This window comes from Oncorhynchus masou, chromosome 18, assembly GCF_036934945.1.
Source record: "Oncorhynchus masou masou isolate Uvic2021 chromosome 18, UVic_Omas_1.1, whole genome shotgun sequence".
Taxonomy (NCBI): Eukaryota; Metazoa; Chordata; class Actinopteri; order Salmoniformes; family Salmonidae; genus Oncorhynchus; species Oncorhynchus masou.
The window spans coordinates 26,320,296-26,608,653 of NC_088229.1; the positions used below are offsets into that span (position 1 = coordinate 26,320,296).

Genomic DNA, 288,358 nt, shown 5'->3' on the forward strand with positions numbered 1-288,358 from the left:
ACTGGCTCACTCCAGTGCCTTCTGCAAACTCAGATCAGACCCCAACAGTGAACAGTGTTTTAAGGCTGTGGGTCCTGGTGTGATGCAGTTATTAACCCACATCCTCCGAAACACAAAATCCTCCTGTCACACTGTGCTATAGCCACAATCATTCCCTCCCACCAAAACAATCACATCTCTCCACGTATCACTCAGCTACTGTTGTTTGCATACAGCCTAAAGAATAGCTGTATCATTCTGTTCAATCTGCATTATTCACCGTTCCACAGAATGCCATTGACAGCATCAGTGGTACAGTGCTAACAAAATGAAGAGAACAAAACAGAAACAGCATAGGCCTAGAGCCCTTAGCTCAGTACCTCAGGGTCTTACATTAGACCACAACGTCCTCCAGAACCGCTTCAGATTCAGACATAACCCTACATGAGCACATCCACCTGCATCCCCATAGCAGAGATTTAGCGTTTTCCATATGGTGCAAGTGTGTGGGGGATACATCCACATAGTGATACAGGCAACCTGTCATTGAAAATGTCCTTTCTTTTGATGAGCCGTCATTTACAATGCATCAGAGACAAGACGATGGTGGCAATTTCATTCAGATTCACCATTCATGCAAGGAGAAACCCCATTCTAATTAACATCCCCACTGACCCGATAATAAACATTTATTTATTTATCCCCATCTTCTGCACACGGCAAGGTTTTTTGACATTGTCCTTTCATAGCTTCTGATTTACATTTCTCCTTTTGCAACATTCCACACTCAGTAATGTATTCATCAAATTCATGCATAATTAATTTTGAATTTGCCACTATCTAAGTATTAAAGTATCAAAACAAATTCTCTAGTAAATGACAAGTGTACGTCTCCCTTATTAGAAATGAATGCCTTTTTTTAACCTTTTCTTTTTTGGTGCGGGATGGAAAGTACTATACAACATTGGCACAGTGCATGCTGACAATTGTTCATTTCCAGTGACAAGACTCTGTGAACTATACGCTTGATTATTTAACATTTAGGAAGGCGCTAGTTCAGCCGAGTGTCAGACAACAAACTGTCTCAACACTCAGCGGCAATCCAATTTAAAAAGGCCAATTCCGTAGTTGTATTGTGCTCTCTTCCATTCTAAAGTGAGCACATGATTATGTAAATAAATTATGATTTATAATAGAAGACAAAGTGTCCCTTTAAAAGAAGAATAATTGACAAGAAAGAAAATAGGTATACACGTGTTACCAGGATGTTGCTGCAAACACATTTGTAAAAAATGCATTGCTCTATTTTACTTAACAATTTGAGTCAGAAAAATCTCAACAGGATACCTAGGATCTCTGGACTTCCACAGGTGTTTATTATAGAGCTAGTGGCTGTCATGTTCTCTGTTTTGATTACTAAGTAATTGCGGTCACAATCTCCAATGATCTAAACCCATATGTTAAATCTGAACTTATGCAAATCGTCCCAGGAAAGCTGTTAGGGTATGGAAATCCTTAAAGGGCTATTTTCAGGGTTTTCCTTAAAGGAGAGTAATCCAAGAGTTTTAGAGAATAATGGTACTCTCCGTGATACAGAGAAGAGAGTGAGACCAGCATCCGAATGAGACTGAATGCTCTAGAAAACAAAGTGGGAGTGGTAATCAGATGGTAATTTCTGTTCTAAAATAATGTATTGTATACAATACTCCATATCACTGACAAAGGAGATGATTGTGGACTACAGGAAAAGGAGGAACGATCACGCCCCAATTCTCATCAACGGGGCTGTGGTGGAGCAGGTTGAGAGCTTCAAGTTCCTTGGTATCCACATCACCAACAAACTAACATGGTCCAAGCACACCAAGACAGTTGTGAAAAGGGCACAACAAAACCTATTCCCCATCAGGAGACTGAAAAGATTTGTCATGGGTCCTCAGATCCCCAAAAGATTCTACAGCTGCACCATCGAGCGCATCCTGACTGGTTGCATCACTGCCTGGTACGGCAACTGCTCGGCCTCTGACCACAAGGCACTACAGAGAGTAGTGCATACAGCCCAGTACATCACTGGGGCCAACCTTCCTGTCATCCAGGACCTTTATACCAGGCGGTGTCAGAGGAAGGCCCTAAAAATTGTCAAAGACTCTAGCCACCCTAGTCCTTGACTGTTCTCTCGGCTACTGCACGGCAAGCGGTACCAGAGCACCAAGTCTAGGTCCAGGAAGATTCTAAACAGCTTCCACCCCCATAAGATTACTGAACATATAATAAATGGCTACCCAGACTATTTGCATTGCCCCCCACCCCCGTCTTTTACGCTGCTAATACTCTCTGTTTCTATGCATAGTCACTTTAATAACTCTACCTACATGTACATATTACCTAAATTACCTTGACTAACCGTTGCCCTCGCACATTGACTCTGTACTGGTACCCCCTGAATATAGCCTCGCTATTGTTATTTTACTGCTGCTCTTTAATTATTTGTTACTTTTATTATTTTTATTATTTTTTGTTTTTTTCTTAAAACTGCATTGTTGTAAGTAAGCATTTCACCGAAAGGTCTACACCTGTTGTATTCGGGGCATGTAACAAATACAATTTGATTTGCATGAGTATGTACTGTTGTCTTTGATGACATCCTACCACCATATCCACTATAAGTGACCGTACCATACCAATATTAAATGTGACCTTGAAAAATGAACTGTAAAAAGAATTAGACTTATTTTTTAACATTTTACCATGGCGATAGCACCAACAAAATAACACACCAGTTGAGTCTTTTCATTTTTAGACTGGTTGGGGGATGGAAGTGAAGGTGAAAGTCAAACTGGCTAGTATTCTGAGCAGGGATGGAATTATCCCGACGAAAACTACCAGTCAAATTAAAGCAGCCATGTGTCATAACCAGGCAATTAATAACCCTTCTTCCTGTGAGGATCTAATGGAGCAGAAGATTTATCAAGCATTATGAGCTTAACACGTCCTTGCTGGGGCACAGCTATTTGTCAATCACCAAAGCACTCTTTTTGCTCTTGCCAACTTTTGCCACTTGTTTTTTTTCCCATGAATGTCACATTAACTTCATTAGCCCCCTATACTATTGGGTGTGATCAAGCCTTCCATTCTGGCCTGTGTCCGCTGCTGTGTGACCACTCTATTTGTCTTCTTGTTTGAAAAGTTGTGGCAGGGGAGAGGATATGAAGAGAAAATGGTGTTTGAATAGGATATTGGACACATTGTAGTCATGATTATATTGTAAAACTATTTTACCTTGAGTTGGAATTGCTTGGAAATTAGTGCTCATTGTGGAGTTTTTACCTACTGTAAAGCTGAAGTGAGCTACAGTATATTATGTGTTGGTAGGGGAGAGGTTACAATTCCATTCAAGGTTAAACAGAACCTGAATAGAATGATAGAAAAAAATATGGCCGCAGATGTATACGAAGAAGTGCTGAATAGAGAAAGAAATTGCATTTAAAAACAATATATATATATATATATATATAAGATTTACCTCAGCAGATACATTTTCATGGAACTTTATCTTTCTAATGAGTTGGAATGAACTTGGCAGATATGTGTGGTAATGTATATTTACAGATTGTGAAGAGAGACAGAAACAGATACGGGGAAAACATAATTTTTCTTCTTTACCGTTACATTGCCTTCTATTTTCCATTAATATGGACGTCTCTGGTGTCAGCAAACAATGTGGAGCAGGGAAATTAATGCAAATATCCCAACAAGGCAGTGCCATGCTTTTCCCTGCATCAGCGTGATGCATTTAATCTTGCGCACAAACTGCCTTCGTGGACCACAGGACCCATTTTCATTTCCCACACAAAAGCAGCAGGTGCTCTGCAGTTGTTTGGCAAGATTACATGGTGCAAGGATCTCGTTTAAACGTTTTATTCATTGTTTTGAGCTGGATGGATGATGAAGAAAGAGGGACAGCAAAAAAGAGATAGGAAATCAGGATAAAAAACATTTGTTTGAGAACAAGTGTCTTAAAATTCAATGTTCAAGACTACATATGTTCCTTTGAAATAAGATGACTGGGGTCTCATAAGTCTTCAATAAGTGTGTGGTACTGGTAGTCTAATTATTTCTTTATGAAAATAAATTGCTTGAAAAAATATTTTATAAAAAGTCAATTGAAAGTCAAATGTGAAAGTAATATTTAGTCAACCAGACCATGTCATGGTCAAGTTGCCAATAAGAAATAACATCAATAATGAATAACATCAATAATTATTTTTCTATTAGGGGAGATTGGGGTAAGTTGAGCCAAAGGGGTAATTTGAACCCTTGTTCCTAGGAAACCATACACCAAATGAATCAGTTGACCAAATATTTAGGAAGAGGTCATCATTTCTATGGAGTCTGTGAAGGAAGATACCACATGGAAAAAGTGGAAACAAGTTAGGGCCAAAAAACGGATTTTCACCAAGTCAAATTCATTTAATGTGTTAGAGGTTTCATGATACTTGTATTTGAACCAAAGTAGATCATTTTAAGAATATTATACATCAGTTGGGGTCTCTATTAGCTGCAATATGAGGTCCTAAACCTAGCATGAAAGTACATATTTGTAGCTGTTTGGGCTAATATAGTCAAAATGTTTGCCTTAGGGTAACTTGAGCCATGGCCATGGGGTAAGTTGAGCCGATGTTTGAGCCAATGAGCAAATGTAAGTGTTTTCTTCCCAGGCGTAATGCAAGGTATTATTGCTGGGATATGAGGTAACATCAGGGGCTGGCCTATGTTAAAAGTGTTTTAAAAGTACAAAGTGTTTGTTAAGTGTTATAAGCCTGTGTTAAAATATATTTAAAATGAAACATATTTAAAATTGAAAGACAAAAAAACAATTGTGATTGTGTTGAATTGTGTTTGAGAAATAAAGATAGACATGGTTTTAAAAAGGTAGTGATAATATTTAAATCAGTACAGACATTTGTAGGTGGCTTAACTTACCCTGTCCTGTGGCTCAACTTACCCCATACCCTGGGTAAGTTGTGCCAAGAGACCACTTTTTTTGGACAAGTAATGTTTGCAAGACTGTGATGTTTACATGAATTCAGATTATTTCCAGGGATTCACAGCATCCTGAAATATAAGAATACTGTATTTCCTTTGACGGAATTATGCTGGATGTAAAAAATGGCCCAACTTACCCCACTCTCCCCTACTAATTCTTGTCACAAAATTAACTTTTGAGGAAGAGTATGCTGAAACGGATCATAATTAGAGAAAAGCGTAAAATGTCAGTTTGGCTAGCTGAAAGTTATCTCCCCACCATGTTCCGCAACCTTAGTTGTTCATTCCTGCTGACACAAATGACAATTTTATGCTATGCTATCACTACTTCCAATTAATTGCTTATGTTAGTAATGAGGATAAAATAACTGAGCAATTAAGCAATTGTGTTTCAAATGTAATTTTCCAAAATAATGGCTTTTTTACCCACTGAACCATGTCAAAAAACATATTTTGCCCTTTTCCCTCATTTTAACCTCTCAGACAACATCACATTTGGGACAGTAGGCTACCTGTCATCTCCTTACCAAAACAAAAGCCTTCTCACCATTCAACTGTTTTTGCCCCCCACGCACCCACTCCCTCTCCCTTTCCACTAATCTCTGTTTTGCCTATAGATCCTATAGATTCTCCCTTGGACTTGCCTTCCCCTTCTCCTCTGATAGAAATATATGCCTGAGCGGAGCTCAGTGCCATGTCCGCGTCCTCTTCCATTAACCATCTCCCTTGACACACGAGGATTAGTGGACGTGTCGTTCCGCCCCCTGCACTGCTATGATATCGATCGGCTTCCTGCCATGTCATCACTTCTCTTCCAATTAATTATCATTACATCGAGCCACTTTACTTGACTGTTCTTCTTTCATTTTCTAGCCCTGGCATAAGCACAGCTCCGGCAATGTTAATGATCAATCAAAAAACATATATTGACCAACTCAACAGAATTTGGTAATCAAGATGCTTATTGATCCAATGCATTATTTCATACTTTTTGTAACTGCTGTATGGAATTCAATATTGCTTACTGGAGTATACAATCAAAGACAAGATCTACAATGCAGTTTTGCAAAAGAGAGAAAAAACTATATACTGTACAACCCTTGTCTTTTATTATCTGTTGATAATGAAAGCTATTTAAAACATTTTATAAACATATGTCAAGTAAAGTCTGTTCTATGAGTGAGTTTTTCACTATGTGAATGTGAATCTGATAAAATCTGGAATTGGTACTTGTTTTCTATTACTCATACCTCTACCTGCAAGGGATGGAGAGAGATGAATATCCTGCTGTTATTCCTCCTTCACAAGGACCCGGGGCCCGCTCAACTAAACAAATACAACAAAGCTCAACTCATTAGAGACTGTATCAAAAAGCTAATGGACCATTTACTTTGTTTATATTCACATTAGGGATTTTCTTTTTGCTTGATTTTCCTTGCTGGGTTTGTGGCTGTATGTTCGTGTGTGTGTGTGTGGGGGGGGGGGGCGTGGCACAGTTTGTTCTACATTGGGCTATCCCACCATCCCTAGTCACTGTAAAGCTGTGAATGTACACTTCTCAAACTCCTTCTTCCTACTGTACAGTTTATTGTGGGTCCACACTGAGAGATGGGTCTCTCCATGTTGAGGGCCCCTTGAGGAGGCTGATTACATTTACATTTACATTTAAGTCATTTAGCAGACGCTCTTATCCAGAGCGACTTACAAATTGGTGAATTCACCTTCTGACATCCAGTGGAACAGCCACTTTACAATAGTGCATCTAAATCATTTAAGGGGGGGTGAGAAGGACCACTTTATCCTATCCTAGGTATTCCTTGAAGAGGTGGGGTTTCAGGTGTCTCCGGAAGGTGGTGATTGACTCCGCTGTCCTGGCGTCGTGAGGGAGTTTGTTCCACCATTGGGGGGCCAGAGCACCGAACTAATCCGGTTAGCTTGGCGAAGCCTTTTGTTCCCAAACCCCGATGAGTGCACTCTTCACTCCACCGATCAGATTAGCTGATTTAGGAATGTAATTGAAGTTGGTGAGCCAAACTGTGTCTGATATGTACTTTGTGTCCAGGAAAAGGCGTTATTGTCATTTAACATGTTATTATTCTCGCCTTAGGCTGCCAGCTCTGAGGCTGGACCCCCAGTTGACACGAGAGATGTTTCCTGCTCCATCTAACTCACTGCTTTGCTGAATACAGAAGAAAGTTAAAGAGATAGTTCACACAAATTACAAAATGGGGTATTGGTTTCCTTACCCTGGAAGCAGTCTATGGACAAGGTTAGACATGACAGCAATCCATGCATTGGTTTAGTTTCCCAGGCACTGTTTCCAAATGATAAGGTTTTTGCAGTTGTGGAACAAATCCCATCCAAGTCCTGGTACCAATATTAGCATTTTTCACACATCATGTCTAAATCCTCCAAAAGTATCTAAATTTGATTGTGAAGATCAACAAAGTCACTTATAGAGGATTTGAACATAATGTGCAAAAAAATGCTAGTATCGTTACCGGATCGTTCATGAATTGCGGTGGGATTGCTGTCATACATTGTCCATAGACTGCTTACAAGCGTTTCGCTACACCCGCAATAACATCTGCTATGTGACCAATACAATTCGATTTGGATAAGGAAACCAATGTATCATTTTATAATTTTGGTGAACTATCCCTTTAAGCTTTTAGATTGAAGTGAAGGGAAATGATGAAAAGGTGCCATAACATACAGTACATCAAATAGATTTTGTTTCATCAGCCCTCCTCAAATGTAAAAGTACTGATGCTGAGTGAAAGGCACCTCTTAGATCCTACACATAATCAACACTTTATAGAGCAGCAGTAGTCTCAAGGTCTAATGTTTAAAAAATGAGGAGCGTAAAGTGAACGTCTTTTCTAATCTGCAATAATGACTTTTTAATGTAGTAGGATTCTACTGTGTGTGTGTGTGTGTGTGTGTGTGTGTGTGTGTGTGTGTGTGTGTGTGTGTGTGTGTGTGTGTGTGTGTGTGTGTGTGTGTGTGTGTGTGTGTGTGTGTGTGTGTGTGTGTGTGTGTGTGTGTGTGTGTGTGTGTGTGAGTGTGTGTGTGTGTGTGTGTGTGTGTGTGTGTGTGTGTGTGTGTGTGTGTGTGTGTGTGTGTGTGTGTGTGTATGTGTCCTAGGTTGCATCAAATCCCTGTCAAAGGCACAGAGCTTTACCTGTGACTTCAAGAGAAGATGAAAGGAATTTGATAGACTAGCGGTCGGTGTCTTTCATCACACAACTTTCCTAATCTCTTTATGTTAATTTCTAAACCTGCTGGAATGAGAGTACATAAAGCATCAGCGCCAGCGCTTCTCGGTTTGTTTTATAGTGAAATTAAAGTGTAAATAAATAATATTAATGAGCGAGCATCACCGGTTTAAGCCTGAAAGCTCTTCAGATTGTGACACAATCACAGGCCTCTCTGTTCTCACTTGTCAACCCACAGGTGTAATCCAGCCCCTCCACCTAAGAGCTTAGTTTTAGGTGTGATTCTGCCTCAGAATGATTTCATCTAGGTTTGACTTAGCATACATCAGCCTCATTTTACACTACTCTTTTCGCTCTCTTTTTCACCCTTTCATCTTTTTCTGTAGACCCTGTTTTTCATGTTTTTGACACATTTTTCTTTACACGTCGTTATTTAAACGTGGTACAGTAGGATGTAGTTTGGTTTGACATATGCTTGGCTTTTTGAACTGTTTGACTTGAGGCATAAAAGATTTTGTAATGGATCCCTATAATGCAATGTCCTTTGCCACTCACGTAAAGGAATTGTTCCGGTTAAGAGCTATCTAAGCTCATGGCTCTGGGTTTGAAATCCACCCAGGTGGTGTAACTCTCAGCTCAAGTTAGTGAATCAATTACATGTAAGGTTATCACCATGCAAACACTCAAAAGCCATTTCATATTGTCTTCAAATACCATTCCAAATACCATAACAACCCATTTGTTTTGCTCATCCTCTGAAAGAAATGATGGAGGCAGAGGATCTTGCCAAATGCTTTATTGTCTTCCTCAGAGTGCTAGGAGCGAACGAGTGTTGGGGACACAGTATTGATTTATAAACTCAATGTTCCTGCAGAAATAGAAAAGCTCAGAGTTTAAAAGCCCAAAAGTTTGTACATTTCGGTGTTTTATTATTATGGTATGTCACTACTGTATTGAGCATTTTGGGACAAATAAGGTAATGGACTGTATTGGAATAATCTGTCAACACAACATCCCAAATGTTATAATGTAGACAATTTAGCATTACTGATTGGAAATTAATTACATTTCTATGATTAGCGTACACTGGAGGTATTCATGGGACCAGGGGGAACCAATATACCCGGGACCCGACCCAGGTCCGAGCTGACTACACTCTAGCCTACACCAATCTTTTTACTTCTTTAACTGCTGCAATACTTCTTTATCTTTAAAAAAAATAAAAATAAACAAATCATATAACACACATGTATGAGACTTAGTTGGAATGACTTCAATACATTAACATGATTGCCCCTAGTCATTTCAGTGTTCAGGGGAAGTTATTCTGAAAAGGTCTGATTCAAAGCAAGCAACACCACTGAGAAAATATGTTTCATGGAGCAATGTCACAGCCATGTGGACATGAATAGTATTGATGAAACAACATCTCCTTCAGAATAGGCCCATGGGAGCTTCTCCAGGCGATAAATGAATTAATGAGGAAAAAGACAGGCATAGACATCCTCCCAACTTTATCACAAATGCAGTCTAATTACTTGAGAAAAAGAGCGCACTTGACTGTACCGGCCCATCTCACCTAAACTCAGCAAAAAAAGAAACGTCCCTTTTTTAGGACCCTGTCTTTCAAAGATAATTCGTAAAAATCCAAATAACTTCACAGATATTCACTGTAAAGGATTTAAACAATGTTCCCATGCTTGTTCAATGAACCATAAACAATTAATGAACATGCACCTGTGGAACAGTCATTAAGACACTAACAGCTTACAGACGGTTTGGTTCTGAAAACTTAGGACACTAAAGAGGCCTTTTTACTGACTCTGAAAAATGCCAAAAGAAAGATGCCCGGGATCCCTGCTCATCTGTGTGAACGTGCCTTAGGCATGTTGCAAGGAGGCATGAGGGCTGCAGATGTGGCCAGGGCAATAAATTGCAATGTCTGTACTGTGAGACGCCTAAGACAGAGCTACAGGGAGACAGGACAGAGGGCTGATCGTCCTCGCAGTGGCATACCATGTGTAACAACATCTTCACAGGATCGGTACATCCGAACATCACACTGGCGGGACAGGTACAGGATGGCAACAACAACTGCACGAGTTACACCAGGAATACACAATCCCTCCATCAGTGCTCAGACTATCCGCAATAGGCTGAGAGAGGCTGGACTGAGGGCTTGTAGGCCTGTTGCAAGGCAGGTCCTCACCAGACATCACTGGCAACAACATCGCCTATGGGCACTAACCCACCGTCGCTAGATCAGACAGGACTGTCAAAAAGTGCTCTTCACTGACAAGTCGTGATTTTGTCTCACCATGGGTGATGGTCGGATTCGCTTTTATCGTTGAAGGAATGAGCATTACACTGAGGCCTGTACTCTGGAGCGGGATCGATTTGGAGATGGAGGGTCAGTCATGGTCTGGGGCGGTGTGTCACTCATCGGAATGAGCTTGTTGTCATTGCAGGCAATCTCAAACCTGTGCGTTACAGGGAAGACATCCTCCTCCCTCATGTGGTACCCTTCCTGCAGGCTCATCCTGACATGACCCTCCAGCATGACAATGCCACCAGCCATACTGGGGTCCTGTGTGGCTCAGTCGGTAGAGCATGGCACTTGCAACGCCAAGCGTCGTGGGTTCGATTCCCGCTGGGACCACCCATATGTGAAAGTAGTGGCCCCAGCCGACTTGTAAGTCGCTTTGGACAAAAGCGTCTGCTAAATGGGATATTATTATTATTATTATTATTATATTATTATTATTATATACTGCTTGTTCTCTGCATGATTTCCTGCAAGACAGGAATGTCAGTGCTCTGCCATGCCAGCGAAGAGCCCAGATCTCAATCCCATTGAGCACGTCTGGGATCTATTGGATCAGAGGGTGACGGCTAGGGCCATTCCCCCCAGAAATGTCTGGGAACCTTGGTGCCTTGGTGGAAGAGTGGTGAAACATTTCACAGCAAGAACGGGCAAATCTGGTGCAGTCCATGAGGAGGAGATGCACTGCAGTACTTAATGCAGCTGGTGGCCACACCAGATACTGACTGTTACTTTTGATTTTGACCCCCCATTTGTTCAGTGACACATTATTCCAATTCTGTTACTCACATGTCTGGGGAACTTGTTCAGTTTATGTTTCAGTTGTTGAATCTTGTTATGTTCATACAAATATTTACACATGTTAGGTTTGCTGAAAATAAACGCAGTTGACAGTGAGAGGACATTTATTATTTTGCAGAGATTAGATATAAACTCTCTCGATGCTAAAAACACACGGGCATTCACTACTAAAATGTAGACAACCCACACTGAGAACATGTTGTCGAGTGTTTTTCAGTGTTTGTTGGCGGCTTGGCGTTACCCACTGGGTACAAACTGGTTCAATCAATACGGTTTCAACGTAATTTGAAACTGTACAGTGAGTGACATGGAATATACTTCGAAAATACATTGGATTTGAAAAAAGTACATTTAGTAAAATTTAAACCACAGGATTACAGTGGGTTGTGAAAGTATTCACCCCCTTGACATTTATCATATTATGTTGCCTTACAATCTGGAATTAAAATACATTTGGGGGGGGGTTGTATCATTTAATTTACAGAACATGCCTACCACTTTGAAGAAGGAAAATATTTTTTATTGTGAAATAAACTAGAAATAAGACAAAAAAACGGAAAACTTGAGCATGCATAACTATTCACCTCCTCAAAGTCAAGACTTTGTAGAGACACCTTTTTCAGCATATACAGCTGCAAGTCTCTTGGGGTATCTCTCTATGAGCTTGGCACATCTAGCCACTGGGATTTTTGCCCATTCTTCAAGGCAAAACTGCTCCAGCTCCTTCAAGTTGGAAGGGTTCCGCTGGTGAACAGCAATCTTTAAGTCATACCACAGATTCTCAAATGGATTGAGGTCTGGGCTTTGACCAGGCCATTCCAAGACATTTAATTGTTTCCCCATCAACCACTTGAGTGTTGCTTTAGAAGTATAATTAGGGTCATTGTCCTGTCTCAAATCTCTGGAAGACTGAAACAGGTTTCCCTCAAGAATTTCCCTGAATTTAGCATCATCCATCATTCCTTGAATTCTGACCAGTTTCCCAGTCCCTGCCAATGAAAAACATCCTCACAAAATTATGCTGCCACCACCATGCTTCACTTTGGGGATGGTGTCCTCAGGGTGATGAGAGGTGTTTTATTTGCGCCAGACATATCGTTTTCCTTGATGGCCAAAAAGCTTCATTTTAGTCTCATCTGACCAGAGTACCTTTTTCCATATGTTTGGGGAGTCTCCCAATTGCCTTTTGGTGAACGCCAAATGTGTTTGCTTATTTTTTTTTTCTGGACACTCTTGTGTGAAGCCTAGCTCTGTGGAGTGTACGGCTTAAAGTGGTCCTATGGACAGATACTCCAATCTCCGCTGTGTAGCCTTGCAGCTCCTTCAGGGCTATCTTTGGTCTCTTTGTTGCCTCTCTGATTAATGCCCTCCTTGCCTGGTCCATGATTTTTGGTGGCGGCCCTCTCTTGGCAGGTTTGTTGTGGTGCCGTATTCTTTCCATTCTTTCCATTTTTTAAATATTGATTTAATGGTGCTATATCTGTGCACCTCTTTTCCGTTTTTAATTTTTTAGAATTTTATTAAACATGTTATTTTTTAAATTTCACTGCACCAATTTGGACTATTTTGTGTATGTCAGTTACATGAAATCCAAATAAATATTGATTTAAATTACTGGTTGTAATGCAACAAAATAGGAAAAACACCAAGGGGGATGAATACTTTTGCAAGGCACTGTAAGTCATCATGGTAACCAAATTTCAACATAAACAAACTTTGTATAAAATATGATGAATTTGTACCTTTAAAACAACGTCAGACTTCAAAGTTATTTCCACTATCATAGAAAAAACAATAGACTGGGTAGCACCTCGTACTGGAGAATCCACAGCTATCCTTTGGTCTCCCATGCTGGGTTTTCACCAAGTCTAGCCATGTTTAGCTATGATATTTGTCACAGACTATTAAAATAAAATAAAATGTTATTGATCACATACAGCGCATTCAAAAAGCATTCCTTCCTTTTTACTACATTTTGTTACATTACAACCTTATTCTAAAATTGATTAAATGAAACAAATTCCTCATCAATCTACACACTATACCCCACAATGACAAAGAGAAAACCGTTTTTTTAGAAATGTTTGCAAATTAGTAGAAAAACTAAAACAGAAATACCTTATTTTTATAACTATTCAGACCCTTGCTATGAGACTCAAAATTGAGCTCAGATGCATCATATTTCCATTGTTCATCCTTGAGATGTTTCTACAATTTGATTGGAGTCCACCAGTGGAAAATGTAATTGATTGGACATGATTTGGAAAGGCACACGCTTGTCTATATAAGGTTCCACAGTTGAGAGTGCATGTCAGAACAAAAACCAAGCCATGAGGTCGAAGGAAATGTCTGCAGCCTTGAAGGTCCCCAAGAACACAGGGGCCTCCATTTTTCTCAAATGGAAGAAGTTTGGAACCACCAAGGCACTTCCTGGATGCAACAAAGACGCAGGGAGTCAAGCAGCAGGTGCAGATGGTGAGTTTAATAATAACGAACATGGAGAGTTACATAACAAGTGATGCATCTGGACGTAAAAACAGAACCAATACTGAGTGATGCTAGGGAGTGCTAGATAAAGGGGAAGAAATTAGGGTAGTAATGAAGTCCAGGTGTGCCTCATGATGGTGTGTAGGTGTGCATAATGAGAGTTGCCAGGTGTGCGCAATGATTGGGTTCCAGGACCGGTGGTTAGTAAACCGGCAAAGTTCTCTGGTCTGATGAAACTGAGTCTCTTTGGCCAAGCTTCATGTCTGGAGGAAATCTGGCACCATTCCCAAGATGAAGCCTGGTGGTGGCAGCATCATGCTGTGGGGCTATTTTTCAGCGGCAGGGACTGGGAGACTCGTCAGGATCGAGGGAAAGATTAACGGAGCAAAGTACAGAGAGATCCTTGATGAAAACCTACTCCAGAGAGCTTTTAACAGGACAACAACCCTAAGCACACAATCAAAATAATGCAGGAGTGGCTTAGGGACAAGTCTCTGAATGTCCTTGAGTGGCGCAGCCAGAGCCGATTTGCCTAGTTAAATAAAGGTTAAAAAAAATCATTGAAGTATTATTTGTAATTGTCACTATGACATTATACAATGGGAGGGTATAATCCTGAATGCTGATTGGTTAAAGCCGGTGTCTATTCCACGTTACCACTGGCTAAATCTATGACCTTAAACTGCTTATTTACTCTGTTCCATCTGACTGAGCAATCCACTGTCTCATCAGCCCAGGCAGGCAATCACATTTTTTTTAGACTACCATTTAGTTTTAAACAACGGAAATTTGTATAAACCTTGCTGTTTCTCTATCTGACATTTGCAACATTGTTTCAATATTCAAATTCAATCTCCAGCTGTCCCATAGTAATTAACGTGTCGGGATGAGGCAGACAGGCAGCTTTTCTCAGCCAGTCAAAATCATGAATCAGCATAATTTCTATGGATATATACAAAGAATAGAAATCGAAAACGAAGAGCAGCTAGTTTGCTGTCTTTGCAGCTTCAGTTTGACGTGATTGTGTAGGTTGTGTTGTTGCCTAGCTCCTCTGAACAACAGTGTCCTGACGAGGGAGCATATTTTCTATGCCATTAGCTCATTGTTATGTATGTATCCAAATAAATGTCACTAGAAAAGTTTAAACAAATGCAGCTATTTTGCTGTTATTCTGCCTGCACTGTTTGACGTGATTGTAAATTAGCCGTAATTGGCTAGCTAGCAAGCAAGGGATAAGAACGTTGCCAGCTAGCATGGAAATTGAACATTTAGAACAATATAGAACAGAAAGACTAGGACGGGATCGTGTCTCTGGCAACTGAAAGGATAGAACAAACAACCAGCCGGCTTGGGTAGCGACCCTAGATTTGTGTCGGGACTATATCTTGTGGAAGGATAAAATAGTATGAATAAATTAATCAAAATAACGTTGTTAATGAAAATATGATATATGTCAACCATTATTTGAAAATATTGACCACCCGTTGTTTAAATTTATAATGGTTGGTAACACCGGCGCGTGCAATAGGGAAGTAAAGTGGAATTCGAACCCATCACCTCCATTGTTTGGCTGTGGCCATAACAACGTTCTAAAATGAGGTGAACAGATAGTGGAGGGAAACTCACCTCAACTCCTCTAGGCCTACTTTGACACATGCAAAACAGACTAGACTAGATTAGGTTCATACTTGGGATACAAAATGGTTTGAACCAAACAATTCCAGTCCCGTTAAGTATTTCTGTAGCCTAATAACTGAGGAGCAGTTAATTTGAACATCCTGACATGTGCATCATTGAACCAACAGCTGGAGGCAAATGATGGAACACCTGTTGCTAAGCAACCACCAGTCCGTTCTTCAGAGAGGGCCACATATTTGACCACATATCTTGTTGAGAAACTAGACCCCGGCTTTGAAGCCAACTCACCCCTCGCTCACATTCATTTTGTCGAATATAAGGTGTATAAATAACATAAATATTTGGTTTAACCAGTCCAGCGAGTTTAGCTAGTAGCCTAGATCCATAGAAAGCTATATCCAGCTTTGTTATGGATGTCGGAGATGTATACAGTCCTGGAATCGAGGGGCCTCATTCCAACACTAGGTCTCAAGACTGCGCTCCTCTCCTCGCCCCTACCTGGGCTCGAACCAGCCACCCTCGAAGCATCGTTACCCATCGCACCACAAAAGCCACAGCCCTTGCAGAGCAAGGAAACAACTGCTTCAAGGTCTCAGAGCGAGTGACGTCACTGATTGAAACGCTATTAGCGTGCACCCCGCTAACCATTTCACACTGGTTACACTCACTCCCCTTTTGAACTCCACCTTTTCCACAGCAACCAGTGATCCGGGTCACGGCACCAATGTAACAGTATAGCTTCTGTCCCTCTCCTCATCCCAACCTGGGCTCGAACCAGGGACCCTCGGGAAACACATCAACAACTGACACCAACGAAGCATCATTACCCATCGCTCCACAAAAGCCACGGCCCTTGCAGGGCAAGGGAAACAACTGCTTCAAGGTCTCAGAGCGAGTGACGTCACCGATTGAAACGCTATTAGCGCGCACCCCGCTAACTAGCTAGCCATTTCACACCAGTTACACCAACAAGTTTCAATCAGCCTAAGCACCGGACAGAGATCAGAGGAGTTAAGTTTGTTGCCTACGACCTTGCGAGAGCATGCACCACGAACAGATCACTAGTGATGGGTCTGCTTTTTTGAACGGATCTTTTTGGTGAACGTCCGGAACCGAATCGCATCGGTGAAAGAGCCTTTCATTTTTCTCCCTGATTTGCATAGCCTACTGCAACTACATTTTTGTTGTTACTAAAAGATACGTTTTTCTACAGATAAGTTACAACATAATCATTTTAAGAGGGTCCTCACTGTAGAATCAATAAATAGTCCTAGAGGGGAAAGCACGTCAGTCTGGTCCATGCTGATATTTTCAGTGCAGGCCATCTAATAATTTGGCCAGGTAAAAAATGATTTGATTTCACATTTCACGATCTGATGTAATGGTAGCCTACATTTAGGGCTTTACATTGTAGATTAGAATTTATTTTATGGTTCTAGGTCGATTTTAAGGCATTTTCAACGAACAACTATTTGAGAGCCAAATAAGCCGGCTCTTTTAAGTGAATGAAGCAAAATGAGCCGGCTCACCGGAAAGAATCGGAATGCCCATCACTACAGACATCTGAAATTCAAACTTGTGTTGCTGGAGCTTGCTTTTTGCATAATGCGCATTGAGCAATGTGGTGGTTTTCGTTGTGATTGTCCAGTTTCACATTCCTAACGTATCTGATATGATTGATTAAGTACAGTGACTTACAATGGCAGAAGCCAAAGGGTTATCATCCTGGACTCACTTGGATGCTCTAGATGGTCTGTGTCTTGCAGTTGTCATTCGTGTAAGTGGCTTATGCAATGTCATCATAATCATCATCATTTAGAAATGTGACCAGTATCTGCCCTTCAATGTTATTCTCCACTGTATAACATTTTCTTATTAACTTTTTCAGTGAAGAGTTAGCCTTCCCCAAGTACCACTTCAACATTATCATCGTAATCCTCTACTGTAAGAAAATGAATGTCTGTTTTGGACTGGGAAAGGATTATGCACGCAGGGTAGGTTTTACATCTTCAGCTAGAGTAGGAATATGGTAGTGAAACTACCTGACAGTAGTGAAACTACCTGACAGAGATTTACTACAGTGCATTTTCCTCATCCATGGTAAATGACAGGTGTATTTATTTATTTATTTCACCTTTATTTAACCAGGTAGGCAAGTTGAGAACAAGTTCTCATTTACAATTGCAACCTGGCCAGGATAAAGCAAAGCAGTTCGACACATACAACGACGCAGAGTTACACATGGAGTAAAACAAACATACAGTCAATAATAAAGTATAAACAAGTCTATATACGATGTGAGCAAATGCGGTGAGATAAGGGAGGTAAAGGCAAAAAAAGGCCATGGTGGCAAAGTAAATACAATATAGCAAGTAAAACACTGGAATGGTAGATGCAATGGAAGAATGTGCAAAGTAGAAATAAAAATAATGGGGTGTAAAGGAGCTAAATAAATTAAATAAAGTAGGGAAAGAGGTAGTTGTTTGGGCTAAAATATAGGTGGGCTATGTACAGGTGCAGTAATCTGTGAGCTGCTCTGACAGTTGGTGCTTAAAGCTAGTGAGGGAGATAAGTGTTTCCAGTTTCAGATATTTTTGTAGTTCGTTCCAGTCATTGGCAGCAGAGAACTGGAAGGAGAGGCGGCCAAAGAAATAATTGGTTTTGGGGGTGACTAGAGAGATATACCTGCTGGTGCGTGTGCTACAGGTGGGAGATGCTATGGTGACCAGCGAGCTGAGATAAGGGGGGACTTTACCTAGCAGGGTCTTGTAGATGACATGGAGCCAGTGGGTTTGGCGACGAGTATGAAGCGAGGGCCAGCCAACGAGAGCGTACAGGTCGCAATAGTGGGTAGTATATGGGGCTTTGGTGACAAAACGGATTGCACTGTGATAGACTGCATCCAATTTGTTGAGTAGGGTATTGGAGGCTATTTTGTAAATGACATCGCCAAAGTCGAGGATTGGTAGGTCAGTTTTACAAGGGTATGTTTGGCAGCATGAGTGAAGGATGCTTTGTTTGCGAAATAGGAAGCCAATTCTAGATTTAACTTTGGATTGGAGATGTTTGCTATGGGTCTGGAAGGAGAGTTTACAGTCTAACCAGACACCTAAGGATTTGTAGTTGTCCACTCATTCTATGTCAGAGTCGTCCAGAGCCGTCGTGATGTTGGACAGGCGGGTAGGTGCGGGTAGCGATCGGTTGAAGAGCATGCATTTAGTTTTACTTGTATTTAAGAGCAATTGGAAGCCACGGAAGGAGAGTTGTATGGCATTGAAGCTTGCCTGGAGGGTTGTTAACACAGTGTCCAAAGAAGGGCCAGAAGTATACAGAATGGTGTACAACAAGGACTTTGAGGAGACAGAGAGGGCGACCATGGAGAGCTGCAGTCTGGTCACTCACCTGCTCTTCAACCCGGTCAAGAATGAGCTCATCACATGTGGTGACTGTGTCAGGGTAAACCAATCAGCTCTCTCTGTGTTCAGATAGGGTTGAGTACAGAGACTCGGCCAGAATCACTGAATTATTGTATAGATAGCACCAGGGGCTGCATTCATAACCACAGATAACGGGAATACCATTTTTACCACCTGTATTTTTCACTCTAGTTTTGGAGTTACCAGCAAATGGAGACAATTATGTTCAATCAACATGTATCAATGGCAAATTATGGCCTCGTTCTCAGGTGAAAGGAAATATGTTGAGTTGTATTATTATCTCATGTAAATGGAATGCCATATTCTAAACCTTTTACTGTATTACCTCTAATATTAATTAAAGGATTTGGTTTTGAGTACCAATGTTAGTGTAACCTAAGGAGTCCCCTGCCATCCCTTTTTTACATTTCTGTAAACTTTTTTACACCTTTTTCGTGACATCCAATTGGTAGTTAGTCTGTCGCTGCAACTCCCAAATGGACTCGGGAGAGGCGAAGGTCGAGAGCCATGCGTCCTCCGAAACATGACCCTGCCAAGCCGCACTGCTTCTTGACACACTGTTCGCTTAACCAGGGTGCCAGCCGCACCAATGTGTCAGTGGAAACTCAGTACAACTTGCGACAGTGTCAGCATGCATGCGCCTGGCCCGCCAAGGAGTCACTAGAGGGCAATAGGACAAGGACATCCCAGCCGGCCAAACCCTCCCTGACCTGGACGATTGTGCGCCACCTCATGGGCCTTCTGGTCGTGGCCGGCTGCGACACAGCCCGCGATCAAACCCGGATCTGCAATCACGCCTCAAGCACTGCGAAACAGTGCCTTAGACCGCTGTGCCATTTGTGAAGTGCTCCCATCCCTTTCTGACCTCTGATTCCTGCAGGCAGGAGTTTCTGCTGGCCCAGGGGTGCTGGTGTACCCGTATGGACCTGGACGTGGCCCACCAGCACCTCTACTGCTTCTCAGACCTTGGTCTGCTGTGCTAAGACATGGAGGGCATGACAATTAACATAGGAGTTGGGAAGACAGCACGAACACATCTGGTACCAGGCTATAGCATCAGCCCATCAACCAGGTCTGCTGTTCTCAAATGAGAGTGGAGTAAAGTTACAACATCAAATCAGATTTTATTGGTCACATACACATATTTAGCAGATGTTATTGCGGGTGTAGTGAAATGATAACACCGTAGTCAGTGATCTGTGGTTTGTAATCAATCACTCTCCCATCCTGTTCTCTCTGTAGTCAAAGCGTGGAGCAAGGCGGCCCATCTCCTCCATGTGTTTGAGGGCCATAACCAACCTGTCACCAACCTGGTCCTGCACCCTGACACCCCTCCATCTTCATCTCTGGCTCTCTGGACGGTACTATCTGCCTCTGGTGCCTGGACACCCTGACCCAGCTCTGCAGGTGACCCCCTGCTCCCTCTACCCTGATCCTCTCACTCATATAGACTCTGAATTGTAGTTAATTGAAAGGTTGGCATGCAGTTTATTTTGTGAACACTTGAAGGCGGGCATTCATAAATGGACACAGTCTGATTAGTGAAGTCCCTTCAGCCTTCACTTTCTCTTCTCTTTCCGTCCACTCTCCCCCACATTATTTTCAGACAACTTTCTATTTTCCATATTCCTCATCTTACTTTCTTTACTTCATGTTATCACCCCTCCATCTGCAGTGTAACATGTGTGAAGGGGGTTCTGGGACTGGGGCTAACAGAGGAGGGGCTGCTGAATGCCTGGTCTCTGAGGAACATGCAGCTCTACCAACCTAACTACTTCCTGGACTTCTGGAGCCACCTGCGCTGCCTAGCCCTCTCCTTCACCACTGTGCAAGGCCCTGGACAAGACCACATGCCTTCTCACCCTGGGGGAGGGCAACAGGTCCGCTATGTTCACCACGTTTTATCATCATCTTCAATCTTCTTCATACAGAGTGTATTGAAATGACATCTGTTTCCTTGTAAAGTGTTCCATTCCTGTATTTCATGTTTAGATGTCAGGCTTTCTGTTCAAATGGCAATTATGGTCTTTTGATTGGCAAAGAAATTGCCTCGAAGTCACAATTGCAGCATTTTATAGAACATAAAAGTGTGATATATTTTATTGAAGCCTTCCATAGATCTGCCTCTGTCTGCTATACAGCCTCCACATCTTCTCCTGTACAGATGGTAAGAAGTTGTGCATGACGCCCCCACACCCCTTCCACTCACTGCTGAAAGTCCTGCCTAACTTTGCCTATGGCCGGGCCAGTCGGGCCATCACCCTCCTGCTCAGCTCCTGGGAGATCTGGGTCTACACAGCCAGGTAAGTGGGTCAGAACAGGTGCTGCTGGGAGTGGCTTGAGTCATTGTAGTTGTTTATATGACACTATGAAATCATATGATCAGATGTGATCAAAGGGTTTGATCAAAGTATTTTCCCCTGTAATCTCTGCAGGACTGACCCAGTGTTCCGTGTGGCTAGGTTGGAAATCAGGGAGATGCAGCAGCTCATTGCTTACGTCATGCCAAAGGACAGGGCACGTGTAAAGAGGTGAGGGATTGACGAGGGGCTCCGGCTGAAGCATGGTCAGGTTTTCAGTGGAAAGTGTAGTAAATGCATGCATGTTGTTTATATGTTTATACACAAAAAGGGAAAAGGCATTTGCATTGGCACCGGAGGTGCACCTTGTGACTACAGCATCCAGTTTGGTGTTATTGTCCAGTGGTCAAGGGATCTGTGCACCTTCATTAGACGTCTCCTGTGAGAAGAGACAAATCTGGGAGTGTTGTAGCCTGGGATTTCTCATCTCTCCTGTCTGCTACTGGACTGATGAGGGAATGGTCTGTGCAGATGCCATCAACTTCATACTGTGTGGCATGTAGGTATCTACACCCCAATTTCCATTTGTCTGCCTGCCTTTTTTATGTCTACTGTATCAGTGTGTAATTTCTCGCCGTCATTCGTGTATCCATATCTTTTGATAATTGTCTTTTCAGGATGGAAGAATACTATTCATGGATGTCATCATTCGAAATCTGAAATTCTGTGAGATTAAAATCCACAAAGATCCTGTAAGCATTCCACTACAAACTTCCCTTCAGTTACATATACCTTACCAGGGGGTTGACTTCACCAGCCAGTTCACTCTTCAGCCACGAAAGGGCCTATATTCTTCTGAGGAGGATGGGCAGGAGGTGGGGGAACTCGCTCTCTCTCAATTCAATTTCAATATATGGGGCTTCATTGGCATGGGAAACATGTTTACATTGTCAAAGCAATTGAAAGAGATAATAAACAAAAGTGAAATAAACAATCAAAAATAAAAAGTAAACATTACACTCACAAAAGTTCAAAAATAAAGATATTTCAAATTTTATTTATATTTACAGTGTTGTAATGATGTGCAAATACATTTCTCTCTCTCTCTCAAAGCTATCTGTGTGTGTACACAGTTATTTTGTTTTTTCTCTCTAGGACTCAAAGTCCAGTGTGGATGAGATGATACCAGCTCCCTCCCTAACCTACCAGTCCCTGCCCAGTCCCATCTCCTCTCTGTCTGTCCTTCAGAACCCTGCTCCTTATACATGGACAGTCCACCACTGACCTCATACAGACCCTGGGTGAGACATAAGCCAAGGAGACCGTTCAATCATACTGTTTTTTTTAAATTGACCATTTACATTTTTGTCATTTAGCAGATGCTCTTATCCAGAGCGACTTACAGTTATTGCATTTATCTTAAGACTAGGTGGGACAAAGGTGGGACAACAACATGTTGCAGTCGTAGTAAGTACACTTCTCAATAAAGTGAAAGTTGGTAAGAAAAAGGAGGGAAAAAAAAATAAAAAAAGAAGTGTTAGTTCACAAAAGGGAAGCTGGTTCCACCATAGGGGTACCAGGACAGAGAACAGCTTGGACCAGGCTGAGCGGGAGCTACCCTCCTGTAGGGGTGGGAGGGCCAAGAGACCAGAGGTGACAGAACGGAGGGCTCGGGTTGGGGTGTAGGGTTTGAGCATTGCCTGAAGGTAGGGAGGGGCAGTTCCTCTTGCTGTTCCTTAGGCAAGTACCATGGTCTTGTAGTGGATTCGACCTTCAACTGGAAGCCATTGGAGTGTGCGGAGGAGCGGGGTGACATAGTGTTTTACATGTGTATCTTGTATTACAATTAGCTTCAATTCTCTTTCAGTAGTTTATTTAAAGGTATGTTTTAAAGCCGTGTTTCATCTTCAGACACTATGGTCCAAAATATGAGCGCCAGTCCAATGCTGTCATTACAGTAAACCTCAGGAAGGCTTCCCAGACCTCCAGCATGTGGAACTACTCACTGACAGCACAACCATCTCTCCATCTGCAAAACACCAATTAGATAGTCAAAGATGGGTGTTTGAGCAGGCTCAGCTGTGTACAGTATGCACGACTGTGGAGCTACAAACTTTTGAGTTAACATAAAAAGGATCTCTAAGGTCAGGGCGTGACACTACTACAGTCATTCAGTGTATACCTTATCACTGACATTGTGTTTAAGATTTAAGGCAGGTATTAAGATTTTCCAATTGGTTTTGAAATCGCTATCATCTGGTCAGGTTCTTCAGAAAGCTTGGCAGCCTGTGGTCTCCTGCCCACGTTCCTCACCAGGGACTGGCAGTGGGAGGCAGGCTGCTGTTGTCTCTAAGAGCAGGCCGGAGAGAGCACATCTGACCTGAGACAACCCTCTCAGGGGCCACAGAGGAGAGCAAGCTCTCATAGGCCACCTGCAGTCAAAAGGTCAAGGTAGATAATATAGCACAACCTGTAATAATGCTTACATTCCATTAGTTAATTGTTGTGATGACGTAAAAGTAATAGTTACGCTTACAGGGTGTACCTTATCAACTGTAAATATTCATTTATTTTCCAAGATAAGCCACAGCATCATTCTTCTTGTCCTGAAAAAAATGCTTTAGATGTGCTGTATGTGCCTGTTACCTTGATGTAAATTTTGTTTTGTGAGCAGCAGAAGGAGAGTGGGGATAGGACTCCCAAAAAGACAACCTATGCATCTAGAAGGGAGTCCAGCCACACCCCAGCTCTGTACCTGACAGAAGACCTAGCACTGTGACCAATAAATTACCCAGCCCTGTGACTGACTCACCCCCAAGCCACACCCTTACCTCAGGTAAAGCACCCATCAAAGCTCACACTCGGTAAAGCACCCATCAAAGCTCACACGCAGACTCGGTCAAGACCGAGTCTGCGTCTGTCCCATGGATAGGCAGACCATTCCATAAAAATGGAGCTCTATAGGAGAAAGCCCTGCCTCTATAGGAGAAAGCCCTTGTAATGCTTTCTAGGTTAGCGATAAAACCTCAATCAGCCCTAGCCTTAACAGGAAGCCAGTGTAGAGAGGCTAGCACTGGAGTAATATGATCAAATTCTGTGGTTCGAGTCAAGATTCTAATAAACTGAAGTTTATTTAGTGCTTTATCCAGGTAGCCGGAAAGTAGAACATTGCAGTAGTCTAATTTAGAAGTGACAAAAGCATGGATTAACAGAAGATCTCTTTGTTTCTTGGGACCTAGAACTAGCATCTCTGTTTTGTCCGATTTTAAAAGTAAAACATTTGGCACCCTCCACTTCATTATGTCTGAAACACAGGCTTCCAGGGAGGGCAATTTTGGGGCTTCACCATGTTTCATCGAAATGTACAGCTGTGTATTGTCCGCATAGCAGTGAAAGTTAACATTATGTTTCCGAATGACATCACCATGAGGTAAAATATATAGTGAAAACAATAGTGGACCTAAAACGGAACCTCGAGGAACACTGAAATTGACAGTTGATTTGTCAGAAGACAAACCATCCACAGACAAACTGATATTTTTCCAACAGATAAGATCTAAACCAGGCCAGAACTTGTCTGTGGAGACCAATTTGGGTTTCCAATCTCTCCAAAAGAATGTGGTGATCAATGGTATCAAAAGCAGCACTAAGGTCTAGGAGCACGAGGACCAATGCAGAGCCTTGGTCTCAATTCAACGGCTCAGACACAAGAGGTATGTGGCAGGGTCTACAGTTAATCACGGACTATAAGAATAAATCCAGCTCAGTCACGGACAAGGATGTCTTGCTCCCAGGCAGACTAAATAACTTTTTTGCCCGCTTTGAGGTCAATACAGTGCCACTGACATGGTCTGCAACGGAAACATGCGGTCTCTCCTTCACTGCAGCCGAGGTGAGTAAAACATTTAAACGTGTTAACCCTCGCAAGGCTGCAGGCCCAGACGGCATCCCCAGCCGCGCCCTCAGAGCATGCGCAGACCAGCTGGTGTGTTTACGGACATATTCAATCAATCCCTATACCAGTCTGCTGTTCCCACATGCTTCAAGAGGGCCACCATTGTTCCTGTTCCCAAGAAAGCTAAGGTAACTGAGCCAAACGACTATCGCCCCGTAGCACTCACTTCCGTCATCATGAAGTGCTTTGAGAGACTAGTCAAGGACCATATCACCTCCACCCTACCTGACACCCTAGACCCACTCCAATTTGCTTACCGCCCAAATAGGTCCACAGACGACGCAATCTCAACCACACTGCACACTGCCCTAACCCATCTGGACAAGAGGAATACCTATGTGAGAATGCTGTTCATCGACTACAGCTCGGTATTTAACACCATAGTACCCCCGCCCTGTGCAACTGGGTACTGGACTTCCTGACGGGCCGCCCCCAGGTGGTGAGGGTAGGCAACAACATCTCCACCCCGCTGATCCTCAACACTGGGGCCCCACAAGGGTGCGTTCTGAGCCCTCTCCTGTACTCCCTGTTCACCCACAACTGCGCGGCAACGCACGCCTCCAACTCAATCATCAAGTTTGCGGACGACACAACAGTGGTAGGCTTGATTACCAACAACGACGAGATGGCCTACAGGGAGGAGGTGAGGGCCCTCGGAGTGTGGTGTCAGGACAATAACCTCACACTCAACGTCAACAAAACTAAGGAGATGATTGTGGACTTCAGGAAACAGCAGAGGGAACACCCCCCTATCCACATCGATGGAACAGTAGTAGAGAGGGTAGTAAGTTTTAAGTTCCTCGGCATACACATCACTGACAAAACTGAATTGGTCCACTCACACAGACAGCATCGTCAGCGCCTCTTCAACCTCAGGAGGCTGAAGAAATTCGGCTGTCACCAAAAGCACTCACAGACAAACTGAATTGGTCCACTCACACAGACAGCATCGTGAAGAAGGCGCAGCAGCACCTCTTCAACCTCAGGAGGCTGAAGTACATATTCTTTATCCCCTTACACTGTGTATAAGACATTAGTTTTGGAATTGCAGTTAGATTACTTGTTGGTTATTACATTGTCGGAACTGGAAGCACTCACAAAACATTCTAACCATGTGTACAGATGCACATGGCTGGGGGATCGAGAGCATCCTGGCGGGCTGTATCACCGCCTGAGTCAAAACAGGAAGTTAGAAATCTGAGCTTCGTATGTATTCACCACAGTTCCAAATGAAATCTCCGCCCTACAACCGTAAGGCTCTCCAGAGGGTAGTGAGGTCTGCACAACGTATCACCGGGGGCAAACTACCTACTACGAAGATCATCAAAGGTAAGGGAATATTTATCATGTAATTTCTTGTTTATGTTGACGGCAACATGGCGGCTATTGTGACCTTTTCTTCTGAGCGCCGTCTCAGACTATTGCATGGTTTGCTTATTCTATAAAGTTTTTTTGAAATCAGACACAGCGGTTGCATTAAGGAGAGGTATATCTATAATTCCATGTGTATAACTTGTATTATCATCTACATTTATGATGAGTATTTCTGTTGAATGATGTGGCTGTGCAAAATCACTGGCTGTTTTTGGAACTAGCGAATGTAACGTGCCAATGTAAACACATATTTTGATAAATATGAACTTTATCAAACAAAACATGTATTGTGTAATGAATGTCCTATGAGTGTCATCTGATGAAGATCATCAAAGGTTAGTGATGAATTTTATCTCTATTTGTGCTTTTTATGACTCCTCTCTTTGGCTGGGAAAATGGCTGTTTTTATTGTGGTTTGGTGGTCACCTAACATAATCGTTTGTGGTGCTTTTGCCGTAAAGCCTATTTGAAACCGGACACTGTGGTGGGATTAACAACAAGACTGCCTTTAAAACGATATAAGATACATGTATGTTTGAGGACTTTTAATTATGAGATTTTTGATGTTTTGAATTTGGCGCCCTGCACTTTCACTGGCTGTTGTCATATCATCCCGTTAACGGGATTGCAGCCATAAGAGGTTTTAAAGTATTTTACCACCTTCACGAGTGCAGTCTCAGTGCTATGATGTGCGTTTCGTATACATTATTTGTCTTCAGGAAGGCAGTGAGGTGCTGCGCAACAGATTTTTCTAACTTTTTCGAGAGGAATGGGAGATTCGATATAAGCCGTTAGTGTTTTATTACGGCCACTTTTAGTGAGTTTGGTACACATCCGATGGATAGGGAGCCGTTTATTATATTCAACATAGGATATGACTTGACCATAATAGCTGACTATCCAATATTACCCCTAGAAGTTCAACTTCTTCGACTTGTCCAGTGGTCACACCCTTTATGCACAACTCCAGTTGAGGTTTAGGTTTAAGAGAATGCTTTGAACCAAATACAGTGCTTTTGGTTTTAGATGTATTTAAGACCAGTTTATTAATTACCCATTCTAATACTGACTGTAACTCCTGGCTAAGAGTCTCAGTGAGCTCACGGTGCTGATGTGTAGAGTGTGCATACATGGTCATTTTAGTTTCTTGTTGTAAGACAAGTGGCATATCATTTGTAAAAATAGAGAAGAGTAACGGCCCCAAGGCAACTGAGGGAGAACGAACTGTACATACAGTATCTGATTTTAGAGAAGCTTCCACCCAAGAGTGACCTTCACAATATGCATGCTGAAAGTCAGTAGTTAGCTTGTTCCTTGAAAAATAGCATGGTATTTGTTCAAACACAATTTTGGGCTTTAGTTTACTAAGAACATGCAGCAAACTGATTGATTGGCTCTTGGAGCCAGCAAAGGGTGCTTTACTATTTTTAGATAGTGGAAGGTACATTTGCTTTTGGACACACACTCCTTGAGGCATAGTGACCTAGGTACTGTATGAATAACAACACACTGTACTTCAAAGCATTTCGACACACTCGCTAGCATTTCGCTACACCCGCATTAACATCTGCTAGATATTTGTGTGACCAATAAAATGTGATTTGATTTAAATCCACAAACAGAATGTAGCCAAGAGGTGAAGGAGCAGAAGAACAAAGAACAACATCTAGTTTTCTTCACGCGACACTTGACAGGAAGAGTTTAAGGCATGGCGGACAAGTATCCAGCAGAGGAATTGTGATTGTCTCGACAGCCTCATTCAAGCAAGAAGAACCGAGGGACAGAAGGACATTTGGAAAAGCTGAGGATGGAGGGAGTGGAGAGGAAGAGGTAGAGAGAGTGGAAGAAGAATGTGATGGGAGGAATGAGGATGGGGTTAGGATAGAGGACATGAATGGGAGGGACAATGAAGAGGACAAGGTATATGGAAAACCTGAAGAAGCATTGGAGAACGATGAAGTACAACAAGAAAATGGAAAGGAGAGGATATGTTTTACAATGGTGATGAGGGAGAGTGGAACAAAGCTGAAGAGTGGGATCGTAGACCTAAGGGAGAGGGCAAAATAGAAGAAAGGCCCACAGATGGAGTGAAGAGAGAGGACAGATCAGATGTTGAAACAAAAGGCATTGTCAACAGAGGGGGAAGAAGCTTGGAGCACAGATGCTTAGCCTGATGTAAGTTCACAAACTTAGTGTAAGATGTAAGTTCAGAAACAACCTTTAGAGAGATCTGCTTTAGAAAGTAGATCCAGTCAAACAGATTCAGTCAATACACTCATATTGACTATTTCAAAACCAAAACATGATTAGTCACACTTCAGTGAAATACGTCAGTGGACAATTCATGGAGATATAAAGCATGTCTTGGGAATTGTATGCATGATACAGTATGTTTCAGTGCAGAGTTTAGTTGGCATCATTAGATGCTTAACAGCAGAAAAGGAGAATGATTCATTCTTGGTGCTGTTAATGGGTCAATAAAACAATTTTCACACTCCAGCAATCTATTGGTGGTTTACACGATAAAATGTCTAATCATGACTAATCACGCTAAAGTGCTTCATCTGTAACATTGAAACAAATGACAAAACTGTGTGTAAATATTTGAAAAGGCTATCATAGAAATGAACTATTTATCATGATCTTTATTATGCTGGATTATATATGAGATGCGTTTTCTGTTTTCCTCCAGCGTGCTGAAGTTTCCCCAGTCCAAGAGTCAGAGGATGTCAAAGCTCAGGACAGCTACAGTAAGCTTCATAACATGATCCATAAACATACTACCTCTGGCCATCATTTACTTAGAGATACTTCAGAATTTGGGCGATGAGGCCCTTTATCTACTTCACCAGAGTCAGATGAACCTGTGGATACCATTTGTATGTGTCCAGTATGAAGGAAGTTCGAGGTAGTTTCCTATAGACAGTTGGCATTGGCTTGGCTCGCGAAACTACCTCAAACTTTCATACTGCACAGACATATAAATGGTGTCCACAAGTTTATCTGACTTTTGGGAAGCAGATAAAGGACCTAATGTAAGGATCTATGTATTAGGTATTAGGCAGGAGTATCCGGATCCCAAGTCCCTCTGAAGGCCCAGATATGACCATAGCAGATGAGTCTTTACTCCCATCAATCACACAACATCAGTTGTCCTCTACTTTGGTGAAAGTCAACACAGATAAGGTTGGTGACAAAAACAATAGCTTTTCAAGGACATCTACCACCCGAGCCACAGCCTGTTCACCCCGCTATCATCCAGAAGGCGAGGTCAGTACAGGTGCATCAAAGCTGGGACCGAGAGACTGAAAAACAGCTTCTATCTCAAGGCCATCAGACTGTTAAACAGCCACCACTAACATTGAGTGGCTGCTGCCTACACACTGACACTGACTCAACTCCAGCCACTTTAATAATGGGAATTGATGGGAAATGTTGTAAATATATCACTAGCCACTTTAAACAATGCTACCTTATATAATGTTACTTACCCTACATTTTCATCTCATATGCATACCTATATACTGTACTCTATATCATCGACTGCATCCTTATGTAATACATGTATCACTAGCCACTTTAACTATGCCACTTTGTTTACATACTCATCTCACATGTATATACTGTACTCGATACCATCTACTGTATCTTGCCTATGCTGCTCTGTACCATCACTCACTCATATATCCTTATGTACATATTCTTTATCCCCTTACACTGTGTATAAGACAGTAGATTAGGAATTGTTAGTTAGATTACTTGTTGGTTATTACTGCATTGTCGGAACTAGAAGCACAAGCATTTCGCTACACTCGCATTAACATCTGCTAACCATGTGTATGTGACAAATAAAATTTGATTTGATATATGTCTATTCTATATGTAATACATGCTATTTCTCACCCTCAGAGTTCTGCCAAAGACCCAACCAAGAAAGGCAGGAGGACACGGAGGAACTCTGCTCTGTCAGCTGGACAATGTTGAGAGCCAGGTGGAAAAGGAGCTCCCGAGGTGAGGAGGCTGATGCATGTATTACAGTATTGTGTTTGTACAGTACATATCTCACAACAATTTAATCAGATACATGTAATAATCATTTACAAATATATACTATATTTCCCTCTAACTTGTTTCCCTGCTTGGCCAATCCTAGACATGAGTACCTGCAGAAGGTGCGGAGAGAGAGAGAGAACCCGGCGGGCCCATGAGAGGAGAGGGGACCTGGAGCCCCAGCGCCTCCAGCAGTGGGTCAACCAGCCCCACCACACCCACTGTTGGAGTGTCCACCCTGGGGGCCACGGTGAGACAACATGCTGCTGAACCATGGTGCCTTTACAGCACTCCCACTTACAATATTGCTCACATTTACACATAGTGGCCCAACACTGCCCTTTATGATTATCATGCAATATAGCTATTCTAACACTATTATAAACACTCTCACATTGATTCTTATAACATATGTATCGTTTGGGTGTCCTGTCCTCTACCATTTTTTGTCAGAGAGGCATATATTTGACGCTCTAGAATCTAGGCAATGTGAGCAGGGTAGGTACCTGAGGACATGCCCCGCCATCCAGCTCCATAATGGGGGTACCCCCCACAGTCACCTGCCTCCCCCCAGTCACGCTGCATCTCCACCCCTGGGCTCACTCTGCCATCCCACAGCCAAAACCCTGCATCAGGCCTGGGACTCAGAGGAACAGCCTTACAGGTAAAAGCTTCCATATGGGCATGTGTTTAGCTCAGTAGGTGATGCAATGTGTATCACAGGCCTTGTGGCCAACATCTCTTTTATGAACATCTCTTTTACGTTATTTTATGAAGTAATGTACAGTATGTGAATACAGTAATGTCACATCAGTGTTGGTGTGTGCTGTATGTGTGTGCTGAAATCTGCTGTGGTCCACCTTAGGCTCCCGATGTCTCCTACATCATGGGCAAGGCATCTCTATACTTGTCAAGCATCCCAACTCACAACTTGAAGAAAGGCTACTGAGGGACCGCTTCCCTAAACACTACCGTTCTCTATTGGCCAAATCTACTTCCCTCACACTTCTAATGTGAAGACTCTCCACACTATCAGCCAAACCTACCTCACCTACATTATATGCCCCCAAAATATACATTGGATGCTTTAACCCAAACATGGTTAACACTTTATAATAATAAACCATCTACATTTTAGTCATTTAGCAGACACTCTTATCCAGAGTGACTTACAGTTAGTGCATTCATCTTAAGATAGCAAGGTGGAACAACCACATATCATAGGCCATAGTAAGTACATTTTTCTTCAATAAAGTAGCTATCAGCAAAGTCAGAGCTAGTAAGGGGGAAAAGAGTCAGGTACGAGTGTTAGTTCACGAAAGGCAAAAAAAATAGGGATTTACATTAACAAGGCATTTACATAAAGCATTTTCCAAATCAATTCCTCTGCGAGTGGATTCCTGTGGCAGCTGCAGTGCAGAGGATTGCCATCAAGCTTGGTTTCTGAAGCCTCCAGGGCCTTCTCCTCCACATACAGCTGCATCTAAACAAAGACAACATGTTGTTACATACATGATATAATATACACAACATCAAATTATTCACATTTAAACAATATTACTGTCTATTACTATGGGCTTTCATACAAATGTTGTAATCTTCACAAAGCACCATGCAATTGTTGACCTCTGGCTTACTTTTACAATGACTGACGTCATGGTCTTCAGGGGTATGAGTTTGGGCTCCTGCATGTGTCCTTCCTACTTATCTGCAACTATCATGGACAATCCTGGATAGAAAAAGACAACATCACATGTAGCCCACTCATAGAAATATACACTGCTCAAAAAAATAAAGGGAAAATAACACATCCTAGATCTGAATGAATGAAATATTCTTATTAAATACTTTTTTGTTTACATAGTTGAATGTGCTGACAACAAAATCACACAAATGATCAATGGAAATCAAATATATCAACCCATGGAGGTCTGGATTTGGAGTCACACTCAAAATTAAAGTGGAAAACCACACTACAGGCTGATCCACCTTTGATGTAATGTCCTTAAAACAAGTCAAAATGAGGCTCAGTAGTGTGTGTGGCCTCCACGTGCCTGTATGACCTCCCTACAACGCCTGGGCATGCTCCTGATGAGGTGGTGTCTCCTGAGGGATCTCCTCCCAGACCTGGACTAAAGCATCCGCCAACTCCTGGACAATCTGTGGTGCAACGTGGCATTGGTGGATGGAGCGAGACATGATGTCCCAGATGTGCTCAATTGGATTCAGGTCTGGGGAACGGGCAGGCCAGTCCTGTAACGGCGTTCTTCGTTTGTCGAAAGAGAGTCGGACCGAAATACAGCGTGTTGGTTACTCATGTTTTTAATAGAACAAATGACGATACATGAAATAACAAAAACAACAAACGGAACGTGAAAAACCTATACAGCCTGTCTGGTGAACACTAACACAGAGACAGGAACAATCACCCACGAAATACAAAGTGAAACCCAGGCTACCTAAATACGGTTCCCAATCAGAGACAACGAGAATCACCTGACTCTGATTGAGAACCGCCTCAGGCAGCCAAACCTATGCAACACACACCCCTAATCAGCCACAATCCCAATAACTAACAAACCCCACTAAGAATTACAACAAACAATAAAGCTCGGCACTGAGGGGCAGCTCGGCTCTGAGAGGAAGCCCAGTACTGAGAGGCAGCCCAGTACTGAGATGAAGCCCAGCCAGGCAGTTGAATCTGGCAGATCCTGGCTGACTGGCGGATCCTGGCTGACTGGCGGATCTGGAAGAGTCTGGCTGACTGGCAGATCTGGAAGAGTCTGGCTGACTGGCAGATCTGGAAGAGTCTGGCTGACTGGCAGATCTGGAAGAGTCTGGCTGTCTGGCAGATCTGGAAGAGTCTGGCTGACTGGCAGATCTGGCTGCTTCATGCTGACTGACGGCTCTGGCTGCTCCATGCTGACTGGTGGCTCTGGCTGCTCCATGCTGACTGGTGGCTCTGGCTGCTCCATGCAGATTGACGGCTCTGGCTGCTCCATGCAGACGGCTCTGACTGTTCTAACAGCTTTGGCAGCTCCTTGCCGACTGGCAGCTCCTTGCAGACTGGCAGCTCTAGCTGCTCCATGCAGACTGGCAGCTCTGGCTGCTCCATGCAGACTGGCAGCTCTGGCTGCTCCATGCAGACTGGCAACTCTGGCTGCTCCATGCAGATTGGCAACTCTGGCTGCTCCATGCAGACTGGCAGCTCTAGCTGCTCTATGCAGACTGGCAGCTCCTTGCAGACTGGCAGCTCTATCTGCTCCATGCAGACTGGCAGCTCTGGCTGCTCCATGCAGACTGGCAGCTCTGGCTGCTCCATGCAGACTGGCAGCTCTGGCTGCTCCATGCAGACTGGCAGCTCTGGCTGCTCCATGCAGACTGGCAGCTCTGGCTGCTCCATGCAGACTGGCAGCTCTGGCTGCTCCATGCAGACTGGCAGCTCAGGCTGCTCCATGCAGACTGGCGGCTCAGGCAGCGCTGTAGAGGAGGAAGGCTCTAGAAACGCTGAACAGGCGGGAGACTCCGACAGTGCAGGAGAGGGAGAAAGCGCTGGCTGCGCTGAACAGGCGAGGCGCACTGAAGGTCTGGTGCGTGGTACTGGAACTGGTGGTACTGGGCCGAGGACACGCACAGGAAGCCTGGTGCGGGGAGCTGCTACCGGAGGGCTGGGGTGTGGAGGTGGTACTGGATAGAGGACACGCACAGGAAGCCTGGTGCGGGGAGCTACCATCGGAGGACTGGTGTGTGAAGGTGGCACAGGATGGACTGGACCGTGAAGGTGTGCTGGAGAGCCTGAGAGCAGGACTGGCACAGGACGTGCAAGGCTAGGTAGGTACACAGGAGGCCTAGTGCGTGAGGCTGGCACATTTCTCACCAGCCGACTAACACGCACCTCAGGACTAGTATGGAGCGCTGACCCAGGTGCCATTAAATCCCCGACACGCTCCGTCGGACGAATCTTGTACCTAAAGCACCAAACTAGCAACTCCGTCATTACTTTCTCCTCCAATTTTCCCATTAACTCCTTCACAGTCTCTGCTTCGCTCACCTCCAACACTGGTTCTGGTCTCCTCCTTGGCTCCTCACGATAAACAGGGAGAGTTGGCTCAGGTCTGTCTCCTGACTCAGCCACTCCCCCTCTGAGCCCCCCCCAAGAAATTTTTGGGGCTTCGCTCTGCGCCGCCGTGTCTTTCTTTTCGACTCTATTCTCCTATAGCCCTCTTCCCAGGCGGGCTCCGGCACTCTCTCTGGGTCGGCCGCCCACCTGTCTATTTCTTCCCACGTCGTATAGTCTATACTGTACTCCTCTTTGGGCTGCTCCTGTTTCCTCTTCTCCTGCTGCACCTTTGGGCAGCTACACTCCCCTGGTTTAGCCCAGGGTCCTCTCCCGTCAAGGATTTCCTCCCATGTCCAGAAATCCTTAATACGCAGCTCCTCTTTGGGCTGCTCCTGCCTGTTGACACGCTGCTCGGTCCGTGTGTGGTGGGTGATTCTGTAACGGCGTTCTTCGTTTGTCGAAAGAGAGTCGGACCGAAATGCAGCGTGTTGGTTACTCATGTTTTTAGTGGAACAAATGACGATATATGAAATAACAAAAACAACAAACGGACCGTGAAAAACCTATACAGCCTGTCTGGTGAATACTAACACTGTCATGTCTTGTTATGTCTGTTCCTGTCCTTTCTCTTCACTCTGTCTCTCTCTGCTGGTCTTTTTAGGTTACCTTCTCTGTCTCTCATTCTTCAGCTGTTCTACATCTCCCCTAACTAGCTCATTCACTCTTTCACACCTGTTCTCTCTTCCCCCTCTGATTAGGTCTCTATTTCTCTCTCTGTTCCTGCTACTTTCAGTGTCTGATTCTTGTTTGTGTTTTTGATGCCAGAAGCAAGCTGTCGTCTCGTTTGCTTCCACCTTGTCCTATCCTGTCGGAGTCTGCCTGGCAGGTGCATCCTGCACTATACTACGTTCTTTTTGTTCCATTGTCAACGTTGGAAGAGGATTTATGCCATTCCTGTTTTTCATTAAAGAACTCTGTTTTCTGTTAAAACCGCTTTTGGGTCTTCACTCAAGTACATAACAAACACAGAGACAGGAACAATCACCCACGAAATACAAAGTGAAACCCAGGCTACCTAACTAAGGTTCCCAAACAGAGACAACGAGAATCACCTGACTCTGATTGAGAACCGCCTCAGGCAGCCAACCCTATGCAACACACACCCCTAATCAGCCACAATCCCAATAACTAACAAACCCCACTAAGAATTACAACAAACATTAAACCCATGTCACACCCTGGCCTGACCAACTAATTAACTAAAACACAAAATACTAAGACCAAGGCGTGACAAGTCCATAGCATCAATGCCTTCCTCCTGCAGGAACTGCTGACACACTCCAGCCACATGAGGTCTAGCATTGTCTTGCATTAGGAGGAACCCAGGGCCAACCGCACCAGCATATGGTCTCACAAGGGGTCTGAGGATCTCATCTCGGTACCTAATGGCAGTCAGGCTACCTCTGGCGAGCACATGGAGCCCTGTGCGTCCCCCCAAAGAAATGCCACCCCACACCATGACTGACCCACTGCCAAACCGGTCATGCTGGAGGATGTTGCAGGCAGCAGAACGTTCTCCATGGCTTCTCCAGACTCTGTCACGTCTGTCACATGTACTCAGTGTGAACCTGCTTTCATCTGTGATGAGCACAGGGCGCCAGTGGCGAATTTGCCAATCTTGGTGTTCTCTGGCAATTGTCAAACGTCCTGCACGGTGTTGGGCTGTAGGCACAACCCCCACCTGTGGACTTCGGGCCCTCATACCACCCTCATGGAGTCTGTTTCTGACCGTTTGAGCAGACACATGCACATTTGTGGCCTGCTGGAGGTCATTTTGCAGGGCTCTGGCAGTGCTCCTCCTGTTCCTCCATGCACAAAGGCAGAGGTAGCGGTCCTGCTGCTGGGTTGTTGCCCTCCTACGGCCTCCTCCACATCTCCTGATGTACTGGCCTGTCTCCTGGTAGCGCCTCCATGCTCTGGACACTACGCTGACAGACACAGCAAACCTTCTTGCCACAGCTCGCATTGATGTTCCATCCTGGATGAGCTGCACTATCTGAGCCACTTGTGTGGGTTGTAGACTCCGTCTCATGCTACCACTAGAGTGAAAGCACCGTCAGCATTCAAAAGTGACCAAAACATCAGCCAGAAAGCATAGGAATTGAGAAGTGGTCACCACCTGCAGAACCATTCCTTTATTGGGGGTGTCTTGCTAACTGCCTATAATTTCCACCTGTTGTCTATTCCATTTGCACAACAGCATGTGAAATGTATTGTCAATCAGTGTTGCTTCCTAAGTGGACAGTTTGATTTCACAGAAGTGTGATTGACTTGGAGTTACATTGTATTGTTTAAGTGTTCCCTTTATTTTTTTGAGCAGTGTATTAATTAATTAATTAATAGATTCACTCTATTTATATGGACCCACACACTAGAGTACAACAGATGTGATTGAATGTAGGTACACAAACAAGTCAGTGTATTACAATGATGATATACAGTATTGAAATGTCAGGATTGTGACAACGCTGACCTTGATGACCTGAACCTTCTCCATGTTGCGCGTGGCAGCCTTCCTGGTGTGGACCAGCACTGTAAACGTACATCCTGGGAAAATGGAGACTACATAGACGTGTGAGTATACTATGAGCCCAGCTGGACAACAAGTTAATAACCACTATTGTACATTATGTCTCACCTTGTGTTTTGGCCCAGATGAATTCATTTCCAGCATCAAATAACATAAGTAGATGGGATTAATCCAGAATCGTGCTATTTCTTTAGTTTGATAGATATCTTGCCCATTACTTAGTGAGAAACATTAAGTTAATTCGGAAAGTATTCAGACCCCTTGACGTTTTCCACATTTTGTTACATTACAGCCTTATTCTAAAATGAATGAAAATATTTTATCCTCATCAATCTAAACATAATACACCATTATAACAAAGCAAAAACAGGTTTTTAGAAATGTTTGCAAATGTATCAAATTTAAAAAAAGGACATTTCACAAGTTTTCAGACCCTTTAGTCAGTACTTTGTTGAAGCACCTTTGGCAGTGATTACAGCCCCGAGTCTTCTTGGGTATGACACTACAAGCTTGGCACGCCTGTATTTAGGGAGTTTCTCTCATTCTTCTCTGCAGATCCTCTCAAGCTCTGTCAGGTTGGATGGGGAGTGTCGCTGCACAGCTACAGTGGCTTGCGAAAGAATTCAACCCACTTGGCATTTTTCATATTTTGCCTTACAACCTGGAATTAAAATCGATTTTTGGAAGGTTTGTATCATTTGATTTACACAACATGCCTACCACTTTGAAGATGCAAAATATTTTTTATTGTGAAACAAACAAGAAATAAGACAAAAAAAAAACAGAACTTGAGCATGCATAACTATTCACCCCCCCAAAGTCAATACTTTGTAGAGCTACCGTTTGCAGCAATTACAGCTGCAAGTCTCTTATGGTATGTCTCTTTATGCTTGGCACATCTAGCCACTGGGATTTTTGCCCATTCTTCAAGGCAAAACTGCTCCAGCTCCTTCAAGTCGGATGGGTTCCACTGGTGTACAGCAATCTAAGTCATACCACAGATTCTCAATTGTATTGAAGTTTGGGCTTTGACTAGACCATTCCAAGACATTTAAATGTTTCCCCTTAAACCACTCGAGTGTTGCTTTAGCAGTATGCTTAGGGTCATTGTCCTGCTGGAAGGTGAACCTCCATCCCAGTCTCAAATCTCTGGAAGACTGAAACAAGTTTCCCTCAATAATTACCCTGTATTTAGTACCATCCATCATTCCTGACCAGTTTCCCAGTCCCTGCCGATGAAAAACATCCCCACAGCATGATGCTGCCACCACCACCATGCTTCACTGTGGGGATGCCGTTCTCAGGGTGATGAGAGGTGTTGGGTTTGCACCAGACATAGCGTTTTCCTTGATGGCCAAAAAGCTCAATTTTAGTCTCATCTGGCCAGAGTATCTTGTTCCATATGTTTGGGGAGTCTCCCACATGCCTTTTGGCAAACCCCAAATGTGTTTGCTTATTTCTTTCTTTAAGCAATGGCTTCTTTTCCTGTCACTCTTCTGTAAAGCCCAGCTCTGTGGAGTGTACGGCTTAAAGTGGTCCTATGGACAGATACTCCCATCTCCGGCTGTGGAGCTTTGCAGCTCCTTCATGGTTATCTTTGGTCTCTTAGTTGCCTCTCTGATTAATGCCCTCCTTGCCTGGTCTTTGGTGGACGGTTCCCTCTTGGCAGGTTTGTTGTGGTACCATATTCTTTCCATTTTTTAAATAATGGATTTAATGGTGCTCCGTGGGATGTTCAAAGTTTCAGATATTTTGTATAACCCAAATCTGATCTGTACTTCTCCACAACTTTGTCCCTGACCTGTTTGGAGAGCTCCTTGGTCTTCATGGTTCTGCTTGCTTGGTGGTGGTCCTTGCTTAGTGGTGTTGCAGACTCTTGGGCCTTTCAGAACAGGTGTTTATATACTGAGATCATGTGACACTTCAATAAAGTCCACAAGTGTGGACTAATTATGTGACTTCTGAAGGTAATTGGTTGCACCAGATCTTATTTAGGGGCTTCATAGCTTCTGTATTATTTTTTTTCATTTCACTTCAGCAATTTAGATTATTTTGTGTATATCCGTTACATGCAATCCAAATCAAAAATCTATTTAAATTACAGGTTGTAATGCAACAAAATAGGAGAAACGCCATGTCATGCAGTTAATATACTTTTTGGGAGGAAATTGATCGAAAGGTCAAATCTGACCTTTAATCTTCTAGCCATGACCGTCCCACTCAGCGGCTTGTGTTCGCATCAGCGAACTGTAAAGGTCATATCCAAGCGACAACAAAAAACAGTTGGATGTAAACAAATATACAGACAGGGGAGGTATGATTAGCATGTTACTGTGTATTATGATTAAATCCAGAACAGATTTAGAAACAACATGGTTTCGTTTTTCACATTTTGGAAGTATTGCATGTCCGCAATTCTTTCTAATTGTCTTATCAACTTGTTTTTTACGTTTGGAACTAACAAAGTGGTCGGCTTAGATCAGCGGTTCCCAACTCCGGTCCTCGAGTACCTCCAACAGTGCACCATTTTATTGTAGCCCCGGACAAGCCAACCTGATTCAACTAGTCAACTAATCATCAGGCCCTCAATGAGTTGAATCAGGTATGTTTGTGCGGAGCTGCAACAAAAATGTGTGCTGTTGGAGGTACTTTGTCAGAAGGTGAGTGTAGCTAGTGCATGAAGTCAGGCGCAGGAGAGCAAAATGAGTGAGCAACGTACTTTACTCAAATTAAAGGCACAAGGTAAACAAATACTCTTGACCAAAAAAACAACGGAAAATATTACTCACGGATGAACACAGCACCCGCATCAATGGGTCCACACGTCCTCCACCGGCACCCAGCATATCTTCTCCGGACCATACCCCTCCCACTCCACGAGGTACTGAAGGCCCTCGCCCGACGCCTCAAATCCAGTATGGATCGAACTGCATACGCCGTGGCCCCCTCGATCCAGAGGGGGCGGAGGAACCTCCCGCACCTCAGACTCCTGGAATGGACCAGCCACCACCAGCCTGAGGAGAGACACATGGAACTAGTGGTTAATTCGATAATCGGGGGGAAGCTGTAACCTGTAACATACCTCGTTCAGTCACCTCAGGGCTTTTTCATCCCAGGTCTCCTCAGCACGCCTAAACCAGTCATCCACCGCAGGAGCCTCGATCTGGCTCTGATGCCAAGGCGCCCGGACCGGCTGGTACCCCAGTACGCACTGGAAGGGGGAGAGGTTAGTGGAGGAGTGGTGGAACGAGTTCTGGGCCATCTCTGCCCAGGGCAAGAATGCCGCCCACTCCCCCGACCGGTCCTGGCAATAGGGCCGCAGAAACCTACCCACATCCTGGTTCACTCTCTCCACCTGCCCGTTACTCTCGGGGTGAAAACCCGAGGTAAGGCTGACCGAGACCCCCAGACGTTCCATGAACGCCCTCCAGACTGTTGACTGGAACTGGGGACCTCGATCAGATGCTATGTCCTCAGGCACCTCTTAGTGCTGGAAGACGTGAGTAAACAGAGCCTCTGCAGTCTGTAGAGCTGTAGGGAGACTGGGCAAAGGGAGGAGACGACAGGACTTACAAAACCGATCCACAACGACCAGGATCGTGGTGTTGCCCTGTGATGGAGGAAGATCCGTTAGGAAATCCACAGACAGGTGCGACCACGGCTGTTGTGGAACGGGTAAGGGTTGTAACTTCCCTCTGGGCAAGTGCCTAGGGGCCTTGCACTGGGCGCACACCGAGCAGGAGGAAACATAAACCCTCACGTCCTTAGCTAAAGTGGACCACCAGTACTTCCCACAAAGACAGCGCACTGTCCGACCGATGCCCGGATGACCAGAGGAGGGTGACGTATGGGCCCAATAGATCAAGCGGTCGCGGACAGAAGACGGAACATACAGACGTCCAGCTGGACATTGAGGGGGAGTGGGCTCTGTACATAACGCTCGCTCGATGTCCAGCCTCACACTACCGGTGCCACCAGGCACGAGGCCGGGAGTACGGGAGTGGGATCCATGGGCTGCTCCTCTGTGTTATACATCCTGGGTACAGTGCGTTTGCCTTCGCGTTCTAGTAACCTGGTCTGTGGGTGAAAACAAAACAGGTAAAAAACATGGCCCACCTTGCCTGGCGAGGATTCAGTCTCCTCGCCGCCCGGATGTACTCCAGATTGCGATGGTCAGTCCAGATGAGAAAAGGGTGTTTAGCCCCCTCAAGCTCAAGGCAGGTGAAGTGTAGGGCCGAATGTACCCCTGCCCCACGGATTCGGAGACATATGTTTCCACAGCCGCCGTCTCGTCTTGTGACAGGGGATACACGTGACCTAATTATGACCCTAATTATACTTCTAAAGCAACACTCGAGTGGTTTAAGGGGAAAAAATTTAAATTTATTGGAATGGCCTAGTCGAAGCCCAGACCTCAATCCAATTGAGAATCTGTGGTATGACTTAAAGATTGCTGTACACCAGTGGAACCCATCCAACTTCAAGGAGCTGGACCAGTTTTGCCTTGAAGAATGGGCAAAAAAGAGAATTGTGGCTGTAATTGCTGCAAACGGTAGCTCTACAAAGTATTGACTTAGGGGGGTTGAATAGTTATGCATGCTCAAGTTCTGTTTTCTTCTCTTATTTCTTGTTTGTTTCACAATAAAAAATATTTAGCATCTTCAAAGTGGTAGGCATGTTGTGTAAATCAAATGATACAAGCCCCCCAAAAATCTATTTTAATTCCTGGGTTGTAAGGCAGCAAAGTAGGAAAAATGCCAAGTGGGCGAATACTTTCACAAGCCACTGTGATCGTCTAGAATGTCTTCAAATGCTGCAGGGTAAGATTTCACCTTTGGATGGTGGATCATTCTTGATACCCCTGGGGAAATGTTGAGGTTGAAAAGAACGATGCGCCTGGCACCTACTACCATACCCCGTTCAAAGGCACTTAAATATAGTGTCTTGCCTATTCATCCTCTGAATAGACTCCATGTCTCAATTGTCAAGACTTTAAAGAAGGATTTTAATCTGTCTACTCCCCTTCATCTGTAGGTTTCATCAAGTGACATCCTTAATAAGGGATCTTAGTTTTCACATGGATTCACCTCATCTATGTCATGGAAAGTACAGGTTTCCTTAATGTTTAGTATACACATATACAGTACCAGTCAAAAGTTTAGACACACCTACTCATTCAAGGGTTTTACTATTTTCTACATTGTAGAATAATAGTGAAGACATCAAACTATGAAATAACACATATGGAATTATGTAGTAACCACAAGTGTTAAACAAATCAAAATATATTTTAAATTTGAAATTCTTCAAAGAAGCCATTGCCCTTGATGACAAATTTGCACACAAAGAGAAATGACAGTCCATCATTACTAAGACATGAAGGTCAGTCAATTGGGAACATTTCAAGAACTTTGAAAGTTTCTTCAAGTGCAGTTGCAAAAACCATCAAGTGTATGATTAACTGGCTCTCATGAGGACCGCCACAGAAAAGGAAGACCCAGAGTTACCTCTGCTGCAGAGGATAAGTTCATTACAGTTACCAGCCTCAGAAAATACAGCCCAAATAAATGCTTCACGGAGTTCAAGTAACAGACACATCTCAACATCAAATGTTAAGAGGAGACTGAGTGAATCAGGCTTTCATGGCTGAATTGCCTCAAAGAAACAACTACTAAAGGACACCAATAAGAAGAAGAGACTTGATTGGGCCAAGAAGCACAAGGAATGGACATTAGACCTGTGGAAATATGTCCTTTGGTCTGATGAGTCCAAATTAGAGATTTTTGGTTCCAACCACCATGTCTTTGTGAGATGTAGAGTAGGTGAGCAGATGATCTCTGCATGTGTGGTTCCCACCATGAAACATGGAGGAAGAGGTGTGATGAGCTGGCAGGGTAGCCTACTGGTTAGAGCGTTGGACTAGTAACTGAAAGGTTGCGAGATTGAATCCCTGAGCTGACAAAGTAAAAATCTGTTGTTCTGCCCCTGAACAAGGCAGTTAACCCACTATTCCTAGGCCGTCATTGAAAATAATATTTTGTTCTTAACTGACTTGCCTAGTAAAATAAAGGTAAAATAAAAATGGTGCTTTGCTGGCGACACTGTCAGTATTTATTTTTTTAATAATTCAAGGCACACTAAACCAGCATGGCTACCACAGCATTCTACAGGGATATACCATACCATCTGGTTTGCGCTTAGTGGGACTATCATTTGTTTTCAACAGGACAATGACCCAGCACACCTCCAGGCTCTAAGTTTTTTTTTACCAAGAACAAGAAGGAGAGTGATGGAGTGCTGCATCAGATGACCTGGCCTCCACAATCACCCAACCTCAACCCAATTCAGATGGTTGGGATGAGTTGGACCGCAGAGTGAAGGAAAAGCAGCCAACAAGTGCTCAGCATATATGTGAACTCCTTCAAGACTGTTGGAAAATCATTCCTCATGAAGCTGGTTGAGAGTCGGAGTGTGCAAAAAGTGTGCAAAGCTGTCAAGCAAAGGGTGGCTACTTTGAAAAATCTAAAATATATTTATATATTTGTTGAACACTATTTTTGCTTACTTCATGATTCCAAATATGTTATTCCATAGTGTTGATGTCTTCTCTATTATTCTACAATGTTTAAAATATTACAAATAAAGAGAAACCCTTGAATGAGTAGGTGTTCAAACTTTTGACTGGTCCTGTATATATATCTACAGACAATTCCTTCGACCTCATGGCTTGGTTTTTGCTCTGACATGTACTGTCAACTGTGGGACCTTATATAGACTGGTGTGTGCCTTTCCAAATCATGTCCAATCAATTGAATTTACCACAGGTGGACTCTAATCAAGTTGTAAAAACATCTCAAGGATGATCAATGGAAACAGGATGAACCTGAGCTCAATTTCGAGTCTCATAGCAAAGGGTCTGAATACTTAACTGAATAAGGTATTTCTGTTTTAAAATGTATATATTGTGGCAAACCTCTTCAAGGTTAGGAGCGTTTGTCACAAACTAAGTGGTAAACTGTCACCAAATCACCCAAGAATGAGAGTTCTTTCGAACAGGACAGTACCTGTGTGGTTGTTTCTCCGTCCTGGTCCACCCAGGCCGTAGGCAAGGTCAAGGATAGCAGGGTTCGGTACACAAATCGGGTTCTCGGTAGGTCCAGGTCCAAACGCCAACAGGTAAGTCCAAAACAGTCCAACTCATACACGGTAAATCCAGCCAATCTCTCTAAATCTGTCTCTTTCTCTATTGTTTATAGATCCTTCCAGCACTCTCTTCTTCTTTTCCTGGTTTTTCTTGACCCTTTATCTGTGGGTTGGCTCCACCTTCTGAGGGTTCCCCTTGCTTCTGGGACTTGTAGTTTTGGTGGTCGGACATTTTGTGATCTGTAGTTCTGACAGGGGTGGCCATTTTAGTGATCGGGCAGAGCCCGTTTATTAGTTCTGCTCTCACATATCTGCCATTTACCACTCGACCCCCTTCTTTGCCACAATATATATTAAGGGGTATCATCTTAATATTGAGGTAGAATAGTAGTTTTGCAGCAGTTTTTCTCTTGTTACGTCAGTCACTGACATCCACTCAATTAGCCGATGTCAGCAACATTTTTTTTACTTCGGTAATATAGTCTAGCCATTGATTTTGTTAGTCAGTCTCACTCATATCATATTTAAAACTGCAAACATTTTTCTCCACCCTATGGCAGAAGTAGTAGAATTGCAGAAAATTAGCTGTTGCACTGCAAATGTTTCTCTCTGGCCCATGGCAGAATTTGTAGAATTGCATGAAATTATTTAACAAATGGCAAAATCTTCTCTCTGCCCCATGACATTTTTTTCTTCTCTCTCTCCTCTGTCACGAGGGTGGTCATTAAAATGATTTGTGCTCATCAAAATTTCACTTATGGCCCCCAAACAACTAGGGCCGGCTCTGACTGCATGTGTCAATATGGATTTGGGTTTTCACAGTCGCGAGCCACTGCAGCCTCATGATGAGTTCAGATTTTTTGTGGTCTCCACCCCAATCAAAGTCGTCCATCCTTGGATTAAGGTTAGCTAAAATGCAAAAATGTTCAAATTAGGACATTCATTTGACAAAAGCTAGATCCCTTCTGTGTAAATTAATCTAACCTGCTACTAAAAAGTGACTTCCGGTCGTAGCTGTATACCACCTAGTCAAAACATGACACTTCGATACATCCACAACCAGAAGTAACTTTCCGTAGCAGGTTAGGAGAGCATTTTTGCTAACCCGAACCTGTTTCCTAACCTTACCTAATTTCCCTAACCTGCTGCGGAAGTTCTAACCTGTAACAAAAAAGTCACTTCCGGTCGTAGCTGTATTGAAGTGGCGTGTTTTTAGGGAATATGGTCGCAGGTTTTGACTAGTGGTATATATGTACAGCAGCTACGACCGGAAGTTACTTTTTCGCAGCAGGTTAGATTAATTTAAGCAGCAGGTTAAGATAATTAGGAAAAGGGTTAGTGTTAGCTAAAGTGCTCTCCTAACCTGCTACGAGAAGTTACTTCTATCTGTAGCTGTACTCAATCTAGTTACAACTATGGTCGCAGGCTGGTTAGTGCTATCCGGATTCCTTGGGACGTCCCTACCCATAACACTAACACTAACCTTACCTAACCCTTACCTAACCCTTACCTTAACTATTTAAAAATTCAACTTCAATGGGGTAATGTCAGAGTTGGGATGTCCCAAGGATCCCGTCGCAGGCCTGGTCACAGGTCAAGTAATCAATCCGTCGATGACATCGATAGGTGTCCAATACAGGCATACAAAATGGAATCTGTCAAAAATGATAAATGCATCCTCTCTTCGACTGTAGCCTGCTACATAAGAGTTGAATTGGGCCAGTTGGCCCAAAGTAAAAGTCTATAAGAAAAGTTAAAAAAAGCACAGAATATTCAGCAAACATTGCATGGAATGGTGTTATTTATGTATGACGCATAGCCTTTGTCTGGCAATTGCAGTTAGCACTGTAGGCTATTTCAAAACAACCAAAATGGCTAAGTAGGGAAATGTATGTAAACTTAATTGAGGTTTTAACATAGTTTCTTTCTTTTCTTCATTTCACCACATGGCTGTGAGTAAACATGTAATTGCCTGTTGAATTATTGACCTTTGCGATGTGAACATTCTGTATGCAGTTATCAAGAAAGATCTGCAGTTACTGTATCTGTAACCGGAGGCAAACACAGAGCACATAATTTTAATTGTGCTTTTATCATTGGAAAGAGCCATAAAACTACTATGGCCTTCTCAATTTATGACCAGGTGATGAATGCTGACTGTGATGAACTCATATATAAAGAGGCATGCCTTCTTCAACACAATATGCCTTCAGTCCTCGAAAGAGCAGTGGTGAGTAGACTGCCAGTTATTTTCTGGTTAGGTTGGGTGATTAGCAATAGGATTTGTTTATAGTTTGAGCCAGTGGGTTTGGGCAAGCTGATCAATGTCCTACAGCTCTAGCCACCTTTTGAGTTTTAATGTGTCATACAAAGACTCATTGAATGATACAATGAGATATAATCAAATAAAACAAATTCAATCATTTATTGAAATTTAAGTAAGCCTTACTGTGCGACTGAATAGGTCTAAATTGATTGTGGTAAGAAAGACCAAATGTCTTTTCACGATATGACCTATTCTATATCCATATTGTGCAACTCCATATTGTGCACCTCGATCTCATCTTTACAGGTTGTTGAAGGAGTAAGTGGTATCTGCAGTAAATACAATTGAGGGAAGAATGGCTTCTGACATGGACTCTAATACTGCTGGTGTGCAATACAACCGCTGGAATGAAGACAACATCAATCTGAACGTGGCTGGGACAGGTGTAACGGGGTAAGCTCTGAGGAAGACTCATGACTGGGCGACAGAAGATACAATCAGTGTTCTTACTATTATAGGGTACCCGTTTATTAATCACAGGGGATAGGCAATATAAATTATAGTGAATGACAATGTTTTAGGCAGTTCAAGAAACACTTACTTTCAATTAAGGTATATGAAATTGACAATTGTATTCAGTGTAGTGTTTCCTCCCTTTAATCCTAGTTTATTAACTTTCCCAAATGATGACCCCTTGAGTTTACTGATCGTGTATGGACTGACCTCAACTATAATCAGTGGTCATATTATGACATGTTCTGTTCCCCAAAGGCTGTACAATAGATTCTGCACTGGCACCTTGGGCATAGCTATCAAGGTGGCCGGAGCTTTGGCTGCACTGGTGTTTGTCTACGTCATTGGATACGTCACTGGATATTACGTCCACAAATGCTGACCGGCCACTGACCGAAGGACCCTCAACAGATGGAATTATGTTGGGATTGCAGTTTGCTTGTTGTAAAGTGATTTTACAGCTTCCCACAGCTTTGTCTTATATGTGAAAAGTCATTGCAATTAAGTCTAAAAACATGAACATAATGTTTGACTTACAGTGCTTGGTATTCAATATGTTCTTGTCACTAAGTGATATCTATTTCAATTGTTTTTTGAAGATTGTACTACAGGGCTTGCTATGTTAGCCTATTCAACTGTATATCAAGGCCATGTGGATTCAATATTTTAATGAAAGGACACAGGCAATACTAATAGTAATAAAAAAGCTGTTGAAAATATGTTAATTACCTGTGTTATTCAACAAACATGGTGTTGTAAATATGCTGTCAAACAAGAGGTTTGCCTCTTGACAAAGACTGGATTTTTTAAAATTTAGGTGTCATCTGCAAATATATCAAACCTAATCATCATTACAAAAATACACTTTATTTATTTTCTCACCTCAAATCCTGAAGTTTGTAACGAGAAATAGCTTTATAATCAAACTGTCATAGGGATAAAAAAAGTCTGTACATTTGAGTCCTGGACCGTGGTGTAACTTATAGCGGGAAAGGGGGACATGGCAACCGCTCCCAATATTACAGGCAAATGTTGTCCTCTGCAATGTTCCCCTCCCCAATGTTGAAGTCAAACCTATGCCCACTGCCCATAGAGGCTGTAATGTCCACAATGTATACTGAACAAAAATATAAACTGAACATAAGCGTTGGTCCCATGTTTCATGAGCTGAAATAAGAGCCCAGAAATGTACCATATGCACAAAAAGCTTTTCATCCCTCTTAGTGAGCACCTTGTACTGGGTACAAAAGAAGGCCCTTTCAAAATGTGCAGTTTTGTCACAGCACAATGCCACAGATGTCTCAAGGTGAGGGAGCATGCAATTGGCATGCTGACTGCAGGAATGTTCACCAGAGCTGTTGCCAGAGAACTGAATGTTAATTTCTCTACCATAAGCCACCTCACAACCGCAGACCACGTGTAACCACGCCAGCCCAGGACCTCCACATCCGTCTTCTTCACCTGCAGGATCGTCTGAGACCAGCCACCCGATGAAACTGAAGAGTATTTCCATCTGTCATAAAGCCCTTTTGTGAGGAAAAATAATCATTCCAATTGGCTGGTCCTGGCTCACTGTGCCCTCCCAGGCCCACCCATGGCTATACCCCTTCCCAGTCATGTGAAATCCATAAATTAGGGCATAATGAATTTCAATTGACTGATTTCCATATATGAACTCTAACTATAATGCTTGAAATTGATGCATGTTGCATTTATATTTTTGTTCAGTATAAATGACAGTGAAAAAGAATCTCACCTAGTTGCTCGACCTCATCAAATCAGCTTTTATTACTCTCCCTCATAGATTATTTTTATGGTGGAAATATCTTGCTCCTCAACAGAATTTACGCTATGCATTTCATCATCTGATGAGGAAAATAGGGTGGAGTTGACTTTCAAGACCCATTCTGCAATTCTCTGATCCGTATAATATTCTGCATCATTGGAACAAAGACAGTCTATGCCAGTCTTGACGGTATCTTCGTCTTCAGAGTACCGGGATTCTGTTTTAATAGCCGAGTCATCAGAGGAGAAATCTCTCTGCGGTTTTGTTTCACATAGACTGGCATCATGTTTAAACCTCTCCGTCATCGCCCCGCTGTAGTTGGCACTAGGGTTACTCACATTTCTCCGTTGCCTTACTAACGGGTCTGTTGGTGAGAAACTTGATGCCACAGCTGGCTGGGCCCCAAAGGTCCCCTTGGTGCAATCTAGTCTGGAGCGAGTGTCTGGGTTCTGGATGGAATCTTTTGTAGACCTAGTCAACATGGTTAGACTACTACTAACTAACCCAGCTTTGTTAGACATTTGACAATTCTGCGCATGTTGAGCAAGCAGTACCCGAAACACTGTATTTACACTCCTTACACCAGACGTTGACAAGTGTGTGTCTCCGTTGTCTTGTAGTGACCCGGCTGGTCTTGCAGAAAGAAATGGCACAATTGAGCCCTCCGCTTTACCAGCAATGATTCTTGATCCAGTGATGGGGGGCAGAAGGATACCCTGGGTGATAGCGGATGTGCTTGCACGGCCTAGTTTATTTTGAATCATTAAATGCCTAGGACAAGTAAGATATTCAATTGGGTTTGTTATCTTTGGAGCTGGTCTCAGGTTAGCATTCGCTTGAGCAGGCTCTCCTCGTGGAGCATTCTGCCTGTCAATCCGTTGCACATTAAGCTCCAAGTACCGCATGTCCTTTTCACTAATGCTTCTCCACCGTGACTTTTTCTCCCTGTTTGTATCGGACCAGGCTTGCTTCTTCTGTACTCTGTAAGTACTTTTCATAGTTCCAATGAATGGGTTGCCTTAAACGGAAGCTTGCATCTTGTGTCGAAGTCCAACCTGGTCCTTAACGTATAGGACACCTAACTGCAACTCTCTGGCTATTCTTTTATACTGTGTGTCTGAGACATCCCCCTACACACTCCCACCAGCCGTTAATAGACACTTGATATGTAACAGTACCCCTCACTTTTTAGTTAACCTGTTAATACCCAAGCAGTTTTACAATTCAGTCAAAGGGCCGTTCACCATGCATACACATTAAATGACCAATCTCTTTGGGGTTTCCTGTGTCATTGAGGCCAAGCATTCCTGAAATTATCAAGAAAATAGAAATGTTTATACCCAGAACAAAGCATTGGCTTTCAACATGTGCAATAAAGAAATGCATAACCACTGATGCCGTCAAGGTTCAATTTATTTGAGAGATCTTTTAAAATATTAGACATTATACACATTCCCTGCTCTTAATTTATTAAAGCGGGTAATGGAAAAAGGTTTTTTACTTGTTTCAGTTCACAAATGCTAAAATGTTGTCATTAACTATGTCTACACTCTACAGAGCACACAGGCTCGCTACAGACTTTACAGTTATTATGAGTTGCCTTTAGTGTGTAGCAATATAAAAAATAAGTATACAAAAACGGCAATATTTTAGGTTGGGTAGGTAGGTAGCTGAATTATTCTATACCTTAATAACGCAGAAGCTGTTTGTACCTGCCAAATAGTCATCAAGAACTTTAAGCAGGGGCATAATTACACTAATTAGTGGATGCAATCGGCTTTGCTTACCAAGGGGACCCAGCAAACCAAATACATTGAACAGTGGCAACTCATATACAGTATTGTGATTAACTGTGTGAGACCGTAAGTGTATAAATCAAAAGGCTGGTTGTTGCGCAACTACCAAACGACGTTCAGGTCGCCAACGTCGGTGCAGAGGTCCGTTTTGGACGGGTAGACGACCTTGAGGTTCCCGTCAGGGTCCACGGTGCGAACCTGCTGGATGACCAGCTCTCCTGAGGTGGTATCATCCGAGGCAGGGACTGATGGTGAATCAGATTCTCCCTCTGACCCAGCCTCCTCTCTGTGCTCAAACGTGAACTTGTTCAGCTCCGCCATTTTCTGAGAAGGAAACCGAGAGATGTGTTAATTGCTGACCATTGGGACCATATGGATGAGGTCTATTTGAGAAAGTTAACTAGAGCAGGGGTCACCGCAAATGAGTCATTTTTAAAATGTTTTTTTTTGGGTGGGATTTTAGCGTTTGGTCAAAAGACTAAAATCACCAGGAATTCCGCAAAAATAACAATTGAGACATGGATTGTTGAGGTGTGGCAAATCGAGCAGGAATTAAATCAACCCCAAACTCTCATGACCTGACCTCAAATCCCTCCTTCAATCACCACACCCAATCAAAACCGTACCCTCTCTCAATAATGTCTATTTTGGGACAGGAATCAGAGTGTGGATTAAACCCTTATCGGCTGCTATGTTTCGACAAGGCTGTTATTGAAACGTGTCTGCTGCTGTGTGTACTGGTGGGTGTATGCAGCTCTAGGGTTGCAGTCGTATTGTGAGCTGTATGTTTAGGCGGTGACACCGTACACCGCCAGGCCACTCACCCTGGGCAGATGAGCTCACTTATTCCACTGAGGGCCAGGATCCAGACGTCAAACCAGCACAACACCCTGAGACTGAGCATGACACCCGGTGTCATGACACTTTTCTGCTCTCGCCAGCCACCGTGTGTGTCTGACTGATGCATGCATGTGTAAATGTTTAATTCATGCAATCAACGGCTGTATGTGTTATGCATGTGCATTGCAATGTAGGATTCAGTCCTACTGCAAGTCTCTTTGTATACAGGGAGAGAGCTGAGCTTACCACTATGAGAGCATCCATCACATCTTTACAGATCTGCAGGCTGGTAGAACTGGTCACTTCTAAGAAAAGCTCCTTCGTCGTCTTCCTGACCTATAATACGGGACAAAGACACAGTACATCACTTGTTTGTAATATTGTCCCCAGCTAAAGCAGACTACTATTTTTTATTATCAAATTAATTCAATCTGTAAAGAGGGATGACAGGATAGAGTTGACAGAACGATATCATATCCATCCAGCATTAGAAAATACATTGAATGCAGTGCATTGCCTGTAAGCCTATTCCACGTTATATTCCCTTGAATTTATAAGCTACTATCTCCAAATTCAGAATAAGGGATCAGAACTACATTTTAGAATCAGGAAATGTCAGGTTAGACAACACCTGGTTGCGTCATCAACTAATAGTCTTAAAAAGTCAGCGTTTGATTTCAAGGCTAAGTACTATACTCAAGATGAATTTATTGCAACCCGGGTACAAGCATGTCCGCAATTAAGCAAGCAATAAAGATACAGATTTGTTTCTTTATCTGGTGTGGCTGCAATTTAAAGCTTCCAAAGTCAAAGTGCTGGAGGTGTGCAAAGTCTAAGGGAAAGTACAACTCAGCAAGGTTTTAGACTGCATTCTACACTGCTGGGCCTCCATATGTTGGCTACATGTAGATACTGAGAACAAATATTTATTATAAATCATAACATTTCTATTGGTAGCTGTATTGTGAATTCACTGCTGGATCAGCAAGTGATAAGCGGATGAGTGTGACCTGTAAGAAAGGCACCTGTCTTTGGTCTGATAAAGATCACACACACACCTTGGTTCTCTCGCTGTTGGTGATTGGTGGAAATGAGATCACATGATCCTCTGCATCCACCAGACATGGGTAGAGTTCTTTTCCATCAAGAAGCTGCAGGTATCTGAGTCAAATAAAAAAGTCAAATAACATTAGCTGAGAAACAATGGCTAGTGTAATATGCGTAATATTGTGTAATATTGCCCTCATGCCAACGATGGCTATAATAGCCAACAGACGCCTTTCATAAGAGCCCATGGAAAGGTCTACACCCATACTCATGGTGCAGATTGAAGTGGCATTTGAGCTCTTTGAAAACTCCCCAAAATACTGTGTCATGGTATTTAGGTCAACCTTAAAGTTAATTAAAATTAGGTAAGTTATCTAACCTAATCTTGTAAATAACAATGTCATCTTTATCACTTGCCTATATCATGGCAATATCTTTACAGACAGGTCCTAAAAACAACAGTCCACATATTCTCATAGACATAAATAAAGGAGTACGTCTATTTACTTCAACATGGTTTCTGTATCAAACAGCCTTATGGCGCCCTCATGTGTTGAATAAGCAACCTAATCATTTTGCCTTTGTTTTGAGCTCCTGAAACTACTGAAGTGCTTGATAAAAACAATGCATTATTGCATAGGACACCACACCAACATACTGTAAATGGAAAATGAAATAGGAATTAATTTATTACTACACCATAACATTTAAAGGGGCAATCAGCAGTTGGGAGACATTTTTGACCAATATGTACCCATTGATACATAAAGAATATAACTTATAAATGCCTCATTTTATTTCACCTTTATTTAGCCAGGTAGGCCAGTTGAGAACAAGTTCTCATTTACAACTGTGACCTGGCCAAGATAAAGCAAAGCAGTACGACAAACACAGAGTTACACATGGAATAAACAAACGTACAGTCAATAACACAATAAAAACATCTATATACAGTGTGTGCAAATGTAGTAAGATTAGGGAGGTAAGGCAATAAATAGGCCATAGTGGAAAAATAATTATAATTTAGCATTAACACTGAAGTGATAGATGTGCAGAAGATGATGTGCAAGTAGAGATACTGGGGTGCAAAGGAGCAAAAAAAATGAATAATATGGGGATGAAGTAGTTGGGTGGGCTATTTACAGATGGGCTGTGTACAGGTGCAATGATCGGTAAGCTGCTCTGACAGCTGATGCTTAAAGATATAAAAGTCTCCAGCTTCAGTGATTTTTGCAATTCATTCCAGTCATTGGCAGCAGAGAACTGGAAGGAAAGGCAGCCAAAGAGGAGTTGGCTTTGGGGATGACCAGTGAAAGAAACCTGCTGGAGTGTGTACTACGGGTGGGTGTTGCTATGGTGACCAGTGAGCTGAGAGAAGGCGCTTAGTTTGCTTGTCGTACCCCATTAGAACCCAAAATATAAACTTGTTTTAGTCCAATGTTCGTAAACAAAGTAAATGTAAACAAACAATGTATAGCATCAAAACATGGTTAACTACACTGAACAAAAATATAAATGCAACAATTTCAAAGATTTTACTGAGTTACAGTTCATAAGGAAATCAGTCAATTTAAATAAATTCTTTAGGCTCTAATCTATGGATTTCACATGATTGGGAATACAGATATGCATCTGTTGGTCACAGATACCTTAAAAAAATGGAAGGGACGTGGATCAGAAAACCAGTCAGTATCTGGTGTGACCACCATTTGCCTCATGCAGCGCAACACATTTCCTTCGCATAGAGTTGATTGTGGCATGTGGAATGTTGCCCCACTCTTGAATTGCTGTGCAAAGTTGCAGGATGTTGCCAGGAATGTGCTGACGTACACATCGACCCAGAGCATCCCACACATGCTCAACGGGTGACGTTTCTGCTGCGTATGCAGGCCATGGAAGAACTGGGACATTTTCAGCTTCCAGGGATTGTACACAGATCCTTGTGACATGGGGCCATGTATTAAAGTGCTGAAACATGAGGTTATAGCAGTGGATTTATGGCAGAACAATGGGCTTCAAGATCTCTTCACGGTATCTGTGCATTCAAACTGACATCAATAAAATGCTATTGTGTTCGTTGTCTGTAGCTTATACCTGACCATACCATAACCCCACCGTTCACAATGTTGACACCATACACGCTGTCTGCCTTCTGACCGGTAGTTAAAAACCGGGACTTATCCATGCCAGTGGCCATCGAAGGTGAGCATTTGCCCACTGAAGTCAGATTGCAGTCAGGTCAAGACCCTGGTGAGGATGACGAGCAGGCAGCTTCCCCGAGACGGTTTCTGCTAGTTTGTGCAGAAATCTCTGGTTGTGCAAACCCAAGGTTTCACCAGCTGTCTGGGTGGCTGGTCTCAGACGATTCCGCAGGTGAAGAATCCAGATGTGGAGGTCCTGTGCTGGCGTGGTTACAGGTGATCTGTGGTTGAGGCCAGTTGGACGTACTGCCAAATTCTCTAAAATGACCTTGGAGGCGGCTTATGGTAGAGAAATTAACATAAAATTCCCTGGCAACAGCTCTGGTGGACATTCCTGCAGTCAGCATGCCAATTGCACGCTCCCTCAAAACTCGAGACATCCATGGCATTGTGTTGTGTGACAAGACTACACATTTTAGATTGGCCTTTTATTGTCCCCAGCTCAAGGTGTGCGTTTCCTTTTCTTCTAGATAGCATGTGTGTAATGATCATGCTGTTTAATCAGCTTCTTGATATGCCACACCTGATGGATGAACATTGAGAGAAATAAGCTTTTTGTGCATATAGACAATATCAGGGATCTTTTAATTTCAGCTCATGAAACCAACACGTAACATATTGCATTTATATTTTTGTCCAGTATATGATTTTGATATCATGGATAGTCAGTCCTTGCATCCATAGCTCTCTCTATGAACTTGAGAGGGATTACATTTTACAATTGCCATCCCTTAGTTTTTTTTACGCAAAAATCACTTTGTTATTGTTTCAACTGCTGATTGGCCCTATAAAATGACTTTTCACGAGCATCCCCGCATATATTGCGATGAACATGATGCAAGACTTCGCTCTCACACAGTCATACAACGTGGCAGCCACTTGGGGTGTAACGGGTTGACAAACCCACGGTTCAGTAGTATTGCGGTTTGGGGTCACCGTTCGGGAAAATTAAATGTCATTCAATGTTCCTAGAATTGTCTGTTGTGACCGGATTGTTATGTTGGGCCTCTCAAGTTTTCACTCGGATGCTGCGTTTGTAACCATGTGGGAGGTGGGAATTTACCAGCTATGAAGTCATAAATACCAGTTGGATACATTAATGTGATTTGAACTGGTTGATTAACGCAGATTGGCTAATGGCCAACCAGATGCATCCACCATAAACTAAAAGTATATTATCATGCTTGTAAACAAATGACAGTTCAGAAACCACATTAATGGACCGCTTTTTTATAAATGTGTTGCTGCATTCAATTGCCGAAAGTGCTGTTATGGAGGACATTTCCTTAGTAGGTGATGTCAGATGTCACCATGTGGGAGAGGTGGGTGCTCTCGATGATAGACGAGTTTCCCACTAGTAATTACCAGTTGGATGGCCTTTCAAGTGGATTTTTCCTAGTCGTATGTGATAAATTCCCACTTCCATCTTGGTTACAAACACATGACACTGTTTCCTTCAGTGCCATATGAGTACTTGTGACTCTCATAAATTGGGCGTGTCTGCAGCACGATACATCCCCCCTCTGGGGAAATGTGATGGGCTGTCACTTAAGTAAGTGATTATTCATTGAAAACGTTGGCTTGGCTTATTTAGAGCGGGTATCGCTATGCTGAAATGGGTGCAAGAGGGAAGTTCGTAACGTGGTTTGAGCAGTTTCATGAGGTGCTCCCTGAAACACCCCCCCATTTTTAACCACAGAATGGGCACATATCTACAACTATAAACCAAAAACTGTAAGAGCCTACTTATCGCTCTTGTAATTTATTTGGTCCAGTCAGAATCAGCTACCAAGGGCCGCTTGAATGCGTTTCCGCCTTGCTCCGGTATACTGGGGTGATGTCGGCTTAAATGTGTCAACATATTTGAGGTGTTGGCAGCTGCATAGGTTATTCTCGTTGAGTGTGGCGACATACTGTCAACGTTTTATCCACAACTCTCTGTCCGTCGCCATTGTTATCTACTGGGAAGCCAAAATGTTCCAAAATGGAAATTTAGATTATGGAGGATCCTTCAATTCTGGTTTATTGACCCCACCACTCACCATCGTACAGAACTACTTCCTGGCTGCGTCTCATAAAGGACCGTTTGAAATGAGACAATTAAGATTATAATTTTATTACAATGTGCGCATAGGCTCTAGTTGTCTTAACGCAATAGCCTGAAATGATTTTTTTGTTGCTCAGATTTACTCAAGAGGCATAGGTCTACAAAGCAGCGTAGGCTTAGCCTATAGGCCTAGCTTTAATTGTGTTTTTTGTTTTGTTTTCATTCGGATTCACAGTGTGGACCGAACCGAGAACCTGTACAAAACGGTTTGGTACGAATACGTGTACCATTACACTCCTAGTAACCACGGGACCAAAACCGTGGAGAAGTTTAGCCTCACACTCTTAGTTATTGCGGAAATTGACTCACTATGCTGTTTATTTGTGCATCTACATATCGCTGAATCTACCTTTAAGAATGCTGGCATCAACCCAGAGGCCACTGTCATTTTTTTTTGCCTCCTCCTTTTAATAACAAAACAAAAAAGAACGGGCATCAAGCCGACAGCAGCTTTGGGCTGCGTTTCCGATTCTACATCCTCCAGAAGTGTGCACTTTTATACTTCCTGTCATGGATTTGTAATCATTTGCTGTATAGCGTTTCCATCATTGTTAAATCCATGAAGGGAAGTTTGCAAATATACACTTTGGAAGAAGAGTGCAGAATCTGGACTCACCTATACTTTCAGCTCTGCCTTAAAGACAGGTGTTTATACTCACTTGTGGAGGCCAGACACATTCTGCCTCTTCCTCTGTTTCCTCTGGTCCTCTGCCTCTAGCTGCAGCTGCCTCATCAGCTCCACCGCAGTCATCTCCTTACGGCCCAGCGGGACTATCTAATAAACAACATTTTATGAGAGGGAGTTTATGAGAAATGTATGCTCCTTTCAAAAGATAATTTGCTTGTTTAAATAACTGTGAATGGGACCAAAATGCATTGACACAAACCTGAATGCAATTTATGAATATAATGATTTGTTCATATGCCAAGAGCGACAGGCAACAACCAGCAACAATTATTTTGTGTTCAAACTGTTGAGGTGAAGCCGCATGAAGGTCTTTCAATAACAGACTGATGTCACTATAACAGGCTTGTTGCCTGGCGTTGGCGTAAAATATGTTTAAAAGGATCATGAATTATTAAGAACGGAATAATGTTATGGCTCACAACTACTGATTAAAACTGTCCTTCAAAATACTGGATTCTACTCAAGAAAACAGAGGTATTATGTTCAATAGAAAGAGAGCCTTGTTATGTTCTCCAGAAACATTTGAGACTGCCTGCATAAACTACTTGAACAAAGACATGGAACAATGTCCTGATAAATGTCATCATAAACCAATCAAATGAGAAGAGTTTAAAATACCTTGGAAAACACATAGAAGCTAGGAATGGGGGCGGGGGTAGCTGGGTAGTTAACATTAACTAGCGCTAGAGTAGGCTGTACCTGCGGCAAAACTCAGGCATTTCTCATCCTATTGTTTGTTCTCCATTTTCTTTTTAAAATGGTGAGCCAACATGTTTTGGGGCGCTTTTATCTCAAAATTCTCATGGCTCTCGTCTCTCTTCAGCAGACATACTGTAGTGAGCAATACATTTGAAATATATATCGAATCGCAATACATAGTGTCGGCACCTAAGTATTCCCAGCCCTAATATAAGCTCAAGAAGTTAGTCATAGTAAATGTATCAGATGTAAAAGTGTTTTTTTAATTCCATCTCAGAGCGACTTACATTTGAGAATTTGTGGCCGTCTAACATTGTATGAGCAAAATGTCATGCAATGTGTCATACCTTTAACATAGGAGGTGTTCTGGCATCATACATGAGAGGTCCCTTGAGTAGCTGCATGTCGTGTGTTGCAATGGTCGCAGTTGTCCTTTTACCACATAGGTCATCGTGAAGTTTGGTCTAAAATACAATAGGTAAGAGAAAGAGTGGTGAAAACGGAATAATGCAAGAGAGACTTAACGATCATATATTATGTTACATAGCCTGTCAATTTATGAGCTTGCACAGTGGTGTAAAGTACTTAAGTAAAAATACTTTAAAGTACTAATTAAGTAGTTTTGGGGTGTATCTGTACTTCACTTTTGCCAACTTTTACTTCACTACATTCCTAAAGAAAATTTAGTTTTTACTCCATACATTTTCCTTGACACTGAAAAGTACTCGTTAAATTGACAGGAAAAAGGACCAATTCATGCACTTATCAAGAGAACATCCCTGGTCATCCCTAATGCCTCTGATCTGGCAGACTCACTAAACACAAATGCTTAGTTTGTAAATTATGTTGGAGTGTGCCTCTGGCAATATGTAAATAAAACATTTACACATTGTGCCATCTGGTTTGCTTAATATAAGGAATTTGAAATTATTTATAATTTTATTTTTACTCTTGATACTTAAGTCAATTTAAAACCAAATACACAGTAAAAGTTTAAAAGTAACTTTCACTCGAGTCATTTTCTATTAAGGCATCTTTACTTTTACTCAAGTATGACAATTGAGTACTTTTTCCACCACTGAGCTTGAGTTTATTTTGTAGCGTGTTCTTAGTCTGTTTCTGCATTCACAAACTACTAGCCTACATAGTTTCCTTGCCAAATATGACTGTCAAATACCGCAACATAAAAGTTGACTAACGCAGAAACATTCTGGTACCAAGGCTAACGTGTTCTCATCTCTGAACAGCATTACCTGCGCAACCAGGAACCTCTTGAGCGCATTTCCGGACCTGAAGTTCATGCCTCTGACCACACAGCACACCAAGTACGGCCTCACGTCCTTCAGGTCATTGGCCACCTTTACAGTGAATGCCCCTGGGTTGTCAGACACATGAAGCACTTTCACCACCAGCCGGTTCATCTCATCCACCTCATCATCCTCCTCCTCGGTCTTCTTCTTTTTCTGCTTGCGCTGCTTTTTGGTCTGGGTCTTCTCTGCGTTCCGGCCCCCGTCGGCCTTATCCCCATCGGCCTGCTTGCTGCCTTTGCCTTTCCCTCGGCCACCGGCCCGAAGGTAGTCCAGGATGGACTTGGTCTGGCAACCGTTGACCATCTTCTCCAGTCGCTTGTCTTTAAGTTTGTTTCCTTTGAAGTTGATCTCCTTCAGTTTGGAGCAGTCACTCAGCTCATAGGGGATGTCACTGAGCTTGTTGTTGGATAGGTCCAAAACCTGAGGAAAATTGTATATTTGTTATCATAGTTGAATGTAATAACATGAATTAAGATTAATAACCAAATGGGGCTTATCCTGGTCTCAGGTGTCTCACCATCGGTGAGGCCTTGTGCCAGGAAAATGTTAAGACAGTCTCAGGTTTAATACAATGTCGATAAGATGAACTGAGAGCTACCCTGTCCATCATGACCATAATTCAGTAGGAATAGACAAGAGGTATTTATGAAGTCATGCACATTTTTGGTAGCAGTGGGATTATGGATTATTTCAGCTACAAACTTTTAGAGCAGAGAGCTTGTGAACATCTCCACTCAGCTCCTCTATGGAATTCTCAGAGGCGATGACAGTGCTGAGGAGATCCAGGCGATAAAGGTCATCAGGGAACCGAGTGATGTCATTTTTGGAGATGTTGATGGTAGAGAGTTTCGTGCAACGACACAGTCCATCTGGTAGTGACTCGATGTTGTTGCAGCTCACGTTGAGTGTATTGAGATCGCTTAGCTGGGTTATCTCTTCAGGCAAAGCTTTCAGGTTGTTAACTGAAATGTCGAGGACTTTCAGGGACTTCAGATTTCCAATGGTTTTTGGAATAGAGGAGAGCTTATTCCTACAAAGAATCAAGCTCGTAAGGGTGGTCAGATTTTGTATGTCTCCATGAATCTCTGTCAAACTCGGACATTGGATGATTTCTAGGTAATTTAGGAGCTTGAGAGAATAGATTGCGGAACATAGACCTCCATTAGAGGATATTTTTTCATCGATAACTGCACCTTGCAGGACCAGTTCGCGTCTTTTCTCTTTTGAGGCTTTCTCAATTTCTGGCCAACTCTCTTGACCATCCATGCTGCTACACCAGACCCGGAAAAGGAAAACTCATGCCACCCGGTAACACTTGAGCACAGACGCTTTAAACGACCCGGTAACACTTGAGCACATACACTTTAAAATGTCTATCTGCCGAATGGAAGACGCAGTGACATATGCATCGAGCAGTGGAGATGATATGCGCAGTGCACGTGCAGACTGGATACTCAAATATCTTTTTTGAATTGATTAAAAACTTCATGGACCACAGTCCTTCGCGGTGAGACGATGGTCCGGCACATGCGCACCTTAGCTTACTAGTTGTTGTCAGCGGTGGTTATGGAGATGAAATGGGACTTGGGCAAGCTGTCAACATTTTTGTAATGTTCAAGGTAAGATATCTTTGATATATTTGTGGTAACACTGTACTTCAATAGGAAATACGTTGTATTCAAACGGTGGTTTTATTGTGCATCCGGTGTCACTATATTTATGTGAATTCAAGGTGTTTTACGTTACCATTCTAAGTAGGAACGAGTTAGCTAACGTTAGCTAGTTACAGCAAGCTAGCTAGCCTGTCTTTTACTCGCGCTGTCATCGCTCCAAGTTCATTCCTTCCCACCTCAGGGACGTCAGAAGCAAGCAAGCAATGCAATTCCATATAGCTAACACGGAGTATTGAAATGTATGCTATTGAACTCATTTGTTTAGGGGCATAAATTTGATATTAAATGCCAGAATGATATGAAAATTAAATGGCAGAATGATATCCCAAGTTCACCTACACATCTAATCTTGTGTCCATTGTAGAGTAGTGTAGCTGTCAAAGTTTATCTCAATCCCAGGGTGAATATTGCTGTCAGTCTTCCATGGTTTATGAGTATAGGTAGCTGAGCTAATTACTGTGCCAATCTATTTGATTGTGAAAGGTGCTTCAGATGATATTCAGTTGTAGGTTGTTATGTTTCTCCATATTTGAAATTGTGCAGCAGCAGGATGCCCCGGAAGATAGGATTCACCCTGGTCAGTTCCTCTGGTCACGAAGATAACTTCAGTGCCAAGGAGCTGATGGTCCATGCACCAACGGTCAATGGCTGGAGATCTGCCAGGTAGACACTCTCTATCACACACACACTCTCTCATGTGCGCCTCCGCCATATGCAAGTGTCCCAAAGCCTCCGAAGGCCACTTCGACCAAGGCTGCAGGCTCCAGAGCGAAGTGTTATCCTAACACACACTGCAATATGTTTGGAGTTTGTGCAATTTCATACAAAAAATAGCAAGGATTGCCAAATTATATGGCGTGCGTTTGTTTATCTGATTTCGAGGCTTGACGCATGAAACAAATGAAATACTTTCCGAATTAAATGTTTAACTGTTACTGACCTTTATATTTAGTTAAACAACAGGTGGAATTTCATGCTTGTTTTATTATTTAAATGTAGAACATGAATTGCGTCATTCAAGTCAGGAGTGTGTCCTGAAGTTGATGGGTTTATTGATCCCCTCACCACTCTTTTGAAGTTATCCTCTGAGTTTCGTCACCAACACGTGACAACTGAGGGTCCTCCAAACAAGTTTGTTGGGGCGAGGGGCTGGTTTGAGATTCACACACGCACACACTGCTTTTGGATCCTTACAGTACATTACTGAAAAACAGTCAGTACTAGAAGTACCAACCTCACTGTTTCTTTCCACAGGTTCTGTCCATACCCTCAGCAGGTCACTTTGCAGTTGCCAGAGCGGAGTCGGGTCCGTAAGCTGCAGCTGCTTGCCCACCAGTACCTGATCTCAGGCAAAATAGAGTTCCACATCGGGGACCGATTATTAGAGGCTGACTCACTTGGTCTCTCTGGGCACCTCCGCAGGCTAGGGTGAGTCAGTAGAACCAGCCAAAAGAGAAGTCTGACCGACACAGACAAGGCACCAAAAGCAAGAAACTGAGCTGTAACAGGGAGGGAGTATCTGAACTCTTCTGATAGAAAATGTGTTTTTGCTGTTGCAAAACATTTTGCTATGGTGTATCCTAATGTATATGAGTCTGGCTTAGTTGGTTGTCATGTTTCTATGGAGCATGGTGCTGTGAACAGAAAGGTTGTTGGTTCAATTTCTACCTGACACACACATTGTAATGAATATAGATGCTGAACTTCATCATCTGTTATTTCTAAGTAACTATATTCCTATTATGATATATAATAGCCTACATTTTCATCATATTTACTGCTTTGTTGTTACAAGAAAGGTGCACAGTAATAGAAATTGATATGCAACCTTTGCCATAGGTATGTTTCTTTATCAGACAATGAGAAAACAGGCTTCAAAGCCCGGGAGCTGAAGTCTGTTCACGTGGACGCCATTGGAACATACCTCCGTATAACCTTTCACAGAAACCATGTCAACCGCTACAACCTTTACAACCAGGTACTCCACTATGAAGTCATAAAGTCATTCCCCTTAACCTGTTTATTTGACTTACATACTACCACATTCATATCATTTTATAGTTTATTTGATTTATTTTTTCATCGACTTTTGTTTATCATTTCAGGTTGCATTGGTTGCCATTAATGTTTTGGGAGATTCTGTGGATGGCACTGCTGTTGACACAATTGTAAGTGGTCGCTCTTTAACGTGTGTGAGTGTTCTGTCATGTTTAATGTTACTGTATAATTAAGGTGCAATACTACTGTGAAACACCAGAATGCGCTGCTGTGCTAGTATTTGTGTGGGCCTGCCAACCTGAAGTAAATTTCTTGATAGGCTGCGCTAATAAAAACATCTATTTGATTTCATTACTTGTCCATAAGCATTTAACCCACAACGGTGAGTATGGCTACTGTAGAACCATATACACATTATATACCTACATTGTTCTGCAGATAATCATGGTTGATATTTCTGAATATTGTGGACTTGCCTAGTTAAATAAAGGTAAAATAATGGATAAAAGCATCTGCTAAATGGCATATATTTTATTGGTGTTATGCGTTTCCATAATATGTATTTTCCACCAGTGCCTTTGTTGTCCTATGGACAGAGTATTGTAGATCTCTGCAGTTCATCCCATGGGCCTCTTGAATCTTTCAGTCTTCTCCTTGTAACTTTTGCCACATTTCAGGCTTCAAACATAAAGATATAAAACTGGAAGTGTCCCACTTGTTGTTGATTCTTCACAAAAAAATACAGTTTTATATCTTTATGTTTGAAGCCTGAAATGTGGCAAAATTTGTTAAAAAAGTTTGAAATATCCAATAAATGTCGTTCAAATTGTTCCCACTTGTTGTTGATTCTTCACAAAAAAATACAGTTTTATATCTTTATGGGGCCTGAAATGTGGCAAAACTTTCGCAAGGCACTGTATGTATAGAGAAAATAGAAAAAACCCTTTTCCACTGTTTATATATTCAAACTGTGTGTCAGTGTATGTTTACAAAATGCACACAGACTACAGTTTGCACACAAACAGTGTTTGCATGGTGGTCACTGTGTGTGCCTGTATTGGCATCTGTATTGGTGTGTGCGCTGCTTGCCCTGACAGGCGTGGGGCAGGAATGTGGTAATCCGACTCCGAGGGCAGAGTAATCACAGCGGAGGCCTTAGCCACTGTAATCAGATAGACCTGCGGACGGACAGCCCCTGGAAGAGAGTGGCCCAGCTCCTGGGGGGGAAGTTTCCTCTAGCTACAGATATAAGATCAGCTTCCCCTCCCCAGTCCTAACCTTAACCATTCATGTGGAAAATGCAAAGCTGACCAAAGATCAGCGTCTAGGGGCAACTTTCCCCTATACCAAGTGGCCCAGTCTTACCTCTCCAACACACAGATAGGCAGATTCCACGGTACAAGCTTCACATTGTCACTCTCTAATCCCACTCTTAGGCACCACCACCCGGCCACAGTGTTAGCTTGCCTGGTTATCTCTCAGGGAGTTTAGTTTTCTTACTGCTGCATGTATGTTGTGATTGTACAGGGAAAGCCTATAGTGACTTTGAAGTATGTGGAGTGAGAACTGGTCGTATCATTGACATACTACTTGTGGTAGATCACCTAACTCTGTGGTGTTGTGGCACTGATGACTTGCCTCATCAAGTATTATACAGAGTTGAGTAGTCCTCTTATCAAGTACTGTTTTCACTCTCTTGTTTACCACTAGACTATGCTCCATTCCTGTATCCATAATAATGACTCCATTAAGTGGTTGTGTGTTTTGCTGAGCAGATGACCTGTCTGGGCCTTATGGCTGTGTGTTTTGCTGAGCAGATGACCTGTCTGGGCCTTATGGCTGTGTGTTTTGCTGAGCAGATGACCTGTCTGGGCCTTATGGCTGTGTGTTTTGCAGCCTGTCATTGAAGGAGGTTCATTGTACCTCTGTTTGTCCTCAGCCTAGCAGAGAGCAACTGATTGAGCACTACCTCAACATTAGTCAACACGAGACCGCCTTGGATGGAACATACATGGGGTAAGGGTTGAAGGCTCAAGGCGCATTGTACTGTGAAGTGCTCTGTGACCATGCTGTTTAAACAAAACATTAGCCTTGAAGTTGACGTATGATTACCACTCAATTTGCCATTTCCATTTTACAGTTTTTCTCTTTAGCTTGGACTATAGTCTGTTAACAGTAGATATGTAGAACCCAGGAACTGATGCATCAATTGGAATAGTTGTCAATTTGTCACTCTGAGACTCCAAGATGTCATTCACATTTTTAGAAAAACAAATCAATATCCCATAGATTAGGGGTAAGCATCTAGATTCAGCCTCGGGACGATTTTTTTATTGGAGCCGATGATCGGGGGGCCGGAACATAATTATAATATTTTGTTCACTTTAAATTGACCACAACCACTATAAGCCCAAAAAGAGAGAATTTTATACCTTGAATACATTGAGATAATCATTTTTTTTTATTCGTGGGAATACTTGGTGAACAGATTTCCTAAATTAAACACATGTTTTGCTGAATTCCTAGTGATTTTAGTTTTTGAACAAAAATGAAAATCCTAAATATACTTACTGACTTTTTTGTCCCCATGGGGATTTTTTTTTGCAGTGTCATGTACACGTTTAAATACAAAACAAAATTGACAATACAACTTTCATAACAGTTACATACCAATAAAACATTATTTTTTTTTTTTAATTTAAGACTAGCCTGCCGGCCTTACTGCGTCGATAGGAACATTAGCCCGAGCTTTTAGGAGGGATATCACACCTGGCACAAATGATGGTCTAGTTCTGTTTTTCCTGCTGAGGGGTGCCCTATACCTGTGCCCAGAGGAGAGTAGTTCAAAGTTCGGGTACAGGGGGTGGCTTGGGTCTAAAATTATTTTGTGAGGCTTGCGGTGGGCCCTGACCTTAAAGATCTCATCCAGGCCTGTTTGACTCCAACTACCTTGCTTGCTGTGGTAATAATCCTTCTCAGCATATTTCTCTGGCTGACCGTGGCATTGCCAAACCAACAAACAATACAAAAAGTTAAAATACTCTCAATGAAATATAAAACAGAGTTTGAGTCTGTAAAACAGAGTCCGTATAGTACAGTCTACATTAAAAGATCCCAGCTTTTTGAGCAAGTACAGTCTCTGTTGGCTCGTTGTAGATCAGGTCTGTACATTTACTCCGCTGAAGCTTATTGTCCAAGAGGACACCCAGGTATTTGTATTCCTCTACAATCTCTATATTCTGACCTCTGATAGATGTTGCAGAGGTAGGTGTTGTACACTTCCTGAAGTCTATGCACATCTATACAGTACCAGTCAAATATACATACTCATTTAAGGGGTTTTATTTATTTTGACTATTTTCTACATTGTAGAATAACTATAAAATAACACATATGGAATCATGTAGTCACCAAAAAAGTAGCCACCCTTTGCCTTGATGAAAGCTTTGCACACTCTTTGCATTCTCTCAACAAGCTTCATGAGGAATGCTTTTCCAACAGTCTTGAAGGTGTTCTCACATATGCTGAGCACTTGTTGGCTGCTTTTCCTTCAATCTGCGGTCCAACTCATCCCCCAAGCCATCTGAATTGGGTTGAGGTTGGGTGATTGTGGATGCCAGGTCATCTGATGCAGCACTCCATCACTCTCCTTCTTGGTCAAATAGCCCTTAGCCTGGAGGTGTGTTGGGTCATTGTCCTGTTGAAAAACAAATGATAGTCCCACTAAGAGCAAACCAGATGGGATGGCGTATCACTGCAGAATGGTGTGGTAGCCATGCTGGTTAAGTGTGCCTTGAATTCTAAATAAATCAGACAGTGTCACCAGGAAAGCACCATCACACCTCCTCCTCTATGCTTCACGGTGAGAACCACACATGCCGAGATCATCTGTTCACCTACTCTGCGTCTCACAAATACACAGTGGTTTCAACCAAAAATTGCAAATTTCGACTCATCAGACCAATGGACAGATTTCCACTGGTCTAATGTAAATATCTCATGTTTCTTGGCCCAAGCAAGTCTATTCTTCTTTCTGGTGTCCTTTAGTAGTGGGCTTGAGTTTATTTTGGGATGCAAAGAAACCAATACTAAAGGACACCTATAAGAAGAAGAGACTTGCTTGGGTCATGAAACCCGAGCAATAGACATTTAGACCGTTAGAAATTTGGTTCCAACCACAGTTTCTTTGTGAGATGCGGTGTAGGTGAAGGAAAAACAGCCAACAAGTGCTCAGCATATGTGGGAACTCATTCAGAGGATGCCAAGAGTGTGTAAAGCAAAAGAAAAACGGCTCCCTGCCATAGATGTTAAAAATCATATTTTTTTACAATACTGATGATACTTGGGAGTCGTGTTGTGACTCAACAAATGTAAAGAATGTGTTTAACTAATCACTCACTTTTAGATAACAATGTAAACCAATTAGGGTATTCAAAATGTTATCTAAAAGTGTGAAATTAAGCTCTAGTCTGCATTAAAAGTTGCTCTATCCCATTGTTTTTGTTCAGTAAGTGTGAGTCCATCTCTCCTCTGGATGACCTGGCTTTTGACATGTACCAGGACCCCGAGGTAGCCCACATCATCCGCCTGCTGGATGACAAGAAGCAGGAGATGGTCCGTCAGGAGAGATACGAGTTCGCCAAAACACTCAAGCAGGCTATCGCTGACCTGCAGAAGGTACTTCTAGGGTCTTCTGTGTGAAAATTGAACAAAATACTCAATAACCCCCTCCCCATTGGCCCTTGTGTAGATCTGAAAAGATGTATTGCATAGTTAGATTCAAGTAATATGACAGAAATTCCACCTAGCCTGTCAGAGGATAAGGTGGAGTGCCATATTGCCTATACAGTACCTACCTATCCATCTACATGAAGTGCTTAGGGGTAGGGGAGAAAATTGTTGTTAGAATCACAAGCAAGAAGTTTGACATTGAAACAGTACACAGATATGCTATCTTTGCAATATAAATGGACACAAAGTATACTCCATATCACATCTTGTGAGTGAATTCAGACGCCACCCCGTAGCCAAAGAACTTCCCAATTCCAGTCCACTTGTACGCCTGGCCAATTAGCATTGCATGCGCTGCTGTTGCCAAGGTGGTCAAACCGAAACTCTTCGACTATAGCCTCTTGAGGTTATAAATCACACCAACGTAGGATTTACAGAAAAGGCAATTACTTCATATTGTGCTTCCGAGTGGCGCAGCGGTCTAAGGCACTGCATGTCAATGCAAGAGGTGTCACTACAGTCCCTGGTTCGAATCCAGGCTGAATCACATCTGGCTGTGATTGGGAGTCCCATAGGGCGGCACACAATTGGCCCAGCGTTGTCCGGGTTTGGCCGGGTAGGCCGTCATTGTAAATAATAATTTGTTCATAACTGGCTTGCCTAGTTAAATAAAGGTTGAATATTGTCACATACTTCAAATATATCTACTACTAATTGTCTTTCACATCAGTAGCTGTGTTACCCATAGACTTATATATGTGTGTTACCTGGCACCGGACTAGCAAGCTTGCTCAGTTCTATGAAATTTCCCTGTAAAATGATGCATTGGACTGGAACCTCTGGTCTCTGTCCTAAGTGGCACCCTATTCCCTCTGTACTGCACTACTTCCCTATGGGCCCTGGTCATAAGTAGTGTACTATAAAGTTATTAGGGTACCATTTTAGATATTGACAATGGTAAAATATCCAGTTCGTAAATGTTAAAGATTCCATCCATGGAATACCATGATGCCCTGTGGGCATGGCAATGCCCCGTTGCATACTAACCACAATTTAAGGAGAATTTGCTCAACATTTATTTTATGCAGTCATGTTGAACAATAATAGATAGTTTGCCACTTACTTCCAACATCTAGGCCTTTAGTTATCCATTCATGGACATTAAAATATTTAATCACAAAAAAAAGAATAAAACATACTCTGTTTCTCTTTCTCCATCCTCTCTCCTCTTTCTTCCTTCTGTCCCCCTGTGTGACTGTGGGCTAGGTAGGAGAACGTCTGGGCCGATATGACGTGGAGAAATGCTGTGCCATAGAAAAGGAGGACTATGACACAGCCAAGAAAAAGAAGGAGCAAATGGAGGAGTACAGGATGACGGTGTACCATCAACTAGAGGTCCACAACCTACTGGACATGGGCATGGTGAGTGGCTCAATGTGGCTTCTTCAGTCATTTGAATTGTTGTGACTGGAAATGTACACTATATATACAAAAGTATGTGCCCGTTGCTGACAGGTGTATAAAATTGAGCACACGGACATGCAATCTCCATAGACAAACATTGGCAGTAGAATGGCCTTACTGAAGAGCTCAGTGATTTACAACGTGGCACCGTCATAGGATGCCACCTTTCCAACAAGTCAGTTTGTTATAAATAGTCTGTCCTCGGTTGCAACACGCACTGCCGAGTTCCAAACTGCCTCTTTCAAGCACAAGCTTAAGATCACCATGCGCAATGCCAAGCATCGGCTGGAATGGTGTAATGCTCGCTGTCATTGGACTCTGGAGCAGTGGAAACGCGTTCTCTGGAGTGATGAATCACGCTTCATCATCTGGCAGTCCAACGGATGAATCTGGTTTTGACGGATGCCAGGAGAACACTACCTGTCTGAATTCCTGGTGCCAACTGTAAAGTTTGGTGGAGGAGGAATAAGGGTCTAGGGCTGTTTTTCATGGTTTGGGCTAGGCCCCTTAGTTCCAGTGAAGGGAAATCTTAATGCTACAGCATACAATGATATTCTAGACGATTCTGTGCTTCCAACACTTGTGGAAATAGTTTGGGGAAGATCCTTTCCTGTTTCAGCATAACAATGCCCCTGTGCACAAACTGAGGTCCATACAGAAATGGTTTGTTGAGATCGGTGTGGAAGAACTTGACTGGCCTGCACAGAGCCCTGACCTCAACCCCATCGGACACCTTTGGGATAAATTGAAACACCCAACATCAATGTCCAACCTCACTAAAGCTCTTGTGGAAGCAGGTCCCGAGCAATGTTCCAACATCTAGTGGAAAGCCTCCAGTAGAGTGGGGTCTGTTATAGCAGCAAAGGTGAGACCAACTCCATATTCATGCCCATGATTTCGCATTGAGATGTTTGACGAGCAGGTGTCCAAATACACTACATGACCAAAAGTATCTTAATGCCCTCATTTAACAATATTAATTGGGTTTTTGGATAAAACAGCATAAAAACAATGCTGTGACAACATATCAACTGAAAACAAACATACATTACAAGTTCGTTCACTATGGCAGCGGTTTCCAAACTTTTCCTTTCCGGGGACCACCAAGTCACAGTCAAAGGCTATTGAGGTCCACCATTCGCAGAGTCGCATTATTTTTTTACATAAAATATCTATCTTAGCGGACATTTTCTTTCTATTTTATCAGTGAATGTAACAGCTTAAAGGCCTATTATGTTTGTTATTCAATTTGCATTGTGAAAAGTAATGTAAAATTGCTTACAACTTCATTATAGGCCCAACTGTTATTATTTTTCACAAAAAAATGAAACCAGTTGAAAACCACTGCACTATGGTAATTAATGGTCTTTTTATTATTTTTTAAACAACTTAACTAGCATTTCTACAAATATTCATATTTTTTGTCACTTTAGCAGACACTTTTCCAGAGCGTCTTACAAGAGCAATTACGGTTAACTGCCTTGCTGAAGGGCACATTGACAGATTTTTCACCTAGTCTACTCGGGGATTTGAACCAGTGACCTTTCGATTACTGGCCCATTGTGCTTAAACGCTAGGCTACCTGGCTCCCCATATATCCCATCTTCCATCTTGCATTAAATGACATTTGGTCATCTTTCAACCTTGACACCCACCAACATTGCAAAGCCAAGCAGTTTGATGAGGAAAGCCCTCCCTCTTCTCTCCTCATGTTGACTTTAGATAAAGGAGATGACGGAGTCACCATCTGAGGACTCTCCCGATGTGCCTTCCCCACGCCGCCACCAAGTAGGACACAAGATGAGGGTTGTCACGGAAACGAGGAGGAGGAGAAACCAGGAACCTGTGATCACAGAGACTGTGGAACCTTTCCCCCCTAAACCTGTCAGTCCCCCCCAAACCCTGCTGCGCTCCCTCCCTCCGACACCACACTCCTACCCAGCAGTGCCCAGGATAGATGTGAGTCCCACACTGAATCACACTATGTAGCACTATTGTTTCACTTGTGAAACAAAGCATGATTCTGTTTGGCTTTCAAGGCTAGCAAAGACTAAACTGCCAAGTTAAAAAGCTCTGATTGATGCCCAGTTATAGTTGAAGTTTTCTTATGCTATTCACAACTTTTAGCCTTTTCCCATGTTATACTAAACACCAAAAGTTATTGAAAAAGAGTTATTGTCACAACAAGAAACACACTGAGCCCCTCCTTATAATCTGCAGGGGTGTTTGCAGGGGTCCTGTGTGGCTCAGTCGGTAGAGCATGGCGCTTGCTCCTTGGGGCCATATGTAAAAGTAGTGGCCCCAGCCGACTTGTAAGTCGCTTTGGACAAAAGCGTCTGCTAAATGGGATATATTATTATTATATTATGAAACACTCAAATATGAGATTATGACCAAGATGTTATATGGTTTACTCACCAGTGTGACTGCAGACAGGTTCAGTTTCACAATTTAATTAAAAGTGTGAAACAGTTGAGTGACTTTAGCACGAGCCAACCTGGCTGGAAGGCCCTGCTTTTGGCCTTTTACAGGACAGGAGTATTGTGCCAGTTGGCTGACAATTAAACTTGGATTAGATATTATACCTGGGTTCTAAAACTCATTATACATACAACGACAGCATCGTCAATGAAAGCAACATTTGTTTTAGTAGATAATCTGATCAGTCAATCTTTTCACCAGTTTGTCTAGTTCGGTCTGTTTGGTTGGTTACATAGTCTTTTTCTCTTGAACACTGAAATGTTCAGTATATCTCAACACTTGCGATATCTGGGTGTAAGAAATGTAAACTTGCTTAAATCTTCACTCATCAAGTCCAAACTCTTAACCAACCCAACAGGTAACTTTTGTTTATTTCAATCCTCAATTAGTGTTGCTGCAAGCAAAGTAATATTAGCGTCATGTGAGGTTATCTTAAAGAAGTGAATTGATCTATATAGAAACATGATCTAACCACAATAATTAAACAATAGTTTGATGCCCCATTGATCTCCCATTGAATGACTGTATGCACAGGTCACTGCCCTGCCTTATGATGAGAGACCCCTACCTGCCCTGCAGAGAAAGGGGGAGATGCCCCAGAGCCACCCTGAGGAGTCCGGTCTCCCCCCCTCTCCCCTGGCCGCCATCATCCCCTGTAGCCCTGGTGTGACTGGGGAGCCTGAGCCCCTGACAGAGAGTGCCCAGAGAGAGGCCAGTTTCCCTATCGAGGTGTACGGAGACGGACTGGTGAGATAAATACACACAAGCATGTATGCACACACACATACACAGGAAAAACCCAGACTTCACATGATGTATCTCTCATAGTCAGTCCATCATCCTCTGGACAGTTTGACTTTCTAATCCTCTCATCCGCCCTAGGTGGCTGGAGCTTATTCAAAAACGTGGTCCTACCGGGAAGATGCCCTGCTGGCTGTATACAAGAAACTGACGGAAGTTTCGGCAGGGACGCCCAAGGAGAAACTGAGGAACATGATTAGGGCAGCAGTGTTTCTGGTCAAGAAGGCCCTCAAGGATAAAGTATCATCTGTGAGTTTTAAATGGTATTGCAATGTGTGTCCCAAATGGTATCGTATTCCCTATATGGTGCACTACTTTTGACCAGATCCCAATGGGACCTAGTCAAATGTATATAGGGAATAGGGTGTCATTTTGGGCACAGGCACTCCCTATTTAGCCTAGGTATGATAATTTACCGGTAGCTGTGATGCCAGGGGATCTTTTGGGGGTTGTGTTCTTTATTACTCAGAACAATAGGTTAACATGTTTACCTTTTTGTGCCTTTAACCACACTTGGACAAGATTGAAGTTAAAAAAAACATGTAGAACATAAAAAGAGCTAGCTACATGCCTTAGGCCACAATGACTAACCACCCTTGTTGCCTGGGGCTGATTTATGGAGGCCAACATTCAATCTAACCCACGCTTGGGAAACCTGCACTGGGGGAAGTGATATGGTACCGTTTCACAGTAGTGTGTTGTAATGAACAGAGAAGTCTATGTGCACTGAGAAGTTTGTGAACAGGGTAAATATTGATCATGCAGTTTTAGAGGGTGGTTTGCACACAAAAATAGACAACTTCAGAAATAAATATATACATTTTGGGGCTTTGCCTACATAGCAGGCAGCAGGGCCATTTTTGTTAAATGTTTGTCTATTTTTGTGTTCGAACCATGCTCTTATTTGTGGACTTCCTTGTTTAGGCATTATTTAACATGGGATGATATTTGTGACACTTTTCTCCCTGTGTTTGATGAACAAGATAACAACAGGGTTTTTCCCTTAAAAGTCTATACGATCAGCATAATATAGAATGATTAAGTGAAAGGCATTGTCCATGTTTTGAAGGCAGTTGCGGTGTGTGGATAAAATCACTGGGTAAGCCAAGACAGACAAAAAAGCTATACTACAACCTATGAGTTGTAATAATTGCGTTGTTTGCTCTAACCTGTTAGTTCATATGTGTTGACACTGATATTTTTGGAGGCTCCCGAGTGGCGCAGCGGTCTAAGGCACTGCATCTCAGTGCAGACTACAAACTCTGGTTCGATCCTGGGCTATAATCACAACCTGCCTTGATCGGGAATCCCATAGGGAGGTGCACACTTGGCCCAGCATCATCTATGTTAAGGAAGGGTTTGGCCGGGTAGGACATCATTGTAAAATAAGAATTGGTTTTAACTGATATATATACACACACACACAGTTGAAGTTTACATACACTTAGGTTGGAGTCATTAAAACTAGTTTTTCAACCACTCCACAATTTTCTTGTTAACAAGCTATAGTTTTGGCAAGTCGGTTAGGACATCTACTTTGTGCATGACACAAGTAATTTTTCCAACAATTGTTTACAGACCGATTATTTCACTTATAATTCACTGTATCACAATTCCAGTGGGTCAGAAGTTTACATACACTAAGTTGACTGTGCCTTTAAACAGCTTGGAAAATTCTAGAAAACTATGTCATGGATTTAGAAGCTTCTGATAGGCTAATTGACATAATTTGAGTCAATTGGAGGTGTACCTGGGGATGTATTTCAAGGCCTACCTTCAAACTCAGTGCCTCTTTGCTTGACATCATGGGAAAATCAAAAGAAATCAGCCAAGACCTCAGAAATGAAATTGTAGACATCTACAAGTCTGATTCATCCTTGGCAGCAATTTCCAAATGCCTGAAGGTACCACGTTCATCCGTACAAACAATAGTACACAAGTATAAACACCATGGGACCACGCCGCCGTCATACTGCTCAGGAAGGAGACGCGTTCTGTCTCCTAGAGATGAACGTACTTTGGTGCGAAAAGTGCAAATCAATCCCAGAACCACAGCAAAGAACTTTGTGAAGATGCTGGGGGAAACAGGTAGAAAAATATCTATATCCACAGTAAAATGAGTCCTATATCAACATAACCTGAAAGGCTTCTCAGCAAGGAAGAAGCCACTGCTCCAAAACCACAATGACCATTGTTTTGTTTGGAGGAAAAGGTGGAGGCTTGCAAAGAACACCATTCCAACCGGGAAGCACGGGGGTGGCAGCATCATGTTGTGGGGGTGCTTTGCTACAGGAGGGACTGGTGTGCTTCACAAAATAGATGGCATCATGAGGTAAGAAAATGATGTGGATATATTGAAGCAACATCTCAAGACATTAGTCAGGAAGTTAAAGCTTGGTCGCAAATGGGTCTTCTAAATGGACAATGACCCCAAGCATACTTCCAAAGTTGTGGTAAAAAGTCAAGGTATTGGAGTGTCCATCACAAAGCCCTGACCTCAACCCTATAGGAAATGTGTGAGCAGAATTTAAAAAGCGTGTGCGAACAAGGAGGCCTACAAACCTGACTCAGTTACACCAGCTTAGTCCGGAGGAATGGGCCAAAATTCACCCAACGTTTTGTGGGATGCTTGTGGAAGGCTACCTGACACGTTTGACTCAAGTTAAACCATTTAAAGGCAATGCTACCAAATACTGATTGAGTGTATGTAAACTTCTGACCCACTGGGAATGTGATGAAAGAAATAAAAGCTGAAAGAAATCATTCTCTCTACTATTATTCTGACATTTCACATTCTTAAAATGAAATGGTGATCCTTACTAACCTAAGACAGGGAATTTTACTAGGATTAAATGTCAGAATTTGTGAAAAACTGAGTTTAAATAAATTTAGCTAAGGTTTATGCAAACTTCCAACTTCAAGTGTGTATATATATATATATATATATATTTTTTTTTAATATTTATGGGCCTAAAGGCAGAGACAATAAGAAGACAGAGTGGCAGAATAAATTCAACCACACCTTTTGTTTCATCACAAAACCAGAGAGCAACATCTGTCCTGTGAGGTCCTCAAAACGTATTACATGACCTACTACAGCATGGTCAAGCAAGTTAATGATTTCATCATTTTCGGGCTACTAAACAACTATTGATTTAGAAACACGGAGAGTTGCCTCAAGTCTCAAAGAAAACCGGTGCTGCCTCCACTATTCCAGCACCCTTTCAACTTCAACATTTCAACATCATCTAATCACCTATGCTAGTCCAATACAGTGACAACTAAAAACATTTAAAAAATAATTTAGTTTTCTGTTATAATCTCCACCCGGCACAGCCAGAAGAGGACTGGCCACCCCTCATAGCCTGGTTCCTCTCTAGGTTTCTTCCTAGGTTTTGGCCTTTCTAGGTAGTTTTTCCTAGCCACCGTGCTTCTACACCTGCATTGCTTGGGGTTTTAGGCTGGGTTTCTGTACAGCACTTTGAGATATCAGCTGATGTAAGAAGGGCTATATAAATACAGTTGATTTGAATTTGATTTAGTCCAATCAACGTCAGCTAAATATGATGTGGCTGTCCATTGTACTGATATCTGTGTTTGTGTGCGTGTGTGCAAGTCAAAAAACATGTTGACTCTCCCTACTTGTAGTGAAACGCCAATGCCATCCTCCTCTTTCATGTTGCCTAAACGGTCTATGACTCTGTCATGATACAGTACACACTTTTAGTTTTTGTTGTCCAAGGCTACCTGGCTAAAATTCCATTCCAGCTAGTTAACATTAGCATACTACATCTAGCTACATGTTGAACTTTCATCCTCTCAGGCCAGGGGCACAATGTCTGAATTTATAGTTGGATCAGAATCGGTGTTATAATCAATGGCCAGTACGGAAAATTAAGTAAAACCACAAGTCCAAATCATTATTTCCGTCCCTGGCTAATTTAGGAAAGTGCCATGCTCGCTGGCTTCTCTTGTATTCAATGCTACGGGCGGCAACAATATCATATTATTTTTGACCAGACCGCGTCAGATAGATGAGCTTCACAGAGACAGAGGGACGCTGTTTCACTCGCTCTGAATACTTTCTCTGCGAATTGAAGGAAAATTATGAAGCACAGAGACGAAAGATGCATTATTTCATGTCTTTTTTCTTTTTTGGGGTGGGAAGCCTGGCTTATCTTGGCTCCCATGAAGACATCACTGAAATGTGTAAGGTTTTGTTGTCAATTGGAACGCTTTAGGCTGTGTAAATTGAATTGAAAAGGGATAATTTGTTAGCAGTGACCCACACAGACACACATGAAGGCCAGATATGTTTATTCCTGTCACAGGCTCTCTGAGTGCTATACACACACATTCTACCCCCTCAACAATGCTATCCCAGTCCCACTCACATTCCCACTGCTCTCTGCTAGAGGTCTCTCCTTAAACAAATATTAGAGAGGATTAGTGTCAATGCTGGCCTTGTAAGTTGCAACCACTTTCCCTGACTTGTCCTGCAATGAGAAAGATGGTTCTGAGGCATTGGGTCCACCGGATTTCCAACCCCCAAAACTTCCAATCTCAGGGAGGACACTCAGCTGCTGAGTTGACTAATGTTATTCAAACAAAAATAAAACTAGAGTAAGTAACTATGTTTAATAGGACATTACAGAATGTTGTAATGAGATTACCTTTTGGTTACTTCTAATGTGTGTTGTTGATGGTCCTGTCCTGTAGGTGTTCCAGGCATCTCTGAAGCTGCTGCGGCTGCTGCTGACCCAGCTGATCCCAGGCCAGGCCCTGGGCAGAGCTGAGGTGGTCCACTGCGTGGAGCAGACCTGGCCCAACCTACTCTCCAGGACCGGGGACTCGGCCACCAGACTTCGGGCCATGGCCACAGCTTTCATCCAGGTGGGTAGAGTTAGATCAGGGATGGGCAACTTTGATGGAGGTGGGGGCCACAGAAAACTCCTCATGAGGGGCCACAGTTGCTCGTGGGTCTGTGTACCCACATACATACCTTCCCCCCCACACACACACATTGTTTAGCAAAACATTTTAGCGGCCCCCCTCTTGACAACGGAGATACATTTTTTTTTTTAAGTTTTACAGTAAATTTCATGCAATACTACACAGGAATATTTGCAGTTTTTTAAATTATATCTGAGTGAGACTAACAAAATCCATTGGGGCCCCCCGGCCAGTAATTCGACCATGATAACTAGTTTAGCGGCCAGCTAACTTAGCAATCTAAAAAATGGTAGCTGACATGGGGTAAATGACTATCAGTGACTAACACAAAAATAGAAACACTGCTGATGCACAGCAACATTTTACTGTACTAACTCGCAACAGTAAGTAGAGACCCCGGAGGGGGTGATTGATCCGAGGGCATTCAAAAGGGGAGCTGCGGGCTGCATCATTGAATACTTCAGCCAGGTGGGTTGATGCTCTATGGATGCACTTATTGTGCTCTGGCCAAATTCCCAACCTGGTCCCCTTCATTTGCAGACCTGATTTCTTGCTAGGCCTATATTGCTGTTCTAGTACGTTCCTAAACTACACTGTGATAGCAGGCCATTGTGTGGCAGGCGTTTGGCCACAAAATGTCTGCCACCGATCACCCAGGTGGGAACTACATGTTGGTAGTTGTGGATGAGATTAATTAGAGAATATTGCTGTACCATACATCACCATTCCATTACAAACGTCTCATTGACTGCATGCCATCGAGGCCCGCGCCCGATCTAGAACGTTTAGACATTTAGTTAACATTTACTGTAGCTCTGTTTGGATGAAGGGCTGGAGGTGTTGCAGCTGATTTCAAACTCTCCAACAAGCCCCATGTTGTACTAGAAATGTTGGGGCCCAACAGAGAATCAGAGGGTGTGGGTGGGTGGGTGGGTGGGGGGGGGTGTGGGTACTTGTGTGCGCAAAACATTATTGGCCTCGGTCTATATAAACAACAATGGACACACAAATTAAACTTTACATTTTTAGTAGTACCATAAAAATACACATAGCATGAAAGGGTCTTCTGGTCCATTCTAGGAGCAATAATACGTCCTTATCCATTATACATTCATCTCACTTTCCCAGAACATTATTGTGAGAAAAACATTGGTAGGGTACTGTAGGTTAGCATGCAATGACCTTTAAAGGCCCTTTACACATTATAGAACTTTAGCACAATGTTGCTTTAAAGGCTCTTGACTATGCACCTTTTAAAGATATTAGCGAATAGAGAACATGCTTGTATTGACGCTTTTCATGAATGTGCTTTGCCAACATAAAAATCACGCTTATGATTTAAGCATATGCACTTTAGATGGTGCCCAAATTTCTGGTGTTCCTACATATCTGGGTAGACGATAAGGTGTCTTTTTAAAAAGTATATTGATGAGTTATTTTAATTAATTCCAGTACCTTTCTATGGTGCAACTGTTGTGCCTAAGGTCTGCATTCTAGAACATTTTAAATGTATCATGTTTGTGTAGAGACCTTTTTGGGGGATGTTTTTCAGCATGAAACATGATTTGAAGGGTCATCCTGAACCTTTTTTATATTCACTTCTGTCATCACCAAGGACTGAGCACACATTCTGGGGTTTATTAAATCTTTACATTCCTGGTCGTAGCTCCCTCTCCAGCATTACTGCTTCTCCACTACTACCTCCTGGTTTCAAAATGGCTGCCTTTCCTCTTCCTCTCGCTCCTGTGCAGGATATGGCCCTGTTTAAAGAGGTGCAGGCCCTGCAGTTGGTCCCTGGGGAGCTGGTGAAGCCCATTAAATCCAACATCCCCACACGGCAGGCCCTGAGCAGGGCTGAATTACTGGAGAAGCTGCTGGGAGAACTGGGTACAGACAACTCAGGCTTCACTCTGGACAACGTCATGAAGGTAAACACTTAAGGCAACCATGATTTTTGTTACTCTCACTCCTGGAGGGTTGCAGTGTGTGCAGGCTTTTTTTTAAGAACAGTGGATGTCCACTCTCCTTTCATATTTGTTTATTTATTGTATCATTCAGAATTACATGGAGAGACAGAATAGAAAGTTTCAGGGCGGGTTTTGAACCCATGTGTGGTCTCGAGTCAGCAACCCTACCACTGCACCAGACTCTGGCACGTTTTTGCAGGCTTTTGAGCATTGTCGTCACCCTAGTGCCATTTGCTGTCACACATTTCTGGGCTCAGGCATAGATGGGAAGTAGAATCTGTAGTTCCACTATCCGGGCTCTTGAGAAGCAGTAAATGAAGACGCCCCAGAAGTCAATCAACACACTAGAGTAAAAATAGACTTTAGGCCTCCACTTATCTTTACTGTTGTCCATTTCTATGCAGTTCTGTACCATAGGTTGATCAGTGGAATTGAAGGATGAGAGAGGATGGCCAAATAGATGATGTCCGTGTTTTGAATCAGTCATCCTAATTCACTCAACTCAAATAGGCGTTAGTCACCTCTGGTCAGCTGTGGGCATGCAGTCATTGGTGAATGCGACAGCACACCCCAACTCTCTCTCAGGACAGAATATAATATTTTAGCTATGATGTACAATATAGCATTCACATAAGGCTCAGAAGCATACACACATATGCATAAATGTGTTCCACAAATGAACCACCAAATAAATAAACAATAAATAAATAACAAGCATATTGTGGCATACATTGCTTGAAATGCAAGAAGCAGTACCCAATGAACATAGGGAATAGTTGTTTTTTTTTCCATATAGACCAGGGCTCTCCAATCCTGTTTTTGGAGAGCTACTGTCCTGTAGATTTTCACTCCAACCCTAATCTTGTGGACCTGGTTCGAATAATTAGCTCGTTGATAAGCTAAATCAGGTTAGTTGGAACTGGGGTTGGAGCGAAAACCTACAGGAGGGTAGCTCTCCAGGAAAATGGTTGAAGAGCCATGATATAGACAAATGTTAATGAGAACATGTTCATTATCTTCTTTCTTGCATGCATCAAAGGTTAATGTATCACATTTTATTTTCCCTCTCTCTTTTTTCATATTTAGAGAAGTATAGCTATGTTTGGTAGGAATCCAGGAGCCAGGTTTTCTGAGTGAGTAGGCCTCATTCCCTTCATTCCACCACAGTGCAGGGATGTACAGTACTTGATGCATTGCTTAGAGCACAATAACAGTCCTGGGAAGAAGACAGACCTGGCTGCTAGGATGGTCAACATTGTCCCACGCAATTGTCTGTGTGGCAAAGTTCAGCAGGTAATCTGGTCTTTGAGATTTCTCTCCACTATTGAGATTGTGCAGTTGGGTCAGCGGCATGTCCCCTTGTTTCCTGGGGAAAGCGATTAGCAAAGTCCCGGGGGTGCCCACTTTGATGTATTCTCTCTCTCTCTTTCTTCTCTCAACAGTGACCTAGTATCTATGTGTCAACTATCCAAGTGTTGACAAAGTGGGCAGTGTGATTGTCTGTCCTCTAGTTGATGTCAGACTTCTTTTGGCCAGGCTCTGCTTCACCGCTGGCTTTATGGTAGGCGGGAGCAAATTGTTAAATTCTGCACCGGAGTCCCTCAAGATGAAGAGCCCCTGACGGTACTCTCCTCGGTGGCGCTTGTTTGTGTGCTTGCAGACAGCTAGCCCATGCACCAACTCCTTTATGGCAGCTCTTTTCAATGTTTGCTGAAAACTTTTGGGGTTAGCGTTGCATTCAGAGGCATTAGTGGGAGGGCATATAATGCTTGCTCGCTGCTTAAGACTGGAATTGGTTTCAGTTGAAAACTGTTGGTGTTCATTGACAGCCCCTTCAGGAGTCTTGGTGCACCACTTGGCCTAAAAACACATAATATGTAAACCCTGTGGGTTGTCAGTGAGGTGTTGTATGAAAATTGGTGTCTCGGTCATAAACGTGAATTCCCAGACCCAGTTTTCCAGTTTTGTCAACCCACCTGTTTGCTATTGTGAGAGGATGGCTTCATGTCCACCCTCAGGCCTGTGTTGTCTCACTGAACAATGGGGGTTTATGCAACTGAGCCGTACTGCTTGAGTTTCACACCTTCCTCCTCAGGCTCCCTCTTACAGAGGACAGACTGATGGGCACAGCAGGCCAGCTTGGGACTACTGTAGGGTCTATAACACGTAGGAACAAATCTGAAGAGGTCTGGATTGTGCACCTGTTGTCGTGTCTGACTCAAATATATTTAAGATAGTAGCCTATAGCATAACTTCCTAGTGGAATGCTTGCCACATTGACCAGATTGGTACGAACCCTGAATTTGATGGTAATTGAGCCTACCATTTCCCCATTCTCTTTAGTGAGTATAATGAGCCTGCACCTAGGCAGGGTTTTCCAAAGAATGTAAGAGATTAGTATCAAATAAGGAAATTCTTTGCTCTAGATTGCATGAAATGGCAGTTACAGGTGTTAAAAAAAACACAATCTCTGAGGCCTCCCTCTTGGTAGAAGTCAGTAGCACCACCTTGTTATAAAATCCTTGGGAGAACCCTGCTAGGTTGCTCTTTGCCCAGTGTAGGGTCAGCCGGGTTATTTCCCCCTGGTCCGAGGACTGATACATTTCTCCCTTTCCCCTCCGGTTACCTGGGAGATAGGCCGGAGCAAAGAAGTGATTGAATTTCCTGTAATTAAAATGAGAAGCAGAGAGAGACAACAGAATAATGGCTGCCTGTCCCCAGCCCATTGACAGAGTATAGGTGCCCTTTGTACACAGTTTGTAGAATGTAGAATTTCTTCAAATCAATCACATATGCAGGCTTTTTCATTCAGTCAAAAATAACTAATTTATACATCTGTGTGGTGCAAGCATGCTTGCTTCTTTTTGGACATGCAACCTCCTTTTGTATTTCATCCTCTGTACAGGTACATCATGCTAAACTCAGTATGTTGTAGCTTTTTTAGCCTGCTACTGTATCCTCTTTGTTTTTGCTTAATTTCTGTTAAGGCTCTTATAGGCGGTTTCCCAGACCACAAATGAAGCCTTGTTCTGGACTAAAAAACACTTTCAATGGAGATTCTCCATTAAGCAGGAGTTTTTTTGTCCAGGATTAGACTTAATCTGTCTCTGGTAAACCAGTCTTTTTGTTTCCGTTTCAGCTTTCTAAAAGCTCTTGTTCTCTCTTGTTCATCACTTCTGTGCCTCTGTGTCAGTTCTGTACAGGTGCGCTGCAGCACAGTGCGTCAGAGGTGAGAGAGACGGTCGTGCTCATCATCCTGGCTATGTACCGCCTGCACAAGACCGCCATCCTCAGCTACCTCCCGGCCAACGATGCCCCCACTCGCAAGAACGTCCTCTATAAAAACATACTTGACGGCTTCGCCAAGATTGATGGGCGGCCGGTGGAGTCACAGGCAAGGCTCGGCCCATCTGTGTGTTTGAATGAGTCATGACTTAACATTGGACACGCTGTGATTCTGAACAAGTTCTCAGTTGTTTTGGATGGGTGACAAGCTGCTTCTTTTCTGTCACTTGTGTTCTCTCACCCCATTAGTCCCATTAAGTAATGACTGTGCTACTGTTAAGTAATGTTCCACTGCTAAAATTCTGGCCGTGTCTCCTTGGGTAAGTTAAGGACACATCGTCATCACTGCAGTAGAGTCATGTCTGGAAGGCTTCCAGACATGACTGGGTTGTTAGAGAAGCATGGGAAAACTCAGAGAGGGAGAGGAAGAGCGATAGAGGAGAAGAAGAACGAGAGAGGGAGAGGAGAAAATGAATGAGTTTGTGAGAGACTTATACAGTACCATGGCATTAAGTGTGTCACTATACGTCTTTAATTTTGTTTCAGACGTCAAAGAAGGGAGGAGTACAGCAGGAGGGGGAGAAGGAGAAAGAGGAGATCCGTAGTCTTCGGGAGCAGCTGGCTGCCTTGAATGAGATCAGTGTAGGTGGAGCTGTCATCACTGCACTATTACCTAATTTCCTTCAACAGGCCAGCGTGTCTGTGTCACTCCTCCTTGTTGTGCACTCATTCCACTGTACTGTATGTCCACAGTATAGACCACTGAAGTAAATAGAACACACACGTAATAGTCTCTATGGTATTGATTATTTCCAAAAGACACTTAATCATATGTACCATTGTTATGGATATAATCACAGGTATATTGTTTTACAACACTTTTTAGACTGTATGTACTGTATCTCTGCAAGATGTTGATTTGCTGTTTTTTATTTTTTTTTAGAAGGGCAATTCCAAAGTGGAAAACGAGAAGGGAAATACCAAAGAACAGAAGAAAGAGGCTGTTAAAGTTGTAAAAACAGGTCGGTATAAACCCTATCCTCAACCACTGTTCACACGTATACTGACTTTGTTAAACCCACCTGAAATACCACAATGCTGGTTGCACCACTTTGAGGCATTATTTTAGGAACTACAATACACTGTCCCTTTAGTTTATAGTGACAGGTGAAAAATACCTGTTGCTTTCCAGGTGTCAAAACTGCACCCCAAAGCAACCCGGAAGATGCAGGAGATAAACAGTCTTCAGTTGTCAACAACTTGGACAAGTAAGTGTTGATGCCCAGCAAAATCAGAAAGGAATCTCCGAAGCTGACTGAAATGCTGTAAAATTGTCTCACGCATAAAAGAGTGGAAAACACCTAATTGTCAACATGGAATGCCTTTGAATTGTATTTTCCAGCCTGTATTTCTTCATAATGTGTTTCAGTCTGTGTATTCTTAATGTTATAGCGTATGTATATTCTGAATTGGTTTCAGCCTGTGTATATTCTCAATGTGTTTCGGTCGGTGTGTATATTCTCAATGTGTTTCAGCCTCTGTATATTCTGCAGTGAAAAAGATGAGTCCTTCACTGAGGATGGATTGGACCTGCACTATTGGAAGCACTGTCCTATGTTGCATTGCTGTGACCAATGTAGACAGGTACCCAAAGGCCAGTAGGGCCACTTCAAGTAACTCCTATCAAAAAAATTACAAAATGACCCATTGCGGAAGGACAATAGGGTGGGGAACCAGCAGGAGCTTTGGGTGGAGTAAGGATATGACCGTGTAGTGCGTAGACACATTAAAGTGTAGTTTTATGTGTCCTTGTGTTGGAGACCAGTGTGTTTTTGTGACTGACGTTGTCTCTCTCAGGTGGTTGAGATAGCCAGCCTCACAGAGCACCTGTTGGGGGAGTGTGAGAACAGGGCCAGGTTCAGTCAGTGCCCTTGCTGCTCAGAGGCCGTGTCCATTGACGAGCTCACCCACCACACCCAGAGCCCTGCCTGCAACCGTAAGACTCAACGTTCCTCTAGCACTAGCAAACTGCTAACTTTGCTAAGTTCTTACCCTGTTAACTATGCTAACCTTGCCAAATGCTTGATCCCTTATTTTAGTCTTTGTAAGCAAGTATATTCTTACAAGAATCCAACACAGCCAAGGATATTGAGTCTTTTGTGCTTGTTACTATAAACACTCATCTACTCTTTCATTCATGTCTGTTGGGTTGTCGAGTAAGCTCATTAAAACAGTACTTGTGTAAATGACTGATAGAAAGGAAACATTATCACTGAGAGGTAACGTCACTGCATGGAGTATATACATTGGTGCTCAACCAAAATGTGGCCAATCAGTTGAATCTATAGCTTGAATAGTGCTGAATAAAATGTATAGACAACATCCTTTCGGTTTGCGAGGGAATGGGAACAGTTGTTTTAAAACAATACCATGGCAGTGTTATTATTAGGCTAGCACGGTAAATGTATAACCATGTTCTAATACTTTCATTGTATTGTATTTTTAAGCAGAGGTCCGTGTGGTGTAATGACTGAATGGTCAGACAGCTACCAACAATGACACGAAGCTGCCATGTGAGGAGTCATAGGTGGCTTGTTTTAGCTAAACAACCAACCTGTCTATACATTTTGTCCGCTTTGTAAAGATTCAAAAACTATACTAAATGCCACCATCTCTGCTGAAATGAACTACCAAATGTAATTCTTGGTGAGTATGGAAAGCAATGGAGAGCAAGCACATTTGAGCCATATTAGCATAAACATGACATCAGTCAAAACACCTCAAAACAAGACATGGTATCAATAACAAGATACAATGAGCTGAAAAGAGTCATCTTTGATTCCCCACATGGTAGCTTCTTGTCATTGTTGCTAGCTATCTGGCCATCCAGAATCACAACAACACACAGACTTCTGCCTCATTGAAGCGTGTGCATTGTTTTCGTGACATTGGCAGCTAACCCATCTATAAGTGAATGTAACTCCGAGACAAAGCAAACATTGCAAACAAAGATTTGTATAACTAACCCAAGACCACAGCCTGTCTTTTCCAATGGGAACAAATGAGGCATAGTGGGCAGAAGAAGCAAGGAGGTAGGCAGAGCCAAGCACAAGCTAGAGAGAATAATCCCAACAGGGTGGAACCTAACAGGGTGAACATTTGGAGCCGAAATTAGCCATAGCTCTGTGGGTTAAGGTTAGAATAATGGTAAACACTTGAAGATTTTAACATTTAGAAATGTTATCATTGTGGCAATGTAGGAGTGAGACAGACTAACATAATGAAACATGGAAAAATAGATAAAACCAAGTGTTTATATTTATTTAGCTTTGGACCATTGCTTTCCCACCAAACAAATGATGACACTTCATGAACATGATGTCAATGTGGGAAGGGGCTGTTTTCTTAAAGGACTATTACTGCAAACTAACGGGGTGGAAAGTGATATCAGGGACACAATGTTAAATACTATAATAATAAATACAATCATGAAAAAAAGTTATAAAGTAATGAAGAAAGATATTCAATGTTATTATTTTATGGCTTCTATTTCTTGTAGAAGTTGATGAATAACACCGAAGGACATGGCAAAAATGCCACTGGAAAAAAAAGTTAAAAATGTGACCTTTTATATTTAAAGCCTTTTGCAATCCACATTTTACCCTACAAAATTATAATTCCTAGGGACAGAAAAGACACCGCATTGTAGGAACGACACAGCTAACTAATTCAGAACATCAACACATCACAAGCAGATGCAGAAAGGAAATCATTTTGGGCAATTTCACTTTTGATGTGATTTGATTGGTGTGATGCCAAATCCAAACTGGCCTCTCTTGGGGGGGGGGGTGTTTTGGTGCGCAAGGACCACCCACAGTTGCGCTCAGCTAAACACTGATTGGGTAATTATTTTATACTTTTTATGCTCACTGGGAACAATCAATCAAATGCTACAGCGGGAACATGTCATACTCTTTTTGTTCAGACAGCATTAGATACATGACAGGGGCGCTGATTCCCTCGCTCTGAAGATTTCTCCGGTGAGATAGGTGCTGTCAATTGCGAATTGAAGGGAAATGATAAAAACACATTAAATAGTTTTATACTAAATTAATGGACTTAATGGACTGATTAATGGCATGAATACATGCCACTGGTGGGCATTTTGGGGTTCTGTGCAGGGTTGTGCTACTCATGTTTCTCTTTGTTTTCAGCTCCTGGCTCAGTCAAAGGCTCCAACCACTGTCCTTTGTGTCACAACAACTTCATGTCTGGAGAAGAGGTGAGATTCTGTTGCACTCCCACAGATTATATAACAAAGGACTGCAAATACTGGCCTTGGTCTTTTTCACTGTAGCCAGTCACTGTCAGACTCGGGCCACCTAAGCATTTGGAAGGGCCACCTATGCATTTTTTGGGGATGACTAAGTTCAAACAGTAAAAAAATATATATATATACACAGTGCCTTGCGAAAGTATTCGGCCCCCTTGAACTTTGCGACCTTTTGCCACATTTCAGGCTTCAAACATAAAGATATAAAACTGTATTTTTTGTGAAGAATCAACAACAAGTGGGACACAATCATGAAGTGCAACGACATTTATTGGATATTTCAAACTTTTTTAACAAATCAAAAACTGAAAAATTGGGCGTGCATTTAGCAGTATTGATTTTGTTATAATTTGTTAGCAAAAGAACACATCATTAGGCATGGCAAAATGCATAGAATTGCAGACAATTCACTTTAAAACTGCAACATTTTCTCTCAGCTACATTGCAAAATGTGTAGAATTTACAGGAAGTGTGCTTTAAAACTGAAAAAAATGTCTTGCTAAAATCAAGCAGTTCCGACAGGCCACCACTTCATGCCACGCCCACCACCTATGCCCCTTTTTGATCCAGAAAAAAAACGGTGATTTCAACAGTAGTTCTTGTCAAAACACAAAATATGCCTGCATTATTTCAAAAATTTAGTTTATCAAATGTAGCAGTTTCAACTAAGACAGGTGCATGTTGTTTAGGCTGGGATTTAATCCGATCGTGCTTTGTCGGCTATGCACCTTTCAAAAGGAATGTTCCCGTCTTCGCTAAAACCACATTCACGGCAAACTGCATATGTGGGCTCATTCGAAAATTTGCTTTAAATGGCGCGTCGCCGAGAAAATTTGATTGGATTCAAACCTCGCTTTAGTTTAGTTTGTGTCACCTTTTGAGATTAGGGGGAAAAACGTGACACATGTTTAAAGTGGAACGGACAGCATTTTAACTTCTTTGCAGATATGAAACAAACATACAATCATATCAGTAAAAAATATCAAATTCCCAGTTTATGCAACAACAAACAAAAAAAATACTTAAAATATAGGTACTATTTGACCCAACATGCCATGATGTTGGCAGAATAGATGGATTCGGTTCAATGCGTGATTAATATAACTCACCAATACATTTCTTTTTAGTCCAAAAAATATTGCTATCAGGTTGTAATTCACAGCTGGCCTGGTACATTGTTTGCTGCCTCTATTCGGGATGCACCGTTTCAGTGTCAATGACTCACTATTTTGGACAAAAACTGACGAATGTAACTAAGGCGGGGCATGTCAATAGAACCAAACTAGTGAGGGCAATGATCACAAATCAGTCATAACGTGGCTAATATGCTAGTGTATCTTTTTATGTAGCAAGCTACAAACACTAGTTAGCTAACTGCTAGGAGGACGTCATGTCATTGGAGGAGTGGTTGAGTGCCTGACTTTTTCCCCCCTTTTATCGTTTTTTGGTGGCTACACAGCTACGGCAGAGATGCACGTGTCATTTAGTTTGAAATTGAATTGCTTTGCTAGCTATTTTACCATATCTCTTGCGTTCGTGAATTCACTGTGGCTAGCTACCTACTCCGATTTCAGAGCACTCTTGTGTGAGTGTGTCAGAGCGCAGAATAACTGAATTTACGAACACGCAACACCTGCTGAATTTGTGCCACATTGTGAAACTTCTGTTGCGCGTTTATTGTGAACACTGAGGCTGTAACCTCTTTAATTACAATTATAACAGTGGCCAAGTAGGCTGCTGTGGCAATTGGATTATAATGTAGGCCTATCAGTGGCCTAACATCAAAAACAATGAAGAAAATGTATCCCATAACATTTTAACATGAAAATAGCTGTCATCCAGCCTACAGTAGCAGCCAATGGGTGGTGTTTAATGTAGACCTACATCCCATGAGACTTTTGGAAAAATTATGCAGGGCTTGACATAAACCTGTTTTTCCACTTGACCTTCAGACAAGGAGGTGACTGAATGTGCTATGTGATGCAAGAAACCACTTTACAAAATAAAGTTTATTATTATTATTCCCATACCATTATTACAGATAATCACACATATTATGCTTCCCTCTGCCTATTGGCCACTTAGTTTATTGAAGCCTGTCTCAAAATACAACACTGCCCCTTTAAGACAGAAAAAAATGTTCTTTACCTGACTCACTTTTCAAAGATGGCTAGAAATGCACATGTTTTGTGCTCTTGTAGGAAGCAACAACTCCCCCATTGTTGACTAGAAATTAGCTATAACTAGGCTAATAACTCACTTACTAGCAAAAAATATTAACAAATGTGCACATTTGGCTATATCCAGCTCTCGCTTTGATCGCAAATCAAGCGCATCTACTCGCGACCACTCATGCTCTAAACATAGTCCAGTTCAAAGTGAATGGCATAGGTCCATATACGGCAATGGTCTATTTGCATATGTAACTCACCACTTGGATTCGGTCTTATGTAGCAAAATTTGAAATTGTGTTTTTACATTGGATAAAAGTAGACCCGGAGCTACAAAATGGTATATCATACTGCATTGTTGAGGAGCAATGGGAAAGTAATTCTGCTTTGAAAGTTGATAAATTTGTTCACTCACTTTTGAGAAAATGGCCTTTGAAATGTTTTGGTATCTAGTGAAGAGCTCCACTTTGTTTAAACCCATTCAGCATCGTTCACACCCTCTTAAGCTTTAGCCCCACCCATCTTGTTTCGCCCTCTGAGCTTTCAAAGCGCACACTTGAAGCTCTGGCCGATGATTTGTTTCCCTAGGATAACATGAAAACAGCCTAACCAGCTCTGCTGGCAAAAATTCATTATGCTTCTTTGCTCTAACTAGCAAAGCAAACAACTCTGGGATACAAATAACAACGTCCGCTACAGAGCCAGCCAGCTAACATTAGCTAGATAGCTAACAGTACACTTTAGCTTTAAATGAAACCACTTTCTGTCAAAATTAGAAATGTGTAATATCTGAAAATGTAGCTAGCTATCTTACCTGTATACATCATCATGCATGATGGACATGTCTCCCTATCATGAATGTCATGCCACAGTTGCTCTTGTTTGAAGATGTAATCCAGAGACAGGTATTTTCTCCATCTCTTTAGCTATCATACTCTAATTCCACTGATTTCAAAACTTGATCCTTCAGACAGTGGAGAGTAACACTTAGCTATGCAACTCCACTACACAATGCATTTACAAAAAGAGCCGTGTTCGACAGAATTACCAACACAGACTGACCAGCTCAAATAGGCCTTCTATATGGCAGACCAATCCTCTCTCCTCTCTCAGCATGTCCAGCCACTCATGGCTAGTGGGAAGTGACTTTCTTTCTGTGGTTTTAACCAACAAGGCTCATAATTTAACAATTGTATTCGTATTTACAGATGGCATACAAGTTTGTTATTAAGGTACATGAAAGTTCACATGTTCAAGAAGGCATTTCTGTCAAAAATTTTGATATAAAAAAAATGAAGTTCAAACAGCTCTCCTGTGAAGTCGTGAATTGCGACATATGCCTAATTTCCTGAATCGGGTCACGTATAGGGATACTGCAGCTCTGATTGGTTATGCCGCACCGATCTGGTCTGTAGAGTATGGGCTGAGTTGTGCCTGTCAATGCAATCGAATTCTACTCCGTTGTGTTCCGCCTACAAGAAAATCTCTTGCATATTTCGTTTTGTATGTTGCAATGGAAGTGGCTAATATTGGCAATTCCCACAGTAGAGGGAAACATTGATAGTGTTAACTAAAGGGGAAAACTAGAAAGTTGAGTGAAGTTCAATCTCTTGCTTCTCTGCGCGGGCTAATATTTAGTCTGTGCGACAGTCCCAGGGGAGCTGCACGTAGTTTAGAGGAAACTTTGCTCATGAACGATCTATATAACATGTAAACAGCCTAACCAGGTTAGTGAGGTGTTCTCTCATTTGTGTATGGAAATAGCAAGCTAGCCAACTTTAGCCAGTTAGCTTGGGTGCTTGGTTGGGACAACGCAAGCTGCAGAAGGACGAGCAGGCTATTCCCCATCGTTTATCAGTGCAATTTTAACTGCCAACCAGCTGAAAAAGTTTGAGAGGGTTTATCTAATGTTCCTTCGTTAGAGTTTAGCTCATCTTTCTCTGGCTTGCATTAGTTGTTGATCTTGTTGTTGTTGAGATGCATATAGGGAAAGAGCCAACCTTTTTATGATTGTATGATAAATAGAACTGTAACGTTCCCAAAATGTAAGAGGACTCCCGTGGTATTTAGGTACATATTTGCAGAAATCCATTCAAGTGTATTTTGAGGCTTTTGCCGAAATGCATTCTAATGATCTAAAGTTGCGCTGTTGCAACTGCCTGTAAATACAGTCCAGTTCAAAGTGAATAATGGCAGGCCCTTGTTTGCATATAGGCCTACTGTACCTCTGATTGGCTATGGTGCACATGTCTGCGTAGACTCCGGTCCTGGACAAGACAAATGTTTTTATTCGATTTTATTTACTGCAGTTGTCTAATTGTACAAATGCACGGCTGCTTTCCCACTCTATATTGCTATAGAATTGTCATAAATGCTTTAGTATACGTAATTCCCAAACATTTTAAGAATTCATGAAAACTTGAAAATGGCCATATCTAAGCGCTCGTTTGTCAGATTTTTTTTTTTTAAGTGTAATTCTTCCTGGGGGTGTATATTAACAGATTTTAATAAGATTTCATGTTGCTAAAATGCTTTCAGTTCCACTTTAAAGTGAATGAAGTGAATAAAATACTAAGTAGATAGATATAAAGGTGGTTTAAGACTTGTAAGGGCATTCACTAGCACAAACAGTGTTACTGTGCCTCTCTCTTTTCCTCCCTCTGTCAATCTGCCACCACCCAGAGTGCTGTTAATGTTAGGCTTAAGGACCAAACAGCTGTGTGGAAAACATTGTCTGTCTTTAAAGTCACAGTGGACTCCAAAGCCCTCACTTCAAAATATAAATGTTGTTAATCCAAAGGAAAATAAAATGTGACAACTTTTCTTGCGTTATGATTTTCTTTTGGGCATGGCATTTTGGAAAAAATCTAACTGTTGAAGATGTAATCGCCTTTCAGTTTCTTTCTCCGATGTTCATTTGTATTTTTTTCCCTAATCAATCATACAGCTTAGCTCACGGCAAAGCATCTTCTTCCTTTACTCTATTCCATCGTTTGATACTTGGGCATTCCATGTTGCCTGGCCACTTAAGTCAGGGAGGGGCAACTCCAGTCCTCTGGGGCCTGATTGGTGTCGCACCTTTCCCCCAGCCTTAAAGCTAACACACTTGATTAAACTGAATACCATGATTAGTTGATTATTGGAGTCCGGTGTGTTAACTGAGGCTGGGGCAAAAGTGTGTCACCAATCCAGGCCCCCGAGAGTTGCCCATCCCTGACTAAAGTAATAAAATGCTCTTGTGTCCACGGGGCAAACGAAACACTGGCAGCACCTCTAACCACCTCAAACCTTTCATCCTTCTGATGAAATGGCTCAAAACAAGGCTGACATGTTACAATACAATACTATTCAACTTTGTCCATATGTTACAATGTAAATTCGTCTGCTGCGCTGTACTCAATGATAACTTTTCTGCTTATGCTTTTGTTTCTCAATGTCTTACCCACCACTATTGTGTCTGGCCAAAGAGATCTATTTTCATGTCATCTGACCATAGCACCGGTTCCAATCCAAGTGCCAATGCTGTTTAGGTCTGCGGGTAGCACTCCCACCTCTATACTTTCTCTTCCTCTGTATCTGCTGCTAAAGCCATTTTCTGGCACTCTAAATGTCAAGCTTCTGCCTCTAACCCTATGAAACTTTTTTTCCACATTCTCCCTCTCTGCAGACGACTTTGTCAACCACTTTGGAGAAAAAAAGGTTAACGACATCCACTCCTCATTCACTCAGCTTATTCATTCCACTGGTCCCAGTCACACAGAACTACCCTCCGCCTTGACCTCTTTCTCCCCTCTCTCCTGATGAAAGCCAGTGCCTAGTGGGGTCAGGCCACTTGACAACCTGCCTGCTCAACCCCCTCCCTTTCTACAGACCAGCTCTGAAGACCTCCCATTCTTCACTCCCCTCCTCCCTCACTCGACTCCTCTCACGTCAAAAATTAGACACTTCAGCGTGCTGTTTCTGACCAACTCTTTTACGGTCTCTCTCAGAATGATCTTCTTAACCCTAACCAGTCAGGCTTCAAGACGGGTCACTTAACTGAGACTGCTCTTGTGTGTCATGGAGGCTCTCCACACTGCCAAAGCTGACTCTTTCTCCTCTGCTCGCATCCTACTAGATCAATCCGCTGTCATCAACACCGTGAACCATAAGACCCTCCTCTCCACCCTCTTTGGGCTATGGGCGTCTCAGGGTCTGCACACCCTTGGATTGCATCCTACCTGGCAGGCCGGTCCTACCAGGTGACGTGGAGAGGATCTGTGTCAGCACCACTTACTCTCACGACTGGTGTCCCCCAGGGCTCAGATCTACGCCCTCTTCTCTCTATACACCAAGTCGTTCAGCTCTGTCACATCCTCACATGGTCTCTCCTATCATTGCTATGCGGATGACACTCAACTACTTTTCTCCTTTCCCCCCTTCTGACACCCAGGTGGCGACACGCATCTCTGCGTGCCTGGCAGATATCTCAGCTTGGATATCGGTCCACCAGCTCAAGCTCAACCTCGACAGGATGGAGCTGTACTTCCTCCCGGGGAAGGTCGGCCCGCTCCAAGACCTCTCCATCATGGTTGACAACTCCATGGTTTCTCCCTCCCGGTGACCCTTGGCGTGACTCTGGACACCCTGTCGTTCTCTGCAAACATCAAAGCAGTGACTCTGTCCTGCAGGTTCATGCTACAACATCTGTAGAGTACAACCCTACCTCACACAGGAAGCGGTGCAGGTCCTATTCCAGGCACTTGTCATCTCCCGTTTGGACTACTGCAACTCTGTTGGCTGGGCTTCACGCTTATGTCATCAAACACCTACATCTTATCCAGAACGTTGCAGCCCGCCTGGTGTTCAACCTTCCCAATTTCTCCCATGTCACCCTGCTCCCGAACACTCCACTGGCTTCCAGTCGAAGCTCGCAGCCACTACAAGACCATGGTACTTGCCTACAGAGTAGCAAGAGGAACTGCCCTTCCCTACTTTCAAGCTATGCTCAAACCCTACACCCCAACCTGAGCACTCCGTTCTGCCACCTCTGGTCTCTTGGCTCTCCCACCCCTATGGGAAGGCCGCTCCCGCTCAGCCCAGTCCAAGCTTCTGTCCTAGTACCCCAATGGTGGAACTAGCTTCCACCTGGATAGCAAAGTTTCTGCCCATCTTCCGAAAACATTTGAAACCCTACCTCTTATTCAAATTATCACCCAATTGCCTTTGGTGAACTAACATTCACACTTGACTTTTTTTTCACTCACACTGTCACGAGAATTAGGTTCTCAATGTTCATAAACCAATTCATTTAAATTACTCAGTCTGTGGCCAGGATTTGTAAGATACTGTGTTATGTTAATGACTGTGTTATGTAGTTGTTCCACCTAGCTATATGAATGCACTAACTGTAAATCATTCTGGATAAGAGTGTCTGCTAAATGACTAAAATGTACTCCAGGAGGTGGTATGGTCAGATGACATGCAAATAGAGATTATTTGGCCACCACACCAGTGGAAGGTTTGGTGTTGAAGAACTGAAGCATATGCAGAAAAGTACCTCATACCTATGGTAAAATATGGTGGTGGATCTTTGATGTTATGGGGCTATTTTGCTTCCACTGGACTACCAAGGACCAGGACATTTTAGCCAAAAACCTGGTTGCCTCTGCCAGGTGGCTGACACTTGGCCGCAAGTGGATCTTCCAGAAAGACAGTAACCCTATGCACTAATCAAAAGCCACAAAGAAATTATTAATTTACCACAAAACCAACCGTATAAAATAATGTAATTTCCAACTTTTGGAGCATACAATATAGCTCAGTATTTTTATTATTTATTTTGGTCGTTTTTGATCATCTTTATCAAGGGTGCAAATAATTATGGGCCTAAGTATATATCATGATATTAAAAGGTCAAAAATGTATATAGCAATTGCAGATTACCCCTTTTAAATAGTAAGAAATATGTTCTTTATCAGGGCTGTTATGTATCAGTCCTGGAGGGCCGAAACACTTCTGGTTTTCATCCTCTCCTTCTAATAAGGGACTAATTCAGAACTGGGATACCAGGTAAGTGCAATTAACTACCAGGTAGAAACAAAAACCTCCAGGACCAGAATTGCACAGCCCTGATCTTTTAAGGATGATGAGTATTATACAGTGGCAAGAAAAGGTATGTGAACCCTTTGGAATTACCTGGATTTCTGCATAAATTGGTCATCAAATTTGATCTGATCTTCATCTAAGTCACAACAATAGACACACATAATGTGCTTAAACTTTTAAAACACAACTTATTGTATTTTTCTTGTCTATATTGAATACATCATTTAAACATTCACAGTGTAGGTTGGAAAAAGTATGTGAACCCCTAAGCTAATGACTTCTCAAAAAGCTATTTGGAGTCAGGAGTCAGCTAACCTGGAGTCCAATCAATAAGACGAGATTGGAGATGTCGGTTAGAGCTGCCTTGCCCTATAAAAAACACTCTCAACATTTGAATTAGCTATTTACAAGAAGCATTGCCTGATGTGAACCATGCCTCGAACAAAAGAGCTCAGAAGACCTAAGAATTGTTGACTTGCATAAAGCTGGAAAGGGTTACTAAAGTATCTCTAAAAGCCTTGATGTTCAGCAGTCCAGGGTAAGCCAAATTGTGGAGAAAGTTCAGCACTGTTGCTACTCTCCCTAGGAGTGGCCGTCCTGCGAAGATGACTGCAAGAGCACAGCGCAGTATGCTCAATGAGGTTAAGAAGAATCCTAGAGTGACAACTAAAGACTTACAGAAATCTCTGGAACATGCTAACATCTCTGTTGATGAGTCTACGATACATGAAACACTAAACGAGAATGGTGTTCATAGGACACCATGGAAGAAGCCACTGCAGTCCAAAAAAAAACATTGCTGCACGTTTGCAAAACTGCACCTGGATGTTCCAAATATTTTGTGGACAGATGAAACTAAAGTTTAGTTGTTTGGAAGGAACACACAACACTATGTGTGGAGAAAAGAAGGCACAGCACACCGACATCAAAACGTCATCCCAACTGTAAAGTATGGTGGAGGGAGCACCATGGTTTGGGGCTGCTTTGCTCTCTCAGGGCCTGAACAACTTGCTATCATCGACGGAAAAATGAATTCCCAAGTTTATCAAGACATTTTGCAGGAGAATGTAAGACTATCTGTCCACCAATTTAAGCTCAACAGAAGTTGGGTGATGGAAGAGGACAACGACCCAAAACACAGAAGTAAACCAACAACAGAATGGCTTCAACAGAAGTCCTGACCTCAACCCGATTGAGATGTTGTGGCATGACCTCAAGAGAACAGTTCACACCAGACATCCCAAGAATATTGCTGAACTGAAACAGTTTTGTAAAGAGGAATGGTCCAAAATTCCTCCTGACTGTTGTGCAGGTCTGATCCTTAACTACAGAAAACGTTTTGAGGTTATTGCAACCAAAGAATGGTCAACCAGTTATTAAATCCAAGGGTTCACATTTTTCCCACCCTGCACTGTGAATGTTTACACGGTGTGTTCAATAAAGACATACAATTAAACATTTTCTTGTGTTATTAGTTTAAGCAGACTTTGTTTGTCTATTGTTGTGACCTAGAGGAATCAAATTTCATGACCGAATTATGCAGAAATCCAGGGTTCACATACTTTTTCTTGCCACTGTAAATATAAATATTAGAAAAGAATGTAAATGATCTATTTGAGCTGCATTGTCAATGCATGTCAACACTAAGCCTCCTTTTTGGGGAAATTTGACAGTGTGACTTCTGTATATAACATCCGGAACCTGTTCGTGTGTCAGTCAGGCAAAGATTGAAAATGTCTTTCAGCGACTTTGGAACTGTTGTCTGTGCCAAATAATTTTGTATCATGCTTTGTGCTGCTGCCATGTTGTGTTGCTGCCATGCTGTGTTGTCTTAGGTCTCTCTTTATGTAGTCTTGTGGGGTCTCTCTTGTTGTGATGTATGTTTTGTCCTACATTTTTATTTTTAATCCCTCATCCCCGCAGGAGGCCTTTTGGCTTTTGGTAGGCCGTCATTGTAAATAAAAATGTGGTCTTAACTGACTTGCCTTTTTAAATTCATAAAAACACACATGCAGTGTCCTTCTTAAGATGAACTGAGGAGGCACATTTTCAGGAAGCCCTCAAGCAGCGCTGCCACATTCATTCTCCCTCGCACTTCTCCTTCTTACCTTCGACAAGGAAAACTCTCAGTAGCAGTTGAACCTCTGCGGCCCAAACCCTTGCCTGCCTGGTGTGCCAGAAAAACCCCTGTGTTGGAGAGCCAAGTCGGCCATTAGCCAGGCTCTGACACCGGCCCACAATGCTGCTGCAAAGCAAAGGCATGCATGGAGTAAGAGCGAGAGAGAGTCAATTTTGTAGGCCAGCAGCAGACTGACTTGCACTTTGTCCTCCAGGCCTGGAAGGCACACCTCATGGGCCGAGAGGGCTGTAAACAGAACTCACGGAGGACTGCGGTATTGCAGAGAGCCCAGCTGGCACAAGGTAAGTCATTCATACACCCACTTAACCCCCCCCCCCCCGCTCTTCCACCCAAGCCTGGGGGAGTAGTGTTAGACCCATGGAAAGGGCCCATGCTGCATATTGGTCAAATATAGAGCTGTGTTCCAGTCTCATGCTGAGAGATGCATTGAAATGTCAATTTGTTGTATAGTAAATAATGTGTTTTGCATTCTTGTGAATTCATAAAAACTGAAAAAGGCAGTAATGCTTTCAAAATGCAAAACCAATTAGTGGATGTGAATGATCAGTACAGTATGTGCTCAAGTGATAGTTCATTGGTTACGAATTTTGTCTGTTTTATACCCTTTAACTGAAAGTTTATTTTTTTTGTTTGTATTTGTCATTTCCTGACCTTTGCCATCACAGGAATTTTCATGTTTTTTCCTCTGTCCTTTGTGTGCGCATACATGCATGCCAGTCAGTGGTGGCTGCTGAGGGGAGGACGGCTCATAATAATGACTAATGACTGGAATGGAGTAAATGGAATGGCATCAAGCGTTTGCTGTATTTGATACTATTCCACTCCAGCCATTACCTTGAGCCCGTCCTCCCCAATTAAGGTGCCACCAATCTCCTCTGATGCACATTCTGCAAACGTGTACACACACACACAGCATTCAAACACTGTACAACCTTATTGCCTTGCAGGTTACCTGTATACAGTATACACAAGGCAATTCCAGACTGAAAATATTTTTGCTATCAGATTGTTCTGGCAATTCTCACATAGAAACTTAATTGGGAGGAAAGATGTTTGGCATGCTTTTACATTTGTATTTTTATTTATTTTTTAAAATCATGATGAAAAGTGGCCATTTTAGGCCATTTTTAGACCTACAGTGCATTCGAAAAGTATTCAGACCCCTTGACTTTTTCCACATTTTGTTACGTTACAGCCTTATTCTAAAATTGATTCATTTGTTTCTCTCAATCTACACACAATACCCCATAATGACAAAACAAAAACGGGTTTTCAGAAAGGTTTGCAAATGTATAAAACAATGTACATAAGTATTCAGACCCTTTACTCAGTACTTTGTAGCACCTTTTGGCAGCAATTACAACCTCAAGTCTTCTTGGGTATGATGCTACAAGCTTGGCACACCTGTATTTGGGGAGTTTCTCCCATTCTCTGCAGATCCTCTCAAGCTCTGTCAGGTTGGATGGGGAGCGTCGCTGCACAACTATTTTCAAGTCTCTCCAGAGATGTTTGATCGGGTTCAAGTCCGGGCTCTGGCTGGGACATGCAGAGACTTGTAGGTTTTCATCAAGGATCTCTCTGTACTTTGCTCCGTTCATCTTTTCCTCGATCATGACTAGTCTTCCTGCCGCTGAAAAACATCCCCACAGCATGATGCTTCCACCACCATGTTTCACCGTAAGGATGATGCCAGGTTTCCTCCAGATGAGACACTTTGCATTCAGGACAAAGAGTTCAATATTGGTTTCATCAGACCAGAGAATCATGTTTCTCATAGTCAGTCCTTTAGGTGCCTTTTTGCAAACTCCAAGCGGGCTGTCATGTGCCTTTTACTGAGGAGTGGCTTCCGTCTGACCACTCTACCATAAAGGCCTGATTTGGTGGAGTGCTGCAGAGATGGGAGAACCTTCCAGAAGGACAACCATTTCCACAGAGGAACTCTGGAACTCTGTCAGTGACCATCCCTTCTCACCCCGATTGCTCACTTTTGCCGGGCGGCCAGCTCGAGGAAGAGTCTTGGTGGTTCCAAACTTCTTCCATTTAAGAATGATGTAGGCCACTGTATTCTTGGGGACCTTCAATGCTGCAGAAATTGTTTTTTTGGTACCCTTGCCCAGATCTGTGCCTCGACACAATCCTGTCTCGGCGCTCTACGGATACTTCCTTCAAACTCATGGCTTGGTTTTTGCTCTGACATGCACTGTCAACTGTGGAACCTTATATAGACAGGTGTTTTCTTTCCAAATCACATCCAATCAATTTTATTTACCACAGGTGGACTCCAATCAAGTTGTACAAACACAAGGATGATCAATGAAAACAGGATGCACCTGAGCTCAATTTCAAGTTTCATAGCAAGGGGTCTGAATACTACATTAAATAACATATTTCTGTTTTATTTGTTTAATACAAACATTTCTACAAACCTGTTTTCAATTTGTCATTATGGGATATTTTGTGTGTAAGTGTGCCCGTGTGGTTGAGGGGGGGGGTATTTTAGAATATCACTCAGTACTTCCTAATGGTGGAGGAAGTCATTCTCTTCTTTTTCTCCTGTGTTCAGGGAAGCCTGGCAGTGTGGCTAAGCTTAAGCAGGTGTGGTCAGTGGGAAGTAGGGGCAGGGCAATGGGCAAAGGGAGCAGGATTCCGGCTTTGGCACCCAGAGCCAGCCGAACCCACACCAGCCGCCTCACCCCAGTCAAACGGTGAACCCACACCCAACCGTCCCTGCCCCAGTCTTCTCACACAAGAGCACCCTAGATTGTCCAAATGCTTGGAATGAGGAAGAACCATGGTACCGTCCCAACAGTATAAAATACATTATTTTACAATCACTGATCTAAAATGACATGATAGGTTTCAATCATATGGTTTTATCCCAACCTATGTAGTCGCCTTATACCAATGGGAGAGGAAATGAGGGAAGAACATTTGTCAGTTTTGGGCTACAGTTTCATGTTGACACCCTTACTAGGGAGGACTGGATTAATCTCCCTTGCAACTGAGTCTGTCAGAACAGGGACCAAAATCTGGCTAAAATCAAAAGGGAGGGATACTGAATGATATTGCAATATATTTATATTAGTATACTACATACTAAGGTATTATAATATAGTAATAATACTATTCTAAGCTGTTTATTGATTACTCCAAATCCAATAACAGCCTGAGTGTAGCTACAACAAGCTTTATGCAGGGCACCTGTTTACATTTCTCTTTATGTCTCTCTGTATGGCTTGTAATCTAATCAAATATGTTTTACATTGATACAGTAGTTGTGTAAATGTCTTTGTTTCTAACTGTAATTTCCGTACTTAGTTATTATATAGCACCTTTTGCTTGTCAATGGAATTTATCATGCTTTTTACATTGTCACACTATTGTTTCAATCTGTTTTTTTTATATATATATTTTGAGTGTTTAGACAATCAACACCAAGCACAGATATTTGGCCTAGCCAAAAAGCCATTTTAAGGTAAAATAGGAATTGTTAATTGCTAATTGAAATAGAAAATAAATGAGAACAAACGTTCTATTTTTTTCTTTAGGAGTAATGTACGTTAGTGGTAATTTTCCCAAACATCTAAGATTTGAGAATGGTCCCACTTGATGAAACCTCTTAAGCACTTAGTTCACTGTAATACTTTCTAGATATGGTAAGATGCACCATTTTATAGGGTTGCATTTTTTCCCATATGTTACTTAACATGCTATTGCATTTCGTATAGGTAGCCTAAATCAGAGGAATTTTATACCAAATGTGTGAATCTTGACCTAAATCTACAAGTCATAATTATCTCCAAGGTACACCCGACATCAGTACAATGTGGACTGGAACTAATATATAGGGTTCACTTAGCAGACGCAGACAATACTATTTTACTGCTTCATATGTTATATGGTGTGTTTCATTGTTATCTGCTGGTCCTTTGCCTTGAGTTACCAATCTTGATCAAATTATCGGACAATTTGACATTTTCTTACATCCCAATCTTTTTGTCTCTTTCAGCTTTTTAATATTTAGGACATGACATAGGTGTATATTACAGGATACTGGTGGCACCTTAATTGGGGAGGACAGGCTTGTGGTAATGGATGGAGCGGAATCAGTGGAATGGTATCAAATATATCAAACACATGGTTTACATGTATTTGATGCCATTCTATTTGCCCCGTTCCAGCCATTATTACAAGCCGTCCTCCTCTCAGCAGCCTCCACTGATGTATATATTTTCCTTGTGGATTTTCAGTACATATCAATCAGTATTGACTGTACATTTTTGATTTACAACCATTCTGTGCAGAGATTGAAACATCTATGTTTGATTAAATAAAGTTAACAGCACTGTATAGATTAATTTGTCTCTTACTCTGGTGAGTTTGTATTTCAAAGACAACTGTTGCAATATTTTACACCAACAATTACAGTATCTGTTATCCACCCAGCAGCCCTCAACTCTTACCCAGCACTCAGACACATTAAAACACTGATATAACAATACATATTTAATGAATCCGTTACAAACATCAACACAAAAACTAGTTGTGACTCTTAAAATGTCATTAAATATTTGTTCTGGAATCTATGGCAAACATTTACCAAATTATATTTTCATGTAACTTTTTAGTTACTAAAACATCCATAATCTCAAAAATCAAAGGCACTAAACTGGCATGAAAAAGGCTTTTCAGTGTTCAATGCTGCCATATATTTACAGTTTGCTGGACAAGTGGTTAATTTTGGATAAACATAAGTCATGTACACTTACTAATTTGGTTTTCCTACCTATTGACATTACAATAAACATTACAAAAGTGAAACATTAAACAGGTCAGTGAGAATGAAAGAATGTCATTCTTTTCACATTGTCTTTGTTAGTTGGATATTTTAGTGTTGGATATTGTGTCCTACTAAGCCTACATACACATTACAATTAACAATTTAACAATATTTGTTGCATAACCTTTGTCACACTGAGCTTTAGCTTGACAATCATGGTGCAGTGTTTTTGGCACAAACCAGCTCCTTATTTTCCACTACACTCCACATCCTGAATAGCTCCTGAGGACTCAATTTATGGACGACGATGAGGTTTTTGAAAAAGCAAGGTTCTCTGTTCATTGGACTCACTCTGCGTTTCATGATACCAAAGGTCCTGAAACCTATGTGCATCTCTGGAGTCAAGTGTAGCTTCTGGAGGCACATTCCCAAAAACACATCATCAATGGGATAGAGCTCCAAGTCCTCTGAAACCACAAACAGTCTATGAGCTAATTGTGAGGACATTAAAAACCCACCACCACCAACATAAGGTGGGTACGGTTTGTCAAACAGCTCTTTGGGGATGTAGTATTTGCTTTGATGGTTTCTGATGGGGATGGCTTTGGATATGGTGTCCCCAACAAATAAGTTCAGCACTTTGCGGTCCTCAGTCTTGAAACCAATAAGTTCCAGTAAGTTCTTTGTATTCACGAAAACGTCATCATCCCCTTTGAATATAAACTTGGCACTGGAGCAGTGAATATCAAACCATTTCAGAAAATTTACCTCTTTCAAGGTGAGGTTGAAAAATGTGTCCATAAAATCCCATTGAAGAATGTCTCCATATATAATGTCCTCATACTCAATCAACTTTTGAAGGTTTGTCGTGTCTTTACGATTTGTAGGGCTTCCTAGAAGAAACAGCGTTTTTATTCTCTTACCATCAATGTCCTGTTCCCTACCCCAGGTATTACGCACGGCCTCTCGCCTATCATGCTGCTCTATAACGGATTTTACAACCATGAGCAAGTGTACGTCTCCATTCCTGCATTTATCCGGGTGATTTATTAACATTGGGAAATACCGACAATGTCTGTGTAGCACAAATTGGTGGAACCTCGGATCCAAACGTCGAAACCAATCATTTTTTCTCACGGCTGAATCTTCACTGCAGTTCATAACGTGTACATCCCAAGTAGCTAGAGTAGCGTTGGACACCTTCACCCGTGGCGCATCCAAATCACCAAGAACAGGCGAGTAGTTTCCTAAACTTCTTTTCAATAGGCCTTTTCCTTTGTAGAAATCACACTCAGGTCCACACCAACCGGCTTCTTCCTGGCGTTTAACCTCCATATCATCCTTGATGCTGTTATCCACAAGCTTGAACTTTTGGATCATCAATAAAGACGCAAAAACTAGAGACAAGCTGAGGAGAGTTTTCAATGCCCTCTTTCTTCTGAAAAAAATATCCATATCTATGGCGCAAAACGTGTAATGAATAAGAACTCCTTAAATTGAATAGGTACCCTTATTGTTAAAGCATCTCATCATTCATTTTGGCTACATCTTAGTGAGTCTATTCACTGTCCCGTGACCAGCTACCTTGAGAGTAGGTAGCTGGACGCCACCATGCTATTTCTTTAGCGTACAAAAAAGAATAATCTATATTTCTTGGAACGTAATCTCTGTTATATAATACAACAAAAAAACGTTATCGATGAGATTGTGGAGTGGTCTTGAAAAGTGACTGTTGCCTACAAGCTTATCCACTTACTCAGTTCCCACTAAGCATGGACCGACTTCTTTTGTACATATTTTTTGGGGGTCCTGTCCAGACCGGCCTTCTTTGTTTGGTATTTTTTTGGTGTGGTTTGGACCAGCCACCGATTGTTGATTTTTGATCCGGTCCGAACCAATCACAGATGTCCATATTTGGTTCAGATTTCGTCCAGTCCGGAAAATATGTATTTTGAACTTTCATTCATAACCTAAAATTAACCTAACTTCGACGTCAGAAAATTTACGTATTTTCACCATTATTTTGTTTACTGGGTTTTTTATCCTCCCCATTACACATATCTGTGACAATATGCAGGTTTCTTATTTCACATCACAGGTGGCTCACCAGACTGCGTCTCAGGTTGGCTCACTCATCTTTTAGGCTTTAAATTAGATTTCTAATAGCATTAGGCCTAGTGGTTAGAGCGTTGGACTAGTAACTGGAAGGTTGCAAGTTCAAATCCCCGAGCTGACAAGGTACAAATCTGTCGTTCTGCCCCTGAAGGCAGTTAACCCACTGTTCCGAGACCGTCATTGAAAATAAGAATTTGTTCTTAACTGACGTGCCTAGTTAAATAAAGGTAAAATTAAAATATAAAAAGTTACTTGGAAAAACTAAGGCTCAGGCTATATTGTCCATTTTATTGCACCTGCTATTTATTTATCAGCCATCAAGCAATACAGTGTATTGTCTTATTATAATGATAATATACTGTATTATATAATAGGTTATTGTGCATTATAATATCACAGCCTACATACAATTGCCCATCAACGTAGCTAAGGAACTAAACGTAAGTCCCTTAGCTACCATCAACGTAGTTTCAGAAAACGTAATTATAAATTATAGGGTACATTTGTTTTGCAATAATCATCCATTAACACAAAAATATATTTATCACACACATACACACAGAGAAAGAGAGATCCACAGGGACAGAATCAGTGTAACTCTAGACGCCCAAGCACAGATGAAAGGGGAAACCGGTGTCTTTGGGCTGTGTGAGGAAATACATGACAAGCTTTTACCACCCCCGTGTGTCGGTTTTGGAAATTGTCAAATGTGTCGTGTTTTTCCACCTCAAACAACGACCTTTATTTATGCCCTGTATAAACATGTATTAAGTGCAGTAAGACACGACACTCAAGTTTTAGTCGAAATAACAAAGGCAAACAGTAAGCTAGTAGGCACCATTGACTGGCATAAGGAATCAAATGTTTCTTGATCAATCAGCATCAAAGAGACCTCGACCTCTGATTGAACTGCACGTGACTTCTAGACGTAGTTACATTTTTCGGAATTCGAGCGCTGTCTCGATTCACCACTCGGACCAGAAAACAACACGGTGTCTTTTTTTTATCAGAACAACGATTTTACCGTTTGCTGACGACCTGTATTTAGAACAAAATTACTATTGGTTGAATTAGCTAGCGACGTCTACAGAAATTTGTGCAAAAGCGACTGTTAACAAGCTTGCAATCCAGTGACTGACATGTAGCTAACTTCCGAAAATGAGGAAGAAACAGGTGAGTTTGTCCGAGTTAGTAGCTAGCAAACGTTAGCTAGTTAACCTCCCACGATATATACTATTATTTAACAGTATTTAGTTAGCAATTAAATTGTCCTACCTAGCAAAAACATATGCTACCTAGCAAGCGATTCAATTGTCCATTGTCTTTGGGAATCCTGATTAGTCCTTCTTTCAGTCTGTTAGCTAGCGGGGCAGTAGTTAGCTAGCTAACTAACTGTTGGTTACCGTAGCCAGCTAAGAAGTGTTCGTTATTTAGCTAGTTAATGTCAGTGCGACTGTTGATTTAACAAAATGTCTGAACTCATTTCAGATGTCGAGTCGAGTTAGCAACTTGAAGCGGCGAAAGGAGAAGTGCGTTGTTCCCTCAAGCGACCGAAACCTCAAGGTGAAGAGTTCAGATAAGGTGAATGTTTTCAGTTCTCGGTTTAGATACGTGTTAAATTATGGCTGGTCCATCGGTGAATCCTTTTAATATTTTGAATAATCTGTTTTGCCTTCAGAGTTCAGTGAAGAGGATGGATGTTAAAAAAATGGAAGACTCAAAAACCGAAATTCCCCTGAATGACTGTATGGTTGGCGGTTGTATGGAGTCAACAACTACTTCTGAGAGGCTCATCTGTGACGGTTATAAATGGGATGAAAAGACACGGTGTGGCGCACCACCAGACATGGATGAATTGTGGGAGGGTAAAGAGAATGGTCTGAGATTTGAGTTGAATTACCGCAGAACAAACGTGTTACCAGAGAATATGGAGGGTGATGAAACTGAAGCGGGTGTTGTGATTGATAAGAGCATCTTCCTTGATGATGATAGCAACCAGGTTCTTCCTGTGGAAAAGTTCTTCGGAAACATGGAAGTTGTACAGGTGAGAGGAGATTTTTACAAGAAGTGATGGGTGAAATAATGGTCTGTTTGGAGTATGTGGCCTAATTTCAAATACTGTTATTTCCATTTGCCTTGTAGGATTGTCCACAGAGATCTGCAGCCTCCTCGACCTTCATCAAGAGGGAGCACCGGAGACGACAGTACTACGCCAAAGAGGACAGTGATGAAGAGGGCTACACTGACATGCAGCAAGAGGACATAAATGGCACTTAGTTTATAGAACTAAATCCTATCAATGGGATGGATTAAAACCTCTGTCCTTTTACTAGCTTAATGGCAGACAAGCCTGGGAAAGTGGATTTGTTCAATGGAACAAGGGTATCAAGTTAACTTTTTGCCAGCATGTACCCCAAAGTTTTTAAATTTGTATTGATATTTAAAAAGCTATTTGCACTAACAAAGTAACTTCTTGCTTTTCAATTATCAGGACCTATAGTGTGTATATATTGTTTAATTGGTACAGGGTAAGCGCTCGTTCTATTTTTATTGAATGTCTTTTACTTTGTTACTGGTTGCCTTGTCAGTATGTATGCACAGTAATCTTTTTATTTTGTTTTTATATTGCGATGTAATAACACGACTGAATGAATGCATCATATAAATCATGTAGTCTTTAGGCAGGTTTCCATTGACCCGGGTTTATTAGACAAAAGCAATGTAGTGACAAAAAAAATGGTGATGTGTAACGGAAACTGCAGATATAGGAAACACTTTCTGAAGACACATAAATTACAACATTTATATCAGTTCGATGGGTGGGATTTTCCTTTCTTCAAACTTTCTTTGTAATAAATGATTGCTGAATACTTTGGCAGGTTCATGGGGAAAGTGTCATGAGCTCCATGCTGCATTTAATTCTAAATGCCTACTGCTTGCAAAATCAATTTCTTCAACTGGTTGGCTGGCAACTTTCACCATTTAGTTATTTCTGATCTGCAGGAGTGTAAATTTCACAGTGGTACGGACAGTGGCGATACGTTGGCACAAAATTAGTCAATTATTGGATTATATCCATTCTGGCTTTCTCGGACTACCTGAGACATGAAACCGATAGGTGGGAGAGAATACAGTCTGTTGCCAGTTTGAGTGCAATTTGCCTAAACGGGTAATGGAAACTCATTCTGATTGGCTGGGCCTGGCTCCCCAGTGGGTAGGCATGGCTGCACACCTGCCCGGTCGTGACTCGAAATGAATTTATTTCAATTGACTGATTTTCCTTATATGAACTGTTACTCAGTATAAAAAAATGAAATTGTTGCATGTTTTATATTTTTCTTCAGTATATTTTCAATGTTGACAAAAATCACTGTAGAAGTTAAACATAGGTAATGTTACACTGCCAATACAAGGAGCAAGTAAACTTTTTTGAATTTTCAATGACCCATGTCTGTATTCCACAAACACATTTACACTTGCCCAAATGAAAGCATAACTTTATCACATTATCTAATGACGCTTACAGGCCATGTAGCTGCAATCAGTTCTCAAGTCAAATTGTATTTGTCAAATGTGCCAAATACAACCGGTGTATTTTCAAACCTTAGTGAAATGCTTACTTACAAGCCCTTAACCAACAATGCGTTGAGAAGTTTTAAGAAAATAAGTGTTAAGTAAAACATAGAAAATAAAAGTTACAAATAATTAAACAGCAGCAGTAAAATAACAATAGCGAGGCTATATACAGGGGGTACCAGTACAGTCAATGTGCGAGGGCAACGGTTAGTCGAGGTGAAAGGGGTCTGGTTGGCCCTTTGCTTGGCTGTTCCAGAGTCTTATGGCTTGGGTGTAGAAGCTGTTAAGAAGCCTTTTGGACCTAGACTTGGCGCTCTGGTACAGCTTTCCGTGCGGTAGCAGAGAGAACAGTCTATGACTAGGGTGGCTGGAGTCTGACAATTTTTAGGGCCTTCCAATGACACTGCCTGGTATTGAGGTCCTGGATGGCAGGAAGCTTGGCCCCAGTGATGTACTGGGCTGTATCCACTACCCTCTGTAGTGCCTTGCGGTCGGAGGCCGAGCAGTTGCCATACCAGGCAGTGATGCAACCAGTCAAGACGCTCTCGATGGTGCAGCTGTAGAACCTTTTGAGGATCTGACGACCCATGCCGAATCTTTTCAATCTCCTGATGGGGAATATGTTTTGTTGTGCCCTCTTCATGACTGTCTTAGTGTGTTTGGACCATGATAGTTTGTTGGTGATGTGGATAACAACCTGCTCCATTACAGCCCTGTCGATGAGAATGGGGGTGTGCTCGGTCCTCCTTTTCCTGTAGTTTACCATCATCTCCTTTGTCTTGATCACGATGAGGGAGAGGTTGTTGTCCTGGCACCACATGGCCAGGTCTCTGACCTCCCTTAGGCTGTGTCATTGTTGTCTGTGATCAGGCCTACCACTGTTGTGTCATCTGCAAACTTGATGATGGTGTTAAGAGTTGTGCCTCGCTATGCAGTCATGAGTGAACAGGGAGTACAGGAGGGGACTGAGCACGCACCCCTGAGGGGCCCCCTGTGTTGAGGATCAGCGAGGCGGATGTGTTGTTACCTACCCTTACCACCTGGGGGTGGCCCGTCAGGTAGTCCAGGATCCAGTTTCAGAGGGAGGTGTTTAGTCCCAGGGTCCTTAGCTTAGTGATGAGCTTTGAGGGCACTATGGTGTTGAATGCTGAGCTGCAGTAAATGAATAGCATTCTCAAATAGGTGTTCCTTTTGTCCAGATGAGAAAGGGCAGTGTTGAGTGCAATAGAGATTGCATCATCTCTGGATCTGTTGGGGTGGTAAGCAAATTGGAGTGGGTCAAGGGTTTCTGGAATAATGTTGTTGATGTGAGCCATGACCAGTCTTTCAAAGCACTTTATGGCTACAGACGTGAGTGCTATGGGTTGGTATTCAATTAGGCATGATATTTTAGTGTTCTTACGGAGAGCGTGATCACACAGTCATCCGGAACAGCTGATGCTCTCATGCATGTTTCAGTGTTACTTTCCTCAAAGTGAGCATAGAAGTAATTTAGCTCGCCTGGTATGCTCGTGTCACTGGGCAGCTCGCGGCTGTGCTTCCCTTTGTAGTCTGTAATAGTTTTCAAGTTCTGACACATCCGACGAGTGTCGGAGCCGATGTAGTACGATTCAATCTTAGTCCTGTATTGACGCTTTGCTCTTACAAGCTTCCGGGTTAGAGTCCCGCTCTTTGAAAGCGGCAGTGCTACCCTTTAGCTCAGTGCGGATGATGCCTGTAATCCATGGCTTCTGGTTGGGGTATGTACGTACGGTCACTGTGGAGACGTCATCGATGCACTTACTGATGAAGCCAGTGACTGATGTGGTGTACTCAATGCCATCGAAAGAATCCCGGGACATATTCCAGTCTGTGCTTGGAAAACAGTCCTGTAGTTTAGCATCCACTTCATCTGACCACTTTCTTATTGACCTAGTCACTGGTGCTTCCTGCTTTAGTTTTTGATTGTAAGCAGGAATCAGGAGGATATAATTATGGTCAGATTTGCCAAATGGAGGGCGGGGGAGAGCTTTGTATACATATCTGTGTGGAGTAAAGGTGGTCTCGTTTTTTCCCCTTCTGGTTGCACATTTAACATGCTGGTAGAAATTATGTAAAATAAATTTAAGTTTCCCTGCATTAAGGTCCCCGGCCTCTAGGAGCTCCACCTCTGGATGAGCGTTTTCCTGTTTGCTTATGGCCGTAAACAGCTCTGCTCTAATAAAATCTGCGTGACTCCAAAACAATATAGTCAAACCTGAGACAACTTTCTTTCAATACTTTATTGGTTCCCCCCACACAATTATCATGGAAACAGTAATGAAATTAGAATATACATCCAAATATAATATGAGAGCACATTAAAAGTATAATACATAATGAAAATGTCCAAACAAATCATTCTCTATGCATTGGAGTGGCAGGGTAGCCTTGTGGTTAGCGTTAGACTAGTAACCGAAAGGTTGCAAGATCCCTGAGCTGACAAGGTACAAATCTGTCATTCTGCCCCTGAACAAGGCAGTTAACCCACTGTTCTTAGGCCGTCATTGAAAATAATAATTTGTTCTTAACTGACTTGCCTAGTTAAATAAAAGGAAAAATAAAAAAAATGGATTAGACAGGTATAATCAATCTGGTAATAGCTCCACCATGACATCTGGGGGGGGGGGGGGTACAACAAAACAGTGTTTTGCATTTTAAATTCAACGGAAAAAGGTAGTGAACGACCAGTTGAAGAACAGTGCGATTATGGCGTCCGAGAAGATTGTACGGTGTGTGCTTCATGTGTTTCAAATTTTAAATAGTTTTACATTCATATTGATCAGGCCACAACCACCAAACGGGCTAAAATTTACCTCAAAGGATGTTGAAGCATGGTACGCACCATTTTGGGGACACGTGTCTTTCAGTACAAACCGTCACACAACGTAGCAAGCATTGAATCACACTGAATGCACCCTGTGCATAGGGATTAGGGGACGATTTGGGATTGGCCCATTGACTACTACCCAATCAGTGGCTCATAATGGAGTGCTTTTTAATATCACTAGCACAAAATGATCAACAAATCAGCTGTTCTGAGAGCAGCAGAAAACAATGTTCCCTGCCCAGAATTACATTTAGTTCAATTTACCAGTAGTTATAAGTCTTGTACTTTATCTGTTTAAGAATAACCAACAAACACTACAAAAGGCATCTTCCCTGAAATGTAAAAAGCATTTTCCCTTTATAATCCTTTTCGTTTGCCCCATTTGTACATGTTTCTTTTATCACACAGCAAGTCATGGGCACTTTTCTTGTGGCATACAATATGCACCAGCTTTAGATTCTCCCGAGTGAACAGCAATTTATAAAAATAGTCCAGGTTTATGTTGCTGCTCTTGCGGTTCTGCAGTGCTTCCACCAGGGCAGGAATGACCGTCCTCTTCTTCTCAATCCTGGGACAGAGATTTCTACAGATTTGATCCATAACTGACAGGACATGCATAACATTCCAATTGATAATTAAGAAAGATTTTTTGTAATACTGTTTCAAACACGATTGTGAGCCTGACATTCTGAATTATATTAATAACCGTTATTCACTAAACCCACCTGTGGTCCAAGTTCCAGGTGCTAAAGAGAATCCTGCTCTCTCGGTTGCCATAGGGGTTGATGGAGTGGAGGGAAATGCATTCATCCTGGTCAAATGCACCCTGAGGAAAGGAGAGGGATGGACACAGGCTATAAAGACAGGATGCTATGGAGCCAAACATGATCTGGAACTGTTGGTAACCATTCACATCTCCATCATGACTGTTGTACATCACATAATTAATTATGTTGTGTTTATGCTTTATTATAGTAAAATCCTGCATGACTAGCCACTTTCAGGTTCATAAATGTTACCTGACAGGAGAACCATCCATCCTTGGTGCATAGTCGATTGAGTTCCTTCTCTGTCCTGTTGAAGTAGCAGCCATTGTACTTGTCAGACTTCAGCTGCATCACCAAGGACTCTGCAGTCTTCTTGTATTCAGCCTTGAGTTTAGGCTTTTGGATTGTTTGAGCATAACTATCCACCTGTGAATAAGCAAACTATAAAAATCAGTCATGAGGAAGTATATTCTTTCCCCTCAGAAAATAGAAGAGCAGATAACAATTTGGAGTAGATTTGTTATAATGAGATACGCCTTGAGAATCACTTCTTGACAGTCCCAACCACTTTCAGTGTCAAACCAAAGCATCAGTAATACAGTTTTACCTCCTTCATGTATCCACGAATCCTGCTCTCACAGTTGTACTTCATGTAGGCCGATTTGGTCTTAAATCTGACATCAATTCCTGAAAGCACAGAAATGAAAGAGTGCAACTTTAAAAAGGCACAGTTTGGTTCAGATAAATATAAAAAGTGTCTTATACTTTGCTCCATCTTGCTTTTGGCTATCACATTGTTTCCTGCAGAATTTCTTTCAATACCAAGATAAAGGACTTTTTACCTTGGAACCAGTCTTCATCATCTTCTCTGTTTTCAGTCTCAGAGCTGTCCTTCAAATGCAGCAGCAGTTCCCCCAAGAGTTTGCGTCTCTTTGGAGACCGCTCGTCAGAGAGAAGCCCCTTAGCCGCATCAATCAGAAGATCTGAGTTCCTGTCGGTGTCCAGCAACCGGCTTATGTCACAGACAACTGGAATAATAAGAAATCATACCTGTTATTTAAATTGATTCACAGAACAACTTTTGTTAGCTACACATCTAAGCCATGGCACCAATGTGACCAACTGGGTTTGAAGCCCAGACAGCCTAACTGGCCAACCTGGACTCCGAGGTAGACGTAACATAGTAAATGTAAATCTGGAACACTCCAAATAGTATGATATGTTGCGTTTCTTATGGTATGTATTAATTTGTGGATGTCCATCATCCATTTCGTATGATACGTTACAAATTAACATTCATATTAATACTGTATGTAACAAATTGCAATTCGTACAATATGTTTCTAATTCCAATTTGTTGTGGCTTATGTTGGCTAGGTGGCTAACGTTAGCTAGGTTAGGGTTAGAATCAAGATGAGTAGTTAGGTTAAAGGGTTAAGGTTAGGGCAGTGTTTCCCAGGACCAAGTTTGGGAAATACTGGGTTTGGGGAAGGTTTAGCTAACATACTAAGTAATTGTAAAGTAGAAGGTAGTCGCAAAGTTGCTAAAGCTGTCCGTGATACTAGATGTTCGCGTTATCCCCCCTACTTTTTGCTTAAGTAACCTTCTGTCTTATGCAACCATACCAAACATATCATACTAATTTGGGTGTCCCGGATTTACATGTACTTTGTTATGTCTAGTCTACGAGACCAGGCTGCACTGGCAAGCATCACTGGCAGGTAAAGTTAAGCTACATATTAGTGAGTGTGGTTAACTGCTCTTCCTACAAGTGAAAGCATGGCTAATCCATCCTTTTCAAATCAATTAACGCAATTATTTGCCTACATAAAGTATTTGAAGTGCATATTTAAATTAGTATTGTTATCATATATCTACCATGCACAGCTACATAAAGTAGGTCTCATCGTTATATTAATGTGCATGCAACCAAGTCTGAGGTGGTTAGTTGGCTAGTTGTTTGTCACAGTTATAATATTTAACTCACATCCGCTCCATCTCTCACCCATGGCAAGAAGGACAAGTTCAGCATTGTCTGGAAGACTTCGGAAATAGTCCTCTGACAATTCCGTTCCATCTTCATACAAGCAAATATGCGAACCGACGAGTGGAACCTATAAGAAAAGGATTCACATAATTTAAACAAAAGAACAATGAAACGGTAACTATCGCCATTTCCTTATTGCAGGTGTTGCTGTTTCGGTTTGGCTGCAGTAGAATGTGCTAAATATTGCTAAACTACTTGGCGAAATCGTACCTGTAGAAGTTTACTCCCCTTTTTGAGAAGCTCTTTCAGACTTGTTGCAGCCACCCCATGTTTTGTAGTTTTATTCAGACTTCTTATTTTGACAAGTTTGTTTTTTCTGAAAAGTCCAAACATCGCGCCTTTTCTTCTATGAAGACCATTGTGCAAAAACATGTAAAGAAAGGACTCATACTGCCAACTACTGGACAGGCTGTAAAATTATCCAATATTCTTCTTCTTCTATGGTATATTGGCGATCACACAATGTAATGTGATTTCCGGATGGAAACAGGATTCCCCCCAAAAACTCTGGTCCCTACACAGGGGAGCCTGGGAGGGTGGGTCTTCCGGCACCAGTACCTGTTGCAAGTCTTCTGATGAAAAATCCTTAAGTCCTGAAAACTTTTCTGCCACAGCCACAATTATGTCCAGTTTCTTACACTTATTTGAGACTTGTGGTGTATAGTTTATAACTGTGGCAATGAATGCAACAAAATCCACCCTTTTAACACAGGGTATCTCTTGTCTGGCAGAAAACATTTACTACAGGCTGTGGTGTATCCACTACTATTTCTTCACTAGCATCACATGTTTTCTCAATTCTTTTAATCGTCTCTGCATAGGATATTCGATTGACAGCTCTAACTTTTTCCATCTCAATCTCGTTCACCCTTAAAGGGAACTTCAGGAACTCAGGATCATGATCCCCACCACAATTGCAACACGGTAGTCCTTCTACACACCGTTCTTCAGTATACTCTGTTCGTCTGCATTGGTGGTTTGGGAACGAAAGCTCTTATGGCTTATCTTACATAACCAAGATTCACATGCGTAGGTATTTCATCTTTATCAAAAAACAACAGGACCAACAGACTTACTTATTTTTCCCCATTCACCCAGCGGTCAGACGCCGGGCACCAATCACACCAGGAATTCTCTTCTTGTATTCAACCTGAACATCCGTTGTCACCCCTGAGATGACTTTGTGCTCTACTCCGAAGTTCAAAACATAAAACTTCTGTTGTCCGGATTCTTCTGAACCCCACTGCAATATTCCTCTGCTCTTCAGAAATATATGTAATCAAAATAAGACCACTCCTGGTCACTCTGAAGGACTCCACTTTTCCAAGCGCATTCTTCACCATTTTCGACACCTCAAATGGATTTCCCACATATGCATCCTTACTCAACAAACGCATCTCAACAAGATGCAATTCAGTATCATTCACACACATATATTCCACTCTAATTTTAGACATTTTCCTTTTTGTTCCAGTTTTTGATACTACTGTTGTCCATTCAGAACATTTGTCTCTTATGCAATTTTCAATTCAAAAGCTTTATTAGCATGAGAAACATACACCATTTATACAAAAGTATGGGGATACCCCTTCAAATGAGGGGATTCGGCTATTTCAGCAACACCCATTGCTGACAGGTGTATAAAATTGAGCACACAGCCATGCAATCTCCATTGGAAGTAGAATGGCAACAAACATTGGCAGTAGAATGGCCTTACTGAAGAACTCAGTGACATTCAATGTGGCACCGTCAAATCAAGCCACCTTCCCAACAAGTCAGTTCATCAAATTTCTGCCCTGCTAGAGCTGCTCTGGTCAACTGTAAGTGCTTTTATTGTGAAGTGTAAACCTCTTAGAGCAACAACAGCTCAGCTGCTAAGTGATAGGCCACACAAGCTCACAGAACGGGACCGCTGAGTGCGTAGCGCGTAGCACAAACTGCCTCTGAAAGCAACATCAGCACAATAACTGTTCGTCGGGAGCTTCATGAAATGTGTTTCCATTGCCAAGCAGCTGCACACAAGCCTAAAATCACCATGCGCAATGCCAAGCGCCGGCTGGTGTGGTGTAAAGCTTGTCGCCATTGGACTCTGGAAAGTGGAAACGCATTCTCTGGAGTGATGAATCAAGCTTTACCGTCTTTACCATCTGGCAAACTATTTTTCATGGTTTGGGCTAGACCTCTTAGTTCCAGTGAAGGCAAATCAAATTGTATTGGTCACATGCACGTGTTTAGCAGATATTATTTCGGGTGTAGCAAAATGCTTGTGTATTGTGTATTTTCTTCCATGAAGACCATTGTGCAGAAACATGCAAAGAAAGGACACGCTACAGCATAGGGTACAATAACATTCTAGACGATTCTGTGCTTCCAACTTTGTGACAACAGCTTGTGGAAGGCCCTTTCTTGTTTCAGAATGACAATGCTCCTGTGCACAAAGAGAAGTCCATATAGAAATGGTTTGTCGAGATCGGTGTGGAAGAACTTGACTGGCCTGCACAGAGCCCTGACCTCAACCCCATCGAACACCTTTGGGAACGCCGACTGCGAGCCAGGCCTAATCACCCAACATCAGTGCCCGACCTCACAATTGCTCGTGGCTGAAAGGAAGCAAGTCCTCACAGCAATCCCAACATCTTGTGGAAAGCCTTCCCAATAGAGTGGAGGCTGTTATGGCGGCAAAGGGGGGGCCAAACTCAATTTTAATGCCCATGAATTTGGAATTAAATGTTCTACGAGAAGGTGTCCACTTACTTTTGTTCATGTAGTGTATGTTTACATTGCCAAAGTAAGTTAAATAGATAATAAACAAATGTGAAATAAACAAACAATCAAAAATGATCAGTCAACATTACACTCACAAAAGTTTCAAAGGAATAGAGACATTTGAAATGTCATATTATTGCTATGTATAGTGCTATAACAATGTACAAATAGTTAAAGTACAAAAGGGAAAATAAATAAACATTAAATACAGTTGTAGAAAAAGGAAGGAAGGGAAGCGCTGCTAAGGTATACAGTCGTGGACAAAAGTTTTGAGAATGACACAAATATTAATTTTCACAAAGTCTGATGCCTCAGTTTGTATGATGGCAATTAGTCCCTCTTTGCCATGCAAATTAACTGAATCCCCCAAAAACATTTCCACTGCATTTCAGCCCTGCCACACGGCTCTGAAGGAAGGTGTTCTTCCTAGCAGCTTTCCAGACAGCATCCCTGTAGAATCTGGCAGTGAAAATGATGATACTGCTTGGTCTTGAATCGTTTTGCTGTTGCTTCTTGCTGAGGCGATGCGCAACATTAATGGTATCACCAACTTTGTTAGTCTCTGCAGGCATAACTTCTTGGCGGATAGCCTCTCGTCACACATCCCCATTCTCCGTCTCTGGCACGCCGTAGAGTCTCAGGCTCTTCTTGTGTATTGTTCCAGATCAGTGAGACGTCTATGGTAGATATTGTTATTCTTTTCCACAACTTCTTTTTTCAACTTCTGCCACTCCTTTTCACGTCCTTGATTTCACCACATGCAAACTCCAGTCTTTTCAAGCCTTTGATAACCAGGGTGTTCGCGCCTACCATTTTCTCAATGGCGTCAGACCTGGAGTTGATGAGTAAGGAGAAGGTAGCCACAATGTCAGAGTTCATGTTGGGTTTTTTGGAGGGTGGAGGTTTGCGCAGAGTAACCGGTAAATCTCACCGTCCAGGTTTGGCCGGTGTAGGCTTCACTGTAAATTAGAATTTGTTCTTGACTGACTTGCCTAGTTAAATAAAGGTTCAATAAAAAATAAAACTACTTTCAGTGAGCATTAATCCCATGTCCCTGTGCTAGAGTAGTGACTCAAACTAGCTTTGGCTGCCATCTATTGGAAAGGAATGGTAACCACTGGGCAGCTAGTTGGCAGTCAAAGTAGACTTTAATAATATATGCCATTTAGCAGACGCCTTTATCCAAAGCGAACTGGGTACATGGTCGTGGAAACAGATCATAGAAACATGATTACAATTTTGATTTCATGGATGGTCAGTCCTTGCATCTATCGCTCGGTCTATGAATTTGAGAGTGGTTACATTTCTCCAGCCCCATCCCTCAGCTTTTTACTGAAAGAGGAGCAGGGAGACACTTTATTGTTTCTACTGCTGATTGCCACTTTAAAAGTTAAGATAGAGATTAAATACACACAAATATGTTAAGACACTAAAAATGGACCATCACTCAGAGAGTTAGTGAATACACAACATCCAGCACAGCAAACAATCAATCAAATTTATTTTTACAAAAGCCCTTTTTACATTAAAATAATAACCACTGTGGTTATAGAGGGTGCAACAGTTCAACACCTCAGGAGCAAATGTCAGTTGTCTTTTTGTAGCTGAGCATTCATAGGTTGAGAGAGAGAGAAAATGGAAACAGCAGAACTGGGACAAGGTAGCACATCCATTGAAACGGGTAAAAAAAAAACTGTTAAAACAATTCCACTCCGATTCCCTTTATGGATGGGTGTATCTTTGAATTCGATGTTGAATGGCCTGCTCTTTCTCCATTTTCGGAACAACATCCCGCTCCCCCAAAGTGATTGATAGTATATCTTGGCTTAGACTGTGATGATTGTGATTGTGATTCTGAGCTCTCAGGTTCATACAGCGAGTTATGGTCTTCACAGACCTCACTCTCATTCAGCTCCATCTGTGGCGTATAGGGGCAGGACCCGGTTGTATACTGATGGTTGTGAGAGCAATCTTGCTGGGCCCTGAGCTCTTTAGTGATGGTCCCGGTGGACCTCTTCTCCACCGCAGCACGGGAACACTGGCACCCAGGAGTCAGTTTGGCATGCTGTACTAACTGTTCTTTCCTGTTGGTAGAAAATAATGAAGGCATCTATTAGGCTGTAGTAATATTCAAGAATCACTGCATATACTTGAAATAAACAATAGCCTTAGCAATAGCATGGATTTGCATGTACCACCTCTGCCTTCTGCACAGTCTCCTCCAGGATGAAAACATTGTCAGGGATGAAGATGTCATCCTGAAAAAAATAAAATGTTTTGTTAAGACAACTCAACCCAAATATATCAGTTGGCATTAACAAGCTACTCGTCTTGTATGCTTTGTCCCCACACACACAGCAAACACAAGGACATTTGTTTTTCAGCAAACATTAGCTATGTCAACTTCAGTCTAGCTAAATGAGGTGGAGCTAACAAAACATTACAAAAACAAATCTGTCAACAAAATGTGTTACAGTACTTGACTATCTGAGATGGAAGCTAGCAACAAACTAGTAACATTGCCTAATAACGGGTACACGAAACTGTGTTGCAATTTTAGTTGCAGTTCAGTTGCTTGATGACGTTATTTTCTGGGGGGTGTTACACAAAACACTTCAGACGCAATTAGCTAGTTACCTTCAGCTAGAGTTGCAATAAAGTTGTCCAGTGTCTAACACTAGCCTAGTCAACAACAGTCATGACCGGTTAACGTTACTTCAGGCTCCATTGCATTTACTCACGTCGCCTCCTCCATTCAGTTGCTTTTGCTTGACTCCAAAAATCAGTGATGTTCATGATGGTCGGTTGGTAACCCCTACACCATAACCCTCAATTTCAAATGGAGGCGCAAGCAGAGGGCTTCAATGTAGGCCTATGACTCCTTTCCATTCGGAAACTCCCAGTTTCCTCATTGAAAGTGCCCTTCATTGCGAAGTCTGCCTCCGCAAAGTGCTGTGTTCAGATCCTGCTAGGTCAAACTGGCATGTCCTTCCTTTTCAGGACATGGAGCCACTTCTTCTAAAGTTGTAGGTCCATGGGAAGCCGATGGTAGTTTACAGAGGGCTTTTTTGGGGCCAATTCATACAGCCTGGCGCTATACAGTTCATGTTTGAATTACAACTTGCTATTGCCATCTTCGTTGTCCGCCCCTAACCTCACTCTCTTCATTCACTCTCAGCACAAAAACTCAATACCAGACAATTTGCTGATGCCTGCCAGTGAGCACTGGCATCAGTCGTTACTATGGCAATTTAAAATGGAGCTGACCGTAGCTCAAATAAACTTTGTCGGCGATCAAAATACTAAATATAGAGATGTTTTTATGTTAAATGCACATGTTTTTAGTATAAGTGGATTAAATACATATCTTTGCTTAGATTTACTTCCTAAAGTGTGTCCATTACCCTTTAACAGGTTAAAATTCCCAACGAATGTGCATTGACACTCGCGCCACCTTAACGCCAGCCGAAAGTAGAGATCTACAGGGGCACGGGCTAGGCTAATAGTTTTTGGACTGGGCTGGAATGTCCAAGGAAATGGAAGTCAATTCTTAAGAAGGCTTCCATTGGTTGCTGCAAATGAGAACGTGTTCTCAGTCAACTTACCTGGTAAAATAACAGATAAATAAAATAATATTAATTTCACATTAGACCCCTCCAAGGACAAGCTATTAAGAATGTTGCAATGTTTGAGCGCTAAGAATTTGTCAGCTGCTTAATAAAAATAAAAGTGAGTAAATAGATTTCTTCTCGAAGGTTGGGGTCAATTCCAGTAATGCAGTCAATTTAGGATTTGTGCTCAAATTAAATGGCCATTTTCAGGTTATTAAGGTATTTTTCAAATGATCCTGAATTGACAGAATACAATTTAATTAGCCCCATGCCTGTTATATTTTAGTCACTTAGCAGATGCTCTTATCCAGAGCAACTTGGGTTAAGTGCCTTGCTCAAGGGCACATCGACCTATTTCTCACCTAGTCAGCTCAGGGATTCAAACCAGCGACCTTATGCTTACTGGTCCAGCACTCTTAACTGCTAAGCTACCTGCCACGGCTATTGTGCACAAACACCATTGAGCAGCAGAAATACTGCATTCACAGACGCATACTGTAGGCCTTCATTAATTCCACATTTCAGATCCCATCAGCCCCAGGCGGTCGTAACACGTCATAAATCTTATCAGGATTATTAAGTGACTACGGTCTGGTTTCTGTCAGGCTGCAAGAGGCATATCCATTTTTGATTTGATTTGGGCCGATGCATTGCGTTCATGTTGGTGTTTATGAGTGGCAAGTTGCTGTTTGATCTCCAAATAAAGTCTCAGGGATTCTAGCCGAACAGCGGGGGAGCTCAGTGAAATTGCATAGGTCCCGATGGATTGGTTTTAATATCAGGCAAAGAGAATGACTCACAAACAATCAAAGCTATTAAGGCAGAAAGAAAAGGCTCCTATTAAGTCCTCTCTCTCTCTCTCTCTCTCTCTCCCTCTCTCTCTCTCCCTCTCTCTCTCTCTCCCTCCCTCTCTCTCTCCCTCTCTCTCTCTCTCTCTCTCTCTCTCTCTGTAGAATTGAGGCATTGACATCATGACAATGAGGATATTCATGTTTATGGACACATAATTTACTCCTTCACAGGTGGAACTTTTAATGACAGAAGAACCCAACTTTTAAACTGCTTTTATTGGCGTATTTACTTTTATTAGGGGTTCACAGCAAAGTGTTTTTGTATTTTATTAGGATCCCCATTCACTGTTGAAAAAGCAGCAGCTATTCTTTAGCTACTCTTCCTGGGGCTCACAGAGAGAACCCCAAGGCTTTCCCACTGCACCAAAACATAAACTCCATGTGCCTGCCTTTTCAGTCCTCTCTCTCTCTCTTTTTTATATTTCTTAGAGATGTATGGTTATCGCATATCATGTCGCAAAATGATTGGTTGAGGCTTCATGGATGCGTGACGTCACTCTGAACCCTTACCAAAACACCAAACATGGCAGACAGTTTCTCTCACAATCTGAAACCAGTAGTAACCACCAACTTTAATGGCAGTTAAGTTCAAATTAGAAGACTAATCTAACTTTCCGTGCCCCAATAAGATTGTCGCAAAGGAGGGCATGCTAGATATGTACAGTGTTTGAGTCATCTCAACCAATTTCTTGAAAAACAGAATTAACATTTTGCTAGATCTCTGATTACTACGTTGTTTCCTTTTCGGTCTCCCTCTCCTCCAAACCTACCCACTCAGCCCCTACCCAGATGGTCATATACCGTCGCAATCTTTGCTCTCTCTCTCCCACTACTCTCCCACTCCTATCATCTCTTCCTTCTGCTAAATCCTTCTCCCTCCTGTCTCCTGATTCTGCCTCTTTGACCCTGCTCTCCTCTCTTCTACATCCTATGACTCGCAATGTCCCCTTTCCTACTGGTTGGCTCGGCCCTCCCCTCCTGCTCCATGGCTGAGTGACGCGTTGCGAATTTACAGAACAGGGCTGCAGGCAGCTGAGCGAAAATGGAGGAAAACGAAACTTCTGAGGGCCTATCATCCTTCCTCTCTACATTCTCTTCTTCTGTATCTGCTGCTAAAGCCACTTTCTATCACTTTAAATGTAAAGCTTTTGCCTATAAGCCTAGGAAACTCTATCCCTCTGAGCAGTATCACTTCTGTATTTTCTTTCCAAAACACTTGTGTGCTGTCTCTGACCAACTCTCTTGCTATATCTCTCAGAAAGATCTTCTTGACCCTAACCAGTCAGGCTCAACCGAGACTGCTGTCCTCTGTCAAGGAGGCTCTCCGCACTGCCAAATCTGACTCTCTCTCTGTTCTCATTCTCCTAAATCTATCCGCTGTGAACCATCAGATCCTCCTCTCCATCCAACAGGGCTGGGAATCGCAGGCTCTTCACACCCTTGGATTGCATCCTACCTGGCAGGTTGCTCCTACCAGGTGACATGGAGAGGATCTGTGTCTGCACCACATACTCTCAATACTGCTGTCCCGCAAGGCTCGGTTCTAGGCCCTCAACTTTTCATTGGACTTTTCAATTATTTTCTATGGGAAAGTCTAATTATTAGTACCCAGATTGCAGTTCCTATGGCTTCCACTAGATGTCAACAGTCTTTAGAAATTGTATAATGTTTTTTATTTTTTATTAAGAAGTATTCGTATTCTTTCAAAGTGTCACTCAGAAGGACTCTAGTCTTTTGGTGCGCGTGAATGAGTGCGCGCTCCTCGTTGTTTTTCTCCGGTATTGAAAACAGTTTATTCCGTCTTAAATTTGATTATTTACATATTAAGATACCTGAGGTTGGATTAGAAACATTGTTTGAATTGTTTGGACCAAGTTTACAGGTAACTTTTTAGTTTCCTTTGGCGAGTTGGAATATGTGTGTTTCTTAATCAAACGCGCCAAATAAACAGATATTTTTGGGATATAAAGAAGGCCTTTATTGAACAAAACGACCATTCATTGTGTAACCAGGAGTCTTGGGATTGCAAAAAGATGAAGATCTTCAAAGGTAAGTGATATATTTTTGCGCTATTTCTGACTTTCGTGATGTGTCTGCTTGGCTGGAAAATGTTTGACGCGCTCCGGTGAAGGCGCGCACTTGATTATTTATCTCCGGTATTGAATATACTTTTTTCCGTCTTAAATTTGATTGTTTATTACATATTAGGGTACCTGAGGATTGATTGGGAACGTTGTTTGACATGTTTGGACCAAGTTTATTGGTAACATTTGGGATTCATTTTGTATGCATTTTGAACTAGGGGAAACGTGGATTATTGAATGAAGCGTGCCAAATAAACTTACTTTTTTGGGATATAAAGAAGGACTTTATCAAACAAAAGGACTATTTGTTATGTAACTGGGACCCTTGTGATTGCAACCAGATGAAGATCTTCAAAGGTAAGGGATTTATTTTATCGCTATTTCTGACTTTCGCGATGCATCTGCTTGGTTGGAAAATGTTTTTAATGCTTTTGAATGCGGGGCGCTGTCCTCAGATAATCGCATGGAGTGCTTTCGCCGTAAAGCCTTTTTGAAATCTGACAACGTGGCTGGATTAACAAAAAAATATATATTTTAAATGATGTTTGACACTTGTATTTTCATGAATGTTTACTATTACGATTTCTGTAATTTGGATTCGGTGCTCTGCAATTTCACCGGATGTTGTCGAGGTGGGTTGCTTGAGGCACGTCTAGCCCAAAGAGCACATTGTTACAACAGGAGTATAGCCTACCAGGCTGGCATGAAAATGAACCATGGGAAAAGTGTCCTCCATTCACAATTTCAGTACATTGATAACATGTATTTTTTCCGCTGCCCGTTTTGATACAGGTGTATGATAATGGTCCATTCTAAATCAAAACAAATTTCACACATATAATATTTAGTATATGTAAAGACAAGATTAAATCAAGATTCGTGTCATGGGTGACAATATTAGCTTGTGAATTCTATATTATCACTTGTGAATGATGCCCAGTTTAAGTCAAGAAAGGCGCATGCTTTTTTTGCGTTTTTTTAATATTTTTTTTCAAATCATAGTCGCACACTTCATGTAGCCTAGCCCATAGGCCTATATATTTTTATAAGGTTTGTATTACAACTAAAGTGGCCAAATAACTTCTTAAAGGGAAGCACATGAATTCACTTTACAACGGGTGTAGAGTCTAAGAGGTATACATACGCAGCGAGTTCCATGTTTGTGAGAAAAAAAATTCACCATAAAAAATGCACCTTTATAATAAAAGCATTGCATACATAATCACATTTGTGGGCACGTTTGAGAATGGTGTTTTCCTGCTAATGGAACATTTGCGCTTATAGCCTACTGCCGTGTGCACATTGCTGCGCTTATAATGTGAAGATATAGCCTAATAGTTTATTAACATTTTAAGCTAAACGTTCTCATCTGCTGCGTCAGGCTAATTGCTTAAAACACGTTTTTTTATGCTAGTGGTTGTATTCATTTGGGATCTATCGCATCCCACCACTGTCTCAGACTATGTTTGGAATATTTATTTCTGGTACAAAATAGAATAGGTCAATTTTTGTACTATGGGGGATAGTAGATTGACATAGGCTAGTGCTTTTGCTGTTCGTTAGGCCTACCCATCTTGTTGGCTGATGAAAAGTAAATGTGAACAGTTCTTCCAATATCTTCAATATGCACCTTGAAATTGGATAAGGACGCACACAGTTGCGTCCCCAATGTGTCTGTCTTCATCTGTAGCCTGTGAGAAAGACCTGATCACGTGACGGAGAGCCGTGTAAATGAGGTGTGCTTCGCCACGCAGCCGGGAGAAGGGAATTATAATGATTATATTCAGCCGCAAAAGGCATGGATTTATTTTAGGGGGCATTACGGCCACACAAAGGGGATGCAGCTGGGAAATTCAAGGCATTATCAAGTGCTTGTCAAATTGTGAATGAGAGACTGATGAAGTGTGTACAGCCTGCGCAAAAAAAACAAGCAGAGCTCATGCCTTTCGTGCAACTTTTTAAAAAGCATCATTAGTCGTACCATGCAGCCTTAGAATGTATAAAAAAATCTAAACATATAGCCCAAACTTTGTATCAGAACCAAAGTTACATAAATAACTCCAGATTAAGCATATAGGAGTACTTGTTTCTTTGGTAGTCGCTCAACACAGAATGCCCGCATGTGCACACTCCGTCAAATCGTTTGGAGAAAATATCCTTTATATTTTATCCAGCTATGTTCAATTATATTCTTCATTCTAAATAATGCCACGGAAGTCTAAGCAAATCTTGTCTGATAAATGAACTAGTGTAGTGTTATGAGAATTATGTTATCAATGTTCATAAACTGAACTTCAATTAAACTACTCAGTCTGCAACCCAGAATTTGTAAGAATCTGGTTGAATGAAACAGACAGAGTCCCAGCTTAGAATAGTCAAAAAGTCTATTCACAAGAGCTCTAAAAAATCATACAATGCACATAGCCTTTTATACCTCACATTTGGTCATATAAATGCCCCTCCTCTTCTCCTAACACTGTCAATACGGTTTACAAGTCTTCTCCTACAGATACATTGCTTATCATATCCTACCACATGTTACACAATCTACTGCAAATCTAACGGTTTTGGGTGGGGAGACCTCTTTCCCTGTCATCAGTTTCACAGTGGTCACAAGTTGTCTGCCACAGTTCCTTGTCTGTTAACAGTTCCTCTTTTCCTATGCACATACATTCAAGAATTCTAGTCTTATGATTCAAATACATTTCACTCCATTATACGAACTGATGTCGCTCTTGCTGCTGGTGAGTCTCTGATCCACCTCTACGCAGACGACACCATTCTCTATACTTCTGGCCCTTCTTTGGACACTGTGTTAACAACCCTCCAGGCAAGCTTCAATGCCATACAACTCTCCTTCCGTGGCCTCCAATTGCTCTTAAATACAAGTAAAACTAAATGCATGCTCTTCAACCGATCGCTGCTTGCACCTGCCCGCCTGTCCAACATCACTACTCTGGACGGCTCTGACTTAGAATACGTGGACAACTACAAATACCTAGGTGTCTGGTTAGACTGTACGCTCTCCTTCCAAACCCACATCAAACATCTCCAATCCAAAGTTAAATCTAGAATTGGCTTCCTATTTCGCAACAAAGCATCCTTCACTCATGCTGCCAAACATACCCTTGTAAAACTGACCATCCTACCAATCCTCGACTTCGGCGATGTCATTTACAAAATAGCTTCCAATACCCTACTCCGTTTTGTCACCAAAGCTCCATATACTACCCACCATTGCGACCTTTACGCTCTCGTTGGCTGGCCCTCGCTTCATACTCGTTGCCAAACCCACTGGCTCCATGTCATCTACAAGACCCTGCTAGGTAAAGTCCCCCCTTATCTCAGCTCGCTGGTCACCATAGCATCTCCCACCTGTAGCACACGCTCCAGCAGGTATATCTCTCTAGTCACCCCCAAAACCAATTCTTTCTTTGGCCGCCTCTCCTTCCAGTTCTCTGCTGCCAATGACTGGAACGAACTACAAAAATCTCTGAAATTGGAAACACTTATCTCCTTCATTAGCTTTAAGCACCAACTGTCAGAGCAGCTCACAGATTACTGCACCTGTACATAGCCCACCTATAATTTAGCCCAAACAACTACCTCTTTCCCTACTGTATTTATTTTATTTATTTATTTTGCTCCTTTACACCCCATTATTTTTATTTCTACTTTGCACATTCTTCCACTGCAAATCTACCATTCCAGTGTTTTACTTGCTATATTGTATTTACTTTGCCACCATGGCCTTTTTTTGCCTTTACCTCCCTTATCTCACCTCATTTGCTCACATCGTATATAGACTTGCTTATACTGTATTATTGACTGTATGTTTGTTTTACTCCATATGTAACTCTGTGTCGTTGTATGTGTCGAACTGCTTTGCTTTATCTTGGCCAGGTCGCAATTGTAAATGAGAACTTGTTCTCAACTTGCCTACCTGGTTAAATAAAGGTGAAATAAAAAAATAAAAAAGAAATACAGTGACAGGGTGGAATACTGTTATTGTCTTAACATTACTTCAAACTTATAAATAATTTAGTCATTATCACACTATTACCTTAAACATATAAATCATGTGAATTTATATAACATGTAGCCCACAGCCATATGGCAAAGCCAGATCAGGGCCTAACATAAGGACAACTCGGTGTATGTTACTCTGTTCTTCTGAAATGGACTACATTTTCATCATATCATGTTTCTTTAGACCGGTCTAAAATAAATAATGGATTTATTGTGATGGTGTAGGCTATGTTACATGAATTTATTAGACTTTTTAAAATATAGATGTTCAAACGGTCTTCATCAGTGGCTTGTAGGCTATGCATCGAAGCAAGGAGATACTAAATGTGTTTTTTAATTAACGGTCAATTACCATGAGACCGGCAGTTATTTGCTTGACAATCACAGGCTGACAAAATTGAATGCCTGCCACAGCCCTAAGTGTACCAACTGATATTTAAATCAACATGGTAGTGCTTTCACTGATTGCACATAAAGGAACGTAGTTCCTACACGATAGAGTGCTTGCTTTGTTATCCAACAAAAGCTGTCCTTTCTGTCAACCTGTGAGCCCTTTTCATTGCTCCACACAGCTATATTTTGTTTAGATTTGAAATGTAGGCCATTGTTCCTGAATTGCCCATTCACGAGCAGAGAAAACAGAAATAATGTTGTGTTGAATGCTATCATGAAATACTACATTGTTCGGCAGGCCTGCAATTGGATTTGCAACAGCCTAAATTCATTCGGGCATAGACTCTACAAGGTGTCGAATGCGTTCCAAGGGATGCTGGCCCTTGTTGACTCCAATGCTTCTCATACTTGACACAAACTAGTGCACCTGGCTCTTACTACCATACCTCGTTCAAAGACAATTCAATATTTTGTCTTGCCCATTCACCCTCTGCATGGCACACATACACAATCCATGTCTCAATTATCTCAAGGCTTAAAAATCATTCTTTAACCTGTGTCCTTCCTTTCATCTACAATGATTTGAAGTGGATTTAACAAGTGACATCAATAAAGGATCACAGGATGACCAGGTGAATCCAGGTGAAAGCTATGTCATGGAAAGAGCAGGCGTTCTTAATGTTTTGTATTCTTGGTGTATATTTTTTTCAAATAGCTATATTTCAAAATCAAACCTTGCTGTGTTCTTTAGGCATAGTATGTCCACATCCAGTGAAATTTTCCAGTTGCTGACAAAGACCTATTGTGGTTCGAAACATTGTATTCTGTAAGTCAGAATGATAAAAATGATAAATGATAAATATAGCACCTCTTTTAGTCTCTTAAAAAAATTGTGTTTAGCACAATTCACACACAATTAAGGAATTGGAAATGAATAGTTTTGGAATGAAGCTGGAAGTTGTCCCCTTCACTACTTCGACTTTCTAAGTAGTACGGGATGTCATCTGGTTCCTCAGGTGTTCCAATAATGTCAACCAGCTCCATTCATTCTCAGTAGGCCTAATTAATAGTACCTGTTGAGCTTATTGGTCAAACTTGACATTTTAAGTTGCGTTGGTGATAGTAATAGTTCTCCCATTCTCCAACCTCGCTGTGAGTTTGACGCAATGCCAGTTTTGGTCATTAGATGGCTCTGTTGTGCCATAGGTGGCCTGAGGAGAGAGCTAGCCTCATGGAGGTGGAAGTATGTAGCTCTGCTCTGGAGTTCATGCTCTCATTCTGATCACTCCATTTTGTTACATCGTTAATAAGAACCTATGGTGCCATCTCTTTCCAAAAGCATGCCCAGGATTGTTGATGCACTTGGTACTTTATGCGTGAGTTATACCAAGGATAGGATAAAGCAATCCTTCTCACCCCCCCCCCCCCCTTAAATGATTTAGATGCACTATTGTAAAGTGGCTGTTCCACTGATGTCAGAAGGTGAATTCACCAATTTGTAAGTCGCTCAGGATAAGAGCGTCTGCTAAATGACTTAAATGTTATACAGGTAAGGCATTTTTGTTCTGAACATGCACGTCATTTTTTAAATTGACCTTTATTTTACAAGGCAAGTCAGTTAAGAACAAATTCTTATTTTCAATGACGGCCTAGGAACAGTGGGTTAACTGCCTGTTCAGAACGACAGATTTGTACCTTGTCAGCTCGGGGATTTGAACTTGCAACCTTTAGATTACTAGTCCAACGCTCTAACCACTAGGCTACCCTGCCGCCCCATTACATACTTATTGAAAGGCAATAAGTCACTACTGGGAAAACATTTGAACATCCTTGAGTAGAGCAATTTTGCTTTTGCAGATGCACTCTAAAGAGCACAGTGGTTTCAAAAGGAGAAATCCTCCTTGCGCTTACCCTACAATAGCAAATGTGTGGCAATGTTAGACATCACACATTTGTCCAATTCAAAACTCCTGTTTTCAACAGTGACTAAACTTTTCCCCAGGATCAAAATACACTGAACAAAAATATAAACGTAACATGCAACAATTTCAAAGATTTTACTGAGTTACAGTTTATATAAGGAAATCAGTCAATTTAAATAAATTCATTAGGCCCTAATCTATGGATTTCTCATAACTGGGAATACAAATATGCATCAGTTGGTCACAGATACACACCCCTACAGTATCTGGTATGCCCACCATTTGCCTCATGCAGCGTGACACATCTCCTTAGAATAGAGTTGATCGAGCTTTTGATTGTGGCCTGTGGAATGTTGTCCCACTCCTCTTCAATGGCTGTGCGAAGTTGCTGGATTGGCAGGAACTGGAACATGCTATTGTACACGTCGATCCAGGGCATCCCAAATGCTCAATAGGTGACATGTCTGATGAGTATGCAGACCATGGAAGAACATTTTGAGCTTCCAGGAATGGTGTACAGATCCTTGCGACATGGGGCCGTGCATTATCATGGTGAAACATGAGGTGATGGCGGCAGATGAATGCCACGACAATGGGCCTCAGGATCTTGTGACGGTATCGCTGGCCAAATTCCTCACTTCCCAACCTATCATCAACTTCAATTGCATACTCAATTATACATAGAAAAAGGGAACTGGTGGGGCTTTTGTTTTCGCCGGGTAACTCCCCTTTTGACAGCTATGCTTGGAAATCCCACTTCAATTATACATGGAGCTGGCTCAGTCCTGTGCTTTGTCTGGCTGGGAGCGATCAATATTTCAGCTCCTGTGGGAGTAAACATCTTGTGGAGCAGCTGCTCCTTAAAGGCTTTACACACTCCAGCTGTGTTCTCGGTAATCTACCGCTGTGTGACCATTGAGAGCATTTCAGACTCTGCCACCACTACCAGAGCAGAGCAGCTAGGACAGAGATGAGGTGTCTCTTTCACTCTCCCCCACTCTCACTGACACATACAGAATGTGCGTGCGCACTCACACATGCTCCTATGTGCTTGACCCATAATTCTGCTATTAGCTCTCCCAGGGGCCTGCTCTGTGTGGGGATAAAACGGCGCCCTGAACTGCAAAGGGGCGCTGTGATATCACTGCGTTCTGGACAGTCCCTATTGAAATGAATGACATCCGGCACAACGCAATGGACTGCTCGGATGTAACGTGAATAAGGCATGAGATCTTGTTTCATTGTGATGGAACTGCAGGCGTTTAAAGACCTGGTTCTTGTCTGGGAATGACGGATAGAGACGATATCAGAGGCACAGGTGAAGAGAACTGTTTTGGGAGTACTTTACTAGGTTACTTCAGTTGGTATAACAACATATAGGCCTGTCCATTTAAAATAACATCTAGTTGATCAAATACAGTGTAGACATTGTTAATTTTGTAAATGACTACTGTAGCTGTAACTGATTTTTTTTAAACGGAATATCTACATAGGCGTACAGAGGCCCATTATCAGCAACCATCACTCCTGTGTTCCAAAGGCACATTGTGTTAGCTAATCCAAGTTTATAATTTTAAAAGGCTAGTTGAACATTAGAAAACTCTTTTGCGGTTGTTAGCACAGCTGAAAACAGTTGTGCTGATGAACCTTTTCACACATACCAACACAAGGGTGTGATCATTCTACAGTGGTCGCTTTAGTGTATGATCAAACCGGTGTGATTAGAATGCATATTTAGAATGTCCAGTTTCGACTAATGATGCAACAATCAGCATTTGAGCTGGCCACACAGTTTTTTCAGAAACATTTTGCACAAAGTCCTTACAAAGTTATGTCCAGAATCTGAGCAGTTTATTATTAGAATAGCTACAGCTACAGCATAGCACAATCATCCAAACCGGAAAGATGTAGGCTACATTTGTCCTAGACTAACTGAGGAAAGATTGACATAACCATGCGGTCATATTTTTATAACTCTCGGCTGATAGAAACTACAATATGAATTAGCTAACAGCAATTACTATTTATAATTGATCAAAATAATTAAGAAAAACAATCGAAAGTAATCAGTTTGTGCACGCCGCCATGCTTGTTTTTTCTGCATCAACCAAAGATAATAAGAGACGACAAGATGAGTTAGGTCTGTTTATAAGGGGGTGTGTCATCTACGATCATTCACTTCCCGGAAGTTTACCCGGAAGTTTACACCTCATTATAACATCTTTGGTCTGGCAGATTACGTGACACCCAGAATGCATTCTATAATGTCAACAAACATGGCGCCACACATAGCTGTCAAATAGCTTAGCTAATTATAATTTGTGCAACTTTCCAAAAAGTATTTTACACACATCATAGGTGTCATTACAATATATGCAATAATCAGAATGCATTATTTGTCACCAGTAACTGAAAACATGAATAAAACTGTAAATACATTATGCTCCATAGATACATGTATACTGTACACGCCTACAGTAGAAACGACAACACAATATACAGAAAATAAGGAACTTTGATAGGAATGTGCACAGGTCCAAAGTTAAGTCTAAGGAAAACAACAAGGAAGGCAAAGCTAGCACCAGCAAGAAAATGTTACAATTCTTGCAAGATGCGCAAATATATGCATACTTGACCTGCGCAAACATATGCATACTTGACCTGCGCAAACATATGCATACTTGACCTGCGCAAACATATGCATACTTGACATACATATGCATACTTGACCTGCGCAAACATATGCATACTTGACCTGCGCAAACATATGCATACTTGACCTGCGCAAACATATGCATACTTGACCTGCGCAAACATATGCATACTTGACCTGCGCAAACATATGCATACTTGACCTGCGCAAACATATGCATACTTGACCTGCGCAAACATATGCATACTTGACCTGCGCAAACATATGCATACTTGACCTGCGCAAACATGAGTGATGGGTTCTCCTGGAAGGGAGAAGTTGCAACGCTGAAATGGACTACTTCTATGTGAATTAATGAGGCGAAACACACCTCAATTCAAAGTGTTGTTAGAAAATACAACTTGTTAGAAAATAATTTCAAATTGACAAGTTGAAACAGCCTATAGATAATTAGCAGGCAGAGCGTGTTAACTGTCCTGTTGCGTAATAATCACATTTTGGAAAAGTGAGTGCATTTTGACATCACATGCATGCATCAAACAACTCACTCTGGGGTGACCTTTAGAGATATTTGGAACTCACCTGTGAAAAGGTTAAATAAGCAATAAAACTGGCCTTTAGACTAGTTGAGTATCTGGAGCATTTGTGGTTTCGTTTACAGGCTCAAAATGGCCAGAAACAAAGAACTTTCTTCTGAAACTTGTCAGTCTATTCTTGTTCTGAGAAATGAATGCTATTCCATGCGAAACATTGCCAAGATCTTTTGCCAAGAAACTGAAGATCTCGTACATCGCTGTGTACTACTCACTTCACAGAACAGCACAAACTGGCTCTAAACAGAATAGAAAGAGGAGTGGGAGGCTCTGGTGCACAACTGAGCAAGAGGACAGGTACATTAGTGTCTAATTTGAGAACAGAAGCCTCACAAGTCCTCAACTGGCAGCTTCATTAAATAGTACCCGCAAAACACCAGTCTCAACGTCAACAGTGAAGAGGCGACTCCGGGATGCTGGCCTTGTAGACAGAGTTGCAAAGAAAAAGCCATATCTCAGACTGGCCAATAAAAAGAAAAGATTAAGATGGGCAAAAGAACACAGACACTGGACAGAGGAAGATTGGAAAAAAGTGTTATGGACAGACGAATCTAAGTCTGAGGTGTTTGGATCACAAAGAAGAACATTCGTGAGACGCAGAAAAAAATGACAAAATGCTGGAGGAGTGCTTGACGCCATCTGTCAAACATGGTGGAGGCAATGTGATGGTCTGGGGGTGCTTTGGTGGTGGTAAAGTGGGAGATTTGTACAGGGTAAAAGGTATCTTGAAGAAGGAAGGCCATCACTCCATTTTTCAACACCATGCCACATACCCTGTGGACGACGCTTAATTGGAGCCTATTTCCTCCTACAACAGGACAATGACCCAAAACACAGCTCCAAACTATGTAAGAACTATTTAGGGAAGAAGCAGTCAGCTGGTATTCTGTCTAATGGAGTGGCCAGCACAGTCACAGGATCTCAACACCTATTGAGCTGTTGTGGGAGCAGCTTGACTGTATGGTACGTAAGAAGTGCCCATCAAGCCAATCCAATTTGTGGGAGGTGCTTCAAGAAGCATGGGGTGAAATCTCTTCAGATTACCTCAACAAATTGACAACTAGAATACCAAAGGTCTGCAAGGCTGTAATTGCTGCAAATGCAGGATTCTTTGATGAAGCAAAGTTTATGACCTTGTCAACTTCTTAACTATATTTCCTATTCATTTTGAAACTCATTTCATGTATGTTTTCATGGAAAGCAAGGACATTTCTAAGTGACCCCAAACTTTTGAACTTTAGTGTATATATATATATATATATATACACATTGTGGAATAATAGTGAAGACATTAAATATATGAAATAACACATGGAATCATGTAGTAACCAAAAAACAAATCTAAATATATTTAAGATTCTTTTAAAGTAGCCACCATACAAACACAGAGCACAGAACTGAGGGAAACTAAGGGTTTAAATACAATCAGGGGAAACGAGGCACAGGTGCAAATAATAATGGGGAACAAGGGAAAAAACATAAGGTCAAAAAGCACAATGGGGGCATCTAGTGACCAAAACCCGGAACAACCCTGGCCAAATCCTGACAGCCACCCTTTGCCTTGATGACAGCTTTGCACACTCTTGGCATTCTCTCAACCAGCTTTAGGAGGTAGTCACCTAGAATGCATTTCAATTAACAGGTGTGCCCTGTTTAAAGTACATTTGTGGAATTTCTTTCCTTCCTAATGCGTTCGAGCCAATCAGTTGTGTTGTGACAAGGTAAGGGTGGTGTTCAGAAGATAGCCCCTTTTGGTAAAAGACCAAGTCCATATTATGGAAAGAACAGCTCAAATAAGGAAAGAGAAACGGCAGTCCACCATTACTTTAAAACATGAAGGTCAGTCAATCCGGAACATTTCAAGAACTTTGTAAGTTTCTTCAAGTGCAGTTGCAAAAACAATCAAGCGCTATGATGAAACTGGCTCTCATGAGGACCGCCACAGGAAAGGAAGACCCAGAGTTACCTCTGCTGCAGAGGATACGTTCATTAGAGTTACCAGCCTCAGAAATTGCTGCCCAATAAATGCTTCACAGAGTTCAAGTAACAGACACATCTCAACATCAACTGTTCAGAGGAAACTGCATGAATCAGGCCTTCATGGTTGAATTGCTGCAAAGAAGCCACTACTAAAGTGCACCAATGAGAAGAAGGGACTTGCTTCGGCCAAGGAACACAAGCAATGGACACTAAACACAAGCAATGGAAATCTGTCCTTTGGTCTGATGAGTCCAAATTTTAGATTTCTGGTTCCAACCGCTGTGTCTTTGTGAGAAGCAGAGTAGGTGAACGAATTATCTCTGCATGTGTGGTTCCCACTGTGAAGCATGGAAGAGGAGGTGTGATGTTGTGGGGGTGCTTTGCTGGTGACACTGTCAGTGATTTATTTAGAATTCAAGGCACATTTAACCAGCATGGCTACCACAGCATTCTGCAGCAATATGCCATCCCATCTAGTTTGCACTTAGTGGGACTATGATTTGTTTTTCGACAGGACAATGACCCAAAACACACCTCCAGGCTGTGTAAAGGCTATTTGACCAAGGAGAGTGATGGAGTGCTGCATCAGATGACCTAGCCTCCACAATCACCCGACCTCAACCCAATTGAGACGGTTTGGGAAGAGTTGGACCGCAAACTGAAAGAAAAGCAGTCAACAAGTGCTCAGCATATGTGGGAACTCCTTCAAGACTGTTGGAAAAGCATTCCAGGTGAAGCTGGTTGAGATAATGCCAAGAGTGTGCATCATCAAGGCAGAGGGTGGCTACTTTGAAGAACTCAAATATATAATATTTTTTAAATGATTCCATATGAGTTATTTCGTAGTTTTGATATCTTTACTATTATTCTACAATGTAGAAAATAGTGAAACTAAAGGTGTGTCCAAACTTTTGACTGGTACTGTACATACATACTGTATATTGTTACTCATTGTATTTATCCAATTCCTACTTTGGTCGTCTTTCCTTCCAGTTCTCTGCTGCCAATGACTTGTTATGTACTTGAGTGAAGACCCAAAAGCGGTTTTAACAGAAAACAGAGTTCTTTAATGAAAAACAGGAATGGCAAAAATCCTCTTCCAACGTAGTCAATGGAACAAAAAGAACGTTAGTATAATGCAGGATGCACCTGCCAGGCGGACTCCGACAGGATAGGACAAGGTGGAAGCAAACGGGACGACAGCTTGCTTCTGGCATCAAAAACACAAACAAGAATCAGACACTGAAAGTAGCAGGAACAGAGAGAGAAATAGAGACCTAATCAGAGGGGAAGAGAGAACAGGTGGGAAAGAGTGAATGAGCTAGTTAGGGAGATGTAGAACAGCTGAAGAATGAGAGACAGAGAAGGTAACCTAAAAGACCAGCAGAGAGAGACAGAGTGAAGAGAAAGGACAGGAACAGACATAACAAGACATGACAGTACCCCCCACTCACCGAGCGCCTCCTGGCGCACTCGAGGAGGAAACCTGGCGGCAACGGAGGAAATCATCGATCAGCGAACGGTCCAGCACGTCCCGAGAGGGAACCCAACTCCTCTCCTCAGGACCGTACCCCTCCCAATCCACTAGGTACTGATGACCACGGCCCCGAGGGCGCATGTCCAAAATCTTACGAACCCTGTAGATGGGTGCGCCCTCGACAAGGATGGGGGAGGGACGAGCGGGGCGCGAAGAACGGGCTTAACACAGGAGACATGGAAGACCGGGTGAACGCGACGAAGATAGCGGGAGAAGAAGTCGCACTGCGACAGGATTAATGACCTGAGAAATACGGAACGGACCAATGAACCGCGGGGCCAACTTGCGAGAAGCTGTCTTAAGGGGAAGGTTCTGAGTGGAGAGCCATACTCTCTGACCGCAACAATATCTAGGACTCTTGGTCCTACGCTTTATTAGCGGCCCTCACAGTCTGCGCCCTATTACGGCAAAGTGCCGACCTGACCCCCTTCCAGGTGCGCTCGCAACGCTGGACAAAAGCCTGAGCGGAGGGGACGCAGGACTCGGCGAGCTGAGATGAGAACAGCGGAGGCTGGTACCCGAGGCTACTCTGAAAAGGGGATAGACCGGTAGCAGACGAGGAAGCGAGTTGTGGGCGTACTCTGCCCAGGGCTGTTCTGACCAAGACGCAGGGTTACGAAAAGAAAGACTGCGTAAAATGCGACCAACAGTCTGATTGGCCCGTTCGGCTTGACCGTTAGACTGGGGATGAAAGCGGACGAGAGACTGACGGAAGCCCCAATCAAACGGCAAAACTCCCTCCAAAATTGAGACGTGAACTGCGGGCCTCTGTCGGAAACGACGTCAGACGGAAGGCCATGAATTCGGAAAACATTCTCGATAATGATCTGAGCCGTCTCCTTAGCAGAAGGGAGCTTATCGAGAGGAATGAAATGAGCCGCCTTAGAGAATCTATCGACAACCGTAAGAATAACTGTCTTCCCCGCTGATGAAGGCAGTCCGGTGATAAAATCTAAAGCGATGTGAGACCACGGTCGAGAGGGAATGGGAAGCGGTCTGAGACGGCCGGCAGGAGGAGAGTTCCCAGATTTAGTCTGCGCGCAGACCGAACAAGCGGCGACAAATCGACGCGCGTCACGTTCCCGAGTGGGCCACCAGAAACGCTGGCGAATGGAAGCGAGCGTACCCCGAACGCCGGGGTGGCGGCTAACTTGGCAGAGTGGGCCCACTGAAGAACGGCCGGACGAGTAGGAACGGGACGAACAGAAGGTTCCTAGGACAAGCTCGCGCGACGGAGTGTGTGAGCGAGTGCTTGCTTTACCTGCCTCTCAATTCCCCAGACAGTCAACCCGACAACACGCCCCTCAGGGAGAATCCTCGGGTCGGTGGAGACCTCAGAAGAACTGAAGAGACGAGATAAAGCATCAGGCTTGGTGTTTTTGAGCCCGGACGATAAGAAATAACAAACTCGAAACGAGCGAAAAACAGAGCCCAACGAGCCTGACGCGCATTAAGTCGTTTGGCTGAACGGATGTACTCAAGGTTCCTATGGTCAGTCCAAACGACAAAAGGAACAGTCGCCCCCTCCAACCACTGTCGCCATTCGCCTAGGGCTAAGCGGATGGCGAGCAGTTCGCGATTACCAACATCATAGTTACGTTCTGACGGCGATAAGCGATGAGAGAAAAACGCGCAAGGATGGACCTTGCCGTCAGAGAGAGAGCGCTGAGAAAGAATGGCTCCCACGCCCACCTCTGACGCGTCAACCTCAACAACAAACTGACTAGAGATGTCAGGTGTAACAAGAATAGGTGCGGATGTAAACGATTCTTAAGAAGATCAAAAGCTCCCTGGGCGGAAACGGACCACTTAAAGCACGTCTTAACAGAAGTAAGGGCTGTGAGGGGAGCTGCCACCTGACCGAAATTACGGATGAAACGACGATAGAAATTAGCGAAGCCCAGAAAGCGCTGCAGCTCGACGCGTGACTTAGGAACGGGCCAATCAATGACAGCCTGGACCTTAGCGGGATCCATCTTAATGCCCTCAGCGGAAATAACGGAACCGAGAAAAGGGACAGAGGCGGCATGAAAAGTGCACTTCTCAGCCTTCACATAAAGACAGTTCTCCAAAAGGCGCTGGAGGACGCGTCGCACGTGCTGAACATGAATCGAGAGAGACGGTGAAAAAATCAGGATATCGTCCATGTAAACGAAAACAAAAATGTTCAGCATGTCTCTCAGGACGTCGTTAACTAGTGCCTGAAAGACAGCTGGAGCGTTAACGAGGCCGAAAGGAAGAACCCGGTATTCAAAGTGCCCTAACGGAGTGTTAAACGCCGTCTTCCACTCGTCCCCTCCTGATGCGCACGAGATGGTAGGCGTTACGAAGGTCCAATTTGGTGAAAAACCTGGCTCCCTGCAGGATCTCGAAGGCTGAAGACATAAGAGGAAGCGGATAACGATTCTTAACTGTTATGTCATTCAGCCCTCGATAATCCACGCATGGGCGCAGGGACCCGTCCTTCTTCTGAACAAAAAAAAAAACCCCGCTCCGGCGGGGAGGAGGAGGAGACTATGGTACCGGCGTCGAGCGAAACCGACAAATAATCCTCGAGAGCCTTACGTTCGGGAGCCGACAGAGAGTATAATCTACCCGGGGGAGTAGTTCCCGGAAGGAGATCAATACTACAGTCATACGACCGGTGTGGAGGGAGAGAAGTGGCCTTGGAACGACTGAACACCGTGCGCAGATCGTGATACTCCTCCGGCACCCCTGTCAAATCGCCAGGCTCCTCCTGTGAAGAAGAGACAGAGGAAACAGGAGGGATAGCAGACATTAAACAGGTCACATGACAAGAAACATTCCAGGATAGGATAGTATTACTAGACCAATTAATAGAAGGGTTATGGCGCACTAGCCAGGGATGACCCAAAACAACAGGTGTAAAAGGTGAACGAAAAATTAAAAAAGAAATGGTTTCGCTATGATTACCAGAGACAGTGAGGGTTAAAGGCAGCGTCTCACGCTGAATCTTGGGGAGAGAACTACCATCTAAAGCGAACAAGGCCGTGGGCTCCCCTAACTGTCTGAGAGGAATGTCATGTTCCCGAGCCCAGGTCTCGTCCATAAAACAGCCCTCCGCCCCAGAGTCTATCAAGGCACTGCAGGAAGCAGATGAACCGGGCCAGCGGAGATGGACCGGAAAGGTAGTGCGTGATCCAGAAGGAGAGGCCTGAGTAGTTGCGCTCACCAGTAGCCCTCCTCTTACTGATGAGCTCTGGCTTTTACTGGACATGAGGTGACAAAATGACCAGCGGAGCCGCAGTAGAGACAGAGGCGATTGGTGATTCTCCGTTCCTTCTCCTTGGCCGAGATGCGGATACCCCCAGCTGCATAGGCTCAGCATCCGAGCCGGCGGAGGAGGGTGGCAGTGATGCGGCAGGTGGCAGTGATGTGGAGAGGGGAGCAACGGAGAACGCGAGCTCCTTTCCACGAGCTCGGCGACGAAGATCAAACCGTCGCTCTATGCGAATAGCGAGAGCTATTAAGGAGTCCAGACTGGAAGGAACCTCCCGGGAGAGGATCTCATCCTTAACCTCGACGAGGAGACCCTCCAGAAAACGAGCGAGCAAAGCCGGCTCGTTCCAGTCACTAGAGGCAGCGAGAGTGCGAAACTCAATAGAATAATCCGTTATGGATCGATTCCCCTGACATAGGGAAGACAGGGCCCTGGAAGCCTCCTCCCCAAAAACAGAACGGTCAAAAACCCGTATCATCTCCTCCTTAAAGTCCTGATACTGGTTAATACACTCAGCCCTCGCCTCCCAGATTGCCGTGCCCCACTCACGCGCCCGTCCGGTAAGGAGAGAAATGACGTAGGCGATGCGGGCTGCGCTCCTGGAGTAAGTGTTGGGCTGGAGAGAGAACACCACATCACACTGAGTGAGGAATGAGCGGCACTCAGTGGGCTCCCAGAGTAACACGGCGGGTTGTTGATCCTGGGCTCCGGAGACTCGGAAACCCTGGAAGTGGGCGGTGGATCGAGGTGGAGTTGGTGAACCTGTCTTGTGAGGTCGGAGACTTGGACGGCCAGGGTTTCAACGGCATGTCGAGCAGCAGACAATTCCTCCTCGTGTCTGCCTAGCATCGCTCCCTGGATCTCGACGGCGGAGTGAAAAGGGTTCGGAGCCGCTGGGTCCATTCTTGGTCTGATTCTTCTGTTATGTACTTGAGTGAAGACCCAAAAGCGGTTTTAACAGAAAACAGAGTTCTTTAATGAAAAACAGGAATGGCAAAAATCCTCTTCCAACGTAGTCAATGGAACAAAAAGAACGTTAGTATAATGCAGGATGCACCTGCCAGGCGGACTCCGACAGGATAGGACAAGGTGGAAGCAAACGGGACGACAGCTTGCTTCTGGCATCAAAAACACAAACAAGAATCAGACACTGAAAGTAGCAGGAACAGAGAGAAAATAGAGACCTAATCAGAGGGGAAGAGAGAACAGGTGGGAAAGAGTGAATGAGCTAGTTAGGGGAGATGTAGAACAGCTGAAGAATGAGAGACAGAGAAGGTAACCTAAAAAGACCAGCAGAGAGAGACAGAGTGAAGAGAAAGGACAGGAACAGACATAACAAGACATGACATGACTAGAACGAACTGCAAAAATCTCTGAAGCTGGGGGGAAAAAATCGCTAGCTTTAAGCACCAGCTGTTCAAGCAGCTCACAGATCACTGCCTCTGTACATAGCCCATTTGTAAACAGCCCCTCTATCTACCTACCTCATCCCCATACAGTATTTATTCATTTATCTTGCTCCTTTGCACCACAGTATCTCTACATTCATCTTCTGCATATCTACCATTCCAGTGTTTAAATTGCTATATTGTAATTATTTCGCCACCATGGCCTATTTATTGCCTTAACCTCTTACACCTATGGTGGCGCTATTTCATTTTTGGAAGAAAAACGTTCCCGTTTTAAACAAGATATTTTGTCACAAAAAGATGCTCGACTATGCATATAATTGCTACTGTTCGAAAGAAAACACTCTGACGTGTCCAGAAATACAAATATCTTCTCTGTGCGTGCCCTTTAACGTGAGCTTCAGGCAAAACCAAGATGACATGGCATCCAGGAAATGACAAGGATTTTGAGGCTCTGTCTTTCATGATCTCCTTATATGGCTGTGAACGCAAGAGGAATGAGTCTGCCCTTTCTGTCGTTTCCCCAAGGTGTCTGCAGCATTGTGACGTATTTGTAGGCAGATCATTGGAAGATTGACCATAAGAGACCACATTTACCACGTGTCCGCCCGGTGTCCTGCGCCGAAATTGGTGCGCAAAGTCACCTGCCAGTATTTTTCCATGGGACACAGAGAGAGAAGCAAGCTTCCACGAACTGCATGTCAATGAAGAGATATGTGAAAAAACACCTTGAGGATTGATTCCAAACAACGTTTGCCATGTTTCGGTCGATATTATGTAGTTAATCCGGAAAAAGTTTCACGTTGTAGGTGACTGCATTTTCGGTTCGTTTCGGTAGCCAGGCGCAATGTAGAAAACGGAACGATTTCTCCTACACACAGACGCTTTCAGGAAACACTGCGCATCTGGTATGTGGCTGGGAGTCTCCTCATTGAAAACATCAGAAGCTCTTCAAAGGTAAATGATTTTATTTATTTGGTTATCTGGCTTTTGTGAAAATGTTGCGTGCTACATGCTACACAAAATGCTATGCTAGCTTTGCATACTCTTACACAAATTAGTCAATTTCTATGGTTCAAAAGCATATTTTGAAAATCTGAGATGACAGTGTTGTTAAGAAAAGGCTAAGCTTGAGAGCAAACGCATTATTTTAATTTTATTTGCGATTTTCAGAAATCGTTAACGTTGCGTTATGCTAATGAGCCTGAGGCTTAGTCACAATCCCGGATCCGGGATGGGGAGTTTCAAGAGGTTAACTCCCTTATCTTACCTCATTTGCACACACTGTATATAGACTTTTTGTTTTCTTTTGTTCTGCTATATTATTGACTATATTTTGTTTATTCCATGTGTAACTGTGCTGTTGTATGTGTCAAATTGCTATGCGTTTATCTTGGCCAGGTCGCAGTTTCAAAACTTGTTCTCAACTAGCCTACCTGGTTAAATAAAGGTGAAGTATTATACATTTTATTATTATGTGTTTTACTTTAATATTATTTCTCTATTTTATTTCACTCTGCAGTGTTGGGTAGGACCCGTAAGTAAGCATTTCACTGTTTGTCTACACCTGTTGTTTACAAAGCATGTGACAAATTTGAAATGTATTGTGTGATAAAGACAGTCTGAGAATTTCACATGAAGAGGATTTGGCGCTCTGACATACCCACTGGTTATATGCCTGTCAAATGATTTATCTCCCCCCAAACGCATCCTCTGTGCTGCCAAAAAACAGTATTAAAACAGTACAACTGAGCATCTGCCTGAAAGCATGCGCTTAGCTTCACAAAATGTCATGCACCAAGTGACGAGTTTGTTGTTTTAAGTTATTCCCTTTAACAAGAAGTCATTGGCTCAGTCACGTGGCAGGAGGTTGACTTAAGGAGCTAGTGAATATTATAGAGCAGTATGCCATTTCAGTTGTATTCATTAGGGTGCATCGTAGCAAAACTTTTTGCAACAGAAAAAAACCAAGCATTTCTTATTAGACAGATTCAGGTAGTCCCTCCACGTTTCAGTCCATTTGCTTCCGTTTGTTGCCTAATGAATACGACCCAGCTCTCGCATATTCAACCATTCTCTCGTAGCTCACTTGCTCATTCAGGTTACATAGAAGTGTTTTAGTGCTGTGTGTTCAAAGGGCAGCATGTGTACATGTTAGGTCCAGATGAACAGATGATTCCTGCCCTGCTCATTGAGCAGGTAGCTGACTCGTGTTGCCAGTGCCTGTTTCTCCGTGTCCTGCATATGTAAATGCCCTCTGCTCGCCTTTCTCTCTCTCGTTCTCTTTCTCTCTCTATTTTGTTGAAAAAATGGTGCCGAAGAGGATGGCTGACGTTTTACATTCCTGTAATAAATTGTGCAATTTTGTTCATTTTTTTTAATGCAACTTATTTTTTGTACTTATTTTGTACATAATGTTGCTGCTACCGTCTCTTATGATAAAATAACTTCTGGACATCAGAACTGGTATTACACACCACGGACTGGAAGAAGCTTTTTCCTTTAACGAGTCCGATGAGAAAGATATACAGCTCTCCTGGGAACAAGCACAGATCCACGTCATTTATGTGAAGAAAAGAGGATGCAGATCAGGCTGAGAATACGTAGGCGAGAGAGTAAGCTCCACTGCCATCAATTCTACTTGCTAACATGCAATCACTGGAAAATAAAATGGGATGACTTACGATTATCCTACCATTAAGAACTGTAATATCTTATGTTTCACTGAGTCGTGGCTGAATGACGACACAAACAATATAGAGCTGGGGGGATTTTCAATGCACCGGCAGAACAGAGAAGCTACGTCTGTTAAGACGATGGGTGGGGGTGTGTGTATTTTTGTCAATAACAGCTGGTGTGCGATGTCTAATATTAAAAACATCTCGAGGTATTGCTCGCCTGAGGTAGAGTACCTTATGATAAACTGTAGACCATACTATCTACCAAGAGAGTTCTCATTTATATTATTCGTAGCAATCTATTTACCACCACAGACAGATGCTGGCACTAAGAGTGCACTAAAATAACTTTATAAGGCCATAAGCAAACAAGAAAATGCTCATCCAGAAGCGGCACTCCTAGTGGCCGGGGACTTTAATGCAGGCAAACTTAAATCAGTTAACATAATTTCTACCAGCACTTCACAAGTGCAACCAGAAGAAAAAAAATCTAGACATCATTTACTCCACACACAGAGATGCATTTAAAGCTCTCCCCCGTCCTCCATTTGGCAAATCTGACCATAATTATATCCTCCTGATATCCTCCTGATTTAAAGCAGGAAGTCCCAGTGACTCGCTCAATACGGAAGTAGTCAGATGGATGCTACGCTACATGACTGTTTTGCTAGCACAGACTGGAATATGTTCCGGGATTCATCCAATGACATTGAGGAGTATACCACCTCAGTCATCTGCTTCATCAATAAGTGCATCGACGACGTCGTCCCCACAGTGACCGAATGTACATTTCCCAACCAGAAGCCATGGATTACAGGTAACATCCACATCGAACTAAAGTCTAGAGCTGCCACTTTCAAGGAGCGGGACACTAATCCAGAGGCCTATAAGAAATCCTGCCATGCCCTCAGACGAACCATCAAACAAGCAATACGTCAATACAGGATTAAGATTGAATCCTACCACACTGACTCTGTCGCTCGTCGGATGTGACAGGGCTTGAAAACTATTACAGGCTACAAAGAAAAACCCAAACGCAACCTGGCCAGTGACGCGAGCCTACCAGACAAGCTAAATGCCTTTTTATGCTCTCTTCAAGACAAGCAACACTGAAGCATGCATGAGAGCACCAGCTGTTCTGGAGTACTGTGTGATAACGATCTCGGTAGCCGATGTGAGCAAGACCCATAGCCATGAAGTGCTTTGAAAAGGCTGGTAATGGCTCACATCAACCGCATCCTCCAGGATACTCTAGACCCACTCCAATTCGCATACCACCCCAACAGATCCACAGATGACGCAATCTCAATCGCACTCCACACTTCCCTTTCCCACCTGGACAAAAGGAACATCTATGAGAGAATGTTGATCATTGACTACAGCTCAGCGTTCAACACCATAGTGCCCATGAATCTCATGACTAAGCTAAGGACCCTGGGACTAAACACCTCCCTCTGCAACTGGATCCTGGACTTCCTGACGGACTGTCCCAGGTGGTAAGGGTAGGCAACAACACGTCTGCCACGCTGATCCTCAACACTGGGGCCCCTCAGGGGTTTGTACTTAGTCCCCTCCTTTACTCCCTGTTCACCCATGACTGTGTAGCCAAACATGACTCCAACACCATCATTAAGTTTGCTGAGACACAACAGTGATAGGCCTGATCACCACAACAATGAGACAGCCTATAGGGACCGTCCTCGTCTGCAGGACAGTTTGAAGAGGTGTGATCAGACTCACTCAGGATGGGGGAGATACATTTCCTGCTGTGCTCTCTCTCTTTGATCCTGTCAAAGTCCTGCTGGAACTGCATGAGGATGCCCTGCACCATTACTGTCCCAGACATGTACACATTGACAGAGGTTGTTTCAATTACCTCAATGTCTAGTGTTCCGAGTTTCCACCCTGTGCCAATACTCTCTCTCTTGGCACAGGGGTAGTGTGCTCTTATAGCACTGTGCCATGCCAGTGGATGGTCTGTGTGGAAAATTAAATTGCTTAAGTTCCCCTCTTTGAAGCAGTCAGCAAATAGTGTCTCTAGATTGTCCATGAGGAGCTTTTTTTGGTACTACTTCAGTGCAGTGTTTTTTAAATGTTTTATCCACAGGGTACTGTATTGTAATGACCTCTGCAGAGGAATAAGCCATGGGGGCTTCAAAGGCCTCTGCATTTGGGTGGGGGGGTCTGAAACTCTCCTGCCATTGTTAGGTTCAAGAGTTTTCATACCTCTCACTTCACACTTCAGTACTAATTGAAGTTGCAGCAAGGTCAGTTCTGTCCTAGCAGCTAGGTAGCTTAGGAGCCTTATTTATTAAGCTTTATATAACAAAATTACCTAGAGATTATTGTATTTTACTTTTTGGCTTCAGAAGTAGGTTTAGACTGGTAAGTGTTCATTATTTTTAATAAAACAACTGAACACTGAACAAAACAACAAAACGACAAACGAGCACTCCTGTAAGGTGACGAAAAACACTAAACAGAAAATAATCACCCACAAAACACAGGTGGGAAAAGGCTACCTAAGTATGATTCTCAATCAGAGACAACGGACGACACCTGCCTCTGATTGAGAACCATACCAGGCCAAACACAAAACCACAACATAGAAAAAGAACATAGACTACCCACCCCAACTCACACCCTGACCAAACTCAAACAAAGACATAACATAGGAACTAAGGCCAGAGCGTGACACTCATTGGCTGGCCCTCGCTTCATATTCGTCGCCAAACCCAGGTCATCTATAAGTCTTTGCTAGGTAAAGCCCCGCCTTATCTCAGCTCACTGGTCACCATAGCAGCATCCACCCGTAGCAAGTGCTCCAGCAGGTATATTTCACTGGTCACTCCCAAAGCCAATTCCTTATTCGGCCGCCTTTCCTTCCAGTTCTCTGCTGCCAATGACTGGAATGAACTGCAAAAATCACTGATGCTGGAGACTCATATCTCCCTCACTAGCTTTAATTAAGCACCAGCTGTCAGAGCAGCTCATAGATCACTGCACCTGTACATAGCCCATCTGTAAATAGCCCATCCAACTACCTCATCACCATACTGTTATTTATTTTCTTTATTTTGCTCCTTTGCACCCCAGTATCTCTACTTGAACACTCATCTTCTTCACATCTATCACTCCAGTGTTTAATTGCTATATTGTAATTATTTTGCCACTATGGCTTATTTATGGCTTAACCTACCTCATTTGCACACACTGTATATAGACTTTTTCTATTTTATTATTGACTGTATGTTTGTTTATTCCATGTGTAACTCTGTGTTGTTGTGTCGCACTGCTTTGCTTTATCTTGGCCAGGTCGCAGTTGTAAATGAGAACTTGTTCTCAACTAACCTACCTGGTGAAATAAAAAAAAGACATGTACAAATAACCTTTAAACTGTACCCCCGCACACTGACTCGGTACGGGTACCCCCTGTATATAGCCTTGTTATTGTTATGTTATTGTGCTACTTTTAATAATTTTTTAGGTAAATATTTTCTTAACTCTTCTTGAACTGCACTGTTGGTTAAGGGCTTGTAATTAAGCATTTCATGTTAAGGACTACACTTGTTGTACTCGGAGCATGTCACAAATTAAGTTTGATTTGAATTCAATTTCAATTTAAGGGGCTTTATTGGCATGGTAAACATTTGTTTACATTGCCAAAGCAAGTGAAATAGATAAAAACAACAGTGAAATGAACAAAAAATTAACAGTAAACATTACACTCACCAAAGTTCCAAAAGAATAAAGACATTTCAAATGTCATAGTATGTCTATATACAGTGTTGTGACGATGTGCAAATAGTTAAAGTACAAAAGAGAAAATAAATAAACATAAATATAAGTTGTATTTACAATGGTGTTTGTTCTTCACTGGTTGCCATTGTGGCAACATGTCATACATCTTGCTGCTGTGATTGCACACTGTGGTATTTCATCCAATAGATATGGGAGTTGATCAAAATCAGTTTTTTTCAACAACATTTTTTTGTGGGTCTGTGTAATCTGAGTGAAATTTTTGTCTCTAATATGGTCATACATTTTGCAGGAGGTTAGGAAGTGCAGCTCAGTTTCCACCTCATTTTGTGGGCAGTGTGCACATAGCCTGTCTTCTCTTGAGAGCCAAGTCGTCTTCGCCGGCCTTTCTCAATAGAAAGGCTATGCTCACTGAATCTGTACATAGTCAAAGATTTCCTTAATTTTGGGTCAGTCACAGTGGTCAGGTATTCTGCCACTGTGTACTCTCTGTTTAGGGCCAAATAGCATTTTAGCTTGCTCAGTTTTTTTGTAAGTTATTTCCAATGTGTCATGTAATTATCTTTTGTTTTTTCATGATTTGGTTGGGTCTACTTGTGTTGCTGTCCTGGGGCTCTGTGGGGACTGTTTGTGAAAAGAGCCCCAGGACCAGCTTGTTAAGGGGGCTCTTCTCCAGGTTAATTTCTCTGTAGGTGATGGCTTTGCTATGGAAGGTTTGGGAATCGTTTCCTTTTAGGTGGTTGTAGAATTGAATTGTTATTTTCTGGATTTTTATAATTAACAGGTATCGACCTAATTCTGCTCTGCATGCATTATTAGGTGTTTTAAGTTGAGTTTCAATTTGGTGTGTGTCCCATTTTGTGAATTATTGAATGGTGAGCGGACCCCAGACCTCAGAACCATAAAGGGCAATGAGTTCTATAACTGATTCAAGTATTTTTTGCCAGATCATAATTATATGTTGAATTTCATGTTACTTTGTTGGCATAGAAGGCCCTTCTTGCCTTGTCACTCAGATCGTTCACAGCTTTGTGGAAGCTACCTGTGGTGCTGTTGTTTAGGCCGAGGTATGTATTTTTTGTGTGCTCTAGGGCAATGGTTTCTAGGTGGAATTTGTATTCATGGACCTGGCAACTGGACCTTTTTTGGAAAATCATTATTTTGGTTTTACTGAGATTTACTGTCAAGGCCCAGGTCTGACAGAATCTGTGCAGAAGATCTCGGTGCTGCTGTTGCACCTCCTTGGTTAGGGACAGAAGCACCAGATCATCAGCAAACAGTAGACATTTGACTTCAGATTCTAGTAGGGTGAGGCTCGGTGCTGCACACTGTTCTAGTGCCCTCAACATTTCGCTGATATCTATGTTGAAGAAGGTGGGGCTTAAGCTGCATCCCTGTCTCACTCCCCAGCCCTGTGGAAAGACGTGTTTTTTTTAACTGCACACTTTTTGTTTGTGTACATGTTTTTCCCCCATCACCACTTTCCATCAATTTGCATAGCAGGACCTCATGCCAAATTGAGTTAAATTTAAATCAAAGCATGAAGTCTTTGCCTTTGTTTTGTTTGTCAATTGTGGTGTGCAGGGTGAATATGTGGTCTGTCATGCGGTAATTTGATGAAAAGCCAATTTGACAATTGCTCAGTACATTGTTTCCCACCTGAGGAAATGTATGAGTCTGCTGTTAATGATAATGCAGAGGATTTTGCCAAAGTTGCTGTTGACACATATCCCAGTGTAGTTATTGGGGTAAAATTTGTCTCCACTTTTGTGGATTGGGGTCATCAGTCCTTGGTTCCAAATATTGGAGAATATGCCAGAGCTGAGGATGATGTTTAAGTATAGCCAATTGGAATTTGTGGTCTATATTTTATCATTTCATTTAGGATAGCATCAACCCCACAGGCCTTTTTGGGTTGGAGGGTTTGAATTTGAATTCAATGTAATTTGAGAATCCAGTGGGTCTTTAATAATTGATTCTAAGATTTGTATTTGATCATGTATATGTTTTGCTGTTTTGTTCTTTGTTATAGAGCCAAAAAGATTGGAGAAGTGGTTTATCCATACATCTCCGTTTTGGATAGATAACTCTTAGTGTTGTTGTTTGTTTAGTGGTTACATTCTATGGATTCTTCAATTACATTGAGCTGATTTCTGACGTGCTGTTCCTTCTTTCTCCGTAGTGTATTTCTGTATTGTTTTAGTGATTCACCATAGTGAAGGCGTAGGCTCAGGTTGTCTGGGTTTCTCAATTTATTTCTTAGGTTTTTGCATTCTTTATCAACCCATTTGTCATTGTTGTTAATTTTCTTAGGTTGTCTGCTTGACATTTTTGATTTGATAGGGAAGCTGAGAGGTCAAATATACTGTTTAGGTGTTCTACTGCCAAGTTTACACCTTCACTATCACAGTGAAACATTTTGTCCAGACAATTGTCTAGAAGGGATTGAATTTGTTGTTGCCTAATTGTTTTTTGGTAGATTTCCACACTACTTTCCTTCCATCTATAGCATTTCTTAAAATTATTCAGTTACTTTGGCTTTGATGCATAGCTCTGTTCAAGTAGTGTGATTTTGCTGTGATCTGATAGGGGTGTCAGTGGACTGACTGTGAATGCTCTAAGAGACTCTGGGTTGAGGTCAGCGATAAAGTAGTCAAGTAGTCTACAGGACTACTACCAAGAGATGTCAGGCTCTTGTCCAGTTCTGGCATTTAGGTCCTTCACTGTCCCTGGGCCTGGAAATTGTTGATCTCCTCCTCTAGGATGGAGAAGCTGTCATTGTTAAAGTATGGGGATTCTATTGGAGGGATAGAGGTAGCACACATGAGGACATTTTTCTCTGTTGAGATCATTTCCTTATAAATCTCTAGCCAGATGTAAAATGTTCCTGTTTTGACTCATTTAATAGAGTGGGATAGGTCTGCTCCATTCCAAATTAGCATACCCCCTGAGTCTCTTTGATGAATTCTGAGTTCCTTCTCTTTAGGTCAAAGTTAGATGACCTCAGACCTTGCATATTCCAGGATGAGATATTAAAAGCTTTGTGTTCCATAGTGTCTAGTGTTGTGTTTGTGTGGTTTAGGCCTGGACCACCACAGTAGGTTTGAGCAGAGCATGTTGAGCATCTGTTACACACCTCTTTGGTTGCAGGAAGGGCTTGATGGGTGTAATAGTGGGGGTTGGGCCTGTTGCTCTGCTTACGGCCTGGGTATATGTCCTGCTGTCATGTTGAGGTCCTTGCAGCAGGAGTGGGGGGCATGGTGTGAGCAGAAGGGGCAGATATCTAATATGGGGAGGCCTATATAGGGTGTGGCCAGGGTTTGCTTGGGGTGGTCTTAGCTGGTTGGGGGTTGGCTGGTAATGCTGTGGTCTGGGTGTCGGTCCTCTTGACATGTGTTCTCTCGTGCAGGACCTTCAGGAGGGGGTCTTGCAGGTCTGGGAGGGTGTCTCACTGGTCTGGGCATGGTGTCCGTTGCTCTGTTGCTCCTGTGTGAGGTGCAGGGGCTACGGTCGGGGGTGACATCCTTCAGGGTCCTGGCAAAAGTTGGGATTGCTGCCTTGTAGAGGTGGACCTGGACGTGAAGGCTGTTCAAGTCCAGGGTGGAGTGGTGGGCCAGGTAGACATTAGGTTTTGAGACACAGTCTCGCAAAATGCTTTCATTTACCTGATGTATGGTGGCAGGGTGAAAGCATTTTTGTAGTAGCAGGGTGGAGATGCTGGAAAGTGGAAGAAGCTTTTTCAATCACTCCTTTGAGTGCTGTGGTCACCCTTTCTGGCTGGGCCCTCAGGTCATTTGTGCCCGTTTGAATTATGATGTGGCTGGGGGACCCTAGTCTGTCCTATGACAACAGCTCCAGGGCATGCCTAGTGTTTGGGCACCAGAGTATAGCCAATTTGTGTTTGGGAAAAGTTTATTCTCTTGCATGTATTTTCCATTTGGGTCAATGAGGTGCACAATCTCTGGCTTTTGTGTGTCCTCAGTGGATGTGTGGGGGTTGTCAAGGGGGCTATCACGGGAGCTGACAGGGGTCTGTTAGGAGGGGGTGGGGTCTGTTGGGTTGGTATTGCTGTCTGTCCCATTGTGGTGTTGTGGTCTGAGTCTGAGGTGGGCTGTTCTGCTGGCTTCTCTGGGGGAGTGTTCTGCTCTTTGTCACAACCCAGCTTTCTCACCTCCTCCTTCAGTGACATGTGTGCCTCTAAGTTCTCTGTGTTGGTCTGTGTTAATATAGCACTGTGCCATGCCAGGGGATGGTCTGTGTTAATATAGCACTGTGCCATGCCAGGGGATGGTCTGTGTTAAGCAGTGAACTTGTGAGTTGAGTGGTTGATCTTGACAAAATGATAAAATAATGTATATGTTGAAAGATAATGGTAAAATAATTCCACTCTGAAACCTTATAATTGTATGAAATTGATTAGAATCATAAAATTATAATCTGATGACGTGTGTAGTTTTAGTCAGAATTAGATCAAATAATGTATCTGTATAGTGGAAAAACACAGACTTTCTGAGCAAACCGTAGCTTAGCATTTGAACTTGTATGTGTGTGCCGAAGAAAAAAACCGAGAACAGTTAAACTGTGTTTGGACCGACGTGGCTAGGCCTCTGAGGAACTTATGATAGCACAGGGAGTACTTCTCAGAGTTTCCCTAATCTCGGGGGAATGGAACTGTCGGCTGGGCAGTGATACACAGTGCTGAGAACTATGGAGAAGGATAAAACTCACCTACTGTTTGTGTGGAAGTGTGTGCGCAGCTATGAAATGGATGTCTTTGTATAATGGACTTTAGAACTTTGCCCTAATTATTATTACACCATGGTCTTACAAACCTCGGGGATTGGTCAAAGCTATTGATTGATAGTTATTATCATTGGGATTGAAAATCCTCGTGACACAAAATCTTTTCCGAGCCCATCACCAAATTAGCCAGTTAGCCTACGATATGTGTCTTTGTTATTAGCAACGGGAAATTGATAGTTACATATCGGGATATTATTTTTGCTCTAATTTGTTATACCTGCACCAAAACTCCAGTGTTTTTTCTCCATCTTCTTTTTAAATAGGGAGCCAATTTTGTTTTCATCACTTTTATTTCCATGACTGAACTTTCTCATGTCTCTCTCTTGTCTCTCTGCAGCAGACATATGGTGAGCAATATGTTTGGAACATTGAATTGCAATAAAATCACAGTATTGAACCGCAATACATATAGAATCATGAGATTGGCAAAATATCATATCAGCACCTAGGTATCGTGATATAATATCGTACTGTGAGGTCCCTGGCAATTCCCAGCCCTATTTACTATGAGTTGGAAGCTTAGGAAAGCATTGGGGAATATAAGGTCTTATAATATACCAATAACATTCTGAACAATAATACCAAGCGGATGGGACATATATACCAATTGAATGTGTAAATACCCCAAAGTCCTACCGGAAATGTGCAGGTGATGAATTTGAAATGTCAGTGAAGTAGGCTCACGTACAGTAGAAGCTGTAGTTTAGGCCCACCCGGGGACACGATGAGTCCAATCCTACCCAGCCATGTTGTTCTGGAATTTATTCTCTCCAAACACTGCACATTAACAATGATGGCAGACACCATATAAAATTGTCCCACACAACAGTAAAAAGCACCGGGTTGTTTTAATGCTGCAAGCCTCAATGATGTGTGCTCATTGTTGTATAACAAACCCCCTCTCGCACATAGGGCCTTGTTAATTTATCTGTCACCCTCAGCGCAGTGGCTGACTATAATCCCCTATCTGCTGACACTGACAGGGTGCTGCTTCTGTTACTGCTGGTGCTACTGCTGGTGCTGTCTGGGCTATAGAGCTATATCCTGGATGATGATGTTTTAATGCAGCCCCATTACAGCTCTTTTTGCCTTTGTCATATTCACAGGAATATTTACCCCTTTGACACACGATTAATGGTTTGTTGACTAAGTTGCTTGAGAATACCCTCTCATTAGGTAAAGCATGTGTTATCCCTGGCATTGCCGGCGCGCAAGCTGTTTTCTCGTTGACATCCTTACACTCCCGTGGCGACAGGAAAGAGCAAGATGTCAAACAGCTTTTCTGCAAGGTTCTCAGTATGTGACTGCACTGTACTAGTCGGCCTATTTGCAATGCGCTGCCCCTGTTTGTTGCATAGACAATGATCGTGATTTTAAGTGTCGCTGAAGTGAATTAGAATGTAATTCAAGTGTCAGCATCTGCTATTTGAGGGTGGGCGTGTGGCTTGCCCCTGACAAGAAGAGCCTGCAGATATCAGCGAGGGAGTGAAGAAGATTCCAACAAATGACTGATGACGTTGGGATTGGGAAACTGTGGTTGTGACTAGATGGAGTAAAGCTATGACTGGAAGAGACTTTTCGTAGCATGTTAGGAAAGCATTTTAGCTAACCCTAACCCCTTTCCTAACCTTAACCTAATTCTCCTAACCTGCTACATCAATTCTCCTAACCTGCTGCGTAAGTTGTCCTAACCTGTTACGAAAACTGCCTTTTCGTTTGAAGGGGTCAGTCTCTGGTTTTAAGTTGGCTTCTGGTTTTGAGTTGGCTTCATACCTTTGTTATAAGACCTTAATCATGTTCAGAGTTTGCATTTTCTTGTTAAACACTCAGTCCTCCAGGAATTGGAATCTCTGCAAATTGAGAAAGGATATTTGGATAAGAGCAGTTGATTTTAGAGGAATTGGAAGGGAATCAATTTGGAGGAGAATCAAAGAGAAGCTCTAAAAAAGGAGGACTCTTGTCTTTGAATTAGAAATCCATGTTCTGAACAACGTCCATTGCGGATAGCCTGGAGACTCGGGTCAGTGTCTCTAAACACAACGCAAATCAATATCGCAGGGGAGTAAATGTGGGTGAATCATGATAGAAAAAATGGATTCCTATAACTCTGTTTATTCAATGCCGAGTGGCAAATTCAGTTCACTTTAAAATAAGCCTTTGATTTGGGAGATAAGGTAATATGTTTTTTTAATAAAAACAATTGGAAGGAAAGTTTTCAATCTGTGAATATTGAATGAAATGCATTTTTGGAGGATGCATTTCATTTCCAAAGCCAAGCCGTTGTTTGTGTTTACCAACACATTTCCCTGTGCTATCAACGCACATATGCATACGCACGATGGCCATTCTAAAACAAGCCAAGATTACAATTTGAAAAATATCATTTAATATACCCCCAAAACAAATTTTCTGTCCATTATCATTTCTAATCAGACTCTTCCATGGTGTTCAGTATTGGATTTCTGCATAGTAATTCAGTCAGCCATGCTGAATTCTAAGACATTGTCACCCATCACTTTCTGTCACATTGAATTGTTCTTGACAAGGTCGAGTGCATAATGTAATAATGATGAATCATGTACCAAGTGGGGATTTTCAAACTGCGAGGCTCAATGAACTTGATGCTATCGTCTTTGAATGGCCAAGGCTTGGCTGACAAGGCAGCCTCGCACACACATACAGTACACACACACACATACAGTACACACAAACACATACAGTACACACACACATGGTACGCAGAGCCTCTGCTGTCCCTTTTCTATCTCCCATATCTCTCCATTTACATGTAGCGGTATTTGAGAAACTTCCAGGATGTGATTTAAAGTTAAAACATGTCGTGCACGAAATGCAGATGATAAAAGATTGATGTGGCTAAAATGCGGTGCCCCTGTGGTTTTGAATTTGAAAACACCGTTGCCTACTTGGAGCAGCCAACAGAGTAAAAATGAACAGGCAGAGACGCGGGTGCCATCAGAAATTGCCTCTGTATTTCAAGGTGCCTCTTGATAACTTTCACTCAATTGAGAAAATAATAATGTTGGGGGGGAGGGGACGTTACCAACAAATGGCTTGGCTGTGCTTACAGGACCAATATATCATGAATGTGTGGGCTAGTTTCTCACGTTCAGCATCTAAAGAAATGCACATGTAGGCTGCCATGTGTGGCTTTGCAAATGGTCAATATTACCTGTATATTTGTATACTGCTTGTCTAATGTGGTATGAAGGTATCTCATTGTGTCAAAGTCATTCAATTGGCTTTGAGATGAACATTCACTCTGTTCACTGTTACTCTGTCTTAGTATCTTGTGTCCTTTGCAGGTGGTGTAGTAGTTCATGATCAATTGTTTAAAACCCAATCTGTTTTCTTTTCACACCCTACTGTTTAACCCCACTACTAATCCTACTAATACTAATGATCTTGGCACACACACATTTAGTCATCTCACTCACTCACTCACTCACTCACTCACTCACTCACTCACTCACTCACTCACTCACTCACTCACTCACTCACTCACTCACTCACTCACTCACTCACTCACTCACTCACTCACTCACTCACGTCTTGTCTTGTGTGTGTGTGTTCCATTGCAGGTGGTGTACTTCCACAACTCTCTTTCTGCCAATCGTGGTGTCTGTGGTGGAGCTGGTGGAGTTACAGCCCAGGGCAGATGGCTCCCAGCAAGCACTGGGGTGCTGCTAAGACATCCTGCACCTCTTCTCAGCAGGTCAGAACCTCAGGCAGCTGAGGGGGACAGAAGGTGATTGGCCCTGTACTGATACACAACACACACCTTAATTACAGTCTTACAGTTTTCCCATCAAGAACCATGTGATGGATTTTCATAGATTATCAACTCCTCGTTACAGTGCCTTCAAAAACTATTCAGACCCCTTGACTTTTTCCACATTTTGTTGTGTTACAGCCTGAATTTAATTACATTTATATTTTTGGTCACTGGCCTACACACAGTACTCCATAATGAAAAAAAGTGGAATTATATTTTTACAAATGAATTACAAATGGAAAGATAAATTGTATTGATTTAATAAGTATTAAACCCCTTTGTTATAGCAAGCCTAAATAAGTTTAGGAGTAAACTTTGTGTAACAAGTCACAAGTTGTATGGACTTTATGCAATAATAGTGTTTAGCATGATACCCTACACATATACAATTAATTATATGTAAGGTCCCTCAGTCCAGCAGTGAATGTCGAAACACAGATTCAACCGCAAAGACCCGTTTTGACTTAAATGTACTTGAAAATCTACGGCATGACCTGAAAATTGTTGTCTAGCAATGATCAACAACCAATTTGATGGAGCTTGAAGAATTTTGTAAGGAATAACTGGCAAATGTTGCACAATAAAGTGTGAAAGCTCTTAGAGACTTACCCAGAAAGACTCACAGCTGTAAGCGCTGCCAAAGATGCTTCTTCAAAGTATTGACTCTGGGGTGTGAATTTCTGAATTTAATTTCCAGTATTCTTGAAAATTTTTCTAAAAACATGTTTTCACTTTGTCTTTACAGGGTATTGTAGAAGAGTATTAGAGCCAAGTGAATAGAAAAACAAAAATAAACAGCGATGGGTGGTGGTACTTGGATTTTCATGGATAGTAAAATAGTGGCAATATGTCGAGAATAGTGGCAATATTTAGAGAATGAACAAACAATGGCGCCTTTCGATTTTGCGCCTTTCGAATTTGCTACAATGTTATCCTCAATCCCCTGCATATGCCAACCTTGCATAGTATCTTAGATTGTAACAGCTAGTCCAGCAGCCTATATGTCAAAACAAAAGATTAACTTATAAATTTGTGCGTAATGGCATGATGTTTTATTCCAATGACGTAACTTCATAGGCCTACACTTATTATCTTGTGAATGCAAATCACGGATTGCATGGAGACGGATAGCGAATCCCTGTCGGGCTCTTGGGCTGTACCCAAACCCCTGTCATGGACCTTGTAAAGCCAGGGGCAGGAGTTTGGTTAAAGTCCCGTCTGAGACAGCAATTTACGTTCCATTACTATAACCTAACAGGTCTAGCCACTTGACTCTATAAGGTGAACATGTGGTAGCAGTATAGCTGAGACAAATAGCTGTAATGAACACGATGGGAGACAGAGAGCTGGTTTCAAGCGCAGGGCGCAGCAGGTGTTTATTTGTAAAGGACCACAGGAGGAGGCAGGTAGCTGGGTCCAGAGGCAGGCAGAAGGTCATACACAGGGGGTCCAAAAAGGCAACAGGACAGGCAGGGAAAAGGCTAGTAACTCGTCCGGGAGATCAGGCAATAGGTTGACAACAGGAAATTCAATAGGCTAAAGTACAGGCAGGGAATAGGCAAAAGGCGTCGTTAGAGAGGCAGGCAAAAAATGTTCATACATGGTTGGATTAAATTATTGGAAACAGATCTCCGAATAGAAGTGTGTCACAAAACAAACAATACCTCACAATGATGTGGTGCAAAGAACTGAACTAAATAGTGTGTGATAATGACATGCAGGTGCGTGAACAGGTGATCAGAATTCAGGTGATTGGGATCTAGAGATGAGCTGCGTTGAGGGGATCTACGTGTTTGAGAATGTGAGTTGGAAGCAGACGTTACAATAACAGAGACGATGCCCCTGACTGTTTTGGGATAACCTATGCATCCTTCATTCAAACAGCGCCTCAGATGAGCTGCATAGGAGCAGTCCTTGAGCTGCCTCTCCTCCCACAGACATGTTTGCGTAAAACCCCTGCTTCATTATTCAGTCCTCCCGCAGCCGTTGGATAGGCTTATAATTTACTTTAGCTTGCCCACTGTAATTTATGATTAGCCTACAGGTTAGGTTACTTAAATCTAGTGAGCAGCTATAGGTATATAATAGGCTGCAACATAGCAGTGTTGTAGTGTATTTGGAGAGCAGCTTGACATGGGACATGCACATGCACATGCATAGCCCCCAGTCTCCAGGATCCCAAGATAATTTGTTTTATTGAGTAGCCTACTAGCCCAGCCAGGTCACACTTGATACAAGTCAGTATTCGACGTCCATCGATTGGAACAACTTCAAAATGTGATGTTTGAGAAACATGGATGAACGTCTAATTCTGACGTGAGACTGAAAGCTGGTAGCAGAGCTTATAGTTGTTACAAGGATAGTTGTCATATGGGGGAAATACTACCCTTACTAAAGCATCACGGATAAGGTAATTACAAGTTGCCATTATGCACAGATCTTTTGCGAGATGTTCACCTTGGCTATGCAGCAGAACGTTGTAGCGAATTTGGAGGGCAGACTGACGGAGACTCAACCCCAGTTCTCTTCTTATTCAGTGACAATAACTTTTTTTGGGTTTGTGCTCATAACGCACCATGGCCGTTAGAAGAGAGTATGTCTATAATCCTGAAATTACTAGGGGGAAACTGTGTGTGTGTGTGAGTAATTAGATCATTCGATTGATAAGCATGAGTGCGCAGTGACGCCTGTTTGAACGAATGTATTAGATCATTAGATTGATGGTCATTTGTTTTTACATGCACTGTCAACTGTGGGACCTTCTATAGAGGTGTGTTCCTTTCCAAATCATGTCCAATCAATTGTATTTACCAGAGGTGTACTCCAATCAAGTTGTAGAAACATCTCAAGGATGATCAATGGAAACAGGAAGCGCACCTGAGCTCAATTTCGAGTCTTAAAGCAAATGGTCATGAATACTTATGTAAATAAGTCATTTCTGTTTTTTATTTTAATTACATTTGCAAACCTGTTTTTGCTTTGTCATTTTGGGGTGTTGTGTGTAGTTGGATGAGGGGAAGAAATAATTGTATACATTTTAGAATTAGGCTGTAACGTAACTAAATGTGGAAAAAGTCGAGTGGTCTGAATACTTTCTGAATGCACTGCACTGAATGCACAGTTCCTTCTGAAAATAATATGTGGCAACAACCTCTTACAGGTCTTAATAATGATTATAATATGGTTATTATGTGCTATAAGAGCAAGGATTTCCTTGTTACTAAGTATAGTTTCACCAGTGGCTCATATAGCAACAGGCAGCCAGGGAGACATGCAATTAACCAATTACCTTAATCTTGAAATATAACTATGACTTTATTCTCAACATTTTTAGTTTATTCTCAAAGTCCTGCCTCTTTTTCTCAAAATATTGCCTATTTATTCTTGAAATATTGCCACTTTTTTAAAGTACCATCCTGCATTTTTTTATATACAAGTACCACTTGGCCCTAATACTCATCCTTAGTATTGTGTGTAGATGGGTGAGATTTTTTAACACAACAAAATGTGGAATACATCTAGGGGTTGAGATCAATTCACAATCAATTTAGCACATAAAGGAGGATAAATTTACATTTAAATTCAACAATAGAAAAATCTTTCCTTCATGAATTGATACTGAATCAAGACCCCAACTCATTGAGGGAAGGAATAATATAACTGTTTTGGAATAGAAAAAACCCGGTGTACTTTCCCTTTTAGGAAATAGGTCTATTGAATGTTGTGTAAACACTTAAAACGAACATGTATAATACCTTAAAACCTATTATTATTGTGAACATGTACCTCTATTAGCCTAGTAGGGTGTTTCACATTAAATTTGCAAAAACTGCATTGGGCCAGCCATTGTTTTTCCCGGGGAGGAGGAGGAGCATAGAGGCTCTGAAGAGTTCCATTTATAACAGTGGCACATGGGAAGAGTCTTTGGGGGCTCCAAGTTCAAATGATTTGAACTCTCCAATGCTCTTGCCTCCTGCACCTACCTTAAACTTACAGCAAGAAAAGCACCTTTTAATATGAGACAGTCACCAAATGTCCACAGAGCACAGATAAAGCTGACAGCTCTCAATTGAAAAAAGGTAGACACAAACTTTTCTACGAAAATGTGAAATTATTAGTAGTTCTAATACAGTATTTTTTCACAAATGTTTCATGTGCATTTGTGTCTATTATGAGTCACTCCCTAAACAACTTGTCTTGATTGATTCTCACCGTCGTTCTCTTTGTTCCTAGGCTAAGTTTGTACCACGAAACACCCAGGACCCTGCTCCATCTACTGCCGAGGGATCCTAGCAAGCGTAAGTGTCTTTTATATGCCCTCTTACACCAGTACACCACTGTCAATATTCAGCTTTAACAACCATTAAGGCTGAACCCAAATGGCACCCTATTCCCTTCATAGTGCACTACATTTGATGGGCTCTATAGTGCACTATGAAGGCAGTAGGGTGCCATTTGAGACACATACTAACTTAGATACACAGACAGGCGAACAACTAGGCTAGATCTTACGACCGCCTCATAAACGCTGCAGTCCGCTTTGAAATTCAATTCAACTGGCAGATGTCAACATTGAGTCTCTAAGGAACCCTTGTAGACACACACTAATCCAAGTGGAGTGGGCCGCCCTTGTGTTGAATCTAATTACGATGCGTTTTGTTTTGAGTGTTTAATAAAGAGATACAGTATCAACACCCGAGTGCCAATGACAAAGCATGCTAAATCCCAGGGATATTTTAATTGGGAGAGGCGGTGCCACTGTCTGATTACATGTATCATATTTAGTAAGTCTAGTGTGCCACAACCATCTCAGCCAATTTGAATAGAGTGAACGCTACTTTAGTGTGTGTTGTAACCAAATGACATAAGAACCATGTTAGAATAGGCCTACCACATTCAGATTTGAGGTATGTAATAGTGTTAAAATGTCATTCCACTGGGTGGAGTAGACCGTATCAAAAAGAAGATGCTGATCTTCCACGTTATACAATATACTTACAGCAGCCTGTGGCATGAAATAGGCTATTTGGTCCAAACACCACTCACTTTTTGTAGCAAAGTTTGGCTGATGGTATAGAGCTCATTTCAGTCCCTTTAGGAATGTAATTATTTTCAATATGAAAGAAGGCCGGCATTTTACATTTCTTTACAGTGACGGAATAAAACCTAGAGTTGAAGTCGAAAGTTTACATACACTGAGGTTGGAGTCATTTAAACTCGTCTTTCAACCACTCCACAAATTTCTTGTCAACAAACTATAGTTTTGGCAAGTCGGTTAGGACATCTACTTTGTGCATGACACAAGTCATTATTCCAACAATTGTTTACAGACAGATTATTTCACTTATAATTTACTGTATCACATTTCCAGTGGGTCAGAAGTTTACATACAGTAAGTTGACTGTCCCTTTAAAAAGCTTTAGAAGCTTCTGACAGGCTAATTGACATAATTTGAGTCAATTGGAGGTGTACCGGTGGATGTATTTCAAGGCCTACCTTCAAATTCAGTGCCTCTTTGCTTGACATCATGGGAAAATCAAAATAAATCAGCCAAGACCTCCACAAGTCTGGTTCATCCTTGGGAGCAATTTCCAAATGCCTGAAGGTACCACGTTCATCTGTACAAACAATAGTACGCAAGTATAAACACCATGGGACCATGCAGCCTGTCATAGTACTCAGGAAGGGGACGCATTCTGTCTCCTAGAGAAGAACATACTTTGGTGCGAAAAGTGCAAATCAATCCCGGGACCTTGTGAAGATGCTATATGACACAGGTACAAAAGTATCTATATCCACAGTAAAATGAGTTCTATATTGACATAACCTGAAAGGCCACTCAGCAAGGAAGAAGCCACTGCTCCAAAACCGCCATAAAAATGCCAGACTACTGTTTGCAACTACACATGGGGACAAAGATCATACTTTTTGGAGAAACGTCCTCTGGTCTGACGAAACAAAAATACAGCTGTTTGGCCATAATGACCATCGTTATGCTTGGAGGAAAAAGGGGGAGGCTTGCAAGCTGAAGAACACCATCCCAACCGTGAAGGACGGGGGTGGCAGCATAATGTTGTGGGGGTGCTTTGCTGCAGGAGGGACTGGTGCACATCACAAAATAGATGGCATCATGAGGGAGGATAATTATGTGGATATATTGAAGCAACTGAAGACATCAGTCAAGGAAGTTAAAGATTGGTGGCAAATGGGTATTCCAAATGGACAATGACCCCAAGCATACTTCCAAAGTTGTGGTAAAATGTCTTAAGGAGAACAAAGTCTAGGCATGGAGTGGCCATCACAAAGCCCTGACCTCAAACCTAAAGAACATTTGTGGGCAGAACTGAAAAAGTGCTTACGAGCAAGGAAGCCTACAAACCTGACTCAGTTACACCAACTTTGTCAGGAGGAATGGGCCAAAATTCTCCCAACTTATTGTGGGAAGCTTGTGGAAGGCTACCCGAAATGTTTGACCCAAGTTAAACAATTTAAAGGCAATGCTACCAAATACTAATTGAGTGTATGTAAACTTCTGACACACTGGGAATGTGATGAAAGAAATAAAAGGTGAAATAAATCATTCTCTCTACTATTATTCTGACATTTCACATTCTTAAAATAAAGCAGTTATCCTAACTGACCTAAGACAGGGAATTTGTACTAGGATTAAATGTCAGGAATTGTGAAAATTATTTTAAATGTATTTGACTAAGGTGTATGTAAACTTCCGACTTCAACTGTATGTATGCAAAGAGTTGCGCAGTAGAATATCTAATGTTTGAATTACAACATAAAGTTGGCTATTTTCTAACATGAATATTGGAAAGGCCTCTCTCAAATGGACTCCTATGTACATTTAATTATTAAAAGAGTGTCTGTAGGATGCCTTTTTTTGTTTTCATGTCAACGACTAGTACTTCCATGTTTAAGCGGCTCTCTTCTTACAGTCAATGATGTCCGCACACACACACAGTGACAACACACACACATTCTGTGTGCTGTGAATTAAGACCGCTGTTTACCTTGCTGTCTGGGATAACAAGACCAAACAAAGCAAACCTTAGTGTCGTTCCACCTGAAAAAGCACAATAAAGAGGATTTTAAACACCCACCATCTCAGATTGTTCTGAAATCGGTTATGTTGTTAGAAGCAGTTAACATTAGCATTCCTGCAACATTATTTTGTTGAAATAAAATTTGATCTCTGAGAAATTAAGCTAACTGATTGCACCCAATTTGGCCATTTTCATTTATAGTACCTAACATCTGATTAGGACTAAACGTTTTCTAAGAATGAATAAGACATGAGGAATCCAAAGAAGTGGTCAAAAGTAATCCACAGACCCCCTACACTCCATGCCAATCCCACCCCAAAAACAAGTATATTGTATCTGTTCTGTTTAAGTAGTATGGAGCTGCGGCTCTAGTATTGTTTCTTCATCCTATGTAATATATTCTTAGTTTCTTCCTCCCATTCAGAGAAGATGTTGGGGACATGTCCCATCCTACATCCTGATATTACCAGGTCTGACCACTAGAATGTGCTGTTCCTGCTATTAAGTGATTCATTTTTAAAGGGATAGGGTGTAATCAATTAGCTTACAGTTTCCGGAACGCTTAACTTATCGGTTTCTAAATACAGAAATTATTTCAGAACAATCTGAGATGGTAGTCTCATGGCTTGCTGAACTTAACTTTGGACCTCAAAGCCAGTTCCACTGCTTTTTTTCATTCTTCCCCTCTAATCAGGGAGTGATTTTGACCTGGGACCTACCAGATGGGTACAATTCATTATCAGCAAGAACAGCAAACCAGCAGGCTTCAGACCTCGTAGGGCAAGAGTTGAATTCCACTGCCCTATTAATTTTAACAATGGAGACTTTTTTCTTGAGCCGAAGGCCAAAAAAAATGTATATTGTCCTGTTCTCTTGAGGCAGAGCTTCATCTGCTGTTCATTGGAAGAGCACAATTAAGGCTAAGTATTGTTTACTTCAACGAGGACATGTTGAAAAAGAAGAGTGCTCAAATGAGGATTTGCAGCAACGTGTTTCTTGTGGCATAATATGTGGTATTTATTTTTCACGGAGCAAGGATTTTGAGTCCAATGACCTCAGTATACCTTTCCCTCCTCCTCTAGTGTGTACTCCTCACTCTAGCCTCACTCCTCTCTATTCATCTTCTCACCCCAGAGAGACAGGGGTCAGGAGTACACGCTCTACACCTGGGGCCTCTCCAGTCATTCTATCAAATTGTGTGTGTGTGCGTCTGCGTGCATGCACGGGTGTGCGCCCAGCATGCCAGGGAGAGTGCCGGTGGGTGGGGGTTACTTGGTGCCAGGAGGAAGGGGGACGGCCACTGTGGTAGGAAAGGGAGCCTCTGTGCTGCCCTGCTTGCCAGCCTCTTCTGTCTATGTTCTCCTGCCCAGTCCCGGCCAGCCGCCACTGCGTACTGCCACCTAAGCCCCTTTGCTGGAGCCACCTGGGGGAAACAAGTGATGGGACAAGGGGGGTGGGGAGGGATGATATTTGGTCATTTTGGAGCCTGCTGAAGCTCCTCTCCTTGACTGACCTCTGGGGGTGGGGGGGATCATGGAGGGAGACAGAGAGATAAGGAAAGAGAGGGGGAGATGGGGTTACTTCTAGGCTCACCTAACCTCAACTTCCGGACTGACCATGAGGTTACCAGAGTGTGAGGAGGAGGGAGGAAGAGAGGGAAAAATGGGCTGCTCTTGGGCACACTCGGAGAGATGGGGAAACAACCAGATGGCACAGTGCTTCTTAGTGCTGTGAGACTACATTGTGTTCACATTACTGTGTTGAAATCCACTTTCAAGTTAAAACTGCCGTGTGTTTTAGCTTGTTATCATCTTTAAGGAAACTCAATTGATTCACAGGTCCATGTGCCATTTAAAGGTCTGAAATTTCAAATATTTATCTAGCTTTAATGACCACTGTACTGAAAGTATTTAGTTGAGACGTTACTGCTACTCTACTGGAATCTGCTATTTCATTTTTCATTTTGAATAGCCTGAATCAATGCCCATTTGCTTTTCAGTGACCAACCTGTTTCTGACCCATAAAACCCCTCTTTTCACATGCAGTCCATTTGGTATTCATCTCCATTGGTCTCTTCCCCTTCGCCGTTGGAAATCCACCAGCCCTCTGATGCTGCTGAGCTACCTTTAAATTTGTACCTCCGCTTCATCTCCTGCCAAGTTTGCACACCTGACACTAAGGTACCAAGATGTCTGCTTGAAGAATTTCTGGTTTCCCTAATCCGTGTGATGCATCAGAGAGGCAAGTGTGATGCATTATGAAAAGTATAAAATAAATTATGAAAAAATTACCCAGATCTCACCACCTCGGCGCACATCTGTGTTCAGCTAGCTACTTGCTTTGAATGCTACATTTTTACCCCTCCACATTTTTTAAACTACTACAGCAAGAGTGAGTTTTCCAAGAAAGCAGTGCTGTGCTCTGAAAGGGGTGCGCCGCAAGTTTAGCTGCGGCTTCAAGGGAACGTACATGCACAATGCACAACAACGACAGAGCAGAAACAACTGAATACCAGGTTTGATTGAGCCCTAATCGAACATACCACTCAGGGGAGTGACGTGACATGGTGATCATTTAAATGTACTATGCCATGGAGGTCACCCCCCCCCCCCCCCATTTGATTATTGAATTGAATAAAAACCAACCATCAGTTAACCCTATCAACTTCTCCAAATGTAATACTGGAAGACACTCCCCAAATACATCTTCACTGTCAACCTGATAAAGAGGCGGTCACTGGGAGTGAATGGAGCTTCTATTAATGATCGTCACTGTCTCCATTGAAGATGTAATTATCAGAGCTGTCAGAGGGAGCGATCACCATGCGCGCCAAGGCACAAGCCTGGGATGTACTACTGAACACATCAAATTCACTGTGCTGCCTTTCTCAGGTTGTTGCTCAACACCTTAGACTGCATGTTGATGAAAAGCATCATGGGGACGTGTTTTTCATTGGAAGGTGGGTTTGAAGGATACATGTGTCAACCCATCCATCACACCTCAGAGCCGTTTCCTCGTCTGCCGCTCTGCGCTCCTCTCTCCTACACTCCGGTGATGAGGGAGCCCTTGTCCATGGCAACGAACTGTCATTTCGCACGCCCAGGTTCTCCTGCAAACAGCCCCCCAACGTAATGGAGCATGCACCTCAGCAACCAAATAGAATATTGAGAAATGGAAGTGTCGGTGTCGCTTTTTCGAAGTGCCGTGCTCCTTGTTCCTGGCTGGAACGGCAACCTATTTAACACCTGCAGGAAGGGTGACAGTTGTTTGTGAGTAGTGACATGCAATACTCTATGTCCCCCATAAAGATGATAGGAATCATATATTCATCTCTAGAGTGGCGGAACATTAGTTCCTCCTGTGACATTGCCTGTAATATGAAAGCGTTTGTCATAAAATGATTAATTGAAACACTGTGTTGTGTGTTATGTTGTGCAGAGAGCAAGCTGTTGCCGGCAATCAATGAAACTCATTTGGTGTGCAGTTTGAAGCTTCACCCTGCTCTGGCCCCTGCCATGCACCTCTTCCCCTAGATCATGGTGTCTGGGGAAGAGAACATCGGCGGGGTTACGCCCTCCCCTACAGGTGGGACTTCAGTGGAAACCGCAGGCTGTGTTTCCCTCCTAGAATTAACATTGATGTTATTTGTCCAACTACTGTATGTTCTGTTCTCTGTCACTTTCATTTTCCATCTAAATCTAACTTGAAACTTGCATAAAATGTAAGGCCCCTAGCCTCAATTGGTTTCCATAGAAAATGTTTGTGATGTTGGAACTTGGCAGGCCAATACATTTTGACGATTTCTGCAAACCAACTCGCAAAACATTAAACCGACAAACAATAAAGTGCCTCAGTGCCTTAGTTCACCCAGTAATGCGTTAGTTCAAGCAAACTAGTTCAAGCAAACTTGAAAGGCTTTTGTAATGTAATTTAATTATCAGTAATTTAAATTATAATGTAATTTAAATATTTCACTTAAAAACAACATCTCCGTAAAGGCATTTGAAAGAATCCCAGGGTGCAATCTGGAGGTAATCCTTCAACTCACTTAGCTCTCCTCTGTGGCACCGTCTCCTAATTGAAAAACAAATCAGAGGTGCTGGGAATGTAAACATTAAAGACAATCAGCTGCTCTCATTTGGGCGTTAATCGAAAGTCACGCTTAAAATGTAATTATTTGACATACACTATATATACACACAAAGTATTTGGATACCCCTTAAGATGTGTGGATTCGGCTATTTTAGCCACACCCGTTGACAGGTATATAAAATCGAGCACACCGCCATGCAATCTCCATAGACAAACATTGGCAGTAGAATGGCCTTACTGAAGAGCTCAGTGACTTTCAACATGGCACCGTCATAGGATGCCACTTTCCCAACAAGTCAGTTCATCAAATGTCTGCTCTGCTAGTGCTTCCCCGGTCAACTGTAAGTGCTGTTATTGCGAAGTGGAAACGTCTAGGAGCAACAACGGCTCAGCCATGAAGTGGTAGGCCACACAAGCTCACAGAACAGGACCACCGAGTGCTTAAGTGCGTAGCGTGTACAAATTGTCTGTCCTCGGTTGCAACACTCACTACCGAGTTCCAAACTGCCACTGCCACTGGAAGCAATGTCAGCACAAGAACTGTTCATCGTGAGCTTCACCTACATTCCAAAATGGTGGGGCAGTCAGACGTCTTTGTCCTCGTCTTGTCATGTCCCGCGTATATATCTTTTTATATATTTTTTTCTTTGCATATATATATATACACGACTCATACCAGAGCAAATCGGACTCATTTTGCTCCATATCTCCGGATTCCTGCCGCACGCCTTGAACCTTTTCACCTGGATCATCGCAGCTAGCTGCTATTCCGAGTGGCCACTCCTGGCTAACGTCTCTGTCCCAAAGCAGGAACCAATTAGCCTGGAGTTAGCCTTTGCTAGGCCCATCTCCAGGCTAACCTAAGAGGTCCATCAGTCACTCCTTGGGCTACAATACCTATTTTGACAATAGGCCTGGACCCCTTTTACTGCCGACACGGAGCCAAATCGATTCACGACTGGAGGGGTTTTTAAACGGGCTCCTCCGTCGCAACGTCCCCTGATTGTTCATCTGCCATGGCCCGCTAGCTGTCTAGAGTATATCGGACTGTTAGCTGAAGAGGCCCATAGGACAAATTCTTCTGGCCACTATACCTATTTTGCCAATTGGCCAGGACCCTTTTACCGGACCACCAGGATCTCAGCGGTCATTGCCTCATTGCCTGACAATCACCCCTCATCACTGTCAAATGCTCCCTCAAACATTTCAGCGAGCAGGCCTTTCTAATAGACGGTATCGTGGAAGGAAGCCTGGTTATTCTTTAAAAGTGCTTTCCTCAGCATCTTAAATAAGCATGCCCCATTCAAGAAATGTTGAACCAGGAACAGATATAGCCCTTGATTCACTCCAGACCTGACTGCCCTTGACCAGCACAAAAACATTCGTACTGCATTAGCATCGAATAGCAGCCGTGATATGCAACTTTTCAGGGAAGTTAGATAACATGATACACAGGCAGTTAGGAAAGCAAAGGCTAGCTTTTTCAAACAGAAATTTGCATCCTGTAGCACAAACTCCAAAAGGTTTTGGGACACTGAAAAGTGAACGGAGAATAAGAGCACCTCCTCCCAGCTGTCCACTGCACTGAGGCTAGGAAATACTGTCACCACCGATAAATCCGTGATAATTAAGAATTTCAATAAGCATTTTTCTACGGCTGGCCATGCTTTCCACCTGGCTACCCCTACCCACAGCCCTGCACCCCCCACAGCAATTTGCCCAAGCCTCCCCATTTCTCATTCATCCAAATCCAGATAGCTGATGTTCTGAAAGAGCTGCAAAATCTGGAACCCTACAAATCAGCCGGGCTAGACAATCTGGACCCTCTCTTTCTAAAAATGATCCGCCAAAATTGTTTCAACCCCTATTACTAGCCTGTTAAACCTCTCTTTCCTATTGTCTGATATCCCCAAAGACTGGAAAGCTGCCGCGATCACCCTCCTCTTCAAAGGGGAAGACACTCTAGACCCAAACTGCTACATACCTATATCTATCCTGACCTGCCTTTCTAAGGTTTTCGAAAGCCAAGTTAAACAGTACCTTCTCCGCTATGCAATCTGGTTTCCGAGCTGGTCATGGGTGCACCTCAGCTACGCTCAAGGTCCTAAACGATATCATAACCGCCATCAATAAGAGACAATACTGTGCAGCTGTATTCATCGACTTGGCCAAGGCTTTCGACTCTGTCAATCACCACATTCTTATCGGCAGACTCAACAGCCTTGGTTTCTCAAATGACTGCCTCGCCTGGTTCACCAACTACTTCCCAGACAGAGAAATTGGAGTGTCAAATTGGAGGGCCTGTTGTCCGGACCTCTGGCAGTCTCAATGGTGGTGCCACAGGGTTCAACTCGACTCTTTTCTCTGTATACATCAATGATGTCGCTCTTGCTGCTGGTGATTCTCTGATCCACCTTTACACAGATGACACCATTCTGTATACTTCTGGTCCTTCTTTGGACACTGTGTTAACTAACCTCCAGACGAGCTTCAATGACATGAACTCTCCTTCCGTGGCCTCCAAATGCTCTTGAATGCAAGTAAAACTAAATGCATGCTCTTCAACCAATAGCTGCCCACACCTGGTTCTGACTTTGGTATTTGTAGTTGTCCACATATTATAGGTGTCTGTTTAGACTCTAAAGTCTCCTTCCAGACTCACATTAAGCATCTCCAATCCAAAATTAAATCTAGAATTGGCTTCCTATTTTGCAACAAAGCATCCTTCACTCATGCTGCCAAACATACCCTCGTAATACTGACTTTCCTACCGATCCTCGACTTCAAATCAAATCAAATGTATTTATATAGCCCTTCGTATATCAGCTGATATCTCAAAGTGCTGTACAGAAACCCAGCCTAAAACCCCAAACAGCAAGCAATGCAGGTGTAGAAGCACGGTGGCTAGGAAAAACTCCCTAAAAAGGCCAAAACTTAGGAAGAAACCTCGAGAGGAACCAGGCTATGTGGGGTGGCCAGTCCTCTTCTGGCTGTGCCGGGTGGAGATTATAACAGAACATGGCCAAGTTGTTCAAATGTTCATAAATGACCAGCATGATCAAATAATAATATCACAGGCAGAACAGTTGAAACTGGAGCAGCAGCACGGCCAGGTGGACTGGGGAGGAGTCATCATGTCAGGTAGTCCTGAGGCATGGTCCTAGGGCTCAGGTCCTCAGAGAGAGAGAAAGAACGAGAGAAAGAGAGAATTAGAGAGAGCATACTTAAATTCACACAGGACACCGGATAGGACAGGAGAAGTACTCCAGATATAACAAACTGACCCTAGCCACCCGACACATAAACTACTGCAGCATAAATACTGGAGGCTGAAACAGGAGGGGTCAGGAGACACTGTGGCCCCATCCAATGACACCCCCGGACAGGGCCAAACAGGAAGGATAGGACTTCAGCGATGTAATTTTCAAAATAGCCTCCAACACTCACCTCAGCAATTTGGATGCAGTCTATCACAGAGCCATCCGTTTTGTCACCAAAACCCTATATACTACCCACCACTGCGACATGTATGCTCTCATTGGCTTGCCCTAGATTCATATTTGTCGCCAAACCCACTGGCTCCAGGTCATGTATAAGTCTTTGCTAGGTAAAGCCCTGCCTTATCTCAGCTCACTGGTCACCATAGCATCACCCACCCGTAGCACGTGCTCCAGCAGGTATATTTCACCGGTCACCCCCAAAGCCAATTCCTCTTTCGGCCGCCTTTCCTTCCAGTTCTCTGCTGCCAATGACTGGAACAAATTTCAAAAATCCCTGTAGCTGGAGACTCATATCTCCCTCACTAGCTTTAAGCACCAGCTGTCATAGCAGCTCACAGATCACTGCACCTACCTGTACATAGCCCATCTGTAAATAGCCCATCCAACTACCTCATCCCCATGCTACTATTTATTTTATTTATTTTGCTCCTTTGCACCCCAGTATCTCTACTTGCACACTAATCTTCTGCACATCTATCACTCAAGTGTTTAATTGCTATTTTGTAATTATTTCCCCACTATGGCCTATTTATTACCTTCTTTATCCTACCTCATTTGCACACACTGTATATAGACTTTTTCTATTTTATTATTGACTGTATGCTTGTTTATTCCATGGCTGTGTTGTTGTGTCACACCGCTTTGCATTATCTTGGCCAGGTCGCAGTTGTAAATGAGAACTTGTTCTCAACTAGCCTACCTGGTTAAATAAAGGTTATATAAAAAATATTTTAAAAATGAAATGGGTTCCTTTACCGAGCTGCCGCACACAAGCCTAAGATCACCATGCGCAATGCTGGAGTGGTGTAAAGTTTGCCACCCTTGTCACGAGTCCGACCGAGGGTGGTTTCCCTTCCCGGGCGGGTGGCGCTCGGCGGTCGTCGTCACCGGCCTATTAGCTGCCACTGATTGTCTTTTCCTCCCCCTCCTTGTATGTTTGTTGGTAGCACCTGTTGGTGAATGATTAGTTTGTCTTTATTAGACAGCCGGCCTGCCTGGTTGTTGTGCGGGATTAATGATTGTAACCTTCGGCTCTAATGTAGAGGAACGTGTTTGTTCCTGGTCGTGAAATTTCAGTTGTACCTTTCTCATTCCCCGTGTTTGGGGCTGTTAGTATTGTGAGCACCCTGTGGTGCGTTGGTGCATTAAAAGAGCACAGCCTTGCACTCTCTGTCTCCTGCGTCTGACTCCACACCCACGACACCCGGAGCATTACAACCCTTTTACTCTGGAGCAGTGGAAATGCGTTTTCTGGAGTGATGAATCACACTTCACCAACTGGCATTACGACAGACTAATCTGGGTTTGGCGGATGCCAGGAGAATGCTACCTGTCCAAATGCATAGTGCCAACTGTAAAGTTTGTTGGAGACGGAATAATGGTCTGGGGCTGTTTTTCATGGTTTGGGCTAGGCCCCTTAGTTCCAGTGAAGGGAAATCTTAATGCTACAGCATACAATGACAAGATGATTCTGGGATTCCAACTTTGTGGCAACAATTTGGGGAAGTCTCTTTCCTGTTTCAGCATGACAATGCCACCGTGCACAGACCTAAGTCCATAAAGAAATGGTTTGTCGAGATCGGTGTGGAATAACTTGACTGACCTTCAGAGTCCTAACCTCAACCCCATTGAACACCTTTGGATGAATTGGAACGCCCACGGGGAGCCAGGCCTTATCGCTCAACATCAGTGCCTAACCTCACTAATGCTCTTGTGGCTGTGGAAACAAGTGCCCGTAGGAATGTTCCAACATTTAGTGGAAAACCTTCCCAGAAGAATGGAGGCTGTTATATCAGCAAAGGAGGGACCAACTCCATATTAATGCCCATGATTTTGTAATGCGATTTCCAATGAGAAGGTGTCCACATACTTTTGGTCATGTGATGTATGTTCCACTATATTTTGCAGCGTGATGGTTTAGCGACAGCATTTCTCACTTCATCTTTTGTGATGTAGGTAGTGATTTGTCTTCAAGGAGGCTCTCCCTGTCAACATGCAGTTTTGGGACTCATCCTCAAGTTGAAATGTTGCTTAAAACTGCGTTTTTGAAAGCATGTACAGTAATGACGATTGACAGTGTGGGGTCGAGTCAGCGGAAGGTTTTGGGTAGTTTAGAATCCCCCACCGCACTGCAATATCCCGCTTTGTACTGGAGACGAGTATAATCACCCGTGATTTGGTATCTGACAGAGTCAGAAAGAGGTGATTGTCAGTGATTGAAAGAGGTGATTGCTGTATTACATGGCGGCAGGCAGCTTCACTGACAATCACAGCTCATAAATTGTCCGGTATACCTTTTGAAATCGCTAGTGTTTTACACCCAATATGGATCCACATTTCAGGCAGAACCTATGTTGTGAGATCTTTGGCCTGAGGACCAGTGCCTACTTCATAAATTGTTCAGAAGCGACTCTGTTGGCTTGGCTCAATCGATGGGCAAGTGATTCAGCTGTGGCTGTGATGCATACGCAGCTACCTGTAGCAAAGTAAACTCTTTAGAAACACATTACAAAGAATGGAGCTGTGGGTCCACACTATCTTTTACACAAAGAGCATGCCCTGGTGTCCTGTCTTATCAAGTTGTACCGTATGTGCAGATATGCTAGCACTGGAATCCTTCAAACCGAGAATAAACCAAGTATCATATAAACCTCAAACATCAATTTTGTGAACATGAGTATGAGGACCGACACTGACTTAATTTAACATAAAGTCAGCTCTGGCTAATAGAACATGATTAAACATGATTAAAACCGATAGAGACTGAGTGTTATACTTGATTCACCAACGCTTGTCGAACATCTCTTTACAAAATCATGAGCATTAATATGGAGTTGGTCCCCCCTTTGCTGATATAACACCCTCCACTCTTCTGGGAAGGCTTTCCACTGGGTATTGGAACATTGCTGGGGGGACTTGCTGCCATTCAGCCACAAAGGCGCTAGTGAGGTCAGGAAACTTTACAGTTGGCACTATGCATTGGGGTAGGTAGAGTTCTCCTGGCATCCGCCAAACCCAGATTCGTCAGCCAGATGGTGAAGCGTGATTTATTACTCCAGAGGACACGTTTTCACTGCTCCAGAGTTCAATGGCGGCGAGCTTTAAACCACTCCAGCTGACGCTTGGCATTGCGCAAGGAGAGTTTAGGATTGTGTGTGGTTGCTTGGCCATGGAAACTAATTTCGTGAAGCTCCCAACCAACAGTTATTGCGCTTCAGCACTCGGCGGTCTCGTTCTGTGAGCTTGTGTGACCTACCACTTTGCGATTGAGCCGTTGTTGCTGCTAGATGTTTCCATTTCACAATAACAGCACTTACAGTTGCCCGGAGCAGCTCAAGCAGGGCAGAAATGTGATGAACTGACTTGTTGGAAAGGTGGCATCCTATGACAGTGTCACCTTGAAAGTCACTGAGCTCTTCAGTAAGGCCATTCTACTGCCAATGTTTGTCTATGGAGATCGCATGGCTGTGTGCTCAATGTTATACACCTGCCAGCCACGGGTGTGGCTGAAATGGCCGAATCCACTAATTAGAAGGGGCGTCCACATACTTTTGTATGAATAGTATACTTTACCTCTATGAGATTCCCTGTTGAAGCCCCATGTGTTGAAGAGCCTCACCTGCTTCCTGGACAGGCTGTCCATCTCTCTGCATCACTCCCTGGTGAAGTTTGTGAGCCAGCTGCTGTAGCTCGTCAACACTGAAAGAACAACACGGAAAGAACACACACGTGATCCTAGCAGAAATAATGCTGCTCACTCACACAGGCACCATTTGTAGGTAATGATTGTTTCAGAGAATTTTGTTTTTCTGACTTATAACTAAATGATCCGCTTAATGCTAACAGCCTGATCTGGTCAAGGCCCAGAGTTTTTCGTTGTCAGGTCACATGACCAATAAAAGCTACGTGTTCTACTTCATGGCAATTCCACTATCTGTCAAATGTAATTACAAACAAAATTAGGGTTCCACTAGCTTTTGTTTGTGATTTTGATGGATGATCAGGCATTCATACTATCGGGTTGACACATTAGTCTCAAAAGAAACATGTCTTTTTTCCGGAACTTCACCATTACCACTTATTATCAGTAGCATTTCATAATTATTAGTCAAGTTATTACCTCTACATTTTAGTCTAGTATACAACATTTCAGATTGATGAGGATTGTCACATTTTTGTATTGACAACTTCATGCATAGGCTATAAGACGCAAAAGAAACCTGCATTTTCACTATTGCATTACACCTGGTTACTGGTTTTTTCCATTTCTTTCTATTTTCATTTATTTTTCGTATTGTTTTTGATGTGTCCATTTGGTTTAAATGGTACTGTTGTCTAAAGGCCAGTTTTATTGCTTCTTTAATTAGAACAACAGTTTTCAGCTGTGCTAACATCATTTCAAAAGGGTCTTCTAATGATCAATTAGCCTTTTAAAATAACAAACTTGGATTAGCTAACATAACGTGTCATTGGAACACAGGAGTGATGGTTGATGATAATGGGCTTCTGTGCGCCTATTTTTTTACTTTCATTTTACTAGGCAAGTCAGTTAAGAACAAATTCTTATTTTCAATGATGGCCTAGGAACAGTGGGTTAACTGCCTGTTCAGGGGCAGAACGACAGATTTTGTACCTTGTCAGCTCGGGGATTTGAACTTGCAACCTTTCGGTTACTAGTCCAATGCTCTAACCACTAGTCTACACTGCCGCCTATGTAGATATTCCGTAAAAAATAATCATTTTCAGCTACAATAGTAATTTACAACATTAACGTCTACACTCTATTTCTGATCAGTTTGATGTTATTATAATGGACAAAATGTTTTTGATTTTCTTTCAAAAACAAGGACATTTATAAGTGACCCCAAACTTTTGAACAGTAGTGTACATTTAAGGGCCAACTGAAATGTTGTCCTTCTTTGTGGCACTTGATCATTATAACCTGACAGTAGCCCAGGTGTGATAAAACATATTGAGTGTCCTTCCCTATACTCATGCTAAAAGTCAGTTGTTAATTTGTTTACTGTGAAATAGTATTTTATCTGGGCAGACACATATTTTTTATTATTTTTTTTACAAAAGTTTACTATGGGTCTGTAGCAGGCTGATTGGTCCACTGTTTGAACCAGTAATGGGTGCTTTACTATTCTTGAGGAGCATAATTACCTTTGCTTCCCTCCAGGCCTGAGGGCGCACACTTTCCTGTAGGCCTAGATTGAAGAGATGGCAAATATAGTCTGCTAGCATCCTCAGAAATATTCCAAGATGTCAGTACCAGGTGGTTTGTCATTTTTGATAGACAACAATAATTTGTTCACCTCTTCCACACTCCCTTTACACAATTCAAAATTGTGTAAAGCACCAGTAATGGGTGCTTTACTATTCTTGAGGAGCATAATTACCTTTGCTTCCCTCCAGGCCTGAGAGCGCACAATTTCCTGTAGGCCTAGATTGAAGAGATGGCAAATATAGTCTGCTAGCATGTTCCAAGTTGTCAGTACCAGGTGTTTTGTCATTATTGATAGACAACAATAATTTGTTCACCTCTTCCACACTCACTTTACACAATTCAAAATTACAATGGTTGTCTTTCAGAATTTGGGCAGTTATACTTGGATGTGTAGGGTCTACGTTTGTTGCTGGCATGTTATGCCTATATTTGCTCATCTTGGTAATGAACAGTTGATTCATGTTGTGTGATGAGCTATCTGATTAAATTAAAGATGGAGCCAAGTTCACCTTGCTCCCCAAAATATAATTTAGGGTGCTCAAAGGATTTTTATTATCATCCATCATTGTTTCATAGTACAGTTTTCGTTGAGTTACATGATTTCTTAATTTACAGTACGTTTGCCAATCGGCTGTGCAGCCAGACATATTTGCCATTCCTTTTGCCTCTTCCCTCTCAACCATAAAATGTGTAAATTCCTCATCAATCCACAAGGATTTAGCAGTTTTATAGTAATTTTCTTAATTGGTGCATGCTTATTAGTAACTGGAAAAAGAGATTTCATAAATGCGTCAAGTGTGGCGTCTGGTTGCTCCTCATTACAGACCAGCAAAATATCTTTACATTAGACATAGGACTCACTATATAAAGATATATCAGTTAATAACTGCACAGTTTGACAATACCTTAAATATCCGCCCTTTAAGACTTAGTACAAACACTCAAGCGCTCTGAATTATTTGCCCAGTGCAGTTGTGCATGTCCTATCTATCTGTTCTGACTGACTTAAGTGACATGTGCCAGTGGATGGGGATGAGAACTGATATCATGCTGTCAGTCCCTTTATCTCTGTCCCAGTGTTCAGTACTGCCGCTTACCCCGCCACTGAAACCCTGATGGAGCCTATTGAGCCACATGCAGTTCTGATGTTATAAGAGCACAAGGCGAGACCCCGATGCAGACATGGGAGGCAGATGGTTTAAGTCTGAATATTTATTAAACAATCGAAAGGGATAGGCAAGAGAATGGTCGTGGACAATGGGAAAGTAATTCTGCTTTGAAAGTTGATAAACTTGTAACTCTACTGTTGAGAAAATAGCCCTTGAATGTTTTGGTACACCTACTGGAGAGCACTTCTTTGTCTACACCCATTCAGCATCGTTCACACTCTCTTAAGCCTTAGCCCCACCCATCTTTTTAAGGATTCACATGTGAGGCCATGTGCTAAACAGAGTGAGTATAGTAGTGCACTGAACAACCAAAGATTTCAAGACTAAAGGCTGGTTTATACTACGTCTATCAACATGTATGTAGACAGTTGTCACAGTGACATCATGAACATTCTATTGTCGTCCAACATCTAACTTGCTGTTCTTATTGTGAAAACGTATAAGCAAAAAAAAGAATGGCTGTGATTTCGCTAGCCAGTTCAAATAATGAACATATCACAGATGACAATGTCTTAACTAGGAAATTAAATTCACAACTAAATCAATATTTACAAGTTAATGGCAAGCTAATTGCATAAAATAGCTTACGGTTGTGAGTGTGATGAAATAAAAGCAGGGCATTCTACCAGAGATTTTTAGAACTTGGACACTCTAGTTTCCCTAACTTTACTGTACATCCTAATTTGTCTTTGGTGCATGTCATGTTGTTATTCACATTACCATCTCTGGTAACACACACTATTCAAATAAAATCTTAGTTTATTTGTCACATGCACAGGATACAGAAGGTGTAAACGGTGCAGTAAAATGGTTACTTGCATTGTGGAGTCTTTTGTTTAAACATAGCTAGCTAGCCAGCTAAACAATGAACTATAATCCCAACTCATACCATTACTACCATGCATGAATCTGCAGGTTGGTAAAGCTAACCAGTTAGGTTAAATGTTAAATAGCTAGCTAACAACAGGCTATAACTAGCAATGCATATGGATTTCTGAGATACAAATAATATTACTACACAGACCATACACGTAGCGTTAGCTAGCGAGCCATACAGCTAGAGTCAGCTAGCTAGCTAACAGTACACTTTAACTTGCAATGATACAACTTTCTGACCAAATTTGAAACATAATATCTCAAAATGTAGCTAGCTAGACTCTCTTACCCGTATACATGGATGAATGCTTCTCCCCCTCTGTCACGGATGCCATGGTTTCCCTTAGTTTGAAGATGTACTCCAGAGACTCCCTCCGCATATTTGTAATCAAACGCAATAATTTTCTCCATCTTCTTAGCTGTCATACTCTGCTTCCAACAGGTTTTCCACAGATTTCAAAACTCAGTCAACTTCTTCTGTGATGAAAACACTGTTGATCGGTTTCAGAAGAGTCTACAAAGTCTGGTTCAATTAAAATGTTTTTACCTAAATCAGGGATTTCCTCATCGTCTGATTAATTTTCAGAGTCAGCATGGTACGATCATTCTCCAGAAAGTGGAGAGCATTAGCAACACTTCTGCAGTTCTTTGTGATATCTTTCAAAAAAGGCACGTTAGAAAGGATTATCTACACATAGTTGAGCAGCTCATGTTATAAACCGACGCATGCTGCAGACCAATCCAAACTCATCTCTAGGCATGTCCAGCCCACCCATTAACTCAGCCAGTCACGGTAGTGGGAAGGTTTGTGTCTTTTTCTGTGGCTAAACCAACTAGGCTCGTAATTTAATAATTGTATTCATATTTACAGATGGCAAACAAGTTTGTTATTAAGGCCCATGAAAGTTAACATGTTCCAGAATGCATTCTACAAAACAAAACTACATTTTGATAAAACATTTATGCTTATGTTCAAATGCCTCTCCTGTGAAGTAGTGACATGCAACATACGCCTAGTTTCCTGAATCAAGTCACATTTATGGACTACAAAAGCTAGGACATAGACGTGTGAATCTTTTAGAAATTAGAGATAATTATGCCTAGCCATTAAAGTAGAATTTTAGGTCGAGCTTCTCCACTTCATAAATGCCTCTGAAGTGTTCAGTCAGTACAGTTTGAACCTGTGAACTTGAATACAATGAGGTAAATGAAGAGTCAAAGCTAGCAGGTCTACACTTTTATCTGTAATACATGTACTCTTACATTGATCAGCTCAAAAATTTCCCTCAGGTATTTAAAAAGTCTCTGCATCAATCTGTCATCAAAAAGCACTGTAAAGAACAAGCCAAACAAAAGACCCACCGGTACATGGATTTCTCATTGACATCTCCTAGGAAGCACGCTAATGATGGTTGTCGCTCGAAGGATTTTAATTAGGATGTCATTGGACAGGGGAGCGTGCATCATTTATAGATTGATTGGACAATCAATTGCGATTCGGGTGGCCTTTAACATGATTACCAACAGAACAATGTCTTCATTAAAAATCCTCCTGCGTCTAACAAGCTACACACACTGGGCCTAGCTCACTTTGATACAAAACTATGAGAAACACATCACTGGTAGAGTAGAAGAGGCTGAAGTACTCAAATGGAAGACTGCCAGTGGAAAATACATCCTTTGGCTTTTGTGAGTCAACACCAGTGTTGTGATGAAATGAATCCCTTTTTATTTATATATACTGTATATATATATATTTCTCTTCCCTCGGCATTACCCTTTTTTGTCTCTTTGTGGGTCTTCACAACTGGGTAATGTGGATTTTGTTCAAACAGCCAGATTAACCTCTTCTGTGTGTGTTCCGTTGTGAGACTTCAGTGGGGCTTTTGCGCTCTTCGCGGTGTTTCGTCTTAAGGAAGGTTGCTACTATGCAGTATTGAGTGTGTGACTCCTGCTAGTGCTAGATTGTTATCATCAAGCTGGGATGTGATGCTGACACCTTACGTGCTGCATCAGCCTCAAGTGCTCAGTTGCAGTTGGAAAAGGGAGGGGTAGATGGGTGAAAGACAGACAAAGGAGATAAAGAGAACGGTGGATGTGAAGGAAGAGATGCTCTTTGTTTTCTCTTTCCAAAATGTCTCACTTTACAGTTCCCAAACACATTGTATCGAGACCAACACAATATTGAGAATGCAACATACAGTATAAAGGCCTTGTGGATCTGTTTTTTAGAAGGTCTTCTGTAGCTCGATGTCATGGCTTTATTGTAGTGCAATGAGAATGCCAACACTTACCTAACTGCTATTTTGACAAGCTATTTTATTTTGTGCGTTCTGCAGCTTGAGCTATAACTTTGTGGCTCTTACAACCCTTTTTAATAAGGTAGGGTAGAGAGTTGGTCAAAGTGCTATCTTTATTTGGTACTTCTTAACAAAGGCTCCAGGCTTGGGGACACTGAAACATTATTTGCCCAATCTCCCCCTGGATGCTCTCACAGCCAGCAGAGCTCCTAAACCTAGGGCAATGAATCAGGCTCACTTTCAGTCAGGACCCATTATGTTTGTATCATATGTCTTGGTGAGGGATCAAAGGACCAAAGGGGAGCGGGAGAAAAAGGAGCAAGAGGACAAACACTGTGCCGCGGGCAAAACAGCATGCCCCAAGGCAAATCTCATCAATTGAGAGAAGCAAAGCAGTTTTCATCCCCCCTGCAAAAAACAAACACGATCAAAGTAGGACTGCCCCTGCCGTTTATGTGCCAAAGAAAAACCCCAAAAGGAAAACATTACTCTGAAAAATCACATTGAGAATACTTGGGCGGGTTAGGGTATGTCTCTACATACGCCAACCGATTCTTGCTATCCATAATAATTACAACCACCAAAGCAGATCATAGAACGAGCTGTGTGATTGGATAAAGTAGGGCTACCGCATTTATAAATCCTCTCTCCCCTCTCCCTCACTCGAATAAGAAGATGACTTTATTCTCCATTAACTTGGAGAGACTGGAAACGTACTATATCTTCATGCTTAAAACCCAACACCCCTAGACACACACACACCCTAGTGGTTTGAAGCAATGGGTCTGCCGGAGTGCAGCGTCCCCAGAACAATTATAGGGGTTATGTGCCTTGCTCAAGGGCAGGGAATGATACCAGCAACCCTCCGTTTTCCGGCTCACTCCGCACAGATTTTCCTCACAGATCCACAGATTTTTCCAGTCAGAGCTCGGTTTTGAACTGGCAACTATCCCATTGTTGGCCCGCTTCTTTTACTGCTAGGCTACCTGCTGCCCCCATACAGATTCTCTGTACCTAGCCTATCTACAGCTTATGATTTGATTGTGGTTCTATGATGATGATTGAAACCTTTATTTGCCCCAAAGGAAATTTGTTTTGCTCAACATGAGCAATGATTTATTTAAAAGATACAAAAAGAAAGACCTAAATGTTCCAGGAAACATCTGGACCTTCCAATAACCTTCTAATAATGAGCTGGGGTTAGCACTGGAGGTGTCCAGACTCAACATGCTGTATCAACAACTATAATGCAAGAATACTCAAATCAATAATGGTGATCTTTTAATAATCTTCTAGCGCGTGTAGTCTTAACTTTAACTGTCAAAACAAATGGGCATCAGGGAATTGGCGTGGGTGGGCGCCATCGACAGAACCCTCCTGTCGAGGAGTGTGATCAATAGACATTACCTCCTCCTGAAATATTTCCTTATGTTAATGTCCTCCTGGCAGTGATTTAGTGTCTGGTCGAGTTGGAGTCGTTTATTAGACAGCCTTCCCTGACATTTCAATCTCAAGTGACCTGTAACCCTATGGGCCTTGGTCAAAAGTAGTGCACTACATGAAGGAATAGGGTGCCATTTTAGATGCAGCCCTCCACTGAAACCTCAACCACCCTAACCAAAGCAGTATCCTCTCCTGTGGAACAAAATGAGAAGGGGGCAACAACAAAAAATTGGGGCATTTTGTAAGCCGTCTATATTGGTTCAACTTGTGATATTTTCTGGTAGTGAATCGTGGGCTGCGTTTTCACCAGCAGGGCAATGTGATTCATCAGCGGAAGCGATGTGCCAGTGAAAATGTGTTAAGGAGCAGAGGAGTGGGCGTATGGCAACGGCATGCTAATGACGGGAAGAATGAGTCACCTCGGTATGAGGGAGCTATATCTCCAAGATTAGTACTGAAAGATAATCTTTCAAAAATAATTAGCCTTTGAGATCCAGGAGCAATTAAATTATTTAGCTGATTATACATCTCAATTTAACTCAACTGTTTCAGAGAGGGTCCCACATTCTTCAGATGAATGCACAGACATAGCCCCTTATTGAGATTGCGCTGACATTTGTTTTATTCAGGATTGACTCTGCCCTTTGTTATGACCTGTTTTAACACATTCCGTTACATTGCAACTTGCTGAACTTTGATATTAATCACAGTTAGGCTCAATCCAAACACCCCCCATCCCCCGGCAATGGGACATCAAGTCACTCGTGCACATGCACATCAGAAGATGCCATGTGATTCATTGACAATGAGCCTTGTGTTTTTCCCCATTCCTGTACTGGCGGAATTAATAGCATTCCTTATACAGTACCAGTCAAAAGATTGGACACACCTACTCATTCATGTTTTTTCTTTATTTTTAACATTTTCTACATTGTAGAATAATAGTGAAGACATCAAATCTATGAAATAACACATATGGAATCATGTAGTAACCAAAAAAGTGTTCAACGAATCAAAATATTTTTGGGATTCTTCAAAGTAGCCACCCTTTTCCTTGATGACAGCTTTGCACACTCTTGGTATTATCTCAACCAGCTTCACCTGGAATGCTTTTCCAACTGTCTTGAAGGATTTTCTAAATATGTTGAGCACTTGTTGGCTGCTTTTCCTTCACTCTGCAATCCAACTCATCCCAAACCATCTCAACTGGGTTGAGGTTGGGTGATTGTGGAGGCCAGGTCATCTGATGCAGCACTCTATCACTCTCCTTCTTGCTCAAATAGCCTTTGCACAGCCTGGAGGTGTGTTGAGTCATTATCCTGTTGAAAAACAAATGACAGTCCCACTAAGTGCAAACCCGATGGGATGGCGTATCGCTGCAGAATGCTGTGGTAGCCATGCTGGTTAAGTGTGCCTTAAATTCTAAATAAATCAGCGACAGTGTCACCAGCAAAGCACCATCACACCACCTCCGCCATGCTTCACGGTGGGAACTACACATACAGAGATCTGCGTCTCACAAAAAAACTTGAGCGGTTGGAACCAAAAATCTCATATTTGGACTCATCAGGCTAAAAGACAGATTTCCACCGGTATAATGTCTATTGCTCGTGTTTCTTGCCCGAAGCAAGTCTCTTCTTATTATTGGTGTCCTTTGGTAGTGGTTTCTTTGCCGCAGTTCGACCTTGAAGGCCTGATTCACGCAGTCTCCTTTGAACAGTTGATGTTGAGATGTGTCTGTTACTTGAACTCTGTGAAGCATTTATTTGGGCTGAAATTTCTGAGGCTGGTTTCCCCAATGAACTTATCCTCTGCAGCAGAGGTAACTCTGGGTCTTCTTTTCCTGTGGCGGTCCTCAGTTTCATCTTAGCGCTTGATGGTTTTTGCGACTGCATTTGAAGAAACTTTCAAAGTTCTTAACATTTTCCGCATTGACTAACCTTCATGCCTTTAAGTAATGATGGACTGTCATTTCTCTTTGCTTATTTGACCTGTTCTTGCGATAATATGGACTTGGTCTTTTACCAAATAGGGCTATATTCTGTATACCAACCCTACCGCGTTATAACACAACTGATTGGCTCAAACACATTAAGAAGGAAGGAAATGTACTTTTAAAATGACACACCTGTTAATTGAAATACATTCCAGGTGACTACCCCATGAAGCTGCTTGAGAGAATGACAAGAGTGTGCCAAGAGCTGGCATCAAGTGTCACTTTCTGACATTTATTTCCTTTGTTTTGTCATTATTTAGCATGGTCAGGGTGTGAGTTGGGGTGGGCAGTCTATGTTTGTTTTTCTATGATTTGGGTATTTCTACGTTTTGGCCTAGTATTGTTCTCAATCAGAGGTAGGTGTCATTAGTTGTCTCTCATTGAGAATCATACTTAGGTAGCCTGGGTTTCACTGTGTGTTTGTGGGTGTTTGTTTCCGTGTTTTTCACCACACGGTACTGGTTTGGGTTTCGTTCATTCCACATTTATTGTTTTTGTATTCAGTTGTTCATGTGTACTATTTCGTATTAAAAGAACCATGGACACTTACCACGCCGCATATTGGTCCTCCGATCCTTTTCGCCTCTCCTCTTCGGAAGAAGAGGAGGAAATCCCTTACAGAATCACCCACCAGCCAAGGACCAAGCGGCGTGGTAAAAGACAGCGACGACAGCAACAGCAGCAGCAACAACAGCGGCCAGCATCACAGGACTCCTGGACATGGGAGGAGATATTGAACGCAGAGGGACCCTGGGCACAGGCTGGAGAATATCGCCGCCCCAAAGCAGAGCTGAACGGCGGCGATATGAGGAGGCAGCACGGCAGTGCGACAGGTACGAGAGGCAGCCCCCAAACATTTTTGGGGTGGCACACGAGGTGTGGGGCTAAGCCAGGTAGCAGACCTGAGCTCACTCCTCGTGCTTATTATAAGCAGCGCATTACTGGTCAGGCACCGTGTTAAGCGCACGGTGTCGCCAGTACGTGCCCATAGCCCGGTGCACTATAGGGCAGCCCCCCGAGAGTGTCATGCGAGTGTGGGCATCCAGCCAGGGCGTATGGTGCCTACTCAGCGTGTCTGGTCGCCGGTACGCCGTTTCGGGCCAGGGTATCCTACACCGGCTCTGCGTGCTGTGTCTCCGGGGCGCTGGGAGGGTGCAGTGCCTCCTATGCCTGCGCTCCGTTCATGCCGGACAAATGTGGGAGTGGAGCCTAAGGGAGAGGTGCGTGTAGTAAGCACTAGATCTCCCGTGCTTACCCACGGCCCGGTTCAACCTGTGCCTGCACTCTGGAGGGTCCGGGCTAGAGTAGTGATCCAGCCTGGGGGAGTGGTGCCAAGGCTGCGCACTAGAGCTCCAGTGCTCCACCACATCCCGGTCCTTCAGGTGCCTCCTCCTAACACCAGGCCTCCTGGAGGTCTCCCCAGCCTGGTGGCCCTGTGGCAGCCCCACGCACCAGGCTGTCTCTCTGTCTCCTCCCTACAGGTGGTCCCGCCTGTCCGGCGCTGCCGGAGTCTCCCCGCCTGTCCGGCGCTGCCGGAGTCTGAGGCGCCAGAGCCCCTCAGCCCAGAGGCACCAGAGCTGCCCCTCTGTCCCGAGCTGCCCCTCTGCCCAGTGGGGTCATTGAGAAGGGTTGCCATGGTTAGAAAGCCACGGAGGCCACGGAGGCGGACAATAAGGCGGACAAAGACGATGGTGAAGTGGGGTCCACATCCAGAGCCGCCACCGCGGACAGACGCCCACCCAGACCCTCCCCTATAGGTTAAGGTTTTGCGGCCGGAGTCCGCACCTTTGGGGGGGGGGGGTACTGTCACGTTCTGACATTTATTTCCTTTGTTTTGTCATTATTTAGCATGGTCAGAGCGTGAGTTGGGGTGGGCAGTCTATGTTTGTTTTTCTATGATTTGGGTATTTCTATGTTTCGGCCTAGTATGGTTCTCAATCAGAGGCAGGTGTCATTAGTTGTCTCTCATTGAGAATTATACTTAGGTAGCCTGGGTTTCACTGTGTGTTTGTGGGTGTTTGTTTCCATGTTTTTCACCACACGGTACTGTTTTGGGTTTCGTTCATTCCACGTTTATTGTTTTTGTATTCAGTTGTTCATGTGTACTATTTCTTATTAAAAGAACCATGGACACTTACCACGCTGCATATTGGTCCTCCGATCCTTTTCGCCTCTCTTCTTCGGAAGAAGAGGAGGAAATCCCTTACAGAATCACCCACCAGCCAAGGACCAAGCGGCGTGGTAACCACGCTTTTTGGTTACCATGTGTGTTATTTCATAGTTTTGATTTCTTCACTATTATTCTACAATGTAGAAAATAGTAAAAATAAAGAAAAACCCTGTAATGAGTTGGTGTCCAAACTTTTGACTGCTACCGTATACCTCCTGTAACAAATACGTACTTAATATATGAGAACAGGAAAACTACAATGTGCCCATCATGTACAAATCCTCTGGATTTGGTTCAATGTGGAGTAATACTGAACCAGGACTTTCATTCCATAATAGTAGTTTGATATTCACTCATCGCATTTCAGTCACTAAGGAATTTTCTGCAATTTCTTGTGGATTAATGATTAACCGTTGTCAGCTAACTAGTCTTTAATGAAGAAAAGAGTTAGCTAATTTACTTCAGCTGCATTGCATGACAAATATCTTCCGTCTCTAGTGTTACCCTTACTACAATAAAGAACAAGATGTTTTACAGTCACTGGGTTTCACAAGTTGACAGCCTAGTTTGCTGGTTTGCTCAGGAGTCCTTAAAACATTTAACAACCCAAATGGCAAATGCCCAAAGCAAAAGTGTTCATCCCCCTTGAAGTTTTTCCTGTTTTGTTGGATTACAACCTGTAATTTAAATATATTTTTATTTGGATTTCGTGTAATGGACATACACAAAATAGTCCAAATGATGAAGTGAAATGAAAAAAAATAAAGACAACGGAAAAGTGGTTTATGCGTATGTATTCACCCCCTTTGCTATGAAGCCCCTTAATAAGATCTGGTGCAACCAATTACCTTCAGAACTCACATAAATAGTTAGATTGCACACAGGTGGACTTTACTTAAGTGTCACATGATCTCAGTATATAAACACCTGTTCTGAAAGGCCCCAGAGTCTGCAACACCACTAAGCAAGGGGCACCACCAAGCAAGTAGCACCATGAAGACCAAGGAGCTCTCCTAACAGGTCAGGGACAAGGTTGTGGAGAAGTACAGATCAGGGTTGGATTACAAAAAATATCAAAAACTTTGAACATCCCACTGAGCACCATTATTAAAAAATGGAAAGAATATGGCACCACAACAAACTTGCCAAGAGAGGGCCGCCACCAAAACCTCTCATCATCCCGAGAACACCATCCCCACAATGACGCATGGTGGTGGCAGCATCATGCTTGGGGATGTTTGTCCATCGGCAGGGACTGGGAAACTGGTCAGAATTGAAGGATTGATGGATGGCGCTAAATACAAGGAAATCCTTGAGGAAAACTTGTTTCAGTCTTCTAGAGATTTGAGACTGGGACGGAGGTTCACCTTCCAGCAGGACAATGACCCTAAGCATACTGTTAAAGCAACACTTGAGTGGTTTAAGGGGAAACATGTACATGTCTTGGAATTGTCTAGTCAAAGCCCAGACCTCAATCCAATTGGGAATCTGTTGTATGACTTAAAGATTGCTGTACACCAGTGGAACCCATCCAACTTGAAGGAGCTGGAGCAGTTTTGCCTTGAAGAATGGGTCAAAAATTCCAGTGGCTAGATGTGCCAAGCCTATAGAGACATACCCCAAGAGACTTGCAGCTGTAGTTGCTGCAAAAGGTGTCTCTACAAAGTATTGTCTTTGGGGGGGGGTGAATAGTTATTAAGCACGCTCAAGTTTTCCGTTTTTTTTGTCTTATTTCTTGTTTGTTTCACAAAAAAATATATATTTTCCATCTTCAAAGTGGTAAGTATGTTGTGTAAATCAAATGATACAAACTCCCCCAAAATCTATTTTAATTCCAGGTTGTAAAGGCAGCAAAATAGGAAAAATGCCAAGGGGGGTGAATACTTTCGCAAGCCCTTGTAAATGTATAATAAGCTAATGCTAGCTGGTCGGCTAGCTTTTTGTTTAATTTGATATACTTTTTTGTGAACCTTCCAGACCCCAGTCTGAGGACCTGGGCGCTCTGGAGCAGGTTTTCATCAAGGATCTCGCTGTACTTTGCTCCGTTCATCTTTGCCTCGTTCCTGACTAGTCTCCTAGTCCCTGCCGCTGAAAACTTCCTCACAGCATGATGCTGCCACCACCATGCTTCACAATAGGGATAGTTCCAGGTTTCCTCCAGAAGTGATGATTGGCATTCAGGCCAAAGAGTTCCAGCCGTCATAACGCTCAGGAAGGAGCCGCATTCTATCTCCTAGAGATGAACGTACTTTGATGCGAAAAGTGCAAATCAATCCCACAACAACAGCAAAGGACCCTGTGAAGATGCTGGAGGAAACGGGTACAAAAGTATCTTTATCCACAGTAAAACAAGTCCTATATCGACATAACCTGAAGGCCACTCAGCAAGGAAGAAGCCACTACTCCAAAACCACCATAAAAAAGCCAGACTACAGTTTGCAACTACACATGGGGACAAAGGTTAGACTATTTGGAGAAATGTCCTCTGGTCTGATGAAACAAAAATAGAACCGTTTGGCGATAATGACCATCGTTATGTTTGGAGGAAAAAGGGGGAGGCTTGCAAGCTGAAGAACACCATCCCAACCGTGAAGCACAGGTGGCAGCATAATGTTGTGGGGGTGCTTTGCTGCAGGACGGACTGGTGCATTTCACAAAATAGGTGGCATCATGAAGGAGGATAATTATGTGGATATTTTGGAGCAACTGAAGACATCAGTCTAGAAGTTAAATCTTGGTCGCAAATTGGTCTTCCAAATGGACAATTACACCAAGCATACTTCCAAAGTTGTATGAAAATGGCTTAATTTAATTTGGCTTTGTTTTCCAAAGTCAAGGTATTGGAGTGGCAATCACAAAGCCCTGACCTCAAACCTATATAACATTTGTGGGCAGAACTGAAAAAATGTGTACGAGCAAGGAGGCCTACAAACCTGACTCAGTTACACCAGCTCTGTCAGGAGGAATGGGCCAACATTCACCCAACTTATTGTGGGAAGCTTGTGGAAGGCTACCCAAAATGTTTGACCCAAGTTAAAGGCAATGCTATGTAAACTTCTGACCCACAGGGAATGTGATGAAAGAAATAAAAGCTAAATAAATCACTCTCTACTATTATTCTGACATATCACATTCTTAAAATAAAGTGGTGATCCTAACTGACCTAAAACAGGGAATTTGTACTAGGATTAAATGTCAGGAATTATGAAAATCTGAGTTTACATGTATTTGGCTAAGGTGTATGTAAACTTCCGACTTCAACTGTATGTGATAGGCCAATCTGGCTTATATGATTTATAATGGTCATAATGCTTCTTGGCAGTGTCATTAAGTGTATTTTCTTAATCTAAGTAAATTGACACTATGGTCATAAAGTATTTTCTACAGGTTTTTAATAATGTGTGAAAATAAACATGACTGTAAATAATGAAAGGAAACTTCTTGTCTGGGAAAAAACTAATTTGAAAAAAAAACAGCCATAAAATAACACATGTTATGACCCTAACTACAGGTTATGACAATTTATGTCAGCTGTTATGACATTGCGATAAAGCATTGTTCTTTTAAATTCCGTCTTGAGATATTAATCTTCGCAATATACAGTGCCTTCAGAAATTATTCACACCCCTTGACTCTATTCACATTTTGTTGCATGGACTCTAATAGGGTTTAACATGATTTTTTGAATGACTACTTCATCTCTGTACCCACACATACAATTATCTGTGAGGTCCCTCCCACAGATTCAACCACAAAGACCATGGAGATTTTCCAATGCCTCGTAATAAAGGCACCTATTGGTAGATGGGCAGAAATATAAGTAGACATTGAATATCCCTTTGAGCATGGTGAAGTTATTAATTACACATTGGATGGTGTATCAATACAACCAGTCAGTACAAAGATACAGGCGTCCTTCCTAACTCAGTTGCCGGAGAGGAAGGAAACCGCTCACGGATTTCACCATGAGGTCAATGGTGACTTTAAAACAGTTAGAGTTTAATGGCTGTGATAGGAGAAAAACATGATGGATCAACAACATTGTAGTTACTCCACAATACTTACCTAAATGACAGAGTGAAAAGAAGTAAGCCTGAACACAATACAAATATTATAAAACATGCATCCTGTTTGCAATAAGTCAAAGAATATGTGGCAAAGAAGTGAGCTTTATGTCCTGAATACAAACTGTTATGTTTGGGACAAATCCAATACATCACTGAGTACCACTCTTCACATTTTCAAGCATGGTGGTGGCTGCATCATGTTATGGTATGCTTGTCTTTGGCAAGGGCTAGGGAGCTTTTTTTTCGGATAAAAATAAACAGAATAGAGCTAAGCACAGACAAAATCCTAGAAAACCTAGTTTAGTGTGCTTTCCAACAGACACTGGGAGACCAATTCACCTTCCAGCAGGACAAGAACCTTAAACACAAGGCCATATATGCACTGGAGTTGCTTCTCAAGATGACATTGAATGTTCCTGAGTGGCCTAGTTACAGTTTTGACTTAAATCATATTGAAAATATATGGCAAGACTTGAAAATGGCTGTCTAGCCATGATTAACAACCAACTTGACAGAGCTTGATGAATTACATTTTTTTGTGTGCAAATATTGTACAATCGAGGTGTGCAAAGCTCTTAGAGTTTTACCCAGAAATACTCACAGCTGTAATCGCTGCCAAAGGTGATTCTATCATGTATTGACTCAGGGGTGTGAATACTTATGTCAATGAGATGTTTCTGTATGTAATTTTAAATATACATTTGCAAAAATGTCTAAAAACATGTTTTCACTTTATCATAAAAATATAGTTGATTCATTCTGAATTCAGGCTGTAACACAACAAAATGTGGATTAAGTCAAAGGGTATAAATACTTTCTGAAAGCACTGTATGTCCCAATTCTGCATTTCTTTTTAATTGTAATTGAAATGTAAAAATTGAAAACCCTCAGAAAGAAATCAAAGTGCTAAGCCTCTCTAAGCTCATCCCAAGGTAGATCCGAGGTATTACTGTGCTCTCACAATGGAATCAAATTCACCCTCTTCAACAACATTAGGCTATGTGCACAACTAGAGGATCAGTCGACATGAATTTATAGCCTGCACTTTCTTTCGTGTTTTCTCTGTGAACAGATAATATATCTTATTCCAACAGAATGATCTTTAACTGGTAGGAGCAGGTTTTATTTCTCTCGCTGATTTCCAAAGAACATATACAACAGTGTTTTGCAGAGAACAAGCATGTCTTGTGGCCGCCAAGGCCATGTCTGTGAAGGCATCCTTTTCTTACTCTTGACTCACCATAACAGACATACAGAGCAATTAAAAAACATCCTCTCCTCACAAATAGAAGAATGTACTGTAGCAGAGAATGGTTTTTCCTTGTCTGATAACTCCAGACTGAACAGAACCTCTGGTTTCTCTGAACAACAACTCCCACTCTGGGTTACTGCACTGATTAGAAGCTAACCCCCCCCCCCCCCCCACAACAACCCTACTCTGTAGTAAACGACTACTTTGTTTACACTGTTAACAATGCATGGCAATAAATTGCCTCCTAATACACACTAATGAGTGTCTCTCTCACTCTCTCTCTCTCAGAGGCTGTTGGCTGTCTTGGGCTCCGGCACGCCTATGTCCCACACTATGTGCTCATCATCACTCAGACGAGTCCCCTCTTCTGTGACGAAGGAAATGGAGTATAATTTTACTTGGGGGCCATTTCATTGTTCCCTGTAAGCTTCTTAGCTCTAAAATATTCACATTTCAAGAGCGGGAAACATCTGTGACGTCAGCAGCCAGAGGAGAGAGAGAAAGGGATATAGAGGAAAGAAAGTATTAGATGGAGTAAGAGTGTGTATAGAGGGTGCGACAGAAAGAGGGGATGGGTTTTAACAGATGTTGCCTGTTAGAAGCTTCCGACAGCTCTCTCTCCCTCTCTCACGTCATTACAGTCCTGTCCACATAAAACAATGCCATCTCCTGTCATCTCCACACACTGAAGATGTTGTTGAAAGAGTGGGAGAACAGAGATTCTGGAGAAGGCACAATCCTAATTATAAATCTAAATGTAGCTGAAAGCAATTATTTGTGGGGTTCTTGTCACAGTGCTGTTGCCTCCAGCATAGATAGAATAAGTAGCCTATTGTAAATAGAATGACTTTCATGAATCTGACAGATGTTGTGTTTGTATCTCTGCATTATTTTCTTGTCATGGTTGTCATACTCCTACTGTATGCCATGTTTGTGATAAGGACGGTTGGTATTTGTATTTGACTGAAAAGGTTTATGGATATTTCAATGTTGGAGCCTGTTGTTTTAACAAATAAGCTCATATGCCACCATTTTATTTGTCTTATAAAATTATTAAATATTACAAAATTACTTATAAATTATGATTTTAAGTGCAAAAGCCTAAAACCAAATCACATCTCAGGAAATGTAACATTTTACGGGCATTCCATTCCAAACAAGCAATGGCCCAGAAAACGACTGCCTCTGCGCCTTGTACTGTGGGCATCCCATAGGCCCACAGTGAGGCAGAGTGAGCCAGATATTCACTTATCAGCCTTATTGTATCTCTCCCAACTTTCCAGTGTTTGCCTCGGGTCCATCTAATCGCTGAACCACAAAAGGCATTGAAGGATATAAATAGGAAGGTTTCAGATGTTAAACACGACTCTTCCATCGAGGATAAACAAGCCTCAAAATCTGAATCCTCCCGAGAAGAGAGACAGAGATTGAGAGAAGGAGAGAGAGGGATGGGAAGAAAGAGAGATGGAGAGATAAGAAGAGAATGATGGGGATATGTGGACTGGCTCTGCAGCTGCATATAAAACCGTAGCTCAATTGATATGCTAATTGCATTGGGAAGGTGTGGGTGGATATGGAGATAGTTTAGGCAGTGAGAGAGAGGGTCAAAGTATGCCTGGCTGCATTGCCGGCTGCAATAGCTATATAAAAGGCAAATGCCAACAAGAAAGAGATAAATATGGGGGTGTTTTGAAAGGGGATGATATAAACATTTCTCAATTGTTTTTACAGGCAACATACATTGAATCCTATGGGAATTAGGCAAGCGACAGAGAGGCAGAACCTGGGGAGGCAGGCAGCGACACAGGAACAGCAGTAAGGCCTAGAACCTAGGGTTAGATAGTTTACAGTCAATCGTCTCGCTCACTGTTACTCCAAAGCCGATTACGTTACTTAGAAGCTGCAAGTTTATTTTATTACTTTATTTAACCAGGTAGGCTATTTGAGAACAAGTTCTCATTTACCACTGCAACCTGGCCAAGATAAAGCAAAGCAGTGCGACACAAACAACAACACAGAGATACACATAGAATAAACATACAGTCAATAATACAATAGAAAAAAGTCTATATACTGTGGTTGTAAATGAGGTAGGATACGGGAGGTATGTGTCACGCCCTGACCTGAGCCGTTTTATTTCTCTATTTGGTTAGGTCAGGGTGTGATGTGGGGTGGGCATTCTATGATCTATTTTCTATGTTTTGTATTTCTTTGTTTTGGCCAGGTATGGTTCTCAATCAGGGACAGCTGTCTGTCGTTGTATCTGATTGGGAACCATACTGAGGCAGCACTTTTTCTCACCTGTCTTTGTGGGTAGTTAACTTTGTTTGTGGCACTTAGCCCTGTAAACTTCACTGTTGTTCAGTTTGTTTCTTGTTTTGTTGCCGTCATTCCGAAATAAAAAGTAATGTACACTCACCACGCTGCACCTTGGTCTTCTTCCTTTAACGACGGCCGTGACAATAAGGCAAAAAATTGTCCGTAGTGGCGAAATAATTACAATATAGCAATTAAACACTGGAGTGATATATGTGCAGATGATGAGTGTGCAAGTAGAGATATTGGTGTGCAAAGGAGCAAAATAAAGAACAGTATGAGGATGAGGTAGTTGGATGGGCCATTTACACATGGGCTATGTACATGCGCAGTGATCTGTGAGCTGCTCTGACAGCTGGTGCTTAAAGCTAGTGAGGGAGATATGAGTCTCCTGCTTCCGGGATTTTTGCAGTTTGTTCCAGTCATTGGCAGCAGAGCACTGAAAGGAAAGGCAGCCAAAGGAGGAATTGGCTTTGGGGGTGACCGGTGAAATATACCTGCTGGACCATGGACTACTGGTGGGTGCTGCTATGGTGACCAGTGAGCTGAGATAAGGTGGGGCTTTACCTAGCAAATACTTATAGATGACCTGGAGCCAGTGGGTTTGGCGACAAATTTGAAGCTAGGGCCAACGAGAGCATACAGGTTGCAGTGGTGGGTAGTATATGGGACTAGGATAGTCAGTTTTACGAGGGTATGTTTGGCAGCATGAGTGAAGGATGCTTTGTTGTGAAATAGCAAGCCGATTCTAGATTTAATTTTGGATTGGAGATGCTTAATGTGAGTCTGGAAGGAGAGTTTAGAGTCTAACCAGACACCTAGAATATGTGGACAACTACAAATACCAAAGTCAGAACCGTCCAGAGTAGTGATGCTGGACAGGCGGGCAGGTGTGGGCAGCGATCGTTTGAAGAGCATATATTTAGTTTTACTTGCTTTCAAGAGCAATTGGAGGCCACGAAAGGAGATGTATGTCATTGCATGTCATTGAAGCTCATCTGGAGGTTAGTCAACACCGTATCCAAAGAAGGGCCAGAAGTATACAGAATGGTGTCGTCTGCGTAAAGGTGGATCAGAGAATCACCAGCAGCAAGAGCGACATCATTGATGTAAACAGAGAAATGAGTCGGCCCGAGAATTGAACCCTGTGGCACCCCCATAGAGACTGCCAAAGGTCCGGACAACACACCCTTCGATTTGACACACTGAACTCTGTCTGAGAAGTAGAACCAGGCGAGGAAGCCATTTGAGAAACCAAGGCTGTTGAGTCTGCCGATAAGAATGTGGTGATTGACAGAGTCGAAAGCCTTGGTCAAGTCGATGAATACAGCTGCATGGTATTGTCTCTTATCGATGGCGGTTATGATATCGTTTAGGACCTTGAGCGTGGCTGAGGTGCATCCATGACCAGCTCGGAAACCAGATTACATAGCGGAGAGGTATGGTTGGATCCGAAATGGTCGGTGATCTGTTTGTTAACTTGGCTTTTGAAGACCTTAGAAACGCAGGGTAGGATAGATATAGGTCTGTAGCAGTTTGGGTCTAGAGTGTCTCCCCCTTTGAAGAAGGGGATGACCGCGGCAGCTTTCCAGTTTTTGGGGATCTCAGATGATAGGAAAGAGAGGTTGAACAGGCTGGTAATAGGGGTTGCAACAATTTCGGCTGATAATTTTAGAAAGAGAGGGTCCAGATTGTCCACCCCAGCTGATTTGTAGAGGTCCAAATTTTGCAGCTCTTTCAGAACATCAGCTATCTGGATTTCGGTGAAGGAGAAATGGGGAAGGCTTGGGCAAGTTGCTGTGGGGGGTGCATGGCTGTGGTTAGGGATAGCCAGGTGGAAAGCATGGCCAGCCGTAGAAAAATGCTTATTGAAATTCTTAATTATCACGGATTTATCGGTGGTGACAGTATTTCCTAGCCTCAGTGCAGTGGGCGGCTGGGAGGAGGTGCTTTTATTCTCCATGGACTTTACAGTGTCCCAGAAGGTTTTGGAGTTTGTGCTACAGGATGCAAATTTCTGTTTGAAAAAGCTAGCTTTTGCTTTCCTAACTGCTTGTGAATATTGGTTCCTAACTTCCCTGAAAAGGTCTATATCGCGGAGGCTATTCGATGCTAATGCAGTATGCCGCAGGATGTTTTTGTTGCTGGTCAAGGGCAGTCAGGTCTGGAGTGAACCAAGGGCTATATCTGTTCCTGGTTCAACAGTTTTTGAATGGGGCATGCTTATTTAAGATGGTGAGGAAAGCACTTTTAAAGAATAACCAGGCATCCTCTACTGACAGAAGGAGGTCAATATCCTCCCAGGATACCCAGGCCGGGTCGATTAGGAAGGCCTGCTCACTGAAGTGTTTTATGGAGCGTTTGACAGTGATGAGGGGTGGTCGTTTGACCGCAGATCAATTAAGGACGCAGGCAATGAGGCAGTGATTGCTGAGATCCTGGTTGAAGACAGCAGAGGTGTATTTGGAGGGCAGGTTGGTTAGGATGATATCTATGAGGGTGCCCGTGATTACGGATTTGGGGTGACACGCTGCAGTGCAATCTCCCAAAATGGCTACAATCAATCTGCATGTTGATTGATTTGTTTGTCGAACACATTGACTTCTTCATTCGCATTTACATTTTTATTTAATACGGTAGATTGTAATAACAGTTTATCTGTGATTAATTGTTGCCCTATTAGAGCGTGCAAAAACAAAATGCTAAAATAAGAAGCAATGGTTCCAGGTTATCAGCTTATTAATTAGTTACAATTTGTGTAATCACAACATTAGTATGAATCTTTGCTATTATTATGACTCTAAAAGCGCTGCAAGAAAGCAATTAAAACATTTATTCCATTGTATGCCTTTGTGCTCCGTGTAATCATCTTATTTTTTGTTTGCCATTGCCCTCTGCCGAGTTTTCATTGTCGCAGCCCTCTCCCCCTATCATATGCAAAGGGTCCTCTACTATAAACATGTATGGGACTCTAGTCTCGTCCTCATTCTCTTCTGCACTCGGATGCCGAGCAGTAGAGAGGGGGAGAGAAAGTGTGCTGCCAGAGAGCAGTCAGTGGGCACAGCAAAAATGAATGAGACATCAGAGTCTGAGACAGGCAGAGATGTCTGGCTGTGCGGGTGATGTCATGTCTCCTCACACAGGGCCAGTGGCATTGTCCTGGGGTGGTGCCGGGAGGAACGCTGTGGAGAGGGATGCGTAGACGTTAAAGCCGGAGCCAAAGCTGGTGACAACTGCTCTTACTTGTTCGTAGGGCTGTGATGGTCATGGAATTTTGGATGACTGTTATTGGTAACAAAGAATGAAACCTATATTTTTAAAACATATTATCTCCTCTCCTCTGCTACTGACTGCATGTGCTGCTACTGCTGGTGGGATGTTGCCTAGGCAACCAGAGACTAATTTGTTTCAGCAAGGAGCAACAAAGTTCCCTCACATTGTAGAGTCCATGTTACTGTAGAGTCCATGTTACAGCAGAAATGAACTCAACTGCAAGAATGCTCAGCCATCCTGCCTTCAGTTAGTTGTTGAAAATACTTCATGACCACAGTGTCAATTTACTTAGATTTAAGAAAATACACTTAATGACACTGTCAAGAAGCATTATGACCATTATAAATCATATAAGCCAGATTGGCCTATCACATACAGTTGAAGTCGGAAGTTTACATACACCTTAGCCAAATACATGTAAACTCAGATTTTCACTATTCCTGACATTTAATCCTAGTACAAATTCCCTGTCTTAGGTCAGTTAGGATCACCACTTTATTTTAAGAATGTGATATGTCAGAATAATAGAGAGAATGATATATTTCAGCTTTTTATTTCTTTCATCACATTCCCAGTGGGTCAGAAGTTTACATACACTCAATTAGTATTTGGTAGCAGTGCCTTTAAATTGTTTAACTTGGGTCAAACATTTCAGGTAGCCTTCCACAAGCTTCCCACAATAAGTTGGGTGAATTTTGGCCCATTCCTCGTGACAGAGCTGGTGTAACTGAGTCGGGTTTGTAGGCCTCCTTGCACGGACATGCCTTTTCAGTTCTGCTCACATATTTTCTATAGGATTGAGGTCAGGGCTTTGTGATGGCCACTCCAATACCTTAACTTTGTTCTCCTCAAGCCATTTTGCCACAACTTTGGAAGTATGCTTGTGGTCATTGTCCTATTGGAAGACCAATTTGCGACCAAGCTTTAACTCATTGACTGATGTCCTGAGATGTTGCTTTAGTATATCCACATAATTATCCTCCCTCATGATGCCATCTATTTTGTGAAGTGCACCAGGCCCTCCTGCAGCAAAGCACCCCACAACATGATGCTGCCACCCGTGCTTCACGGTTGGGATGGTGTTCTTCGGCTTGCAAGCCTCCCCCTTTTTCCTCCAAACATGGTCATTACACAGTACCAGTACCAGTCTAAAGTTTTGACACACCTACTCATTCAATGGTTTTTCTTGATTGATTTTTTTTCTACATTGTAGAACATTGTAAAACTATGAAATAGAACACATGGAATCATGTAGTAACCAAAAAACTTTTAAACAAATCTAAATCAATGTTATATTTGAGATTCTTCATAGTAGCCACCCTTTGCCTTAATGACAGCTTTGCACACTCTTGGCATTCTCCCAACCAGCTTCATTAGGGTAGTCACCTTGAATGCATTTCAATTAGCAGGTGTGGCCTTGTTAATTTGTTGAATTTCTTTCCTTCTTAATGCGTTTGAGACAATCAGTTGTGTTGTGACAAGTTAGGGATGATATACAAAAGATGGCCCTATTTGGTAAAAGACCAAGTCCATGTTATGGCAAGAACAGCTCAAATAAGCAAAGAGAAACAACAGTTCATCATTACTTTAAGACATGAATGTCAGTCAATGCAGAACATTCTTCAAGTGCAGTTGCAAAAACCATCAAGCGCTATGGTGAAACTCACTCTCATGAGGACTGCCACAGGAAAGGAAGACAAAGACAAAAGTACATTTTGATTTGTTTTACACTTTTTTGGTTACTACATTATTCTGTATGTGTTATTTTGTAGTTTGGATGTCTTCACTATTATTCTACAAAGTAGAAAATAACAAAAACCGACAACAATGAGACAGCCTATAGGGAGGAGATCAGAGACCTTGTTGTGTGGTGCCAGGACAACAACCTCACAGGTTGAGAGCTTCAAGTTTCTTGGTGTCCACATCACTAACAAACTATCATGGTCCAAACATACAAAGACGGTTGTGAAGAGGGCTTGACAAAGCCTATTCCCCCTCATGGCTGCTGCTCGGCCTCTGACCGCAAGGCACTATAGTGGGTAGTGTGTACGGCCCAGTACATCACTGTTGCCAAGCTTCCTGACATCCAGGACCTCTATATCAGGCAGTGTCAGAGGAAGACCCCAAAAATTGTCAAAGACGCCAGCCATCCTAGTCATAGACTGTTCTCTCCGCTACAGCATGGCAAGCCATACCGGAGCGCCAAGTCAAGGTCCAAAAGGCTTCTTAACAGCTTCTACCCTAGTCCTGAACAGCTAATCAAAGGGCTACCCAGACCCCTCTTTTACCATGCTGCTATTCTCCGTTTAAAATCTATGCATAGTCACTTCAACTCTACTTACATGTGCATATTACCTCAAATAACTGGTACCCCTTGTAAATCGAGCCTTGCTTGTTATTTTACTGCTGCTGTTATTTTACTGCTGCTATTTGTTACTTTTATTTTCTATTTTATTTTTTACTTAACACTTTTTCTTAAACTTAAAGCATTGTTGGTTATGGGCTTTTAAGTAAGCATTACACTGGAAAGTCTACTACACCTGTTGTATTCGGCGCATGTGACGAATACAATTTGATTTGATTTAAACAGATGTTTTGTATTCCTAGATTGGCAACCCATAGACATTTGTAGGCTCCCATATACCTGTGGAGCTTATTAAACTATATGGCCATTTGAACCGCTTGACTTTGTGGCTATTCTGAGACTCTCTAATCACCTCCCACTTTTGCAAGTAGAGAGAAACGTCAAGACAACCTACGTTAACCCTGTCAACTGGGTTTTATCATGCAAGATCAGTAATAGGTTCCGTACCTATTTCCACCCGGATCAGCACTAAAACACACAGAATCAGCTTGTCTTTAGACACTTTAGCATGCCAGTCAAACCCTACAATAAGGGGTATTATGACACCATGGGTTTCTGACACTTTCTGTACATGTGCATGGGTTTCCTGGGTTTCACTAGGCATCTAATATAATAAATTGGACTGAGACAGAGGGATTACCCGAACTTGTCCAGCAAGAAATGTTTGTTTTTGTATTTTGCTGCAAAATGTTTTGCTACAGTGTGCACTAATGAATATGACACTGCTGCCTCTGATATGGTGATACACAGCGCTAAGATCACTGGTCACCAACCCTTGTCCTTGAGAGCTACTGGATGTGTAGGGCTTTGCTCCAGTCCAGCACCAACACACCGTATTCAACAATTTATCTCTAGACCAATGATCTATACTATCTACTGCATTGATAGACAGTACTAGACCAATTACCAGTCAAGATTTGGATGCTCACGTACTCCATTTTATAACTGTATGCTTGCATAACAACACATATTAGAAATTGGCAGACACAATATTCAAATTAGCTTTCATGAGTTGGATCAGTTTTCAGTTTAGAATTAGTAAACAAAACTCATGCCATTCTAATTTGATGATCTTGTGACAGGTATTTGTTAGTATTTTACAACTGTGTGATGTAACACAAACAATTTACCCAACAAAAGGAACCTAAACATCAACTTATTCCTCCATATAGAAATGTATTGTTTTTAGCCCCCCCGTGGTCGCACAGTGTTTGAAAGCGCTGTTATAGCACAGCGTAGACCATAATTATTCTGGAGATTTTTGGGGTTGTCGTCGTTTCGCTGGAGAAAGAAGCCAACACACACGGAGAGTAGCTCAACTCTGCTGACCTTGATCAAAATTCCCTCACTTTCACAGTATGCTGGCAGTCTGGGCTGTATGCAAGCTGTGAATGATGAATATCAAAATAATACGGATGTGTGGCTCACGAGGCCAGTAGCACATTGTGCGTGGACTGGGTGCTGCTCAGCTGCATGGTCATTGGCAGCAAACTTCTTTTTCTGAGAAGAAGAGGTGCCATTTCACTGTACCTCATATACAGTTTCTAGAACAATTCCAAGGAAGTAGGCACAATGCTTAATTGAAAAGTCCATTGTTCACTTTTGGTTGGGCCTATGCTGACCTTCAATCTGAGCTATGATTCCAGAAATGGTTGAAAGAAACCTTGACAATTTATACAAACAACATAAAACGCAAGCGACTGTTGCATATATTTTTTTGACACTTGTCTCAGAATAGCCACAATACTGTAGCGTAGTAGTTTTTGGGCAATTTGTATACCTTTTTGTAGTTTGAAGGGGCAAGTATTGAGGTGCTGTAGAGTGATGGGTCTATTAGCAAGACAAGCTGTCGTGCTGTATGTTGACTGCCACATGGGACACATCCATTCACCACCCTTTTCACATCTTTCCCTCCCCTCTCTCCTATATTTTTCTTTCAGTGCCCCTGCTCTCCCTCTCTCTGTTCTTCCTGTGTGTTCTCTCTCCAGCAGCTCCGGTCACAGTCAGACCCTGGCTCTACGCAGCAGTCTGGAACTCAAGCTGCCCAGTCACAGGGCTGTAGGGATCATCCTCCAGCTAGAGTAGGCCTTCTCCTCGCCGCTCAGCGGTGACTGATGTGTAAGTGTGGGTGTGTGCGCTTGCGTGCGCGAGCGTGTGTGTGTGTGTGTGTGTGTGTGTGTCCGGATCCTTTGTCTGGTCCGTTAATAAATCCCCCCAGTCAGAGGAAGAAAAGATCCAAGTACCTTGGACTGAACATCTTTCCCAGTTCACTGCCCCCATCCTCTCCTCCCGGCAAGATGGTTCCTGTCCTTGGAGCATGGCTCACTCCATCTCCCCTTGTCTCCTCCCCAAGGAACTTAAAGAGGCATCCTTGGTCGGACAACCTTAGTAAACAAACAAACACAACACTGGGAGATAAGTGAAGGAGAGTGTAACGATTCTCGTTGGTGGAAGGAGAGGAGGACCAAAATGCAGCGTGGTAAGTGTTTGTCACATTTTAGTTGAAAAACTGTACACTAACCAAAATAACAACGAAGCGAAAACAAAACAGTTCTGCCAGGTGAACAGACACTAAACAGAAATTAAACACCCACAACCAAAATGGGGAAAACAGGCTACCTAAGTATGATTCTCAATCAGAGACAACGAACGACACCTGCCTCTGATTGAGGACCATACTTGACCAAACACATAGAAATATAACAACATAGAAAAAATAACATAGACTACCCACCCCAACTCTCTCCCTGACCAACCTAACACAAAGACATAAAAAAGGAACTAAGGTCAGAATGTGACAGAGAGGGAAGAGAGGAGCCAAGGTAGCTAGCCTCTCATCCTCCACACACACTCAGAAACGCACGCACACATGGCCAGGGCTGAGATCATGGGAGGGATTATCCCCTCCCAATTCAAACAGTGAGGAATGGGGAACAAGACATCGGCAGGCTCCCCTTTTCTATAGTGGTCACATGATTACTTCAGAAAAATGGCGTTAATTTAGAAAAGCAAACTGGAAGAGAAAGTGTCAGTCAAAGAGACATCAACACAGAAAGAGAAAAATCAACAATCCAACAATCAAAATGTCCCCTAGGGAAGTCATTTACAAAGAAAGCGGGCTGTTTAGTTAGCTAGATGTGGACTGTATGGCAATGCCACAGAGAAAGATTTGACCAATTATGTGTGTTAGTGGGCTTTAGCCTAGATGCAGTGTGCTGAGGGTGGACCCTCTTATTGTCTGAATGTGCTGTCCCTTGCACAATCCCGGGCTAATGAGCCACTATTTAAAACAGAAACAATAACAAGCAAGCCACTACATGTACTCAGTGTACTGTAGGCCTCATTCACTCACTGACTGCGTCCCAAATGGCATTCTATTACCTATAGTGCACTAGTTTTGACAGGGGCACAAAGGGCTCTGGTCAAAGTAGTGCACTATATAGGGCATAGGGTGTCATTTGGGAAGCAGACACTTACTGACGCCCATCCTCACAATCTCACCACTTGAGAGCCAGTCAGACTGTAATATAATGTTAATGTAAACAGGTTATCCATGGACTTGCCTACTTAGGTAATGCTTAGTAGTTCAATAAATGGTTTGAAAAAACATTTTGCTTTCACAGAGAAGATTCAGAAAGCAGAGAAAAGACTAACCTGGTTCGATCCTCTCACCTCTCTCTTGCACACCGCACAAAGTCTGCGATCCTTACTATATGGAGCTGGGATGGGCAACTGGTGGCCCCTTTTGAAGGCCCTCGGATCGATAATAACTTTTTTTTATTTTTCTTAACTCAGTCGGGGTCTCACTTTACTGTTGCAAGTTTGAATAATAGAATACACAAGGTGCAATTTCATAATTTGGTTTTGCATCTGCAGTTTTTCTCTTATGTCAGTCACTGATAGTCACTCAATTAGCCCATGTCAGCTAAAATGTTTTAGATTGTTAAATTAGTCTAACGGCTAGCTATCTAAATTCAGTAATCCTTTTTGAATTACTGGCCAGGGTGCCCCCATTGACTTTATTAGTCAGTCTTACTCAGATGTCATATTAAAAACTGTAAACATTTATCTCAACCTTAAGGCAAAATGTGTAGAATTGCATGAAATATGTTGTAAAACAGCTAATTTTCCTCTCTGCACCCTGGCAAAACATGTAGAATTGCATGAAATTAGTTATACATTTGAAACATCTTATCTCTGCCCCATGGCAAAATGTGGAAAATTGCACAAAATGAATTTTAAACGTTTTATTTTTTCTTTCCACTGTCAAGAAGGGGGCTGCTAAAATGTTTTTGTTCACAATCCAACAACACCTCACCTCATGAATATTCGATGAGGTGAGAGATATTTAGCAAGAGGGAGGCAGGGAGCATAATTGCAGTCAGCGGTGCGAAGGTCTATTTAGAGCTCTGTTGAAAGAGCGTGTCATGATCCGTCTGAGGGTGAGTGATGAGTGGGGCGGGGAGGTATCGCCTTCTGAGGATTGGGGTAGGTGGGGGGGTTTCAGGGTGCTCTGGAACATTGATGGGGTCTTATTATCTCTCAATCGATGGGAATGGGGGAGTGAGGGTCACCGCAACAATGACCCTGTGTATCGATGTCAAACTCATCAGGTAACACATCTTTTGAGGCTGTGATGTAAATGTGAGTTCACAAATTTGATGGCATCCTTCATCACTGTCATGCAGTATGCATATAGCATAGGTACCATGCACCCATTATTTTAGAGGGGGCACGAAGTACGTGAAGATTGACGGGTTGTGGTCCCCTCCCCGGAAATCTGAGAATTTAGCATTTTTTCAACAGCTGTTAACTGAGCCATAATTACTATGTGTAACCTTTTATTTAACTACGAAAGTCAGTTAAGAACAAATTATTATTTACAATGACGGCCTACACTGGCCAAACCCGGACAACGCTGGGCCAAATGTGCTCCGTCCTATGGGACTCCCAATCATGGCCGGATGTGATACAGCCTGGATTCGAACCAGGGACTGGTTCTTGCACTGAGATGCAGTGCCTTAGACTCGGGAGCCCATGCCTAACTGTGTATGTTGAAAATATGTATTATCTAAGCATACCTCTTTGCCTGTTCAATTGTAATTTTAATTAATGATGCACATTGATTCTTTAAGAACTTTTATGCCTTAGGAGTTTAGTACAACTGCCACACTGGAATACACACTACATCGCCAAAAGTATGTGGACACCTACTCATCGAACATATAATTTCAAAATAAAGGGCATTTATATTGATTTGGTCCCCACTTTGCTGCTATAACAGCCTGCACTCCTCTGGGAAAACTTTCCACTAGAAGTTGGAACATTGCTGCAGGGACTTGCTTTCATTCAGTCAAAAGAGCATTTGTGAGATCGGGGACTGATATTGGGCGATTAGGCCTGGCTCGCAGTCGGCGTTCCAATTCATCCCAAAGGTGTTCGATGGGGTTGAGGTCAGAGCTCTGTGCAGGCCAGTCAAGTTCTTCCACTCTGATCTCGACAAACCATTTTTGTATGTACCTCGCTTTGTGTATGGGGGCAATGTCATGCTGAAACAGGAAAGGTCCTTCCCCAAACTGTTGGAAGCACAGAATTGTCTAGAATGTCATTTTATGCTGTAGCATTAAGATTTCCCTTCACTGGAACTAAGGGGCCTAGCCTGAACCATGAAAAACACCCCCAGACCATTATTCCTCCTCCACCAAACTTTACAGTTGGCACTATGCACTTGGACAGGTAGCGATCTCCTGGCATCCGCCAAACCCAGATTAGTCCGTTTGACTGCGAGATGGTAAAGCATTATTCATCACTACAGAGAACGCATTTCTACTGCTCCAGCGTCCAATGGCGGCGAGCATTACACCACTCCAGCCAGCGCTTGGTATTGCGCATTATGATCTTAGGCTTGTGTACGGCTGCTCGGCCATGGAAACCCATTTAAGGAAGCTCCCGACGAACAGTTCTTGTGCTGACATTGCTTCAAGAGGCAGTTTGGAACTCGGTAGTTAGTGCTGCATACCTCCTGCGAGTCCTGCCCATCACCAGCAGCTAAAATCACACGCACACGCTTTTTTAGTTCTGCCCACGGACGTTTACACTTAGGTTAAAGTCACTAAAACCTCTTTTTCAACCACTCTACAAATGTCTTGTTAACAAACTATAGTTTTGGCAAGTCGGTTAGGACATGTACATCTGGCCCTTCTTTGGACACTGTGTTAACAAACCCCCAAACGAGCTTCAATGCCATACGACACTCCTTCAGTGGCCTACAACTAGTCTTAAACGCTAGTAAAATGAAATTCGCGCCCAACTAGCACCACTACTCTGGACTGTTCCGACTTAGAATACGTGGACAACTAAAAATACCTAGGTGTCTGGCTAGACTGTAAACTCTCCTTCCAGACTCATATTAAACATCTCCAATCCAAAATTATATCTAGAATCGGATTCCTATTTCCCAACAAAGCCTCCTTCTCTCGCGCTGCCAAACATACCCTCGTAAAAGGGACTGTCCTACCGAACCTCGACTTCGGCGATGTCATTTACAATATAGCCTCCAACACTCTACTCAGCAAACTGGATGCAGTCTATCACAGTACCATCCGCTTTGTCACCAAAGACCCATATACCACCCACCACTGCGACCTGTATGCTCTCATCAGCTGGCCCTCGCTACATATTAGTTGCCAGACCCACTGGCTCCAGGTCATCTATAAGTCTTTGCTAGGTAAAGCTCTGCCTTATCTCAGCTCACTGGTCACAATAACAACACCCAGCCGTAGCACGCGCTCCAGCAGGTATACAGTGCCTTGCGAAAGTATTCGGCCCCCTTGAACTTTGCGACCTTTTGCCACATTTCAGGCTTCACATTTTTTTGTGAAGAATCAACAACAAGTGGGACACAATCATGAAGTGGAATGACATTTATTGGATATTTCAAACTTTAAAAAAAAATCAAAAACTGAAAAATTGGGCGTGCAAAATTATTCAGCCTCCTTAAGTTAATACGTTGTAGCGCCACCTTTTGCTGCGATTACAGCTCTAAGTCGCTTGGGTTATGTCTCTATCAGTTTTGCACATCGAGAGACTGAAATTTTTTCCCATTCCTCCTTGCAAAACAGCTCGAGCTCAGTAAGGTAGGATGGAGAGCATTTGTGAACAGCAGTTTTCAGTTCTTTCCACAGATTCTTGATTGGATTCAGGTCTGGACTTTGACTTGGCCATTCTAACACCTGGATATGTTTATTTTTGAACCATTCCATTGTAGATTTTGCTTTATGTTTTGGATCATTGTCTTGTTGGAAGACAAATCTCCGTCCCAGTCTCAGGTCTTTTGCAGACTCCATCAGGTTTTCTTCCAGAATGGTCCTGTATTTCATCATCTGTACATCTATCACTCCAGTGTTAATTTGCTAAATTGTAATTACTTTGCTACTATGGCCTATGTATTGCCTTACCTCCTCACACCATTTTCACACCCTGTATATAGCCTTTTTCTATTGTGTTATTGACTGTATGTATGTTTATTCCATGTGTAAGTCTGTGTTGTTGTTTTGTGTCGCACTGCTTTGCTTTATCTTGGCCAGGTCGCAGTTGTAAATGAGAACTTGTTCTCAACTGGCCTACCTGGTTAAATAAAGGTTAAATTAAAAAAATCATAATACCACAATTTCTGTCATGATGAACAACATCTTTTTGGCACTGTGGGTTCGAGGCCCAATTCTGTCCATTATGTTGATTCACTGCTTTGCCATATTCAAGTCTTTCTTGTGCATTGTATTTGTCATTTCTTTGACCACTTTACCAAAACGCCATTGTCCTGTATTCATAAGTTGGTTCATGTTACGATCCTGTCTGTGTTCTGCTTACCTTGGTGATTATAAAATGAGGTTTTATGTTTCTTTCCAATCTTTAGCATGATTTCTATGTCATTGAAGGGACCTCACTGCCTTTTATGGCAAGCTCTATGCATAATAGACAAAACTAGAATAATGTTAGGCATTCGGATCTTATCTATATGCAGAAAGATTCACCCTTGAAATAGTGATGCATTGATGCCTGGACAATCTCCTTGAGTCTCCCCTAAAATGGAGTATTCCATCATACTTTGGCTTTCTCATAAAGCTCAGGCCACCAGGTGGAGCTGTGTAGTGCAAATTCATTCATGTATTTCCGCTATGTGGGTGTTTTAGTATCTGGTCTGTTTTTGCTGCAGCTACTCTCGACTGATATGTAATGGATTTCTTTCTTTGATCTGTTCTGATGGACTTACGGAGCGAGCGAGGTGGTAGTAAGGAGTAAACCACTTTTTTAAATGCTCTCACTCAGACAGTAACACAAGGCTATTGGTTACCACTCGCTCAACAGTGTCTCACCGACCAGACTGCCACAGTTCACACGCTCTTATCACCTCCAACACGGCATCTCTCACCAGCCACAGATTGTGAAGTGAGACAAAGTCTCGTTTTGTAGCGAGGCTACAGACAACGTTCTTTCTTTCGCAAGAACTCATTTGTCCCCCGTCGCCCCCTCTTTCCCCCCTCCAGTCCCCCAAAAAGTAAAACCTTGCCGTGTCATTGTTGCTCTCCTTTTTGATCTTTAATTGCAGTTTGCTCTGCACGCTGCCTGTTTCCCTTGTTTTATTTTTCCCCCTCTCTCCCTGAGAGCGTTTTAGCGCTCGTCTTTTATGTCTCCACCAGTGGCGAGAGCGAGTGAGACAGAAAGAGAGGAAGGGAGAGAAAGAGAGAGACCGGCATTGGGGGAGATGAGAAGCAGTGGTGCAGGTTGACGAACTTCAAACAGGCAACTTTGCCTGTGGTCAAACGGATGGACTGCCCACTCGCTCTCTCCTCCTCATCAATGGCATGCATTACTCAGCAACCTCAGTCGGCTCACTAGGAGGGCCTAAGGGCCTTCATAAGGGCCTTCATAGGCTTCAGTCAGACACAGAGGGAGGGTCCTCATGCCTCTACTTTACTTAACCGCCCAGGAGGAAGGTCTGAGACACGGCCTGTAGGAGAGCAAGGACAACATGTGTAGAAAACTTGCAATTACCCTCCCTGGTATACTCCGTAATTAACATCTGCCCAATGTATTATATTATGGTGATAGTTCAGTGGTAATTCTCTGTCTCTGGTATCACATTATTACTCTAATTACTTCTTTAAGTAGTAGTATGAAATAAAATATGGTATTAATTACATACAACATTATGGTACCCAAATTTGCAATATCAAATCGGGGAATTTCTTAAGTGAATAGAGGCTTTTTTACTTAGCTGTGGGTAACTTTACAATTTTGCTTAGTCACTGTCCTTGAAATAAATCATGCCGTCGGCCTGTGTGCAGACTCACTGCATTCGTTATTTAGATGTTCAATATGCTCCCTTTTTTGGACAGTTCTCACATCAACCTTGCAAATTAGATTTTTACAAAGTACATCAGTATTGGTAAAAATAAAAATACATCTTTAAAAAATCATACATTGGAAGTGAACCATACATATTATCCAAAATAATCAAAACATCTCACTTCCAACCAGCCATGAAAAGTACCTGGAAATTGCCAGTACATCACATACTGTATGTGTGCTAATCAGAGATGTCATCCTTGGACTACTGTGCTTTTTCCATCTCAGTATAGCTATATGACTAGAACAGGGGACTGGCAACTGAAATACGGCCCCGTTGATGGCTCTTAATTGTATTCTGTCAACACCAATTTAGCCCTGTCGTAATTCCCCACCATTGCTCCACTTCCTTCCATCACTTTATCAAACGTAGTTAGTTGCAGTACAGTTTGTCAATTGAGCCATGCAGAACAGTCATATAAAGCCTAATGTAAGATGATAGCGCTTATTGTTGCCTGCCACCCCCCTGACAGGCACTAGCTCATCACTAATGGAGGTTGGTCTGGGAGAAGGCAGAGGCTGTCCATGTGTTCCTGTCCTTTTGCCAGGAAACAATTTGTTGAAAAAGCGCGACAGCTGCAGTCATCCAGGACGTTGACACGAGGAACGAGTGACTGCGACAGGTCAGAGACAGAGGCTGAGCAGCGGCGGTGGCGTCCGCCATTAGGGCATCTTCCCCTCCTTGTCTCTCATCCTCACTGTTGTCTCACTTTGAGGCTCACACACAAATCATATCCCAAGAACAGTAATTAGTGGTTCACTGAAGCTGGAAGGCTGCAGTAAACTGGGTGTCGGGGGGAAAGAAGGGGGCCAGACAGTTGTGACATATGGGCTGTTGAGAAACGGCTTTGTGTTAAGGAGGCTGAGAGAATCTGAAAGATAGATTCTGGTAATGAATGTGCCAGCAGTCACATCTGATCCCAGGTGCCATTTTGACCCCGGGCCGTGTTCAGAGACTGGAATGCTTGATTACAGAGCGTCTGAAGAAGTGCAACCATTAATGCGTGACCTTTTTGATTCTTCCAAAAGTGATTTAAACATGAGCACTGATTTGCCCTTTACCGAGCACCTAGCTGTACACACACACACACACACACACACACACACACACACACACACACACACACACACACACACACACACACACACACACACACACACACACACACACACACACACACACACACACACACACACACACACACACACACACATCACACACGGTCCTAAGGACAGTGACGTATGCGTCAACTCAAAGCCCAGGAAATGAGAGTGAAAGTTGTAATTGTCTCCTTGTTTTGGGAATGGTAGATTGTAGCCAGATGAATATATGTGCATGGTTTCCACTTCACTGTGGCTTAGTAATTTGAGCTCCGGTCTCTATTCAGGCGTCCATTTTTGTATCAGGCAAGATTTTCATTAGTTAGGTTTGTAAATTTCTTTATGGAACTTATAATGCATTTTTCTCTATTTCTAATATGATTGCCAAGGGATAGAAAGTAAACAACAACATTAGATCAGGAACCACTGACTTGTTGTTAAAAGGTGTTTGGGTTATGGCTGCTCCTCTGTGCCTTAGAGACTCTTGTTTGGATTTTAATTGGGTTGCAGTGCAGGTACAAGTATATGGATCGTTGTGTTTGTTTTCTGTGACTTCTCGAACTAAGTTCTGTGCGTCCCTGTAGGCTTTAATGATGTTTCCTGAATGAAAACCTCTTGAAATCTCTCCATTCACATGCTCATTAAAAAAGTGCCTCTTACAATAACCCCCCTTTCACCCTTACCTTGGTTGTTTGGCTGCCTGGCTTTCTCAACAAGATGCACGTCAAGAATCAAGAGTCCTCAGGTTAGTGTCTGCCCTTTTGTAAAAAAAAACAGGTTCATTTTTTGTTTTGTTCCTTGTCTCAAATGTCACATAAATGTTAATTAAATGTTAATCAAACATCATACGCATAGTAATGTCATCAGGATTTTGAAAGGATATATTTAGCTGATTCGGCTGATGCTAGAGGTCATTTCTCCCTGGGGCTTTATCTCCTTTGTCACGCTGAGGGAAGCGGCTGGAATAGAACGGCAGAGACCACTGTTCTGGAGACACAATGCTTTGCCTAATTAAAATGAATGTCAGCCCCCCCCTTAAGAAGTGCATCAATCTCCCCGATGGGTCCAGAGTGAGTCTTACCCTGCCAGAGTGTGCCAGCACAGCCATCCTTCACCAGATGGGGACGTGCTGCATTGGTAGCGAGCAAGAGGGTGTCAATGTTTGTGTGCCTAATGGACGCCATGTGGCCGGACCCTCGGTCTGAAGCCTGCTGCCAGGGTAGACAAGTTATGCCCTGGTTGGCACATTGCTTAGTCCGAATGGCAGACGTCAGAAGTGCTAAATGCTCCCTGGAGATTTTAACTGCCTATCAAACGACTGACAATGAACTCAGTGAGAACAAGCGTTGTCCACGTGCAAGTTTATCCAAGTATTTGTTGTGGTGCAGGTGTTACTAGTTTCTGTATACGTAAGTTCCATAAACATTGGTATTTTTACCTTTTTCCTCTCAGCTTCTGCTGTTGCTTTGTGTAAGAACAATTTACCATTCTTACTGGTCCAACGCTCTTCAATACTATGCGACCTGCCGCCCCCAAATTGATTGCGAAATAGCCTATATTAAACCTGTATGAATTCTAGCTGACTTCTGAAGCACATGTTGTACCTCTTGATTCTAATATGTAACCCTGTAAAGACATTTGTGTTTTTAAAAAAGCTCAAATGTTGATACAAAAACCTGTCATTGAAATTACAAAGTCATTGGTGGAATTGTAGATTTCTACATTGTATAAATGCATGATTTGCCTGTTAAGTATTTCATTAGGATCCCCAATTAGCCGCTGCCAAGGCAGGCATCACCTTTCTGCTATTGAGTTGCTCCCACTTCTGCCCTTGAACGGCCTCGATTTGTCAGAGCATGGACTCTAAAAGGTGTCAAGTGTTCCACAGGGATGCTGGCCCATGTTGACTCCAATGCTGTATCAAGTTGGCTGGATGTTCTTTGGGTGGTGGACCATCTTGATACACATGAGAAACTGTTGAGTGTGAAAAACCCAGCAGTGTTGCAGTTCTTGACACACTGGTGCGCCTGGCACCTACTACCATACCCAATTCAAACGTACTTCATGTAAATCTTTTGTCTTGCCCCTTCACCCTCTGAATGGCACACATACACAATCCATGTCTCAATTGTCACAAAATCCTTGTTTAACCTGTCTTCTCCCCTTCATCTACACTGATTTGAAGTGGATTTAACAAGTGACATCAATAAGGGACCATAGCTTTCACATGGATTCACCTTGTCAGTCTCTCATGGAAAGAAGAGGTGTTCCTAATGTTTTGTACGCTCAGTGTGTATGTTTTGACCATGACGGCTTGCTATCTCGGATTACACACAGCAGTTTAGTCTTCTCAACTTGCTCAGTTACGACATTATTTGATATTATACCGCAGGTGGATCTAATCCTAATTCTGATTGGTTAAAACCACATTCCAGCTGGTGTCTATTCCACAACTTACCACCAGTGTCACGCCCTGACCTTAGAGATCCTTTATTCTCTATTTTGGGTTAGGTCGGGGTGTGACTAGGGTGGGCATTCTAGTTTTGTTATTTCTATGTTGGCCTGGTATGGTTCCCAATCAGAGGCAGCTGTCTAACGTTGTCTCTGATTGGGGATCATATTTAGGCAGCCTTTTCCCACCTGTTTGTTGTGGGATCTTGTTTTTGTGTTGTGCCTGTGAGCACTGCATTGACTTCACATTTAGTTTGTACTGTTTTGTTTTGGTGAGTTCCATTTATTAAACATGTGGAACTCTACGCACGCTGCACCTTGGACCATTAATTCAATACACGATCATGACAACCAGCTAAATCTATGATGTTAAAATGCCTATTTACTCTGTTCCATCTGACTGTGCAATCCACTGTCTCATCAGCCCGGCAATTTCTAAACTTGATCTCCACTGTAAAAGCATCTAGACATTATCTCACATGTCTTTAAGTCTAACATTTAGTTTTCATTTAGAGATTTGTATAAACATTGCTATCTGTCTCTCCGACATTTGCAAGAGCGGAATGACCTTTGCCTCCCTCTTGGCTGCGGGCATCGTCTTCTAGGCTTAAATCGAAGATGTGGCAAACAGTAGTTGCAATGTATTCCGCTACCAACCTCAGCAATTTACCATCCAGGTTGACAGTACCAGGTGGCTTGTCCTTATTTATAGATGTCGACATATCTTCCACACCAACTTTGCTGAGCTCATTGTGGAACTACAGCGCTTACGGTGAAAATTGTGCATTATATAAAAGATTGTACACAAGTTTGTGAGTGAAGACATCCAAAAGATCTGACTGTTATTCATTCATCATCTGCTATGATCATTGATCTCCGAAGAAGCTATCCCTTTTCCTTTTTTTCTGTGCCCCCAAATGTTTGGATATACTGGTAAAGTTACCAGGTCAGCTAGCTGGCTAATGGGGTAACATGACTGAACAAGGTTTAAAAAAAATGCCCACGAGTAGTTTTAGAACGTCCCACGACTTGGTTTATGAGTGTAAAATGCTGCCCACCAATCCACTGTCTATAGTAAGAAAAAAAACATTGTGCTGGTAATATGTGTCATATCTTTTGAACTGTTGGGGGTGGAAATAATTAGTTTTCTTTGTAATAATGCTGCATCCTTGACAGTAACAAGCCTAATCATTACAACAAGTATTATTTGGGTAAAAAAAGAAAATGGTGCGCTGGTGCTGCCAAGATAAAAATTCTGGTCGCAAAGCAAAATATATAGGAGCTGAGCAAATGCAACCAGCAGCTGGGTTAAATGAGACAGAAAAGTAGGATTGTGCCCACCAACTGCTTTGAAGGGCTGTGGTTGATATACTAATATTTGCTAGGGTGCAGGAGAGGAATCACCATCTTTATGCTATGGCAAGGCCTTCCCCTCCTCTCTATGCTGCATTTTGGAATTTTGTTTTCATTAAATACATTTCTCAAGGCAGACAGATGAATAGGACGATGTTCACTCCACACGCCTGAACAAGAATCCCCAGTTAAAAACAATAACTGGTCTCGGCAAACCACCATATGTCATTTGCTTGTTTCTATAGAAGAATAGGAGTACCCCCACCGTCATGGAAATTATTCTATTTCACAATAAATTGGTTTGAGCAAAATTCCCAGCTCTCATTTTGCAATCAGCGAAGGCCAAATCTTGAGACCTGACTCATCTTTTCTAAGCCTTATTTGGCCTTGGTCGGGCTGAGATGGATAGAACACATATTCTGAGTCCTGATGGACTTTTCCAGCAGATGGATGAAAATGTTAGCGGTTTAGTGTTCTTTAAGTTAATTATCTTGCTGCATGTTTCCTCACTTTCCACAGGAGTGGCCATTGGGGAGAATAAGTGGTGGAAAGCTCTGGGCCGGTTCCTGTCACAGGTTCTTGGCTGAAATAATGACTTCAACCGCCCAACAGGCTGCAGTAATACAGTAGTAATAACTGTCTCCCATCAATGCTCACATCGCTCTAATGTAGGATTTATTCCCACTGATTTTTAAAAAGTCCAGAGTCGTTGAAAGGCTGGCTCCTTTTTGGGGGGGAATCTCTCAAAGGCTTCACACATTCAAGCATAACTGTTTTATCATAAGTTACAATATATTTGACTGCTTAACTCAGGCAAAGTTAATACATTAACCTTGTATTAGAGAGACCCTGTATCTGCCACAACCAATTTCACATTTGACAATTAAATATTTTTTGGTCTGCGGATGCCATGACATTGCATTTTATGCAACTAAGCAAGCTTGATGGATACTTAACCCAGAAAAATGCATTGTCATTTTCAACAATTATGTGTCAAGTGACATGGCTTGCTATTATTGTTCTCTGTATATAACTTCATTAAAAGGTTTCCCTCTTGCTCATCTTTGCCTTAGGCGAACCCCTTCTGTTTTTTTCCTCTAATCTTAACTGATGTTTCATTAACATGCGTGTTTGCACTCAAAATGCAATTAGTGATACTTTCTTTTAAATATACAGCCAATTTCTTGATATATATACTACCTTTCAAAAGTTTGGGGTCACTCAGAAATATCTTTGTTTTTTAAAGAAAAGCACCTTTTTTGTTCATTAAAATAACATCAAATTGATCAGAAATATAGTGTAGACATTGGTAATGTTGTAAATGACGATTGCAGCTGGAAACGACTGATTTTTTTAATGGAATATCTAGGTAGGCGTACAGAGGCCCATTATCAGCAATCATCACTCCTGTGTTCCAATGGCACATTGTGTTAGCTAATCCAAGTTTATCATTTTAAAAAGCTAATTGATCATTAGAAAACCCTTTTGCAATTATGTTAGCGCAGCTGAAAACTGTTGTCCTGATAAAATAATCAATAAAACTGGCCTTCTTTAGACTAGTTGAGTATCTGGAGCATGAGCATTTGTGGATTCGATTACAGGCTCAAAATGGCCAGAAACAAATAACTTTCTTCTGAAACTCGTCAGGCTATTCCTTGAGAGAAACTCCCTTCATGGAACAGCGCAAACTGTCTCTAACCAGAATAGAAAGAGGAGTGGGAGGCTCTGGTGCACAACTGAGCAAGAGTACATTAGAGTGTCCAGTTTGAGAAACTGATGCCTCACAAGTCCTCAACTGGCAGCTTCATTAAATAGTACCCGCAAAACACCAGTCTCAACGTCAACTGTGAAGAGACGACTCCGGGATGCTGGCCTTCTTGACAGAGTTGCAAAGAAAAAGACATATCTCAGACTGGCCAATACAAATAAAATATTAAAATGGGCAAAAGAACACAGACACTGGACAGAGGAACTCAGTCTAGAAAGCCAGCATCCCGAAGTCGCCTCTTCACTGTTGACATTGAGTCTGTAACTCTGGATCTTCCTTTCCTGTGGCAGTCCTCATGAGAGCCAGTTACATCATCGTGCTTGATGGTTTTTGCAACTGCACATTAAGAAACGTTCAAAGTTCTTGAAATGTTCCGTATTGACTGACCTTCATGTCTTAAAGTAATGAATGACTGTCGTTTCTCTTTGCTTATTTGAGCTGTTCTTACCATATTATGGACTTGGTCTTTTACCAAATAGGGCTATCTTCTGTATACCAACGCTACCCTGTCACGACACAACTGATTGGCTCAAACAGATTAAGAAGGGAAGAAATTCCACAAATGAACTTTTAACAAGGCACACCTGTTCATTGAAATGCATTCCAGGTGACTACCTCATGAATCTGGTTGAGAGAATGTCAAGAGTGTGCAAAGCTGTCATTTATATTTGAAGAATTTTAAATATAAAATATTCTTTGATTTGTTTAACACTTTGTTGGTTACTATACGATTCCATAGTTTTGATGTCTTCACTATTATTCTACAATGTAGTTGTGTCCAAACTTTTGACTGGTACTTTATATCTGAAGGGATTTCTTGTCCCTAGTTTCTGAAATGATAATTTTTCTAAGCTATTACTGTCACATACAGTTTCATAATGTAGAGCTAGAGGCAAGACATTTTTGATTTGGTCAAATGTTTGTTTGAATATAGTCATAGGGGACAAAGACCAACGTTCAGCATTATTGCCCTGGAATCCGATGGCATGAATACAACATTGCTCTGTTGTCACAACCAGTCGGTCATTGTACTGTAGCTGAACATGGGAGTAGAGAAGGAATCAGTGCCCCTGATCTTGGAGGTGTCACCTACTCATTTGCACTGTGTAGATCCAAGGAGGCTTGGACTTACTAAGACCAATAGCCAAATTTCCTCCCTCAAGCCATGAAAATCAAACTGCCTACACACTATGCTCCATGGCATAATGTTGCTCCCACTACTAGATGATTGTCATGTTCACACAGATAGAGAACATAATCCTTCATCTTACCTCTGCCATTGAACCATGTTGACTGTCTGCATACAGTATGTTCGTGTTCAAGGATTAGCAGCATAATAAATGTTGCTTCAGCTGTACCTATATCGCTGTTTCTTTGTTTACTCAGATGATGAATGAAGAGCCGTATTGAGAATTTCCACAAGATCCTTTTGTCTGCTCTGTCAAGGAGTTGCTGCTCTATGCAGTTTATACGTAGATCACACCACTATGATGACTACAAGGAAGGCTCTTTCAAAACCTCATAGAAAAATGGGATTGTGATTTTACTGTGCAATCTGTGCAAAATTGTTCCTTTTGTTCTGCTGCTTGTGCATTGTTCATGGGCTGTGTTTAGTATTGGTAAACTGTTTAATAAAGGTTTCTTTGGATTTATCTTGAGAGAACCCCTCTGTGGTGGTTAATGGGTTTGAGTTCATGTTGACGCTATCGTGGCTGTTCTGAATTCTGAAGACTGTGCTGAAGAGCTATCTGTGCAGAGACATGCTCTGTTTCAAAGGCGTGTTTGCCTCCAGCTTGTGTGGATATGAACAGCCTCTCTTTGTTATGCTCTAAAAGTAATCCACTCAAGTTTGAGGACAGTTTGCAACAATTGGAAGACTTTGGAAGTTTGCAATTGTAATGAACATAATGGGAGACAGAGAGCTGGTTTCAAGTGCAGGGCGCAGCAGGTGTTTGTTGTAAATGACCACAGGAGGAGGCAGGTAGTTGGGTCCAGAGGCAAACATATGGTCATACACTTGGGGTCCAAAAAGGCAACAGTACAGGCAGGGAAAAGGCTAGTAACGTCGTCCAGGCAATCAAGCAATAGGTTGATAACAGGAAATCCAATAGGCTAAAGTAAAGGCAGGGAATAGGCAAAAAGCGTCAATAGTGAGGCAGGCAAAAACTATCATACACGGGAAGAGTAAATTACAGGAAAAACCGATCTCATACTAGAAGTGTGTCACAAAACAAACAATACCTCACAATGATGGTGTGCAAAGAACTGAACTAAATAATGTGTGATAATGACATACAGGTGTGTGAACAGATGATTAGAATTTAGGTGATTGGGATCTGGAGAGAGAGCTGCGTTCAGGGGATCTATGTGTTTGAGAGTGTGAGCTGAAAAGTGGTCTGGAAAGTGAGCTGCGTTCAGGGGATCTACGTGTTTGAGAGTGTGAGTTGGAACCAGATGTTACAGCAATAAGAGGCAAATGCTGGGCAGATACTGTAAGAGCACTCTCTGCGCTGTAGGCATCCCTGTAAAAGCCATCTGTGATTGGTGCTTTGTTTCGCCTTTGCCTCTCAGAACTCCAACCAGCATTTCTTCTCTCTGATCATAACCATACCGAGAATATTCATTAAACCGTGTGCTAGACAATGTCTTCCCTCTCATCATCAGTTTCATAATGGAGTCGCTTGATTTAATGTTTCATGTGAAGCATATTATTAATTCGACCTCGTGAAATGGAAAAACTGCTATCTGGCATCTGTTTTACGCCGCCATATATTTTTGGGTTACAATTCTGAGAAATAGCAATTAATGTCTGCACTTACGGGGAAAATATATATTATATGAAGTCCCTCTTGGGAGAAATGGATCTGCACGGGTCTAGTTGCACAACAATCTGCCTTTGAGCGAAGGCCCTAGAAGGTGAAATGTGTGTAGCTTTAGTGAGGTCTTCCATGATGTTCATAATGACACAATGATAGGATTTAATTATGTGATACATGGTTCAGACGTCTCTCTCGGCTCCCTCACAGTCTCTACATTTGGTCACCAGGGGCCTAATGTTAATAATGTGGGAATGACAATAGCGACTGTCAAAATAGTGTTGACCGGTGCGTGACTTCCACACGTCGCAATAAGCAACGTTTTCAGAAGTGATAACGGAAATGTCAATCTGGAAAATGAGAACTGTTTGAGAAGGACACGCTTTTGACTGGCTGCCAATGACACAGTATATCCTCGAATGACAACCAATTAAATGCTGCTATTACATGTCAGGATGCTACCTTGAGGGTCTTCAATAATCTCTTTTTGAACCGTGCATGTTTAGAATGCTTTCATTTCCCCAGAAGAACATACCTGACAAGGTATCGGCACAAGAAATTTCTTGAGTATTCTATCCTCCCAACCTGTGATTGATTACTTTGGTCTGAGGCTGATTGGCTTCTTAATTGATTCAGCGAAACTGTGTGGTGGGTTACCATGGTTGATTTAAAGCACCACAGGTTTGTACTTTTCCAGAGATGGCTGTTTTGTGAAATAGAGGTGCCACGGGACTCATTGTAAATCATGTTTAAGCACAACAAATCTGCTCCTAAACTGCATCTGTGACTGTTCTCAGGTGATGGGGGAGAATAATCACTCGCATAGGTCTACTGTAGAATATGGCTGACTGGGAAGGGTGTGTGTGAACATTACAGAGAGCTCATATGATATTTGAGTAGCTGTGCAATGTCAGTGATGTAATATTCATTGATATATACTTCATATTAAAAGTGTTGTAGATCACAGCATTGACATTAAATTATAAAACATTGTCTACATACTCCTCTTTCCCCTTCAGCTTGCCTGCAAAGATTTCTTCCCCTTTCAGCTTCTTTGTGAAGCAACCCTCTTCATTTGAAACAACAAAACTATCCCTGAACACAAGGTGGTTAACAAGGCGAACAGGGGCCTCTCGAGTGGCCGGGTGTGATCCCAGGCTCTGTCACAGCTGGCTGTGACCGGGAGACCCATGAGGCGATTGGCCCAGTGTCATCCGTGTAAGGGGAGGATATGGCCGGCCAGGATTTCCTTGTCCCATTGCGCTCTAACGACTCGTGGCGAGCAAGACGTCTGCAAGCTGACTACGGTCACCAGCTGGTCGGTGTTTCCTCCGACACATTGGTGTGGCTGACTTCCGGGTTAAGCGAGCAGTGTGTCAAGAAGCAGTGTGGCTTGACAGGGTCGTGTTTCCAAAGACGCATGGCTCTCAACCTTTGCCTCTCCCGAGTCTGTAAGAGAGTTTCTGTGATGGGACAAGATTGAAACAACCAATTGGATATCACGAAATTGGGGGGGCTAACAAGTGAAATCCAAGGAGGTAAACTGAAATCAAATTGTAGTTTCTATCGACCCTCAGTTACGGAACCCCTGATCATGACCACATTTCCCAAAGATTACAATGTCCTATAGACTGGAGGTGCATTAGTACCATTCCTCTGGGACTCCAGCCTCTTCTGAAGTGAAGGACAATGCCCTTCAATTGGAATTGCTGCATGCTATTGATTTTCCTCAGCTGTTTTCATTTAGTGTCTTTCACCCACAATACAATATTTGGGTAGAAGCTATTGTAGGAAATTGTACTTTTTTTTACAATGACTGGAAGACTGTTTTGAAACTGCTTCCTTTGCTTCTGGAGAGCAGAGGAAGCAGTGGACTAAAAACAGTAATCTCTTTTTCATAGTAACAGGATTGGTTGAACCTGCTCAGCTGTACCATAAGTGGCATAAACACTCACAAATAAAGACGGCCAGTATTCACAAATAGGGATATTTTTCTACGTTTAATTGCCTTGAATCTGAACCTAAACTATACTGAAACACATTTCACATACATAACAAAATATTAAGTAAATGTCACGCCCTGACCTTAGAGAGCCTTTTTATTTCTCTATTTGGTTAGGTCAGGGTGTGATTTGGGTGTACATTCTATTTTGTCTGTTTCTTTGTTGGCCGGGTATGGTTCCCAATCAGAGACAGCTGTCTATCATGGTCTCTGATTGGGAATCATACCTAGGCAGCCTTTTTCCCACCTGTGTTTGTGGGTAATTATTTATTTTCTGTGTGTGTTTGTGTGCGCCACAGTTGCATCACGTTCAGTTTCTGTTGACCTTTTTTTTGTGAAAGTTTCACTTTATTAAAGATGTGGGTCCTGTGTGGCTGTTGACCTGTTTTTTGTGAAAGTTTCACTTTATTAAAGATGTGGAATTACATGCACGCTGCACCTTGGCTCATTTATGACAGGGAGTTTGAAGACAGTGAACGTGACAGAAAAGTATAGTGGGGGAGAACCTGGGAGAATGAGGGAGTTGATTAGCTAGAAGTAAACCATGCATAATTATATAATCACCAATTGTGAATGGAGAGCAGGGCGGGCCATATTATATTGCATTGATGTATTCTAATGATCTCAAAATGGTACGTAGGCCTACCCTATATCAGTCCACCAAATCCATGCAGTCTCATCAATCTACTTTAAAATATATATATTTTACCCGGTAGTTGACTGAGAACACATTCTCATTTACAAGCAACAACCTGGGGAATAGTTACAGGGGAGAGAGGATGAATGAGCCAATTGGAATCTGGGGATGATTAGCTGGCCATGATGGTATGATTGGGCCAGATTGGGAATTTAGCCAGGACACCAGGGTTAATGTCCCTACTCTTACGATAAGTGCCATGGGATCTTTAGTGACCACAGAGAGTCAGGACACCCGTTTAACGTCCCATCCAAAAGATGGCACAGGGCAATGTCCACAAACACTGCCCTGGGGCATTGGGATCTTTTTTTAGTCCAGGTGAAAGAGTGTCCCCTATTGGCCCTCCAACACCACTTCCAGCAGCAGCAGCAACTCTTATCCAGGGTCTGACCAGGACCAACCCTGCTTAGCTTCAGTGGCAAGCCAGCAGTGGGATGCAGCGTGGTATGCTGCTGGAGTACAGGTGTACTCTGGCCTAGTTGGAGTACACAATGAGAGCGTGCGTAATTTACAATGACAAGAAGACCAAGACGAATGGATGCTCCAAAATTGGAAGGAAAACGACTCAGATGGTGGGAAACAATGAATGGCATCTCTGAGTATACTTCTGATTCTGAGACCTCCGAGGCCTAAGCGCAAAACAAGACAGAGCGGTGTGCACTGAGCAGGTGCCCCTGCTAACACCAAATGAAACTGTGAGCGGGAGAGAGGAGGGGACAGCACAGATTGGATAGAATAAGCTGTTGACTGTTACAATGCTACGGGCCTGCTCTCTAATCGCTGAGAGAGCAGGGCCTACATCTCAAGCAAAAAACATCAGTTACACACTCCAACTAATGCCATTGCATGAAGAAACACACCATGTAAGCACGAGCTGACAATGATATATATATATTTTTTACTGCTATCATATCAACACTTACTGTATATTCATTATAATGGCATTATTGCTTTTATGCAATTTTTCACCATTTATCAAGCACACTTGGCGCTTCAAAAGTTGTTTTGGCTACTGATGTTTTCATCATTTGACTGCATGTCTTGCTGACCATGCATCTTGGTGGTTGGGGTGTTTTTTTTTTTGGCATTATTTAAAAAACATTTCATAGTGATAACAAAGGCACTCCACGAATAAAAAATAATTGAACTCTTGAATATAGGTGTTTTTAGTGTTTTTTTTTGTTTTACATACTGTATTGCTTACGGTAACATAAACTAATGAAAATGCTATTGTGTTGTTAAAAAAAGTATTCTAATGTTACTTATGACCTTCATTAAACAGAATCAAATAATTATTTTTGCAATAGCATATATGAAATGTATTAATTACACTGATAGAATGTTGCAGTCAGAATGACTGCTCATTAGCTTGAAGGGGGGGGAGGGGTCCCTCAAGGCCCAGCATTTTTAGTTAACCCTATCAGTCCTGAGACCACAGCAAGAAACGGCTTTCACTTTCATTTATCTGCATGCCCATCCCTTATATTTAGCCTCACAATGAAATGTATGGTGGAAAATTAGAAGATTGTGTTTGAATAATGTTTATGCATCAAATAAGGTTTCTCAGTACTGTCTCATCTGTGTCTGTGGGACTGAGTTGGGCCTCTGGGGCTTGGCGCTGGCAGTTGATTTATGATGGCTTGGTGATAAAACCTACAGCCTGCATTCCATTAAATGATTAGTGTATGTGAAAGACTGGCCTGTCTGCCAGGGCCAGGTGAACCCTCTGTCCAGTTTCTCTCCCACATGCAGATGAACACTGGACTTCAGGAACTGTGATAACCATGTATTAACAAGCAGTAAATGAGCTAGAGACATAAACAATGTAATGAAACAATGTAGAGACAATGTAAATCTTGCTGTCTGTTGCTTGATAGCACAATGTACCTTTGTATAATTCTACACATTTGTTTGTTGTTTGTCATGAACATTCAGGAGGATATACTTTTCTATAAAGGCCTGTAACCCAAATCTGCTAGTTGGGCTCTCAGCGATCACTTACAGGTGGTCGTTGACCAGCTCCATTATTGCAATACTGAATAATAAAGTTACATTGTTTTGAAGAAATATAAAAGTCTCTCTCCTTTCAATCAGAAATATTCCATAACAAATGTTTTACCATTTTCAGGAGAACCAGGGCAACAAGTAGAACACAATGACATAAACAGTTGCATCCATGAGTTTTATTGACAAATGTCAAAATAAAAATAAGGCCCAACAAAGCAAAAACCTTATATGAGGTAATACCGAAATTGTTTGCACAGTGGAAAATCAATAACCAACTAGTCAGTGACAACTGTGTGGAGTTTGACAGCAACTATGTGAGCTTATCTCCTGGACACTATGTCCTGGGATTTCCATGATCTTCTATATAGAAGAGCCCCTTACCTTCTCACGACTCTTGTGTAGCTTGTGAGCGACGTGTTATATGTGGGTGTTTGTGAGAGTAGATACTGTAACTAGTTTGCAGCTCAAACCATTCAGATTCTACAAACATTTATGTCAAAAGGTGAGGCCCCGGATCCCTTCAGTATCCGCCCTAGTCTCACAATCACCTTTCTCGCTCTTGGTTGGTCTCTATGGATGCAGATGAAATACAAATGGTACAACCCATAAGCCTATAGCTCAATTGGGTTAAAGGAGGGGGGAGAAAGCAAAGCAAATATTTCTCATAATGTGTGATGTAAACCAATTTATTAGCTGGTATGATGGATCAGCTGATCATTTAGCTCTCTCTCTTTCTCTGGTCTTGTCTCAGAGTTGGGGGATGAGAGGGACGTGGTCAGGTTCCGTCTGTCATCTAGCTCGGCACACAAGACTGTGTCTCTGAGGAGAAGGACGCCAGAGATATCATCATGGGGGGATATCTCTATCTGCATCAGTAATGGATGGGACACTTCCTGATTCATCAGGAATTCCTGCTTTTCTGGACATTATCCTCCATTAAATTATAATTGAAACTGACCAATACTCTAGCCAAAATCCTTCTTTGCTATGTTTTCCTGATCACATAACTGACATGTATCAGTAGCCTCAGGCACAAAGCCCTTTTATTTCTCATAATGGCTTTAGTCTTTTTTTCCACTTGTATGATTTTTTTTACAAACGACTGACATACTCTGAACTCCTAAGTAGTGGAGCGACTCCCTTTGAGAATGGCTAACAGAGAAATGGTTATTTCTCATTTGAATTGGACTTTGAAATCACTTCAAATACTATATGTGCCTGCCTGTGTTTATTTCCTCACCAAAACAGGTTTTGTTTATTGTAATGGGGAAAGCACAGAATGCCAGATAGGCTGGAAAAGCAAAGGAAGAATTATAACCACAAATGGGTGTTATGTGACATAAAAAATCAAAGTCGAGGCACTCGTGTGGGTTTGCTTGTTAAAAAATCTGGTCCTGATTAAAATACACCAACGCATATCAGCTAACGCATTCATCAGGGTGTAAGATATAGGGCACGTTCCTCTTCCCAAGTGTTGCTGACACCTGCCAGATCTTACAATGCCTGGATAGGTATTTTCAATATCAGCTAAACACATCACATGTTATAGCAATCTGTCAGTCAATGACACAGTCGATGAGTGGTACGCAACCACTGGTTAATGCATGCAATGTCTGAGCAGGGGAACGGGACCACAATGTGGAGGAGAAAGAATTATATAGCCTTGACACACCTGTCTCAAGGTGTAACGGCATTCTTCGTTTGTCGAAAGAAAGTCGGACCGAAATGCAGCGTGTTGGTTACTCATGTTCTTTAATGGAAGACATGACGATACACGAAATAACTTATAAATACAAAAAACAACAAAACGGAACGTGAAACCTATTACAGCCTATCTGGTGAACACTACACAGAGACAGGAACAATCACCCACGAAATACAAAGTGAAACCCAGGCTACCTAAATACGGTTCCCAATCAGAGACAACGAGAATCACCTGACTCTGATTGAGAACCGCCTCAGGCAGCCAAACCTATGCAACACACACCCCTAATCAGCCACAATCCCAATAACTAAAAAACCCCACTAAGAAATACAACAAACAAACAAACATAAACCCATGTCACACCCTGGCCTGACCAACTAATTAACTAAAACACAAAATACTAAGACCAAGGCGTGACAGAACCCCCCCCCCCCCCCTAAGGAGCGGACTCCCGAACGCACCTCAAAACCATAGGGAGGGTCCGGGTGGGCGTCTGTCCATGGTGGCGGTTCCGGCTCGGGACGTGGACCCCACTCCATAAATGTCATAGTTCCTCCCCTTCGCGTCCTGGGATGATCCACCCTCGCCGCCGACCATGGCCGAATAGTCCTCACCCAGAACCCCACTGAACTGAGGAGCAGCTCGTGGCTGAGGGGCAGCTCGGGACTGAGGCAGCTCGGGACTGAGGGGCAGCTCGGGACTGAGGGGCAGCTCGGGACTGAGGGGCAGCTCGGGACTGAGGGGCAGCCCAGTACTGAGAGGAAGCCCAATACTGAGAAGAAGCCCAGTACTGAGATGAAGCCCAGCCAGGCAGTTGAATCCGGCAGATCCTGGCTGACTGGCGGATCTGGAAGAGTCTGGTTGACTAGCAGATCTGGAAGAGTCTGGCTGAATGGCAGATCTGGAAGAGTCTGGCTGAATGGCAGATCTGGAAGAGTCTGGCTGAATGGCAGATCTGGAAGAGTCTGGCTGACTGGCAGATCTGGAAGAGTCTGGCTGACTGGCAGATCTGGAAGAGTCTGGCTGACTGGCAGATCTGGAAGAGTCTGGCTGACTGGCAGATCTGGAAGAGTCTGGCAGATCTGGAAGAGTCTGGCTGTCTGGCAGATCTGGAAGAGTCTGGCTGACTGGCAAATCTGGAAGAGTCCGGCTGACTGGCAGATCTGGAAGAGTCTGGCTGACTGGCAGATCTGGAAGAGTCTGGCTGACTGGCAGATCTGGAAGAGTCTGGCAGACTGACGGCTCTGGCTGCTTCATGCTAACTGACGGCTCTGGCTGCTCCATGCTGACTGGCGGCTCTGGCTGTTCCATGCTGACTGGCGGCTCTAGCTGCTCCATGCAGATTGACAGCTCTGGCGGCTTCTTGCAGACTGACAGCTCTGACTGTTCCATGCAGACTAACAGCTTTGGCAGCTCCTTGCCGACTGGCAGCTCCTTGCAGACTGGCAGCTCCTTGCAGACTGGCAGCTCCTTGTGTGACAGGTTAAAGGAAATATTCATAGCCTGTTGTACATTAAAAAGTATTAGTAAATTCATAGTATGTGAGGATCTTAAAACATCTAAGGTTAAAAAGATGCATTCAGTATTAGTTGATAGAGATTGATAACATTCATATAATTGTGTTAAAGTTCAAATCTGTCAAAGTGTACGAATTGTGAGAGTAATGTGTAAACGTTATATTGATTACTTTATTTTGTAGTGCCTAACAGTGTTAACCTGTGATCTACGAAATGCTCTTAATCTATGAGCCGGAGATCGATTGCTCTGGTCTCCACCCATATTCCTGGGGAAATCGCGGTCTTTTCTCATTACACTAAACGTTGAATTGAGAATACAACACCGTATCACTCTCGTGATTATTTCTCCCCTGTTTTCAGGTACTTTATTGATGATAAAAATAGTAATTTAAATGTTATAACTCGCTAACATGTCAAGAGTGTTTAAGGTGTGTCTTAGTAACGTCTTGAGGAAGTTAGAGTTAAGTTTGAAGAGAGTAATATTAGCCCTGCTCGATTGAAGTGAAGAATAGCATCGTACTGAGAGTAGCTGTCATCTTATGTCGATTGTGAATGAACATGTGCGTTGTTAATAAGATATTTTGCTGTGTTATTTGTATAATGGGTTTTCTGTTGTTTTGTAATGTGTTACTTTTGTGAAATGATTACACTAAACGTTGAATTGAGAATACAACACAGTATCACTCTCGTGATTATTTCTCCCCTGTTTTCAGGGGCGTTACACTTGCAGACTGGCAACTCCATGCAGACTGGCAGCTCTAGCTGCTCCATGCAGATTGACAGCTCTGGCGGCTTCTTGCAGACTGACAGCTCTGACTGTTCCATGCAGACTAACAGCTTTGGCAGCTCCTTGCCGACTGGCAGCTCCTTGCAGACTGGCAGCTCCTTGCAGACTGGCAACTCCATGCAGACTGGCAACTCCATGCAGACTGGCAACTCCATGCAGACTGGCAACTCTGGCTGCTCCAAGCAGACTGACAGCTCTAGCTGCTCCATGCAGACTGGCAGCTCTGGCTGCTCCATGCAGACTGGCAGCTCTGGCTACTCCATGCAGACTGGCAGCTCTAGCTGCTCCATGCAGACTGGCAGCTCAGGCTGCTCCGAACAGGCAGGAGGCTCCGGCAGCGCTGTAGAGGAGGAAGGCTCTAGAAACGCTGAACAGGCGGGAGACTCCGACAGCGCAGGAGAGGGAGAAAACGCTGGCTGCGCTGAACAGGCGAGGCGCACTGAAGGCCTGGTGCGTGGTACTGGAACTGGTGGTACTGGATCGAGGACACGCACAGGAAGCCTGGTGCGGGGAGCTACCATCGGAGGACTGATGTGTGAAGGTGGCACAGGATGGACTGGACCGTGAAGGTGTACTGGAGAGCCTGAGAGCAGGACTGGCACAGGACGTGCAAGGCTAGGTAGGTACACAGGAGGCCTAGTGCGTGAGGCTGGCACATTTTTCACAAGCCGACTAACACGCACCTCAGGACTAGTATGGAGCGCTGACCCAGGTGCCATTAAATCCCCGACACGCTCCGTCGGACGAATCTTATACCTAAAGCACCAAACTAGCAACTCCCTCATTACTCTCTCCTCCAATTTCCCCATTAACTCCTTTACAGTCTCTGCTTCGCTCACCTCCAATACCGGTTCTGGTCTCCTCCTTGGCTCCTCACGATAAACAGGGAGAGTTGGCTCAGGTCTGTCTCCTGACTCAGCCACTCTCCCTCTGAGCCCCCCCCCAAGAAATTTTTGGGGCTGATTTTCTGGTTTCGCTCTGCGCCGCCGTGTCACTCTTTTCGACTCCATTATCCTATAGCCCTCTTCGCACTGCTCCAGCGAATCCCAGGCGGGTTCCGGCACTCTCTGGGTCGGCCGCCCACCTGTCTATTTCTTCCCACGTCGTATACTCCAATCCTCTGCTGTCCATAACGTCCTCCCTTCGCTGCTCCAGCTGCCTGTTAACACGCTGCTCGGTCCGTGTGTGGTGGGTGATTCTGTAACGGCATTCTTCGTTTGTCGAAAGAAAGTCGGACCGAAATGCAGCGTGTTGGTTACTCATGTTCTTTAATGGAACAAATGACGATACACGAAATAACTTATAAATACAAAAAACAACAAAACGGAACGTGAAACCTATTACAGCCTATCTGGTGAACACTACACAGAGACGGGAACAATCACCCACGAAATACAAAGTGAAACCCAGGCTACCTAAATACAAAGTGAAACCCAGGCTACCTAAATACGGTTCCCAATCAGAGACAACGAGAATCACCTGACTCTGATTGAGAACCGCCTCAGGCAGCCAAACCTATGAAACACACACCCCTAATCAGCCACAATCCCAATAACTAAAAAACCCCACTAAGAAATACAACCAACATAAACCCATGTCACACCCTGGCCTGACCAACTAATTAACTAAAACACAAAATACTAAGACCAAGGCGTGACACAAGGTGATCACAGGTAGTTCATATATTGGCTACTAGGGTCCGGACTTATAGCAAAACAGCAACGACATTATATCGCATAAGCAAAAAAAGAGCAGAAAATAAACAATTTATACGTGAAAAATATTGCCCAAAAAATTGCCAGACTTCAGCCCCCCAAGTCATAGACTATTCACTCGGCTACCGTCCGGCAAACGGTACTGGAGCATCGGCTCTCGGACCAATTGGCTCTGAGACAGCTTCTACCCCCAAACCATAGGACTGCTAAATAAATCAAATCAAATTATATCAATTTTTAATTGTCACATACACATGGTTAGCAGATATTAATGCGAGTGTAGCAAAAATGTTGTGCTTCTAGTTCCGACAATGCAGTAATAACCAACGAGTAATCTAACCTAACAATTCCACATCTGCTACCTAATGCATACACAAGTGTAAAGGGATAAAGAATATGTACATAAAGATATATGAATGAGGGATGGTACAGAACGGCATAGGCAAGATAGAGTAGATGGTATCAAGTACAGTATATACATATGAGATGAGTAATGTAGGGTATGTAAACATTATATTAAGTGGCATTGTTTAAAGTGGCTAGTGATACATTTTTTTTACATCCATTTCCATTATTAAAGTGGCTGGAGTTGAGTCAGTATGTTGGCAGCAGCCACTCAATGTTAGTGGTGGCTGTTTAACAGTCTGATGGCCTTGAGATAGAAGCTGTTTTTCAGACTCTCTGCTTTGATACCCCGGTACTGACCTCGCCTTCTGGATGATAGCGGGGTTAACAGGCAGTGGCTCGAGTGGTTGTTGTCCGTGATGATCTTTATGGCCTTCCTGTGACATCGGGTGGTGTAGGTGTCCTGGAGGGCAGGTACTTTGCCCCCGGTGATGCATTGTGCAGACCTCACTACCCTCTGGAGAGCCTTACGGTTGTGGGCGGAGCAGTTGCCGTACCAGGCGGTGGTACAGCCCGGCAGTATGCTCCCAAATGTGCATCTGTAGAGGATTGTGAGTGCTTTTGGTGACAAGCCGAATTTCTTCAGCCTCCTGATGTTGAAGAGGAGCTGCTGCGCCTTGTTCACAATGCTGTCTGTGTGGGTGGACCAATTCAGTTTGTCCGTGATGTGTAAAACTTACTACCCTCTCCACTACAGTCCCGTCAAAGTGGATAGGGGGTGCTCCCTCTGCTGTTTCCTGAAGTCCACAATCATCTCCTTCGTTTTGTTGACGTTGAGTGTGAGGTTATTTTCCTGACATCACACTCCGAGGGCCCTTACCTCCTCCCTGTTGGCCGTCTCGTCGTTGTTGGTAATCAAACTGTAGTGTCGTCTGCAAACGTGATGATTGTGTTGGAGGCATGCATGGCCACACAGTCGTGGGTGAACAGGGAGTACAGGAGAGGGCTCAGAACGCACCCTTGTGGGGCCCCAGTGTTGAGGATCAGCGGGGTGGAGATGTTGTTACCTACCCTCACCATCTGGGGGCGACCCGTCAGGAAGTCCAGTTCCCAGTTGCACAGGGCGGGGTGGAGACCCAGAGTCTCGATCTTGATGACGAGTTTGGACGGTACTATTGTGTTAAATGCTGAGCTGTAGTCGATGAACAGCATTCTCATATAGGTATTCCTCTTGTCCAGATGGGTTAGGGCTGTGTGCAGTGTTGTTGCGATTGCGTCGTCTGTGGACCTATTGGGGCGGTAAGCAAATTGGAGTGGGTCTAGGGTGTCAGGTAGGGTGGAGGTGATATGGTCTTGACTAGGCTCTCAAAGCATTTCATGGTGACGGAAGTGAGTGCTACGGGGTGGTAGTCGTTTAGCTTAGTTACCTTAGCTTTCTTGGGAACAAGAAAGCAGACTGGGATAAGGATTGATTAAATATGTTCGTAAACACACCAGCCAGCTGCTCTGCGCATGCTCTGAGGGCGCGGCTGGGGATGCCGTCTGGGCCTGCAGCCTTGCGAGGGTTAACACGTTTAAATGTTTTACTCACGTCGGCTGCAGTGAAGGAGAGTCTGCAGGTTTTGATAGCGGGCCATGTCAGTGGCACTGTATTGTCCTCAAAGCGAGCAAAGAAGTTATTTAGTCTGTCTGGGAGCAAGACATCCTGGTCCGCGATGGGACTGGTTTTCTTTTTGTAATCTGTGATTGACTGTAGACCCTGCCACATACCTCTTGTGTCTGAGCCGTTGAATTGCGACTCTACTTTGTCTCTATACTGACACTTAGCTTGTTTGATTGCCTTGAGGAGGGAATAGCTACACTGTTTGTATTCGGTCATGTTTCCGGTCACCTTGCCCTGGTTAAAAGCAGTGGTTCGCGCTTTCAGTTTCGCACAAATGCTACCATCATACCACGGTTTCTGCTTTGGGAATGTTTTAATCGTTGCTGTGGGTATAACATCGCCGATGCACTTTCTAAAGAACTCGCTCACCGAGTTAATTAAATGATTATCTGGACTGTCTGCCCCTATCTTGTACAGACTCTATGCACACACACAGTGCCTTCAAAAAGTATTCATATGCCTAGACTTATTCCACATTTTGTTGTGTTACACAGCATGAATTTAAAATTAATTTAAATTTTCTCTCACCCATCTACAGTACACACAATACCCCATAATGACAAAGGTAAAACATGTTTTTAGAAATGTTAGCAAATTAATTGAAAATGAAATACAGAATTATCTAATTTACATAAGTATTCACACCCGAGTCAATACATGTTACAACCACCTTTGCAGCGTTTACAGCTGTGAGACTTTCTGTTTCAGTCTCTAAGAGTGTTGTACACCTAGATTGTACATTATTTTCAAAATTATTCAAGCTCTCTCAAATTGGTGGTTGATCATTACTAGACATCCATTTTCAAGTCTTGCCATAGATTTTTAAGCAATTTTAAGTCAAAACTGTAACTTGGCCACTCAGGAACATATACTGTCTTCTTGATAAGCAACTCCAGTGTGTTTTGGCCTTGTGTTTTAGGTCATTGTCTTGCTGAAAGGTGAAATAGCTCTATTCCATTTCTTTTTTAACCTGAAAAACTCCCCAGCATATAAGCATACCCATAACATTATGCAGCCACCAATATGCTTGAAAATATGGAGAGTGGTACTCAGTAATATGTTTCGGGCAAATCCAATTCAACACAACACTTTCTATTCAAGACAAAAAGTGAATTATTTTGCCACATTTTTTGCAGTATTACTTTAGTGCCTTGTTGCAATCAGGATGCATGTTTTGGAATATTTTTATTCTGTACAAATGTCCTTCTTTTCACTCTGTCAATTAGGTTAGTATTGTGGAGTAAGTAGAATGTTGTTGATCCATCCTCAGGTTTCTCCTATTACAGCCATTAATCTCTGTAACTGTTTTAAAGCCACCGTTGGCATCGTGGTAAAATCACTGAGCGGTTTCCTTTCTCTTTGGCAACTAAGCTAGGAAGGACGCATGTATCTTTGTAGTGACTGCTTGTATTGATACACCATCCAAAGTGTAATTAATATCTTTACCATACTCAAAAGGATATATACAGTATATCACAAAAGTGAGTACACCCTTCGCATTTTTGTAAATATTTGAGTATATCTTTTCATGTGACAACACTGAAGAAATGACACTTTGCTATAATGTAAAGTAGTGAGTGTACAGCCTGTATAACAGTGTAAATGTGCTGTCCCCTCAAAATAACTCAACACACAGCCATTAATGTCTAAACCGCTGGCAACAAAAGTGAGTACTTTTCAGTGTTGTCACATGAAAAGATATACTCAAATATTTACAAAAATGTGAGGGGTGTACTCACTTTTGTGATATACTGTATATATATTTGTTTTACCCATCTACCAATAGGTGCCCTTCTTTGTGAGGCATTGGAAAACCTCCCTGGTCTTTGTGATTGAATCTGTATTTGAAATTCACAGCTCAACTGAGAGACCTTACAGACACTGTAATTGTAGGGTACAGAGATGAGGTAGTCATTCAAAAATAATCTATACCCATTAGTGGAACCATGCAACTTATTATGTGACTTGTTAAGCACATTTTGTTCTTGTTATAACAAAGGGGTTGAATACCTACTGACTCAAGAGATTCCAGCTTTTAATTTTTTTAAATAAATAATTCTAATAACTATTAATAATTCTACTTTGACATTACGGGGTATTGTGTGTAGGCCAGTGGCCCAAAACATCTACATTTAATACATTTTTAATATCATGCTGTAAAACAACAATTTGAAACAAGTCAAGGGGTGTGAATATATTTTGAAGGCACTGTATAGGAGTGGAGGCTGGTGGGAGGAGCTATAGGAGGACGGGCTCATTGTAATTACTGGAATGTAATTAATGAAACGGAGTCAAACATGTGGTAATAACATTTATTCCATTCCAGCCATTACAGTTAGCCTGTCCTCCTATAGCTCCTCCCACCAGCCTCGACTCACACACTACACTGACACACTCACACAAAACACACACACATTCACTACATATGCACACACACTGTCACGCCCTAACCATAGAGAGCTGTTTATTCTCTATGATGCTTGGGGTGTGATAGTGACTAGGGTGGGTCATCTAGGTGATTAATGATTTATGTTGGCCTGGTATGGTTCCCAATCAGAGACAGCTGTTTATTGTTGTCTCTGATTGGGGATCATATTTAGGTAGCCATTTTCCCCATTGTGTTTGTGTGATCTTGTCTACAATAATTTGCCTGTGTGCACTCAAGCAGCGTCACGTTTTGTTTGTGCTTTTGTTAGGTGAGTTCCGATTTATTAAAATTATGTGGAACTCTACGCACGCTGCGCCTTGGTCTACTCATTACGACGAGCTTGACACACACGCCTACTCATATTCACACTTTCACAAATCATATGCTGTTCTTCATTTTAACATTTGTTTTATTACCTATCCTGATGTCTAGGCACTTTATTTATTTATATATATTTTTAATTGAACCTTTATTTATCTAGGGAGGTCAGTTTAGAACAAATTCTTATTTACAATGATGGCCTAGGAACAGTGGGTTACCCAACTTGTTCAGGGGCAGAACGACAAATTAGATCTAGCAACATTTCAGTTACTGGTGTGATTTGGGTGGGCATTCGAGTCTTCTATTTCTTTGTTGACCAGGTATGGTTCCCAGTCAGAGGCAGCTGTCTATCGTTGTCTCTGATTGGGAATCATACTTAGGCAGCCTTTTTCTCACCTGTGTTTGTGGGTAATTATTTATTTGTGAGTGTTAGTGTGCACCACGGTTGCGTCAAGTTCTGATTCTGTTTTTGTGAAAGGTTTCTCTTCGATTAAAGATGTGGAATTACATGCACGCTGCGCCTTGGCTCATTTATGATGGAGAGTTTGAAGCCAGCAAACGTGACAACTGGCCAACTAATATTAACACTTATTTTGTTTTGGAGAAATTCTTTAGATTCTGTATGTTTTTAAGAAATATTGCCTGGTGACTTGTAATTCCGATACCAAAATCCCACATATCTTTTCTAATTTCTCTCCCTCATGAGGGATTTCATTACCAACAAATCTGTACGGAATTGCCTCAACTGAATTGGCTACAATAGGAAATCACAAACCACAGTTGAGTCACCTGCTACGGTCCTCCTTTCCACTGTCATACTGTTATATTCAGCTAATAACTGTTTTCTTTCTGTTGTCTGGTGGTCAAATCAAAAGTGTTAAAACAGTCTGAGTCTGGACAACCCTCTCTCTCTCTGCCTCTCCAGTCAATGTCACCACTCCCAGCTGTTACAGACCCTTACCCATGAGCTCTTTCTTTCCAGTTACAGTAACCAGCATCCTCACCCAATGAGCACCAACCGATGTCCATGGACTTTGAAAGGTTGTTCAAATTTGGTCAGTCCACCCTGGACCTGATGTTAACGACCACAGACGGATCGGACTGGACCAAATCTGAACCTATCATAGACTTGTTTCACAAGTTTGAATAGCACAGTGCTATACAGTGAAGAGGACAGTACAGTATATTGTGCTGTACTGTACTATACGCTACTTTACTGTACTGTCCTCTGCTGTGCTGTGATGATATGACATTATGCATTTCTATGTAGTACAGATCAGAGAACCATGATGTAATTCCGTTAACAGATGTAAATCTACTTCACTTACTGTAGTTCAAAAACGTAATTCAGAGCAGATTTTTTGGAAAACATGGCTGCATAAAAATCTAAGGGACATTTTACCATAATTCTGTTACCAAAGTTTGAATTGGCACAGTTCCACTAAATTCGTTTTTGTAAATCTTTCTGTGGAAATTGTTACAATTAGTCATGTGCATAGAGTTGTATGCTTTGTTAAACTTTAAAATAAATGTTTTTGGCATACATTTTAAAAAGAGAAAACGGCGTCAAAGCATAATTCTGTTACCTTGGAATTGGCCCCATCCATCAGAAGCAACATGCATAATGGGACTCCCAACCACCTCAGCGTTATCTCAATGGCACCACCTGCTCTCTACATGATTAGAATGCTCTGTGATTGGTGTCTAGGGGATAAAGGGGGGGGGGATCAACACAATGAAGCAGAATATCTGGAAGATACTTTGGCCAGGGCCCGATATAGCACCTTGATCTTGAACAAGCCTAACATGGTATCTTGTGCTAGCTTCTGCTCTGGAAATTAGTTGAGTTGCGACCCAATCCCTTCCGACTTGAGCATTTTGTGGTATGATATAACTGGATTGTATTAGGGTACAGTTGCAAACTATATTGAAGGCACTGCTATAATATCTCTTATTATTTCAGGTATTTCCCAGAAAAGTGGTTGAAACTTCGAGAGACTTCCTAGTAAAATAAAAGTTAGATGCATTGAATTATTTATCTACCATACTGAGCTTCAGAAAGAAAGTGATTTATTTCATTTTATTTATTTTTTTAAAGAAAGAAAAATATAACAAAATAGGTCAATCTTACACGTGTACAACGAAGGAACCAACCAAGAACACCAACCTGTGTCTCCTATTGAAACTGTGAAAAGCCATTAGAATTGATTAAAAGCCTGGTAAACACTTGTCTCACAGACATTCAACCTTCGTTGACAGAGGGTATATCTTGGCTATGAGTGGACTCTACATAGCCAATGATTTCCATCCAAACTTTTTCGCTAGCCAGTTTATCTTCCTGCAAGGAGAATGGAGTTGATTGAGGTTGAGTTGGGGGGGCTGCTTCGATGCAAAGTCTGTTTAATGGCAGTTTAATCATCAGTTGAAGTGTCCTCGAAAAGCTTTCTCTGGAAAAGTTACCTCAATGATTTTGTAATGGCTGCTTTTAAGAAAGGACAATATCATGAATCTCATTCTTTTGAGTTGGTGGTTTGAACAGTGCTGACAGTTGTCTGATTAGAAGTAGGGGTTTGTATGAATGTGTGTGATTTTATCTGTGTGTATGTGTGTTTGGCCGTGTGTACGTGTGTGTGCTTGTGTGTGTTTACGTGTATACTGTATGTTTTTGTGTGTGGGTATGTGTGTTTGACTAGAAGGCTGATAGAAACATCAGCTCATTTACTAGTCGAGATGTGTAATTCATGTCTTTGATGCCCCGTGGCTGCATTTGACGCTTCCGACAAGCGAGGAGGATCAAACATTCCACGTTGCATTCCTACGCCTTCAGCCAGTCATTTGTAAATAGGAAAGTAAGACACTTAGTGATTCATACCGTTTCAGATGTATCCATGAGTCATTTCTGATGGGCATTAAACAGGGTTCCTCCGTATGTACAATGAGTGGGCTCCCGAGTGGTGCAGTGGTCTAAGGCACTGGTTCGATTCCAGGCTGTATCACAACTGGCCGTGATTGGCAGTTCTGTAAGGCGGCGCACAATTGGCCCAGCGTTGTTAGGTTAGGGTTTGGCCGGGGTAGGCCGTCATTGTAAATAAGAATTTGTTCTTAACTGACTTGCCTAGTTAAATAAAAATCATAATAACTGATGCTCTCTCACACAGTCCATGCATTTGCATTAATCAGGGATGTAGCTACAGAACCTGCACTGTTTGCTTGACCACCATCACGTACAACTTGGCACATGATAAAGAAATGTAGGAAAAACATCTCACCGAATTAATGAATTCCAATGGCCCATATTCCCCTAAAAATGTATGTGTTCATGTAGCCAAGCACTGTAAACATCTGTTTTTTTCATTTGTCAACATCTCAGTTGATCACTTAATGATGTGAAAAGTAGTCTGCAGTGCCAGCTGAAGACAGATAAAAGTCCTAACAACACAAAATGAATGCCATGGTAGTGCCATGGTACTAGTTCATCATCCAGCACTACTGTATCCTCCTGTCCACACTTACCTTAGTCTGAGTAAATGGACGCTACAGCAAGTCAACTGTAACCCAGACTACTGCAGCCATTTCTAAAAGGCCAAGCAGGGAGGGAATGAGAGAAAAGCAGAGAGACATACGTGAGGGAGAGAGAGAGAGGGCGAGAGAGAGGTGCTGAGAAAGAAAGCGAGAGAAAGAGAGACGGGGGAGCCTTTCATTTCCTCATTACAATGGCAACCGGTGCACTTCACCCAGTGTTGCATCAGACCTTCCACACAAAAGTATGTGGACACCTGTTCATCGAACATCTCATTCCAAAATCATGGGAATTAATATATTGGTTCCCCCCTTGGCTGCTCTAACAGCTCTTCTGAGAAAGCTTTCACCTAGATTTTGGAACATTGCTGCGGGGTCAGGGCTCTGTTCAGTCCAGTCAAGTTCTTCCACACCGATCTTGACAAACCATTTCAGTAGTTACCTTGCTTTGTGCAGGGAGGCATTGTCATGCTGAATTAGGAAAGGGCCTTCCCCAAACTGTTGCCACAAAGTTGGAAGCATAGAATCGTTTTGAATGTCATTGCACTGTATGCTGTACAGTCGTGGCCAAAAGTTTTGAGAATGACACACATATACATTGTCACAAAGTCTGCTGCCTCAGTTTGTATGGTGCCAATTTGCATATACTCCAGAATGTTATGAAGAGTGATCAGATGAATTGCAATTAATTGCAAAATCCTTCTTTGCCATGCAAATGAACTGAATCCCCCAAAAACATTTCCACTGCATTTCAGGCCTGCCACAAAAGGACGAGATGACATCATGTCAGTGATTCTCTCGTTAACACAGGTGTGAGTGTTGACGAGAACAAGGCTGGAGATCACTATGTCATCACAGACTGTAAGCTTCAAAAGGATGATGGTGCTTGGAATCATTGTTCTTCCTCTGTCAACCATGGTTCCCTGCAAGGAAACACGTGCCGTCATCATTGCTTTGCACAAAAAGGGCTTCACAGGCAAGGATATTGCTGCCAGTAGGAGTGCACCTAAATCAACCATTTATCGGATCATCAAGAACTTCAAGGAGTGCGGTTCAATTGTTGTGAAGAAGGCTTCAGGGTGCCCAAGAAAGTCCAGCAAGCCCAGGACCGTCTCCTAAAGTTGATTCAGCTGCGGGATCGGGGCACCACAGGTACAGAGCTTGCTCAGGAATGGCAGCAGGCAGGTGTGAGTGCATCTGCATGCACAGTGAGGCTAAGACTTTAGGAGGATGGCCTGGTGTCAAGAAGGGCAGCAAAGAAGCCACTTCTCTCCAGGAAAAACATTAGGGACAGCCTGATATTCTGCAAAAGGTACAGGGATTGGACAGCTGAGGACTGCGGTAAAGTCATTATATCTGATGAATCCCCTTTTCGATTGTTTGGGACATCCAAGCAGTAGCTTGTCATGAGAAGACAAGGTGAGTGCTACCATCAGTTCTGTGTCATGCCAACAGTAAAGCATCCTGAGACCATTCATGTATGGGGTTGCTTCTCAGCCAAGGGAGTGGGCTCACTCACAATTTTGCCTAAGAACACAGCCATGAATAAAGAATGGTACCAACACATCCTCCCGAGAGCAACTTCTCCCAACCATCAAGGAACAGTTTGGTGACGAACAATGCCTTTTCCAGCATGATGGAGCTGCTTGCCATAAGGCAAAAGGGATAACTAAGTGCCTTGGGGAACAAAACATCAATATTTTGGGTCCATGGCCAGGAAACTCCCCAGACCTTAATCCCATTGAGAACTTGTGGCCAACCCTCAAGAGGTGGGTGGACAAACAAAAACCCACAAAGTCCAAGCATTGATTATGCAAGAATGGGCAACCATCAGTCAGGATGTGGCCTAGAAGTTAATTGACAGCATGCCAGGGCGGATTGCAGAGGTCTTGAAAAAGAAGGGTCAACACTGCAAATATTGGCTCTTTGCATCAACTTCATGTAATTGTCAATAAAAGCCTTTGACACTTATGAAATGCTTGTAATTATAATTCAGTATTCCATAGTAACATTGATAAAAATATCTAAAACACTGAGGCAGCAGACTTTGTGAAAATGAATATTTGTGTCATTCTCTTGGCCATGTAATGTAACTCTGAGCAGAAGTTTCCCCTCGATACAGATGTAGGATCCGCTTCCACTCCCCAATCCTTCAATTTGTATTTATTTTTAATTTTATAACATTGTTCTCTCCAATTTCGTGATATCTAATTGATAGTTACGATCTTGTCTCATCGCTGCATCTCCCCAACGGCCTCGGGAGAGGCAAAGGTCGAGACATGCGTCCTTCAAAACTTGACCTGCCAATCAGCGCTGCTTCTTAACACACTGCTCGCTTAACCCGGAAGCCAGCCACACCAATGTGTCAGAGAAAACACAGTTTGACTGACGACTAGAGTCAGCTCCCGGCCCGCCTCTCTCTCGCTCTCGCTCTCTCGCTCTCGCTCTCTCGTTCTCGCTCTCGCTATTGCTCTCTCGCTCTCTCTACCCACCCCAGCAGTCATAAGTTATGACCCCAGTTACAGTTTTTCTCAATTGCTAAAACACAATTTCTGAAACCTTGCTCCATTTCCTGAAAACATTAAACACAAAACCTCATCTTCAAGCACTATTTACATAACCTCTGACTCCTCTTGCAAAATGAAACATTCGCCTCAAAACAATTTTACCTGTGTTCAAAATCAAACACTGCTCTCAAATCATAAACAAAGTGATGAAAATGATATACACTCTCAAGCAGTTAGTAAACAATACACCGAAAAATAGAAAACACATTGTTCAAAACAACTCTCAGGAAGAAGTGCATTTTTAATCTAAAAATATATTCATATTTTTCCGTCATTGTCTTTTGATGAACGAATACATGTTCTATCATAGTAGCTCAAAATTGATCAGAAATTACTCCTCTGCTTTGCTCTTTGCAATTTTGTTTTTTGTTCTTCCTCCTCCTTGTACCCCTATTTTTACAGTACTGTACCCTGCATCTCACAAACTTGTCCTTTGTCTCTGTGATACAGTAATTTTTGTTCTTTGTTGATATGAACCTGCAACCAGCCAAAATCTTTTGAGCAGTCAGTACTGTTAAAAAATGGAAAGTACAATGTTCAGGGCCATACAATTCATCCATTGTACAGTATACAGCCAACAATGCACTGTACTACAGTATCCATTCTCAGACTTTCTCCTTCCCACCTTCAACAACCTGTTTGCTCTCTGAACTGGCTCATATTGGTTGTGTCGCATCATTTGAAACAGGTTAAATACATTTTGAGTGTTTGTGTTCAATCAATGACATGTGTTCTCTATTTGTATTTGATTGTTGCCACTTGTGTTTACCAGTATGGATGACATGTGCATTAGAGTGCAGAATGTGTTTTGAGAATGAGAATGTGTTTAGAGTTTTGCTGAAAAGTCTAAGTGAGATCTGCAAATAGTGTTTTACCATGTGAAATGGTTTAAGGTATTGACAACAGACTGTGTTTTACCTTGTGAAATGGTTTAAGGTATTGACAACAGACTGCATAATTAGCTAAATGAGTCCAGGCAACTGAGAACTTTGTTCAGCCAAATGGGTTTTAGTGTTTTAGCAATTGAGAAAAACTGTAAATTCCATGTGACTGTGAGTCGCGGTAATCTTTTCTTATGCTCTCTGGACATGCTTTGGTAGTACCCAACTTGCTAACGACCATCAGGTCCTAATGGCCTGGTACTCAGTTCTCTATTGTCCCTCTAACCACTCTGACAGCAGTGCAAACACCATCGAAAATCACATCATCAAAACAGTACTGTCCTTTTAAAACTATGAAGAAAGTTTGAACCTTCTGTTGAACTTCTGAGTGTAAAACATGATCATTGTGGATGTTGTTTCAAAGCCTAACACAACAAAATGGACAGTGCTTTCTAAGGTGATGATTAATTCAAAGCACCCATATGCGTATTAAAACAAATTAAAATGACGATTGTGACATTATGCAATACATAGCCTACTGCATATTATGCATGGTAGAAAACTAAAAACAAAACTGATTTAAGATGTCTTTGGTACATAATTGGTGTAGCCTGTACTCCAGAATTAAACACATTTGAGTAATCACCCTTGAGTGTGGACTATATTGTTATTAATACTGGCTGAACTGAACCTTATTCTAAACTCCAAAATGTCTATCCACTTGACTGGGAGTATAACGACACAGGACGAGACCCAAACACAGACACAGGAGGCAGATGGTTCGAGTGTCTGATATTTATTAATAGACAAGAGGCAGGTCGAGGACAGACAGAAGTATGTAAACCAGGTCAGAGTCAGATTGGTACAGGATGGCAGGCAGGCTCGAGGTCAGGGCAGGCAGAATGGTATGGCAGGCGGGCTCAGAGTCAGGGCAGGCAGAAAAGGTTGGAACCGGAATGACTAGAAAACAGGGACTAGACAAACAGGAGTATGGAAAAACACACTGGTTGGCTTGACGAGACAAGACGAACTGGCAACAGACAAACAGAAACCACCGGTATAAATACACAGGGGATAATGGGAACAAATGAGAGACATCTGGTGGGGGGTGGAAGCACAAGAGAGATGAAACGTATAGCCAGCCCAAGGTGATGCTGTTGGTTCATCGATTGTACAGGTTAGGCTTACAGAGTTAGCCTACTATTATAGTGAATTTGTATTTTATTTTCATAATTAATTGGGGTATACATTATCTTTTAGCTATAAAGAATATCTCACCACCATCTCCTCCTCTCTCTCCTTATTCCATTCTAGAGCACAAAGAGGGGATGTCAACAGTTTAGTGAAATATGTTTTGTTGCAAAACATGTTACCATCGATGTTCCTGAAAATATTTAACTTGGCTTCCCAAATTAAGCTCCGGGTAGCTGCAGGACCAGGGTTGGAGAGCTCCAAAAAAGCATAAAGAGTTTCGGTGGAATGTCACACCTGTCACGCAATGAGAGCATGCTTCTCAAACAGTGATTGATGCGTGGCGTGAAATATGTATTCTTATATTTATTTCTCAGCTGCTCATATTAAGCACATACTCCACTATAAAACTGAAGTAGCCTACCTGGCATCATTGAAAAACTGACCAGCAGGAAAGTTCCATTCTCCATTCGAGTGTGTACAGATGACATGTCTTTTTTCTCCTGTCCCTGTTCCTACCAATTTGATAACGGCCATTCTAAATTCGAACTAATTTTACATACAGTCGTATGAAAAAGTGTGGGCACCCCTCTGAGGCTGCATAATAGTTTACTCTGTTGTCACAGAAAATTATCACAGTGGCATGCCATTCATTTTCTAATAAAAGCTGAGTACTGGGGTATTGTCCAGACAAATATTTTTCGTGTAGCAATATTGTTGTATGAAATTAAATCAGATGTGAAAAATAGGCTCTGCAAAAATGTGGGCAACCTTGTCATTCTGTTGATTTGAATACCTGCAACTACTTAGCACTGATTAATTGGAACACACAATTGGTTTGGTGAGCTCATTAAGCCTTGAACTTCATAGACAAGTGCATCCAGTCATGAGAAAAGGTATTTAAGGTGGCCAATTGCAAGTTGTTGTTCTCTTTGATTCTCCTCTGAGGAGTTGCAACATGGGGGCCTCAAAACAACTCTCAAATGACCTGAAAACAAAGATGGTTCAACATTATGGTTTAGAGGAAGGCTACGAAAATCGATCGCTGAGATTTAAGCTGTCAGTGTCCACTGTGAGGAACATAGTGAGGAAATGGAAGACCACAGGCACAGTTCTTGTTAAGGCCAGAAGTGGCAGGCCAAGTAAAATATCGGAGAGGCAAAGGCGAAGGATGGTGAGAACAGTCAAAAACAGCCCACAGACCACCTCCAAAGACCTACAACATCATCTTGCTGCAGATGGTGTCACTGTGCATTGTTCAACAATTCAGCACACTTTGCACAAGGAGAAGCTGTATGGGAGAGGGATGCGGAAGAAGCAGAGTTGCTTGAGGTATGCAAACGCACATTTGGACAAGCCAGCTTCATTTTGGAATAAGGTGCTGTGGACTGATGAAACAAAGATTGAGTTATTTGGTCATAACAAGGGACGTTATGCATGGCGGCAAAAGAACACAGCGTTCCAAGAAAAACACTTGCTACCAACAGTAAAATTTGGTGGGGGTTCCATCATGCTGTGGTGCTGTGTGGCCAGTGCCGGTACTGGGAATCTTGTTAAAGTTGAGGGTCGCATGGATTCCACTCAATATCAGCAGTTTCTTGGAGAATCAGTCACAAAGAATCAGTCACAAAGTTGAAGTTACGCCGGGGCTGGATATTTCAACAAGACAACGACCCAAGTACAATGATCTGGAATGGCCATCCCAGTCCCCAGACCTGAATATCATTGAGAATCTGTGGGATGATTTGAAGTGGGCTGTCCATGCTGGGCAACCATCAAACCTAACTGAACTGGAGATGTTTTGTAAGGAGGAATGGTCCAAAATACCTTCATCCAGAATCTAGACACTCATTAGAGGCTATGGAAAGCGTCTAGAGGCTGTTATTTTAGCAAAAGGAGGCTCTACTAAATATTGATGTGATTTTTCTATTGGGGTGCCAAAATTTATGCACCTGTCTAATTTTGTTTTGATGCATATTGCACATTTTCTGTTAATCCAATAAACCTAATTTCACTACTGAAATATTACTGTGTCCATCAGTTATTTGATAGATCAAAATGAAATTGCTGATCCAAACACCCAATTTTTTATAAATGGAAATCATGGAAATTGACAGGGGTGCCCAAACATTTTCATACGACTGTATTAGTAATGACAAGATTAAATTGAGAATAGTCTGACAGGTGAAAATGTGATCACTTGATGAGAGAACAGCTGTATAGCCTGAGGCAAGGAACTGACTAAGCTTTTTTTGCGACTTCCTCAAATAATCAATATAGTCGCCTTATGCAGCCCATATGTTATGATTTCTAAGACATTCTAAGGTTTGTATCATTAACAACTAAAGTTGCCAAATAACTTTAAAGCTAGCGTATAGGACCTGTTTCAAGTGTTCACTTGTACGCTCAACATGCAAACTCACCCCTGAATGGGAAGTATATCCTTTCTGTTTTATTCAGCTAAGGTAAATTATATTCTTCTTACTATAGAATAATTGAATATAAAACAATGGCATTGGACATAAGCATATCTTGTCAGCTAAATTAATAAGCCTGTGGTATGGAGCATAGCCAGATAACATACAGTAGGCTGACGTATATCATGTTCTTCCGAAATACATTTTCTTCATATCATAATGTTTCATTTGACTAGACTAAAATACATTTATTTAACCTTTATTTTTAAAGTGAAGGTATATTGAGGCTGTGGTATCTTTTCAAAATGCGCCCTCTATAATACAATATAAAATAAACATCAAACACTAATATATATACAGTACCAGTCAAAGTTTGGATAAACATACTCATTCAAGGGTTTTTCTTTATTTTTACTATGCTCTACATTGTAGAATAATAGTGAAGACCTCAAAACTATGAAATAACACATGGAATCATTTGAGTTGAGTTGAGTTTGAGTTTATTTTTATTTTTACAGGGACAGTGCACATTAATCAACGTTTCAGTAAAAGTGCCGGTTTTAGCCAGCCGGCTAATTTTCAACCGCAGTCCCTGGGCAGGTTATTAAAAACAATTACAATATGGACAATAGCAACATAGAACAAGCAAGACATAGCAACATAGGACAAGCAAGACATAGCAACATAGGACAAGCAAGACGTAGCATACAGACAGAGCAACATAGAGCAAAAAGCAGCAAGACAAAATTCATAAAAGCAACAAAGTGTTTCCACACCTCACAAGCTACAGACAACAGACAACATGGAAAGCGGCAACACACAGCTAGGGATCATGTTCACAAATCTGATTGACCTTTAGCCATGTCTTCAAGCATTTTGTGAAAGTGTGATATGTGGTGCAGTTATGTGTGTCTGATGGCAGTGTATTCCAGACATGGGAAGCTCTCACAGAGAATGCAGATTTATTAAAGGTGCTTTTCCTTAGGGGAACTATACAGTCACCTCTCATGGCAGACCTTGTGGATCTGCTGCCATATGTCTGGGTTTTCTGTTTAACAAAAATATTGAGTGGAGGGGGAGCCAGGCCATTAAGGATCTTGAATACAAGACATGCGTCGGTGTATTGCACAAGATTTTCCCAACTCAAGAGCTCATGCTTTCTAAGGATGTGACAATGATGATGGCTATTGTGCTTCCTATCAAGCACTTTGAGAGCCTGTTTGTAGACAGACTGAATAGGTTTTAATGTTGTACAGCAAGCTTGGGCCCAACTAGTCAAGCAGTATGTTAAGTGGGGGAGTATCATAGAGTTGAAGTACAGTTTTGCTACCTCTGTAGTCAAACAATTTCGTATAAATCGGAAATTAGCTAGGTTGAATTTAGTTATTTGAATTACCTTTTTCACATGCTTTTGAAAAGAGAGGTTGGAATCAAGTATGATGCCAAGGTACTTAAAATCGGATATAAAATGTAGTAATCAAATATGTGTAGCCACTCTTTGCCTTGATGACAGCTTTGCATACTCTTGGCATTCTCTCAACCAGCTTCATGAGGAATGCTTTTCCAAAAGTCTTGAAGGAGTTCCCACATATGCTGAGCACTTGTTGGCTGCTTTTCCTTCACTCTGCAGTCCAACTCATCCCAAACCATCTGAATTGGGTTGAGGTTGGGTGTTTTTGTGGAGGACAGGTCATCTGATACAGCACTCCATCACTCTCCTTCTTGGTCAAATAGCCCTTACACAGCCTGGAGATGTATTGGGTCATTATCCTGTTGAAAAACAGATGATAGTCCCACTAAGAGCAAACCAGATGGGATGGCGTGTCGCTGCAGAATGCTGGTTAAGTGTGCCTTGAATTCTGAACAAATCAGCAACATCGTCACCAGCAAAGCACCCCCACACCATCGTACCTCCTCTTCCATGCTTCACAGTGGGAACCACATATGCAGAGATCATCCGTTCACCAACACTGCATCTCACAAAGACATGGCGGTTGGAACCAAAAATCTCACATTTTGGTTAGACCAAAGGACAGATTTCCACCGGTCAAATGTCCATTGCTCGTGTCTCTTGGCCCAAGCAAGTCTCTTCTTATTATTGGTGTTCTTTAGTAGTGGTTTCTTTGCAGAAATTATACCATGAAGGCCTGGTTCACACAGTCTTCTGTGAACAGTTCATGTTGAGATGTGTCTGTTACTTGAATTCTGAGGTGCAATATTCTCTAATGAACTTATCCTGTGCAGCAGAGGTCACTCTGGATCTTCCTTTCCTGTGGTGGTCCTCATGAGAGCCAGTTTCATCATAGAGCTTTTTTGTGTGTGTTTTTTTGCAATTTTTGCGACTGCACCTGAAGAAACTTTTAAAGTTCTTGACATTTTCCATATTGACTGATATTCATGTCTTGTCATTTCTCTTTGCTTATTTGAGTTGTTCTTGCCATAATATGAACTTGGTATTTCACCAAATAGGGTTATCATCTGTATACCACCCTTACCTTGTCACAACACAACTGATTGGGTCAAACACCATAAGATGGAAATTCCACAAATGAACTTTTAACAAGACACACCTTTTAATTTAAATGTATTCCAGGTGACTACCTCGTTAAGCTGGTTGAGAGAATGCCAAGAATGTGCAAAGCTGTCATCAAGGCAAAGGGTGGCTACTTTGAAGAATCTCAAATACAAAATGTATTTTGATTTGATTAACACTATTGTTTTTTTGTCTTCATTATTATTCTACAATGTATAAAATAGTAAAAATAAAGAAAAACCCTTGAATGAGTTGGTGTGTCCAAACTATTGACTGTTACTGTGTGTGTGTATATACTGTGTATATATCTATACACAGTATATATTAGAAAAGAATAACAGTCATGGTAAGCACACATAAAACATCACAAATCATCCAGAAAAACAGTTACATTCATAAAAAATAAATCCCCAATCAATACTTTAAATTGCCCAAACTGCACTAGAACACCAAGATGAAATGTATTTAGAATTTTGTTCCAGCAATACGGTACATTAAAATTAAAAGCAGGTTTACTTAGCTCGGTGGAGACCCTAGGAACCTTGAGTTAACCAACCCTGTGAGTGGGATAGGCAACTCAGGTGTCTATACTTCAAAAGCAAAGTTAGATAAGATGGAAGTTTATAAAGTAGGGCCTTGTAAACAAAAAGGGAGTATATCTACGGGTCTTTAGTGAAGACCAGCCAATCTTTTGATACAGGATACAGTGATGATAATCAAAACTGTCGCCTGTAAGAAAACGAAGGGTACTATGTTAGATGGCATCCAAAGGTTTAAGAGTAGTAGCAGCTGCACTTTGATAAATATTATCACCATAATCAATAACAGATAAAAAGGTTGACTGAATAATCTGCTTCCTACTGCTTAGAGAAAGGCACGACCTGTTACTGTAGAAAAAAAACTTTCAATCTAAACTTCTTAATAACCTCTCTGAGCACGGAACCCGGTAGCGGGCAACATACGGTGATCGCTACATAAATAGTCATATTAAACATTCATGAAAATACAAGTCTCTCACATGTATCAAAAGCCTAGAATCTTGCTAATCCAACTGCGTTGTCAGATTTAAAAAATGATTTACTGTGAAAGAATACGATGTGATTATCTGAGTATAGATCCCCATAAAAAAAATTCAACCAGCAGAGATGTAACATAATCCCAAACCGCATTAAAAAAAATTGTTTAGCTTTGACGATCTTCGTCTGTTTGCAATCCCGATACTCATTGTTACACAATGAATGTTCTTTTGTTTGATAAAATCCGTTTTTATAGCCTAACACGAAACATTTTGTGAACCGCTTGTGTCGTGAATTCCGCCTCATTCCATTTTCGACGACACATTCCAGGTAAATAACCCACACAGAACGTGACTTTTCCAGTCATGCTTGGTTTCACTGCAATCAACTGGTTTGTTTGTAACACAATCAAACCTGATGGGTCATTTCATGGGACGTATTGACTGAAAGAAACCGATTTGAAGACAACAAGTAATGACATCATTGTGCACCAATGATTTGACCGCTGTTTCGTTGATTGACTGTATGTTAACCCAATGACCACTGATCGTCTTAAAATCTAGCTGGGTAGATAGCCAATGAGCTGAGGTAAACGGCAATAGGTCATGTTTATGTGTTGCAAGACCAACTCATGTAGTAAGCTCCGGCGTAAAGAGAGTAATTCGCAATTGAAGTTCCATACCGGAAGGAGCAACATATTACGCACAGTATTGTTTCGCATATTCAGCTGTTTATATATCAATTATTATGGCAACTAAGTCAGGGAAAGCTAAATCTAAGTCTAGATATACAGATGTACACACAATTTTAGAATAAATTGATTGGGAAAGTGCTACTGTTCTGCCTGCGGCTATGGAACCCTAAACTGTTCATATTTACTCTTGAGGTGCTGTCCTGTTGCATCCTCTACAACTACTGTGATTATTATTATTTGACCCTGCTGGTCATCTATGAACGTTTGAAAATCTCGGCCGTGTTCTGTTATAATCTCCACCCGGCACAGTCAGAAGAGGACAGGCCACCTCTTATAGCCTGGTCCCTCTCTAGGTTTCTTCCTAGGGAGTTTTTTTTGGGGGGGGGGGGGTGTTAGAATACCATTTTGGTATTTTGTATATAGTTTCAAAATGTATACCTTCAGCAATTTGGCCATTTGGGTACATTTGGGCTACTTGTGTGGGACACCTGGGTGACTTCATGATAAATGTCATGTAGCACATTCATTTTGGAAGTTATCATTCTGAAACTTTTCACAAGTACTGTTGCCCTCTTATATTTTTCACTGAAATTGTCCCCATCATCCTATCTGAATGTTTGTTTTATCTTGTTCATTTTAAAGATGATGATACAAAAATAAAAATAAAAACATATGTTTTTTTAAATTGTATTAACTGTTGACATGGCTGGTTATCTTCCAGAGTGAACACGAATAGAAGACGGGAAAGGGGAGACACCTTTCGGACAACAAAATAAAATCAAACTCTATTTGTCACATGGGCTGAAATGCTTACTTACAGGCCCTTAACCAACAATGCAGTTTAAAAAATAAAATAAAAAATAAGAATAAGAAATAAAAGTAACAAATAATTAAAGAGCATCAGTAAAATAACAATAGCGAGGCTATATACAGGGGTTACCAGTACAGAGTCAATGTACGGGGGCACTGGTTAGTCGAGGTAATATGTACATGTAGTTAGAGTTAAAGTGATTATGCATAGATAATAAGAGAGTAGCAGCAGCGTAAAAGGGGGGAAATGCAAATAGTCTGGAAAGCCATTTGATTAGATGTTCAAGAGTCTTATGGCTTGGGGTAGAAGCTGTTTAGAAGCCTCTTGGACCTAGAGTTAGAGCTCCGGTACCGCTTGCTACGCGGTAGCAGAGAGAACAGTCTATGCCTAGGGTGGCTGGAGTCTTTGACAACTTTTAGGGCCTTCCTCTGACACAGCCTGGTATAAAGATCCTGGATGGCAGGAAGCTTGGCCACAGTGATGTACTGGGCCATACGCACTACCCTCTGTAGTGCCTTGCGGTCAGAGGCCGAGCAAGCTTGAAGCTCTCAACCTGCTCCACTACAGCCCCGTTGATGAGATTGGGGACGTGCTCGGTCCTCGTTTTCCTGTAGTCCACAATCATCTCCTTTGAATTGATCACATTAAGGGAAAGGTTGTTGTCCTGCCACCACACGGCCAGGTCTCTGACCTCCTCCCTATAGTTTGTCTCATCATTGTCGGTGATCAGGCCCACCACTGTTGTGTCATCGGCAATCTCGATGATGGTGTTGGAGTCGTGCCTGGCCATGCAGTTAATGAGTCCAGGATCCAGTTGCAGAGGAAGCTGTTAAGTCCCAGTGTCCTTAGCTTAGTGATGAGATTCGAGGGCATTATGGTGTTGAACGCTGAGCTGTAGTCAATGAATAGCATTCTCACGTAGGTGTTCCTTTTATACAGGTGGGAAAGGGCAGTGTGGAGTGCAATAGAGATTGCATCATCTGTGGATCTGTTAGGGCCATACAGCTGGAAGTCCAACAACTTTCCAATATTCACCCAACGGGCGACGGTTAGTGTGCAAGTTTTCTGATTAGTGTCCTTTCTCTCTCTCTCTCTCTCTCTCTCTCTCTCTTTCTCTTTCTCTCTCTCTCTTTCTCTCTCTGTCTCTCTCACCCTCCCCTCCTCTCCATCTATGTTGCAACAAGCTGTCACATCTTGTCAGTCCTCTAGGGACCATTGTCTAAGTGTGTGTATGTGTAATCTGTGTTATTATTTAGTTAGCTAGTAAATAAATAATTAAACCAAATTGAGTAGTAATGAATAATGAGCAAGAGCAGGGTGTGACTCGGGTGGAAAACTGTATGTTCTATTTTTCTATGTTTTGGCCGGGTATGGTTCTCAATCAGGGACAGCTGTCTATCGTTGTCTCTGATTGGGAATCATACTTAGGCAGACTTTTTTCCTTTTGTATTTTGTGGGTAGTTGTCTTTGTTCGTGGCCTGTATAGCCCTAGTAAGCTTCATGTTCATTTTTGTTGTTTCTTGTTTTGTTGGCGACATTTATAATAAAGAAAAATGTACGCTCACCACTCTGCACCTTGATCATTTTCAAAACGACGTTTGTGACAGAACTACCCACCACAAACGGACCAAGCGGTGTGGCTGGGAGGAGCAGACAGAGTAGACATGGGAAGACATTCTGGAAGGAAAGGGATCCTGGACGTGGGAGGAGATCCTGGCAGGAAATGATCTCCTGCCGTGGGAGCAGGTGGAAGCAGCGAGGATGGCGGAAGCACCTAGTCAAGGGGACCAGCATTACATAGGATCAAGGCTGGCAAGGAAGACCGGGAAGCCACTCCATTTTTTGGGGGAGGCACATGGGGGAGTCATCCCAGTCCGGTGAGACCTGTTCCGATTCCACAAACCAGACCTCCAGTATTTCTCCCCAGCATGGTAAGCCCTGTGGCAGCTCCACGCACCAGGCTTCCAGTACGTCTCCTCGGTCCGGTGAGACCTGTTCCGACTCCACGTAGGAAGCCCCCAGTGATGATCCATGGCACGAAGCCTCCAGCCATGATCCATGGCACAAAGCCTCCAGTGATGATCCAGGGCATGAACCCTCCAGTGATGATCCATGGCACGAAGGCCCCAGTGATGATCCATGGCCCGGAGCCTGCGGTGAGGATCTATGGCACGAAGCCTCCAGTGTGGATCTGCTGTCCGGAGCCTCCGGACCGGGGCTAGCGGCGAGGGTCCCCAGTCCGGGGCCTGGGGCGAGGGTCCCCAGTCCGGGGCTTGCGGTGAGGGTCCCCACCCCAGAGGCGCCACCAAAGTGAGGGGAGCCAGAGGTGGAGCGGGGTCTGCATCCCACACCAGAGGTAGATGCCCACCCGGATTCTCCCCTATAGTGTCAGGTTTGCGGCTGGAGTCCACACCTCTGGGGGGGGGTACTGTCACACCCTGACTGTAGAGATATTTTTATTTTCTATGCTTGGTTGGTCAGGGTGTGACTCGGCTGGGAATCTCTGTGTTTCTATGTTTTGGCCGGGTATGGTTCTCAATCAGGGACAGCTGTCTATCGTTGTCTCTGATTGGGAACCATACTTAGGCAGACTTTTATCCTTTTGTATTTTGTGGGTAGTTGTCTTTGTTCGTGGCATGTATATCCCTAGTAAGCTTCACATTCATTTTTGTTGTTTCTTGTTTTGTTGGCGACATTTATAATAAAGAAGAATGTACGTTCACCACGCTGCACCTTGGTCATTTTCAAGACGACGTTCGTGACAGAATGAGTATTTGATAAGAGGTAATGATTAATAAGATGAAATAGAAAGACCCTACAGTGTTTAATTCTGGAGATGGTGACTCTCTAAACAACTTATTCCATGGTGCCCTAAATCATAATGAGTTAATTGTTACATGATTCATTTAATTGGGTAATAATTAAGCATAGTTAATGGATTAAATAAACAACAGTCATCAGATTAATGAAAGTAAATTCACGACAACAGGGTGTAGTGGAGCGGGTTGAGAGCTTCGTCATTGTTTACATCACTAAAGATCTATCATGGTCCACACACACCAACACAGTCGTAAAGAGTGAACGACAACTTCTCTTCCCCCTCAGGAGGCTAAAAAGATTCAGCATGGGCCCTCAGATCCTCAAAAAGTTATAGAGCTGCACCATTGAGAGCATCTTGACTTGCTGCATAACCGCTTGGTATGGCAACTGCTTGGCATCCGACTGCAAGTCGCTACAGAGGGTAGTGTGTATGGCCCAGTACACCACTGGGGCCGAACTCCCTGACATCCAGGACCTCTATACCAGGTGGTGTCAGATGAAGGCCCTAACAATTGTCAAAGATCCCAGATCACCCAAATCATAGACTGTTCTCTCTGCTACTGCACAGCAAGTGATACCGATGCACCATGTCTGGAACCAGACTATCTATCATGTCGCCTAGTACCTTTAGTCTTAGTTTTGTCCATATCCAACTCAGTTACCTTGTACCCTTACACATCGACTCAGTACTGGTACTGTGTATTTATTATTACTTTTTAAAAGTACTTTTCTATGCTCACTTATGGAGGGAACTGTATGTAAGCATTTCACTGTTAGTCTACAGCATGCGGCGAATAACATTTTACTTTTTCACTCTCTATGGAGCACAAGGCATCACCAAGCCTACCACATTATTGTTCTAGTTTAAGTTTCCAAGTTAACTGTTACCTGGTTACAATTGTTTCATAATTAATTGACACTGATACTTTAAAGGTGAGACAATCATAAGTGATGGATCGATGGATAGATAGAGAGACTAATTAGATATACTGTAGTAATAAATGCAGTGCTCTCATCCCTACCGACTTTGCCCAGGTGCAGGTAAAGCCAGTCCTTGGCTGGGTGGGGATGCTATTGGGGGTGGCAGTCCGGTGCAGGCTCACCGACACACCTTCGCCTGTGAATTCTCTGGTTATGACCTCCAGCCCGTGAGTGTCCTGCACCGCCAGGCGGCCCTGAAGCTTCATGTGCTGCATGAAGACAGAGACGGAGGGGCGCATTCAGAGACACAACAAGACAAGGGCAAATTCAAAGAGACAACACAAGAAAAACTACCGCAACATATGCTGTGCGGAGACAGGAGCATGTTCAGAGGCACAAGGCAAACAAACAGACAGAAGATGCAGAGGCATGTTCAGAGACAACACAACAAGCTAGCAAACAAACAGACAGAAGATGCAGGGGTGTGTTCAGAGGCAACAACACAAGCTAGAAAACAAACAGACAGAAGAAGCAGGGGCGTGTTCAGAGACACCATATCAGACAACAACTGATGAAACATAGGCTTCGCAGACACAGGAGAGGCAGGGGCGGCTTTAGAGACACAACACAAACTAGCAAACAAACAGGTCCAGACTGGACTGTCACTGAGGCTCTTGCCATAAATATTACAATTCAAAAAACTTTATCACACAAGGGGCAATAGTAGCTCTGGACAAAACTAGTACTTTACTGTAGTAAGGACACCCTATTGCGTGAGGACACCCTATTGCGTAAGGACACCCTATTGCGTGAGGACATCCTATTGCGTGAGGACAGAGGACACCCTATTGCGTGAGGACACCCTATTGCGTGAGGACACCCTATTGCGTGAGGACACCCTATTGCGTGAGGACATCCTATTGCGTGAGGACACCCTATTGCGTGAGGACACCCTATTGCGTGAGGACACCCTATTGCTTACATACAGGTAGTGCACTAATATGGCAAATAGGGCGAGCCTGTGCAGTAGTTGCACTAAATGGCGAAAAGGGTGAGTCTGGCCAAGTAGTGCACTATATGCTGGAGCCCTGGGGAGCCTGCAATGAGGGAAATGATACCTAGAGATAAAATTACTAGAACGACATCCCCATTCAAGTTAAAGGGTCTGTGATGAGTGGACGGGAGGCCAAATTGAATGTACCCATACTAGTAATTATATTTCTACAGCACAGTGAGGAGGGGGAGCGACACATGGATATGTACACATTCATGCATTTAAACAAAAGAAAGCATACACACTCAAATAGACTCATACTAACTCACACTTGCGTGTCCGTACACACACATACACACACATCGATTCATCAGAAGAATGTATGTCTTTGTGTGTGTTTGCTCGTGTTTGCCTGTGTAATGAAGGAAGGAGTGAACGTCCTGTACATAGTGCCTCGTTAGTGCATAACACATCAAACACCGAAGCAAAGCTTCAAACCCCCCATCAGCAATCAAGGTTATACCAAGGTCTCATTGAGGGTTAAAAAAATCATCAAAAGAAAAGACGCAGACGTAAGAACATGTTCTTAGTCCCACAAGTCTGATCACAAGAAAGTGTGATGAGTACAAGCCGACCGTGTAGAACAGAAATAAAAGAATGAGATGCCTGTGACAGAGAGAGACAGGTGGTGAACAGAAAAAGAAAAGCCCCACCAAGCCCCTGGCTGCATCCCGAATGGAACCCTATTCACTATGTAGTACACTGTATTAAACCAGGGCCCTATAGGGAATAAGAGAAAGGGAAACGGGGATACCTAGTCAGTTGTACATCTGAATGCATTATTCCGCAGTTAACCGTGTTATCCCTTTGACACATTTCCCCAGACAGACCCTGTGGCCTGCTGGGTAGTGAGAGGACACCTAGGTGCAGCCTCATCACCTCTAACTACACCAACAGTGATACTAGCTTGCCGTATATCTCTCTCTTTACATCTTTCATGCTGCCATGGTACAGTACATCATGTCTGGTCTAAGAGCTTCTCAAAGGGAGAAGCCTTTTTGATACACTACATGACCAAAGGTATGTGGACACCTTCTCATCGAACATCTCATTCCAAAATCATGAGCATTAATATGGAGTTGGTCCCCCCTTTGCTGCAAAAACAGCCTCCACTCTTCTGGGAAGGCTTACAACTAGATGTTTAAACATTGCTGGGGGACTTGCTTCCATTCAGCCACAAGAGCATTAGTGAGGTCGGGCACTGTTGCTGGGTGATTAGGCCTGGCTCGTAGTCGATGTTCCAATTCATCCCAAAGGTGTTCGATGGGGTTGAGGTCAGGGCGCTGTGCAGGCCAGTCAAGTTCTTCCACACCGATCTCGACAAACCATTTCTGTATGGACCTCGCATTGTGCACAGGGACATTGTCATGCTGAAACAGTGAAGGGCTTTCTACAAACTGTTGTCAAAATGTTGGAAGCACATAATCGTCTAGAATGTCATTGTATGCTGTAGCGTTAAGAATTCCATTCACTGGAACTAAGGAGCATAGTCCAAACAATGAAAAACAGCCCCAGACCATTATTCCTCCTAAAGGCCAACTTAAGTTGGCACTATGCTTTCGGGCAGGTAGCATTCTTCTGGCATCCACCAAACCCAGATTTGTCGGTCGGACTGCCAGATGGTAAAGCGTGATTCATCACTCCAGAGAACGTGTTTCCACTGTGTCCAATGGTGGCAAGCTTTACACAACTCCAGCCAACGCTTGGCATTGCATATGGTGATCTTAGGCTTGTGTGCGGCTGCTCGGCCATGGAAAACCATTTCATGAAGCTAGGGAGTGTTGCAACCGAGGACAGACCATTTTTAAGTGCTCTGCACTTCATCACTTGGCGGTTCCGTTCTATGAACATGTGTGGCCTACCACTTCACGGCTGAGCCATTGTTGCTCCTAGACGTTTCCACTTTACAATAACAGCACTTACAGTTGACTGGGTCAGCTCAAGCAGGGCAGACATTTGACGAACTAACTTGTTGGAAAGGTGGCATTCTATGACGGTGCTACATTGAAAGTCATTGAGCTCTTCAGTAAGGCCATTCTACTGCTGTTTGTCTATGGAGATTGCATGGCTGTGTGCTTGATTTTATACACGTCAGTAACGAGTGTGGCTGAAAGAGCCAAATCCACTGATTTGAAGGGGTGTCTACATACTTTTGTGTATATAGTGTATCTTGTAGAGGCTTGAAGACATGCATCCCCCATCCTCCCGCTTTTCCCCTCCTCCCTCCCCCCGCTGACTCTCTCTGCTCGGCCCATTAATTCTCCCAGCAGGCCCAGAGCCCAGAGCTGACAGGAGGCCCTGGGCTGCAGGGGAGGGACGGCTCTGGCGCTGCAGCCGCAAACAGAGCCGAGTCAAGCTAAGTCAAGCGGAGCAGCTGCTGACTACCTTGTATACAGTACAGTGCGTACAGATTCATATATACTGTAGACACAGTGGGGGGGGGTCAACTGAGGATCATACAAGATCGTACAGTTTAGAGAGACTAGTTAACACCCCTGCATGTGCACAGATAGGGGTCTATCTGTGCTTTCCAACTTGCCAAGTGTCCTATTGTGTGGTGGTATAAAAAAAAATGTGTATATAGTTTTTGTCGCTGTTGTTGTTCTGCACGCAAGTCATCGTAACGTCGTCAAATTCTTGGGCAGCATGTGTGCCAAATATAAAACAGCTTGTTGCGTTGTGGCCATAGACGTATAATCTATAGAAGGGTTTTGGAACCTTAAACCCTGGCAATTTGAATTTTAAACTCATTGTTACACTAGCAATGGCTCCCAGTCCTGAATTGAATGGGAACTGCCATTGATTATATTTCTATGGTTGGTTAACAGCTGTCAGTTTACCTTTTTGCAAATTTCTAAATAGCCTACAATTGCGAGAAAAATGTAGTTTAGAAAGCAAATGTCTGCTACTGAAAAGAAAATACTAATCTGTCTGTACACGCTAACAATGGTACAGTACAGTTTCTCAAAACATGTTGTGCGATTCTGAGCAAACAGCACTGTAGTTTATCTTGAGCGCATTGGCCATCACCGGTGAGTAGCCTAGCCTTCATCTTCATCATTGGGTGAGTCAGTTTATTTAGTAGCCGACTGTAGCCTGTAATATACACTCACCGGACAGTTTATTAGGTACACCACCCTGTCAGGCTTTGAGGCATTCAGTTATTGTTCGATTTAATGTTAGAATACTGCCGCAGCAACTGCGTGATGTTATTTCGTCAGCATAGACCAACATCCCTATGGAACATTTTCAACTTGTAGAATCAAGGCCCAAGAAGAATTTGTAGCTGCGCTTGGAATTTATAATTACTTAAAATAAACCTAACCTAAGGAAAACCGTTACGGTACACTTCATTCCATGGCATTTTTTTTTAAATCATCTTGCAAATCTCTGTTTTGGGCGAGACTGACTTTATGACCAAAATGATCCTATTTACACACTAGAATTAATGTTTCTGACTCATATCGATGCCACATAAGCCATTTTCATATGGAGAAGTCGTTTTTAGGGGCTCTTTAAGACTGAATATTACTTTAAGTACTATGACATGACACCAATGCACACTAAACCCTAAAATTACATTATTTAACCTGCATGTTCTGTATAGATGTATAACACGGGTATAACAAAACATTTAGTTTTACTGCTCTAATTACGTTGGTAACCAGTTTATAATGGCAATAATGCTCCTCGTGTATTTGTGATATATGGCCAATATGCCATGGCTAAAGGCTGTGACCAGTCACTCCGCTTTGCTCTCCGCTTTGCGTCCTGCATAAGAACAACTCGGTTTGGGTTTGATTCCGACCCATGACCTTCTGGCACAAATAATCTCCCTATTAATTTGATGTAGTTACATATGAAAAGTCCAGGGTTATTTAACCCCGATCTTAATAAGAAGTGACCATACCAAACAATTCTGGATAACATAAATAGTAAACAAATTAAACAATAACAGTACACCAATATTAGTTTCCATTCATACAAAGTGTTGGGTAAATTGCCACAGTAGCTTTTCCATGGTAAACAACAAAATATTGTAAAATAGATAAATCACCCTTAGTCTGTTCAAAAATGACTAAGCTGTTGCAATGACAATACCAACCAGAGGGCAAACATATCTTGAAAGACTTTGCAAGCAAGTTACAAGCAGGGTGGCTCCTTTTAAGAATCTAAAATATATTTTGATTGGTTTAACACTTTTTTGGTTACTACATGATTCCATATGTGTTATTTCTTAGTTTTGATGTCTTCACTATTATTCTACTCTGCAGAAAATAGTCAAATAAAGAAAAAGGTGTGTCCAAACTTATGACTAGTACTGTATATGTGGACATTTGCCAGGCCCTGGAGAAGGAATCCCCACCAGGTGGAACCCCCACCTGTCCTCCTGAGCACCTGTACATTCCCACGGGAATAAGGGATCAGCTACTGACCTGGGCAAACACAGCTGTCATTGCTGGACATCCAGGTATCACCCTCACTATTCAAAATATCTCAGAAAAGTACTGGTGGCCCACCTTGACGCAGGACGTGACTCGCTACACAACTCTTGTTATGTATGTGCCCAAACTAAATCTCCCTGGCACGTTCCAGCAGGGAAACTTCTTCCCCTTCCCATGTCTCAGCGTCCGTGGTCTCATCTGTCCATTGATTTTTTTCATTGATCTCCCCTCCTCTGATGGTTTCACCACCATTTTGGTGGTTGTGGACAGATTATCTAAATCATGCTGTTTTATCCCCCTTTCTGGTCTCTACCACTCTCCAGGTCGCTGAGGCACTGTTCCAGCAGGTCTTTTGGCACTATGGCCTTCCAGAGGACACCGTCTCCGTCTGTGGCACCCAATTCACGTCACGGGTATCCAAATATCATCCGAGATATCCACCTTCGCCTGTACTGTCACGTCAACCACCGGTCCTGGCAACCCAGCATTACGCACACCTGGCAACCCTAATTACACACACTTGTGCCACATCATGAGGCACACCTGGACTCTATCACTACCCTGATTACTCCCCCTGTATCTAGCAGTCCCTAGCATCCCTCTTCAAGAAGTATTGGTCTGTGTCCAGACGTTTCTTTTGTATTGCTTTATGTTCATTGTTAATTTTAGCACCTGCTTCCTGACTCCCAGCGTCATCGTTACAGTAGTGACTGGGTGTATTGATACTCCATACAGTGTAATTAATACATTCACCATGCTCAAAGGGATGTTCTATGTCTGCTTTATTAATTTTTTACCCATGTACTAATAGGTACCCTTCTTTGTGAGGCATTGGAAAACGTCACGGATCTTTGTGGTTGAATCTGTGTTTGAAATTCACTGCTCAACTGAGATAATTGTATGTGTGGGTTACAGAGATGCGGTAGTCATTAAAAAAATCATGTTAAACACTATTATGGCACACAGAGTGAGTCCATGCAACTTATTATGTGACTTGCTAAGCATATTTTTAAACCTGAACTTATTTTGGCATGTCATAACAATGCATTTGAATACTTATTGACTCTAGTCATTTCAGCCTTTCATTTGATTTAATTTGTAAAAATGGCTAAAGACACAATTCCACTTTGACCTTATGAGGTATAGTGTGTAGGCTGTAAATAGTGTGTAGGCTGTACATTTAGGCTGTAACACAACTAAATGTGAATAAAGTCAAGGGGGTGTGAATTATTTCTGGAGGCACTGTAACATCAATTTGCAAATTTCAGAAAAAGTATATGGTACTCAAAACATTGGAAGAATTGAAATACAATTTCAATAGCATTAATGAAAATAAATATCACATTGTTCTTTCAAGTGCATGTGATGGTAAATGCCTACTAACAAGATTTACACTAAGTGTAATGATACATTTTTCACTCAGAATAAACAGATAAGTGTTACAACAGTCAAGTGAAATGTCACTATCAATTATGTTATGAGTATGTAAATAAGACATACAGTCCAGAAATATCACATTTACATAAGTATTCAGACCCTTTACTCAGTACTTTGTTGACGCACCTTCGGCACCGATTACAGACTTGAGTCTTGGGTTTGACGCGACAAGCTTGGCACACCTGTGGTTCTCCTCTCTGTAGATCCTCTCAAGCTCTGTCAGGTAGGATGGGGAGCGTTGCTGCACAACTATTTTCAGGTCTCTCCAGAGATGTTCAATTGGGTTCAAGTACAGGCTCTGGCTGGGCCACTCAAAGACATTCAGAGACTTGCTCCAAAGTCACTCCTCGTTGTCTTGGCTGTGAGCTTAGGATTGTTGTCCTGTTGGATGTGAACCTTCTTTCCAGTCTGAGGTCCTGAGTGCTCTGGAGCAGGTTTTCATCAAGGATCTCTCTGTACTTTGCTCCATTCATCTTTCCCTCGATCCTGACTAGTCTCCCAGTCCCTGCCGCTGAAAAACATCCCCATAGCATGATGCTGCCACCACCATGCTTCACCGTAGGGATGGCGCCAGGTTTCCTCCAAACGTGGAGCTTGGCATTCAGGCCAAAGAGTTGAATCTTTGTTTCATCAGACCAGAGAATCTTGTTTCTTATGGTCTGAGAGTCCTTTAGGTGCCTTTTGGCAAACTCCAAGCGGGCTGTCAGGTGCCTTTTACTGAGGAGTGGCATACGTCTGGCCAATCTACTATAAAGGCCTGATTGGTGGAATGCTGCAGAGATGGTTATCCTTCTGGCAGGATCTCCCATCCCTTCAGAGGAACTCTGGAGCTCTGTCAGGGTGACAATCGGGTTCTTGGGCACCTCCATGACCAAGGCCCTTCTCCCCCGATTGCTCAGTTTGGCTGGGCGGCAAGCTCTAGGAAGAGTCTTGGTGGATCTAAACTTCTTTCATTTAAGAAAGATGGAGGTCACTGTGTTCTTGGGGACCTCTGATGCCTCAGAAATGTTTTGGTACCCTTCCCCAGATCTGTGTCTCGACACAATCCTATCTCGGACAATTCCTTTGACCTCATGGCTTGGTTTTTGCTGTGACATGCACTGTCAACTGTGGGACCTTACATAGACAGGTGTGTGCCTTTCCAAATCATGTCGAACCAATTGAAATTACCACAGGTGGACCCAACCAAGTTGTAGAAACATCTCAAAGATGATTAATGGAAACCAGATGAACCTGAGCTTAATTTAGATTCTCATAGCAAAGGGTCTGAATACTAGTGTAAATAACTTTGTCATTATGGGGTACTGTGTGTAGATTAATTAGGATTTCTTTAAATCCATTTTGGAATAAGCCAGAAACGTAACAAAATGTGGCAAAAGGAATTAAATTGATGTCAAAAGTTGATATTTTCTTAATCATAAACCCTTTTCCTAACTTAACCTATTCCTCATAACTTGCTACGTTAATTACCCTAAAGCTGTATCCCTTCCAGACAAACCAGATTTACACCCCCCCCCATTATACTTCTCTTCTGAACCTCTCCTTTCCACTTTGAAGAGTAACTTGTATACTTGGCTGGCCTATTCTCCTCCCCCTCGGTTGATGTAAATAAATAAACAGACACTTTATCAAGTGGCAACCTATTGTGATAGGTAATTAGCTATTTTAACACACATCCTATCAATCTGTTCACTCTTTATACCAATGACCAGGTGGCTAGCTGGCCAAGAAACATAGATTATATGGGGAGCTAAAAACAGGAGATTAATATTTTTCTGTCATATTCTGGGTTAGCCAAAACTAGCTACCTAGGTAGCTACCTAGCCATTTGAGTTGCACGTGTCCTCAAAACACAATTTCAACAGCAGAATAATATTTTAGAAATACTTACCTTACTCCAGAAATACATAATATTACAACGGCAGAAGGTATACTATACCGTAAATACAAATGTATGTGGACACCCCTTCAAATTAGTAGATTCGGCTATTTCAACCACAGCCTTTGCTGACAGATGTACAAAATTGAGCACACAGCCATGCACTCTCCATAGACAAACATTGGCAGTACAATGGCCGTACTGAAGAGTTCAGTGACTTTCAACATGACACTGTCATAGAATGCCATCTTTCCAACAAGTCAGTTAGATACATTTCTGCCCTACTAGAACTGCCCCGGTCAGCTGTAAGTGCTGTTATTGTGAAATGAAAACGTCAAGGAGTAACAATGGCTCAGCCGCGAAGTGGTAGGCCACACAAGCTCACAGAACAGGACCACAAAGTGCTGAAGCGCGTAGCCCATAAAAATTGTCTGTCCTCGGTTGCAACACTCACTACTGAGTTCCAAACTGCCTCTTGAAGCAACGTCAGTACAAGAACTGTTCTTCGGAAGCTTCATGAAATGGGTTTCCATGGCCGGGCAGCCGCACACAAGCCTAAGATCACCACTCTCAATTCCAAGTGTCAGCTGGAGTGGTGTAAAGCTTGCCGCCATTGGACTCTGCAGCAGTGGAAAAGCGTTCTCTGCTTCAGAATCTGGGTTTGGTGGATGCCGAGAGAACGCTACCCGCCGCAATGCATACTGCCAACTGAAAAGTTTGGTGGAGGAGGAATAATGGTCTGGGGCTGTTTTTCATGGTTTGGTCTATACCCCTTACAGTAGTTCCAGTGAAGGAAAATCTTAACCCTACAGCATTATACTTACATTCTCGATGACTCTGTGCTTCCAACTTTGTGGTAGTTTTGGAAAGGCCCTTTCCTGTTTCAGCAAAACAATGCCCCCATGCACAAAGTGAGGTCCATACAGAAATGGTTTGTCGAGATTAGTGTGGAAGAACTTGACTGGCCTGCACAAAAGCCTGATCTCAACCCCTTTGGAATGCCAGCTGCAAGCCAGGCCTAATCGCCCAACATCAGTAATGCTTTTCTGGCTGAATGGAAGCAAGTCCCCACAGCAATGTTCCAACATCTAGTGGAAAGCCTTCCCAGAAGGAGTAGAAACTGTTAAAGTAGCAAAGGTGGGACCCACTCCATATTAATGTCCATGATTTTGGAATGAGATGGTCGATGTCCACATACTTTTGGTCATGTAGTTAATAATTATTCAAGTGCAATTTACCTCTGATTGTGTTTGGCTAAAAACCCAAGAACAAAAGTATCATCAGGACTGAAGTCTTCTTCACTTCTAGAGCCCACTCACGAGTCCACTCAGTTTCGCTCCATCAAAATGCATACAAAATAAATCCCAAACGTTACTCATAAACTTCTCCAAACAAGTCAAACAACGTTTATAATCAAACCTTAGGTATCCTAATATGTAAATAAACGATACAATTTAAGTTGGGGAATCGTTAGTCTTTACCGAAAATACCAAAGAACACGCTCTCTTCCACGCAATTGGAAACACTACAGCTAAAATGGGAGCGACCTAGAAAAATTACAATTCCTGGCTGAATTTTCCAAAAACCAGCATGAAACTCTTTCTAAAGACTGTTGACATCTAGTGGAAGCCCTAGGAACTGCAATCTGGGAGGATTTTGCCTTATAATAAAAGTGACAGACATTGAAAACATTTTTTTTTGCGATGGTTTGTCCTCGGAGTTTCGCCTGCCATATCAGTTCTGTTATACTCACAGACATATTTTAACAGTTTTAGAAACTTTAGAGTCTTTTCTATCCAAATCTACTAATATATATGATATATGCATATCCTAGCTTCTGGCCCTGAGTAACAGGCATTTTTCTTTGGGCACCGTTTTCATCCGGACGTGAAAATAATACCCCCTACCCAAGAGAGGATAACCATTCATTTATTTTCTCCATTGCTTGCATTTGACATACAGTACCAGTCAAAAGTTTGGACAAATCTTCTCATTCAAGGGTTTTTCCTTATTTTTACTATTTTCTACATTGTAGAATAATAGTGAAGAATAAGAGGCAGCCATTATGAGGCCCACTGAGCACAAACAGTATCAAAACCACTAAGTTGGAGTGGAATTTAATAAGAGCAAAATCTGACCCTGGAGTCAATCATGCAGTCTGAGATTCCTGTATTAAAGAGTCCCGGTGCAAGCTAATGTATTTACGTGGCTCCAGAGAATGTGACTGTGTCCCAAATGGCACTGTGTTCCCTGTATAGGGCAGAGTAGTCCTTAACCCATGATGGCGTAGAAGTCAGACGTCTTTCTCCTCGTCTTGTCGTTTCCCGTGTATATATTGTTTTATATATTTTTTCTTCGCACATATTTTTCTTAATTAACCTCAACTTCAACATACTCTCCTGCAACGGAAGCTAGCCAGCTAACTAGCTAGTAGTCAACTAACTACTGCTAGCGGTCAACAGCTACCTTTAGCCTGGACAACTCTAGCCAGTCTGCACAGCGCGACTCAAACCAGAGCAAGTAGGACTTATTTTTCTCCATATCTCCGCACACTCTGAACCTTTTCACCTGGATCATCGCAGCTAGCTAGCTGTTATCCGAGTGGCCACTCATGGCTAACCTCTCTGTCCCGATGCAAGAACCAATTAGCCTGGAGCTAGCATTTGCTAGGCCCATCTCCTGGCTAGCCAAAGAGGTCCATCAGCCACTCCTTGGGCTACAATACCTATTTTGCCAATTGGCCTGGACCACTTTTACTGCTGACACGGAGCCCCGCTGACCCATCACGACTGGACTACCAACATAATTCGCCCGAGGGGTTTTTTCACCTGGCTCCTCCATCACGAAGTCCCCTGAATGCGCATCTGCTAGGCTGCTAGCCGCTGCCCACTAGATGTCTAGAGAATATTCAACTGTTAGCTGAAGAGACACATCAGACAAATTCTGTGACTACTATCCCTATTTTGCCAATTGGCTGGACCCTTTTACCACACAGAGCCCTCCTGATTCATGACGACTGATCTTCTGACGTAACAGCACGAGGGGGCCACAACAGACGTTCTTCCGTCGCGATGTCCCAAAGGCCCTGTTAGCTTGCTAGCCCCGGCCCGCCAGCTGCCTGAAGCCACTAACTGAACTCCTATGATCACTCGGCTACACATGCCTTGTCCATTGCTGTTTTGGTTAGTAATTATTACCTTATTTCACTGTAGAGCCTCTAGCCCTGCTCAATAGGCATTAGTTAATCATTTAGTCCCACCTCCCACACACCTGGTTTAAATATTTCTAGAGACAATATCTCTTTCATTGTCGCTCAATGCATAGATTTCCTCCACTGTACTCACATCCTGTACATTATGCCTCAAATCTATTCTACCATGTCCAGAAAACTGCTCCTTTTACTCTCTGTTCCGAACGTTCTAAACGACCAGTTCTTATAGCCTTTAGCTGTACCCTTATTCCACTAATCCTCTGTTCCTCTTGTGATGTAGAAGTTAATCCAGGCCCTGCAGTGCATAACTCCACTCCCATTCCCCAGGCTCTCTCATTTGCTGACTTCTGTAACTGTAAAAGCCTTTGTTTCATGCATGTTAACATTAGAAGCCTCCTCCCTAAGTTTGTTTTCTTCACTGCTTTAGCACACTCTGCCAACCTAGCTGTCCTAGCTGTGTCTGAATCCTGGCTTGAATCCTGACCACCAAAAACCCTGAAATTCCCATCCCTAACTATAACAAATTCCGACAAGATAGAACTACCAGGGGGCGGAGTTGCAATCTACTCCAAAAATCTGAGCATACTTTTAAAAATTCACCTTTCCAGAAACAAGTCTCTCACCGTTGCTGCTTGCTATACACCACCTTCTGCCCCCAGCTATGCCCGGGACACCTTATGTGAATTGATTGCCTCCCATCTATCTTCAGAGCTCGTGCTGTTAGGTGACCTAAACTGGGACATGCTTAATTAACACCCCGGCCATCCAACAATCTAAGCTTGATGCCCTCAATCTCACACAAACTATTAATGAACCTACCAGGTACAACCCCAAATCCGTAAACACAGGCACCCTCATAGATATCATACTAACCAACCTGCCCTCCAAATATACCTCTGCTGTCTTCAACCAGGATCTCAGCGATCACTGATTCTTTGCCTGCGTCCGTAATGGTTCTGCGGTTAACCGACCACCCCTAATCAATGTCAAACGCTCCCTATAAAACTTCAGCGAGCAGGCCTTTCTAATCGACCAGGCCGGGGTATCGTGGAAGGATATTGACCTCATTCCATCAGTAGAGGGATGCCTGGTTATCCTTTAAAAGTGCTTTCCTCATCATCTTAAATAAGCATGCCCCATCCTGTGGCGTTCTGCATTAGCATCTAATAGTCCCTGCGATATGCAACTTTTCAGGGAAGTTACGAACCAATACACACAGGAAGTTAGGAAAGCAAAGGCTAGCTTTTTCAAACAGAAATTTGCATCCTGTAGCACAAACTCCAAAAAGTTCTAGGACATTACAAAACCCACGGAAAATAAGAGCACCTCCTCCCAGCTGCCCACTGCACTGAGGCTAGGAAATACTGTCACCACAGATAAATCCACGATAATTGAGAATTTCAATAAGCACTTTTCTACGGCCGGCCATGCTTTCCACCTGACTACCCCTACCCAAGTCAATAGCCCTGCACCCCCACAGCAGCTTCCCCCATTTCTCCTTCACCCAAATCCAGGTAGCTGATGTTTTGGAAGAGCTGGAAAATCTGGACCCCTACAAATCAGCCGGGCTAGACAATCTGGACCCGCTCTTTCTAAAATTATCCACCAAAATTTTTGCAACCCCTATTACTAGCCTGTTAAACCTCTCTTTCGTATCGTCTGAGATCCCCAAAGATTAGAAAGCTTCAAAGGGGGAGAACCTCAAGACCCAAACTGCTGCAGAACTATATCTATCCTACCCTGCCTTTCTAAGGTCTTCGAAAGCCAAGGTAACAAACAGATCACCGAACATTTCGAATCCCACCGTACTTTCTCCACTATGCAATCTGGTTTCCAAGCTGGTCATGGGTGCACCTCAGCCACGCTCAAGGTCCTAAATGATATCATAACCGCCATCGATAAGAGAAGATACTGCGCAGCTGTATTCATCGACCTGGCCAAGGCTTTCGACTCTGTCAATCACCACATTCTTACGGGCAGACTCAACAGCCTTGGTATCTCAAATGACTGCCTCACCTGGATCACATATTACTTCTCAGACAGAGTTCAGTGTGTCAAATCAGAGGGCCTGTTGTCTGGTCCTCTGGCAGTCTCTATGGGGTGCCACAAGGCACAAGGTTCAAACCTCGGGCCGACTCTCTTCTCTGTATACATCAATGATGTCGCTCTTGATGCTGGTGATTCTCTGATCCACCTCTACTCAGATGACAACATTCTGTATACTTCTGGCCCTTCTTAGGACACTGTTAACTAACCTCCAGATGAGATTCAATACCATACAACTCTCCTTCGGTGGCCTCCAAATGCTCTTAAATGCAAGTAAAACTAAATGCATTCTCTTCAACCGATCGCTGCCCACACCTGCCCAAAGGTCCAGCATCACTACTCTGGACAGTACTGACTTAGAATATGTGGACAACTAGAAGTACCTAGGTGTCTGGTTACTCTGTAAACTCTCCTTCCAGACTCACATTAAGCATCTCCAATCCAAAATTAAATCTAGAATATGCTTCCTATTTCGCAACGAAGCATCCTTCACTCATGCTGCCAAACATACTCTCGTAAAACTGACTATCCTACCGATCCTTGACATCGGCAATGTCATTTACAAAATAGCCACCAACACTCTACTCAGCAAATTGGATGCAGTCTATCATAATGCCATCCATTTTGTCACCAAAGCCCCATATACTACCCACCACTGTGACCTGTATGCTCTCGTTGGCTGGCCCATATTCAGGCCAAACCCACTGGCTCCAGGTCATCTATACGTCTTTGCAAGATAAAGCCCCACCTTATCTCAGCTCACTGGTCACCATAGCAGCACCCACCCGTAGCATGTGCTCCAGCAGGTATATTTCACTGGTCACCCCCAAAACCAATTCCTCCTTCAGCCGCCTTTCCTTCCAGTTCTCTGCTGTCAATGACTGGAACGAACTGCAAAAATCACTGAAGCTAGAGACTCATATCTCCCTCACTAACTTTAAGAACCAGCTGTCAGAGTAGCTCACAGATCACTGCACCTGTATATAGCACATCCAACTACCTCATCCCCATACTGTTATTTATTTTGCTCCTTTTCACCACAGTATCTCTACTTGCACACTCATCTTCTGCGCATCTATCACTCCAGTATTTAATTGCGATTTTGTAATTATTTTTCCACTATGGCCTATTTATTGCCTTACCTCCCTTATCCTACCTCATTTGCACACACTGCATATAGACTTGTTCTATTGTATTATTGACTTTATGTTTGTTTATTCCATGTGTAACTCTGTGTTGTTGTTTATGTCACACTGCTTTGCTTGATATTGGCCAGGTTGCAGTTGTAAATGAGAACTTGTTCTCAACTAGCTTCCTGGTTAAATAAAGGTGAAATAATAATTTAGAAAGAGTGCACTGTGTAGAGCAGTGTTTCCCAACTCCAGTCCTCAAGTACCTCCCAACAGCAAACATTGTTGTTGTAGCACCGGACAAACAGACCTGATGATTAGTTGACAAGTTGAGGGCTACAATAAAAATGTGTACTGTTGGGGGTACTTAGGGACTGGAGTTGGGAACCACTGATATCGGGAATAGGGTGCCATTTGAGGCGCCGCCTGGCATTAATATTCTTCCAGTAAACAGACAGGATTGATAATTGCAGCGTTGTGAAGAAACACAAATTATATAACAGTAATTCTAGAGGAATGTTGGTCGCTGGTGCCCCCCTACCCGCTGTACCCTTTTATCATGTAAATGAGGTAATTTTGTTTTAGAAAGAAGTGCGCTGTGCCCCGAGTACCAAGGATTCTTAGAGAGTCTTCCATTAGGCGAGAAGTAGGTATTTGTGAGGTGGTTGAAGTTGTTTTAGTGACAACACTGAAAGGCCTACAAGCCTGACAGTAGTGACTAGCTGAGATTGTAGGAAAAAGGCTAACATTGACCTCTATCAAGTAAAATACGTAAATCCTTTTACCAACAAGGGGGTATTTTAAAAAAATGTCATCCTAATTTCCCGCCACATATGCCACTTTGGAGCAGTATCTGTGGATTCCTTTTTGCTCAGGAGACTACTTTAAATCGACAGCCTGTAACTCAGTCAGAGCAGGAATCGTCAGAACATAAACGGTACCAGTAGGTTTCAAATTGCGCTGAAGGCTCAAAGCTGCAGCCACAAAAGACGGGACTGCACCTTTTCTCGCAGGGACAATGATGAGTATGACAAATGGCTTTTGCCTTTATTTTTGGGCTGACATTGCTGATGACAAGATAAAAGGACATAAAAGGAGGGTCTTTCACTCTCCATCCATACCTTTGCAGACAAAAACGTGGTGAGGATATGTGTCTGCAACATGTACTCGCACTACTGGTGCCACCCAGGCAGTGGCAGTTCTAGCTTGTATGGCTCCCTGGGCAAACCCCCCCTTCAGCCCCCCCCCCCCAACAAAGAAAAAAAACACCATTCTGTACTGACTGTCATTTTTATTCAAACATTTGGAACAACACAAATAATTATCATAACATTTTAAACTATATAAATATAAAAATATATACAAAAATAAGACTAATAAATATAAAAATGGTAATATATAAATACAAATAAAAAAGAGAATTGAATTATTACACAATTACCCTATTGCTAACAAAAAACACTAATAGAACTAAATTGCACAAATCCTATATCATAGAATAACACACTTATAAAGAAGATAACCTGTTTATTACACTATTGCAATTCAAACAAGAAACACAGAAACTAAATTGCACTCCTGCCATTTAAACCCTGACCTTTCTTGAAGCAAAGTCATCAATTACATCATAACAAATCTACCCAACAATTGCATGGTTAATACTGATGACAGCAAGGCCTCTAAGGTGTTCTTGTGACATGGTGGACCTGAGGTAGGATTTGATGAACTTCAGCTTTGAAAAGCTCCTCTCTGCTTCAGCTACGGTCACTAGAAGAGAAAGACAAATTCTGAGAGCAGTCCACAAATGTGGGTACATTTCTGAGAGCTCCCTTTTGTGTATAAATATCAGCAGCTCAAGCAGGGTCATGGTCTTCGATGGCAAGTCAGGCAAGTTTTTCAGTTCCTGTGCAATTCTTTACAGTGCAGTGTCATATTAAGGGCCTCACATTGTTCTGTCAGCTTCTCATTTGAGAGACTTTGGAAGGTTGACATCACTCCAAACTTCTCTCCCACATCTTCCATTGTGGAAAATCTTTGCTGAAAGGCTGAGGTTGCAGCATCAACAATGACATTGAAAAATATCACCTCCAGCTTCTTCAGAGCATCACTCAAATGTCACGTCTGCTCCCGCTCTTGCCCCAGCGCCAGGCTTCTGCGGGATCGACAGGTGTCTTGCCTCAGCAGGCTCGCACGCTCCGCCGGTTCGTTGGGTTTCCATGCCCCAACCGGCTTGCCCAGTGCGCCCCCCCCCCTTCGTCTGCTCCCGCTCTCCCCCCCTGGCGCTTGAGGGCGCCAGGCTGCCTTGCATTACGCACACCTGCATTCCCTCGTCACGCGCATTAGCTATATTGGACTCATTCATCTCCTGTTTATTTCCTCCCCTATATTTGTCAGTTCCTTTGCTCTGTTCCCTGCTGCCGCATTAATGTTTTTTTTAACGTATTACTCGTTTGCTGACGCTGTTCCTGTCTCGTTCCTTGTGTGTTCCTTAAATTCAATGTTTGACTCCCCGCACTGCTTCGTCTCTCCAGCATCATCCCATGTGATATCAAAGGCTCATCAAACGATTTGAATAAAAAGTGCCGCTTTGTGTACCTCAGCTGTGTTCAGTTGTTTAACGGCCCCTACATTCATACCCATGCAAATATCCTTGGCTGACGTTTGTGCAGTCATAAAGACTGTTGCCCTGATAGAGTTCAGTGTGTCAAATCAGAGGGCCTATTGTCCAGACCTCTGGCAGTCTTTATGGGGGTGCCACAGGGTTAAATTCTCGGGCCGACTCTCTTCTCTGTATACATCAATGATGTCGCTCTTGCTGCTGGTGATTCTCTGATCCACCTCTACGCAGATGACACCATTCTGACAACTTCTGGCCCTTCTTTGGACACTGTGTTAACTAACCTCCAGACGAGCTTTAATGCCATACAACTCTCCTTCCGTGGCCTTCAACTGCTCTTAAATGCAAGTAAAACTAAATGCACGCTATTCAACTGATCGCTGCACACACCTGCCGCTCGTCCAGCATCACTACTCTGGACGGTTCTGTCTTAGAATATGTGGACAACTTCAAATGCCTAGGTGTCTGGTTAGACTGTAAAATCTCCTTCCAGACTCACATTAAGCATCTCCAATCCAAAATTAAATCTGGAAATGGCTTCCTATTTTGCAACTAAGCATCCTTCACTCATGCTGCCAAACATACTCTCGTAAAACTGACTATCCTACCGATCCTCGACTTTGGCGATGTCATTTACAAAATAGCCTCCAACACTCTACTCAATAAATTTGATGCAGTCTATCACAGTGGTTCACACCATTTTGTCACCAAAGCCCCATACACTACCCACCACTGTGACCTGTATGCTCTCATTGGCTGGCCCTCGCATCATACTTGTCACCAAACCCACTGGCTCCAGGTGATCTACAAGTTTTTGCTAGGTAAAGCCCCACCTTATCTCAGCTCACTGGTCACCATAGCAGCACCCACCCGTAGCACGTGCTCCAGCAGGTATATTTTACCTGTCACCCCCAAAGCCAATTCCTCTTTTGGCCGCCTTTCCTTCCAGTTCTCTGCTGCCAATGACTGGAACAAACTGCAAAAATCACTGAAGCTGGAGATCTCCCTTACTAACTTTAATGACCAGCTATCAGAGCAGCTCACATATCACTGCACCTGTACATAGCCCATCTGTCAATAGCCCATCCAACTACCTCATCACCATACTGTATATTATTTATTTATCTTGCTCCTTTGCACCCCAGTATCTCTACTTGCACCTTCATCTTCTGCACATCTATCACTCCAGTGTTTAATTGCTATATTTTAATTACATTGCCACTATGGCCTATTTATTGCCTTACCTCCCTTATCCTACCTCATTTGCACACACTGTACAGACTTTTTCTACTGTTTTATTGACTGTATGTTTGTTTATTCCATGTGTAACTCTGTGTTGTTGTATGTGTCGAACTGCTTTGCTTTATCTTGGCTAGGTCGCAGTTGTAAATGAGAACTTGTTCTCAACAAGCCTACCTGGTTAAAAAAAGGAGAAATAAATAAAAATTTTAAAAGTTGCTGGGACATTTGTCTTTCTGAGAAGACTGACTGCAACATCCACATGCATACTGGAAGACTGCACCAGCTTGGTCACTTGTTAGATCGGGCTCAAGATGTCATACCACACCACTGTACAGATGCTGAAGCAGTATGATCCCACCTCCTCTGACAAGGACTGGGCCTCAATCTTCATCACAGGGTCTTTGGTTTGATCCCTCACCTCAATCAGTGCCTCTCTCACCGCTGCTGCCTGATACCTCAGTGCCTCTCTCACCGCTGCTGTCTGATACCTCAGTGCCTCTCTCACCTCTGCTGTCTGATACCTCAGTGCCTCTCTCACCGCTGCTTCCTGATACCTCAGTGCCTCTCTCACCGCTGCAGCCTGATACAGTGTACCTCAGTGCCTCTCTCACCGCTGCTGCCTGATAGTGCCTCTCTCACCGTGTGTCCTCAGTGCCTCTCTCACCGCTGCTGCCTGATACAGTGTACCTCAGTGCCTCTCTCACCGCTGCTGCCTGATACAGTGTACCTCAGTGCCTCTCTCACCGCTGCTGCCTGATACAGTGTACCTCAGTGCCTCTCTCACCGCTGCTGCCTGATACAGTGTACCTCAGTGCCTCTCTCACCGCTGCTGCCTGATACAGTGTACCTCAGTGCCTCTCTCACCGCTGCTGCCTGATACAGTGTACCTCAGTGCCTCTCTCACCGCTGCTGCCTGATACAGTGTACCTCAGTGGCTCGACACTCTTAAACTTTACTCCCTCACCTTGTCCACATGTTTTTTCAGGATGGCCCATCTCTGTGTGGAGGCTGATAACAAGGTGTACAGTTTGTGTAAGATGACACCTGTGGCATCGACAGAACTTTTAGCAGTATCAGCCACAACCAGGTTCAATGTGTGAGCCCCAAATGGCACAACCAGAGCTCTTGGATTCATTTCCAGAGGTCTGGCTTAGACGCCTTTCTTTTTGCTTTTCATGTTGGCCCCATTATCATAAGACTGTCCACTGCAGTCCTCAAAAGGAATTTTTAGCTCCTCTAATCTTATGAGAATCAGGGATGCCAAATGTTGGTCAGTGGACTCCTCTGCCTCCAAAACCCCCATAAAATGTTTCTTAATGAGGGGCTTCTCCTTCAGTGACACAATTCGAATCACAACTGATAACTGTTCAGTATTGCTGACATCTGATGTGCAATCTAGAATGATAGAGAATCATTTAGCCAGCTTGATGTCACTCACCATTATTAAAATAACCTTGCTGCTCAACAAATCAATGAGTTCATTCTGTATTTGGTGGCCAAGGTAGCTGGTGGTGTGACTCAAGGTCCCTTTTTGGACACGGTTAAGGTGCTCTTTCATGACCGGATCAAATTGTGCCATCAGTTCAACCTCTGAGGAAATTTCCATTAGATGGAGAGTAGTGTTTCTGTGTGTCCCCTTAGTGCCAGATTTCTAATTGCCAGAGACATGTCAACACCTCTCTTCATCTTATCCTCTCAGCCTCTATAAGTGCCATCTCATGCTTATCAATTGTTTCCCCTTTTGTGATCCTCATTGCCAGTTCTTTCCATGTTTTATGCAGATTTGGTGTACTGGACTGCTGTCGTGTGAAGTCAGCAAAGAACTTGCATGTTTCTAGTCTGTCAGTACTAAGTTTGCTCAATTCATTTTGTTCTTAGAAAATGGTTTTCAGCAGAAGAGGCTGTTGTTTCTTTCAGAATACACCAACCGACCTTTAGGGATTTTGCCCCCGGCAAGATGCCGCCCTGGGCGGCTGCCCATGTTGCCCATACATAAATCCGCCGCTGTCCCCAGGGCTCGGTTCTAGGCCATCTCCTCTTTTCTCTATACACCAAGTCACTCGTCCCCGTCATTTCCTCACATGGTTTCTCCTATCATTGCTATGTGGATGGCACTCAGCTCCTTTTCTCCTCCCCTTCTGATACTCAGGTGGTGACAAACATCTCTGCGTGCCTGCCAGATATCTCAGCTTGGATGTCGACCTCAACCTCGACAAGAGATGGACTACACCTTGTCGTTCTCTGCAATTATCAAAGCAGTGACTCGCTCCTGCAGGTTCATGCTATACAACATCAGTAGAGTACGACGAAGTCTGCTAAATGACTAAAATATAAAAATGTAAATGTAAAAAAATTATCAAACTCAAATCCTCCTATGTGGTTTCTTCACTATGGGGCAAATCCTAGCTTCCACTTAGTCTTCCCAATGACATCAATGCATGACAAAAATAAAATTTGTCTGACGTGGAAGTTAGAATAGACCCTTATACTTGCATTGCATTCTGCATGCACAGGGTAAATCCATTCTGTAAGCGTTCATAAATAACTTTGGGAGACAATGTACAGTACAATAGAGTACATAACCTGCTGATTGGAATCAATCTCAGCCTACTCGCGGGGCTATGCTATGCCGATGATGTTTATACATGGTGCCGTAGAGCCACAAACATGACAGCCGTGGGTTCACCTGGAAAAATGCCAGAAACTGCAGCAGAAGCACATTGCCCTGCAAGGGACCCGTCTCCTTTCTCTGGGGGTCATAGTTGTTCTCTGGGGGTCATAGTTGACTAGTTCCATCGGGTCCAGCACTTCATCTACCAGCCTACTGGGGTCTGTGATGTGAGGGAAGCGGGAAGAGCTGCAAAATAGGAGGAAAGAGGGGGACTTGGAGAACAATCTAGGCTGAAATTGCATCCTATTCCCTATAGTGCACTATTTTTTGTCCAGAGCCCACGAGGAAGCACATGAGGCTCTGGACAAAAGTAGTGCAGTATATACAGTACTAGGGAATAGGGTGTAATTTCAGACACAGCCCTAGAGAGTACTAAGCAATTTGTATTAGCAACCAAACTTAAAACACAGTGACATTGGAATTAGCCAGTACATCGCAGGGGTTGAGGTCAATTCCATTTCAAAGAGTAAAATAGTCATCACACTTTAATCAAAGAGGGTTTTGTTTTCAATTCACAAAGTTAACTTCAAATAATTTCCTGTCGAAGAGAGTAATCGACCCCAACCCTCAGGTTGGCATTATTAAGATGTTGGTCCCATCCTGTTCAGCGGTAGAAGTGAAGAGGAGGTGCCAAAACACTCCCTCAGGATTTCAACCATAATCTGTAGTTATCTCTAATAACAGTGGCCACCTGTTTTTCGGAAACTATGGTCAAATCCATAATTTATTCGATATTGACATGGACTACTCCGTGCATGATAAGTAACGGAGAAGTGATCACAGATGGCTGGTTAAAGTGCTCGTTCAGGGAAAGCAAAAAAAAAATAACAATATTTTGTTTACCAAGACACTACTCCAACATCAGTTGGACAAATGAGACAAATCATGTCAGTAAATAAAATGTACTTGAAAATATAATATGAAAAAAAAATCAGCTCTCATATAATTAATTCGAGTTTGGGCTTATTTGGAGGAGGATGCCGAAGACATTATCAAATGAGACCATTTGCCATGGATTTATTAATTTCACACCATCTCCCCCTCCAAAAGTAACATCTTAATTCACTGCGGATTGGATTAATATTTGAGCCACTGTCTTATTAATTTCAAAGGGGTTCAATCTGATATGCGGCTGCTATTATTAAAATGAAATTGAAGTTCTTTGGACATCATTGTGATTCTCCTTAAATAAGTGGGTCATTCCCTTCAGAAGATATTTTGACAAAACCTCCCCCCCAAAAATAACCATTTGGACTTGGAACATGCTAGGGGAGTCCCAGACGTTCTATCCCAGCGAACAGCACCATGCCGGTCTGTGTTCCAGACACTGTGTCTGTATCTAAATTGCACCCTATTACCTATACCTTATGGGCCCGGTTCAAAGGTAATGCACTATAAAGGGGAAATGGGTGTCATTTGGGACACTGCCTGTGAGACTGGTTAACATACCAGCCAATTTGTTTCATCGGAATTTGTGATAATGCAATTGTTCGCTTTTCAGTTGGTCAGTTTGTGTCATTCTTTAGTTTTTATTTAATGTTATGTTTGTTGTGTTGCATTCCATGTCTGAAATGTGCTGTATAAATAAATCTTGATTTGTTTCAGCGACAGCTGCAGCATCTGTTTTTTTGCCAGGCATCATTTCTCATGTGGTATTCCTCTGTAACACCATTACTGTATTATATTGTTATTCTTGTCACGCCCTGAGCTTAGAGATCCTTATTTATTCTCTATGTTTTTGGTTAGGTCAGGGTGTGACTCGGGTGGGAGAATCTGTTGTTTTTGCCTAGTGTGGTTCCCAATCAGAAGCAGCTGTCTATCGTTGTCTCTGATTGGGGATCATATATAAGTTGTGATTTTCCATTTGGGTTTTGTGGGGAGTTCTTCTCTGTTTAGCTGTTTTGTTGACAGAACTGTGCACTTTAGTTTTTTCTACTTTGTTATTTTGTTGCAGTGTTCAGTTTATAAAAAAATTATGAACGCCTACGACGCTGCACCTTGGTCTCCTTCTTCAACCCACGAGAGTCGTTACAATTCTCAATTAAATGGTAACTAAAAAGTAGCCTATGCCTACCTGGCAGAATGATATCATAATTGTTTGCAGTGGCCAATCCAGTGAAGAAAACAGAATAAAAAATAATGCCCTAAAAATGGTAGAAAAAATTTGCCGTGTTCTGTTCAAAGCTACGATGCAAGGCCAGTTGGCATTCCATAGCCTTCTATCACACAACTGCAAGTGTTAACCACAAACGCTATCTGAGCTTGGCCGCTCAGATGCGAGTGACTTATCATGGTTGTAAAGCACCAGGGTGGAGAGACTAGTGTAGAACTACATCAGCTGCGATACAGCCCTTTCAATGACACAACACTACTTGAGGTACAGTACTACAGCTGTAGTTAGCCTTGAAGGGACATGGTTATCTGTCATTTTGTCCTGCTGCTTATGTCATTTATTCTGGGACACCTCCTTGTAACGTTGATATCAAGGACCTCAAGGAACCTATCCTTCCTTTAAACATGAACCTGCAGGCGTTCCGAGAGACACGTACAGCGGCGAGGGACTGATGTGTGAAACCGCTGGCTGTGCTCACCAACAAAATCAATGCAGGGCCTCTAGAGGTCATTGGCTGACATGGGTTAATTGAGTGACAGTCAGTGACTTACATATAACAAGGGAAAAACTGAGTTGCTATAAAGTTTATTTTATTTTTTATGTGTAGGGCCCCCTAGCTGACGCGGGGCCCTACGTGCAGCACACAATCTGCATATATGCAGCGGGAGAGATGGCAATGCCAGTCTACATTAAAAAAACAATTATAGATCACACTTTACATGAAGTTAACCTAAGATTACCTAATGCAATTAAATTGAATTCAACACATTTAATGCTATGTACGATCTGTGTGTCATGCGTTATGCTATCTATAATGTAAATATGATGTGCACTAGTTCTGTGTGCATCTACTTTCCTGGATACATTAATTATAATGACATTGATTTGGGGCTACAAGTTGGTGTCTATGCAATAACACTAGCAGCCATGCTGATCATGTTTCTGAGGATGTAACAATAGCAGCTATGCATATATTTAGGTCTGTGTGAAGAAAGACGTTGTTGGCGTCTAAATTAAAGAGAGATATAGGAGCACATTTGTGTCAGTTCAAACTGATTGTAATGAGCATGAAATATATCCAAAAGGTAAACTCAGAGATCCCACGATTAAGCTCATACTGTAATTTTTTCAACCCATTTTTTTTACGAAGAAAAAGAGCACATTGAATGGATCCCCAAATGTATGCATCCTTGTGGGTGTGTACGAGGCAGGAAGTCTAGCAGTTAGAGCGTTGGACCTGTAACTGAAAGGTTGCTTGTTTGAATCCCCAAGTTGACAAGGTGAAAAAAATATGATGTGCCCTTGAGCAAGGCACTTAACCCTAATTGCTCCTTTAAGTCGCTCTGGATAAGAGCATCTGCTAAATGACAAATGTAAAATGTAAAATGATGTTAGGCAAGAACTAGCTGGTTTTCAAAGGCAAAACGACTGCCATTCCTGTTTTGCATGAAGTTACTCAATACAATTAGTACCCCAGTCCCTGTTCCTGCACCCTCAGCTTCATAATGGACTTCTTTAAATGTCAATAAAACATTTTAACAAAACCCGGAGAACCAGTGAGGCACTAAACAGAGGACAACTGATTGAAATGGGAGGGACTACCTGAATTGTCCACTAATATTCATTTCTCGTGGTGAAACATTTTGCTACGCTGTGCACTAATGTGCACAACCCTGAAATTCTTATACAGTATATGGTGGCTGCTGAGACAAAACAATGTATCTGTTCCTTCATGTATAACAGACTTCATAAATAGATCATAATGGATGGTGTGTTCTGTATACTCAACATGAAAAGACATCCGAATTATCTAGGACAGGTTATTAACTTTGCATTGAATACTGCACTGGGTTCAATGTCAAATAGGAATTCAACGTGTGAATGGAATGCTTTTGTAATGTGCTCAGGTAGTGTTGAATAGAAACATCCCTGAAGAGACTGATTAACTATTTTTCCAGGAGGAAAATCCCAGCTTGTAAAGAATTTGATACCTTGAGAAAATTGGACCAGCCTTTGTACATTGATGTGAGAGCAGAGTCAAAGAGTGGGTTTCTTTTGATTTAAAAGATGAAAAACCTTGTGTAACCCTAAAGACAAAGAGCATGCTGGAGTTCAGCAAAAAGTGTCCTCAAGGTTTTGTGTGTGTGCATGCGTGTTTGTGTGTGTGCTGCCTTGTCTGTAGATATGTGTCTGAACATACCTTTGGGTTAGAAAGGCGAGTGAGCCTTTGAATTCAAAATGTGTCCATGGAAATGTGTATACATGATTGTGTGCACGCACACATATGTGAGTGTGACAGAGACGTATGACGTGCCTATATTCATGTGTGCATGTATCCATGTGTCTTCATGTGAGTAGCACTGAGTATCCCTGTGCGTGTCTGTGCGCACATGGTAGAGGGTACAGAGGTGGAATCTTATGACATGTGACAGCTGGTGGGGCGATGCCAATGGGGAAGGATAGAGCTGAGAGGGAAATGGCTGTTTCCATGGCGACGTGGCAGAGTGGTTCATGGTCGGGTAGCGTGAAGTAGCTGCCAGCTGAGACAAAGAGAGCTAGGAAAAACAACAGGAATTCACATGAACTATATATGCCTTATTAAAACAATATGACAACATACATCATTGCTGAATAATAAAGCAAGATTAGAGCCCTATGTTGCTTTGGTGGTCAAAAGTAGTGCACTGTGTAGGGAGAGGGATGTCATTTTTGAGAGGTGCTCCTAATTCTCCATGGCTGGCATAACAGCATTGTGATAGATAGACTTCTCTCGCTGCAGCATGCAAAAATGTGTGTTGTTTCAGGAATGTGTGTGTCAAATTAAATCCACCTGTCATTTCAGTTCCAATGAGTCTAAACTGAACTTGACCAGACATTAAAAAAAACAAGTAACGATAAAGGGACAATCAAAATAACAGTGACATCAACAGTGATATAAGCGAGAGGTATATTATATTTTTATATGAGCTATACAAGCTACTCTTATATTCCCGATACTTATTGATATAAGTCTATGTGTAATCACCCAAAGTGATAGAGCAATGACCCTGGACTAAAAACAAAAATGTGTGTGGAGAGAAGGTTGGTTATACAGGTATACTCGCTCTAGATTGTCAGTACTGCACGTCTCCTTTGCTATCATGCCATGGCTGATCTGTTGCACCTGTCCTCGTTATTGTCTCCACCCCCTCCAGGTGTCGCTTGTTTTCCCCAGTGTATTTATCCCTGTGTTTCCTGTCTCTCTGTGCCAGTTTGTCTTGTATGTCCAAACCTACCAGCGGTTTTCCCCTTTTCCTGCTTTGCCTTTTCTCCTTTTTCTAGTCCTCCCAGTTCTGACCCTTGCCTGTTCTGGACTCTGTACCCGCCTCCCTGACCATTCTGCCTGCCCTGGCCTCGAGCCTGCCTGCCACTCTGTACCTCCTAGACTCTGTTCTGGTTATGATCTTTGACCTGTCCAAGACCATTCTCTTGCCTACGCCCTTTGGATTTATTAAACATCTTAAACTCCAACCATCTGCCTACTGTGTCTGCATTTGGGTCTCACCTAGTGTCATGATTATGGATGTGTCAGGGTCGATTGTAAGTTAAACTTATGTATCCCTTAATGGGTAGAGTGATGTGTAAAACACATTTTTACTGGCAGTCATTAGCGGCTGTTAAAATGTATGCTTTTTCTTTCTTCCTTTTTGCCATAATATAAGAGGATGTCAAATCAAATTTTATTTGTCACATACACGTGTTAAGCAGATGTTATTACGGGTGTAGCGAAATGCTTGTGCTTCGAGTTTCAACAGTGAGGCAATATCACACTGTCTGTGTGGGTGGACCATTTCAGTTTGTCAGTGATCTGTACGTAGAGGAACTTAAAACTTTCCACCTTCTCCAATGCTGTCCCGTGGATGTGGATAGGGGGGTGCCCCCTCTGCTTTTTCCTGAAGTCCACGATCATCTCCTTTGTTTTCCTGACACCACACTCACAGAGTCCTCACCTCCTCCTGGTAGGCTGTCTCATTGTTGTTGGTAATCAAGCCTACTACTGTTGTGTTGTCTGCAAACTTAATGATTGAGTGCATGGCGTGCATGGCCAGTCATGGGTGAACAGGAAGTACAGGAAGGGGCTGAGCATGTACCCTTGTGGGGCCCCAGTGGTGTTGTTTCCTTCACCATCTGGGGGCAAAGGTTCTGAATAATTATGTAAATACAGTATTTCTGTTTTTTAATAAATTATGCAAAAAAACTGTTTTTGCTTTGTCATTATGTGGTATTGTGTGTAGATTGATGAGAATTATTTTGTATTTAATCCATTTTAGAATAAGGCTGTGAGGTCAAAACTGGAAAAAGGGAAGGGGTCTGAATACTGTCAGAATGCGCTGTATGTAGCAAAAAAACTGTAAAAACCCACAAAAATATTTGTGTTAATAAACGGGGCAAGTACAAAGGCGTTCATTTCAGTAGAACAGTGAAATGAGCCCCAGCCATCTCAGTGAGCACCTGACTGCTCTGTTTTTGTCGTCTCCCCCATTATATGTCAGGGCAAAAAGGCTGGGTGGAGAATGTTGGCAGTACGGCTCACATCCAAGCTCAACGCCACCACTAATTGCCTTCTTCTCTGCCTGTTCCTTTCCTCCTGTGTGTGTATATATGTGTGAGTGTGTGTTCTCACACACAGAGCCGCCTCTATGGAGTGATTTCAGTGCCAACAGATTGTATTTGGATATAATCTTTTATATATTAATAAACGGAATGAATATTGCATTCCGCTTAAAAATTATATTTAAATTTAATTGAATACTCAAATTGAGTATTTAAATATTAAGTTTCATGATTGTAGATATAAGTTTACAAACCATCATTTCAAGTTTAATATATTCAACTTCACAGATGCATTCAAATTCAGTTCTCTAAATTCAGAAAAGAAATCAGAGACCACATCCTGGTACTTTGCCAGCCAGGAAAGGTAGAGGAGAACAGATAGAATCAAATGCTCTGTGTGGTAAAAAGAAGCTTCTGGCATTTTCCGAAGCCAATGAGGCATGCTGAATTTATTTTCTTTATATGAACCGGTTTAACTATATGCTATTAAGACCCCATTCCTGAAAGCGAAGACTCTCTGGAGCATGGATGGGCTTTCTGTTCCCCTCTATGATGATCACAGGCTGCGTTAGAAGGGAATGTCATAAAAAAAACGCAATTTGGCCCCCATAAGAAAATAGTTGGCTGTCCCTTCTAAGGCCTTCCATTGCTTATTTAATCTTGCGATTGATTGGGTTCCAACCAGGTCTTGTACATGTCATAAGACTAAGTTAGCCCACTTAGATAAAACCCATATTGATTAGCTCAGGAAGTATTTTTATTTCATTTAACTAGGCAAGTCAGTTAAGAACAAATTCTTATTTACAAAGACAGCCTAGAAACAGTGGGTTAATTGCCTTGTTCAGGGGCAGAATGACATATTTTTACCTTGTCAGCTTGGGGATTTGATCTAGCAACCTTTCAGTTATGTTCTAACCACTAGGCTACCTGCCACCCCTAGTTAATTAACACATGTCTTTAAGTCTCCAGCGAGGTTCATCGAACCACTTTGGTTACATTTCATCCCCCTTTGACCTCATACTCAGAGATCACAGCATTAATATAACTGACTGGGTTCGAAATCAGGCCTACTGCACAACAACACTTTCTGTGGTAACCAGAAACAAACCCATTTAATGAGAGTGCAACAGAGGTGGTTTGGTGGTCCATCCATGTGATGAGTAGCCTCGCAATTACCATTACTGCATGTAGTGAACCATGGGGCGGCAGGTAGCCTAGTGGTTAGAGTGTTGGACTTGTAACTGAAAGGTTGCTAGATCGAATCCCTGAGCTGACAAGGTAAAAATCTGTTGTTCTACCCCTGAACAAGGCACTGTTCCTAGGCTGTCATTGAAAATAAAATGTTGTTCTTAACTGACTTGCCTAGTTAATAAAAAACAATGTATGTAAGCTTGCAGGATCAGGGCACTTGAAAGGCTATATGATGAGCAACCTTGGCTGAGACTTGAAGATGTGTTAGTTTGACTGATGGGGTTCTAACCCAGGTCTCCTGTGCACCAGACAATGCAACTTTTCAGGTCTCAGACAAGCTAGTCTTTGCACAAGCATGGTCACCGAACCACTTCCTCCTTGATGAGACCCATCCAAGTCACGGGACCAAAGTCTAGGCTTTAGCTCAACAGGTTAACAGTCTTAACCCATATCAGTCACCTTGTAATGATTACCTTGCTGGAGACTTGGGACCAAAAATCAGCCCTGACTCCATAACACACCGGCCTATTGTTGTCCTTGAGGCCTCCACACCGGCCCATTGTTGTCCTTGAGGCCTCCACACCGGCCCATTGTTGTCCTTGAGGCCTCCACACCGGCCCATTGTTGTCCTTGAGGCCTCCACACCGGCCCATTGTTGTCCTTGAGGCCTCCACACCGGCCCATTGTTGTCCTTGAGGCCTCCACACCGGCCCATTGTTGTCCTTGAGGCCTCCACACTGGCCCATTCTTTTCCTCCAGGCCCCCATTATTAGCCAGATAATGATTATTTCACATTAAAAAAACAAGTTAGACAGGCCCACTGCGAGAAATGCCAGATGGCCAGTCGGCCCCTACTTGAAACTAGACTGTCTAACACAAGTCAAACTAACACGTTTTCAGGTCTCAGGCAAGGTTCTTATCACATAAGCATGGATCACTAAACCACGTGAGTAACCTTGCTGGATCTTGAAACTCACTCCTCAGACTGAAGTCTCAACCCTTGCACAATTATAGCAGGATATGTTGGAATGCTTCAGGAGGGCGGTCACATGTTTTCGAAGGCAGAAGTCCTGAGTAAGCGTCTCCATATGAGCTGAATCGGGGGAAGTGGTACTCGCTAAGCAGGCAGCGTGACATCCTTTACAATGGTGCCACTGGACTGAGATCTGCAGTTGAGCTGGTTCAACCACTGGGGTCGCTGTGGAGTGAGTTAAGGGGTTGAATGTAGTGGATGGGTATCTGTGGAACTCACTCATCACTCTGAAGTGTGATCTCCTTGAACAATTGCAAAATGACTTTTTCAACAGCACTGTGGGTTGGAATACTTCAGGAGGGTGTTCACGTGTGTTGGCAAGGCAGAGGTCCTGAGTTCAAATCTTGTGTGAGCTGATTCAGGGGAAATGGTACTTGTTAATCAAGCAGCTTGTTGTACTTTACATGAACTTCCTGAACTTATCCCTATAGGCTTTTGCTAAGTTGGCTAACACAGTCTTGAGACATGCAGGTTCTAACCCAGTCAGTCACAAGAGTGAAATTAAATAGGGAGTGGAAAAGCTATCCTTAGAAGGTCTATGAAGTGGATTTCAACTACAGTATATTGTTATGGGGGACCAAAAAAACGTTTAAAGCAGCCTGTAATCATCATAGAGGGGAACAGAAAGCCAGTTCATGCTCCAGGAATGGGGTCATAATAGCTCATAGCCAAAATGGTTCAAATGCTAGAGACAAATTAATTGGAAGAAAATAAATTCAACATGCCACGTTGGCTTCAGAAAGCACCATCATTTTCTGTTTAGCACAGTGAGGATTTGATTCTATCTGTTATCCTCCACCTCTCAAAGTACCAGGCTGTTGTCTGGTTTTCAATCTGAATTTAGATAATTGAATTTGAAAACTGAATCTGAATGTATATGAAACTTTGATAAATTATAGTTTGTAAACTTGATACACAGACAATGAATGTAATATCTACCATATTGAAACTGAATAAATAAATATTTTACTTGAATATTCAATATACATTAAATTCAGTTTCTAATTATGGAATTCAATGATCAAATGTGTGCATTATAAAATATTACATTCAAATTCAATATCCTTGTTCAAATTTAAAATTAAACTATAGAATTCTGTTTGCACTGAAATCGCTCCATACGTCTTGTTCGTGTCTGCTGTGTTTCACATGACTCTCGATGAGGGATTGTGTGTGTGTGTGTTTGTTCTCACACAGAGAAGCATCTCGCTCGTGTCTGGTGTGTTTCACACCAACAGTGGCAGGCCGTGGTGACTTGCGATGTTGGATCATGTGTGTCTCACCGGTGTGAAGTTGACTTCTCAGTTGACACTCGTTGTCATATGTCTCCCAGTAAGTGAGAGAAAGAGAGGAGGTGGGAGACAGAGGGAAACAGAAAAAAGAGATAGTTAGAGCACATTTGAAGATAGAGGAGGAAAGGAAAAGAGTATTTGGTAGAATACGATGAGATGAGATGAAAATTGGAGAAAATAGGTAGGGAAAGATAGCCTAGCGGTTAAGAGCCTTGAAATCCAAACAACAATATGTTGCGCAAGATGAAAGTGTGTGGAAAACGCTTGCTTGGCAAATTCAGAAAGAAGAGGAGGAACGTACCATTGACAGCATTAACCCCCAGATGATAGCATAACAATGGATGCTTCTGAAATGACTGCAACTCAGTGTTTAAAACATTTTATTGCAAACTGTATCAATCAATTTACCAAAAAGACCAATTTACCAATTATAAGTGAACCACAGAAAATTCATATGGATAGAAACATTTCCCTAGGTGAGCTGGTGGAGACGGAAATTAAATACCTGGAGAAGGCCAATAAAATCAACTACTCTCCTCGACTAAATAAGGCTGAATTCAATTTTTATGTTAGTTGGGGTCAACATAATCAGGGGGAATATATATGATGCAACCATTACAAGCCTTACCAGTTTCAATTTCATCCAAATTCATGAAGAAAATAAATGGCCTACTTTCCAATTTGCTTGGAATGGAAAGACCTCAAGAGTCAAATGGAATGTTTTACACTTACAGTGGCTTTGGAAAGTATTCAGACCCCATGACTTTTTCCACATGTTGTTACGTTACAGCCTTATTCTAACATTTATTAAATCCCTCATCAAACTACTCTCAATACCCCATAATGATGAAGCAAAAACAGTTTTTTTTAAATTTCAGTGATTGTGTTAAAAACAGAAATATCATATTTACATTAGTATTCAGACCCGTTACTCAGTACTTTGTTGAAGCACCTTTGGCAGAAATTACAGCCTTGAGTCTTCTTGGGTATGACACTACAAGCTTAGCACAACTCTATTTGGCCAGTTTCTCCTCTCTGTAGATCCTCTCAAGCTCTGTCAGGTTGGATGGGGAGCGTTGCTGCACAGCTATTTTCAGGTCTCTCCAGAGATGTTCGATCGGGTTCAGGTCCAGGCTCTGGCTGGTCCACTCAAAGACATTCAGAGACATGTCCTGAAGCCACTCCTGCTTTGTCTTGGCTGTGTGCTTAGGGTCGTTGTCCTGTTGGAAGGTGAACCTTTGCTCCAGTCTGAGGTCCTGAGTGCTCTGGAGAAGGTTTTCATCAAGGATCTCTCTGTACTTTGCTCCGTTCATCTCTGCCTCAATCCTGACTAGCCTCCCAGTCCCTGTCACTGAAAAATGATGCTGCCAATGCCAGGTTTCCTACAGACGTGACACTTGGCATTCAGGCCAAAGAGTTCAATCTTGGTTTCATCAGAATAAAGAATCTTGTTTCTCATGGTCTGAGAGTCTTTAGTTGCCTTTTGGCAAACTCTAAGCGGGCTGTCAGATGCCTTTTACTGAGGATTGGCTTCAGTCTGGCCACTCCACCATAAAGGCCTGATTGGTGGAGTGCTGCAGAGATGGTTCTGGGTCACCTCCCTGACCAAGGCCCTTCTCCCCCAAATGCTCAATTTGGCCAGGCGGCCAGCTCTAGGAAGAGTCTTGGTGGTTCCAACTTCTTCTAAAAACCTGTTTTCGCTTTGTCATTATGGGGTATTGTGTGTAGATTGATGAAGAAATGTGTAACATTTGGAAAAAGTCAAGGGGTCAGAATACTTTACGAAGGCGCTGTAAATATATTTGAATAATGTTACATTTGGATTTTTTTCTGACATGTATAGATGGAGCCTCGGTACTATGGTTCTAATGGCTCAGGTGATTATTACCTGGTGCATGTGCGAGCATCAGTTGGCCTGAATGTTAGAGAAATGGGCCAGCAGGTGGAGGGTCTTCAGTTGAAATACCAGCTCTAATAGTAAAAATGTGGAGTGAAGTGTTGCTGGCCTCAGTGTCCTAGATGCCATCTTCTGACGTTGTGCCCTTAACTCCTATGACTGCTTTTGGGGTGCTGCACTACCGCTGACCCATTGATGCGTGTGTCTCTGGGGGGTTGGATTGTAAGCAAATATACACATTTCTGCTCTCTGCAAGACAAGAGATCATTATTATATTTATTCTTTAAAAAACTGTGGATTTGAGTGTATTGCAATTCTGTATGTCAGTGTGTACATTTGACTAGAAGAACTTGGGAGCTGCAGGTACAAGGCTACTAACAATGTTTAGCTGCAAACCTTATTATATGAGGAAGGAGAGCAGACCCAGGCACTCAATGTGGCCCATAAATCCAACACTGAGACAGAGCTAATCCCTCTCCTCCACGTGTGTGCATGAGTGTCTGCATGTGGGTCAGTGGCTGTGTCCCTGGCCTTATCCCTGGGAAAGAGCTGTATCCATCAGAGAGCCCGGCCCCTCACTGACAGCCCCACTCACCCCGAGAGACATCACTCACTCCCCACAGGTCAACCTGCCCCAGAAACAAAGACGAACACACACACACACACACTCACTCAGAGCATTTTGTATTATTCTGTATGTAAATCCGAGACACTCCATTTAGTTTGATATGTTATGCTTGGAATGGTTATATGAGACAGATGGTTACTTAGGGCAAAAACAAATAACACAAATGTCTACTGAGCAACCCAAAGGTTGCGAGTTCAAATCTCATCATGGACAACTTTAGCATTTGAGCTAATTAGCAACCTTTCAACTACTTTTTAGCTACTTTGCAAATACCTAGATTGTTAACTAACCCTTCCCCTAAACTTTAACTCTAACCCCTAGCCTAGCTAGATTTCGTAACATATTGTACATTTTGAAAATTCTTAACATATCATATGAAATGGGTGATCCTCGAATTAATACATACTGTCACGCCCTGACCTGAGAGAGCCGTTTATTTCTCTATTTGGTTAGGTCAGGGTGTGATTTGGGGTGGCCATTCTATGTTGTGTATTTCTATGTTGGCCTGATATGGTTCCCAATCAGAGACAGCTGTTTATCGTTGTCTCTGATTGGGGATCATATTTAGGCAGCCCCTTTTCCCACTTTCTGGTGTGGGATCTTGACTATGTTTAGTTGCCTGTCTGCACTAATTTGTATAGCTTCACGGTTCGTTGTTGTTTGTCACGGCTGATGAAAGGAGCAGACCAAGGTGCAGCATGGTGATCGTACATGTTCTTTAATTAAGGAAAGATGCCGAACAAAACAATACACACTACAAAACAAAACTGTGAAGCTTAAGGCTAAGTGCCATTAACCTCTAGCATCGAGCAATCCCGTATCCGGGAGCGTAATCATAGCCTCAAGCTCATTACCATAACGCAACGTTTCCTATTCATGAAAATCGCAAATGAAATGAAATAAATATTGAAACACAAGCTTAGCCTTTTGTTAACAACACTGTCATCTCAGATTTTCAAAATATGCTTTAACCAAAGCTACACAAGCATTTGTGTAAGAGTATTGATAGCCTAGCATAGCATTAAGCCTAGCATTCAGCAGGCAACATTTTCACAAAAACAAGAAAAGCATTCAAATAAAATCATTTACCTTTGAAGAACTTCGGATGTTATCAATGACGAGACTCTCGGTTAGATAGCAAATGTTCATTTTTTCCCAAAAAGATTATTTGTGTAAGAGAAATAGCTCCGTTTTGTTCATCACGTTTGGCTAAGAAAACACAACGCCAAACTTTTTTCCAAATTATCTCCATAATATCGACAAACATGGCAAACGTTGTTTAGAATCAATCCTCAAGGTGTTTTTCACAATTCTATTCGATGAAAGATCATTCCTGGCAGCCGGTTTCTCA

At 42.5% G+C, this 288,358-nt stretch overlaps 6 protein-coding genes and 3 long non-coding RNA genes across 12 annotated transcripts; 4 read left to right on the forward strand and 5 right to left on the reverse strand.

Moving 5' to 3' along the window:
* Window positions 1-31,702: 31,702 nt before the first annotated feature.
* On the reverse strand, window positions 31,703-44,568 carry LOC135504309 (uncharacterized). The gene is made up of 5 exons (XR_010450125.1): window positions 44,320-44,568; window positions 40,045-40,269; window positions 37,199-39,502; window positions 32,243-32,334; window positions 31,703-32,088 (listed from the first exon to the last, which is right to left on the reverse strand). It is a non-coding gene; the product is annotated as an uncharacterized LOC135504309 (long non-coding RNA).
* Window positions 44,569-46,565: 1,997 nt separating this feature from the next.
* smim1 (small integral membrane protein 1) lies at window positions 46,566-47,896 on the forward strand. Its single transcript, XM_064922744.1, has 3 exons — window positions 46,566-46,628; window positions 46,971-47,117; window positions 47,436-47,896. The coding sequence occupies exons 2-3, from the start codon at window positions 47,020-47,022 to the stop codon at window positions 47,557-47,559; spliced, it is 222 nt and encodes a 73-aa protein (XP_064778816.1). The 5' UTR covers window positions 46,566-46,628; window positions 46,971-47,019; the 3' UTR covers window positions 47,560-47,896.
* A 2,462-nt stretch (window positions 47,897-50,358) lies between these two features.
* Window positions 50,359-60,954, reverse strand: lrrc47 (leucine rich repeat containing 47). The gene is made up of 7 exons (XM_064922743.1): window positions 60,354-60,954; window positions 59,595-60,071; window positions 58,689-58,805; window positions 57,614-57,729; window positions 52,658-52,760; window positions 51,846-51,935; window positions 50,359-51,083 (listed from the first exon to the last, which is right to left on the reverse strand). Exons 1-7 carry the CDS (start codon window positions 60,915-60,917, stop codon window positions 50,862-50,864), a joined length of 1,689 nt encoding a protein of 562 aa, XP_064778815.1. The 5' UTR covers window positions 60,918-60,954; the 3' UTR covers window positions 50,359-50,861.
* Window positions 60,955-61,038: 84 nt separating this feature from the next.
* Window positions 61,039-102,093, forward strand: cep104 (centrosomal protein 104). 2 transcript variants are annotated; one of them, XM_064922742.1, is made up of 22 exons: window positions 61,039-61,270; window positions 61,834-61,987; window positions 62,579-62,752; window positions 63,164-63,302; window positions 63,430-63,492; window positions 65,262-65,338; window positions 67,831-67,999; window positions 69,320-69,475; window positions 71,240-71,476; window positions 72,533-72,745; window positions 72,881-73,048; window positions 77,519-77,692; window positions 79,504-79,680; window positions 82,913-83,113; window positions 83,551-83,646; window positions 83,948-84,026; window positions 84,197-84,272; window positions 84,540-84,648; window positions 84,862-85,000; window positions 87,219-87,286; window positions 97,929-98,016; window positions 100,299-102,093. In XM_064922742.1, exons 2-22 carry the CDS (start codon window positions 61,875-61,877, stop codon window positions 100,442-100,444), a joined length of 2,862 nt encoding a protein of 953 aa, XP_064778814.1. In that variant the 5' UTR covers window positions 61,039-61,270; window positions 61,834-61,874; the 3' UTR covers window positions 100,445-102,093. The 2 variants fall into 2 exon arrangements, with proteins under 2 accessions (XP_064778814.1, XP_064778813.1); XM_064922741.1 differs by having other exon boundaries at window positions 61,868-61,987.
* Window positions 102,094-102,256: 163 nt separating this feature from the next.
* Window positions 102,257-104,813, reverse strand: b3gnt7l (UDP-GlcNAc:betaGal beta-1,3-N-acetylglucosaminyltransferase 7, like). The gene has a single exon (XM_064922745.1). It carries the CDS (start codon window positions 103,968-103,970, stop codon window positions 102,729-102,731), a length of 1,242 nt encoding a protein of 413 aa, XP_064778817.1. The 5' UTR covers window positions 103,971-104,813; the 3' UTR covers window positions 102,257-102,728.
* A 732-nt stretch (window positions 104,814-105,545) lies between these two features.
* Window positions 105,546-108,071, forward strand: LOC135504314 (uncharacterized). 2 transcript variants are annotated; one of them, XM_064922747.1, is made up of 4 exons: window positions 105,546-105,803; window positions 106,119-106,193; window positions 106,309-106,674; window positions 106,773-108,071. In XM_064922747.1, the coding sequence occupies exons 1-4, from the start codon at window positions 105,789-105,791 to the stop codon at window positions 106,905-106,907; spliced, it is 591 nt and encodes a 196-aa protein (XP_064778819.1). In that variant the 5' UTR covers window positions 105,546-105,788; the 3' UTR covers window positions 106,908-108,071. The 2 variants fall into 2 exon arrangements, with proteins under 2 accessions (XP_064778819.1, XP_064778818.1); XM_064922746.1 differs by having other exon boundaries at window positions 105,548-105,803; window positions 106,119-106,211.
* Window positions 108,072-110,452: 2,381 nt separating this feature from the next.
* On the reverse strand, window positions 110,453-114,247 carry LOC135504315 (DNA fragmentation factor subunit beta-like). Of its 2 annotated transcripts, none has more exons than XM_064922750.1 (7): window positions 114,079-114,247; window positions 113,827-113,935; window positions 112,664-112,849; window positions 112,429-112,508; window positions 112,074-112,247; window positions 111,780-111,880; window positions 110,453-111,622 (listed from the first exon to the last, which is right to left on the reverse strand). In XM_064922750.1, exons 1-7 carry the CDS (start codon window positions 114,238-114,240, stop codon window positions 111,412-111,414), a joined length of 1,023 nt encoding a protein of 340 aa, XP_064778822.1. In that variant the 5' UTR covers window positions 114,241-114,247; the 3' UTR covers window positions 110,453-111,411. The 2 variants fall into 2 exon arrangements, with proteins under 2 accessions (XP_064778822.1, XP_064778820.1); XM_064922748.1 differs by having other exon boundaries at window positions 113,809-113,935; window positions 114,079-114,246.
* A 3,871-nt stretch (window positions 114,248-118,118) lies between these two features.
* LOC135503658 (uncharacterized) lies at window positions 118,119-119,588 on the reverse strand. The gene is made up of 3 exons (XR_010449981.1): window positions 119,376-119,588; window positions 118,833-118,892; window positions 118,119-118,718 (listed from the first exon to the last, which is right to left on the reverse strand). It is a non-coding gene; the product is annotated as an uncharacterized LOC135503658 (long non-coding RNA).
* A 2,747-nt stretch (window positions 119,589-122,335) lies between these two features.
* On the forward strand, window positions 122,336-160,270 carry LOC135503659 (uncharacterized). Its single transcript, XR_010449982.1, has 3 exons — window positions 122,336-122,573; window positions 155,777-155,943; window positions 160,204-160,270. It is a non-coding gene; the product is annotated as an uncharacterized LOC135503659 (long non-coding RNA).
* Window positions 160,271-288,358: the final 128,088 nt, after the last annotated feature.

Bases quoted from the DNA above. Each gene is read 5' to 3' on its own strand.
- lrrc47 (XM_064922743.1), bottom strand. From the start codon at position 60,917: ATGGATGGTCAAGAGAGTTGGCCAGAAATTGAGAAAGCCTCAAAAGAG. The intron at 52,761-57,613 runs GTGAGTATAAAC...TATTTGACTCAG, and splicing joins AATGTGTCTGGCCTCCACAA to ATACCTGCAGCTTCTTGATG. The intron at 51,936-52,657 runs GTGTGTGTGTGA...CCCGTATTATAG, and splicing joins CCAACAGCGAGAGAACCAAG to GTCAGGAAGACGACGAAGGA.
- b3gnt7l (XM_064922745.1), bottom strand. From the start codon at position 103,970: ATGGATATTTTTTTCAGAAGAAAGAGGGCATTGAAAACTCTCCTCAGC.
- LOC135504315 (XM_064922748.1), bottom strand. From the start codon at position 114,240: ATGTTTTTGCACAATGGTCTTCATAGAAGAAAAGGCGCGATGTTTGGA. The intron at 112,509-112,663 runs GTAAAAAGTCCT...CTGTGCTTTCAG, and splicing joins TGATGAAGACTGGTTCCAAG to GAATTGATGTCAGATTTAAG. The intron at 112,248-112,428 runs GTAAAACTGTAT...GCTTATTCACAG, and splicing joins TTCGTGGATACATGAAGGAG to GTGGATAGTTATGCTCAAAC.
- LOC135504314 (XM_064922746.1), top strand. The intron at 106,212-106,308 runs GTGAATGTTTTC...TTTTGCCTTCAG, and splicing joins AGGTGAAGAGTTCAGATAAG to AGTTCAGTGAAGAGGATGGA. The intron at 106,675-106,772 runs GTGAGAGGAGAT...TTTGCCTTGTAG, and splicing joins GAAACATGGAAGTTGTACAG to GATTGTCCACAGAGATCTGC.
- cep104 (XM_064922742.1), top strand. From the start codon at position 61,875: ATGCCCCGGAAGATAGGATTCACCCTGGTCAGTTCCTCTGGTCACGAA. The intron at 63,303-63,429 runs GTACTCCACTAT...TTATCATTTCAG, and splicing joins GCTACAACCTTTACAACCAG to GTTGCATTGGTTGCCATTAA. The intron at 63,493-65,261 runs GTAAGTGGTCGC...GTTTGTCCTCAG, and splicing joins GCACTGCTGTTGACACAATT to CCTAGCAGAGAGCAACTGAT.
- smim1 (XM_064922744.1), top strand. From the start codon at position 47,020: ATGGCTTCTGACATGGACTCTAATACTGCTGGTGTGCAATACAACCGC. The intron at 47,118-47,435 runs GTAAGCTCTGAG...TGTTCCCCAAAG, and splicing joins GCTGGGACAGGTGTAACGGG to GCTGTACAATAGATTCTGCA.